Here is a 288,358-nt window from a genome sequence, read left to right on the forward strand (position 1 = left end):
AGAAGTTAGTGATTTGCTCCTTTGTTCTTTCCTTCCCAGAGGCTGTAAATCTAGAATTGGCTTTATCAGCGGGGGTAGAATCACATACGTAAAAAGAAATTACTAGGAATGAAAAGAGACAGCCCAGTTATATAATATCCAAGTATGAAGAGTACGGTTGTTTACACATGGCTTTCCACAACCTACAGATTTTTAAACTGAAGGAAGTAACCCTAAAATATGAGACTTCCATTTTAATGGAGCTATTGCTACTGTGAAACAGCTGTGTAAATCCCTTTCAACTGACCAATCTTGCCTTTTAGGAACTTTCTCTAAGGCTTTGTTTTTTGTTGTTGCATTTTTTTCCCCCTGTACAGTTAAATTAGGAAAGAAATTTAGTCTTGGAAATACATGGGCTCTTTGGGCTCCAGCCAACTCTATTACAAAGATATCTTTCTGTGTACCTCTGTTTGACAAAGAGAATTCATGCTGTATTATCCAGCTGTGCATAACTGAACTTGTCAGTTCAGTGACTCTTTAATGAATCTCCTTTTAATATTTACCCCCTGGCCATAAATATGTCACTTCAATATTATTTTATAGTTTGACTTGAGTTACATTGAAACATTTTGAGACTGGAAAGACATGGCAGTATCTCACTTATAAATAACTCCCCAACAATTATAGTCAATAGTTGAGTGCCCTAGTTAGTGAGCCTGGGCATGTTGCAAACAGATTTAGCATCTAAGGATACATATTATAGCTAAAGTCCATTCATCGGCAGATGTCTTTCAGTAAGCCCCAAATTCCAGATTTATTTTGACATTAACGTTCACTAACAATGGGAGTGATGCAAAACAATTATACATTAAAAAAATAATTTTTAGTTTATAAGGCACTCTTTTCCAGGTGAGAAAATTTGGATGAGAGAAGTTGCTCAAAGCTAGGTTGGTCTATTGTAGCGATTATGTTTGACCCCAAATAACCGACCCTAAATTTTACATTATATTCTGTTTTGTTTTGTTTTGTCTCCCACCACTATACCCTGATGCCTTTGATGTTTTGTCATTAGGACACAGAAGAGAAGGGCCAAATCTGCATACCCAGCGTTGGGGATCCCCCCACCCCCTTGCCAGTGTGAGTAAATCCATGGAAGGCACAAGTAAAGCCACTGCCAAGAAGTGGGCAGGAGAAAGGACATGTGTCCCCTTTGTGGATGGGGACATTTATTTTGCTTCTGGCAAAGTAGTGGTGGCATGAGGTTCCTGAAGCAGGTGTAGGGACCTGATGGGGTGAATGCTTCTGCCAGGCACAGCTCTGCCCTGACATCCTGTGGACTCATAAGCCACGTGGGCTAAAGCAATCTCTGGATGGGGCCAGTATTTGGTTGAGGACTTCCAGGCTGGAACCAAGGCTGGGGCTGTGTCAGGTGTCCACACAGCGTCCATGTCATCTTCTCACAGCATTGGTTCACAACGTTAAGAGGCTCAGTGTTGCAGGTGCCTGGTCTACCTGCCCAGAGAATATCCTGGCATTTGAGACTGTGTAAACCTATGCTCTCTTCTAGGTTTATCAACACAGCTTTCATGCAAAGACACTTGTGCTGGCCACGGTTACTGCAGCAATATAGGTTTTGAAGATGGCTTGCAATTTTCTGCCCTAATTTTTTCTCACACTATTCCCATGACTTCTCAAAATCTTACCTATGCACTAAATTCCTCCTCCTTCATAAAGCTTTTCATGTCTGAAATTCCCACTGAACAAATGTTCCTTAAATGTTAAAGAGCCCTAAATGAGGAAAAAAAAAAAAACCCTCAGTGATTCATGAATTGTTTTCACTATGTAGGAGACTATCTGGCTGCTGATCAGACATGTATTAGTGATATAAAAGTCTTTATAGCCATCCCCACCTACAAGAGCTAATAAATTAACAGCCTACAGGCCAACAGACTCCTACAGCGTTTTTCTTGCTCAAGCAAACATACATATCTCTAGGAGTTTATCTTTTTACTGAAATAAAATTATATTATACACATTACATTTCAGTTGTGTATTTAACTTAATAATATGGCCTGGACATAAATTGGTTACAAGCAAGTATGTCTAGTGGTTAAGAGCCAAGGCTTCAGGGTCACACTGCCTGGGTTCAAATCCAAGCCCAGGAGCTAAGTAATCATGTAACTTTGGGAAAGTGATTTAAGCTCTAGTTTTCTAAGTTGTTAAATGAAAATAATAATAATATGTACCTCATGGGGTTGTTGTGACAGTTAAGTAAGTTAGTCCACATAAAGTGCTTACAAGAGCACACTCAATGCATGTAGTTACACCTTGTCCATATGGGTCAGAAAATATGCATATACACACAAACACAATTTTATGTAAATGAGATTATCAGAATGCTTTCATTGCAGTACAATATTTCCATTTTGTTTTTCCTTTTAGTCCCTACTGTCTTTCTTCTTCTTCCCATAATAGCCTCTCTTGCTCCAACCACTTGAATGTAATATCAATGTGAGCAAGTATAAACCCCCCTAACTAGTGTACTCTTACATGAATTCTTCTGTAAAGTCCCTGATGATTATCGAACCAGATCTCACATTTATACATATACATATAACATATATATGTGCACATATACACACATATGTGTGTATGTTTTTGTCATTGTTTGCTCTGCAAAAGTGAAACCATATTATATACATTTTGGGGGGCATCTTTTCTCACGCATGGGTTGCTTTTGGGAGTCTCTCCAGGTTAGCAGACACAAACAGTAATATTGTGTCCTGTAGATTACCATAACTTATTTCTTTGTGTACACATTTTTTTTGCCACTACAAAGAGTACTGTAATAAACATCTGGGCTCACATATCTTTTTTTACTGGTGGTTATATTGCTATGGGACATATACCCAGGAGATACATTGCTGGGTCAAAAGGTTTATGTATTTTTAACTTTAATAAATGTTGTCAGATTGCTTTCTGAAGAAGCTGTACCCATTTGCATTTCCACCAGCAACGCAGAAAATACTTTTTTCCACATATCCCCACTGACAATGATATCATTATTTAAAATTTTTGCCAGTCTGATAGGTTTAAAGTGATGGTTTGTTGTTAACTCAGTTTTCAATTTCCCTATTAGTGAATTTAAACAACATATTTATATGTATTTATTGGCCATTTGGATTTGCTCATCTGTGAATTTCCTATTTATATCTGTTGCTCGTTTTCCTCTTAGGCTGTTGCCTGTTTCTTGGCGATGTTTAGAGCTCTCTTTATATAATTATAGCTTTTAAACCCTTATTTGTCATCTGCATTGCAAACATGTTTTCTAAGTCTGTTATTTGTTTACTGTCTTTATTTATAGTGTCTTCTGCCACACCACTTTATTAGCTTTTATGTCTTCCCCAGAAGTCCTAATAAAATATTAAAATTATAGTTATATTTACTACTTTACCTGTTTTTTTATATATGACATGAGCTAGGATTATTTAATTTTTTCAGGACGGGTACCCAGTTTGGGGAGAAACTTTGTTAAATAGACATTTTTTCTCCACCAAATTGAATTACACCCTCATCAAGTATTAATAAGATCAATATGATTCATAGATTTCATAGGTTCCATGCCTTTCTCATTCAATTCAGTTTATACTGTTATTTTAAAGGAAATGTTTCCTGCTTTTTCTTTTTCTAAGGGTATATGTTACTAGAGAAGAGAAAATCTATTGATTTCAGTCTGCTTACCTGGTATGCAGTCATTCCATAAATTCTCTTATCAATGCTCATAGGTTTTCTCTTTTAGTCTCTTAGATTTTTAAGTACACAATCATGCCATCAGCAAAATAGTTTTACCTCTTCATTTTCAATATTTCTACCAACTATTTAATTTTCTTATCTCATTGTTTTCACTAGACTCTCCAGGCTAATATTGAATAAATGTAGTGATAAGATCTCTGCTTGATTCCTGAATTTCACTGGGTTCTTTAAATTATTTTGACATTGAAAATACTTTTGACTCTTGGTTTTAGTAAATATTTCAGTGGTTCCCTTTTCCTATCTTACCTAAAGATTTTTTACTGAGATTGGCTGTTAAATATTATCAAATGTCATTTCAACATCTATTAATAGGGTCATATGAGTTGTTTTCCTTCAATTTGCTGAAACACTAAATTACGAGGATGGATTTTCTAGTTCGAACCTCTTCTTGCACACCTACAATATACCCTACTCAGTTAGCTTCAGGTTTTTGTTGATATGTAGCTGTATTCTATTTGTTGAAATTTTATTTAGAATATTTGCAATTACTTTCTTAAGTAAAATTGATCTATTTTAATCAAGTTTTGGTATTTAATTTATACTAACTTTATATAAAATTGGGATGCTGTCCAGATTTTCTGTGGTCTGGAATAGTATAAATTATATTCTTTGAAAGTCTGATAGACCTCAGCTATGAAAATATCTGATGGATCTTACTTGCCTTTCATTCACTTCTATAGAAATTGGCCAATAAAAGTTTCCTTCTTTACTTTGGTTAATGTTAATAACTTTTGTATTTTGCTAAAAATTATCCCCTCTGACTGACTTTTCAAATTAATTGTCATAGATTTGTGTACAACGTGTCCTTATAATTCTTTTAATTCCTTCTGCAATTGAGGTTGTCTCATGTCTCATTCCTAAGAAAACTAATATTTTAAAATTTTTCTTTTTTTTTCTTAACCAAGCTTACTAGAAGTTATACGATTTAATGGCTTTTTTAAAACAGCTTTTATAATTCTGTCTTAATTTTACTTTTTTAAATGTCTGTACCTTTAATTTCAGTATCATCTTGACTACCTCTTTTCTACCTCTTTTTTGTTCTGTTTTGTCATTGTCATTCTAATTCTCAGAAATTATACTAAGCTAAAGTCATTTTAGCCCTTCTTTAATAGCAGAGACATTTAAACTATGCATTTTCCTTTGGGTAAAATTTTCACTCTTTCCCATAGGTTTTTGCATTTTTCAAAATTGTGGTATATTATATTTGGTGAAGTGCATAGATCCTAAGTGTACAGTTCAAAGAGTTTTTTTTTTTTAGTTAATTAATTAATTAATTTTGGGCTGTGTTGGGTCTTTGTTGCTGCGCATGGGCTTTCTCTAGTTGCGGCGAGCGGAGGCTACTCTTCGTTGCATTGAGCGGCTTCTCATTGTGGTGGCTTCTCTTGTTGTGGAGCACAGGCTCTAGGCGCACAGGCTTCAATAGTTTGTGGCATGTGGGCTCAGAGTTTGTGGCTCGTGGGCTCTAGAGCACAGGCTCAGTAGTTGTGGTGCACGGGCTTAGTTGCTCCGCATCATGTGGGATCTTCCCGGACCAGGGCTTGAACCCATGTCCCCTGCATTGGCAGGCGGATTCTTAACCACTGCACCACCAGGGAAGCCCTCAAAGGGTTTTGACAAATGCATTCAGCATGTGACTCACACCCCTATTAAGATATATAGTCAACTTCTGAACAGCATGGTTTTGAACTCTGCAAGTCCACTCATACACAAATTTTTTTCAATAAGTATATAATAGGCCCTCTATATCCTTGGTTGTGGAATCCATGGATACAGGGGGCCGACTATATTACTTGAGCATCTGTGGGTTTTGATATCCAAGGGATGATTTTAGAGCACTCCCATTACCCCAGAAAGCACACTCATGTCCCTTTACGGTAAATTCCTTCCAACACCTAGGCAACCATTGCTCTGATTTCTGTCACTACAAACTAATCTTGCTGTTGTGGGACTTCATATGAATTGAATAATTTAATGATTCATTTTAATGTCTGATTTATTTTATTTAGAATAATATTTTAAAATTCATTCATATTTTTACATATACCATTATTCAATACTTTTCATTGCTAAGTAGCAATCCATTGCATAGATATACCATAATTTGTTTATACTCTCCACTGATGATGGATATTTGTGTTGTTTCCATTTTCTTTACTAGTATGAATAAAGCTGCTATGAATATTTTATACAAGTCTTTTTCTGTTCTGTTTGTTTATTTCTCTTGATTAAATACCAAGAGTGGAATTACTGAGTCCTATCCTAAGTTTACACTTAACTTTATAAGTAACTTCCAGTTTTCTGAAGGGCTTTTATCATTTTACAGTATCGCCAGAATGTGTGAAAGTTCTGGTTATTTCACATGCTTGCAATACTTTCTACTGTCAGTCTCTGTAATTCAGGCCATTCTCGTGTTTGTGAAATGATAGCTCAGTGTGGTTTTAATTTGCAGTTCCTTGCCAACTAATGATGTTAAAAAAATTAAGTACTTCTCATTTGCTTCATTCTGTCTCTTCTTTTGTGAGGTAACTGTGGAGTCTTCTGCCAATTTGGGGGGGAGTTGTTTGTGTATTTTAAATTTTATTTTGGGATAACTTTTGATTTACATAAAAGTTGCAAAGATACCATCGAGTTCCCCTACAGCTTGATTCCTTCTCCCAGCTTCCCTTAATGTTAACATCTTACATAACCACGGTATATTTGTCAAAACTAAAAAGTTAACATTGGTGCAATCCTAGTAACTACACTGCAGACTTTATTCAAATTCATCAGTTGCCACAATTAATGAACCTATATTTATATCTTATTATTCATTAAAGTCTGTACTTTATTCAGATTTCTCTAGTTTTGACTCACTGTGTTTTTCTGTTCTAGGACCAAATCCAGAACACCACATTGCATTGAGTTGTCATGTCTCTTTAGTCTCCTTTGATATGTGACAGTTTCTCAATCATTTTGTTTCTGTTTTTGTTTTTCACAACCTTGATAGTTTGAAAAGTACTACTGGGCATGTATTTTCTAACATGTTCCTGAGTTTGAGCTCGTCTGGTGTTTGCTCATGATTAGACTAGAGTTGTGGATTTTTGGAAGGCTATCACACAGATGAAGCTCCCTTCTCTTCACATCATGTCTGATGACAAATGATCTCAACATGACTTACTGGTGATGTTAGCCTTGATCACTTGTTTAAGTTAGTCTGCCCAGTTTCCACTGTAAATTTACTCTTTTCTTTTTCCAAACTCTATTTTTCAGAATCCATTCACTAAGTCCATCTCACACTTGGGGAGGGAAATTAAGCTCCACCTCCTGAAAGAGGAAGTATCTACATACATTATTTGAAATTTTCTGTGAGAAAGATTTGTTCCTTCTCCTCCATTTATTACTGACATTTATTTATATCTGTATGGATTTGTAGATATTTATTTTCTTTGGATTATAATCTAATACTGTTGTTATTTTGCTCAAATTATTCCAGCTTTAGCCACCGAGAGCTCTTTTAAGTTGACTCCTACATCCTTTGGATATTCAACATTTTTTTCTTTTCCATCTTCTTTTTCTCTTTGTTACTGTTTTTCTTTTTTGTGCTTTATTATTTTCTAGAATAAGATGCTCCAGGGTCAACTTGTATTTTCCTTGAACGAGCCCTAAATTCAACCTTTGCCTCAAGGAACCCTGGTTCCTTTTATTGGACAAATATGCATCCATGTATTTATATTTACCTATTTGTATATACTTAAAAATACACATGAATTCATGTTGACATTGATGATTCTAATCCAGCATCACAGCATCTCATCTGCCCCGCTCAAACCCCTGTCACTTGCTTATTTCTAACTTGTCTTTCAAACAGTAAGAAACCTGGATCCTGTTATCACAATTTATTTACTAATTTTTCAACTCTAATATACATGCAGTTTCAGAATTGCTAATACACCCCTGTGAGAAACAAACTTGCCAACTAGAGTTAGTATTTGCTTACAAATCATTTTGTTTTTGTACTTACACTGTCTAGAAAATGCACAGTTTTCCAAAGTCATTTAGGTTAACAACTTTTTATGTACATCCCTTTTAGTGATGTTATGTCATATGTGTTTAATACAGTTAGACTCATTTATCACAGTTTATGTTCCCTCCAGTAATCACCTGACATATGGTTGCGTTTTTAATATTTGCATATGGTAAAGTTACTTTTTGTGTTATACAGTTCAGTGGGGATTTGACAGATGCATAGGGTCATGAATCCATTACCCCAGTACCATACAGAATAGTTCCATCACCCTAAAATTCCTTTATGTAGCTTTATTGTCAATTTCTTCTCAATTTCCCAACTCCTAGAAGCCACTATCTGTCTTTCATTCTTATAGTTTTGCTTTTTTCATGTCATATAGTTGAAAGCTTATATATGTAGACTTTTTGTCTGGCTTCTTTTCTTTAGCAAAATACACTTGTTTCACCCATCTTATTGTATGAACCACTTAAGTAGTGATTCATTGCATAGATATACCACAGTTTGTTTATCCATCCACCTGTTGAATGACATCTTGGTTGTTTCCAGTTTTTGACGATAATGAATAAAGCTACTATAGAGGTTGGTGTACAGGTTTTTGTCTGAACCAAAATTTTCAACTCCCCTGTATAAATACTTATGAGTAGAATGGCTGATTTATATGGTAAGTATATGTTTATCTTTATAAGAAAATGTCAAATTACTGTTTAAAGTGGCTGTGTATTCTGCTTCCTAGAAGCAGTGAATCAGAGTTTCCATTGCTCTGCATCCTCATCAGCGTTTGGTGTCATCAGCTTTTTGATTGGTTTACAGAATTCTTTACGTATTCTGGACACTGGTCCTTTTGTCAGATACGTGCATAACAAATATTTTTCCTAGTTCACTTCTTGTCTCTTCATTTTCTTAGCAATGTCTTTTGATAATAAATTTTTAATTTTCATGAATTCCAACTTACTAATTTTTTATGGGTAGTGCTTTCTGTGAACTACATAAGAAATTTTTGCCTACTTCAAGTTTGGGAATACCCTCCTATGTTTTTTCCTAGGAATTTTATAATTTTAACATTCACTTTTAATCTGTAATCCATCTAAAATTAATTTTGTGTATGGTAAGATAAGCATCATGATAAGGTCCATTTGTTTTCCATATGGATATCCAGTTGTTCCAGCACCATTTGTTGAAAAGACATTCCTTTCCTCCATTGAAATGCTTTGGTATGTTTACCGAAAACCAGTTGTCTCCATAAGTATGGATCTATATCTGGACTGTCTATTCTGTTCCATTGATCTATTTTGCTATATCTACATCAATATCACACTGTCTTAATAAAAATAGTTTTATAGAAAGTATCAAAATGCTAGTTTAAGTCTTCCAACTTTGTTCTTCCTTTTCCACATTGCTTTAATTACTTTGTATTGTCAAATTTTTAGAATCAGTTTATCAATTTCTTCAAAATACCTGCTTAGGTTTGAATTGATTTGTCTTGAATCTATAGATTATTTGAGGGAGAATTTGCATCTTTGCAGGATTGAATCCTTCAACATACTCTAACACTTTATTTACTTAAATTGTCTTTAATTTCTTTCAACAATATTCTGTAGTATTTAGTGTATAGATCTTGAGATCTTTTATTAAATTTATCCCTTAGTATTTCAGGTTTTTTGATGTTATTGTATATGGTATCATCTCCTTGATTTCATTTTCCAGTTGTTTGTTGCTGATACACAAGAATTCAGTTGACTTTGTGTATTGACCTTATATCCTGCAACCTTAATAAACTCATCTATTTGTTCTCATATTTGCTTCGTAGATGCTTAAGATTTACTAAATGAATAATCATATCATCTGTGAATAGAGGTTATTTTACTTTTTCCTTTTCAGCCCTTATGTTTTTTATTCTTTTTCTTGCTTGTTGCACTCCATAGAATGCCAGTTCAATATTGAATAGAAGTGGTGGGAATGTATATCCTTACTTTGTTTCTGATCTTTGGAAGGCAAAGCATTCAGTATTTCATTGTTAAATATGCTAGCAACTGTAGCATTTTGGGTGTTTTGGTAGACAACTTTTATCAGGTTGAGAAAGTTACCATTTATTCCCAAGTTCCTAAGAACTTTTTCTTTTTATCATGAATGGGTATAGAATTTTGTTAAATGGTTTTTCCATATTTACTGTAATAATCACATTTTAATTTTTTCCTTTACTATTTTAATGTGGTGAATTATGCTGATTGATTTTCAAATAAATAGCTAATCTCATGTTCCTAACATAAACTCTAATTGCTTATGATGAATTGACTTTTTACATATCACTGGGTTTGACTTATTAGTTTTGTTAAGGATTTCCAGGTCCAAATTCATACAGGATATTGGTTTGCAGTTTTCTTTTTTTGTAATATCATTGTCAGATTTTCATGAGTTGTGCTTGTTGACCTTGTAAAATGTTATAAAGTATTCCATTCTCCACTATATTTGGAAAGACTTGTGTAAGATTGTATTATTTCGTCTTTAAATGTTTGCATGAATTCACCAATGAAGTTACCCAAGCCTACAGTTTTCTTTGTAGGAAGGTTTTAAGTTATGAGTTCAGTTACTTGGTGGTTAATATTTAATATTTAGATATTAATATTATGATAATCTATTTTTTCCTAAGTCAGTTTTGATAATTTGTGTCATTCAGGGTATTTGTCAGTTTCACCTACATTATCAAATTTATTGGCATCATATTTTTTTAATATGCCCTATTTTAAGGTTTATAGAATCTGTAGTGATCTCTTTCATTTCTGATATTGGTCATTGTGTTTTCTCTTTTTTTTTTTTTTGCGAGATACCCACAGTGGTAGGAAGTAGTTGTGTGTGTTATAGCAACAGGTAGGTTGTCAACCCTCTTTTAAGATATGGGAGGGAAGCTTCTAGCTGCCCATTCTCCTTGTTTGCCTAAAAACCTCAATCCACGTATCATCTCTTCTGTAAATCTTAGAGACCGGAGAGACCCTGCATGTCACTAGGGATATCATAGACCCACCCACCCCTTACAGGGGCTTAAGGATCTCTGAAGACAAGTCTTCTCCGGGATCCACCTCACTTAGTTCCTTGCCATAGGGCCCATCAATGATGTCCTCTGAGTCAGGCCCCAAATGGAGCAGATTTATAATTCATTGACTCATGCCCTCCAAGTATATTTTGCTTGCTGGTACCAACAGCTGCTGGGCCCTCAGGAGATGTATGGTAACACAAGAGTTGCAAGTGAATGGAGTTGGTATATGTTAAGGTGATAACCTCTTCCATCTCAGGGTCCAAATTTTATTCCTTAAATTTAAGTTTGTAAACATTGTCTAGAAGACTTTGTCTAAATATTCACATAGCATTTCTAGTACTGTAGACAAGCTCCAGAATCACTTTTTATTTTTAACTCCATATATCTCATTTTGTCCCTGAAGAATTTGCAAAGAGACACAGAAACCAAATCAATTAATTGTATTCCTGGAATAGGGAACTCTTTTCCTTTCTTCCTCAGTAAATTTTAAAGAAATATTATTTATTTACAAATTCTAATCAAGAGGCATGGATATTTGACATTCTCTCTCAATTTGACCCTTCCTTAACATCACTGAAACCATTGAAAAATGTTTTATTCCAAGCACTTCTGCTTTCTGAATGCCACTTTGCTTCTATTTCTCTCTTCAGCTATAAGGTCATTTACATGAAAATGGTATTTTAAGGTGGCTTATCAATATGTTGTGATTATTTTCACCGGTAGCAGAGAATACTCTCACATCTTTTATTCTTTCCATGGAAGCAATTATGCTATCAAAGAAGAGAATTAAGATTTCAGTTAGGGTAGAAATTAGGTTGGACAGATAATGTTGAAGAAATGAAAAGGTGCCTAGTATTTGTACCTAAAGGAAAACAAGGTATAAATTAGATAGTAATTAGTCATTTTGCTTTAAGATTATCGCAAGAATGTAAAATCAAATTTGGAGCCAAATGTATGCATTTTGCTCATACAATAAAGTTAAAGTGTCATTCTGTGTCTTGATTGGTCTTTAATCTTTGTCAACTGCATTGGGTCACACAAAAACTTACTCTAACTTGAATATACTTCTGTATTAACAAGCTAACCCATAACTTAGACCATGGTCCTTCTAGCAAGGCAGGGACAATTCCATCTGTTCATAAAACTTCTCACTAAAAAACAAAATTAATCTTGAAAAGTGAAGACTAGTTTGATCAGCCATTCATCATAGAAGCCACTGAGTTATACAGTAATTTCCTTAGAGTCTCTGCTTGGGAGACTCTTTTTTTCTATTTTTGCAATAAAACTCATCCATGCTTGTTATGTCTTCATTATCTTCCAAATTATAAATAAATACTGTCAAAGAAGGTAGTATTTGGATATTAAAGAGAAGTAACTTGGGGCTTCCCTGGTGGCGCAGTGGTTGGGAGTCCGCCTGCCGATGCAGGGGACGCGGGTTCGTGCCCCGGTCCGGGAGGATCCCACGTGCCGCGGGGCGGCTGGGCCCGTGAGCCGTGGCCGCTGGGCCTGCGCGTCCGGAGCCTGTGCTCCACAACGGGAGAGGCCACAGCAGTGAGAGGCCCGTGTACCGCAAAAAAAAAAAAAAAAAGAGAAGTAACTTGAAGGTAAGCTATTTTGAAAATTGAAGAGACACTATTTATTTATTTATGTTTTAAATGCATAGACTTTTAAAAAATTTATTTTATTATTTATTTTTGGCTGCATTGGGTCTTCATTGCTGCACTCGGGCTTTTCTCTAGTTGTGGAGAGCCGGGTCTACTCTTTGTTGCAGTGTGCGGGCTTCTCATTGTGGTGGCTTCTCTTGTGAAACAAGGGCTCTAGGTGCACGGGCTTCAGTAGTTGTGGCTCGCAGGCTGTAGAGTGCAGGCTCAGTAGTTGTGGTGCACGGGCTTAGTTGCTCCACGGCATGTGGGATCTTCCCAGACCAGGGCTTGAACCCGTGTTCCCTGCATTGGCAGGCGGATTCTTAACCACTGTGCCACCTGGAAAGTCTGAGACACTCAATTTAAATGGAAAGGTAAATTACAAAATTTAACTTGAAGTTGAGGCATAGTAGGGAAAATTTATGACTTCAAGATATTTTAAAAATTATTGTCAGAAAGCAAACACAATTATATTTAATGGCCTATTTGAAAACTTTCTCTTTAAGTTCTCTTTCTACAAGTATTTTTCTCCCTTTAGGCTATGCATAGTTCAGTACTTGGATCTTTGCCATGCCATACAATTTGCTTTCTAATAATTTTTAAAATTTATCCTCTGGAGGACTCAACTACTCTGAGCTTCCTGAGATTGGGGTGTTTCAGACAAAGGAGGAATGAATGAAGACTTTTTCTATTATTGTTTGTTTCCTACCAGAAGAGTTGATTTTATGCAGCACGTTGCAATTAACTAGGGACTGAGCAATCTGGCTGTGCCACTTTGCAACACATTATGGAATGTCATTCTTTGGGCACTTCTAGAAATGGGGAAGAATAAGTATGGTGTAATTGAAAGAGCTCTGAGTTGAGTGTTTAACATATTCCGTTCCTATGCTAAATAATTTATATTACAGTAATGTAGTGGTCATAGGCTTCTGAGCCAGGTAGTCTGGGGTTGAATCTGAACTCCCCACTTACTGTTATGGGATGTTGGGCAAGTTATTTAACCTATTTCTGCCTTTTACTCTTATGTGTTAGGAAAATAGTACTCTGTCCACCTGTGAGGCTTGTTGCAAGGCACATAATCAGGGCTACATAATATTTGCAATTACCTTTAATTCTTAAACCTATAAAGAAAGCACTATTACTACTTCCGTTTTACAGATGACAAAGCAGATGCTTAGAGGGGTTCCATAGCTTGCCCTAAGTCACACTCCTAGTTCAATGGCAGGATCAGAATCTGAACCTAGGCCTGTTTGCTTTTAAAGACATTATTCTTTATAATTACATCAGATGCGAATCTGCTTCTAAATAACTGCATGATACTGGAAAAGTAACTGGAGAGTTAACCTTTCAGAGGCTTCCTTACACAACTGTGTGACTAATGAGAACACGGAGGTTAATATAAACAGAAAGATGGACCCACTTAATGGAAGTCTCTGCTTATGAATTGAGGAACTTGCTGTCACTAGAAGTGAATTGGCATGATGTAGTAGGAAGCTGTTTGGGGTTTTAGATACAGCGTAGCTCCTTGCTAGCTGTGAGGTCTTGGGCAAAGAAACCAGTTTTCTCAAGTCTGATTGGGATTCAGTCACTATCAATTTTCAGTGGCAGCCAGCACTACACCAGGTGAGAATAATATCCACCAGACAAGTCAACCTCTAAAGGCTGTTGGAGTATCAGATAAAATATTTGACACAGAACTGCTGATTGCATAGTATCTGTGCTCTGGATACAAGAAGGGACTGTGTTCTGTGTGGACCGCTCTGCAAATCCCTTTTGACTCAGAGCCAGCCCAGCAAAACAGGTCTGAACAAGGCAGGGACCTCTGACCTAGGACTTGTCTTCCTTTTAAACTTCACATTCTTATGTTTCACTCCCCTTCTCATCTACCATCCCATTTCCAGTTGGACTAAGAAAAACCATTAGATATTCAGCATTAGTGGCCAGTGTTTTAGGAACCGAATACTCAGAAAAGTATGCTTCATTCGATTTTTCTATTTTGTTATGTATTTTTGGAGTGGCTCTGCCACTTCTCAGGAATTTATTTTGAGTAAATTATTTTTCTCACTAAGCCTCAGTTTTTTTAAATCTGTGAACTGAGGATTATAGGAACCATTTCCAAAAGTTAAGTACGATAGTGCATATAAAGTGCTGAACAGAGTAGCTGCTCACAGTGTGCACTAACTGGTAGTTATTTAGCTGGTGAGAAGAGCTCTGAGGATATGAAATGAGATAAAACTCGAGTGTATAAATCTTATTTCTTATAACACTGATTCAAGGTTATAGAAAAGGCCAACTTTTTTTCCCTAAAATATGATTTGGGAATTTTCTGTGGTTCATGTTGTCTCTGTCTACCATTAATATGGATAATCAAGCAAATCATATACAGTCAATTTTTTTTTTTTTTTTTTTTTTTTTTTTTTTTGCGGTACCCGAGCCTCTCACTGTTGTGGCCTCTCCCGCTGCGGAGCACAGGCTCCGGACACACAGGCTCAGCAGCCATGGCTCACAGGCCCAGCCACTCCACGGCATGTGGGATCTTCCCGGACCGGGGCACGAACCTGTGTCCCCTGCATCGGCAGGCGGACTCTCAACCACTGCGCCACCAGGGAAGCCCTACAGTCAAATTTTGATACTATTATTTTGCTGAAAATGTTGGGTTTTAAGCTCAGGTGTTTGTCCTCAAAACAATTCTTAAGTTTATATATGAATTCTTAAGTTTTATATGAATTCTTAAGTTTATATATGCCTAGGGAGATTCAGAATGCCCACTATTGATGATTTCAGGTGAATCAAGGAGTTTACAAGCATATTCTGAGGTGTGTAACTTAATCAGGAAGGGCACAGCCTGTTAAACATGGTTTTGTCTAGGGTGTCAGGTTTGAGGCTTTTCGAAAGCATGCTAAGGAATGGTCTTTTTTTCTGTGGGAGTTCACGGTTTCACAAACAATATTTATGAAGAAAGTCATAGAGAGGATGTAACAAATGAACAAGTACTGAGGAAATCATTTACTTGCATTTGCAGGCATGGCTTGCCCAAAGAGGATATTTTATTGGAGGCACTGCTTTAGATAAAATGGATAGGAAAAGAAATTTGAGAAGTTTCTTGTAGAGTTTTATAAGCTGGGTCAGTGATGGAGTCAAAAGGGCCTGCCAATTTGTGAAGACAAAAAACAGCACATTCGGGCTTCCCTGGTGGCGCAGTGGTTGAGAGTCCACCTGCCGATGCAGGGGACATGGGTTCGTGCCCCGATCCGGGAAGATCCCACATGCAGCAGAGTGGCTAGGCCCGTGAGCCATGGCCACTGAGCCTGCGCGTCTGGAGCCTGTGCTCTGCAACGGGAGAGGCCACAACAGTGAGAGGCCCGCGTACCGCAAAAAAAAAACAAAACAAAAAAACCAAAAAAACCCCAGCACATTCATGTCCCAATATAACTTTGGGAAAGGGCATTAGCAGAAGTAGAATGGATGGACCAAAGGAGTATTGAGCTAATTTGCCTGAGAATAATAGCAGGAGAATAGAAAGTGCATTGTCTTTACGTTCAATTTAGAAATCTCTGTCAGTGGCTCTCTTGCTAGACAGTTATCCAAGATGCTAAACTTAGAGTCACATTTTATTTCTTCTCTTTTATCAAACCCTTTTGGGTTGATTTTACTCTATTCTCTCATGAATTCATGACTGGTCTTGCTGTTTCCTATATGGACTCACCTCCAGAAAAATTTTCCCCAAACGAATGCCCACTTCTCACCTCAAATATTTACTTTTTCTGGATTCACAATGGCTCCCACTTCACCACTGGACAAAATACAAACTCATCTTTCCATTCTAGGCTTTCTCCTTGAATCTAACCTTCTCTCTTACTGTATAATAAATGCTTACTAAGCATCCAGTACGTATCACGTGCTCTCCTAGGTACCCATGATCGTATGGTAAACCAGTCTGTGTCCTCATGGGGCTACAAAATCAGTATTTGAATCATTCCTTAAAACATAAATCACTTCACACCCATTAAGGTGGCTATTAGAAACAAACAACAAAAAAGAAAGAAAATAACAGGTGTTGGAGAGGTTGTGGAGAAATTGGAATCTTTGTGCACCATTAGTGGGAACATAAGTGTTGTAGCTGCTGTGGAAAATAGCACAGCAGGAAAGCAACCCAAATGTCCACTAATGGATCAATGATAAACAAAATAGGGTATATATGTATACAATGGAATATTATTGAGCATTAAAAAGGAAGGAAATTCTGACACATGCTACAATGTGGATGAACCTTGAAAGCATTGTACTAAGTAAAATGACCACTCACAAAAGGACAAATGCTCTATGCTCCTAGTTATATGAGGCAGTAGAGCAGTCAAATTCACAGAAACATAAAGTGAAATGGTGGTTTCCAGAGGCTGGGGAAGGAGGGAATGGAGAGTTAGTGTTTGAAGTGTACAGAGTTTCAGTTTGAGAAGATGGAAAAAGTTCTGGAGATGGATCATGGTGATAGCTGCACAGCAATGTGAACGTACTTAATACCATAGAACTGTACACTTAAAAATGGTTAAAATAGTAAATGGTGTGTATATTTTACCACAATAAAAATAAAATAAAATAAATATTGGGTAATCACTAGCAAGTTGTATACTCCCCCAAAATTGAGTTAGTGAGGTAGGTGAAATCCATAGATGATGCCAAAAAATATTATCATGATGAAAAAGATGAGAGAAAAGATAAATATATAATAAAAATTCCCAAAATACTATATGTAGAGAATAGAAGGATAAGACAAAGATAATAAATAAGATATAATAGAAGAAAATTTTACTGAATTGAGGAAGAACATCAGTTTGCAAAATGTAGAGGCTCTTTAAGTACAATAAATTAATTAAACAGAAAAACACATATGTTTTGGTACAGTTTTTCCCAAAGTACATTCAGGAGAATACTAGTCCTATATGATAGTCTGAGTGGAGAGAAAGGGTAACTACATTTAATACATTTTGGAACTAGTATATATATTATCCTCCATAGATATTTGTAAAACTCACTAGCTCTGAGAATCCCTATGGTGAAAAAACTGTTAATTTTTATCTAACTCAGCATTTTCCTAATTTATTTGAACAAAACATTTATTATATTCTAAAGCACACTTTGGAAAGGATTATGTAATTGAAAGTACCTGGGATTTTTTTAGTTGGAAGACCTGGGTTTGAGTGCCATTTTTCTGATTTCTCAATTATGAAGTGAGCATAATAATAATAATATCTGTTTCATAATATTGAATACTAGAAGTTACGGTTGCTTGGCAAAGTAACCCATTAGTTGATTTAATTAATTGATTAACCAGTTACCACCTATTGGCATACACATATAGTAAAAAGTAGTATCCGGATAGAGTAGGACTACAAAAGGGCACAATTTGATGGGGAGATATGAAGATTGGGTCATAACTGGGGATCCTGATTGACCAGAGTAGTGTTCTATAACTAGATACCTGGGGGTTAGCATGCGTGTGTGTGTGTGTGTGTTGATGGTGAATTGGCAAGAATTTAACAGATGAACAGAGTTAAAAACAAATTTGGAATTAGCTAAACTATGACCCAGTAACTACTCCTACCAGTAAAATAAACCTTAGTGATCTCATATAAAACCCAGTACTGGCCTGGGGGAGTAATTTGTCTGGGTCTTTGTACCATTAGTTATGTCCCCATATGAACTGCTGGAGAGATCTAACCTCTTTCTGAATGTGACAATTTTCCTTTACAAACTGAAATTCAAAGAGAACTATAATCTTGCTCATTGCAGTCCATCAAAGGATGACCTTGTGAGTAATACTTGAGATAAGAAATTTTAAGGATTATGCAAATCTTGGATTTTTCCCAAATGCATATAAAATGACTCAAATATGCATATAACCTTTGCTTAATTTGATAGACTGCATCTGAAATTCTGTCCTTGAATTATTATCTGAAAGTCCTGTTCTTCAATCTATGTATTTTTGACCTTGTACAATTTTTTAAATAAAAAATGCCCTTGAATAGTTATCCAAAGTGATATATGTATTCCCAAGAGGTTTTCCTGGGCTCTCACCTATAAATAGATTTTCCATTCCATTGTCCCTCATTTTGCCATGCTAACAAATGCATGACTTCTATAAGAGGGTTGATGTGTGTTCCATGAATATGTCCTTTGATGCTCATAATGGTACAATTTGTAGTAATTACCTTGTTAAAGGACTCACCATTGGCAAAACACAAAAATCCATTATATTGTAAAAACGGCTCCAGAATGTTAACAAGTAGAATTCTACAGCTTTCTGTGTGATGGATTACACATCTTAATAGTTCAAGTAGTCATGGGAAAATCTAGTGTGCAAAAGTTGTTTACAATACAGGAGTGATTCACAAATATTTAGATCTTAAGCTATACTCAGATTTGTAAATTCTAGGTCATAGCCAGGAAAATAGAGCTTAATGGAATTGCCCCTTGGGGTGAATAGAAACCTCTGTAAACAAATGGTTTTGATTTGGAAAACATGGTTTGAGAAATACAACAGCTCTACGTTTTATAGAGATGGCCCTTGGCAAAAGAAAAGAATATGTCAGAAAAAAATTAAAGGATTAAATATATATATATATATATATATATATATATATATTCATGCACTTTAATTTTTAGTGCTATATCAGTTTAATATTTTCCAGGTGTTGTGAATATGGTTGGGAACTATATTTGACTAAGGTCAAATTTGATCTGTAAGAGTATGGAATTTAGGAAGGCTTCATTTTCTGATTTAGAATACTCATTCTGATGCTTGTGCTTTCAACTTTGAAAAGTCACAGGCAAAAAAAACTACATTTACCACAGTTAGAAGAAAGTTGTCCTTATAATAAACAGATTCAGATTGTGCTGAATATTACCGTATTCATAGGCTCAGATCAGTTTTCTCAGGCTTTCTAAACCTGTACTCTTTTATATAAACAAAACGTTATGTCCTTCTTTTATATTATAGAAGATTTTAAAATATATACATAACATGACTTAAAAATTAAGATAATGGTGAAATAAATTTTACATCAAAAGATTTATTTCTTGACTTTATCACGTGATATAAATTTGAGGCTTGACTTTGCTTGCTTGTTACAAGATTTTCTATCCAAGGAAGTATTGAGATGTGAACAGAGTGTAGATCAATTTCAGTGTTAAGTTTGTGGGAAAAGAGAAGCTAATCTCTCTCTCTGTAGTGATTTTCTAGCAGTTGTCTAAAATGATCAAGTTGCACTTGATTTCAAAACTTCTTAGGTAGACCCTGGAACAGATTGAAACTGATTAAGAATATGGTTCCTCATAGCATTCAAAATGGGAAATTTCAGCATCATGACAGGAAAATATTGTCTGGATTCAATTTCCAGAAAAATTAAATATAATTTAATATTCTTCTTGAGAAGATTTTTCACAGAATATGGACAGGTAAGGTATATTAGCACCGATTTCTATAGTGATAGTTGGTTTGGACACTGTTAATAAAGGTAACACCTTTTTGAACACTTACCATATGCCCATTGTGCTAAGCATTTTGCATTAATTTTGAAAGATACAGAACTTTGACTTCTTTGGATTTTCTAAGTTAATTATCAGAACAACGGGATGAAAAAGGATTATTATCTTCATTTTAGAGATGAAGTTAAGCGAAGTATAGGACTTGGGATTAGAGAGATTAAGTAACTGCCCAAGATCACACACCTAGCAAATGATAAAACCTAGATTTAAATGTAGAGCTCTTTGATTCCTAAGTCCCTAATCTTGATCACAACTTCACAATATACATGATCAATACTATTAAGCAGTGCTATGGTGTTTGCTCCCTGTATTACTGCATTAAAACAAAATACCTCTAGAAAATTTGCCAAAATCTCCTGAAAATTATTTTTTACATTTGGAGTAAACTTTCTCCCTTGTTTTAACAATGCAGAAACTATAGCTTTTGTCACAGAACCAATCAAGCATATTTTCTTTAGCAATTTCTACACAGAGTTAAATATCAAGATACTCTTTATACCTATACAGTGAGGTGTCAGAATGGCCATCATTAAAATGTCTACAGATAATAAATGCTGGAGAGGGTGTGGAGAAAAAGGAACCCTCCTACACTGCTGGTGAGAATATAAATTTGTACAGCCACTATGGAGAACAGTATGGAGGTTCCTTAAAACGATCTACCCTTTGATCCTGTGATTCCAGTCTTGGGCATATATCCAGAGAAAACTATAATTCGAAAAGATACATGCACCTTAACATACGTAGCAGAACTATTTACAATAGCTAAGACATGGAAGCAACCTAAGTGTCCATTGACAGATAAATGGATAAAGATGTGGTATATATATATTCCACAGTAATAGTAATGTTAGTATTATAGTAACAATAGTAATATTCCATTGTATATATTATGTATAATATTATGTATATATTATACATAATATATACAATGGAACATTACTCAGCTGTAAAAAAGAATGAAATGATGCCATTTGCAGCAACATGGTTGGACCTAGAGATTATCATATTAAGTGAAGTAAGTCAGACAGAGAAAAAGTATCATATGATATTGCTTATATGTGGAAGCTATAAAAATGATGCAAATGAATTTATTTACAAAACAAAAACAGACTCACAGACTTTGAAAACAAACATGGTTAACAAAGGGGGAAAGCTGGAGGGGAGGGATAAATTAGGAGGTTGGGATTAACATATACACACTACTATACATAAAATAGATAATCAATAAAGACCTACAGTATAGCACAAGGAACTCTACTCAATATTCTGTAATCACCTATATGGGAAAAGAATCTGCAGTATATATATATATATATATACACATATATGCATAACTGAATCACTTTGCTGTACAACTGAAGCTAATACAACATTGTAAATTAACTATACTTCAATTTAAAAAAGGTTAGAAAAAGATATTCTTTATCCAAATTGACAGGGAAGTTTTGTGAACAATGGTAGATGTGTATCAAGGAAGGCAAATAAGGTGATGTTTCATACACTGTGCAAGTTTTAGAGGCCACTGTTTGCAGATGAAAACACAAAGAAATCCTCCACAACATTGTTTTCTTCATTCAATTACACCAAAAATATTGATCACAAACCTAGAATTTCTGGAGTAATATCCGTGAACATTCTAATAATATTTTTTCCAATTCAGTTTATTCACTTTAAATAATTTTGACAAATCTTCAAAGATACTGCTAGGCTTTCATAGTGATCTTCCCGGATCGAGAAAATAGTACTTATTCCTCCATACCAGGAATGAACAAATAGCTGAGCACAATGATTCTTCAGCAGATACATACCACTAGTTGCAAGAGGGGCGATACTTCTTTCTTTTGTAAATTTTGAGTTTGGTATTGACTCTCAGTCATCAGTTTAGCACTTAAACTAGAGTTGAAGAAGAAATATTATGAAAAGTCTTTTGTGTTTCCTTTCCAAGCAAAGTGTGGGTAGCAGCATTCACATTACAGCCTTCATGAGAATTTCCAGTGATGTAAGGTGTTTTGTTTGTTTTGTTTTTGTTTTTAATGCTTAGTGATTGAAAGGGAAGTTTCTTATGAAATTTCCATAGACTTTGTGGTTTTCTGAATATATTTCTCATACTGGCTGATCATATGCATTACAGAGAATCATGCTTTGAAACAAAACAAACAATAACAACAAATAAAATGTGGTCCCTCACATTCTTTGTTTTTAAAAAGGCTTGCATGGTTTTTCAATTCAAATTTTTTCCTCAAGTCAAATGGGCCCTACGGTTTTAGACAGATAATACCCAGAGTAAATTGTATTCCCTTCTTTGCTAGGGCTATGACTTACCATCGAGCACCCAACCAAAGGGACAGGGGGGAGTGAAATCCATCTTGCTTGTTCACCAGACCCCATGTCTTGGTCAAGCTGTGTCATCCAGGAAGAATTCCTCCAAGCCTGGAGATGCATTCAAGTTTTGTGTGTATCAATAGTTTATACCTTTTTATTGCTGAGTAGTATTCCATGATGTACCAGGGTTTGTTTAACCATTATCCTATTAGAAGCATCTGGTTTGCTTCCACTGTTTGGTTATTATGAATAAAGCTGCCTTGAACATGATATACATTGGGTAGGCCAAAAGTTTCGTTCGAGATTTTCCTTGCCAGCATTTGAGGTTGTCACTAAGTTGTACTTTAGCTGTTCTGATGGGTGTATAGTGATGTCTCATTGTGGTGTTGCATTTTTTATGTGCATTTTCCTAATAGCTACCAAGGTTAATCATATTTTCATGTGCTTATTTGACATCTGTCCATCCTGTTCAGTGAAAGTTCTCTTCATGCCTTCTGCCCATTTTCAAATTGGATTTTTAAAAAACTGTTGTTCTGAGAGAACTTTATATATCTAGATAACAGTCTATTGTTGAATACATGGTATGTTCTCTCACTCTGTAGCCTTTCATCCTCTTAACAGGATCTTTTGCAGAACAAATGTTTCTAATTTTGATGGAGTCTGAGTTACCAAGTCTTCCTTTGATGTCCAGTCTAAGAACTCTTTGCATAACCCTAGATCCCAATGACTTTATTTTATTTTTTCTAAAAGTTGTGTAGCTTTATGTTTTACATTGAAGTACATGCTTAATTTTGAGTTAGTTTTTGAATAAGGTGTGACGTTTAGGTTTAGGTTCATTTTTTTTTTTTTTTGCCTGTGGAAGTCCAATCACTCTGGCACCATTTGATGAAAAAGTTATCTTCCTTCCTTTAAATTACTTTACACCTTTATAAAGAATCAGTTGGGCATAAATGTGTGACTCTGTCTCTGGATTATCTATTCTGGTCGTTGGATCTATGTGTTTATTCCTCCATTAATACTACACTGTCTTTATTTCTATAGCTTTACAGTAGACCTTAATATCAGAGTGATTCCTTCTACTTTATTCTTATTTGTTTTAGCTATTCTAGAGCCTGTACTTTTCCATATAAATTTTAGAATAAGCTTGTCTATGTCTATAAAAACCTTGCAAAGATTTTAATAGGAATTTTATTAAGCTGGTAGCTCAATTTGGGGGAGAATTGACATCTTCACTATGCTGAATCTTCCAATTCATGAACTTCCATTTTTTGTCTTTGATTTCTTTCAGTAGCATTTTGTAATTTTCAACATACAGAGCCTGCATGTTCAGAACCTTAGATTCTGTAAATCTAAGCATTTCATTTGCTTTGGAGCCAGAATAAGTGGTGCTATATTTTGATTTGTTTCTACAGGTTAGTATATAGAAATGTGACTGACTTTTATGGTTGGCAGGATTTTTTTAAAGTTGTTCATAGTTCAAAGACCTCTTGTATTATTATATCTTTTCATTAGTTAATTCACTCAACAGATATTTACTGGGAGCCTTCTGTGTGCCAAGAACTGTTCTAAATGATGAGGATAGAACACTAAAAATGTAGATAAAGTTTCTGTACTATGGGACTTAAATTCTATTTGGGGAGTAGGAGGGGAGAGAGAGAGGGGGTGGAGAGGAAGCAAATAAAAATAAATGTATCATGTTCTAGATGGAGATAAGGGTTATTGTGAAAAATAGTGCAGATTAAAGATATGCTGACTGTATAATTTATCTTCCAACCTGGGACATCTTTGAGAGTGACAGATGGCACTGACCAAGTGCCATACATAAACAAGAGGTGTACACTTGGATTCCCCCAGCAAACTGGTATATATTGACATTTTACTTAAAGTCATGGAGTATGCTCGTTGGGGTTGGGTGATGTTATTGTTGATGCTTTCTAGGCAAAATCCAGCATAAACACACCTGTAGTTGAACAATGTTGTGTTTATTAACTCGTAGCAGTGAGGGAGACTGCACACCATAGGGAACTGTGGAATGTCTCAAGAGGTTGTTAAGAAGGGTTTATTACTGGACTTGAGGTTGTGTTAGGTGATTCTGGAGAACTTTCAAGGAAGTGGGGCTTTGCTCTTGATTGGGTACTTTTAGAAAGTCAAAGCAATTCTATGATTTGCTTAATAATCTTAATAATTTTATATGTAAGGTGGGGGGGACAAAGTGGAGCTACGACTGAAGTTGATAAAGATGGAGCAGTCTCATATTAGGAGAAAGGAAAGTGTTTGACAGTGTTTCTCTCTCTCTCTCTCTCTCTCTCTCGGTCTCTACTCATACACAGTTACAGGGTGCACTTGTTTTTATCTTGATCCATCACATCATGGAGTAGCCTTGTCTAATGTTGGTATTCTGTAAAATTGTTTATAATTCAAGTGGAAAATATATTTGCCTGGCTGTTAGAGCTAGGATAGCTCCAAGCTGATGGTACACAAGGGCTGCTTTTTCTTTCTTACTATTTTGTATAATGTAGTCAAGACCGGCCCTTCTAACAAGAGGACACTTGACCAGAAACCTAGCAGATGTGAGAGAGAGTCATGGGACATCTGGGGTACAGGCTGGAAAGCAGCCAGTGCAAAGGCTCTAAAGTGGGCATGTGCTGGGCATGTTTGGGAACAGAAGGAAGGCCAGCGTGTGGGTCAACTTTTGAGAGGCGAATGTTAGGAAATCACGTCGGGTAGCTAGTAGTGGTCCAGATCATGCAGGGTCTTGCAGGTAACTGGAAGGGCTTTTGCTTTAACTCTGGGTGAGATAAGAAAACTTTGGATTGCTTTGAGTAGATTTAATAATATAAAAATCATATATTATTTTAAATATGTAAAATGAAAAGTAATATAAATGAAAAGTAAAAAATGAAAAATAATATAAATCCAAATAAAGATGATAGATGTGACTATAATACAATTAATATAGGGTAATGGTATATAGTATTTGGGGGAGAGGGAAGTTATTTACATAGAATGGTTCTGGAAGAACTCACTGAGAAATGATATTTGAACAAAACCTTGAATACTCCGAAAGAGTCAGCATTCCAAGGAGAGTATATAAATGTCCTGAAGTGGGAAAACCTGGAAGGTTTGAAAAATAGTATAAAAGCCAATGGAACTAGAGAACCATGAATAAGGGGAGAGTGCTGAGAGATAATATGGTGAGCAGTTCCCAGAATGGCGAGAAGCCATTAGAAGATTTTAAGAAGAGAAACGATATAATGTGATTGAGATTTTAAAAAGATCACGCTGACAATAGAGCAGAAAATGGACTGAAGGGGTTGCAGTGAAAAGCTATTGCAGTGGTCCAGGTGGGTGGTGAGAGCTTAGATCTGGGTCAGATGGTAGATGTAGATTCAAGATAAATTTTGGAATTTCAGCTTTCAGGATTTGCTTTTAGGTTCAGTGGTGCCCAATTGGGAATGATTTTCACACCCCTCTCTCAGGGGATATTTGAAAATGTTTGAGGACATTTTTGGTTGTGATGGCTGGGGAAGTGCTATTAGCATGTAGAGGCCAGGGATGCTGCTAAATATCCTGCCATGAACAGGACAGCAACCCCACAACAGGACTTATTCAACCCAAAATATCATTGGGGCCAAGGCTGAGAAATCCTGGATTAGATGTTGTGGGAGAGGAATCAATGATGATTCCTAGGTTTGGGGCATCAACCATGAATGGTGTTCATTAGTCATTAGTTTTGTGATGAGAAGGAAGGGAGGAGGAACAGTTTTGCATTGTGACCATCACGTAGAATTAAGTAGCATACTCTGTAGTGTAGGTATTTCTCTGAGTTTTTGCCAATGTGCTAGATTCCTCTCTTTTCTCTAAATGGTAGGTATGTTATAGTCGGCTGGGTAGATGCAAGAAATGAGTGATAGGTTACTTGTTTCCTCCCAGCCCAGAGGGATGCGAGCTTCTCATGTTTCCACTTGCAGAGTTTTTGATGTTTGTATTTCTGGGTTTAGCCATTTAATGATGAGCTTGAGGCTCCCATCTATACAACAGAGGAATGAAGAATATATCCATGGAGAGACGTGGAAAACTAAACTCCTCTCAAGCAGGATGCTGGCTACCTGTCTCCTGAAATAGGTAGGAGGGTATCAGAAATCAATCACCTGAAAAATGTTTGAGGTCCTAGTGTGTATGAGGACGTGCGGTTAGACATTGGAAAGTTTGTTGAATAAGCAGTGAATGAATGAACAAACAAGCAAGAAGAGATTAAGTGGACAAGGCAAATTATAACAACTTGTGGAAGATGTTAAATGTACTTTTTTTGGACAGAAATTCACCTGAAAAAGTGATGTTTCCATGCTTGAACTCAAATCACAATTACAACTAGGAAATTCTAGTAAAGAGACAATGGAAATATAAATGAATACTTTCTCTCTTCTTCATTGTGCTTCTAGATTACAAAGGTAGAAATAAAGTGTTAGATAGATATTTGTGAACTAAGTACAGCCCTAGCTGTTGTGTTTTGATTTCTTTGTTTTATTGCTACTTTTCAAAGCTGTCTTTCCTTAGTAAATCAAAATGGCCCTCCACCTTAAATAAATGATAGCATAGGTACCGTAAAATCTATAATTTTTGAGCTGCAATTATATTTTTTGAGCTTTTCAATTTGTTAGTATTAATTCCATGATTAAAGAACTCAATGGTTGCTGAGATTTCCCTTAATTAAGAGTTGTCAATGTCACTTTCCTTGGTGGAGGGGAATTGGATAGTTAGGAGACTGTTAAAGGGAGTTTTGAGTCTTTCTCCTCCAAGTCAGAAAGGCTTATACACAGCTTCTTATTTTTAGCTCTGACTGCTGAAACTCCCAGGCCAATTTGAAAAACTTTTGAGAGGTCTCAAAGGCTGCTTTGTTTTCGGCACCATCCCTCCACCAGGAAACCATAATTCATCACATGAGTATAAAATGTGCTATATTCTGTTCAGTGTAACTTAGCTTCCCCAGACATGTACCAAATGCCCACTGGAGATGGTTGGTTCTGCTATAGGCTACATTGCACGCCCAGTGTTCTGAGATTTGCCAGGGCCAAGAAGGCACCAACCATGAGTTACTGTGCACGAGGAAAAGTCTGCAATTTTTGTGTCAAGGTCACTAGCATGTCTTTGTATAAATAGCAAGCGATAATGCAAACCACAAAAATATGCAAAGACAAACTATTGCCTGACTAGGGACATTTTTTGAGTTATAAGAGAGGGCTTTTCAGCCTTTTTCCATACAAACCAATCAGAGCTTGCTCAGAAAGATGATTCTCAGTGCACACGTACTTTAAACCATTTTTCATTTTTTCTAGTGTGTTCTTTCCTCTAGGTTTGTTTTTACTTGTCTTTACCAAATACTATGACTGTTCATGAAATCGTATCTTGAAAGCACTAATTTGAATGTTGAGTGCACGATTCAAGTGTAAGATCACTCTTTTAAACAATGAACATAGAATTGAAATTCCATGGTAATAGGATTGGATGAACTGCTTATTTCAGCATATTATGTGAATATCCTAATTTATCATTAAATCTAAAATCCATCAGAATTCTGCAAGTTTGACCTTGAATAATTAGTTCATATTATGTTAAGAAATGTCTATGGCCCTCTGTCTCTTAAAGAATATTACCATTATTCCTGAGTAAACAGAAGAACAAAATACTTAAGATTTGTCAGTGTCTGGGTGTCTTTATACCACCTTCAGACAAGTGTTTTATATTTCCCAATAACTGTCTGGGATTAGAAATATGCACTACGTGCTCAGAATATTTTCCCATTTCAGAAAGAATAAGACACATATTTCCACAAGCCAAGAAAAAGGACTAACAAATGAATATTGCACTGCTTGTTGGTTTTCAACAAGATACAAGAAGGCATTCCTAAAGAACTGCTTCCGTAGTTACAGGGATATTCTCAGAAGCTTGGGTGGGACAGCAGAGGAAAGGGACATGCTCTTCCAGTTACTATTTGAAGAGCTTTGATTTTATTATGAGGAAGTAAAAACAGGCCCCCAGAATGCCCTCTGCAGTTTCCTATTTCTTTTGGGTCTTACTTTTCCTCACTTGAATGGGGAAGAGAGACAAGATTTCTAGCCTTTCTTCTCTCCAAACTTCCCTCCCACCCTCCCTGCATTGTGGTTTAAACTACTTTCTGGCTGGATTTCTATATCTGGTAGGAATGTTCATTGGGCCTATAGTAGGCGTTCTTGTCACCTTCATTGACCTACTGACCTACCTGAGGAATGGCTACAGTCCATTCCCATGGAACTGTAAATTCAGTGATCAAACATTGCACTGTCCTTGAAGAATTCCTGTCTGGTGGCATAGCAAATTACTAGAAATTTCTGTTTTATATACAATGGCTTATGGGTTACAAATCCTAAAGCATGCATTTAAAGCCTAAGACCATGTCAAAGATAAATTACTCTGTGTTTAATTTCTTAAAATGTGTCATATTACCTGAAGGAATGGCTTATGAAATACTAAAAAAAACATGGAAAGCTAGGAGCATAAGGATATCTAGAATAGTTGTTTCATAGCAACTATATTTATTACTAGTGTGTATCCAAAGTGCTGACTTGAGATGAAGTGCTGACATATGATCTTCTGAAAGTTTGTTTAGAAAAAGAGACGGAGGTTAAGATAATACCATAGTTATTTTAATGTTTTAATGCATAAACATTAGTAAACAAGTAGCATCCGTACTAGGTTTGTAATGCAGGATGTGCCTTAAACTCTCACTCAGGCTGTGGAGTCAATAGAACCAGATCCAACTCCTGGAAAACCTGCTATCCTAGAGACTCATCAGTAGAATAGGAATCATATTAGTAATTATCTAAAATGTTTGCTGGAAGAACTGAATGTTAACAGCGTATCACTTGTCTATCACAGAGTGGGTGATAATTAAGTTCGTTACTTGTCTATATTACTCCTTTTTGGATTTCTACACTGTTGCTCATTTCCTAACCTGTTCTTAGCCAGCTATCTGCATTATGTAGTTGGATTACCCCATAGTCAGAATAAGCCTGTGCTTGGGGCAATAGCAAAGCAGAGGTACAAATATTTTTGGAGTGAATTTGAGCTTTGTGTATTTAAGCATAGAAATATTATAGGATAATCACAGTTTTTTGAACATTCTTGCCCTTTCTTTTTGGCTTAGTATTATTCTCATTTTGAATTATACATAGTGGGTGAGATGAAAAGTGAACTTTTAAGTGCTTATAACCCTGGTTGGGTATGTGACAAAGGTCCCTCATGTGCAGAGGGACTGGACTAGAGGTCAGGGCAGAGAGAATAGTCTCCACAAATGGCACGACCCTGGGTGTGAGAGCCAAGGCAGGACCCACACAGGTGACAATGAAAGAAGATGGTTCTTGCCTTGGCCTGTATATGTTAGGAGCAGTGGTTTTGTGGAATAGAAGCTACATTGACCTGCTTTTAAGTCTTGGCTCTGCTCCTGAAGTTCTTTCAGCTCTAATAGTCCTTGACTTCTATTTTCTATTTGTAATAATACCAAATTTCAGATTAGTAATAGCCAGATAGGACAGAGGGAATGGGCAAGGCAGTCTGACTAGAGTAGAAGAAGGAAACAGGAGAGGAGACAGAAGAAAGGGAGACAGACAGGCCAGGGAAAGGCCAGGGGATGACAAGCAGAAGGGGAGAAAGAGGTGGAGAGAGGGACAGGAGAGAAAGGGCAGTGAGTGTGAAGGAAAGAGGGAGGAGCCACAGAGCAAGAGAGCTCAGGCTGAGGACACAGAGGCAGACGAACCTGTTTTCACACTCAGCTCTGCCACTTCCTGGCCTGGTAACCTAACCTTGGGCAAACTGCTTTGTCTTGCCAGGCCCAGGGTACCTTTCAAGGGGGCTATCACATCTCCCCCAGGGAGGTTTCAAGAAGTAATTCAGATCATAAGTGTGTGCTGGTTTAATAATAAATAATGGTGGCAATGATGGTGAGGATGATTACGATATGATGATGATGATGAAGGGCAAAATTAGCAAAGTTTAAGAAGTAAGAAAAATAAAGAGATGGAGAAGAAGCCTGGGGAAAATGAAAGTAGAATATGGGGAGTAAAAAGGGAAAAAGTGAACATGAAAGAGATTGATTTTTCAAATGCCAGGTGGACTCAGTTGAAGCTTGCTCCAACCCTCTTCAAGGAATAGCATCTCTTTCTCTTCCCCATGATGGCCTCCTTGCCCCTCCACCAGATAGATACTTGTCATTTACCTATTCACAGGCTGCCAGAGGTACTCATTCCTCATGTCTGTGATATTTACCACCTTCTTTCCCTTCTAGGAGGGACAGAATTGCATCTTACTTAACTAAAGACAGAATTCAGGACCATTAGTTATGCAGATTGGAAATGGATATATGCTCACTCTATATATCTTTTCAGAAAATGCCAAAAGCAAAGAAATTATTCTTGATTCCTCTTTCTCTCATTCTTCAATAAGTCCTGTTAATTTTACCTCCAAAACTTGTACTAAATTCATCCACTTTCTTTATACTACTAGCCCAAGTATAGTAGTATAAAGACTACTACTTTAGTAGTACTTTAGTAATGCTATACTTTAGTAATGCTATACTTTAGTAATACAATAGTAGTATTTATACTATTTCTCAGTAGCCCGAGCCACCTTTGGCAATCACTAGGTTTTCTAAAATAAGCTTTGCTTCTGCTTTTGCCTCCCTCAATCTTTCTCCAAAGATAAAATCATTCTCCCCATTAAAACCATCTGATGGCCTCCCTTTGTGCATGTATAAAATCCAAATCCTTTCTCCTTGTTTACAAGACCCTACATAATCACCTCCATTGACCATTCCAATTTTCATTCTATTTTTCTCCTTGCCATTTACCCTCAAGCCACACTGAAGATGTTTTTCTCCCTGTTTCTTGAACTTGCCAAGCTGTGATTTTCCCTTTTGGGCCTTTCAAATGGCTCTGTCTTTTCTTTCTTATCTTCATTTGCCAGACTCCTTCTTGTCATTCTGATTTTTGCTTAAAAATCACTCTCTGAGCAGCTTTAGATTGCCACTCCACGTAAAAGTCACCCAGTCTCTTGGGTCACAGTACACTACTTTATTTCTTCACATAGGCCCTTCTCACTTCTGTTTTACTGGTTTGTGTGTGTATATGTATGTATCATGTATTTATATATGTATGTCTCCTTGTCTCAAGAATTTCAGCTCCAAGAGTACAGAGGCCATGCCTGTCTTGTTTACAAAATCTCTCCTGGTGCCAAGAGTTATGTCTAGTATATAATAGGAACCCAATACATAATCTGTTAAATTAATGATTCAGCCTCTGAATACAGAATCCTTGCCAGTATTTGAAACTCTTTACAGGTAATCAGCATTCCAATCAAGCTGTTAATTCAGAAAGCTTTTCCATCCCTCTTCTAACTTGATAAGTTAATAATGAGTAAAATTTGCTAAGTCAGTAGTGATAAAAATAATAAGAAATACTACTTAGAAAAAAATTAATATGATTTTATTTTATGTTTTACTTTCAATGCACAAAAAAGTCAAGGCATCTACCTGCCTTGGGGTGAAGTGAGGATTAAGATTATTAAGGAACGAAAAAAAAATCATTTATTTTATGACTTTCAAAACAGTGTTGCGGCAGATCAGTAGCTTTAAAAGCCAGAGGCTGTTGAAAGAAAAAGGATTCTCTAAATGTCTACAGCTCCCATTTAACAGTCCAAAATGCCAGGCCTGGCCAAACTAGATCACAGAATTTTATATATAGGCAATCTGTGATAGACAAAAGATGAAGTAAAAGAAAAATCCATCTAATCTAGCCCTAGAGAAGGGGAAGAAAAATAGAAGATATGGGAGGTAGAAAGTCAGAAATGCACCCTTTTGGTCTGAACTATGCGTCCTGTAGGCGTGTGTGTTGCAGAAGTCTAGGGAACACCTACGGCAGACGACCTCTGGGCCTGTTCCCCTTCTGTGATAGATTGATCCTCATGCACGGAGGTGCTGAGGCAACACAGAGAGGTGGGCTTAGGGCCCAACACAGTTGACAGGACAAATCAGTGTGGTCAGTATGCCTTGGGACTCTGTAATCTAGATATTTATATAGATTGCAGGGGACAGCCTGGCTTCAGTTTCCCTGAAGCATAGGTTCTGAGGTGAGAGCCGGCAGACCCAGCCTGGGGCCTGGAGACTTGGCCAAGACTCAGAGGGTCTGCAGTGCCAGCCAGCCAGAGCTGAGGTGAGGCTGAGTAAGCAGGGAGGGGCTGGGCCCCAACTAACAGAAAGAATAGAGACTCTAGGTGTATTGACCAGAGGAGTCAAGAGCTGATACCAGCAGAATGCTCTGGTGGAGACCAGCCTAATGATACTTCAGGGGATCAACTAATTCACAAGAAAGGAGAGGCCTGCCCTCTTCCATGGCCTCCTTCCTCCCCAAACCAAGAGATGAGGTAAACATTTTCCTGTGCCTTAGATACCATCTCTGAAAGAAGCAAGGAGAAGATAAGTGTCTGAAGGACAGCAAATATTCCCAAAGGACTAGTAATATCTAGGTGTCTGGTATAAATTATTGGCTCAGATGGACTTTTAAACTGACTTGAACTCAATTCATTCCTCCCTCTCTCCCTCCCTCCCTCTCTCCCTCCCTTCCTTCCTTCCCTCTTTCCTTCCTTCTTTTTTCTCATGCCATGTAGCAGGTAAGGAATTTGAGGAAGATTAGAGCAGTTTTAGACAAAATTATGAATGTACATTTTCTCTACATATGTGTCATGTAAGTTGCTTTTGTAACCCATTCTACCATGTTGAATGGAAACTCATTCTTCATTCTGATGCCTTAGATGTTTACTGAATACAAATTACCTGATCAATCTGAGACTAATAATATTAACACAGAATCTGATTTCTTAAGTTTATCACTATTTGTGTGGATATAAAAATATGAAGGAATAAATTTAGAGAGACATTTAGCTATTTAAGCTAAATATTAAGTTTAAGAATATATGATTGTGGGCTTCCCTGGTGGCGCAGTGGTTGAGAGTCCACCTGCCGATGCAGGGGACATGGGTTCGTGCCCCAGTCCGGGAGGATCCCACATGCCGCGGAGCGGCTGGGCCCGTGAGCCATGGCCGCTGGGCCTGCACATCCAGAGCCTGTGCTCCTCAATGGGAGAGGCCACAACAGTGAGAGGCCCACATACCCACCGACCAAAAAAAAAAAAAAAAAAAAAAGAATATATGATTGTGCAACTAGAAGGTGATATATTTGTAGATATAAAAATTTTTTTTAAATTCTAAATAAGTTTTCTGATTACAGAAGACATGAATATTAGGAAAATTTGGATCACATAACCATATATTAATAGAAATAGATCTAGTACAAAATCAGTAGCATGTTGTATATTCTGATTTACCATCTTTTAAAACATTGATATTATAGTAGTTGATTTGTACATCATGCTATGTACCATGCTCAATTTCTAAGCCCTTTAAGTATTCATTAATCAGATTGAGAACATTTTACCATACCATTAAAATATCTTCAAAAACAGTTTTTAATTTGTATGTAATATTCAACAATGCATATATACATATTATGATTTATTACACCACAGCTCTGATGATGGGCAATAAACTTATTTCTTCTGTTAGAAATAATTCTGTTTATACATAAAATTTTGTGTATATCACCCAGTCATTGAAGATGTGGTAACATGTTAACTAGCTTGTATGAGAGTGAAAGTTTACTATTAATGGATTCATCTGTTACCACCTTCAAACAATATGGCCTCTGCATATTCTCAAAATGTTTTGAAGCATCTGCTTTAAGTATCCATGTAAAATGAATGAGATTTGAGAAACTTTAAATTAGTTTTTTTTTTTTGCGGTACACTGGCCTCTCACTGCTGTGGCTTTTCCCGTTGCAGAGCACAGGCTCCGGACGCGCAGGCTCAGCGGCCATTGCTCACGGGCCCAGCCGCTCCGCGGCATGTGGGATCCTCCCGGACTGGGGCACGAACCCGTGTCCCCTGCATTGGCAGGTGGACTCTCAACCACTGCGCCACCAGGGAAGCCCTGAAATCAGTTTTAAATTAGTCTCTCGAGTATTTTTATAGTTTATTTTCCAAATTAAGTTTCAATGTTCCTTTTAAAAGAAAAAACCTCCAAAGAACAAGTTTTTTAATTGTATTATTGATGTAGGATTTTTGTGATTTGAAAACCATTCATGCAGCTTAAAAAAATTTATGATAGTCTGTCAAATATGCAAGTAGTCTGTGAATTAAAAGTTAATTAATTCACTGGCGTTAAATCTTGAGGCCTTCAAAAATATTTTAAGAGTTAGTTTGGATAACTGAGTGGATTTAAAAGGGAAGTGGATTTCTTTAAAAATATTCCAAAAGTACTATCTTTCTCTAATAAAAAATAGTTGTCCTTGTAATTAGTTTTAAGTAATTAACTAACAGTGGCTCAGCCTGTTTCTTTGGGGACATATTATTTAGGAAATAGTCAAGAGATAATTGGGATAAAGAAGGATTTATTAGTGTTTGTTTTATTTTTAGAAGAAAATAATCTTAAAATTATAGAAGCTTTCAGTAAACACTGATTTTTTTTAACATCTTTATTGGAGTATAATTGCTTTACATTGTGTGTTAGAATACGTATAGCTGATTCACTTTGTAAGCACTGATTTTAAACTCTAAAAACTTATTTATAAATTATTAGGCAGTTTAAAGTAATTTTAGAGTATAATAATAGATGCTAACAATCTTCAACAGGATATTATGATTTTAATGGTAATGTTCTTCCTTTCTGCTCTAGCCAATACGTGGCTTTCATTAAGTACTACACAGGTCTCTGACAGAGTTAATTGTCTAAGCCCATTCAAAAGGCTAGGAATTTCTCTCAGGGAATCAAAGCATTATGCCGGAAACCAAAGACACAGATAAGAGTGTGAACTTTAAAGAGGAAAGATGAGTCCTGTGCAATAAACAAAGATACTCTATTGGTTTTAAAAGCTACAACCTTTTTTTTTTAAGTACCACTTCAGATCAGTTTAAATCCTTTGAGTTATAAACAAGACACGTGATCAACTCATGAGCCAAACTCACTGAATTGTGTGGCTAGTACCTTAGCAATTCTACAACACCTGGTATTTACCTGTAGGTGGGACACAGTGGGAAAATAAATATGGTATCAAGCTTCAAAAAGGCCAACTCTAAGAAGGAAGGGAGGACAAACATAGAATCTACAAGAACCCTAAGCCTGAAATACAAAATAAAATCTTTAAGCCAGTACTCATGATCCTTAGATGTGGGATGGGTGGAAGTTTGATTCAGCACTATTAAGTGATAGCTAGTTGGGTATTTGTGCAAATAAGATCACAGAAAGCTTGTTTAAACCAAAGGCCTGCTTTGAAAATCTTTTAGTATTTTTAGGAGTAAATTTTGCTGATCCCAAACTCATTTATGCACTCTTCAAACATTTATTAAAACATCTGCTATATATTGGGACATGGTCCAAAACTTTGGAATCTAGGAAGTGAAAGATATAGACCCTGATTTCAAAGGAGAATGAACATGCCAGAAAACCAATGAGTGTAATACAGTGAAATAAGAATTATAAAAGGATGAACTTGGTGCTGGAAGGAGTTCAGAGAGGTTCCTCTGAGAGAAGAAAAGAGAGAGAAGGTAATGCTCAGTCTTGGAAAGAGTTCTGAAGGATGAGTGGAAGTTAGCCAGATGGACTTGGGTCAAGGAGCAAGATCTTGTGCAAAGAGATGGCAGCATTGGAGAGCTTGCCCTGTTTGGGGGAACACGGAAGTAAAAGGCTGGGAACTAGACTCATAACATGTGGAAGCAAGATAGAACATGAACCTGAAGAAACATGCAATTGAAGAGCCTCTATATCTTGCCAGTTGCTGGAATTTTATTCTGAAGGCTGTGGAAAGCTGTGGGAAGCCACTGGAAGGTTTTCAGGAGGGTTGGATTCTGACCACAGCAGGGAGAAAAGATTAGAAAGAGATATGGTGGAGGCAAGGGCACCAACTCGCAGCCTACAGCAGGGATCCAGGTGCAAAATGATAAGGTAATGGGTCCATCTTGCCTAACCCTTCCCCGTCCATATCTCCACGCATGCTCTCACACTTGAAAGATGCTTTCCCTGACTCTTCAGTGAGTAACTATGCTAATGATAGTAACTTATATCTATTGAGTTCTTACTGTGTGCCAGACAATTCTACACCTTTACAGGTCACAAATGATATAATTCTCAGAACAGGAAAGTACTATCATTATCTCCCTTTTACAGAAAGAAAAAAAAAAAAGGAACAAGGCAGTCACAAAGCAAATAAGTGACAGGAACTTTTTTCAGAGTCTGTTTTTAACCAATTTGCTCTCATTACTGTCTTCAATAACATAATTATTTGGTTAATTTCTCTCCTTTGTCCTGATTACTCCCCTCAGTTTTATTTTGATTTTGTTTTGGCTTAGTGAGCTTTCAGTCACCCACACCCACCAGTGTTTTAGTTTCTGCACCTAGACTCGACCGTGGCAGGACCCTGCGTTGACCCCTCAGCTGGGGTTACCTGCCTCCACGTAAGGCGTGGCTGCATAAACAGTGGGATGGAGAAGAAAGGGTGTAAACTATTCACAAATTAGAATTTGTGGGATTTGTTGACTAAATAAATGTATTGGGTTAGGAAGAGAACAGGCACAAGGGTGTTATACCATAATTATTGGTTGTCAATACTCAATGTTTACATTATGTAGGTTAAATCATACCATTCACTGTGACCTATATAGGGAAATGTGACTGTATCTCCTTTCTAGTACTACTTGTCTTTTCTCTGGGATTAATAATTGCCTTATTTTTTAATTTGCTGTCTCCCATGTACCTATCATTATTTTGTTCCTCAAGTCTCTGACAGAAGTATAAATCTTTTCTCACTGCATCACCCATGAGGAAATCTCTCAAGTTCATTTTTTACTTGCAGACATCTCTCCAGCCTTCCTTACATCCGCTCCGAATCAGATCATTTGCTCTTTAAGGTTGTCTGATCTCTGAGGTCCTGGGGCTTCCCTTTACCATCTTCCTATGACTTGCTTTTGCCTCACTTCTATATCCTGTATCGCATGTCTTCCAATTTCTTATTCTATTTCTTAGCTTTGTTGGAGCATATTATCGCACAGTTGCTGAGAAAGTTCATGGAAACTGGGCAGAGTTTACATTATGCCCCACATGTTAGTGATAGACATGCATTCTGATGCTGGTCTTCTGTCCTGATTGATTTTAAGTGTTTTGAATTTCATGTCAGCACAGGAGGTAAATATTTTGAGAATTTACATGTCTGAAAATAACTGTATTCTATACCACATAGGATTAGTTTGGTAGGCATGGAATTCTCATTTGGACATCATTTTTACTTAGAAATTTGCAGTTATTGCTAAACTGTCTTCAAATTCTGGTGTTAGTATTCATACGTCCAAAATTACTCTAAATCCTGATTTGTAGTAAGTGACCTATTTTCTCTCTTTTGAAGTGTTATGGGTCTTCTTTTTATTTCCATTGCTCTGGCAGTTTCTAGTGTTTTTTTCATTTATTGAGCTGTATATACTCTGTGAAGTATTTCAGTTTGATGACTTTTGATCTTCAGTTCTGGAAATTTTTCTTCTATTATTTCCTGACAATTTTCTCTGTTAAAATTTTATCTAGTCTCTTTTTCTGGAACTACTATTATTTTAAACTAGAACCCCTGAACTAATCCTCTATCTTATATTTTCTTTCCTCTTTTCTATTCTTTGTGTTTTTTTGTTATACTTTCCAGGGAATATCCTCAAATGTATCTGCTCAAACTTCTGTGCAATTTTTTTTATTTTTTTATTTTTTTAAAATTTTTGCTGTGTTGGGTCTTCGTTTCTGTGCGAGGGCTTTCTCTAGTTGTGGCAAGCGGGGGCCACTCTTCGTCGCGTTGCGCGGGCCTCTCACTATCGCGGCCTCTCTTGTTGCAGAGCACAGGCTCCAGAGGCGCAGGCTCAGTAGTAGTGGCTCACAGGCCTAGTTGCTCCGTGGCATATGGGATCCTCCCAGACCAGGGCTCGAACCTGTGTCCCCTGCATTAGCAGGCAGATTCTCAACCACTGCGCCACCAGGGAAGCCCGCTGTGCAATTTTTAATTTCTGCTTTCCAAGAGTAGATTTTGATTTTGATTTCCAAGAGTTTCTTTTTGTTCTCTGTATGTTCCTATTTTATAACCTCCTGTTATTTTGTGGATGCAATCTTACCTTTTTTGATGAATAACTAATTTTATTGAATTTTCACTTAAAAAGATAGGTTTATTTCTTTATTTTATTTTATTGATGTATAATTGATGAATAAAAATTGTATATATTTAAGGTGTATAAAATCATGATTTTATATAAGTGTATATTGGAAATGATTACCACAATCAAGCTAATTATCACATCTGTTACCTCACCTAGTTACTTCTCTTAGCTCTCAGAATAATACTTACAGTTTCTCCGAAATTTTCTTTTGGTCTCTGGATTATCTCTGTTCGCCTGAGATTTTTTTAAAATTGTTTTGCTCTTTTTTGTGTTAAAGGATTTCCTCTTACGTTTGATGATCCCTGGTGGTCCATTTGTACTTATGAGAACTGATAACGATGTGTGTGTGGTGGGGAGTGCCTGTGGAGTGGTGAGTTTCTGAGTGGGAGCCTTATTTTAGGGATCAGGCAGGCAGTGAGCTACTGACTTTTCTTCTTGAGAGTGTCAACTTCTCCATAGAGGAATTACCTAATTCTTGGCCTGGGGAAGTGACTTAAGCCTGCTGTCACCATTCTGAGAGCTAAGTAAGGGAAGGGAGCATTTCTTCAAACTATCTGAAAAATAGTACTGGCTCTTCTTTAATTTGTTTTGTATTTCCTCCCAATTTGTTGGGATTAGTGAGACTTTTCTTCATGAACAATTAGTAAACATTTGGACCAATCCTATAAACTATGACTGTCACCATATACTTTAAAATTTGTAAGACTCTAAAAATCACCTTTACAGATGGTGAAATTATTTTACTAACTTGCCATAATGACCGAAATTTTTACCATTAGGCTCTGTGTAGAAAACTTCCTTTAGATGCACCTATGTTGCCTGAAAGAATTACCCATCATCAATTAAAATATCATGTTAGCTAGTCATCTCTTAATCCGGATCCTCTGAAAGAATGGTGTGCAGAACAGGTCTCTTTTGATTGGGAAGAGAGTAGAGGAAACATATATAATGGTATACTAGCCTTCATTTCCCTAATGGAGTATCATAACTGAGGGTCCTGGGATGCATTAGGAACCTGGGGGATAGGGTGCCATGTGGAAATGGAGAAAGAACACAAAGAAACAGAGCCACTAGAACAATCCTCCCTTCACAATATTTTCAGAGGAAAAGCAAAATTAACAGCTGGTTGGATCTGTAAAAGTAAGAATTTAAAAGTAACCAGAGTGGCAGGAGCCCCATAGAATGTATCTAGGGAGGTTTTATGGATAAGTCCCTTTGAGCAGAGTTCTAAAGTAGGAAAAGTAACATGATGTGGGGGTAACATGACTGAGAAAAAAAAATCATTGTTATTTATCTGTCGTCTATCTATCTATCATCTATCTATCTATCTATCATCTATCTATTACCTATCTATCTATCTATCATCTATCATCTTTCTATCTATCATCTTTCTATCATCTATCTATCATCTGTCTATCATCTATCTATTACCTATCTATCATCTATCATCTTTCTATCTATCATCTATCTATCATCTTTCTATCATCTATCATCTATCATCTATCTATCATCTATCATCTGTCTATCATCTATCATCTATTATCTCTCTCTCTATCATGTTATTAAGCATTCTTTTGGTAATCTAAGTAAGCAATGTAGATTCACATGTGCTCATGCAAAGAGAATTAGAGAAATGAGATTCTACATGATTCATTACAGTTAAAATACCACATTTATCTGAAATACCTGAACTATCCTGATAAATGAGACAAAAAGTGTCAAATTTGCATTTTTTAAAGCTTATGTATGTATTTAATATGGATGGATCCAAACAAAGAAAATAAATAACTGGATTTCACATAGTTCAGAAAATTCAGAAACTGCCCAAGTCCTAGACACAGTACATTTGGCTGCATCACCTTGGTGATGAGGCTGCAGAATCCAGTGTTTAGAACAGTGTTTGCTTCCCTGGGTGATTCCAACAGGCTTGGACTTGCCCACTATCTTTTAGGGACCTCACTGCTCAGATACTGAGCTGCTCCGTAAAGGGATGCAGGTAACTGGGAAAGCCATGGCTTGCTCTAGGTACAACTGGAACTTGGGTCAGGGAAGAAGAACAAAACTACTGCTGAACAGGGAGATCAGCTCGGTGCTTTGTGACCACCTAGAACGGTGGGATAGGGAGGGTGGGAGGGAGGGAGACGCAAGAGGGAAGAGATATGGGAACATATATATATGTTCCTGATTCACTTTGTTGTAAAGCAGAAACTAACACACCATTGTAAAGCAATTATACTCCAATAAAGATGTTAAAAAAAACCCAAAAAACTACTGCTGAGTCTGGTCTTCCAGGAGCTGGAAAACAGAGGCCACTTTGCTTTTCTTAAACATCAAGGCCAAGCTTCACTGGGGGCAGGGTAGTTTAATATTCAAGAGTTCAGGCTGAAGTCCATCTCTGGTAATTGTATTAATTATATTTAAATTCCTTTGCAATTTAAAATAGAAAAGTTCTATCTTCCTCTTTCTGCTATTGCTCCCCCCCCCATATACCCTCTTTATTTATTGTGTTTGTGGGTTGTCAATATTGTGGTTCAGTGTTTAAATATTAGCTGTGTTTTATCAAACAGATTAGGTTATTATTTTATGTGGGGAAACTTTGGAAATGAAAGGTGATAAAGGATTATAAATTTGCAGGTATTGCAATATACCACTTATTTAAAGTAGTTTTAACTTGGGGGATTAGATATTATATTATCAAGGCTTTGCATTCTTACCCATAGAGATTTATCTAATGCTTTAAGCAAGTATTTTTAAAATTTTGTGTAAACAAAACTTTGAAAATGGAACAAGATTTTTAGAGGTACTCTAATTTGAAGAGGTGCTCAGATAAATCCTCTTACAAAGCCAGGGGCTGCCATCTATTTTATCTGTCTTCAAAGTTTGGATTTTGTACTTGGGTATCTTTAAGTACACATACCTATGAACCAGAAGTTACACAGAAACTTAGTGTGCCCTTTAAGTTTTTTCCAGAAGACTTTTTATTGGTCCTTAGTCATAGCTAGATTTTTAGAGGAAAAAAAAGAATGAAAAGTGAGAAATGAACTCAAGTATCTAATTCATGAATTGAAATATATTAAATATATTTATAGGAACATTTAGGAGCTCAAAACTAAAGTTCTTTCCTTAGCAGTAGTCATCTGGTTATTGACTAGAGTTAAATTATGACTCAATGTTTCAGTTTCATATTAAATGAGAATTAAGTACCCAGGAGCCAAATGATAAAAGGGACTTTGTCTAGAAAATGCTTTTAGGAAATAGTGCATGTAATTAACTAGCAAGTCTCTTCTTCTAAGCCACTGCTTTGTTTTCACAAACTCTATACATCCTTATTTGATGGGAAAATTTGGACAACTTGCATTAGCAACCCATGTCCTGAGTTAATAGCCATGTCTGTCTATTAATAAGTTAAATGTCTTTGAAAGAAAAATTGAGAGGAAAGGAAAGAAAGATATCTCTTCTGAAATTTCAAAAGAGAAATCCCCACTTCCTTTTCTTGCTAGTGCTCTAAACTGGGTATGAATTTGGTGACTGCTGGGAAGTTTTTGGAGTGGATCTTCGGGTCAGTGTGCACAGTTCATGCCTTGCTTATTATTTCTAATCCCTGGCTCTTAACTCAGGATTTTTTGCTTTGACAAAGCAGTCAGTAGAGAGGGCTGGCCAAGGTAGTTGGACAGAGTGAAAAGACATCAAAGAGACTCTTTGCTTCATATTCATAAGACTTTCTTTCATTTTTATAACCTAAGGCAAATATTAGATTTTAAATGATAAAGAATTTTACTCTAAATTTGATCAGGGAAAATGGATCATTCTGAAAAAGCTCTGCATATCTCAACATGATAAATCTTGTCAATGTAAGTTTTAAATGAAAAAAAAAGCCAGTTGAAAAGAATTCATTTAATATGATACCAATTATGTAAATTTTAAAATACTTTATATTTTTATGGCTACGTAGGCACATGAGAAGGATACATTTACAGTCACAAGACGGATGAGCACCAACTCCAGGAAGGCAGTTATTTTAAGGGAAGGAGAAAGAAGAAAGGAATGGAGTGGGCTGGGGTGAATTGGGACTGTGGTTGTAATCTGTTTTTCTTCAAAAAAGGAGAAAAATATATCGGAAGCATATATGGCAAAATGTTAGTACTTTTAAAATCCAGGTTTTTGCTATTTTAGGTTCTCTTGGAATATTTAATACTTAAAAATTTGCAAAATTTTTATAAATAAAATGTCTCTGAGGTTGCTGAAGTACTTGAGTTCATTTTAACAAGCCTTTATTGAGAATCTACTATCTTTTAGGCATTTGGGAGGGTGACATAAGGATGACTCAGTCCCTACCCTAAGGAACTCACTGGCAAGGGAGAAAGAGAAATGTAATAAATACCCACAGTAGTCTGTGGTAATCACAATCATGTTATACATAATGGTTTCTAAATGGAATGACTGACTCTGAGATGACTTTACTAGCTGAACGTTGAGAAAATCTAGACCAGGTTAATGACACACAAAAGAAATCATTACGAATTGAATTTTAAAATAACTTATTTTCGTATTTAATATTTCAAATGGATTGCTAACAAAATATTCTCAAAGAGAGGTCCTCAACTATAACTGGCATATGCTCCCATGTAATTTATTGGGTTGGCCAAAATATTCGTTCAGGTTTTTCCATAACATCTTGTGGAAAACCTGAACAAACTTTTTGGCCAAGCCAATATTGAAATAAATATTTACTATGTACCTTAGCAGATGTTTTCTTTGTATTCCCTTCTAGGTCTGTCTTTATGATTCTTTTTTTTTTCATGGAAATGTTGTTTTCCTAGCTAGATAAATCTCTACAGAGAGGTTTTTGTATTTTTACCACCCAATCCCTAGAGCTTTAAGTATAACCCTATATAAACAATAACAATGGTTCAATTTTTACTGAATGCCTACTGTATGTTATAGGATCATAGTAAAAGAGTACTTACCCTAAACTCAGAGTTCAGGGTCAAGGGTAGCAGGAAAGACATGGGGAGTTAAAATCTATATTGCCCAAAATATGTGGATACAATATATGAAGAATGTAATGCCACATATGAAGATGGTGCAAATGACATCCATCACTTCAGGCAAAGGAAACACTATAGTTAATTACCAAGAAGGTTGGCAAGGCATTTTGGAATCTGAACAGCACACTGTTGGTTCCCCTTCTTGAGAAAATATTAATGGAAAACAATAAAGTTTTTTTCTACCCAACTTTCATCCAAAGAAAAACTACCACAAAACAGCATTCTGCTGTTGGGGTAGATATAAAAACAGGAAAAAAAGGCAGTTTGTTCTATTCATAGCTGTGCTTGGTGACTAACAGATTTTCATCAAAAATTGTTAAAAATAGAACAGTAAATGTTTGACATCTCAATTTTAATTAAAATGAGCATAACATGATACCAGGGTGAGAAAAATAAGAGAGATCCCTGATAAATTTGCAAAGAGGGAACAGGTACAATATCTGAGTCACAGGAGTAAATACACATGACACCTGTTGGCTCAATAGCAAACTCCATTCCCAGGACCCTTATTGTATTTATATGTTATTTGCATACATTGGTCCCCTTAGCAACCAAACAACTTGGGGTTCCAAAAGTTGTACCTGAACCAAAAACCTGTTTGTGGAAAAGAAGAATTTTATTTGTGTCCAGAAAACAACATTGATAACAATTGAAAGGGAAAAAAAAAATCAAGCAAACCTGGAAGCATTTAAAGCAATTATAGTTGCTAAGGAGATAGAAAGTAAAGTCAACACAATTTAAGGGCCAGTTTCAGATAGCAACAGTCCAAAACGTTGGGGCCATAGCCAAAGGGAGATCTGAGTATGTGCATGATAAAGCAAGTGGCAACACCACATCTATAACGATGAGAAGAGACCTTTAAGTCTGTTTCTGGGCTCCCAGTACAGCCTTATGAACCCACCTACTATTCCCTTCCTAATCCAGCTGGATCTCACTTATCCACCTTTGTTGGCTACATCCTGGTACGGACTTCTCTCCCATCAGGTGGAAGGGGAAAGGCTTCCTGCCTGGGAAGAAGCTGCCTGAGTTGCAGAGTTCTCTTCTTTCTAGAACAGAAGTGCTGGACTTTGACTCCATCTTTTGCAGCTGTCTTTTCCTTCCTGAATCCCAATTGCTCATTTGGTTCCTAAAAGCCAGCTTCCAGGTGTTTGCTGGCCAAGCCCCAGAAGATTAATGACCTCTTCCTTTTTGTTTCACTTCTTACCTCAGATCCATCTTCTTTCCCTCTCTCCATGATTTAGTGTTATCACTGGGAATAATACTATTAATAGAGATCATTGTTTACTGAGTTCTTACTCTATTTAGGGCACTGTTCTAAATACTTTTCAAACATTAACTCTTTTAGGTCTCATTAACAAGTTGAGGATGACTACTTTTCACCCCCATTTCACAGATGAGGAAATAAGGCACGGCTAATAAGTGGCTGGGCCTGGATTTGAAACTAGGCAGCTCACAGTCTTTACCAGTGACTAGGCTGACCTTCATGTGAATCTGTGTGATAATAGAATTATATGGGATAATAAAGGACATGGAAGAAATACAGTGACTTTCAATGTACTGAAAATACCTTCATGTGAATTAAATGCTTTTCGATGATAAATGTCACAGTTATGAAATCCTTCTTTGAAAGTCATAAGAGCTGGTGATTTTGTGTGTGTTGGGATGGTGGTGGTCTTTTATTCATACCGATTCAAAAAACATTTGCATACCTACTGTGTGTTCTAAGAAATCAAAAAGAATTCAGATGAGATAGTTGTCTTCAGAGAGCCTTTAGTCTAGTAGAGAAAGCAGGACATAGAGACAAATGTATACACAAGAGTAAGAGGTGCTATGAATTTATATAATGATCCATAAGCAATTGTGATAAAATTTATCAGAGGTAAAGAACAGGGAAGGTTTCACAGAGAAGAATAGTCAGGGTATATGATCAGGCAACTGTCCTGATCAAATTAAATTAATTGTCTAACTATATTTTTTATTTTCTAATATCTAAAGACCTAGATTTCACAGGAACTTGGGACTTTATCATATCTTGTTCTTATTCAAATTATAGTTACAGGGATTATGTAGTAGTGAAGTTTCTATGCTGGTTCCAGTTGTTTTCCCAATGGGTGCTTTGACAGCTTATAAATATATTTGCATAATTGGCTGTGTTAGTTCTGGTGTGATGTTGACATGTTGTGACTGTCAAGGTTTGAGAAAAGCTTTATAGAGATTGTGACAACCTGGAATTAACATTTTGCCCTCATTTATTACCCAATTGTGCACATTAATTATCTCATGGCGGGGTTTGTGGTGATGATGGATGAGAAGGTCTGTATTTTGAGTGGCTCCTTAGGAAAGGTCATGGTGCTCTCTGTATTGTCAAGCTTTAAAACATTTCAGATGTGATTTCCAAGCTGAAAGCTGAACCAACATAAGGACATTCCATGGTAACTAACCTGCATCTGTTGGACTCCACTAGCAAGCTGTTGTAGGGCTAGAGCCAGATCCCAATCTGAAGCATATAGCCATGTGGCAGAAGTAAACAGGTATTAAGCTGAAACTTGAGAGAAAAGTATAATTAAGGAAATTTCATCAGAAGTGAGTTAGACCATCTCAGAGGAGAAGAAACAACAGCGTTCAAGATACATTCTTTCAAAGGAAGGAGATAAACTTGAGAATCCACAGGAAGTGTAAGTTACTTCATCTTATGTGCAGTGCAGTGTAGTAATGCATGTTTGGGCACAGAATTTTGGGTGAGTGAGGGGTTGCTTCTTCTGTAATATAGCATGGTACCTGGAGCTCCAGGAAAGGGGAGCTTATGCAACAGAAGAGAATTCCCATGTGTGATCTAGCAGAGAGGGTATCAGTGAAACAAGGCAGCAGAGCCAGGACTAGGGTGAGGCTAGTGAGGCCAACTTGTGCCAGTGCAGGGTTGGATCCTCTTTATTTAAAATTTTGAACTTTTTGTTCATCATGAATTTTTCACATTAATATTGATTTAAAAAACTATTGTATTAAAATAGTATTTAGCTGTGTTTTTGATGCCCCTTTAAATTTTGTGCCCCAGGGGAGTGCCTCACTAGCCTTACCCTAGTGCCAGCCCCACATGACTACAATTGAAGTGAAATGTTTCAACACTTACCATAGCCTAGAAAATGGAATCATTGCATTTCATTGCAGATATGACCTCACAGGGCATCTAATGTTACCTGAACCCAGAGGCTGAAATCAGAGAGCCTCAGGACCATGTGAAGCCTACAGATATGTTTTATTTGCCATTATCACCGTTTATTTTTGAAAATTGATTTAGTGGCCCCCATTTTGAAATTGAAAGGTTTCTTCTAAAACAATTTGGATATCTGACTTCTCTTGGAAAATTGGAAGGTCTAACACACTTGATCTATGTTCTTTCATGGCAGTAATCAACTAAAGATGACTAGAATATCTCCTCCAGTTCACTGGTTCACTAGACCCACTTTGTAGATGTATGTTCCTGCCTGATGCTATAGGCATAGCGATTCTGAGCCCTAATTAACTGCAGGATTCTTTCAATAATACCTCTTAATAATGGGCTTTCATTCATTTAATCAGTATTGATTTTTGTGCCTACTATATGTAAGATATTGTGCTAAGGAATAAGATGACAAGATCCCTTCTCTTTTGGAGCTTGTTTTAGTCTCATAGGCAATGTTATAGGTTGAATTGTGTCCCCACCAAAAGGTATATTGAAGTCCTAACCCTAGTACCTGAGAATGTGACATTAGTGGGAAAAGGGGTCTTTACAGAGGTAATTAAGTTGAAATGAGCTTATTAGGATGGGCTCTAATCCAGTATGACAGGTGTCCTTTAAAAAAAGGAGAAATTGGGACAGAGAGACAGACACAAACAGGGAAAACAATGTGAAGACATACAAGGAGAAGATGGCCATGGGATTGGTGATGTATACACAAGCCGGGGAATGCAAAGGATCACCGGCAAATACCAGAAGCTAGAAGCAGCAAGGAAGGATCCTCCCCTAGTTCTGTCAGAGGGGGCATGGCCCTGCTGACACCTTGATTTCTGATTTCTAGCCTCAAGAACTGAGATCAAAATTTCTGGTGTTCTCAGCCACCCGAGTTTTTGGAACATTGTTACGGCAGCCCTAGAAAACTAATACAGGCAGTGACTAAATAATAATCTGAAGAAGTAGTTTAATAACACTTGTGACCAGGATAATGAGGGGAGAGTACAGAGTGCTATGAGAGTGTATATGTTGGGGTGGTGGGCTGATCTTGTTAGGAAGTGATGGAGCATTTTCTGAGGAAGGTATGCTTTAGCTGAGGTCTAGAGAAATAGTATGTTATTTTCTAGTAGTGAGGGAAACAGGCACAGTCTAGGCTAGAAGGACTGGTATGTGTTAAGGCTCTAAGGAAAGAAGGAGTAGGGGATACTCAAGAAACTGGAAATGAGAAGAAAAGCTGGTGAGCTGGGCCCTATATAGTAGTTGTATCGATTTACCAGCTATGTTACTTTGGGGAAGTTACTTTAACTACTCTGAGGATAATAACCTCATATAGTTGTTATGAGGAGTAAACGAAGTGGTAAATGAAATGGTCTTGAAAGAAGGGCTGGCACAAATGCCTCATTCATTAGATGTTACCTATTGTTAGGATTCCTGTTCTTATTGTTACTGGTATTATTCACAGGGCAAGGATTTTTGAGACCCTGGGAATGCCCTTAGCCTATTAGTCTCTATGGTGAAGGCAGTGGGAAGTTAGTGTATGCTTTTAATCAGGGCTTCAGTTTAACCAGATTTTATTTTAAAAACTTCATCTGGCTGCAGTATGGAGAATGGATCAGAGATCAGTGGCGTTGAGGCCACTGGTGAAGGTCCTGGGGGCGGGTGGTGGTGGTGGTGGTAGTCTTCTCGCCTTGATCACTTTGTAGAATTTGGAGAGATCACACAGTCATCTTAACAACTTAAAAAATTCTACCAAAAGCTGCTTTCTTCTTTGTTTTAGCGCTTTCTTATAGAACAAACCTGCCTTGGGTGATGCATGTGTTTTTAATCTCAGTTCTTCCATAAACTTAGTAGATGGCCTTGAGCGAGGCTTGTATGTGCTCATGTAATCATAGACACAAAAAGGTATGAGGGAAAGCTAGATTCTATACATAAATGGTGAAATTAAGATCTTTGGTTATTGAACACATTAATAAATATCTTTAGGAGATTCCAAATCCTCACATTCTCCATCTGCTTTTTTATTGCCTTTATATCTTGTGACTTAATTTTAGAAGAGAAATTGAATTGATTTATTCTTCATTGGTGTCAGAATTTGTAGTCTCAGGTGAAGGCAAAATGCTGGATTGGCAAACCTTCACAACAAATATAAGTTTTAAATAAGGTACTGGATGTGCTGAAAATTCAGGAGGTAATGAAAGCCATCAATAAAAATTTTAATGCTAGTTCTCTCTGGATTTTATGCCTGATTTTAATAAAAAGCACCACATTTGATATAATTTGTTTGCCTAATACTGGCAGACTTAAAAAATTATCTATTGAATTCATTGTTAGTCTAGATACATATTAGCAAAATGTTCATTTCCTAGTGATAGTTTATGATACTCAACTTTGAAAGGAGAAAGAAAATCTGGAGTAGAATTTCCTCTTTGTAAACTAAGTAAATTCTGATGTTTTCTGAATTTAATCTATTATAACAGAGTACCATTTTATGAGGATTTCTTTACTTTACAACACCCTTAGTCAATCTTATTCCCTGTTGAGCAAAATTATATATGAATATTAGCTTACTTTCATAATTAACACTTAAGTGTACACTGATTAAAGAACTGATGTTTATATGCAAAAGTTGGGTGTTTTGACTTACATAAATTTTTAAAACTGAAATCACATGGGACAAAGAATTACCATTATAAAAGAGATTCTTATTTACATTTAAAAATCTTATCTTTCTTCATATTTTTGTATATGTGTTTACTTTAAAGTAAGCAAATTTATAAAGCCATTAAAAAAGATATTGCTGAGTGTTATATATTTTAGAGTGACTTTAATTTTCACAAAATGAACCTCTTGATTTTGATTGATTTTGCAAAGTTTTATGAAAAAAATGAAATTAAAAAAAATTTTTCAGGGTGAGGTACTTTAATCTGAAACCTACTCAGTAATTCAATGATGTTTTACAAATAGACATGTACATGGTTTTACTAGTGTCATTCTTTCCTTATTTTAACTCCATTATTACAAAGATTTGGTGTGTCTTCTTTGCTACTGTATATCCCCAAATGCTAGAAAAATGCCTTTCTGATGCACAAAAGGTGCTTAATAGTGAGAGTGAATGGTGATATGTACCACTGCCTGCTGTGATTGCCAACCACGGTGGCAGAGGGCCTGAGTTGTCATCTATCCCAATCTCTTACCACTGCAAAAACCGCCTCTGTGACTGTGAGCTATCAGAGCAGAGTGAACCCAAATCCTCCTTTTCCTCCAGGGTTCGTAAAGTGTGCTCCCTGGACTAGCAGCATTAGCATCACCTGGGAACTTGTTATTCATGCCAATTCTTAGGCCTCACCCCAGACATAATGCCTCAGAAACTCTGGCACTGGGCTCAACAATCTGTGTCCTATAAGCACTCCACACAATTCTGATGCACACTCAAGCTTGAAACCTACTGCTTGAGACAATGCTTGTATGGGCACTTCTAACACCTACCTCTTTGCTTCCTTTGCTATTCTTCTAATGATGTCCAACTTCCCTTCTGACTGACATATTCTAATTTTAGGTTTATGAATACTTCAAAATGAATGCATTTTGGCCTTTGAGGGATTGCCTTATTAAAGTAACTTGCATAACTCAGGTCTGACTGACACTTTATAAGCTTACTTGGAATTTAACTCTTAGAGGTTGTATTATTATCTATTGCTGTATAGCAAATTACCCCAAAACTTAGCACCTGAGAACAAGAAACATTTTTGGTCTTACAGTTTTTTACAAATTTTTTTAAATTGAAGTACAGTTGATTTACAATGTTGCATTAGTTTTAGGTGTACAGCAAAGTGATTCAGTTATTTTCAGATTCTTTTCTATTATAGGTTATTACAAGATATTGAACATAGTTCCCTGTGCTATACAATAGGTCCTTGTTGTTTGTCATTTTATATATAGTAGTGTGTATCTTTTAATCCCAAACTCCTAATTTATTCCTCCTCACCTTTCCCCTTTGGTAACCATAAATTTGCTTTCTATGTCCGTGAGTCTATTTCTGTTATATAAATAAATTCATTTGTTTCACTTTTTTTAGATTCCACATATCAGTGATATCATATGATATTTGTCATTCTCTGACTTACTTCACTTAGTATGATAACCTCTAGGTCCATCCATGTTGCTGCAAATGGTGTTATTTCACTCTTTTTTATGGCTGAGTAGTATTCCATTGTGTATATATACACCACATTTTCTCTATCCATTCATCTGTTCATGGACATTTAAGTTGCTTCTCTAGCTTGGTTACTGCAGTGAACACTGGGGTGTATGTAGTTTTTCGAATTAGAGTTTTCATCTTTTCTGGATATATGCCCAGGAATGGGATTGCTGGATCATGTGGTAGCTCTATTTTTAGTCTTTTAAGGACCCTTCATACTGTTCTTCATAGTGGCTGCACCAGTTTATATTCCCGGGAACAGTGTAGGAGGGTTCCCTTTTCTCCACACACTCTCCAGCATTTATTATTTGTAGACTTTTGATGATGGCCATTCTGACCAGAGTGAGGTGATACCTCATTGTAGTTTTGATTTGCATTTCTCTAATAATTAGTGATGTTGAGCATCTTCTCATGTGTTTCTTGGCCATATGTATGTCTTCCCTGGAGAAATGTCTGTTTAGGTCTTCCACCCATTTTTTGATTGGGTTGTTTGTTTTTTTGATATTGAGTTGTATGAGCTGTCTGTATATTTTGGAAATTAATCCCTTGTTGGTTGCATTGTTTTGCAAATATTTTCTCCCATTCTGCAGGTTGTTTTTTCATTTTGTTTATGGTTTCCTTTGTTACTCAAAAGCTAAGTTTAATTAGGTACCATTTGTTTATTTTTATTTCCATTACTCTAGGAGATGGATCCAAAAAAATACTGCTATGATTTATGTCAAAGAGTGTTCTGCCTGTGTTTTCCTCCAGGTGATTTCACAGTTTTTGAGGCTCAAGAATTTGGAAGGAACTTACTTGGGTGGTTTTGTCTCAGGGTCTCTCAAGAGGCTGCACTCAAGCCGTTATCTAGGACTCTAGTGATCTCATGGCTCGAATGGGGAAGGAAGCCTCCAAGCTCACTTACATGGCTATTAGAAGACCTCAGGAGATCCACTTTCAGGTTCACCTGGGCCTCTCCTCAAGGCTGCCTTATGACATGGCAGCTGGCTGCCACCAGAGTGAGAGATCCAAGAGAGAGTGAGAGAGCACACACAAGAGGGAAGCCACAGTCTTTTTATAACCTAACCTTGGAAGGGACATCCCATTGCTTGCGATGTATTCTGTTCATTAGCAGCTCACATTCAAGGGGGCTGGAGGGTTTCATAACACAGGGCATGAATACCAGGCGGCAGGAATCATTGGAGGTCAACTTAGAGACCCCATATAGGTAAATCATTTCTCAGTTTCTCTAGTTCCTTGCTTTGTAATGTTTTGATTAGGACTTTCTAGTATCAGAAATCTCAAGACAAATTTGGCTTATACAAAAAGAAAATTTGGATGGCTTATGGTGTAGTTTGATACAGGTGATTGATAAAATGTAGTCACAAAGAACTGGTCATTTTGGTTCTATTTGCTCTGTACTGGCTCCATTCTCGGGTAGCTTCTCTTCTCTTATTGTCATAATAGTCTCCAAGACTTTCAGGTTCAAGATCAGTGATGTAGCATGAAAGTCTCTTTCCTCAGAAACCCTGGCATAAGTTCCATTGGCTGAGTGGGTCACAGCCCTGTGCCTAAACCAATTGAAAGGCTGAGGAATCATGACTGTATTGGCTGAGACCCAGGACACACATGACACCGACAATCAGGGATGAGTCCCACAAGAAACAACAGCCATAAGAGGGGAAGGTAAGTGTCCCTGGAGGGACCACATCAAGCAGGCATTTCACTGAAGTACTGCCTATACTGTTGTCTTCTCTAAGTTTGCATGAACTAGAACCTCTTGGAAAATGCCCACCCTCTCCCTCAGCATTCACTCCCCACACCCGGTGGATCACAGAGGCCTGTTGATTTAATGCTGCCACCTCTCATATCCTCTCTTCCACTCCCATACAAGTCACCATGAATCTCTCACCTGGACTAAAGCAATAGCATCTAAACTCGCTGTCTACATGCTTTCATTTGTGTTCACCTTCTGTCTGTTCTCCATGTAGCAACCAGAGTGATTTCTTTTAAATGTCATCTGATGAAGTCAGTGCTCTGCTGAAAATTCATCAAAGTCCCACTAACTAAAATCCAAGGCCTTATGACCTGGTCTCTGCCTGCCTTTCTAGCTTGATCACTGTCTATCACCACCCCTCACTCTCTGAGCTCCCCAAATTCTCCAAGCTTCTTCCTGCCACACGTTCTTCCTTCTCCCGAGGAAGCTCTTTCCTTACATTATGCCTCTTCCTCTCCACCCACGCTCATCTTCAGGGCTCAACTGTCATGTCACTTCTTTTGACAGGCCTTCGGACCCTCCAACATTATATACTCTTGTACGCTGTACCTTCTACTTATTGCATTGATTAGAATTTTAATTTTAGGTTTGTTTAGCACCTTCCCTCTCTAGACCATAAGCTTAATGAAGGCAGCAACCTTGCTATATCCACAGAGCTCCTGTTTGGTACTGGGTAGGCACTCAATAGATATTTGACAAAAGTGATTCATTCTTCCTCATCTTAGACCTGTGCAATTGTGTTATCCAGAAGATTAAATAAATGCCAAGATTTATTATAGAGTTGGAATTTGTTGGTGGTCTTGCTAGGCCGGGAGCCCCCTGGTTCATTGGGTTAGGTCAAGCACAAGAGAGAATGAAATTCTTTTGAGGACCTACAATGTTAAACATATATGTGTTTAATTCTTACAACGATCTCTTATGGGTTCAGTGTAGTATCCCTGTTTGGTAGATGACGAAACTGATGGTCAGACAAAGGGACTCCCTCAAACACACATTGTTCATAAATGGCAGAGTTAGGATACCCACAGAAGTCACCTTAACTCCAAAATTCTAGGTGTGAATGGAATTATGGAAAAGAGTGGCATGCTCTTTTTTTCTTTACTTTTTGTTTTAACTATGAGTAGGCCAAGGTCAAAAAAGAAACTGAACATGAAAGTGAAGTCCTGTAGATTTCTTGCTGCTAGTTGGAGCATGCATAACAGCAACTCTGAAAGCACTGGAAGGAGGGGAGTATAGAATTTGGGGGCGCTAAATCTTTTTATTACATATTTCAGGTTTTCCTGTCCATTAAAATAAAATTAATGGGTGTTGAGTAGCCTGGGTCTGGCAGCATGAAAGAAATAAGTGTCCATCTAGTTTTTCTGTGACAGTTTGGTGGGATTTATATGTATGAGAAATGCAGACATAAAATTAAACAGGATAAACCATCCCATTTTCTTGTTTCTCCAGTTGCAACGATACACAAACTAGTCTATCCCCTTTTTTCCCTCTTACTTCAAACACAGTGAGTAAGTGCAAGGTGGCTCTTAAAGGGGTAGGGGTCTTTAATTGAGGGGGCTCTGAGGGGCTGCAGTAGAAAGCAGGGCTAGAGTCAGTGTGGGGACTAGTTTCTTGGTTCTTTTGAATAATTTGTGAGGTTGAGGCTAGCTTGTTGGAATGATTCCTGCTAATGCTACAGTTTGGAATTTTGTTTGTTTCTTTTTCAAATCTTATTTTAATGTCTCTGTAAAGTAAATCCATGGCCCCCTACTCTCAGCCCTCTACATATATGTGTGCCTAATGTGAGAATAATGCAAGGGGAACATGGAGGGCCACTGCCGCACATGACTTGATAGAGAAAAGGAGGGAAAATGGCAAATCAGCATTTGGGATTGGTGGTGAGTCTTACATCCCATGAGGAAGGGATGCACTACACAGGCATATTTAAACTATGAGTTAATCCCACACTTCAGTAAGTATTAGCCAGTTGGACAGAGGACCAGTGCTTAGCAAGGTGTGGCTAAATTTGCAAAAGACCCAGATGGAACAAAAAAGAATCACCGAGCAAAAGGGGAAAAGTGAAAAAAAAAAAAAAAAGAATACTCAAAGTGTTTGGGATCATTTTACTCGGAGAACAAAAAGCCTGTGATAGGGTAGAAAATGATTCTGTAAGTGGTGGATTTATCTCATTTCCTATAAAGGTAAGATACCTAGTTCCAAATATCTAGAAGGAGGCCAGATAAATGATGTCTGCAATCTCACTTTCATTCAGGTGTTTATCAAACATCTATTTAGCGCTAGTCACTGGTTACTGTGGATACTACGGGGAACAGAAAGACATGGTTTATGTCCTAACTGAGCTTACAGTCTAGTTTAAAGAAGCACAACACAATGTGACAAGTGCAAAAATAGAAGCATAAGTTGTCCTGGAAAGCAAATAGTGAGACACCTGACTAGGATTCAGGAGAAACTTTAACTGCTGGGTGATCTGGAAGATAATACCTGTGATGGTTAGTTTGATGTGTCAACTTGGCTAGGCTATAGCACCCAATTATCTAATCAGACACTTACCTAGGTGTTGCTGTGGAGGTATTTTGTAGATGTGGTTAACATCTACAATCAGACTTTAAGGAAAGATCACCCTCGATGATGTGGGTAGCGCACATATAATTAGTTGAAGGTCTTATGAGCAAAAACAGGTTTCCCAGAAAAGAAATTCAAGACTGAAGCATTAACTCTTGCCTGATTTTCCAGAACTACCCTAGGGATTTCAGATGGACTTGACAGCCCCCGTGGTTGTGTGAGCCAATTCCTTAAAATAAAATTTATATACACACGAATACATCTTATCTGTTCTGTTTCTCTGGAGAACCCTACTGATGCAGTGTCTTAGTCCTGTAAAGTTGGAGAGAGGACTGCGGAAGGTGTGTGACGGAAGATGACAGTAGCCAGGGAGGTCAGGAATGAAAAAGAGAAGCCAGATCAGGAAGCACATTACCTGTGACCCAGAGAGTCTAAAACGGTTTTAAGTCAGCAAGTGAGAGGATCAGATTCACATTTTAGAAAGGACATCCGATTATACTATTATTGAGAGCAGAAGTCGAGAAAAACATGTTTCAATTCCAGCAGGAAGGAATTCCTAATAAGGAGGACATTTTTAATAGGAGAAAGAAGGAGACAGCCGGCTGAATCTATTCTGGAATTTAAAAAGTAATTTGGCATTTCAAATCGTAGACGGCCACAGCCTCGCGAAAGGTTTACAACGTTCTTTTTACAATCGACAGTCTTTCTGTTCTACCTTACCTCCTTCACGTCTATAGCTTTCGCTACGAAATTCTCCTGTTAAGTGGGGAAAGACTCCAGTCTGACCGAGCAGCGGTTCTGGAAGATAAACTCACACAGCGGTGGAGGTGGGAGGGTGGAGGTCAGCAGGGGATTGCCGCTGCGAAAGTGGAAAGGAAGAAAAGAGCTTACAAACCAGCTGAAGTTCCACTACATCATGTGTGCGGTGAGAAGACTCGCTCATTACAGCTGCAACCCATCCTCTGTGCGCTTTCTCCCCTTCCTCTGCGGGTTCGGTTCCCGCACCGGGGTCGCCAGGAGTTCAGCTGTCCCCGCGCGGCCGTCTGCTAGTCTGGGCGGGGTCTGGTACCTGCCAAGCTGGGATCCTGATGCGGAGGTGTGCGGGGAGCGCCGAGTTCAGACTGAGGTCTGAGGTCTCCCACCCCGCTGCTTTACCGACCACATTCGCAACCTCTGTTCCCAGCAAAAGGGGTCTTGCCCTGGGACCGAATAGATTTTTCTTCCGTTCCCTTTGCCTCCCTAAATGTCTTCACTCTGGCTCCCGGTGCTTTCCCCATTCGTGCAACACTCTGCCCATCAGAGCTCGCTGCCTAGGTCGAGCACCCTTGGAGATGGGGTGGTGGTTGGTGGAGACTTGATAACCCTTATCCAAGCGCAGACTGGAAGAAATCAGCACCCTCATTACCGCCCCCACTCCAAGGGTTTCAGGTGTACGTCTTTGTACAACCCTGGGGCGGGGGGGGGTGTCGGAGGGAGGACAGGATGCCCACGTGCTGGGGTCCAGGAACCCGCTCCCCAAAGCTCGGTCCCACACCCCCGCGACCCGACTTGGAAGGAGATGGGCTGGAGCCTGTTGTGCCAGATAACGTGAGTGAGAATCTAGGGAGGGGGCAGGGTTAGTGGAAGGGGCCGAAAGGAGGAGAGACTGCAGGTGAATCCACTGGCTATGCCCCCAGGCGGGGAGGCGGCTTGAGGGGTACTTTGGAAGAGGCGAGGGAGACGCAGGCGAGGGTTGGGCTCGCAGGGGGTGCGGCCAGGAGAGCCCAGGCGGTGAGACGGGGTGGGGTGTGGGAGGGGTGCGAAGGGGAGGGAGTTCCGAAAGGAGGGAAAGGAACTAGCGAGGGGCGAGAGGAGCGAGCCTGGAAGGGAGAGCGGCGGGGGGCGGCCGAGCTGCGGGCTGGAGGGCGCCGGGCGCGCTGAGACCGTGCCACCTCCACCCCACCTCCACCCCCGGGGCACGGAGGGCTCTGCCTGGGAGACGCACAAAGACATGCGAAGAGGGACTGAACGAGGCTCGCGCACAAAGACGCCGGGGCGCACTGCGGCTCGGGCTGCACCCACCACCCCCGCGCCGCGCAGCGCAGGGGCCCGGCCAGCGCGGAGCCCGGGGCGGAGAGCGCGGCGGCGGCGGCGGCTGCTGGCCGGCGCGGGACCCGGGTCGCCAGCGCTCTCCTGGTGACCCGGGCCCGGCCGCAGGCGCGCGCGGGGGCGGCGGCGCCCCAGCCCAACTTGGCCTCGGCCTCGCCCTGTGCCCGGACCGCCGGTGTCCCCTCCTTCCCGCGATTCCGTTTCTTCTCACGCTCCCCCCACCCTCCCTCCCGCGTCCAGCCCCGCTCTCCCCACCTTGTAAAACAAAGCCGGGGAAAATGCCTGCCCATGCAGCTCGGAGCGCGCAGCCCGTCTCTGAATAAGAAGTGAGTACAATGGCGTGTTTGTAAAAGCTTCAAGTCCGTCTTTAAAAAAAAAAAAAAAACCAAAAAACCAAAACAAAAAACCCCCAAAAACATTGTGAATGCTGCATGCCTCATGCTTCCCAGCGCCTCGCGGGAGAGACCCGGCCATAGAGCAGGAGAAGGTGAGACCCCCAGGTACCCCCTTCCCCACCTCCCGCCGCGGGCTTTCAGCCCCAGCCAGTCCGGGGAGGGCTGCAAAAGCCCCGCCGGCAGCAAGCGGACGTTTTCCACCTTCGTTTCCCGTCCAAGGTGTTGGGTCATAATCTGGGGTTGGAGGCAAATCTATCCCCGGATCCTCTCCTGGCTGCTTCTCCCCACTCTCCCGCTGGTGCCTGGGGGTTTTGCATCTGCCTTGGGTATGGGTTTGGGACACTTGGGGGAGTTTCCGAAGGAGGAGGAGGGTCAGCTCTTGGGAGTAGCCGACGGACAGGACGCATGTTGACCCTGGTCACACTTGTTGCCCGTTGCGTGGTGGTATAGGCAGTGGTGCTGAAAAAAGCTCATTTCTCCTGGTATTGAGTCGTCAGTTGTGGCCGGGAACGAAGAAGACATACCTGGGTGAGGATGGGAGACCAGGATTAAGAGGACGCTGTGAGGTGCTGGGGGCAGAGAAGGGAGGTAGTGATGGTGCCGGGAGAGTGTGTGGAAGGGGTGAATCTTTGATTCCTTGTTCTAAGGAGCGTCTCTTCATGATCATACATCAAACGACGTGGAGATGGAAACCCAGAGGGTTCCCCATATTAGACCGAGGGGAAAGGCTGTTGTTTTTTATTTTGGTATTTCACTAGTTTCTGCCCATTCTGCCTGCCAAATGTGCATTATATATATTTTTGCTAATTAAAAAATAAGGCAATAGCTTACAAGAATTAAAATCCATCAGGAAATGTATTAGCTTAGTAGCACACAGACACAATCTTAAAAAATAAAATCTGTCCCCTTTCCCCCAAAGCATGTTATATCAATAATACCTTAGTTTAGCACTGCAATCTAGGAGTAGGATTTGGGAGCATCAGGGTAAACAGTCTTTTGGTGTTTTCCAGTTCCGCAGACCAGAAACCAGTGATGTGAAAAATCAGAAATATGAGAGCTCAGAGAACGCTTGGAAAGCTTCCTTCAGAGAGATAATATGGAGCTTCTATGTGATTTTCTGTTATTTTTATTCCAAAGATGGCTTAATTTTAGATTATGACCTTTATTTTTCACTGAGACTCACTAAGCAGCTTGCAGGTGGGGTGGAGTGGCTAGACAGCAGATGACAGTGATTTTAGCTGTTATCAACATTTGTTAACATGTTTCAAAAAATTAAAACATTAAACACTTATCAGGTGCTAATTTTGGGTGAAGTTGCCTTTATGAATATCACGTGTTAAAGGCGTCTGCTAGTTTGTGGCTTTATTTGGAGCAGCTGACTGTATCAGGAGGAAAATGTGTACATACCTGTTATAGCAGGTTGAACCATTGGAAACTGCTGAAATGAGCTGTAGGTATGTGGAGTCTCCGCTTGGAGCCAGGGGTTCAGTTAAGTCATCAGAGCTCCAACTTCTCCTCAAAGTCAGAACCATTCAGGGTTTTGCTGATTGAGGAGCCCTCTGTTATCTGTCATCATTATACAACACTGCTTACTTAGGTCTGGTGCTTCACATAGCTTTGCTTGCAAAACTTCTTTCCGATGGGCAACAGATGATTTATTTTATGAACTCCAGCTGTGGTAGGCCTACATTTAACTCACAGTGGTAGTCAAGAGGGCAGGGTATGTAGCCAGGTGAAAATTGACACTTCTTATTTACAAGTAATTTCAGGTTCCTGTAGGGTATTTGGGTGCAATTTCATAGATTATTTCTTATATACTTACTTAAAAGTGTCTTTTAGATTAGGTTATCATTTTATTAAATCTGTATTATATACACTAAAGTAATTTTACTTATCTCTAACAATTATGGATGTTAAATTGATTATTATGGTTGAGTTGATTTGTTTTTTTAAATCTCCCATCTTTCAGCCATTCTATTACCCCTTTTGGTTCAGTGTTGCCTTTCCAATTCTGTAGTAGATGGCTTATTTTCCCCTTAGCAAGTGGAAGTCTAGTATCTCTTGAATTTTCTAAAAGGAAATCCATTAATGATATTTTTGAACAGCTGAGATGAATAATAAATGGATTTAGAGTCACCTCAGAATATATGGGAATTTGTAAGAGAACACATAAATCCACTCTAATGGAACAATTAGCTCTGTACAGAGCATGTAGGGTCTCAGGTGTGAGACAATGTTTTTAATTTTTTTTCTTGATAATATACACTGTTGAAATGGAAGGAACTTGTCATCTCTTGGCTGCACCTATGATTGTGTGCCAGAATGGGTAGCAATACTTTTGTTTTTTTTTAAAGATGTCCGAGATTGAATAACAAAATACAGAGAATGATTAATCATGAGCCCACTTTGGAGGACAGCAAAAAGAAATGATTGAGATACTGAATGGTTTATTTGCCATCATGTTTTACCAGATAATTACTAACGTTCTACTTCGAGCAACAATGTTTGGATCGCAAATTCACTTACAATACAATTCCTTTATTATAATGAATTTTTAAATAAAAATAGATGACGTTCTTTACACTGATTGCTTGTGGTATAGAGTGTTAAGTTCTTGAGAACAGGAATAATCCATTAGGCTTCTTTATGAGCACTCAAATATCTAGCTTAGTACCATCAACTCTTAGGAGTTCTGTAAATGTGTTGACTAGCATGTTGGACAGATATAAATTTTGAAATTAATTAAGAAGTCCTCAGGCATTCTTTTTTTTTTTTAAGGTTCTTAGTCCACTTCCTGTTTTGTTCCTCCCATTGGAAGCCCCAATAGCAGCAGAGAGCTAAGACCCAGCCCCTTTTCCTTGAACCCTTATATACTTCTGGTTTAGGCTCTGGAGCTTCCACCGGGAGAGTAAGCAGAGTTCAGTCCACCTTTGCTGACCCCTGAAAGAAGCCGAGCCATCCCCCTCTAACCTCCTTCAACCTAACCTCCATTCTCTATTGTTGTCAGTGGCGGCCCCTGACTTGCTGGATCCTAAATCTGCCGCTCAGAACTCTAAACCGAGGCTCTCGTTCTCCACGAAACCCACCGTGCTTGCTTCCCGGGTGGAGACTGACACGACCATTAATGTTATGAAATGGAAGACGGTCTCCACGATTTTCCTGGTGGTCGTCCTCTATCTGATCATCGGAGCCACAGTGTTCAAAGCGTTGGAGCAGCCTCACGAGATTTCCCAGAGGACCACCATTGTGATCCAGAAGCAGACGTTCATTTCCCAGCACTCCTGTGTCAATTCGACTGAGCTGGACGAACTCATCCAGGTAACTGGCACCCAGGAGTTGTTATTCCGTTTCCTCTGTGGGCAAAGACAAGTAAGAATAAGAGGCAATAACTCAGTACTAGGCCCCCCGATGTGCCTGTGGAGTCCTCTCCCACTTTTCTCCTTAGCGTAGACCTCTTGGCCCCAGTTTCTTTTTCTCTTTATTGCACTCCCTCCCTCTTTTCTTACTTCTGCCATCTTTTCTTCTCCTTTATTTCTCCCGCTCCCTGCTGCTTCTCATCCTCTTCTGCTCTTGTGTTTCTCTATTTCCGTCCTGTTGTCACCCTGCTTTCTTTTCCTTTGCCTTGTCTTAGAACTGCCAGTGGACAGTTCTGTGAACACAGGGTTACCTTGTTGGAGGCCCTCAGGGTTAGAGGACCACTGCCGACTGAGAAACTTTGCTGTGGCAAATGAGGGGAGAATATAAGGCAGAAAAAGTGCAGTAATCATGGCAGTGGCTATCATAAGATAGAAAAGATGAGTTTGTGGTGGATACATCTCATGGCTGACAAGCCATAGCTCACTTCTTTAATCTAGCTAAAGTATAACTCTGATAACTGCCTTTTTTAGGTGTCTGGGGAGAAGTGATTAATCATTGCTTCTCTAAACCCCAACTGAAAGCAATTTACTAGTAACAGAAAAATGGAGTCCCAACTGAAAGCAATTTACTAGTAACACAGAAAAATGGAGTTTCTGAATAAAAACTAATTTAGTTTTAATTTAATAATACTGTTCTCTCTAATAGCAGAACAGTATCCTTATGGAAAAACATTTAAAACAATTTAATCCCAAAATGATTTAAAAATTTCAGTTAGGCCCCTTGGAGATGGCTATATTTTTGTTGTAGATTTCTTTTGTTTAAAACAAATCATTGGTCCAACCAAGAATCTTCGTCAAGAAGAAAGCCCTAGAATTTTCTTTCAAGGAGCAATCTGACTGATGAAAACATTTTAATTGTACATATACTCATTTTCCTATAGAGCCTATTTTTCTTACCAGACTTATGTCAAATGGGATTGAAAATCATCTGTGCGTCATCAACTGAGCAGTTTCTTCCTCATCTTATGTTTGGTTTTACATCATTTGAGTGAGTTGGAATAGTCGATTGAGGGAAGAAATTATTATTGATTTTTATCCAGTTTCTTGTTCTACGACCTTTCCTCTTTTATACCCTCTTGCCATGGATCCCCAAGTGCTAACTCTGTCCTCCATAGCCCTCTCTATTTATAGAATACACATGCAAGTTCTAGTTCAAGTCTTACTGAAAGCTATCAAAGCTAGTATTCTCTGATCCTCATTTAGTTCCTACCACATTCAGACACTTCTGCATCTCACCTGTTTGACTTAAATTTTGGAAAGGTTTTTCAGATAATTAGATACTGAATTCCCTACTATTTGTAGCTGATGGTGCCATTTTCAGTATTGACAGTGAACCTGCCAAATATTATCAGTCCAGCCACCCCATTGTCTGTTCCTGCATAAGATCACTTCCACTTCACTCGTGATTTGTGCCCATCATCCTTAGAGGTACTAAAAATCTTTAAAGAATCCCCACTTCCCTTGGGTTTTAGAAGAAGAGCTCTATGTTATTTTGGTGGAGGGAACATGGAGTCGTGGTAAAAGCCTAAACTGTGGGATCGGATAGGACATTTTAAATTCCATTTGAGTACTTTCCTTAGAGGTGTCATCTTGAACAAGTAATTTTCCTCTCTACGCTTTAGGTCTATGTAGAGTGAGGGAAGAATACCTATCAAGTAAGGTTGCTGTAAGGAGTAAAGAGATAATCCGTGGAAGGCATTTAGGTGCTCAAGATGTGTTAGGTTTATTTGCTGTTGTTATTTTTCCTTCTCTGCTTATCTCTTAATTGGGTGGAAGCATCTGATTCAGGTAATTGCATACTTACCTTCTCAAGTGAGGTTGTTTGTCTTGGGCAGGAAAAAAAAATGCTACATTGTTTTTGGAATGAACACAAACAGAGCTCAATATATGACCTAATTATTTTTCTTTTTGCTCTACACAGACAATTCATTTTAGCTTTATTAATATTCATTGCCGATTGAGTATCTTTGCTTCTTAAAAAATCTTACGGATTTTGGTGCTTATTGAGTGTTTTTAAATGCAGAGGTTTGCCTGTTATTTATTGTCATATCACTCACCTTTATAACCCTATGGTTTTAATAAATTGTTTTTTTCTCTTTGAACATAATTTTTCTTGTACAAGAAATCTTTATAATGGCATGGCTCCAAGGATCAAGATCAGTGTCTAAATAGGGAGGAAAGCAAATGAGCCAGGAATCACATATTAGAATTACATTTCATTTGTATGGTTCTCATAAATTTCCAAGTGTTTTTCCCGTGTTTCTTTTCCCTTTTAATCCTCCCTTAAAACCTCATGAGCTGGTATATTAGGCAGAAATATCGCAGCATTAAGGATTAGGAGGCTAAGAAACCGAATGATTTACCCCAGATAGTATCTTTAGGATGAGAGTTCAGGTCTTCAGAATCTTGGTCTGGCTTTATTCCTAGGAGTCTCCACTCTTCCAGGGCTTTTAGTGCTGAGGGGAAAACAGTTGGAGAAGTTAGAAGTTCAGCCCTCCTGTTGGTGGAGAAGGAATTCTGAATTCCTTTTGTGAATAGTGGGCAAAGAGGAGGAAGTGGGTAGTCAGGCAGTTAAGGCCAACGTCAGGTACAGTTAACCTAATCTGGCCTCCAGTTATTAATTACACCTCTGGGTGGGTGACGGTCACCTCATTCCATGCTGTGGTTCTATCACAGTGTAGCCTAGGCTTGGGGGCAGGGTGGGCGGGGTTGGGGGGGAGATTGGGAAATGGAGCATTAAGGCACATGAGAGCAACTTCCTTTTCTACTATCGAGTCCCATCATGTGTGTTCCATCTAAGTGCTGTTTGTTTTTTTTAAATATTTATTTGGTTGCACCCGTCTTAGTTGCGGCACGCGGGATCTTTGTTGCGGCATGTGGGCTCTTAGTTGCGGCACACAGGATCTAGTTCCCTGACCAGGGATTGAACCTGGGCCCCCTGCTTTGGGAGCATGGAGTCTTAACCACTGGACCGCCAGGGAAGTCCCTAAGTGCTGTCTTTGACAAAGACCCTCTAAGGCAAGATTGAGGTGGTGGCAGAGATATCAAGACAAAGAGATCTTTTCTGGGGTGAAATATTTTGAAAACTTTGACTTTTCAACTTCCATTATGTTTGTTAGTGTGATGCCGGTATAGAAAAATATATGGAAACATTTTTAAGTTTCAAGAGTCATGAATACCATTAACAATAGCCAAATTTTAATGAGCACTTACTATGTGTGAGGCACTATTTTAACCCTTTCCATGTGTTAGCTCCTTTAATTCTCTTAACCCTATGAGGTATGTGCCTTATTATCTATATTTAACTTAGGTGGAAACTGAGTCAGAGGGAGCTAATTTTCCAAGAGCTAATTTTCTAAAAGGTAGAGTGCACTGTTATTCAAAGCTAAATGGACAGACTCCAGAGCTTATTATTTTAGCTCCTATATTTATTGCTTCTAAAAAAATTTAATAAACATTAAAATTTGCTGTCAAGTTCCCTATTATTCTGTATATTAGAGTGTAATGAATATCAAATTATAGTCCTCTGTACATCGTGATTTACATTATATAACATACCTCTCTCTCCATATATATGGAGAGTATATAACCTGGATTTTAATATTCTTTTTGGACAACACTTCCTGGTTTTATCCTGTTTGAATGTCATAAACCAGTAGAGGCATGGTTATATTAGATATACCTGATTTTAATCTAGTTATTTCCATGTTTGCTGAGTCAATTCTGAGATTTAAAAAATGGGGCAAAAATCTATGATCTATACATTGATAATAAAAACATCTTATGGGAGATTTGACTTTTGTTTTATCGTTTGAGCTCTATGCCCCTGTGAGGCAGGTGGGGAAGGTATTCTATCCACTTTTTGGGTGAAGAAACTGACACATTTCACAAGGTCATGTGGTGGCCTCAGGTCTAGATCTTTGGAGTCTTCCAGTTGAGGGGATTATATTCTCTGCACTGTTCCCTCTTCTCAATTTTTTTCTTACTGCTTCATTCAGTGACATTTATTGGGCACTTCCAGTGTGTTGACCTTTGTGCTGGGTATTGAGCCAAGTAAACTGATGGGGGAAAACATGGCTTCTCTTAATGTACTCTCTCCTTCAGAGTCAATGGAGGAGACTGCTATAAACTTAGTTATAATAGAACTACTTGCAGATTGGAGCTGGGCTACTGAGGAAGAAATTAACTACTCAGTGAGAGTTGGGAAGACACAGAAGAAGAGGTGAAAGGGAAACTGGATTTTAAGTGTGGAATCAGTGCTCTCTGGAGGAAAAATTGGGATCAGTAGATGTTCTAGGCAGAGGGCATGGCGTAACTGAATTGTCTGGGTGTGAGGGGCAGTGGCATGAGCAAGTCTAACAGAGTAGAGCAAGGCCTCTTATTCCACAGGAAGGAGGTGGGCTTCACCCTAGGCCTATTCCCCTCCAGCTAGAGTAGATGCACCATTGAGGGCATTGGTTGTATACCAGGGGGTACTTGGAGCTACATGCCTTCCTAGAATGCCAACGAACTAGACTTAAAAAAAAAAAAAGAGAAAAACATTGTTTTTTACTAATTGTATAAGCATGTATTCATTCATAGATATTTATTGAATTCTTGTTGGATTCCCTGTGCATTGTCGCAGGCACTGAAATACAGTAGAGAATAAAACACATGAAAATTCTTGCCCTTGGCGAGCTTGCATTTTACTGGGGGAAGATAGTATGTTAGTGGTAAGTCTCAGGAGAAAAAAATAAAGTAGTGAAGTGGGGTGGGAAACGTTGGATGGTCTTGGTGATTAATTTTAGATAAGGTCACTGACAAGGTGACTATTAAATGAAGGACGTGAGGGAATTAGCCAAGGAGCAGTCTGGGGAATAACACTCAGCAGAGGGCCCAGCATATCCCAAAGATGAGAGCATTCCTGGCCTGCAGAGGAACAGCAAGGATGCTGGGAGGGCATGGTAGAAGATTATGTCAGGCAGGTAATGAGGGCCAAGTCCTGTAGGGCCTTGTAAGTGAGAATCAGGAGTTTGGCTTTTTAGTACAGATGAGTGTTCTATTCTGGCTTATGTTTCACCAGGATCACTCTGGCTGCTGAGTTCAGAATAGACTGCAGGAGGCCACGGGCAGAAACAGAGGGAGCAGTTATGAGGCTGTTGTAATAATCCTGGTGATAGATAAGGGGAGCTTGAAGTAAGGTTGTTGTAGAGAAAGTTGTGAGATATGGTCAGATTCTGGATATATCTTGGAAGGAGAGCCAATGAGACTTACGACGGACAGGATGGGCAGGGCAAAGGTGAGGAGTCAAAGATAACCCCAACATTTTTGTCCTAAGAAACTAAAAGAATACAGTTCCCATTTTTCTGAGATGAGGAGGAGTGCAGGGGGACATGGATTGGGGGTGATGTCAAGAGCTTAGTTTGGGGCACTAATCGTGTCCATTAGATGGGCTTCGATTATTGAAGAAGATTCACAGGACCCCACATAACAGTGCTTACAGATCTATAGTATAATGTAGGAACATGGTGCAGTACAACAACAGCACCCAAATGAGGATCTGCACCACAGGCAAGGGTCGTATCGCAGCATGGGGTCTGGCGGGGCCAGGAGCCAGCTGGACTTGTCCTCCCTCTGTAAGGCCATGCCAGGCCATACTCCTCTCTTGGATCAAGAACCACCAGTGTGTGCACAGAACATTGCGGGCCAGGGAGACCAAAATGGCATCTTGGTTGGAGTTTCTGATCCCTCGCTGGTGACATAGGCATTTTCTTGCTATATAACCAGCCTCAGTGGCAGAGCTTTCCAGGAGTCTCTCTGAGACCAGGTGCAAATCATCCATCACAATGTTATCCATAAATAACGCTGACAAGCTGATGCTAACCTCCCTGAAGCCCCTCAGGTCATGGTTATAAAACAATACTCTTGATCAGAGTGTCTCATGCCTTTACTAAGGGACAGTGTTGTGTGGGTACTTTAGCCCAACGGCTCAGGCCAATTCCAGGCCAGCACAGTCAAGTTAAATTCGAGATGCCTGTGAGGACATCCAAGGGTAGAAGTTGAGTAGGATGCTGGAAATGTGAGTTTGGTCTTTGGGGGAGGGGTCAAGCTAAAGATATACTTTTTTTTTTTGAAATTTAAAACATTTATTTATTTATTTATTTATTTATGGCTGTGTCATGTCTTTGCTTCTGTGCAAGGGGCTTTCCCTAGTTGCGGAGAGCAGGGGCCACTCTTCATAGCGATGTGCGGGCTTCTCACTGTCACGGCCTCTCTTGTTGTGGAGCATAGGCTCCAGATGCACAGGCTCAGTAGTTGTGGTGCACGGGCCCAGTCGCTCTGCGGCATGTGGGATCTTCCCAGACCAGGGCTCGAACCCACGTCCCCTGCATTGGCAGGCAGACTCCCAACCACTGCACCACCAGGGAAGCCCAAGATATACTTTGGGAAGTCATCATTATACAGAAAGCATTTAAAGTCAAGATGTTGGATGAAATCACCTGGAGAATGAGTGCAGGTTGAGATGAGCAGAGATTCTAGTATGACCCCAGAAGCACTTCAACATGTAGAGGTTGCTGAGGAACAGATCCAAAGTCTGCGTGAATGACTGATTTACAACCTAAGATTTCAAGGATGTCCCTCTTGTTTTAGCAAGCTGTATCACTCTATGCCCCCAGACATCTTAAGCTTTCTTTTTTCTTTGCCTGTAGGAACCCTTTAAAAGAAACATTTAAAAAGTATGTCTCTAGGCATGGGAGCCACTGAAAGTGTTTGAATAGGGGAGCCCAATTATGTTTTGGATTATGGCTCTCTTAATGGCAAATGGGATGGTTTAGCATATGAAAAGCGTGCTTAGAACTGGTTGTATATGGTGGTGAGTGATACTATCAGATTCTGTATACAATGGTTTGGTGGCTGTTATTCTAGTTTGTACAAGCATCGAGGTATATTAAATATTTGGCTTCACTTTTGGAAAGCGTATGTTCATCTTTGATCATTTTATTTATGGACACAAAATCATGTTGTCCAGAAAGCATCTAAAAGGGCTGTCTTATCAGTGATTTTACTTTTCCTGTTCAATATTTTGGATGAATTTAGACCTTAGGAACCCGATTCTAACAATAAAATTGCCTGAAAAATATTTAAACATCCCATAAATACTTTACGTCCTTTGGGTTAATCTCTGGAAAAAGCATTTTTAGATGGCGTAATGTGTAAACTTCTAGTAGCTTGGATTATTTTAGCAGATTATCTAGGAGTCACTTAAAGGAATGGGCTTCAAAGGTGAGGATTTCTCAAGAGTGCTGTTTTCATAGTTAGAAGAGGGAGTTAGGTATCAAGGGTGATACAGAAATCTTAAAGAAAACCTTGTCAGTTTCCAGTTTTCCTGGGACTCTCCCATTTGCTACTTTCTTAGTAGGATAACTTATGTTTGCCTCCCATCCCAGCCCCTATTTTCATGCAATCTTGACTTTCAGAGTGAAAGGATGAAAAGGGAAACACTTTTTCCATGTGTAAGTACATCCAGTAACAATTGAGATAGTTTCATTCACTGTTTTCTAATTATACTTAGGTTTTTATTATAAAACATAAAAGTAGTTATCAGAAAATGATTTTATCTCCAAAGGATATATGAAACTTAACTAGTTAATATTGGTAAAAAAATAATAATAAAGTGCTATATGAATATTATATATCAATAAAATATCACCCAAACTGATATGATTAAAAAGGAATATTATTTTAAAATAATGGCTAGGACACTATTTGATAGCTGGAATGGTTATTACAGAGTGAGCAAAATTATTCTGCATATACATTGTAATACATTTAAAAATATTTTTTGGCTGACAATTTCTTTGGTCTAAACTTAAAACATGACTTAAATGTAAAGCTCAGTGTGAAGTTTGACTAGTATAGATCTGTCCATAGCAATTATGATGGTGGCTCTAAAATTCTTAGAGTTGTACATTCCATATTTTCATTTTATCATATATTTGAATACCATTTTGCATGTTAAGGTATATTATATTATTTAATTCACACATCCCCTGACATATATATATTAATTCACATTTGCAAAGTGAGGAAACTGAGGCACAGACAGATAGGTGCCTTGCAGTTCAGAAAGAGACAAAATGGTACCTTGATTAGATTCTTCCTTGTGACTCCATCTCCAGGGCCTTTTGTTTAGATACTTACACAGGAATGTGTGTACCACAATGTCTAGTGATAGTAGATACCCAATAAATATTTAGTTCAAGGCTATATCTCTTTAGAAAGTACTTATATATGTATTCTATTTTGTTTGGTCAGGAAACAGAGAGTTTATTCTTCAGCATCCCCCTTCTGTAGATAAGGGAACTGAGGCACAGAATGTTTAACCCCAGGTCACTCAGCCTTTTTTGGCTTGAGATGCTGAAAGTGGTGCAACGAGCATTAGAGTTGCAGAGCTGTCATCCAGGTGACTCTATAGCTCGTTTCCATTGTTCCAAAAGGCTTTTTTAGGAGTGACATTATTTTGTTGTATTTTCTCCCTGGGATCCCCTTTTATCTAACCCCACAAACTAAATCAGATTTCTGACTTGTGCACCTAGGGTACACTTTCTTCATTTTAAGTTGCTGGTGCATCTGGCACATCCGTGCTGTACCAGCATGCTGGTACATCCATGCTGTAGAAGCAAAAATCAGCAGCTGAAGATGCAGCAGGTCTGTCAATGTGAAGGCAAAATATATACTTGTGGAGAATGAGAGTACAATTATAAGGCCACAGTGAGCAACTAAAATATTATGCAGAAACGTGTGTGGTTGGGCATTAGTCATGCTGAAGCCTGAGCAGTTGAGGAAAGCCTGAGCAGGTGAGGTCAGGGAAGGTGATTTAAAGCTGGAGGATTCTTACCTGAATGGAAGAGGTAGACAGGAGTGGAAAGAGGAAGAGCAGAAGGAAATAGTTATAAGAACACACTAAGTTAACATTCTATCTATAGGATTATAGCACTTTTACTCCTTTCTTGGTTTCTAACATTCACAAAGTATTAATAGTATCTTGTACAAAATCCAGGTGATACCAGAAGGTATCAAGAAGAAAGTAACATCTGAAATCCTTTCCTCCAGTGTTGGCCAAGACCTCTCTTTAGGCATTATACACAAATGGAATAGACTGAAGGGTGTGTGTGTGTGTGTTGGTGTATACACACACATATGCATATGTCCCATGTGTGTACAGAATTGTTCACACATGGGATCACATATGCATGCCATTTTGCCATCTCCATTTTTTGCTCACCATTGTGTAGGGTATGATTCAGGAATATTCCAAGTCTTCATGTTAGCTATTGTCTGAAGGGTTTTGACATAGAGGACCTGACACGGAGTACTAGCACTCCCCACATCCCTTGTGGTGGGGGATTTAGATTCCCTTATGGTCCTTTGGTTGAAAAGGTTCATTCTCTTAATAAGTGATGAATAGAGGAAACCGAAGTATTGACTGAAGAGTTTAAGTATGGAGTATTGAAGAGTATAGAAGGATAGAACCTGTGGCACTGCAAAAGAGGAGACGTACTCATCTACTTGTAGATCTTGTAGTAGTTGAACTGCTACATCCTGAAATGTTTTCATTTCAGGAAATAAATGATGGTTCCTTTCAGTTGTGCTATTGGGATCCTCCTATTTTGTTATTTATTAAGTATTCACATAGGTTAGGTAATATCCTTTTCAGTAAGGGAATGAGATGATGTTTTCTAACTTTTTCAGCTATTTCCCTGCCTTTCATTTTTTATGAACATTTGAATATCTTGGCTGAATCAAGAATAGTAGTTCATCTCGCTTAGTATTTCTTACTCTTAACTATCTAAGGAACATATAAAAACAGTGCCTCACTTCCCTTTATAAAGCCAGCTTTAAAAAGGACAACTTTACCCAGTGCCTCATGACATTATGAAAAATCTGTCATGGATCTAATATTCATAAGCTTAATTTATCTAAGCTGTTCGAATATAACCACATTTCACCTTGTACCTTCTCTTGAGATAAGCGTCTTACATTCTACTCAATAAAGTTTTTCTTTTTATTTGCTCTTTTATAAAATTACATCCTTTAAGTTTTAAGCCATTTGCTTAGCGAATTTAGCAAACAAAGTCATGAAATTCCCGTCTGCGGAGAGGGACACTGTCTTTTTTATCTTCATCCCCTACCGCGTGTAGAATTCATTCTTCCTGAACTCTGTATGCCTTTGTAATCCGTGATATTGTGTGTCTTGGGTCTTTGCCTTTCAGATAGTCTTGTTTTTTCATCTCTTCCTTAGCACTTACAGTGTCTTCATGATTATTTTACCTATCCTTTTTTGAACTGCTTTCTGCTCAGTTAACATTTTGAGAAGTGTCAATTAGAGCTGTGGGCAGTATTCCAGAAGAGGAGGAATCATAATGTAGCACAAGAGTGGCTTTCTGTTTTAATTCTTTCCTTGTCCTTTTTTCCCCGTTTTATTTCTATTACACTCTGATGATGCCTAGTGTTTTGTATGTTGTTGTTGTTGAATGATGTCCTCAGGCAAAGAATTGCAGTGACTTGAGGCTTCTTCTAGGTTACTGAAAACACTATTTGAAGAGGGTAGCCTGGGTTATTTTCTCCCAAATCCATTAGTTTTCACTTGACAAAGATGAGCCTCAGTTCTCATTTGTGTGTCTCTTTACCCAGGCATGTGAGATTTTAAAAATTTAATTGAACATCAGGCATTTCACAGATCATGGTAGTATTTCCACACTTTGATATTTCCCTTTTTAGTGTAAAATTAAAACTGCAGAACAGATACTTAGATTTACATTTATCCCTTCAAATATATGTTTATTATACCTACATTTTTTAAACTATTAAAACCTTTTCTTTTAGACCTGTAACCAAACATACCCATTTTTTTTTATTTTGCCATTTTTACAAAGAACATTTTTTCTCAGTCTTTGGTACATACTTTTCTTTTTATGACTGCTTACATTTTGCTAATTAATTTTTCTCTATGTCCTTACGTGCTCCCTTAGAATAGCTTTTGGGTTGGCGAAGCCTACTTTCTCTGTGCAGTAGTGCTTTATTTTTACCCTGTGATTAGTCAACTTGCATATGTGTTCAGAAATATTCTTTACGTGCTTTCACTCTGTTTTGCTTTTAGTTTTTCTCAGAAAACTCCAGTTTATTTAGAACTTACTGTTACGTATGAGTGAGAGAGCTCCAATTAGTCTGTAATTAGTCCTCGGTTTACAGTAATGTTAAGTGAAAGTGCCAATATTTGCAGACTGTTAAAAGTATGTATTTTTTCAGGGGTACCTAAGGAATCAAAATTTACCAGAGGCTTGTAGAAGTAAAATGCGTTCTCTAGTGATGTAGCATTTAAGGAAACTTTGGGAAATAAGTAAAGCAATGAATGAGTACTGTGAAAAGGGAGAAGAATCTCAGTAGACACCGTTACATGGCCACGTGGGTTGCAGTGATGCATATTTCAGGAAGAAGAATCTTTAATTCTTAAATTTTCCATTTTTAGGGTCCCAAAATAGTTTCTTGGCTGTTGTAAAGTCCCTCTTTTACAGTTATGCATCTCTTCTTATTTTGCTAAAGCTCACTTAGAGGAGTATGGGGAGTCATCAGAAACTTGTAATTGCTAAAACAGGACATGTTCCTTTTGGGCAAATGAAAAGTTCTCCTTTCCTGTCACTGTTATTCATATACTATAGAGGGTGATTTGAAAACATTTGATTTAAGTGACAGGTACAATAAAATGAACTCCACTCTCCTTGGACATATGTGCGATCAGCACAAGAGTGAAACTAATGGTACCAGAGAAGCAGATTCTGAGATTTATGGGTGAAGAGACACTGGTTTTGTCCATTTAGACGTTTTGGTGTTAACCCCGAGGGCAGAGGTACCTCACTTCTCCTCTGTATTTGAAGGGGAGTCCTTAGGGAGGTTTTGTGTTAACCCAAGTCACCACCCCATGGGTCTGTGGTGCTGTGTGTTTCCAACAGAGTGATAGTGTGGTCAGGATTCACTAACAGATTTCCAAGCAAGGCAAGCCCAAATGGACTAGAAAGGAGAAACATCCTTATTAGATGGATTTAGGATTCTTATCTTTTATTTTGCAGGGGAAGTAAAGGGAAGGTCTTATTTTCCTTAAAATAGCCACGGAGATGCATACAAATTATGTTCTTTAGTGGGCAGCATATTTTCACATAGCAGCATCTCAGATGATCGGGACCCAGGTGTTTGTTGAGCAAAGAAGAAGCTAGTGAATATGGCAGAGGTCTTCTTAGCTTTGACTTTAAAGCTTACTCTGGCGCTTGTGCTTTTTCTAGTAAAGTAGAATTTACGATGTTAATTACCTACCAGTCTGTAAGGAAACTTAAATGTTGCTGGGTGCAGTTCTGAAGTTCCTGTTGCATGAGGGGGGGGGTTAGTGAGGGTTTCTTTGAACACCTGTTTTTCTCTTGCTTCTCAGGAGGTAGGCAGGCTGCTGCTGTTTTCCATTTGTCCTAGTCCATGAACAAATCATCAAATGATTTATTCCCAGTTCTTATTAAATAAAATTTTATAAGACAAAATTACATTTTGATAAGTCAAAGTAACTTATCACTCGTACAGGAAAACAAAATTGATTTGCAGCATAGTTTTGTGAATCTGAATTTTTGGGGGCATTTGGACACACACTGGACATCCTGAGTTCTCTTTCTGCATCCTCACTCAGAAACATTTTTGCATTCATCTATCACATTCAGGTAGCATATCAGATATTAGAGAGACCTGAGGTAAGACGGTGTAAAGACGTACTCATCTAAAGGAAGAGGTAGTTAAAATGCACATTCATTCATTTATTCATTCTGCATGTAATGTTTTCTAAGAGGTGTAGTTTTAAGCAAGGGGAGTCATCAACATAGAACTATACTGACAGAGTCCTGCTCTCATGAAGCTTCTATCCTAGTGGGAAGTGACTAAAAATAAACTAAGAAGTAGCTGAACAAGATAATTTCAGGAAGTACAAATGTTCTGAAGACTAAAGAATGACCCAGTGAGATGGAATGATGGGAGCAGGGCTCCTCTAGAAGGGCTGTGTTTTCTCTGAGCTGGTGACCTTGAGATGAGGTTTGAATGAGGGAGTCAGTCATGTAGAGATCTTGGGAGGAAGCGTTTGAGGAGGAGTAGGCAGCAAATGCAAAGGTGGGAGCATTCTTGGTGTGTCCTAGGGCCTATGCAAACACCGGTGTGGTTGGCCTATCATTCATGAGTTGAGGGAAACAGGCCAAAGCATCATAGGTCTTCATTAGTGGTCTAGGTTTTACATGCAATGGAAATTGACAAATAGGAAGTTTAGAAAGAAACAAACATAATTATATCATAATTGTGCTAGGCAAATAAGGTGGTGACTTAGGGGGATTAGAAAGATTAGTTGGAGAAATTTTAATGAAAGTTGATTTTGTGAAGAATTTTAAATAAGGGGGACAAACAGGGTTTGGGCTAGTAGGATAGGAGCCCTTCAGGAAGATGTGCTCAAGGGCGATGATCCTGGAAATGTGTGTGTCTTTTGGGGAAGATATAAGGGAGAGGGGAGATGGCTGAGTGTTCTGAAGCTGATACTAGATATTCAACTTAATGTGTCTAAGATTCATTGAAAAGAAGATCATTTTAATGAGCATAGATAATTGCTAGATGATTTGCACGGGCTCTGTGTGGCAGAAGCCCTTTATTTTATCAAAATACATTCTAGTATCCATTTTAGGATACAAGATGTACATTTTATTACCTTTAAAAATTATTTTTTATTTAAAATCTTCCACAATAGTGATATTTCTAGGCATGTTACAGCTTACATGTTACCGTAAATAATTGTGTAATTAGTTTTTCCTTGATAAATAACAATTTCCTTTTTTTTCTCTCTGGTTAACAAGTTCCAAAGCTTCACAGCAGTGTTCATTTCTGGAAGATGTTTTATCAGATAATGACATTTGGCTCTTGATTTGAGCAGGCCTGAAAGATCTATTACATGAGGCTAGTTTTAAATAAGTTGTCTTAATTAAAATTGTAAATAATCTTATTTTATGATAATGATATCATTCCTGAGAGATATTTTTCATGGACAACTATATGGTGCTGTTATGAAAAAATGATGCAAAACTGTTTTTTGATAGGACAAGACTTCCTGCTTTATTCTCTTTAGTCAGTACCTCATAGCCTTATTTCTTGATCCATAGAGAACTTGTGTGTATGTTTGTGTGTTTGTGTCTGTGTTTTATCCTCTGTGATCCTTTCCTTATGCAGGGTTAAATTGTTTCAGATAGCCTTCTTGTTAGGGACCTAATGAGATTCCTTTCTTGAGGAAAAGAAAAAAATAAGTTAATCTCATATATAAACTGAACTGGGATATGTGTCTTTGAGTCTCAAGGAAAATGCAAAGAGCAAGCAAAAGTGGTAACTATATCTGAAAGTCAGGGAATTTCTGAAAAGTGTCAGCAAAATTTTATCATAATGTATTTTGTATTAATTGCGTACAACATTTTAAGGAATAAACTAATTGAATTTGGAACTTAGAATCTACAGTGCCTAGTCAAACTCTGTCATTTTAGAGCTAAGAAAATAAACAGTTCAGTAATTTTTCTAAGAGCCTGCTACCAGTTAGTAAAAGAACACTATTGGATCCATGAGTTCTAGCTCCCTATACTTTATCCCCCACCTCCCAATTTCTCCTTTTTCTTTCTCTTATAAATATAAGCATCTTTCCAAGATCAGAGTTGCATTCTAACATTTTTTTATTTTGTTGAAATAAGTAGTGCAGATATTTTGTTTTCTGCCCTCCAGAGCTGCAGTCTGTATACAGTCTGTATACCCATATAGATGACTCATTATTTTGCATCTATCCATTGCTTGCTGCCTCTTATGGTGAATGAATGAATGGCTGGCTGGCTGGCTGGCTGGATGGATGGATGGATGGATGGATGATTGAATGAAAAAAAATCTCAGAATTTTAGGATTAGGGAGAATCCTGAATCTTGAGAAAAATTAAAGTGAGTAGTGTCCTTTTGAAGGTTCTTGCCACCAAAATTGCCAGATAAAGTTATAAATAGATTTTTAAAAGGATTAATCCTTTTAATTAGGGGATGATAAATCAAAATGAACTAGGAAGGAGAAGTGAGACAACTTAGAATTTAAAAAAATTTTATCTGATAAATGAAAGAAAATTCCATGAATGTTTACATGTTAAGTGAATATTTATTGAATACCTATTATGTACCTGGTACTGTATGAGACTATGGTTTCTTTTTCTCTCAAAACTGTACTTTATAATACATATTATTTTATATCCTAATTGTCTCACTTCACAATATATTATGAATCTATATCTATATCTTTAACTATAGATTTATGAAATCCTTTTTAATGGCCTTATAGTGTGCCATTTTATGGATATACCATAGTCTTTGAAGACAATTCTCCTATGTCAGGGACTTAACCTTTTATTATTATCTTTTTATTGCGGTAAAAAGTGCATAGCATGTCATGAAGAACCTAGGGGTAAAACGGGAATAAAGACACAGACCTACTTGAGAATGGACTTGAGGATATGGGGAGGGGGAAGGGTAAGCTGTGACAAAGCGAAAGAGAGGCATGGACATATATACACTACCAAACGTAAGGTAGATAGATAGTGGGAAGCAGCCGCAGAGCACAGGGAGATCAGCTCGGTGCTTTGTGACCGCCTGGAGGGGTGGGATGGGGAGGGTGGGAGGGAGGGAGATGCATGAGGGAAGGGATGTGGGAACAGATGTATATGTATGACTGATTCACTTTGTTATAAAGCAGAAACTAATAAAAAAAAAAAGAATATTCCAATTTTCAAATGAACCAAAAAAAAAAAAAAAGTGCATAGCATGAGATCTACCCTGTTAACAAATTCTTAGGTGTTAAGTGCAGTATTGTTAACTGTAAGCACAATGTTGTACAGCAGATCTCTTGAACTTTTGCATCTTGCGGGACTGAGGCTCTATATCCATTGAGAAAGCAACTGCACTTCCCTAACCCCCACCCAAACCCTGGTAACCACCATTCTACTTTCTGCTTCTGTTGAGTTTGACCACTTTAGATACCACATGTAAATGGAATCATGAAATATTAGACCTTCTGTGACTAGCTTATTTCACTTAGCATAATGTCCTCAAGGTTTATTCAAGTTGTAGCATGTGAAAATGATGCCTTTTTTTTTTAAGGCTGAATAATATTTCATTGTATGCATATACTGCTTTTTTCTCTATCCATTCCTCCATTGATTGACATTTAGATTGTTTTCACCTCTTGACTAATGTGAACAATGCTGCAATGATCATAGAATGTAGATATTTCTTTGAGAATCTGTTTTTGATTCTTTTGGTTAAATATTCAGAGATGGAATAGCTGGGTCATAAGTTAGTTCTATCTTTAATTTTTGAGGACCATCATACTATTTCCTATAGTGGCTGCACCATTTTACATTCCCACCAAAGTGCCCAAGCGTTCAAATTTCTCCACATCATTGGCAACACTTGTTATGTTCTATTTTTTGTTGTTTTGTTTTGTTTTGTTTTTATAATGGCCATCCTAATGATGTGAGGTTATATCTCATTGTGGTTTTGATTTGCATTTCCATGATTAGTGATGGTGAGCATTATTCATGTACCTGTTGGGCATTTGTATATCATTTTTGAATAAATGTCTACTTAAGTCTTTTGCTCATTTAAAAAATATTAACTTTATTAATTTTTTTTGCTGTTGACTTCTAGGAGTTCCTTATGTATTTTGGATATTAACCCCTTATCAGATATATGGTTTTCCGTTATTTTCTCCCATTCTGTAGGTTGCCTTTTCACTCTGTTGATTGTTTCCTTTGCTGTGCAGAAGATTTTAAGTTTGATGAAGTCCCACTTGTCTATTTTTGTTTTGTTGCCAGTGCTTTTGACAACATTTCCAAGAAATCGTCTCCTATGTTTTCTTCTAACAGTTTTATAGTTTCAGATCTTATGTTTAAGTCTTTAATCCATTTCAAGTTGATTTTTGTGTATGATGTAAGATGAGGGTTCCCTTTCATTCTTTTGCATGTGGATGTCGGTTTTCCACATCATTTGTTGAAGAGACTGTATTTTCCCTGTTTGTGGTCTTGATACTCTTGTTGAAGATCATTTGATCATGTACGCATGGTTTTATTTCTGGGCTCTCTCTTCTCTTCTATTGTCTATATGTCTGTCTATGTGCCAATACCATACTGTTTTGATTAATGTAGCTTTGTAATATGTTTTGAAGTTAGGAAGTGTGAGACCTCCAGCTTTGTTCTTTCTCAAAATTGTTTTGGCTATGCGGGGTCCTTTGTAGTTGCATACGAATTTTTTTTTTTTTTTGAGTATAATTGCTTTACAATGTTGTGTTAGTTTCTGCTGTACAGTGAAGTGAATCAGCTATATGTATACATATATCCCCTCCATCTTGAGCCTCCCTCCCACCCCTCCATCCCACGCCTGTAGGTCATCACAGAGCACCGAGCTGAGTTCCTAGTGCTATACAGCAGCTTCCCACTAGCTATCTGTTTTACACATGGTAGTGTATATATGTCAATGCAACTCTCTCACTTTGTCCCACCCTCCCCTTCCCCCATGGTGTCCACAAGTATGTTCTCTATGTCTGTGTCTCTTTTTCTGTCCTGCATATAGGTTCATCAGTACCATTTTTCTAGATTCCATATATATGCATTAATATACGATATTTGTTTTTCTGACTTACTTCATTCTGTATGACGGACTCTGGGTTCATCCACATCACTACAAATGACCCAATTTTGTTCCTTTTCATGGCTGAGTAATATTCCATTGTATATATGCACCACACCTTCTTTATCTATTCATCTGTCGATGGACATTTAGGTTGCTTCCATGTCCTGGCTATTGTAAATTGTGCTGCAATGAACACTGGGGTACACGTATCTTTTTTAATTATGTCTTTCTCAAGGTATACATCCAGTAGTGGGATTGCTGGGTCATATGGTAGTTCTATTTTTAGTTTTTTAAGGAACCTCCATACTGTTCTCCAAAGTGGCTGTATCAATTTACATTCTCACCAACAGTGCAAGAGGGTTTCCTTTTGTCCACACCTCTCCAGCATTTATTGTTTGTAGATTTTTTGATGATGGCCATTCTGACCAGTGCAAGCTGATACCTCATTGTAGTTTTGATTTGCATTTCTCTAATAATTAGTGATGTTGAGCATCTTTTCATGTGTTGTCGGCCATCTGTATGTCTTCACTGGAGAAATGTCTATTTGTGTCTTCCACCCATTTTTTGATTGGATTGTTTGTTTTTTTGATATTGAGCTGCATGAGCTGCTTGTATATTTTGGAGATTAATCCTTTGTCAGTTGCTTCGTTTGCAAATATTTTCTCCCATTCTGAGGGTTGTCTTTTTGGCTTATTTATGGTTTCCTTTGCTGTGCAAAAGCTTTTAAGTTTAATCAAGTCCCATTTATCTATTTTTGTTTTTATTTTCATTAGTCACCTTATCTTGGACAAAGGAGGCAAGAATATACACTGGGGAAATGACAGTCTCTTCAATAAGTGTTGCTGGGAAAACTGGACAGCTACATGTAAAAGAATGAAATTAGAACACTTCCTAACACCATACACAAAAATAAACTCCAAATGGATTAAAAACCTAAATGTAAGGCCAGACACTGCAAAACTTAGAAGAAAACATAGGCAGAACAGTCTTTGACATAAATCGCAGCAAGATCCTTTTTGACCCACCTCCTAGAGTAATAACATATGAATTTTAGAATTCTTTTTTATTTCTGCGAAGTATAACATTCAGAGTTCAATAGGGATTTCATTGACTCAGCAAATCATTTTGGGTAGTATAGACATTTCAATGATATTAAGTCTTCCAGTATATGAACACAGGACATGTTTCCATTTATTTCTGTTTTCTTTAATTTCTTTCAGCAAATTTTGTATTTTTCATTATACAAGTCATTCACCTCCTTGGTTAAGTTTATTTCTAAGTATTTATTCATTTTTGATGCTATTATAAATGAGAATGTTTTCTTAATTTTTTTGATCACTGTTAGTGTAGAAACACAACTGTTTCTTCTGTTGATTTTGTATTCTGCCACTTTGTTGTATTTGTTTATTAGTACTAACAGTTTTTTTGTGTGTGTAATCTTTAGGATTTTCTACATATAAGGTCATGTAATCTGGACAGAAATACTTTTACTTCTTTCTTTTCAATTTGGATGCCTTTATTCCTCTTTGTTGCTTAATTGCTTTATTTAGGACTTCCAGTACTATGTTGAATAGAAGTGGTGAGAGTGAGCATCCTTGCCTTGTTCCTGATCTTTGAGGAAAAACTTTTTTTTCATTGTTGAATATGATGCTAGCAGTGGGTTTTTCATATATGGCCTTTATTGAAGTAATAAAGTAATAAAAATACTTTATTGAAGTAATTTCCTTCTATTTCTAGTTTGCTGAAAACTTTTTGTCATGACAGGGTGTTGAATGTTTTCAAATGGTTTTTCTTTATTGAGATGAATATATGATTTTTATTCTTTGTTCTCTTAATGTTATCATATTGATTAATTTTTGTTTATTGAATTGTCCTTGCATCCCAGGGATAAATCTCACTTGGTCATGTGTATGATCCATTTAATGTGCTATTAAATTCAGTTTGATAGTATTTTGTTGATGACTTTTGCATCTATATTCATCACAGATATGGGCGTATAATTTTCTTTTATTGTAGTATCTTTTTCTGGCTTTGGTATCAGGGTAATGCTGACTCTGTAAAATAAGTTTGGAAATGTCCTTTTCAATTTTTTCGAAACGGTTGGGAAAGATTGGTGTTAATTCTTCTTTAAATGTTTGGTAGCATTCATCAGTGAATCCTCTGGGCCTGGGCTTTTCTTTGTTGGGAGGTTTTCAATTACTGATTCAATCTTCTTACTAGTTTAGGTATGTTTAATTTTCTGTTTTTTTCATGACTCAGTCTTTGTAGATTGTTTCTAGGAAGTTACTCATTTCTTCTAGGTTATCCAATTTGTTGGGTGTAATTGTTTATCATAGTCTCTTATCATCATTTTTGTTTCTGTGGCATTGGTTGTAACGTCTCCTCTTTCATTTCTGATTTTATTTATTTGAAGCTTCTTACTTTTTTTCTTAGTCAATTAGCTAAAGGTTTGTCAATTTTGTTTATCTTTTCAAAACACCGACTCTTATTTTCGCTGATTTTTTCTGTTTTTCTATTCTCTATTTTGCTTATTTCTGCTCTGATCTTTATTATTTCTGTCCTTCTGCTAATGTCGAGCTTTGTTTTTTCTAGTTCCTTGAGGTATAAAGTTAGGTTCTTTATTTGAGAGCTTTCTTTTTTAATAAAGGTGTTTACCACTATTGACTTCCCTTTTAGTACTGCTTTTGCTGCATTCCATATGCTTTGTTATGTGTGTTTTCATTTTTATTTGGCTCAAGATATTTTCTGATTTCCCTTTTGATTCTTCCTTGAACCATTTGTTGTTCGGGAGTATGTTGTTTAATTTCCACAATTTGTGAATTTTCTAGTTTTTTTTTTCTGCTACTGATCTCTAGTTTCATTACGTTTTAGTTGGCAAAGATACTTGGTATGATTTCAGCCTTCTTAAATTTTGTTAAAACCTTTTTTGTGACCTAACGTGATCTTTCCTGGAGAAGGTTCTTTGGGCACTTGAGAAAAATATGTATTCTGCTGCAATTGAGGGGCATGTCTGTTAGGGTCTTTGGTTTATAGTGTTGTTCATGTCCTCTGTTTCCTTATTGATCTTCTGTCTGGATGCTCAATCAGTTATTGAATGTGGGGCATTGAATTCTACTACTATAATTGTGGTTGCTGTTTATTTCTCCCTTTAGTTACGTTAGTGTTTGTTTCATGTATTTGGATGCTCTGATGTTAGATTCATACATACTTATAATTGTTATATCTTACTGGTGAATTAACCCTTTTATCATTATATAATACCCTTGTCTCTTGTTACAGTTTTTGACTTAAAGTCTATTTTTCTATATAAGTATGGCCACCCCTACTCTCTTTACCATTCACGTGAGAATATTTTTCTATTCTTTTATTTTTCAGTCTATGTATCACCTTAAATCTAAACTAGTTTCTTGTAGACAACATATTGTTGAATCCCTTTTTTTAAAAAAAACAATTCAGCCACTCTACATCTTAGGTGTTACTGTTTTGTTCATTGCTTTCTGTTTGTCTTGTAGCTTTTTGTCACTCTTTCCTCTTTGCTGTCTTTTTTTCTTTTTGGTGTTTTTTTGTGATATGTTTTGATTTCTTTCTCTTTTTCTTTTGTATATCTTCTATACATATTTTCTTTGTAGTTTCTATGGGGCTTGTACAAAACATCTTATAGTTATAATAGTCTGTTTCAGGGTGATAACAACTTAACCTCAATTATGTACCAATACTCTACTCTTTTACTTCTTCTCACACACACATGCTTTATATATTGATGTCACAAATTACATCTTTTTTATTTTGTGTGCATTAACGTTTTTGTGGTTATAGTTATTTTTATACTCTTGTATTTTAACTTCTATATCAGAATTAAAATAAGTATGCACCACCTTCAAATATTCTATATTTGTTTATATATTTACCTTTAAGAGTGAAGTTTATACTTTTATGTGCTTTCTTGTTGCTCTCTAATGTCCTTTCATTTCAACGTGAAAGACTCCCTTAACATTTCTTGTAAGGCAGCCTGAGTGGTAATGAACTCCATTAATTTTTGTTTAATCTGGCAAAGTCTTTATTTATCTTTCATTTTTGAAGGACAGTTTTACCAGGTATAGTGTACCTGGGTGGCATTTTTTTTTTTTTTTTTTTTTTTAGCACTTTGAATATATTTTTCTGCCCTGCAGGTTTTCTGCTGAGAAAGCTACTAATAGTCTTATGTGTGGTCCCTTGTATGTGATAAGTTACTTTTCTCTTGCTGCTTTCAAAATTCTCCCTTTGTCTTTGACTTTTGAGTACTTTCACCCTATTGAGAATCTTTTGGGCTTCTTGAATCTGTATGTTTATTGTCTTCCCCAGAATTGGGATGTTTTTGGCCATTATTTATTCAAATAAGCTCTCTGCCTCTTTCTTTCTTCTACTTCTGGGTCTTTGGCTGTATACTGGTCTGCTTGATGGTGGTCCCTAAATCCCTTAGGCTCTCTTTACTCTTTTTTTTTTTTTTTTCCACATTGCACAGCTTGCAGGATCTTAGTTCCCTGACCAGGGATTGAAGCCAGGCCCCAGCAGTGAAAGCACCCAGTAGTAACCACTGGGCCACCAGAGAATTCCCTCTCTTTACTCTTTTTCATTCTTTTTCTTTTTGTTCCTTTGACTGGATAATATCAAATCTCTTGTCTTTCTATTCCCTGATTCTTTTTTTCTGCTTGATTGGGTCTGGTGTTGAATGCTTCTAGAGAATTTTCCATTCAGTTATTGTATTCTTCAGCTCCAAAATTTCTGTTTGGTTCTTTTTTTATACTTTCTTTTCGTGTACATTCTCATTTTGTTCATGCATTGTTTCCCTGAGCTCACTGATCATCTTTATGATAGTTATTTTGTATTCCTTGAGGTAATTCATATACCTTTGTTTCTTTAGTGTTTGTTTCTGGGGATTTATGTTGTTCCGTTGATTGAGCCATGCTTCCCTGTTTCTTTGTGTGTGGTATTACTTTGTGTTGTGATCTACACATTTGGAAAAACAGCCACCTCTCTCATTCTTTACAGACTGATTATGTACAGGAAAAGACTTTCACCAGTCTGCCCAGCATGAGATTTGGTGGGCCTCTCAAACCTTTTCTGTGGTTACATACTCTCTGGACTTGTGCATATAAATTTCCAATTAGATGGATTTGTCTGTTTGTAATCTCTTGCTACCTCTGGAGTCTAGTACTGCAGGTTTTCTAGAGCTATTGCAACCCTTCCAGGTCTCTTTTATTCTCAGTGGTCCTAATGTTTCTAGAATATGCTGCATCCCATCAGTGCTTTGAGTTGGATGGATGAGATAGAAACCAGTCCTTTGGGTAGCTAGTCCCAAAAAGCTGGACTGTCAGACACATGCTCCACTCTTTGCTCTCCCCTGAGGTAGAGAGCATTAAGCTGTAATAGACTCTGTCACCTGTATCATGCATCCTTTGGGGCAGAAGCAAGCTGCAAGCTGCCCAGCTCACTTTGGTTCTCAGTGTCCTCCAGGCATCTAGAGTGTACAGAGTCCTGTAAGTGCTCTAAGATAGGCAAGACAGAAATCTGTCCCTTGGGTGGTACCCCAAAATCCAGAACATTAGATGCATGTTCCAGTTTCTTTCCTCTCTAAGGAGAAGCCAGAGGCTGGGTTTTCTTCCAGTTGCACCACACTGGACTGGCGAGTGCCATGAATTTTTCTACAAGCTTTGATGTGGTTGGTTTCATGCTCATTTGAGGTTTAGGAGCCTCTTAACTGATTTCTGGATTTCTCACTAAGGAAGCTAGTCTGTGCATTGTTGAATTGGTACCTCTTTCTGGGGGAGGGGGAGAGAGTCTTGAGATTTCTATTTCACCATCTTGCTGATGTCACCCCACTGGAAGCCATGGACTTTAAAGCCATGAACAACTCAAGTAAGATTTTTTAAATTATAGCAGCAATAAATAAGTAAACTAATAAACATATAAGGTAATTACAAATGAAAAACCACAATTCTAAGTGTTTTGAAAAAATAGAGAGTCACTGTCTGGGCTGATTAAATTGGCAGATCAGGGAACTCAGATATTTTAGCATGGATCTGGAAGGTAATAAATAGCTGTACATAGACATGTGAATAACTGGAGGAAGGCATTCCAGGTAGAGAGGAGAGCAAAAACAAAGGCCCAGAGGAAGGCACATTCTTGGCAGAGAGGCCATCTGGTTACAGGGGATGAATGAAGGGGAAATTTATATTTAAAAAGGTTAGAGGAGTAACAGGGGTTCAGATCGTACAGGGCCTTGTAAATTGGTGTTTGGGATCTTAGATTTTACTCAGAGTGAGTTGCAGGACCATGAAAGGACTTGTAGCAGAGCAGGGACATGATCTGACTTGTAACTTAAAGGGATCACTGCAGTTGCCCTGTGAGGAGGAGAATGTAGGTGGATGAAGTTGAGAATCCACTGCAAGAGCCCAGTAGGGAGACAGTGGTGGCCTGGGTGAGAACAGAATCAGTGAATGTGATGAGATGTGGTCAAATTGGGATCTTTTGAGGGTAAAGCTAACAGAATTTGATGTGAGTTGTGAGAGAAAGAAGTCTAGAATGATTCATAGGTTTGGGGCCTGAGGAACTAGAAAAATAAAGTTGCCAACTATTGAGATGGGAAGAACTCATGTGGAACAGTCTCAGGAAGGAGCTTAGGAGTTCAATTTGGCCTATGATTGGTTTGAACTGCCTTTCAGACATCCAAGCAGGGAACAGTCCAGGATGAAGAATACCTTTGGGAGTTATCAGCATATTGACAATATTTAAAGCCTTGAGTTTAAATAAAATCACCTAAGAGTGTGGATGGATAGAGAACAGAACCATGGGCTCAAAGGTGAGGGGGATGAGGCAGCAGTCAGGGAGATTGGAGGAAAGCTAGAGTGTGGTGTTCTGTGAGTTAAGACATGTTGCCAGTGGGGAGAGATTAGCTGTGTCAAATGCTCCTGCAAAGTCTTACTCTCTTTACCATGACCTGTAATGTGCAATTAGTACTCTAGTCAGTCAGCTCATGTTAGTGATTTTATCTGCACTTAGAAATCAGTAAGCGCAGCATATGCCACAAGTAATTCTTGAGCAGTTAGCATTATGCTAGACATATAGGCCATATGTGACACAAAGATATAAGACAAGGCCTGATGATCATTTGGGATACATTATATACATGTGGACAAAATAAACAAGATGTTCACCCAGCTTCAAACTTATGAATGGACTATTTTTTTTAAAAATTCATTTATAAATATATTTACTACTTGGAACTTTCAAAGTGTTATCACATAGAAATAATATTATAAATAATAACTATGTCTAAAGCTAGGCAACGAAAAATGTAACACAGCTAAACAGTAACACCAAGACCTGTGACTGATTTTCCAGGTTATTTTATTATTGTTTTTACTTACTTTGAACTAGCGATCCATTTAGATTCTCTGTGCCTCAGCTCTTTTGGAAGATAAATTAAATGTATCTGATTCCTCTCAAATGATACCATTACTGATAGTGGTCACAGGGTTATTTTTGTGAGATGGTGAAGCACCTCAGGTCTTGCACTGCTGGTTCCCAATAGTTACTTAAGGAGAGGTAGCTGTCTAGAGGACATACAATAGATGCACAGCAGGTGATTAAAAATGAAAAAGTGAGGCTCAGGTGTATTCAATCATCTCTTGATGCCAGCACTCTTGCCCCTCCCATGCCCCCTCTGGATCCTCAAGAGACTCTGTGTTGCTTTACTGTGACTTTTCATTCCTCTCTCTCTCTGCCCAGTTTAAACATAGCCCATCCTGCTCATTCTACCAGCATAAACACATTCTTGATTTGAGGGAGTCTGGGGGCAGGAGAAGTGAAGATCACTAAGGATAGTTAGTCCATCTTGGTACCTTTCCAGGCATTAGACCCATCCTCCGGCAAAGACTGCCCTGCTAATGGCATCTTCACATTTTCAGCCTCTGAGCAGAGGAGATTCTCTAGTCTTGTGCTTATCATGTAAATTTTGGGGCATCTTTCCTTTAATAGGTTGCTGTGCTCTGAAATGCTCTTGGGATTGGTATCTTTGTGTGAATGAAGAGGAACAATGCTGCATATGTGAATGACAAATGTAGAAAACATGAGGAGAGATGCAGGCTCGTTTTCAGTGCTGAAGTGTGGTGTGACACTGTTAAGTCAGGCTGAGAGGTGCCCAAGGGAAGGATTTAATTGCATTTTTGTGCAGTAACTACTGGACAGGTGTCAAAGGGTAGCTCAATCATTCCAGTTGGCTTGAAAAAGTATAAGAAATTCTATCAGGTTCCTATTTTTCAACAAAATGGATTTCAACCAGTTCAAATTTGCTGTAACTGGTAAGTATATGGGTGTGTAATTGAGAAAGATGGGGGAAACTTGGAGTTTTAAAAGCTAAGACAGGATGAGTACGAATCACTACATTTTGGGAAGTTATTCATATATTGTTTTTTCTGTCTTGATTCTGTGACCTTAAGGGCCAAGAAATATAAACATATTAAGCAGTTTTGGATGACTTCCTTTTCTCTGCATAATGTTAGCAAGTCATTAGTAAATTTACTCTGCAGTGTATTAAGAAATTTTACCTTGATCCCAAAAGTGCAGACATTTCTTGTAGGTTTATTAATGGCAATGAGTCAATTCAGCTGCAGTGAGAAATACGTAAATTTTACGGGGCCTGAAACAGAGGAACTGTTTATCAGAATATTATTGGAATGTTTTAGTATTGTGATATTTTGCCTTTATTGGTGACTAATTTGGGGTGGGGGAAGTTTGGTTTACCTTCAATACAGGTGGAGTTAACAGCTTACTTTGTTGGTTGTGAGCGTGTATACAGACTGTAAGATTTTCAATCCTTGTCATGATCTTTTACTATGTATTCAGGAAAGGCAGGAAAAAAATTCACTTGTTTTCAAAACCCCCAATAAAAATGAGATTGCCTTTCTGTGGAAACCTGAATAGTTTCCCTAACTATTTCACCTATGATTAATTTTATATTGGTATAAAGCATATTTTTGTTTAAACTGGTATCTGTTATGGAAGTATACACTTAAGTGTATTGGAAAATCAAATGAGTAGAAACCAGTGACATTCTATTGAAAAGGCCAACAGAATCTCCAAATTTGGGAATTCTATGGATGCGTGTAATTGACACTGTAAAACTCCCTTTGTTCTCTTTTGGGCTATTTTGTTTTCTCATCGGTTTAGAACTTCAGGCCTTAAAAACAGAGCATGAATAAATGTTGGTTAGTGTGGTGTGCCTGGGCAAACTGGTGTAAAAATATTGCCTAGTGCTATGTCTCCTTGATCTCACTCTTCCACCTACTCAAATCCTATTTTAAGGATACCTTCTTTCAAAAGAACTTCCTAGACAGAGTGACTATAACTCGCTAAGTTCCTATCTTATTCTTCCAGAACTGTCTCTTTGTTATCTAAATAGCCTTTATCTTTTTTCTTTTCTACTTGCCCTTTTGTTTCTTTCTGACTTCTTGTTCTATCTCCTTTTCTCTCCAAAGTTTCCTTTACCTTTATTAACCTCTCCCCACCCCCGACTTATGCTGAGATGAGGTGGATGGATAGAAATGAACATTCTGATAGAATATTAATACACAGTGTAATAATATGGGACTTAGGAAAATTCATGGAAAATAGCACAGCTGGGAGAATGCAGGTTTCAGTCTGCTTGCTTTACATGTATCTTTTTTGACTCCTTCTGAGTTGCAAGGACTCAGTGGTCTTGACCATGTTTTATCCTTTCTAAAGCACAGTGTCGTTTCATACAGGCCTCAAAGAATAACAGAATTTCACTGTTTCCAGTTCGATCCTTGTCTGATGTATAAATCATCTCAATAATCACCTTGCAAATGGTCACTTGATCTTGGATTCTGTTATACAAATTCATTTAATGATAGAAGAGTGGTGTGTAAACTATTTTACATGTAGCTACTCAGCGAGATATTGATGACTTCAAAATGCCTTAGAACATGCTTATGTTAGATGAAAATAGTTGAAAGCAGATTTATTATGATAACTATTAAAACCAAACATTGAATATATGCATGTTGTAAAAACTGTTTTAGGAACTGCGAGTGATTTTTTTTTTATTCTTTTTTTCCCAAATGTTCAATATAAATAAATATATATATATATATATATATTTATTTATATATATATATATATATATATATTACTTTTATGATTAATAAAAGCTTCCAGAGTGGATAAAACAGGGAAGATGAACCTCATACCCTGCGGTGTGTCTCTTGCTTCTGGCCCTGGTGATAACGTTCACCTCCAGCTCTCTGTTGGTTCCGACTTTGGATTTTAAGCTTTTGTTTCTACTAATAGGAAATAAATTTACACTTTCAAAAGAGCAAGAAAAAAGCTGTACACTTCATTAGTCTGCATAAAAATAGCTTTGACATGCCATGGCATTATCCCTAAATAGAAGGGAAGTCTTGGGAAGGTAAGCGAGATGTTTACTTTTAGAGGTGCTTTCTAAAATCTGGTATGTGGAAACTGCTTCCTGTAGGTAATACTATTCTTTCTAAGCTATAAGAATTAAGCTTTTTGTGTTTTTTACAAAAGGGATTCTTCTTTATAAGAAGTTTCTAATTAATGTGTGGTTAAACTTAGGTCATGCATTATTTGGAAACACACTCTAAGGACTTTGAAAGCCTATTTAAGAAGATAGGAAATGTGTTTTGATTCAAACTGTTTCCAACAAAGACAAAACATTAAAAATGTACTGCATATTACCTTTTGGACTTAAAAGATATACTCTGGGGAAACCTTGAAAACTTCCTTCTTTACCAGACTCTAAATACAGAATGATGTAATCACCTGTGTTCTGTATAAAATATGCAAATGTACTGCTCCATCACTTTTCTGCACATGAAATCAGAAATATATCTTTTAAAAAGGAAAATGTTATTGATGTTAGATTTAGAAATCTGACCTTTGCCAATACTTATTACAGTTCATTTAATTGTGGAATAAAAGTTGGGGATTTATTTTTCTATTTTGAATTTATGTGGTGCCTCTAATATTCCTAGACAAAAAAAAAAAAAAAAAAATGCCATCTCTGTATAACTATAGAATTTCTGAAAAACTAAGTTCATTTATCAAACTGGAGGCTAGAATGTATGAAATACTGGATATCAAATGATGAATATACAAATTTACTTCTACCAAATGTAATCATCTTAAATAGTAGATAATAGCCCTTGATTTCTGAGATACGTGCAAATGTTGGACATAACTTGAATTTCCAATAAGGATGCAGTGGTTAGTCCATGTTTTCTCACAAAAGCAATCTCAACCATACAGGGTTTTACTTAAACTAACACATGTATGTCCTTCACTGTAAGCAAGACAATAGTAGATTAATTTGCTATTAACAGTTTCCTGCTTATGGGCATTAACTTTATTTTGTTAATTTTATTATTCTTTTTAACATCTTTATTGGAGTATAATCTCTTTACAATGTTGTGTTAGTTTCTGCTGTATAGCAAAGTGAATCAGCTATATGTATACATATATCCCCATATCCCCTCCCTCTTGTGTCTCCATCCCACCCTCCCTATCCCACCCCTCTAGGTGGTCACAAAGCACAGAGCTGATCTCCCTGTGCTATGCGGGTGCTTCCCACTAGCTATCTGTTTTACATTTGGTAGTGTATATATGTCCATGCCACTCTCTCACTTCGTCCCAGCTTACCCTTCCCCCTCCCCGTGTCCACAAGTCCATTCTCTACATCTTCGTCTTTATTCCTGTCCTGCCCCTAGGTTCTTCAGAACTGTTGGTTTTTTTTTTTTTAGATTCCATATACATGTGTTAGCATACAGCATTTGCTTTTCTCTTTTGGACTTACTTCACTCTGTTTGCAGAGTCTAGGTCCCTCCACCTCACTACAAATAACTCAATTTCATTTTTTTTTTTGGCTGAGTAATATTCCATTGTATATATGTGCCACATTGTCTTTATCCATTCATCTGTTGATGGACACTTAGGTTGCTTCCATGTCCTGGCTATTGTAAATAGTGCTGCAATGAACATTGTGGTACATGACTCCTTTGGAATTACGGTTTTCTCAGGGTATATGCCCAGTAGTGGGATTGCTGGGTCATATGGTAGTTCTATTTTTAGTGTTTTAAGGAGCCTCCATACTGTTCTCCATAGTGACTGTATCAATTTACATTGCCACCAACAGTGCAAGAGGGTTCCCTTTTCTGCACACTCTCTCCAGCATTTGTTGTTTGTAGATTTTTTGATGATGGCCATTCTGACCAGTGTGAGGCGATACCTCATTGTAGTTTTGATTTGCATTTCTCTAATAATTAGTGATGTTGAGCATCCTTTCATATGTTTGTTGGCAATCTGTATATCTTCTTTGGAGAAATGTCTATTTAGGTCTCCTGCCCATTTTTGGATTGGGTTGTTTGTTTTTTTGATATTGAGCTGCATGAGCTGCTTGGAAATTTTGGAGATTAATTGCTTGTCAGTTGCTATATTTGCAAATATTTTCTCCCATTCTGAGGGTTGTCTTTTGGTCTTGCTTATGGTTTCCTTTGCTGTGCAAAAGCTTTGAAGTTTCATTAGGTCCCATTTGTTTATTTTTGTTTTTATTTCCTTTTCTCTAGGAGGTGGGTCACAAAAGATCTTGCTGTGATTTATGTCAGAGTGTTCTTCCTATGTTTTCCTCTAAGAGTTTTATAGTGTCTGGGCTTACATTTAGGTCTTGAATCCATTTTGAGTTTATTTTTCTGTATGGTGTTAGGGAATGTTCTAATTTCATTCTTTTACATGTAGCTGTCCAGTTTTCCCAGCACCACTTATTGAAGAGGCTGTCTTTTCTCCATTGTATATTCTTGCCTCCTTTATCAAAGATGGGGTGACCATATGTGTGTGGCTTTATCTCTGGGCTTTCTATCCTGTTCCATTGATCTATATTTCTGTTTTTGTGCCAGTACCATACTGTCTTGATTACTGTAGCTTTGTAATATAGCCTGAAGTCAGTGAGCTGGAGGAATAGGAAGCCTAATTCCTCTAGCTCCATTTTTCTTTCTCAAGATTGCTTTGGTATTCGGGGTCTTTTGTGTTTCCATACAAATTGTGAAAATTTTTGTTCCAGTTCTGTGAAAAATGCCATTGGTAGTTTGATAGGGATTGCTCTGAATCTGTAGATTGCTTTGGGTAGTAGAGTCATTTTCACAATGTTGACTCTTCCAATCCAGGAACATGGTATATCTCTCCATCTGTTTGTATCATCTTTAATTTCTTTCATCAGTGTCTTACAGTTTTCTGCATACAGGTCTTTTGTCTCCTTAGTTAGGTTTATGCCTAGGTATTTTATTCTTTTTGTTGCAGTGGTAAATGGGAGTGTTTCCTTAATTTCTCTTTCAGATTTTTCATCATTAATGTATAGGAATGCAGGAGATTTCTGTGCATTAATTTTGTACCCTGCTACTTTACCAACTTCATTGATTAACTCTAATAGGTTTCTGGTAGCATGTTTAGGATTCTCTATGTATATTATCATGTCATCTGCAAACAGTCACAGCTTTACTTCTTCTTTTCCAATTTGTGGTCCTTTTATTTCTTTTTCTTCTCTGATTGCCGTGCCAAAAACTTCCAAAACTATGTTGAATAATAGCGCTGAGAGTGGACAACCTTGTCTTGTTCCTGAGCTTAGAGGAAATGGTTTCAGTTTTTCACCATTGAGAACGTGTTGGCTGTGGGTTTGTCATATATGGCCTTTATTATATTGAGGTAAGTTCCCTCTGTGCCTGCTTTCTGGAGGGTTTTTATCATAAATGGGTGTTGAATTTTGTTGAAAGCTTTTGCTGCATCTATTGAGATGATCACATGGTGTTTATCCTTCAATTTGTTAGTATGTTTTATCACATTGATTGATTTGCATATATTGAAGAATCCTTGCATTCCTGGGATAAACCCCACTTGATCATGGTGTATGATCCTTTTAATATGCCTTTGGATTCTGTTTGCTAGTATTTTGTTGAGGATCTTTGCATCTATGTTCATCAGTGATATTGGCCTGAAGTTTTCTTTCCTTGTGACATCTTTGTCTGGGTTTGGTATCAGGATCGTGGTGGCCTTGTAGAATGTGTTTGGGAGTGTTCCTCTCTCTGCTCTATTTTGGAAGAGTTTGAGAAGGATAGGTGTTAGCTCTTCTCTAAATGTTCGATAGAATTCGCCTGTGAAGCCATCTGGTCCTGAGCTTTTGTTTGTTGGAAGATTTTTAATCACAGTCTCAATTTCAGTGCTTGTGCTTGGTCTGTTTATATTTTCTGTTTCTTCCTGGTTCAGTCTCAGAAGGTTGTGCTTTTCTAAGAATTTGTCCATTTCTTCCAGGTTGTCCATTTTATTGGCATAGAGTTGCTTGTAGTAATCTCTCATGATCCTTTGTATTTCTGCAGTGTCAGTTGTTACTTCTCCTTTTTCATTTCTAATTCTGTTGATTTGAGTCTTCTTTTTTTTCTTGGTGAGTCTGGCTAATGGCCTATCAATTTTGTTTTTCTTCTCATAGAACTCACTTTTAGCGTTATTGATCTTTGCTATCATTTCCTTCATTTCTTTTTCACTTATTTTTGATCTGTATGATTTTTTTCTTCTGCTAACTTTGGGTTTTTTTTTTTGTTCTTCTCTGTCTAGTTGCTTGAGGTGTAAATTTCGGGTGTTTATTTTCAATGTTTCTTGTTTCTTGAGGTAGGATTGTATTGCTATAAACTTCCCTCTTAGAACTGCTTTTGCTACATCCCATAAGTTTTGGGTCATCTTGTTTTCACTGTCATTTGTTTCTAGGTATTTTTTGATTTCCTGTTTGATTTATTCAGTGATCTCTTGTTTATTTAGTAGCGTATTGTTTAGCCTCCATGTGTTTGTATTTTTTACAATATTTTTCCTGTAATTGATACCTAGTCTCATAGCATTGTAGTCAGGAAAGATACTTGATATAATTTCAGTTTTCTTAAATATACTGAGGCTTGATTTGTGGCCTAGTATGTGATCCCTCCTGTGGAATGTTGCATGTGCACTTAAGAAGAATGTGTGGTTACACGGCTCAGGAGACAATGGAGAAAAAGAAAGAAAGAAAAATAAATATATAAAATAAAATTAAGTAAATAAAGTTATTTAAATATTAAAAAATCATTTAAATAAAAAAAGTAAAAGTAATTTAAAAAACAGAAAGAGCAACTAAACCAATAAGCAAATACACCAATGATAAGGAGTGCTAAAAAGTATACTAAGATTAATATAAAAATGGAAACTAGTCAGTCACATACAGCAAACCTCAAGTCTACAGTGGCTCCCAAAGTCCACCGCAGCAATTTTGGGATGATTCGTTGTCTCTTCAGGTATTCCACAGGTGCAGGGAACATCAAGTTGATTGTGGAGGTTTAATCCACTGCTCCTGAGGCTGCAAGGAGAAATTTCCCTTTCTCTTCTTTGTTTGTACATCTCCTGGGGTTCAGCTTTCGATTTGGCCCCGCCTTTGCATGTAGATCACCCTCTGGCTTCTGTTCTTTGCCCAGAAAGGAGGAGGTTAAAGGAGCAGCTGATCAGGGGACTCTGGCTCACTCAGGCCGGGAAAGGGAGGGGTACGGAATGCAGGGTGAGCCTGCGGCCACAGAGGCCAGCGTGATGTTGCAAGAACCTGAGGTACGCCGTGTGGTTTCCCGGGGAAGTTGTCCCTGGCATACGGGACCCTGGCAGGAGTGGGCTGCACAGGCTCCCGGGAGGGGAGGTGTGGATAGTGACCTGTGCTTGCACACAGGCTTCTTGGTGGCTGCAGCAGCAGCCTTAGCATCTCATGCCCGTCTCTGGTGTCTGTGCTGATAGCTGCAGCTTGTGCCTGTCTCCAGAGCTCATTTAGGTGGTCCCCTGAATCCCCACTCTCCACGCACCCCGAAACAATGTTCTCTTGCCTCTTAGGCAGTTCCAGACTTTTTCCTGGACTCCCTCCTGTCTACCTGTGGCGGACTAGCCCCCTTCAGGTCGTGTTCACCCAGCCAACCCCAGTCCTCTCCCAGGGCTCTGATCTCTGAAGCCCGAGCCTCAGCTCCCAGCCCCCACACGTCCCAGCTGGTGAGCAGACAGGCCTCTCAGGCTGGTGAATGCTGGTTGGCACCGATCCTCTCTGCGGGAATCTCTCTGCTTTGCCCTCTGCACCCCTGTTGCTGTGCTCTCCTCTGTGGCTCCGAAGCTTTCCCCCCGCCACCCCCCCGTCTCCGCCAGTGAAGGGGCTTCCTAGTGTGTGGAAACTTTTCCTCCTTCACAGCTCCCTCCCAGAGGTGCAGGTCCTGTCCCTATTCTTTTGTCCCTGTTTTTTCTTTTTTCTTTTGCCCTACCAAGGTACGTGTGGAGTTTCTTGCCTTTTGGGAAGTCTGAGGTCTTCTGCCAGCGTTCAGTAGGTGTTCTGTAGGAGTTGTTCCCCATGTAGATGTATTTTTTATGTATTTGTGGGGAGGAAATTGATCTCCATGTCTTACTCCTCTGCCATCTTGAAGGTCCTCTTCATATTGACTTTAATTCTGCAGTAATAAGTGTTACACTCAGTGAAAGTCAGCATGTTTTTACACAGTGTTAACAAAAACATAAATACCATTCTCTTGTATGCTAATATGGAATTGCTATTTTATAGGCCAAAAGGTGCTTGGATATTGGCAATTTTACATGGTTCAACCAGTATTATCATTAGCTGAGAGCTGCTACTGGAATATTTTTGTGGGGCAGTATGCTAATATGGTATGGTTTTTAGGAAGTTCTTTGCTTCCTCGTTAGATTGTCAACAGTCCCAGATGTTACACTGATGGAAATATTTGACAGAATTATTGTCTCATGCAAGGAAGCCTATGGCACTGCTTTAGTCTCCAGAATACCAAGAAAGGACACAAATGTGAAGAAGATGGTTTTGGTTTCTGGGGATTTTTCTCAGTGGTACAAAGGATGTTATGGGCTGCCTTTGTATGTAAGTTTGCAGTGAAGCCCTATAATGCTACTTCTTGGCTGAACTTAATTTAATATGTATAATGGCCCAAGAAGTGGCCCCAGTGATTAGGACTACAATATGTCACTGACATTAGAAGAGGAGCTTCTTATGCAAAAGATGTCTGTAAATAACATTTAAGACAAATATATTTGGCTAATAATGATTTTCTGAAAAGCACCTAGGAAATGGATAAACAAATGTGACTACTCATTGATTCAAATACGCCGATTGAGGTTGCCTAGGATCTCCCAGTGCTGTATTTGAATTCTGAGCCTGTAAGAATACGGGCCGTCTTGAAATACTCTCTGGTTTTATTAGCAGCACTTTTCAGAGCAGTTCACATCATCTGGCATTAGGTAATCATGATGTTGCTGCATAGCCAGAAGGTTAAGGATAAGATGCATAAGGATCCTGCAGCCTTTAGCATCAGTCTTCAAACATTGCTGCATATTATTGATGGTTGACGATGATTTTTTGTGGTGTAACAATAAATAGCAATGATACCTTCATAACATCTTCCTGCAAAGTCATCTGGCAATAAGAGCATCATTATTTTGCTTTCCTTATTATGCATTCTTCAAGTCAAGATAGTCTTGTTTATATGGTTGAAATGGTCAGATGCAGTGTTGTGAATGTGTGATTTGACTTCTGTCCTAAAGGCTAGCCTCCACTCAGGTTGAAATTAGTTCTTCCACAAGGAAATAGTGACCAAAAAAGATACAAAATTGTGTCTTACAGAAACTTGGCAAGAGAATACTTGTTCCCCTTTGAGGAACTGTATAATTATACAGTTAATTGTATAATTAACTGTATAATTAACAGTATAATTATAATTGGATTTAGCTACTATATCAATTTATTTGAAATAATGTCCTTTTTCAGAGGAGAAGAAATGAGATCAATCTTAAATATCCAGTTAAAAGAAGTTGTCATTGAACCAGTTACACATACATCTTTGATGTAGCCCAGTTAGATGCCAGTGCCTTGTACCTGCAGTTTAGAATTCTTATATCACTTAAAATTTTCAAATTATTAATGTGACCCTACTTTTAGGATTATAGGTATGATAGCATATTTTAATGAAATCTTGGTTATGATGTTAACAGAGGAGGAATTCATGGAAGGCATTCATAACAGTCTATATTGTTCTGGTGAACATGAACATCTGAGCATCTGAGCAAAGGGAAAAACAAATGTGAAATCAGAACTTGTATTTTAAGATCCACAATATAACCTACTCTGAAAATAATATATTCTTCAGGCCTTCCCCGGGGTTACTTACTTTATAATATCTTTTCCTTCAATGAAAAAACAGCTAGTCAAGCACTTTATAACACATGCTAAAGTTGTTCCTAGGCATCGGACACACAGGAACATTTTCATGGTTGTCAGTGATTGCCTTGAGTTCCAAGGGTATACTAGTCTCTTACAATTACAAGTAAGTGTGTTTTATTGTTGTTCGGTGTTAAAGCTTGATATAGTTCCAAAACACCAGATGACATTGAGACAGAAACTTCTTACAATTCAAGAATACACAAATTCACATTAGAACTCAGTGAACTTTGATTCTAAAGCCATCATTGTCATGGAAACCCAAGATTTTTTATAATTACTTTATGAGTAATTTAGCCTTTATCCTCTCTAGGACTATAAGCCTCTCAGAGCTCTATTTCTTAAGTTTAAGCTCCTATTCTTGACTAGAATCGTGTTTGCAATTGCCTTTCCTTAATGCACATTCTATGATTGTCAGTTAACTGAAAAGCAAAACTTGAGTGTGAATCCAATCAAGGGTATTTTGTACTATTTCTATTGTATGTTAAATTTGGAAGTCCTCCCTTAATCAGTACTTCGGGATTAAATGCCTAGGATCCCACATTCTCTTTACCCTAACCTAAAAAATTCAACTTATTCATAAATTGTGAACATGACTTGATTGTCCACAAAAGTTACAGTTAGTGGAAAAGTGAATTTTTATTACAGATGAAGTGATTGTTACTTTAATCACATAATATGGCACATACAGAAACAGTTCTCATGAAGACATTTTTTAAGTGCTCTGATGGCCTGAATTGACGTTGAAATTGTAGGGACTCTTAGAACTGTCAGTGCACTTGTCAAGGGCATCCAGTTTCCTGTGGATGTTGACCAGGGGACCTCGTACAAAAATATAAAATAGGGCTTCCCTGGTGACGCAGTGGTTAAGAATCCGCCTGCCCATGCATGGGACACAGGTTCAAGCCCTGGTCTGGGAAGATCCCACATGCCATGAAGCAACTAAGTCCGTGTGCCACAACTACTGAGCCTGTGCTCTAGAGCCCATGAGCCACAACCACTGAGCCCATGTGCCTCAACTACTGAAGCCCGCGTGCCTAGAGCCCGTGCTCCACAAGAAGAGAAGCCACCGCAATGAGAAGCCCGTGCACCACAATGAAGAGTAGTCCCTGCTCTCCGCAACTAGAGAAAAACCTGCTCACAGCAAGGAAGACCCAATGCAGCCAAATAAATAAATAGATAGATAGATAGATAAATAGTCCTCTTTAAAAATATAGATTTACAAGAATCTTCCAGAGAAAGGACCTCACGCTAGACTCATTCTCATAGTGATGTGACATATTCCTGGTTCCATCTCAAGCCTCTGTTGCAATAATCACAGCTCTGTGATAACTATTTACAACCCACACATTGCCAGACATTACTGTCTCTAAGTCTACATTTGCTTCTTTTGGGTTTAAATAATTTGTGGAACTTATCCAAATGTCTGGGTAATGCTGAACCTCGTCACTGACAAGCAAAAGAATAGGCTAAAATGATGATGCTAGCTATGGAGGCTATATTAGGTCAATTGTTGGAGGAATTAGCTTGCTTCTACTAAATAAAATAATTTTACTTAATTGGGTGGAATCTAAAGACATGCCTTATCTTTTCTCATCTATACCACCCATGTTTTCACTTCTCTGTTGTTTCCCCATTGTCTAGCACCATAAAAAATTGATAAATATTTTTTTGAATAAATGAATGTGTTGAAGAAATGTCTATAAAATATAAAAATATACGTTTTAATTAAAGTACAGTTGACATACAGTATTAAGTTATTTTCAGGTATACAACAGAGTGATTCAACATTTAAATACATTACAGAATAATCGTCATGATAAAGCTAGTAACCTTCTGTACCATACAAAATTATTTCAGTGTTATTGACTATATTCCTTTTGCCATGTATCACATCCCTATGACTTATTTATTTTATGAGGAAGTTTGTACTCTTAATCTCCTTTATTTATTTCACCCAGCTGCCTGCCCTTTCCCCTCTGACAACCACTAGTTCTCTGTATCTATGAGTTTATATTTTGCTTTGTTTGTTTTGTTTTTTAGACTTCATATATAAGTGAAATCGTGTGGTTTTTGTCTTTTTCTGTCTGACTTATTTCACTTAACATAATACCCTTTAGGTCCATTCATGTTACAAATGGCAAGATTTCATTCTTTTTGATGGCTGAGCAATATTCCATTATATATGTATCCATCTATTGATGGATCCTTAGGTTGCTTCCATGTCTTGGCTATTATAAATAATGTAGCGCTGAACATAGGGGTACGTATCTTTTTAAATTAATGTTTTTCATGTTATTTGGATAAATACCAAGAAGTGGAGTTGCTGGATTGTATGGTAGTTCTGTTTTTAATTTTTTGAGGACCCGCCATACTGTTTTCCAGATTGGTTGCAGAAGCATATATTAGAATCTGTTTTCTATTAAGCCTGGCATTTAAGAGATTTATAAAATTCTAAAACAATGCCTCTCTTCTCACTAAATCTTTGCATTGGAAAACATAATTATTTTTCATAAAAGTATGTTAACTTATTTTAACATATAATGGGCTTATTATAATTTTTACATGAATTAATGAAAACATTTTGAAAGTTAGAAATTCAAAAATATAAATATCAATAGTTATAACTCACATTCCGATGCTCCTTGATGTCTACAATAATTTTTGAGACCATAAAGTGGTTCTGAGATTAAAAAAATTTGAAAGTTGCTGGCTCAAAGAATGGGCAATATATACTTGTGTATACAACAGCAATAACCAGTTATAATATAAAATGGAAAAAAAGTAAAATATCTAAAAATAACCTTATAGTCCTATGTGGAGTATAACAAAAAATGGTCTATTTCAGAATATGAAAGGAGACTCAGTAAATGGAAATACACACCATGTTCTTTGATGGGAAGTTTCACTATTATAATAGTGCTCATTTTTCTTAATTAATTTATAGATTTCACATATATCCAAACAACAGAAATATATTAAACCTGTGAAAATGAAAATTTCTATAAAATTTAACTACATGATTCCTAAGTTTATGCAAGAATAATAGGTTAGTAACTGCAAAAAAACATTTTTCAAAGAAGGATAATCAGGGAGACCTGCCTTATCTGATACTATATTTACAGTAGAGAGTCAGATAATCAGTTACCTCAAAACCAGCTTCATTGTGTGTTGTGCATATATGTCTATATATGTGTATTTGTGTGCATTTAATATATGATAAAGGAAACATTAGTGTTCAACTTCACTCACTAAAGGATACGTAAATGTAAACAATTCTTATCAGTTCAGTAAAGATAAAATATTAATATCAGAGGTAATAGTATTGCTAAGCATCTGTAAATTGCTGGGGGGCAATTATAAGTTATAACAACCTTCTTGGATAGCTACTTGCTACTATACATCAAGTGCTTTAAAATATTCATAATTTTCAATGTGGCAAATTTATTTCTAGCAATCTCTCCCACAAAAATATTCAGAAATGAAAAAATATTTATATGCAAATGTGTTCATAGCAGCACTTATTATAATAAGACAAATTTTAGAGCAGCATTTATGTCTACATGTTGGGCAATGATTAAGTAAATATGGCAATGACAAGGAAAACCGCATATAGAATAATATTAAATAAAAATAGAGAATACATTTCATATAGTTCATAAATCCATATATGTAAAATGTGTAGCAGAATGCCAGGAGTAGATACCTTAATACATTAACAGTGGTTGTCTCTGAATTCTGGAATTATGAAAAATTTTTATTATCCTCTTTATGCCTTGCTGTATTTTCCTAAGTTTTTAAAATAATGAATATATATCATTGTTAAAGTAAATAAAAACATTACAGTTCAATTAACTATTGAAGTTTCAATTTATAGTTTAAGATGAGTCAGACAACAGATTTTATATTGCATTTCAGCTCTGGATTACCTGTTCTTTTACATCTGACAGTAACTTCAGATAGTTATTGTCATTAACTTACATGTCATTTATATGTCATTAACTTCAGATAGTGCCTCCATTTTCACAGTGTAGTTTTTGTCCATTTGCCAATAAACTATATAACTTTAAACAAGTCACTTTATCTTTCTTGGTCTCTAATTTCCTTGCCTATCAAATGAAGGTCCTTCCAATTTTAAAATCTGGAAATTAAGTGATAAAGATTTAAAAACTGTATTTCCAACAGAAATGTCTTTTGCCACCATCTATATGTCTCTCTTTTACTACACATTTCCTCCTAACTTATTCTCTTCTATGTTTGTGTTTCTGGAGCTCCCTCTTCCCTCCCTACCATCTGATGATTAAGAAGGGATTATAATATCATCTTTCTGTCTGTCTCCCAGTAATACTCAAAGCAGCATCCAGATTCTAGTGTTCCTATATGAATACTGTTGACTGTCATCTACAGGTCATTGATGATACTCATTGTCATAGAATTTATAAAAATCTGTAGAGATTCTAAGAATCTCGATATAAATGAACTGACTCAAGCTTGATGATGAAGTGCTGTTGTCTGTTCCTTGTCATTTTAGCCTGTTTTGTTGGATCTTACTGATATTATACTCTCTACTGCTGTACACAACCCAGGCTTGGATACCTATGTTTACCATTCAAAATGACTAGCACTTTGGAAATACTTGTTTTTTTGATGAAGCTATTGTATAGTATTTAAATTGTAGTTTGCAATCTGATATTTTAACTCTGTGGTGCTTACCAAAAATTATTGCTATATTTAGTTGTTAATTCAAATAAGTTGCTAAATATGGTACTGGATGATGATATGAATGCATATCATAACACAATATGATAAGCTTTATGCAGATTCATTCACTTGATATCAAATATAATTTTCATATAATTTAATGTATTAAATTCTTTAGTGTAAAGTTTTAACCTATATTGTATATTTTAAATGGAAAAGCAAACCTCAGAATTGATGCTCTTTGTCTAATTGGTCGTGTGGGGTGGAATATATACTGTTTGATGCCTCCATGTGATTCATGTGTACTGATAAATTTCTTTTTAAACTTGCAGCAAATAGTGGCAGCAATAAATGCAGGGATTATACCTTTAGGAAACACCTCCAATCAAATCAGTCACTGGGATTTGGGAAGTTCCTTCTTCTTTGCTGGCACTGTTATTACAACCATAGGTAGGAGACAACTTATTTTGTTTTTTAATTTTGGTACAGCTTGTGAGCTAAAATTCACTTGTTTGAATTTTTTTACAGTTGGTCAAAATGGTCGACTTAAGGTAGAAAACTAGATTTCAGTAAATTGATTTTGAAAAGAGAGTTTAAAGGTTTGAACAAAGGAATGATGGAAATGAATTAGTTATTATTTCAGAATACTGAGTTGTTTAAAATCCATATGAAACTCGAGAGCAGTTCATTTGAGTCATTTGACTAAAGGATAAGAACATCAGGAAATAGCTTGAAATGGTGATTTTTTTGGGGGGACAAGTAGTTTAAAATTTTCCTGCATCTTTGATTCTTTAGTACAGAAAGAAACGATTTGAGTACAATTTTGACATTCTTTTCATGAAGTTCTTATTTGATATCACATTCTTCAACTTGTAAAATTTAACTCTACATTTGAACAGATTGTTCCTATTCTTATATACTTGTCTATTATGATTATTTCAGGCCTTTTTCATGCATTATGTTTTTCTAATAACACAAATGTATAAAAAATTAACACTGAAACATTAAGATTACAAAAGCATGAAAGTTTAAGCCCTTGCCCTTTTACCTTTTAATCATGTTGCATGTCATACTGTTAAAAAGGGTCACAGTGGAACGTGGTCTCTTTTTGGGGATTGACTGTGCATCCACTAGGCAGCAGAATGGGTACATGTAGATGACTTCTCTTCTGTTAGTTAGTCCTTCAGTGCCCAAGAAATATCCAGAGGATATAAATGCAGACCCCATAGTGAAAGCCATGCTTGCCATGCCGTGAGGATTGGGAGGAATTACAGCTGCTTGTTTCATGGAAGGAGGTGGGTTTAAAGCATAATTTTCAATAAAGAGAAGGAAATTGACTCATCACAATTATGAAGGAAATATGTGTGCAAAGGGAATTCTCCCCTTCCATGCATGCTTGTGATGAGATTTCCTCTCATGGGCTTGACCTCTGATTTGGGTGTGTGAATTACGATTCTAAAAGTTTTAATTTTATTCTTTGATGTCATTGATAGATTATGAAGTGTATACAGTTTTCAAATGAATACCTTATATCAAAGTCCTAAATAAGTGAACATGGACAGTTTATGGACGAACTCTTGCTTAGAATTTTCCTTTGAGAGGAATTTGTAGTGTCCTGTCATTATGTGAATCCACTGTAATGCCTCTTTGTGCTGGAACACTTGCCAGTGAAATAAATACCTTAGCATGTTGATTTTTGCCTTTGTTAAGAAGTCAAAGAGCTATGTTTACTCTTACATCTCCATCAGCTAGGTCAAAAGTTGTGTGGCTGCGAAAATCTGGAAGAATGGCAACCTTGATATCTAACCATAATAACAGGTTAACTTTGGAGCTTAGACATCTTGGCCATTTCTACTATGGAAATAACTGTTTATTGTGTATACTACTTAGAGTCTGGAAGGAAAAAAAAGCTCACAGACTGAGTGAGAATGGTTTGTTTCTGCCCAATGAAAACTCAAATGTCCACGTTATAACTCATCATGACCACCACTAAATTATTCTCCAAGAGACTTAGTCATTATACAGACTTAGTGTTGCATCCTATGTTTATAAACAGTCTCATTTTTTGAATCCCAAATTCAGTAAGTTTTGCAGACATATACTTCAACACATGAAAAAAATAAACCGTTATTACCAGCCTTACCCCCAAATTATAGCCATTAAGCACAGTAGCTGATTATTTAGGTTGTTTAGGTAGCTGCCTGACAGCCCAAGTCTCTTACTGTTCTATCTCAGTCTTAGGTGGATTAAGTCATTCTAGGTCACCGACATTTACTCCATGGTCTTCTACTCCTAGGTCAAGGCCATCTCCTCAGACCTTGGACTAGATTATGGTCTAGGGCAAGGTAAAAATTTTGGCCTCTTTCGTAAGTCTCCATTTGAGAGATATCCAAGTCATTATTTAATAAAATTCAAAGTGTAATTATTAATATTGCTAATGATAATAATTGTATGATCTTTGAAGTGGTTTTTAGAAATCATAGAAATTGTAACCTCTAGCACTAAGCTACACTGTATTAGTTGTTTAAAAAATAGAACTTGAGACAGTCTGGGAGAAAAAGTTGCAGTTGCTCTTGTAGGGTGCCTGATATAGGCAGTGCTTCATGGAGCTGCATTGGCTGAACTGTCCCAGATTTTTCTACTTAGTGTTAACAATTTGTCTAAGAAGCCAAAGTGACCCTTATTATTCATTAGAAACATGCCCAAGAGAAGTTCAGTTATACAAAATAGAATATTAAAATTTAAGACCTAATTTTAGAGAATCTCTTCGTATATCTACACACTGTTTTCAAAATGAAACCCTTCCAAGCCCTTCACAAATTCCATTTCACAGTTGCACAGACTAACATCCATTCCTGACTATTCTTTTTCTCTTATTCCTTGCTTCCAGTTCACCAGCCAGTCCTATTGGCTCTGCCTTTAAAGTAGATCTATAATTTAACTACTGCTCACCATTCAAACTGCCACCATTTTGGTCCAAGCCAGCATCATCTCAGTGCCAGCATCCATGTAGAAAGAAACCTTCTGCTCAGAAATATTCTCTGGATTCCAACTCATTCAGAGCAAACACCATACCCCACTGCTTATCGCACCTAATAAGATGCAAGTTCTGGGATTTTTATGTGTTTGAGTCTATTCTGTATCCCCAGTGCCTGACACATAGTGGGTGCTTAATAATTATTTTTGGACTTAAAAACAAATGGGGATTCTAAATGATACGAACTCTACCTTGTTGGAAATTACATAACACTAAATTGATAACTTATTACACTAAATTCTTAGCTCTTTAAACAGGCTTCATTACTAACTTTTTTGTTTGTTCATTTACTTATTCAAAAAATAATAAAACATGATCAGTCTGCTACTATAAAGATAAAAGATAAATTACTTGAGCCCGGGTGGCACACAGACCCGTCAGGGAGGCCCGCGGGCAGATAGTCATTTACAATATAGTATGCCAGGTGCTATGGCTTAAGAGCATTCGGTGGGAATGCATAGGAGTGACACTGTACATAGATACTGGGGTAGATGGGTGGGTAAAAAGGGAGCAAGGAATACTTCCCTTTCCTTGATAAATGTCCGATTTGAGATTGGAAAAAGAATTAGGAATTTCCCAGATGAATAAAGGTAGAATGGGAGCATTCCAGGTATCAGGAGTTCACGTGGGAAAGATTAGGGGTAAGAGAGAATATGGTCTGTTTAGGAATTACAGGTCATCTAAAATTGTTTGTAGTTGAAGGGATTCATCTTTAGAACCCTGTAAATCATTAAGTCAACGTAGTAGCTCCTATTGGATCTATGCTACTTTTGCCACTGCTGAGAGTATAAAAGGAAATAACACAGTCCTTGTTTGCAGTCAAATTTGGGAGATAAAATTTACAATTAGGAAATAATGGAATAATAACAAAAATAGGTCTTGTATAATCAAATATTACATGGAACAGTGGTTTCAGTGCTATAAGAATTGAGAAAAAGGAAAGAACATGTGGGCTGGAACGGGGAGGAAAGGCTTAATTAGGGAAGTTGGATTTGAACTATGCTTTGAAGAAAATGTTTTGGTTTAGATTGATGGAGGGGAAGAAGCCTCCCAGTCTGTGAGATAGCTAAGCAAAAGCACCAAGGGAGAATGAGCCTGACTTATTTCAAGGATAGAAAAGTAAGTATTTGAGTAGACCAGAGGAATTGTTTAAAGGAGTAATGGGAAATATTATTGACTGATTCATGTGGGAAGAATACAGTTGAATATAATTTGGATTTTGAGAATTTTGGACCTACTGTACTAAGAACATGGATTTGCAAAGCGAAATGACAGGTTAAAAGTGACATCAGAAGATGCATCTGTCAGGAAGAGGATACGTGGAGACTGACGGTGAGGGAACAGTTAGGAGACCATTTCTGTGATCCACAGAAGGGGAGTGAGAGTATGGACTGGGAGGATTGGAGTTGGTGTTGAAAGATGAGATTAGGACAAAAGGTTGAAATAATTAGATGCGGGAATCAACAGGCCTTGGTGACTAATACAACAAAGAGAGAGGCATCTAAATGTTGACTATTGAAATGAAATGAATATCTAGGCAGCAGGCTGGTAGTTCATAAGCAGTCCTAGTTGATCCTGTGAAGAAAAAGGAGTTTAAAAAAATGGCCAAGATTTTATACATGGTGTTATATTAGGAAGCTTCATTTTAGTCATTTTCCCACCTCAATGTTTTTTGTTGGTTTATTCTTTAATTCAGACAGACTAGAAAGACAAGGTGGACAGGCTCCCTCTGGAGCTCACATTGGGGTTGAGGAGACCCAACAATCAGTCAGTGCACTGAAAAACAAGACCATTATCAATGGCAGTAAATGCTCTACAAGAAGTTCATGTACGTGATCAAGAGTAGGTAGTGGAGGGCTTCCCTCGTGGCGCAGTGGTTGAGAGTCCGCCTGCCGATGCAGGGGACATGGGTTCGTGCTCTGGTCCGGGAAGATCCCATATGCCGTGGAGCGGCTGGGCCCGTGAGCCATGGCCGCTGAGCCTGCGCGTCCGGGGCCTGTGCTCCGCAACGGGAGAGGCCACAACAGTGAGAGGCCTGTGTACTGCAAAAAAAAAAAAAAAAAAAGAGTAGGTAGTGGAGCCAGAGCAGGGAGTGGCAGGGAGTGGCAGGTGCCAGGTGCTCTAAAGCAAACTGATTAAAGAGCTCTCAGAGCAGGTGACAGTTAAGCAGAAGCCTAAAGGATGAAAAGAAATCAGCCAGGGAAAGAAGAGTGCCAAGATGAGTTCAGGCAGAGGGCACAGCATGGCAAAGAAGAAGCGAGGTTAGCAAGATGAACAGGGGCCAGCGGATGTAGGACTTGGTAGGTCATGACAATATCCTCAATTCAGTGAGAAGCCACTGAAAGATTTAAGCAGAAGGGAGTCCTGATGTGACTCAGGCTGCTGTTCAGAGGGCAAAAGGGAAAGCAGGAAGGCGAATGAGAAGGTTATTTTATTACTCCATATGGGAGAAGATGTTGACTTGAACTACGGAGGTGGCAGTGAGGAGGCTGAAAAGTGGACGGATGCATGATCTTAAAAAGAGAGTTTATGGATGGAGATGCACTCATCTCTGAGAATGGGGCTGTGGGTGGGGGCGGGGTTAGTGTTTTAAATTTTATTTTAAAGCTAATAAGGAATCACTTAAACTCTAGGAAAGGCTGTTGGCAAAAATGATGTAATGGAAAAGTGTATTCTATTTTGAGGTCAGTTTAAAGATTAGAATAAGATGTAAGGTGATTTTATTCCCTGAAGGCATTAAAATATAATAAAATTTTCCCCAGTGGAAAGTAAATCAGAATGCCAGGGACCAGATTTGCCCAAGCTTATCACTGAATCATCCTGATCTCTGAGTGTCAGAATGCAAATAACAAGACACCACTATGGTCTACAGCAACTTTAAGATCCCAAAGCATCATGTTAGGTCTTATGGAAAACATTTCCTTGGAGTAACATTTCTCGTATTTACAAAGCACTCTTGTTTTCCACTCCTTGAGTTATAGAGATTGGATTCAGGTATATAGTTTCTATGTTTAGTTTTTCTGTATTTTGAACCAGCCACTGGGACTTTCAATTTCCTTTTACCTAGGTTGAATTATTGAATTGCTGAAGCTGTTATGACAATGGTCACAGATTTTCTGCCAACTCTTATTTACCTGTTTAGCATAATTAAACATTTTTCTTTATGCCAGTTTGTTAAAGTAGATAATTCTTTTTCCAAAATCTGTACTTCTGGTGTTGTGCAGTTGAAATACAGAAGTTGAAATTAACAAATTGTTTTGGGTCTTTGATGCTCTGTTTCTCTTCCCATCCACTAAACTTAATGAAAATAAAACCTATCTCAGGATATTAACATCAATTCCTACCATTCAGAACCTTCACACAGGTTTTTTTTCTAAGTTAAAATGCATTTATTCTTCAGAGAAAATGCCTTCTGAACAGTAGTTAAGATTGCAGAGTGCAAAATTATATTTGATAGGCAATAAAGCAGAATTATTGCATAAATAGTATTATAGACTCCAAATCTTTTCTCATTACGTATGTATGTTAATCAGCACGAAGAGGTCTAATTCAGAGCACCTAGTACTCAGAATCCTGTGCTAGTTGGAAAGGGATTTGGGAGCATTAAGGATGTAATCTTCCCAGGAGTGAGGCAGTGTTTTTATTATTATTATTATCATTTGGTAGTAGAACGCAGAGCAAGAAAGTATAGATATAAAAGAAACCAGAAGTGCCAGTGAGAGGAGGGCTGGCTATGGTATCTGCATAGTAGTCATCCACATCTTGGGTGTGTTCAAGGCAGGAACTGCTTGTATTCTGTAACAAAATCTACTTTTATATATTTTTGCCTACTTTGGAAAAGTTTGTGATAACATATTTTTAATCTTCGGGAAATCAGTCACTGTCAAATGATGTGATCATGAAATTACCCCAAAATTGGAAGCAAAGAATTGTCTTGAAGTTCATGCCCTGAATAAATACAGAATCTATTTTTAATCTTGTCATTTCCCCCTTCCCAACCACTATATGAAATGCAGCACGTTTGTCATAGATTATAGATTTTATAGAGCATCTGATTGACCACTAGATATGCAAGTATTGCTCGGAATGTGATTAAAACTAGGTGAGATGATTATCAGAGAAATATTTTTGTAATTGTCTCAAGTATTGCATTTGATAGGGAAGAAACGTAATAACATTTGTCTGGGCCTGTCTACTTTAAGCTAGTAATTATGCTACATATTTGTTTTCTTCCCAATCCTTTAAAAAAAAAATCTAGACTTGTGCAATCTTACTCTTGGAAAATTGGCATTGTTATTTATGTGGTACTGTAAAAATAACATGGTATTTACAAAAGAAGTACCTGTGCCAAATTAGGTCCATGTGTAAGTATTGTGGTTTGTGTGCACATAAGGTACGATGCAGATGATGACTAATTCTAAACACAAAGGAATTCCATGCAGCCATCTCTTGGTTCTAAAGTACCACTGGGGAAAATATTGATATTATGAACTTTTGAAAGTCACAGGTCATCAAAAAATGCATGTTAATTACTAATCTTAAACTTCTTCCCCTTCTAACTTTATTTTTAAAGCAAAAACAGCAAACATGGGCAAATTTGGTTGATGTGTTGTACCTCTCCTCTTTAAGCTTAAGTTTCCCTTACTGGAGATGCTAACAAAGAGTGAAATTCCCAAAGGCAAGCAGCAAGAGAAGGAAAAAGAAAGAAAGGGTATGGAATAAATCATAATCAACCTAAGTAGCTCCTGTTTAAAGAGTGTAGGTTTTAATAGGTAATTTCAGTGGTACCTGTAGATAACTTAATGAAAACTCTGTTTTTTTTGTTCTTTGTTTGTTTTTTGAATAAGAATTAGGTGATTTAATATATAACAAATGAGACTTCATCTAAAACATAGAAAAATGAAGGATTATTCAATTATGATATTGAGGTAACTAGTTCCCAATATGGAAAAGATCACTTAGGACCATGCCTTATACATCAACATAAATTACAGTTGAATTCAAGAGTTAAGTTTTTCAAAAATCACTCCTTGGGGGCTTCCCTGGTGGCACAGTGGTTGGGAGTCTGCCTGCCGATGCAGGGGACACGGGTTCGTGCCCCAGTGCTGGAGGATCCCACATGCCACGGAGCGGCTGGGCCTGTGAGCCATGGCCGCTGAGCCTGCGCATCCGGAGCCTGTGCTCTGCAACGGGAGAGGCCACAACAGTGAGAGGCCCATGTAACGCAAAAAAAAAAAAAAAAAAAAAAAAAATCACTCCTTGGGAAAGTTAGAATAATTTGATTACTTAATATAGATAGAGATGAGTTATGATAAGCTATGCTAAAAACCAACAGAAAAAAAAATCACGGAAGAAAATATGCATTTGACCAGGTACAAAAATTGAATCCTGGGCCTCCCTGGTGGCGCAGTGGTTGAGAGTCCGCCTGCCGATGCAGGGGATACGGGTTCGTGCCCCGGTCTGGGAGGATCCCATATGCCGCGGAGCGGCTGGGCCCGTGAGCCATGGCCGCTGGGCCTGCGCATCCGGAGCCTGTGCTCCGCAACGGGAGAGGCCACAACAGTGAGAGGCCCGCATACCGCAAAAAGAAAAAAAAAAAAAAAAAAAAATTGAATCCTCTGTACGTTTCCTGACACACATACACATGCAGTCACCAAGCTGAAACATCAAAATAGACAAAGCAGTTTGTACTTTGAAAAAAGATTAATATACATCACATATTATTCTAAATAGACTTATAAAACTATCAAATCGTCATAGACAGTTAAAGGACAGATTAGAAATTGGAGGTTATTTAAACTATATGTTGCCTTAAAAATCTAAGATGTATATATATATTATATATATATTATATATATATAATTCTACAAAATTTACGAATCTAAAAGCTGTATGATGCCAAATACTTGTGAGCATATTATGAGAAGGGCATTTTCCTATATTGCTGGTGGCATTGTAAATTGATATAACGTTTTTTTGGAAAGCAATTTGGCAATGTGTTTCAAGAGTCATAAAAATGTTCATACCCTTTAACCTAGTAATTCTACTTCTGGGAATCTATCCTAAGGAAATAATCCAAAATGTTAAAAAATGCCATATACTTGACAATGTTTATCCCAGTGTAATTTATACTATATAAAAATGGAAACCACTCAAACTGTCCCACATAAAAGCTATGCTTTAGTAAATTATGGTCGATTCACTAAATGGAATGTACATGAATATAAAATAGTGAGTATTATAACTCATTTGTACTAACATTTCCTTCTCATGGTAAATCCTCATCTGTGAGATCAGCTCATGTCCTACTTACTTAATAAAACTAACAAAGATGTCATGCATCATCTTTTTAACTGTTGGGAAACTCTGTTTTAATATCATTTGATGCATAAAAAATAGATGTAGACATGACCTCCTAATAAATATTATACTGCAAGTAAATAAAGTGCTGTACATATTCACGCAGACACTTAACCTAGTTATACTTACATAGTACAGCTTAGAACGAAAATATTGCTCCCTATTTTTTTCAAAGGAGTGAGTCAGTAGAAGGAACATCAGATTTCATTTCATAAAATTTAAGTTTAGGTTTCTGCCTTTGCTACTAGCTAGGGTTATATTCTTGAGCAAATCACAGTTCTTCTATTATCCTTAATTTTCTTATTTGTCACATGGGGCTAGTGTTTCTCACAATCAGAACTGTTGTGCAGGTTAAATAAAGTTATGTATGTAAAAAGAGCTTGTACACTGAATTGCAGTATACTAATTTAAAGTAAGCTAATTTTGTTACTAAAGTAATTTTTATTAAAGTTTATACTACATTTATTTCTATTACTAATGTTAACAAAGAAAGAAAATACATTCTTTCCTAAAGCTTTAATCCACACATTTTAATTCTTATAATATATATAATGTTGCCTTCACATAATTAAGGTTTGCTCAAACCAGTTATTCTCACAATGCTAAGTGTTAGATTTGACTAGTTTCTTCATCTAGTTAATTTGTTTTGATCTAATGAAACGAGTTGATTTTAATGATATCTAGATAATCCAAAATGTGATCATCAGAATAATATATAATGAAACAGGTGTTACTCTTAGTTGAGTAGAATAAAAATTAATATTTTTATAAATCTTTTTTCTATATGATTAAAAAAAAAATCTATGCCTCTATATTAGGATCTGCTAAGTTATTTTCTATAGTAAACGATCCGCACATCTTGGTGACTTTACAAAATAAAAAGTTTATTTCCTGATCACATTGTACGTCCTGTGTGGGTCAACAGGAGGGCCCTGCCCATTGTTCTTGCTCATAAGAAGGAGACCATGGGAAACTGAACACTGGCTAATCATGCTTCATATACGTGCACACATTGTTTTTACTCACATGACATTGGTCAGACCAACTTCAAGAGTGGAGGTGGGGAGATGCTATCCTACCTTATGCTCAGAAGAACCAAGATATTTTGTGACAGCTCTAATAACTTCCATAAACAAATATACTAATTAGATACCTCCTTGAATGTTATTTGATATACAAAGTAATTAAATATTACAATAAAATAAGTAATTAACATTATAATAAAATATAATATTTTGTGGAATATATATATCTCTTAGATTTTTAAGGCAACATATAATTTATATTTTAAGGCAATATATAATATAAATTAAACATTATAATAAAATAAAGTAAAATAGTTTATATTTTAATTTGCTTTCTCAAACTATGTCTCCTTAACTCTATCACTGCAATAGGATTTTCATTTTTCACATCTAATGTTCTGCTAGTGAAGGAGATTGTGTTCCAAAATTATCTCCCTATACAGTGGTTTCATCAGTGAAACTATCTCAAAATGAAAATAAAAATCAATATATAAAATTCTAATTTTAGCTTCTTGGCAGAGATTTTGCTGTCACTGGTGATATTATATAGGGATTCAATTAGCATTTAGAGTACAGTCACCCCTTGGTATCCAAGGGCGAATTGATTCCAGAACCCTCACAGATATCCAAATCCATGGATGCTCAAGTCATATAAAATGGCATAGTGGGAGGGAGATGCAAGAGGGAGGAGATATGGGGATATATGTATATGTATAGCTGATTCACTTTGTTATAAAGCAGAAACTAACACACCATTGTAAAGCAATTATACTCCAATAAAGATGTTAAAAAAATAAAATGGCATAGTGATTGTATATAACCTACGAATATCCTCCCATTTACTTTAAATCATCTCTAGATTAATTACAATACCTAACGCAATGTAAATGCTATGTAAATAATTGTAAATACAACATAAATGATATGGAAATAGTTGCCAGCATGCAGCAAATTCAAGCTTTGCTTTTTGGAACTTTCTGGAATTTTTCTTTTGAGTATTTTTGATCCATGGTTGGTTGACTCTACTGATATGGAACCCAAGGATATGGAGGGCCAACTGCATTTTAGTAGTGATCACTTATCATGATGATACAAAAACAGTCAAACCATTTAGGAAAGTAAGTTAAACAACTGAGTTTACTTTTGATGTAGAAGCAAAATAATGCAGGGGTCAGCAAACTATGACCCTATGGGCAAAATCCCGCCTTCTTTCTGTTGTATAATTATTAGAACACAGCTGCATCCATTTATTTTAGAATCGTCTTTGGCTACCTTCATGCTATAATGGCAGAGCTGAATAGTACAACAGAGGCTATATGGCATGCAAAGCTGAAATTTTTACTATCTGGCCCTTTGCAGAAGAAGTTTGCCAACCACTGGACTAAAGAAAAGAGTGTAAAGCAAGGAAAAAAATACAATTTGTAAATAGAAGACCTGGATTTGTCTTGATTCTAACATTATTCACTGTGTGATTTTGACCAGATCATTGAACTTCTCTGAATTATTTCCTCACATGAATAGTCCAAATGACTTCCTAGTAGGTGAATAATAATAGCTGTGCTTGCCATCTCCCAGGATTTTATGAAAACTCAAAGGATATATTTCATAATGCTTAATTAACTACTGTGCAGTTAAAATTGATCATTTAAAAAGAATATTCTGTATTTCTCCATTTTTCCTCATTGTCTGATAAAGACTGAAGTGAGGTTTGTGATTCAATTTCTATGAACCTCTGGAAGGGTAACCCTCAAGGGCTTATAATCTTGTTTTCTGGAGAGAGGGCCCATAATGTATATCGGATTCTCAAAATGGCCTGTCATTCTCAAAAGGGTTTAAAGCCATTAGCTTGAATAACTTCTGTTTTAATTTTCAGACTGATAGTAACATTTTGTAGCACTTCAAAAATTGAGAAAAAAATATCATATTAGAAACATCATAGCAATATGCTCATGTAGATGCTGGCCGACTAAATAACTGCTTAGAGAACTGAGTATAGTGCTCAGAAAGAAACCATGTGAAGATACATTTCTAAAAATAAGAAAATCTTATGTTTCTGCTGAGCTCTGAGTGATATTATAGTGTCAAATATTTTCAGTTCTTCCAAACTCCTGCAGATTCTGAATTGTTTTCTGTAAACATGATAAGAAATGTTATATTTTAGAAAACTAGAGTATTACCATCCCCATTCCTGATATTCTGGGTTTTAAAAATTCAGCCTTCCTCCTATTATATAATTATTAGAATATAGCTACATCAATTTGTTTTAGTATTGTCTTTGGCTACCTTCACGCTATAATGTCAGAGTTGAATAGTACAACAGAGGCTATATGGCCTGCAAAGCCAGAATCTGGAAAAGACTATATATATATATATACACACACACATACACACACACACACATATGTGTATAACTGAGTCACTTTGCTGTATACCTGAAACTAACACAACATTGTAAATCGACTATATTTCAATAAAAATTAAACATAACAAAAACAAGAAAAGCATGCAAATGTAAGTATAAGAATTTAAAAAGTGGTCCTGGATAAAGGAAAAAAACTAGACCAGGAAAATAGGCTGGGAATGGGAAGGCACAATTTTAAAGGAGTTTAAAGGATGATATTTCTTTTCCAGTTTTTTATATTACTTGTTTTCACTTTGGATTTGTGTTTCTAAACTGTGAACATAGAGTGTGAATGGGGGCCTCAGAAGTTCTTTCCACTTGATTCAATGTGGGCAGGCTTAGTAGCAGGATAACATAAGTATAGTTAGCTACCATCTAGTTCATTTCAGTTCACTTCCTTCTACTGAGTGGAAAATCCTCCCATATTCTCTATCTATAGGCTCTGGATTGTTACGGAAACAAGGAAACAGTATTTTTATAGCTGTTGTCCTGAGCTATCTTTAGGAGTGTCTTGTTGATTTCTTACTTGCATTCCAGGATTAGGTTTTCTAATAGACTGAAATTAGGGTAAAGGACTTAATCTGAGATAGTCTTCATAGCTGTGAAGAGATTACAGAAAAGAAAAATGTATTAAGGGTTCACATTTAGGGCACGATCAGGCCTTCTCGTAATTATCTTTTTTTGTGTTCGTGTTTCATTTCAGGCTCAAGTGAGACTGTGTAAGGAATTAAGTAAGGATACAAGGTAGTGTGGAACAGTGATGTTTGTACTCCTTCCCTGTCCCCCACCCCTGGAATACTTCATTTAAATTAAACCTTATGAATATCAAATATATAAAACAGAAAATGGAACTATTTGTGCGTGTACGTGTCTGTCCATGGCGGGGCAGGAGTAGTGGGATGTATCCAAGAGCAGGCAGCCTGTTTCTGTAGTAGGACAAGGCTTGGAGGTCAGATAGGTGTGCATTTAAACGCTGACTTTCAATTGACACTTTAAACGTGTCACTTTCAATTGCTCACGTGTGTTTTACTTAACATTTCTGAGCCTTAGTAGAAAAAAGTTTTGAGACATCTTTTCCAGAATTTTACTTTGGGAATTAATTGAGGAAAATATACCCAAAGTGCCTAGGATACCACAGTCCCGCCCTTATAGTAGAGTCTCAGTGTTAATTTCCTTTTATACACCTTTCCAGTTCAAATGTTCCCAGAGTTTGGGGGATGGGCTTTTCCCCACCATCTTCTCCTAGTCCCAAGGCTTAGAGCACATATTCTACTATCTGTGGGAAATTGTGGAAAATAAATTCTAGACAGCAAAGGAAATTACCCACATAAAGCAAAGATTTCCATTAGGTAGGACAGAACCAATAAAAATTAATAGCACATGATCAGTGAGTCACCAACTATTATGAGGTGGGTTATTTGAGCTTCTGATGGTTCTTTCCTTGACAGAAATATATAAGAGGTGTAGATTGGTAAGACCTATAAAGCCCAAGAGACATTGAGAAGTCAGGAAAATTGTGGCATTGGACTGAAAGGTTTGTCTTTTGTATGGTCCCTTGTGTAATAATATAATAATAGCAAAAAAAAAATAACATTCAGTATGTATCAGGTACTGTTTTCAGTACTTTATGTACGTATTCAAACATTGTCACCCTTGCCACGACCCTATAAGGGAGTTGCTGTCATTCTTCCCATTTTGGGATAAGCAAAGGGAGGCATTGGGAAGTTTAAATAACATGCCTGAGTCATGCAGTGAGTACATGGCATTAGTGGGGTTTTAAACCCACAGAGCTTGGCTGCAGGGTCAGCATTCATACCCTCTGACCTGTATTGTGTCATATGTTGAGAAAAGCAAGGTATATGTGTTTTACCATAACTTTTTTGTGTACTGATGGTATTTGTTCATCTCTCCCTCCTAATGGTTAAGGACTTAGTTTCAAGACTCTACCTTTCTCGGTGAAAGGATGATGCCATTGTTACCTTTGGAAAATGTACAAGTAATTTGCAGAAAATCAGCTTGAAAAGCACTGGGCTCTGATGGATCCTCCAACACTTTTTACTTGTAAATATTGAATTGAGCAAGGTATATCTACCTTTACCATGTGTGAGAAAACCTTGTATGATACTTAGACTGAATGGCCTTACTGTCTTGATGTTGAGGATATGAAGCTTTTAAATATGAAAATGTACCTCCTTAATTTTCTTTTTTAGTGTATTTTTTAAAAAATAAGATACACAAATAAATTAGTTTTAAGATATATAATTTGTCAAAATCAAAGAACGCATGGAAATCTAATCTCATATCTGAGGTGAATCTTAAAAGATGTTGGATGTTAAATTTAAATTGAGTTTAACCAATGTCCCTTAATGGTTTGGGTGATGTATTCTTTCATCTAAATGACCCAACTTCAGCTGTCATCACTCAAGTTCAGTATCTGGATAATTATACATTTTTCAGGTAGGTTAGCTGTCACATTCTCTCTCTTTTCCTTTCTGACACTGACAGTAGTTGATGAGTTTTGAATTACTGCCCCAAGATAATAGCCAAGACAAGAAGAGTTCCTTACACCATAATTTCATGTTAAATTGTATTAAATATGGACATTCAACACTTGAAAACTTTGCATTTTTTCTCTTCAACCTCTGCTACCTAATTACTACCAATACTTCAATTTTCTTAGTCTCAGCTTTCCATATTTGTGTAATGATGGGGTTAGAATTCTATTGGCCATTTCAATTCTTACATTTTATGATTTTGTTTAAAAACTTCAGGTGCCTTTTCCCTCTCAATTTGTGGTTCTTTATATTGTGAATATAGAAAAATACTAGGCCATCTCAGACAAGATACTTCCCATCAGTCCTGTGAGAGATGTTGAAGTAGTTCCTCCAAAATAACAGGCTTTGCCATGATACAATTATTATGTTTACCACTTGCTAATAAAGGATGAAATATCTGATAGCTGCCAATGCCTGCTTGGCTGTGACAGTAAACGGTGAATTGCAGTAACATAGAGCGCTTCGTCTATTATTTGGTTGGTATCAAATAGCTGTTTTTGTTCCATGGCATAATCTGCACAACGAAAAGCGTGAAAAAGAATATTGGCTCAACTCCTCCTTACTCTAATCATGTTTCAGTGGGAAAAGTAGTGTCAGCATGAGCATCACCATTTTTACCACCATTGGTTTCATCAACAGTGGACATTTCTTCAGAGCACCACTGGCAGTACCTGAGCTATTCTTTATGGCCGGAAAAGTAACATTAGCCGGCTGATACTCACTGACTACTTGCCATGTGCCAAGCACCATACCATGTCCTTTATGTGTAGTATGTCACATAATCCTCATTACTCTTTACAATTGGGGAAACTGAGGCACGGGTTTTTTTGTTTGGTTTTAGTAGTTTTCTCGGTGACAGAGTAGCAAAGCTAGGATTCAATCCCAGATATTTGGGCTCTAGAGCCTACAGTTTTAGTCACTATGCTATACCACCCTCAGTATCCTTGAAGGTAGATTTGAGTAAGTCTGTTTGCAATTGAGGAAAATTATTGCATATCAAAGATAGTGTAGCTTTCTTGGCAATTCAGATTATGAATGTCCTCCAAGATGCAACTTTCTAAAATGAAAAAAGAAAAACAATTTGCATTTATTATGTCTAATATATTCCTTTTAAAGGAATTGTATAGTTTTATCATTTGACTGTTTACAGCGTTAAGGAAAAAAATTAATGACACTCATTAAAGAATAGTAAGGTAGACTTTATTCAGGGCCACTGTAATAGGTGTAGGAAACACTGCAATAGAGTTTTGTAGTGGGGGAGAGAGATTGGACTTAACTCTGAATACAACAAGGCAAAGTAGGGATTTATAGCCAAGGAGCAGGGTGGGGAATCAGTGGATAGAAAATTACTAAAAGGAAACACAGGGAGTAAGGGGTGATTTTAGCCAAACCGACCTAACAGGATTCTTGCTAAAGGCCTATCAGAGGTAATCAGATATCACCTGGGCGACGATGATGGGAGGATAAGGAAACTGATCATATTTCGAGGGTGATCAAATACTGAGGATGGGGGATTCTGGCTAAACTGACTCAACAGGATTCTTATTAGAACTGGACTTTACAAAAAAGGACACGGGAACCCAAGGCTCAGTCAGAGCAAGAGCTCAGAAGAGCCAGACCAAAGTTTGGTCAAAGACAGAATGTTTTCCAGTAGGTAGTATGGTTTTCTTTATTGTTTTTCTTTATTGCTATTTTATTGTTTGACGTCATGTATGATCAGAAAGATAAGATCAAATTATATTGAAGTTCTTATAGGAAGATTCTTTTACCAATAACCTTTAAGGTGTGATTTCCAGAAAATGCGTTATCACAGTTCAGATCCCTGATCATAATCTCTCTCTATATATGGGAAAATGTAAGTTATCCAGATTTCTTGCTAAGAAATAGTTCCCCACTTCCTGATGCTGTTGGATCATTTTTCTCCCCTCTTGGGATAAGAGGAGAAACAGATAATAAGAGGCAGTTAAATGGCACATGAATTTGCTACCATTTATAGAAATATCATTTCATTACACCTTGAACAGATCTCTGTTTATTGGCTTGAGCTTCAGATGAAATAGTTGGCCAACATTTAGTGGTCATGTTTTATTAAAATGCACATCTTAAACACTTAGAATCCAGTCCAGAACAGTTAGATGCTCTCACTGTGAGAGGCATGTGGGGCCTGAGAAGGACTTTGAAGTCAGCTGTTTTACCTTGTCCTGTGCACTCTAGGATGTTCTCACCAGTGGGGTGGTGGGTGAAGCTCTAGTGCTACTTAAATGTGCTCTCTTACTCCTGCTTCCCTCACTGGATCTCTCTCCTTCCTCCCACATGTTTTCATAGCTGAAAAGAGGATAGGACGCAGTTCCAATGTATTAAATAAAAAGCTGGAAACAATATGCAGGTAGATTATTATTGTTGTTCTTTGGCACAGTTCTTTTGTGGGAGAATTTTCCTTCAACATTTAGCTGCAGTTGTAGATTTTATAACTGTATCTTGTGAACAAAAAAAATCAAAAAGCAACTTAAGAAATATGTAACTTCCTATAGATTTGCCATTATTCAACCGTGATGTAGGCTTTTATGATATAAGTTGCAGCTAAAAATAGCAAGGGAGCCATCTTGTGAAATACTGTTTGAACTGCAGGCCAGTGGCTTCTGGGCCAAGAGGAAGGTTGGTGATGTTAATGGTGAAACAAAAGGTCAGAACAACCCTTTGATTTAATTCCTTTAACTGACATATTTGTTTTGATGCACCTATACATTCTTTCCCAGCCTGACTAGGTACAACAGCAAGTACCTGCAGAATAGTATGTCCAGTGTATAGTTCATACTCAGGTTATTCAACAACTGAGCCCATAAGTTTGAGGAACGGTATTTGTAGCCTTGATCCCAAGTACGTGCTCTAAGTGATTGAGTTAATAGTTTAAATCTCAGCCTTAATGTTTAGTAAGTGTTTAACCTTGAACACATTGCTTCAATAAACAGTTTCAACATTCAGAGTGAAGATAATTAGTTGTACTTCATCTCATAGGATTGTGAAAGTTGAATTAAGCGTACATATGAAGGGACTAGCATTGTATCTGTCATGTAGTGAGAGAGAGACAGAGAGAGAGAATGTTCAATAAATAATAGTGTTGGCCATTATTTTTATTATTGGTAATGACAATTATTTTATTTTTGGTAATGAAAATATAATAATAAAGCAATACCATAGCTGGGATAAAAGAGGAACTCTAATCAAGGTCATCCTACATACCGTTTGCTTCCTAATTTTGTATCCTTTTCTCCTGAAGAGACTCTCCCCCCATATTGTATAGCTTTAGGCCCATAAAACCCTGCCTCTGTCATAGGGTGTAAATCAGAATCACTTCTGTAGATATTTTAAAATACATATACACACTCCCCTCCTCTCCCAGTGAAAGACAATAATTTTGGTGTTCCAGGGTGGATTTTTAAAATTTCCTATGTGATTCTAATGTTCACCCTTGGTTTAAAACCAATGATCTAGAAGAACAATGCACTACTTTGTGAAAGTTCTGAAATGGTTGCATCTTTTTATCAAGACATTGTTTAGTTGTCTCTTCATTAGAATCATACTTTTTTGGAACTACATTTCTTCTTCAGTGTTAGATTAGCTTCTTTGCTTATATGGCAGAGATGTGGGTTTGACTAACTTTTTAAAAAAGACCAGGTGTGATTATCATTTCACTGTGTTTTCTGAACAGCTGCCTCTTTTTCTTAGGTTGCTAATGGAGTACACTCTGAACTTATGTTGTTCTCCTCACACCACCTCCAATATTTTATTCTTACGCCCTACAATATTAATGTTTTTCTGCATCTAAAGTAATTTAAATTGTTTTATATTAAAATAATATTTTGATTGTTACTTTTAGGGTTTTTAAAAAAAAATAAAATTTGCACAAATCAATAACTTTCTTTTTTCTTGTCAGTCCTGAATAAAATTAAAAGGAGGAAAAAAATTATTATAGCAGAACCATTTAGATCTGAGCATGTCTATTAAATAAAATATAGGATATTAATAAAATCCATAGGCATTTCTTTTTAATTCAACTTATTTTCTTGAACATCTGTTACGAGCAAAGCACCACACACTGTATGTAGAGGAAAGAAAAATGACTAAAACAGTGTCTTTGCTCCCAAGAAATTTGTCATCCAGAAGAGAGAAAAAAGCATGTAACCAAATGGTAAGAATTCATGTTAGGGTCATACATAATCCCTCCAAAGGAAATAGAAAATACTATGTGTGTTGAAAGAAGGCAAGATCACAGCTGGTTGAAAGGGAAAGGAATGACTGTGTGTTGAAAGTGGTGTATGGGGCGGGGTGGGGGCAGAAAGGACAGAAACGATTGCAAATGACAATTGAGGGGCCACATTTGTACCAGTTAGAAGGAGCAAGCAACATAAAAAATGTAAGGAATCAGAAGAGTCTAGCTTATTTTTTTCAGCGAGTAATGATGACTCTGGTGTTACCAGAAGGTATTGATAGAACAATTGCATAACAGGGAGTTTTGGGGAAATAGGAATGGTGGTTTGCAAGTAAAGGCCTTGGAACACCTAAGGGTTTTACAAACTATGGATTATAAAGACTGAAACAGTGCTTTAGGGAGAATGGACTGTGCTGAGATGGATTTGGGTGAGAAAAGACCACAGTCAGTCTATTTTGATGCCCTGAAGTAGTGGCATTGTAACCACTGAGAAGCAGGGAAGGAGAATGGGAGGGTTGTGATGGAGAGGGAATCTGCTTCATTGCCTACAGAGCCATATGGCTTTGGGATGTGGGCTTGAGGAAGACTTGAGGACTCTGGCCCTTTGGTGACTGATTTAAATCTAACAAGATGGTGGTGGTGAGGCCATACGTGTTGGGTCAGGGTATTGTCTCCATGACACAGAATTCAGGAGCCTCCTCAGCACACCTGATATGGGGATGTCAGGGCTGGGGAAGGGGCAGGCTTCTATGAAAAAATGTTCCTTAAAGAAAGTCTTTATCAGACAATCCATAAGTTATTCAAGAAAAGGGTCACTAAAAAAGAGTGGCAAGGCAAAGTGAATTAACATGATAGTTATCTGCTAGTCATCCACTAAGAGCAAAATCCTGAATTACTGGATGGAGGGAGATGAAATATGCTAATCTGATTATTTCAAAAGGAAAAGTACTATTCAGAAGTCAACACAATATAGAGAAATCTCAAATCCCAACCTGTGCACAGAAGAGATTTTTAAGGATAACAAGAGAGTTAGTAGAGGGATACCTTTATGAGCATCTTTCCATAACCCCACGGTTTCACGAGAGCCACAGCGAACCAGCTGTTTGAAAACATTTTAGGTCCAAGCTCTAAAAGTGAATCAGGTACTCTTGAAATCCTCAACACTTGAAAAATGAGAAACTGCCTCAGTAGAATGGAGAGAGGTCTGCAGTGAGGGGCAGAGAGTAGAAAGGGAGTTTTAGGAAGAATATATTTATTTAGATGTCCAATGGAAATGCACTAGGGCTACAGTGAGAACTAAAACATGGTCCCTCACAGAGCTTCTAATTGCAGAACTGATGATTACAATCTAGTGAGGTAAGTCTTAGTTTAAAGGAAATGTGTACACAGGAGGGGGACCAAGCCCAATCTTGGGGGTATGTAGTGAGGGCTCAAGGAAGGCTTGTTGGAGAAATTAATTTCTAACCTAAGTAATGATGGAATTTTAGGGATCAGCCAGGTGAAGAGTGGTGGGAGGGGGAGGGTGTGCATTTGAGGTAAAGGACGAAACGTAATCAGAGGGGATCAATAAGGAAGTAGTTTAGTTAATTTATTTGTATCTTTCATTTACATGGTACTTACTTTTCACATAGAGTGAATTTTTTTCTTCAAAATAGTAACCAATTTGCTCAGCATTATTAATTGCATAATTATTCAATTTCCAACTTATTCATGATGCTTTAAAAAAAAAGAATGTGCTGTTTCTGACCTTATTCTAGTCTTTTCTGTTCTTTTATGTTTTGTTACATCCCATTCTACACTAGCCCAAGCTGTTCTCTAAAGCTCTTCCATATGTCTTGATAAGATTACTTTTAGGTATTTCATATTTCCCTAAATATTGAAAATAAGGTATTTTTCCATCTCATTTAGCACATCTGAGACTGTGCTAAAATAGAATAATGCTGTTGGTTTCTGCATATTTATCATGCATTCAGCTATTTTGCTGAGCTTTTCTCTATTCAACAATTTTCAATATTCTCCTGTATTTACTAGACATTTAATTCCATCCACAATGAATATTTGTCTTCTTTATAATAATTATTCCGTTTATATGTTCACTGCCATTAAACCTGCTAGAACTTTCAGAATAATAAAAAATAATAGTTGTAAAATGGATATCTTTTTCCCCCTGATTTTAAGGGGATTCCTCTTGTTGACCTTTAATACTAAGTATGATATTAAATGTTTTGAGATAGATATTCTTTGTCTTGATAAGACAGTAATTTTCTGTTTCTAGCTTTTAAGAACTATAATAAATGGTACAGATGGTTAATCAGATTGCTTTCTAATAGCTATAGTAAGTCTTGATATCATGTAGAGCAAATCTTCCCACCTCACTTTTTCCCCAAATATTCTTAGCTATTGGTCCTTTACTTTCTTTTATTACTTTTATAAAATTCCATCAACTTGCACTGAAAATCCTTCAAAATATTTATTGCAGTTGCATTATACTTAACATACACTTGGTAAAACTGATATCTGTAGCTCTCTTCATTTCTTCAGGCCTTTTATGTCATTCATTTTGTAACTTTTTTGGTAATTTTATCTAGAAAATACTTATATATTAATTATTATATTCTTAGATATATTTATTAATATTGTTATAGCGATATTTTGATTTTGTATTGCATTTGCTGGTTGGTTTTTCTGGGGGTATAGGAATGTTGTGTTGTGGATGATAAATGGCCAGACACTGGACCTAAAATACCTGGGTTTAAATCCCAGCTCCCCTACTTTATTAGCTGTGTAATCTTGGGAAAATTATTTAACCTCTCTGTGCTTCAGTTTCTCCATTTGAAAAATGAGAATAGGAGTACATATGTTATTTGGTTATTGTGAGAAGTAAACAAATCAATATGTTTAATGGATTATAAGAGTGTCTGGCACATAATAAGCACATATGAGTATTTATTATTATTGGGTTGTTGTTTTCTTGACTTTGAATCCAGTATACCTGTTCTTGGCTTTATTACATAGACAAGCATGTTGTACAAAAAATAGTAATAGCTTCAACTTGTACTTTCTCATTTTATACCTTTTTTTCCCTAATTCTATAGCATTGACTCACAATACAATATAGCGGAGAAGTCATAATGATGATGTATTTTTCATGTTCCTGATCTTAAAGCCAGTGCCTGGAAGTTTCACCTTAAGTATATGTTGGCTATTAGTTTTTTTTTTTTTTTTTTTTTTTTTTTGCGGTACGTGGGCCTCTCACTGTTGGGGCCCCTCCCGTTGCGGAACACAGGCTCCGGACGCGCAGGCCCAGCGGCCATGGCTCACGGGCCCAGCCGCTCCGCGGCACGTGGGATCCTCCCAGGCCAGGGCATGAACCCACATCCCCTGCATCGGCAGGCGGACTCTCAACCGCTACGCCACCAGGGAAGCCCTGGCTATTAGTTTTTTGATTAAAAACCAGGTTAAGGACTTCTCTGGCGGCCCAGTGGTTAAGACTTCATGCTTCCACTGCAGGGGGCACAGGTTCGATCCCTGGTCGGGGAACTAAGATCCTGTATGCTACATGGTGTGGCCAAAAAATAAATGAGTTTAAAAACAAAAACCAGGTTAATAAATTTCCTTCTGTTTCTAGTTCTGTTTTAGAGTGATCAATTTTATCAAATGCTTTTCTGCATCCTTATACCTATGAGGCCTTTGAGGTTACACTAGACCCCTATAATCAGGCCCTGGCAGGTCCTACCACCGTCCCCTGTCATTCAAGCCTCACTGGCCTCCTCAGTCTCCCTCACATGTGCCAGGCTCACTTCTGCCTCAGGTCCGTTGCACCAGCTCATTCCTCTCTTCCCCCAGATATTTCCATGGCCCTGTGCCTTCACCTCTTTCAAATCTTTCCTCAACTGTCGCCTTCTCCGTGGAGCCCACTCTGACCACACCATTTAAAATTACAATCCTACATGTCATATTCCTAATAACTCCCATTCTTTTCTATTTGTTACACCATGTAATGATTTTTAACAATTACAATTTATTCTGTTTATTTTCTTTACTGTCCAAAACTAGAGTAGCTCCATTTGAACAAAGAAGACTTTCTTCTTTTGTTCACTTATTGTATTTATAATGATTAACACACGGCAGTCAATAAATGTTACTTGAACAAGTTGAATGAGTGAATCTGTTGAGATAGTCATATTGTTTTCCCTTTCAGTGTGCAAATGTGGTATATTGCTTTAGCTGCTCTTCTGATGTTGAATGAATGTAGATTTGTCACTTTCTTATAATTTTGTCAGCTTGTGCTTTAATAGTTTACAAAGTTATGGTGTTTGGCACATACAGAATCATGATTACTATAACGTCTCTACTATTAGAGTACATAGTCACTCTCATTATTACTAGAAATATGTGTAGCCTTTAAATCTATTTGATCGATATTAATATTGCTATGCTGATTTTCTTTGGATAAGAATTTGCTAACAAATCTTTTTCTATCCCTTTGTTTTTATCTGAACTGTGATATTTTTATAAACTCTAATAATCCCTGTCTTTGCCTTTAGTCTATTTACATAAATTGTGATTGTTGATATATTTGGGTTTTCTTCTATTCCTGTTATTTTTGTCATCCTCTTTCTTTGTTTCTTCTTTCCCTATTTTTCTACCCTTTTGTTGGATTGATAGTGGTTGCTATTATTCTTTAACACATTTTTAGCTAATACTTTTAATTCTATATGTTAGCCAAACAACACTTAACTTACTTATTAAACCTCTATTTCCCCATCCATTGTGTTTACTGTTGTCCATTGTTTACTTTTAGTGTTTGCATGTGTGTGTTTCTGTGTGTGCACATGTTTTGCAGTTAGTAGTTGATTAAATTTTTGACTTTTTTTTTTCCCATTTCTCTGCCCACTTTTGTTTCTCCTGTGCTATGTTTTCCTACTAGGCTCCTTTCTTTCTTCTGAAGTATATAATTTCTCAAGCACACCTAGATAGTTATTTTAGTAGGAGCTCCCTGGATGGTAAGGTTTCTTGGATTTTGTATGTCTGAAAATTGCTAAAATAGGTCCCTCTTTTTTTTTTTTTTTGCACGGTACATGGGCCTCTCACTGTTGTGGCCTCTCCTGTTGTGGAGCACAGGCTCCAGACGCGCAGGCTCAGCGGCCATGGCTCACGGGCCCAGCCGCTCCTTGGCATGTGGGATCTTCCCAGACCGGGGCACGAACCTGTGTCCCCTGCATCGGCAGGCGGACTCTCAACCACTGCGCCACCAGGGAAGCCCAAGTGCAGTGTTTTAATGGGAGTATTCCTCACACACACACATTGCTATTTTTGGTTTTCAGTGTAGCAAATCTTTGTCTATTTGTGTACCTTCATTAATGTTTAAAGAAAAGTTGGTAGATATCGTATTTAGTTGATTTTATTAATAACTTGGAATTTTTTGAAGCAGTGCTTTCTTCATCTTTGTGTCTGCAGTATCTTGCACAGTGTTTGGCATGTAATATTTATTGAATACTTTTTCATCAAACAGAATTAAATCATACTTATTGCTGTGGTGATATTTGATTACTTTTCTGTGTAGAGCTTGCTACCTTATGATATAAAATTTATCAAAAGTAAAATAATAGTAATGCGTTTTTTCTTATCTAAATTTCTTCTCCGTGAGATTGGGGTAATAGAATCTACTTCCTAAATTTTTGGTCAGAATTACTTAGATGTGTATTTTAAGCTGTGTTTAACTTTAGAATGAACTATATGAATGTAATTTCAATTTATTGTTGCTTTTATCCTTGCTGTTGTCAATAAATGTAATCATAAACTACTGTTTCTACATTGGAAGCTGGCTAAGAGATTAAAGATCTGCATGAACTGCCTATTAGTCAAATAGTGCTCTTAAATCTAGAGTACGTATGCTGCAGCCAACAAGTCTAAACAGTTTAACTACGTTACTTAATTTCAGGCAGTCTGAGGCAGAGGGTAGAAAGGCTGCTATTATCCAATAGTGTTGCTTATTACAAGTTTAGTCTGACGTTTTTCAATAGAGGTGAACTTGTTTGTGAAAGTTGGCCACTTGACAGTCTTTCAGTAAATATTCCAAGTACTCATAACCAATAATGTATTTGGAGTTTATCAATGTATCATTATGGATATTTGATATTTCCCAGTAATGGGTATATTTGTAAGTAACAACCCAAGGTCTACATATTAAGGCTGGAGACAAAAGGCAGAAGTCTAAATTTGAACATCTCAGATCACAAATGCAGACATGTTAGGTTCAGGACAAGTTCAGCCCTGAAAGTGAAGTGAAAGTTTGCCTGTTTGGTCAAGAAGAGCCCTGGTAGGATCAGTAGCAGAGGCGATTGGGTCTTTTCTGCACTGCCTCTCGGTAAAAACACTTTGTCTCTACATAGAATTTGTGTTCCTCTTTTGACATACAGCATTGTTATATTGTTGTGTAGTTGTATTTATCCTTCATTTCTTTATGGTTCTGCCCTAGGAGTTATATTTAGAGAATCATTCTCCTGTCCTTTCATGTATATTTTATGGTCACATTTTCTTTATATTTGATTATTTAATCTATTTGGTAATATTTAGTGTATATCCTGAGGCAAGGACATAATTTATTTCTAAGTGGCTTACTATTTACCCCATCATTGTTTACTTAATTATCAATTCTAATTGATTCTCTAACTCTATATTGATATGAAATGTCATATTTATCAAACAGTACATTCAGTTATATGCTGGGTCTTTTCTATGCTTTCTGTTGTTTTCATTCATTAATTTTCCACATCGTTTTAATTATTAAAACTATAGATAACGTAGTTTTAATTTGGAAGTAAATTTTGCCTCATATTAGTCATGCTTTTAAATATTTATTGACTTATTGTTAATTTTATCCCAGATGAATTTTAGGATCATTTCATTAGGTTGTAAAAATTTTAAAAACTATGGAATTTTGATTGCAAAGATAGTAAATTTAGTAACTAGTGGGAGAGAAACTTAGTTTTTTTATGAGTTCTCATACAGAAACATTGTATTTCTCTGTATGCTTTTATTTTTCTCTACCCTCTTTCTAAAGTTTTGTGATTTTATTAGGTTTATATGTCAGTCAACCAGTCAAGAAATATTTATTGATTGTCAATTAATGCACTAGTTAATAAGCCAGTAAGGTTTTGGAATTATAGTTTTAACAACATATAAGTAAACAATAAATCAGTCTCTACACTCATGGGACTCATAGTCAAGTGAGGAATATAGGTATTAAATCAGTTGTTGCAAATAATTAAATAATTGCAAGTGTGCACAGTGTTTGAAGGGTTATTATTTATTTGTAGTATTAATAAATTCTGCCAGAAAAGTGACCTGTCCACTTGGGGCTGTTCAGATGGGGTGACATATATGGGCCTCCTGCTAGGTAATCCACTTACAATGGACCTGCAATAGCTTTCCGCGGAAAGCCCTTCCCTTAAAGTGATGTGAAGACGAGATGATAGCTGTTCTGGTGCTGTATTTATATAAATGTCAGGGGTTAGCCTACAGGCTTCCATCCAGATGTCTAGCACAGACTATGTACGGTCTCTCAAATTTGACTGTCTTATTCTGTAGTGTATTGGTCAATATTAGGTAGCTGGGGGTGGGGGGGAGCCCTAAACTGTAGTGCTTGCCAATTTCTGAGGTGTAAGTATTCCTACTACAGTTGATTTCATACTATCAATGTGAAGTCAGCTGACTTGCAGAATTCCTGAGAATTTAACCACTGATCTCTCAAGACAGCTTTAGGGTATCTTTGAAATGCCCTCCTCCTCCCAGGTCCTATCCTCTGGTTTCTGCCTCACCCCGCCTCCTCCAAGGTCAGGCCCCATCAATCTTCAGTCTTGTCTGTTCCCTTAAGCTGTTTGGAAGCTGGATTGACTGCCGCTCTTATAACTTTCTTGCCAAGCATATGTGATGCTATAAACTGACAGCTGCTCTCCTCAGGCAAAGCATTTTGAGTGTGAACACCTTAATTTAGGAGTTAAAAGAAAACAAAATTTAATATTGTTTCTTTTCCATTTTCTTCTTGCCAAAACAGTCTGTTTCACCCTGAGGCAAGGAAGGTGCTGCTCACTAACCACGGGAAAGGGTCAGGAGGAACTCCAGACAACCACTAAGATTAATAGTTTAAAAGCTTGGCATACTGTATTGCTTAGAGTCAATGGGTACTTTTTGTAAGTCCATTAATGCTATCAAGTCATTTAACCAGGGTCTGTTCTTGGGTTAGACCCTGTGGTATATCCATGGAGAGAAGACCACTCTTATTTTATGCAGGGAAGAGGAGAAAACGTGAGGAACATCCCCTGAACAGCCACGTGATCTTGTCACCTGGGCAAATGTTTAGGGTGTCATTGGCATGCCCTTTATGTCAGAAAATGGCTAGGTGACTTTGTGTGTGTGCACTGGGTGACTGTGTGAGGGCAGCCACCTCTGAGGCACAGATTCAGCTGGAGAGCTCAGAGTAACGGTGTCGAGAGAAACATGTGGAAGGTGAAGCAGGAAGAGACTCAGAGAAGAATCATATCAGGATCCTTCAACCCTACTCCCTTCATTCTCCCTTCTGCTAACTTTGGAGATGATAAAGAGGAAGTACAGAGATGCCACAAGGAACTGGTTTCTGTTTTTTGAACAATGAAAGGTGATTCACTTTTTCCTTACATCTAGAATTCTTTGGATTTGGGGCCATTTCATTTGTGATATAAACAGACTTTCTGAGGAAATCCTGTCCCCTTTTCTGAAGATGTCCCAGTGGCTTCTGGGCCGAATCTGAGTCAGTGATGGATGAAAAGTTGGAGCCCTTTTTTCCTATGCCCTTTTAACTTGTGTGGGGCAGATCAAATTGAGCCCTCTGATACTTAGGCTTTTATTTTTTAAACAAACTGCAGAGCCTATTTATAGCAATGCCACAGTCAGTATTAAAAAAAAGTTGTATCTTTTCTTTTTGATTCTTGACCCTTTCTGGAGGTAGGTTACTTCTTATGGATATAACTTTGAAGACATTCGTCCTCTTATGCAAAAAGAGAAAATGGGATGGTATGGGATAACTCAGATGCCTGCCCTACTTCAGGTCACATGGTTATTCATCTGGAGAGGCAATAAAATAGTGTTGGATCTTAGCAGGACTCTCTGGAATAATCAGAGAACCCAGGTCAAAACAGTCCACACTGCTGATTTAGCAAGGCTCTCTTGTTATTGGTATTCTGCTTATTGATGCTAGAATAGAGGACAGGGTTGAAATTGTTGAGTTCCATCTTGGATAGTGTACAGAAATGGTGCACCATCCCAAATAGTCCAATTTAAGCATTCTGTCTAACCCTTGTGATGGGCTTTTTCTTCTTCAAGTTACTTTGATACAAGGCTTCTCAGCCTTTTTCACACTTGCCCTGGATGGACCTTTGTACATATTGCCCTGATGTTCAGTGTTCCAAGGCATTAGTAGATAAGAGCAGATGGAAGGTAAATGAGTTAAATGTGTAGACAGCTTACATCATGTTCCCCAAGCAGTCAGCAGGTCTGAGAAGCAGAAAGGCAGCTGTGAACTGGAGGCTGCCATGAGGAATTAGGAAACCTTGCTATCAAGTTCTGTGAGGTGCACATCTATGTGAAAGGCCAGTCAGATGCCAGCCCCCTTCTTTCCGGCCAACACTACTTGAACCACACTCCTTTGAAGAGAATCTTACATGCACCACCAGATCAACCCCGATTCTCACTGAGGCTGGGAAATACATTTCAGCCACAAAAACTAACCAAACTACTATTATACTGTGCTTACAAGTATGAAAATATGACCAGGAATTCTCAGACACTTGAAGAAAGTCACCTAAATAAAGGAAGTATAGGATTTCTCTCAAGGAATAGAGTTAATATATAGTACAACATTGTTAAAGCAAAGAAATGAATGTAATTATTATTTTCATGGCATAAGAACTGACTAATGAAAACAAGCAAAGTTCTTGAAAATTAAATACATTTGAAAAAACCCACAACTCTCAATAGATGAATTGACTAGCAATGAATACCAAATTGACTGAATAGGAAGAAGAGAAAGATGGAAATATTATGAAAAATGTATGCACTAAAATGACCAAATATTAGCCCATCCCCTCCTCCCCCAAGGCAAGTTTTGTGAGGGAACCACATTAGGACTGGATTTGGGGGGATGATATGAATCCCTTTGATAATATATACCCTTTTTATTTCCAACAAATAGAACATCCAGGTTATTTTCAAAAAAACAATGAAACAAATAAAAAAATTGGCCGTTATAAAGCCACAAAGAAAATCTCAATAGATTCACCAAAGTAAAAATCATACAGGCCATACTCTTTGACAGTAATAGTCATAAAACTAGAAAGTAGCAACAAAATGCCAATCTTAAAATCCCGATCCACATTCTTGAGTAAAAGAGGAAATTAAAACTAAAATTCCAGATTAATTTAATGTGAAAGACAATGAGAGGATTACATATCAAAAAAGATACTCTATGTACTTCTAGAGAACATGCATTCTTTTTTTTTTTTGCGGTACGCGGGCCCCTCACTGTTGTGGCCTCTCCCGTTGCGGAGCACAGGCTCTGGACGCGCAGGCTCAGCAGACACGGCTCACGGGCCCAGCCGCTCCGCGGCATGTGGGATCTTCCCGGACCGGGGCACGAACCCATGTCCCCTGCATCGGCAGGCGGACTGTCAACCACTGCGCCACCATGCATGGAAGCCCAACATGCTTTCTTTACCTCAAACATGTTTGTAGACATTGCTTTTGTTCTTAAAAGGGGGGGGGGAATAAATTGAGCTGATTTAATCGTAACAAGTAGAGCCATCCTTGCACAAAATTGAAAAGCCTTCAGAATCCTCAGAACTTTAACAAGGTTTGGTAATTTTAAGTTTTTATTTATTGCTTTTTGGTAGGTACTTGAATGGAAACAAAATTTAAAAGTTGTTATTAAACTTTAAACTAAACAATTTAAGCATATTTGAATACTCTTAAATGAAGGCAATACACTCTTAGTAAATGGCAACAAAAACTTTGTAGTCAACAGGATTAGCAGTATAGGGAGGTGGAGGTAAATTTAATGAAAACACTGACTTTATTACATGTGTTACTCCCTCAGTTTTCATCATCTAGTTTAATTGGAACACTAGCTATATTTGCAGATTGTTAAAATATTTGTTTATAAGAGGATTTTACATTAAAACTTATGTGGTATAAAGCGATTCTTTTTTTTTTTTTTTTTTTTTTTTTTTTTTGCGGTACGCGGGCCTCTCACTGTTGTGGCCTCTCCCGTTGCGGAGCACAGGCTCTGGACGCACAGGCTCAGCGGCCATGGCTCACGGGCCCAGCCGCTCCACGGCACGTGGGATCTTCCTGGACCGGGGCATGAACCCGCGTCCCCTGCATTGGCAGGCGGACTCTCAACCACTGTGCCACCAGGGAAGCCCTAAAGCGATTCTTAATTAGTTGAAATCTAGGATTGGTATCTTATAATATTTGGGAATTTCTGAATCAATCTTGAGGTCTTATGTTTTAAACTATTACTCATTTATAAACAGCTGAATTCTTCTTCTTCTTTGTGTTTTTTAGGATTTGGAAACATCTCACCACGCACAGAAGGGGGAAAAATATTCTGTATCATCTATGCCTTACTGGGAATTCCCCTCTTTGGTTTTCTGTTGGCTGGAGTTGGAGATCAACTAGGAACCATATTTGGAAAAGGAATTGCAAAAGTGGAAGATACATTTATTGTGAGTACAATAGCCTTTTAACTACATATGTTAATCATTTAAATTTTAAAAATATTATAACTTTTCTATTCACCTCAGATACAGTTAGACGTACAGTTACTGGGTTTTCTATAACAATTTATATGTACCTCTATTTGTAAGTAACTCACTGTATAGTTATTTTTATACTTCTTCAAATGAATACATTAATGAATGAGAAAAAGCAAAATATATGGAAAAGAAGTAGAAATCTGACAGTTCTGGGTTCAAATTCCAGTTGTATTGTCTCCTAGCTATATTCACTTAAGCTAGTTATTTTACCCTTAAATCTCCATTTTGCCATTTATATAATGTGAATAATGGTACTGATGATGAGGCATTACTCTGAGAGTTAGAGATATTATAAGTGAAAGCCTAACATAGCTAGTAAACTTCAAATAGCCCTTTTGTGAAGGATCAAATAATACATAGCAAACACGATAAAGGGGATCATATAACTTAATTTAGTAATGTTATTGATAGAGATTTAACTAAGGGATGTAATTTAGTAGAACCAAAAGTAATACACATGAAGGTGTTCATGGGTATATTATATTCAATAGAAAAAACAAAGTGAAAATGCCCTAATTAGATTTTAAGTGAAAAATAATATCATGATGACAAGCTTCTATTCTTGAAAAAAATTATGAATAAAGAAAATAATTGTGTTAGAGAATGAGATTATAAATGGTTTGTTAGTACTATCACTACTATTACAATACATTTTATTTATTCAATAATTTATCTTTTCATAAAAAATTCAACAAAGTATTTAACTCTTGATGAAATAAGACCACTGAGTATTAGTTTTTCAATTTAAATTATAATTCCAGTTTTAGAATTAGATATGTTTCATATTAAGCTCAAAGTTCATTCTCAAATATTTTTACGTTAGAGTAAAGAAGGCATGGTTCTTCCAAACTAGTTGTTTTATCCTTTTTTGGGTGTTATACTTTTCTTATATTGATATTAAAAGTATCTTGTATTACATTAACTTAGAGGGCAGGTGAGTGGCATGAACTTGATAATGCTGAGTTGTTCTTCATTCATTCATTCAACAGATGTTTGAGTGACTACAGGATGCTGGAGAATGTTTTTCATGCTGTATCCACATCAGTGCACAAAATAAATCTCATGCTCTGGTAGTGAATACATCCCAGTAGTCAAGATTCAACATTTAGTACTAAGCTCTGTTCTGAGAACATTATAAACATGAATTCATTTAACTCTCATGTATATGATAAGGGTGATAGACTAGAGAAACTTTTATTTCCACTTTCCATTCAATGGTTTTAAAGATCTTTATCTCTAGAAAATGTTCAAGCTCTAAAATTCAGTGATTTTTATATGGTGGGGATGTGACATATAATTGTCATGGTAGATAAGACAGATTCAGGGAGATGAAAAAATATAGTGATAATGACAAAAAGAGATATGGAGATAAATGGCTGTGTGTACATACTTCACTTACTATGTTATGCTGTAGAGATTTCTGAGAAGGGAAGGAGTGAAAAAATATGGGTCCTCTGAGGGCAGCTGTAGCTTAGGGGTGCTGAAGACTTATCCTTGCCTACATATCATGTCTGGTATATTTAGTTGTACAGCTTAAGGCCATAGAACAGAGAGGTAGTTCATCTGGTTCACATGGGAATCAACTGTGTACTTTAAGTCTGTTAGTATTTCACCTTAACCAATCGAAGAATGATAGGAAAATGTGGTAGGAGTGAGAGGGAAAAGTCTTCATGAAATTAATAATTTTATCAATTATCAACAGTAGATATTTAATTCATGGTTCAGTTTTCTCCATTTCATATATTTCTAGATTATCTTTGGCATGCAATGAGTTGTATGCCTATAGAATAGAAATATTTCAAAAGTAGTTCAGGTAAACAAAGAACAATGTAAGTCTGAAATTTTATGCTCAGAGCAAATGTAATCTACTTTAGAAAGTAATTTACCGTTGTAAAGCTATGTAAGGGTAAAGTAGCATCATTATTAGCATTGGTTGTTTTCAGTTATTCATGTTATACCCATTATTTGTAAGTAAAGACAATTAAAATTATAAGAGGGAATAAAATACCATTCTCATTTACTAATTTTCTGATAACAGTGTATTGATATATAGGTCAACTTCACAGGTACATTGATAATCTATCTCAATCGATTTCTCCCTCTCTCTCTCATCCTTAGAAGTGGAATGTTAGTCAAACCAAGATTCGAATCATCTCAACAATCATATTTATACTGTTTGGCTGTGTACTCTTTGTTGCTCTGCCTGCAATCATATTCAAGCACATAGAAGGCTGGAGTGCCCTGGACGCCATTTATTTTGTGGTTATCACTTTAACAACCATTGGCTTTGGTGACTACGTTGCAGGTAAGTTTTTGCTGGTACTGACACTTCTCTCCTAACCCTTCTCCTTTAGTTAGACTTTTCTCTTGGGTTTGCAGGACAACACAGTGACTGTCTTTGTTTCCCAGGGCTGTCATAACAAAGTACCACAAACTGGGTGGCTTTAAACAAAAGAAAGTCATTCTCTAATAGAAGTTCAAAATCAAGATGCCAGCAGGGGCAGGATCCTTCTGAGACTGGTAGAATCCTTCCTTGCTTCTTCCCAGCTTCTGGAGGAGGAGACCATCAGTCCTTGCTGGTCCTTGGCTTGCAGCTGCGTCATTCCCATCTCTGCTTCTGTCATCACATGGCATTCTCCCTGTGTTCCTGTCGCTGTGCCTAAATTTCCCTCTTCTTATAAAGACGCCAGTCATATTGAATTAAAAGCCCACTCTACTCCAGTATGAATTCATCTTAACTAATTACATCTGCAAGGGCCTTGTTTCCAAATAAGGTCATGTTCCAAGGTACCAGGGACTTCGACCCATATTTTTGGAAGACACAATTTCATCCATAACAGTGACAGAGCCAAAAAAAAAAGGGGGGGGAGTCATTCCGTGACAGTGAAGGTAAACAAAATGGTACAGTTGAATATTTATTTTTCATTCTATAAAAGAAATTTAAATTGCTGGTTGTTCAGTATTTATAGTCCCACCCTAATTTCAGAAACCATTTATCTGCCTCTTATTTATTTATTTTTTAGTGGTACAAGAATTCAAGTTTAAACCATCTTTGTTCTTTTCACTAGGACTTTTCATGTCTTAGGGTTTTTTCCCCCAGTTTTATTGAGAAATAATTGACATACTTCATTGCATAGGTTTAAGGGGTACAGCAGGATGGTTTGATCATGAAATGAAATGATTACCATAATAGGTTCAGGTAACATCCATTCTTCTAATGCAGTCTGCCTTGATCTCTGGGGTGCCGAGGGTGCTTCAGCCTCACTTCCATGTCCTAGGATTCTCTCAGTGGTGTCTTGTCCTCGAATAGTTGTTAGTTGTTCTTCTCATGAGGGGGAGAAAAGTCAGGAACAAGCTATGTCACCATCTTGATGACATCGCTCTCTTATGCTTTAGTTTTAGAAACACGTGCAAACTTTAGAAGATGTTCTTAGCTACTTAAGACCTTCTCTAAGATATTTCTCTCCTTTAATTTTCAATTCTAATGTCAATGTTCTGACCATTTTAATATTTTGTCCACATTTTTAAATATATGGTTTTTAAAAATTTTTTCCTTCTCTATATATGTTATTTCAGTTGCTGTTTGCTTTATTGTTGTATCTCTTAGGTCTTACACTCCTGTCATTTCACCTCTCTCTTTTCTGATTATGTTATCCAATTATTATTACTGTTCTAACTCCAATATTAAACAAATTGTGGTAATAGTGGTAAAAGTAATATAATAATGCTCTAACATGAATCAGTTTGACCAGCTCCTGAAAATCTAAACCATTCTTTTAAAAAAAAAATCAGTTTGAAGTGTTAGAAAAACATGCTGATAAACATTATAGTAGGAATGTGCTATTAAACTTCCCAGAATAAACTTACTAGGCTAATTCAGTTTTGAGGGTTTTATACTTTCTGGTTGTTTACTGTTCTTTCTTGACTCAAACTTCTTCTTAAATATTATCAGAAAAGAAAATATGTTGTGTAGTTTTATAAAGATCTCAGAGAAGGCATCTGTTTTTATTATTTGTTAATTACAGTTTAACCTGGCAAAGCCCTTCTTTCTGGGGAATGTATAATACCCTTGAAGATGGGGATATTTTTACAAGCAAAGCTTTGCTTTTGGTCAAAAACACTAAGTACACATCTCTGTGCTGGATGGAGGCCCTGAGAAAGGAGGGTACATCATGCTGATGGGGATTTTTTAGTTTTCTAATTAGCAAAATGCAGAGAGAAGAATGTCAGAGATTTGCAGCACGTAGGACGATGAGCTTCTGTCCTAAAATACCCATTTTTCTACCTTTTATTGACGACATAGATATAATTCGCTTAAGTAGAAGTTGAAAGTGCTTTAATGTAGCAGAAAGACACAGTGATGCTAACAAAATTTATAATGTGGCATGTTAATCTTAGGCTCTTGTACCACTTTATAAATATAATTAACAAGGTCTTATAATTACTGTGGAATATATAGGTATTAGGTGACGAGTCTTTCATTTTCAGGCCAACAGCCTTGTATTACACATGTTATTGTATTCAATTTAATTTTTAATGTTTTATGGTAATGCATAGGTATGTTTATTTATTAATGTATTTATTTTTCAGCTTTATTGAGGTACAGTTGACAAAATTGTAAGATATTTAAAAGGCACACTGTGGTGTTTTCATATACATATACATTGTGAAAGGATCCAATTAATTAATACATCCCTTACCTCACTTTATTCATTTATTTGTTTCTTTAGTGAGAACATTTAAGTTCTTTTATCTTAGCAAATTTCAATGATATAATACAGTGCATGTTATTTTAAATATGTGTCAGTCTGGTGCGTGACCCTCATAATCTGAGACTCTCTAAAAAAACAAAAATTATAAATTAAAAAAAGGTGGGTAGAATCTTAAAATAGTGTTTATTTTTGACCACAGTATAAACTGGCTTAGAAAAAAACGAACAAATAGTTTTACTTATGGTTTTGTAGAGGAAGAAGAAAAATTTCTTTTTTAATTTCCTTTAGGAGATCCACACTCTGACACTGGTTAGATTATGTGAGTCTATTAGTAGCCACTCTCAGCTGCCTGAGCACTTAAGTTCAATGAAAACATCTTGTATATCAGTAGGCACCCTGAATACAGAGTCATGGTCACAGTACTGTAGGGAACAGGGAAACAAAATATTTGCGTGGCATTAAGTGTAGTCTAATAAACATCTTTATTATTACTAGGAATTTATTTTTATTATACCCCTCTTTAAACCCATTATTTTAATTGTATTTGTGTTTTACAGAGGAATAATGAAAACTGGTAGAAATACACTTTGCTAATAACTTGCAAAGGAATTTGATGTGTTCAAAGTGACAAATGCTGAGAAAATTAGAGAAGTAGATGGATACCACATTTGTTGACTCACCTTTCTCTCCTTAATTTATGCATTTTGTAGCTGTTTTGGTCTTTGTGAAACTGTAGAACCCTATTCCTAGTACGATAGTCTTTACATGCTAGATCTTTGTGGCCAGGGAGCATTTTTGGAATGAAAATGTGGACAAGGGGGCAGATGTGGCAAAGGCTGGCTAGAAAATGCATGCCCTTTGCAAGAGTCTTTGGAAAAACAAAAATTATGAGGTTTTTTTTTTTTTTTAAGGATCTTAGAAAATAACTGCCTCTTATAGTTAAGTAGAGTACATAAAAATAGTCTTTCCCTCTGGGTACCTTGTGACAATAAAGTAAAAATTAGCCACTAAGTTAAGACGACTACCCCATCTGGGAAATATCATTTGTTTATTTTTTAGAACTTTCTCTCTTGCTATTAGATGTCCTGACAGATAGTATTCTCACTTAATTTTGATATTTTTGCCAGGAAAAAGCAAGAGGCACTGCTCTAGCTTGAACTTTCTCATCTTTCTATTAGGCTATAAATCTCCAAAGAAAAGAGAGGTGTACTTCCCATAATAGACACTAATTGTCTGATGCCATTCTCAAGCCTGCAAACCCTACTCTGAATGGGATTAGAGTTCAGTTACACTGCTGTACTGAACTTCTTTGAAGACAAATTAAAAAACATATTCTTCAAACTGTGGTGTTATTAAAGGAAAAGGAGTAAATTTTGGAAAGTGATATATAAATGTTTAGGACACAGGTTGTAACCTTGGTGTAATTATTAGGAGCATCTCAAAAGCAGCAAGTGAGGATGTGGTAGTTTAGACCAGAACTCTGAAGCAGTGTGCTCATCCCCAGGGGATGAGCAAGACAATCCATGCAGGTAGACCTTCTGCCATAGGAAGAAAACAGGACAACTCTTGTTGCTTTGTATTTTTAAACCTCATTTCTTACTTTTTATTTTTATATGTAATAATGTTCATGATATAATATATTAGAGCATAATAGATTTCTAACTCATAAATAAATATAAATTTACATTTGCATGAGCAAATCCTTTTCACTGTTGGCAATATTGGATCAAAAGCATTTAGGGACAAATTTGAAAAGACAAATAGGTACAAGGGTTCAGGTTTCTCTGTGTATGTGACTGAACATAAGAATTCAACATTTAGTAGTTTTTTGGCAGGAAGAGCTCTCCCAGCAAATTTTAATTTTATATTAATATTTATGCAAAAGATATGTTTTACTGGCTGGTTGGTTACTTTAGTAATTCTTTTTTTTTTTGGTATTAGTTTCTGCATTATAACAAAGTGAATCAGTTATACATATACATCTGTTCCCATATCCCTTCCCTCTTGCGTCTCCCTCCCTCCCACCCTCCCTATCCCACCCCTCCAGGCGGTCACAAAGCACCGAGCTGACCTCCCTGTGCTCTGCGGCTGCTTCCCACTAGCTATCTACCTTACGTTTGGTAGTGTATATATGTCCATGCCTCTCTTTCGCTTTGTCACAGCTTACCCTTCCCCCTCCCCATATCCTCAAGTCCATTCTCTAGTAGGTCTGTGTCTTTATTCCTGTTTTACCCCTAGGTTCTTCATGACATTTTTTTTTTCTTAAATTCCATATATATGTGTTAGCATACGGTATTTGTCTTTCTCTTTCTGACTTACTTCACTCTGTATGACAGACTCTAGGTCTATCCACCTCATTACACATAGCTCAATTTCATTTCTTTTTATGGCTGAGTAATATTCCATTGTATATATGTGCCACATCTTCTTTATACATTCATCGGATGATGGACACTTAGGTTGTTTCCATCTCCGGGCTATTGTAAATAGAGCTGCAGTGAACATTTTGGTACATGACTCTTTTTGAATTATGGTTTTCTCAGGGTATATGCCCAGTAGTGGGATGGCTGGGTCATATGGTAGTACTATTTTTAGTTTTTTAAGGAACCTCCATACTGTTCTCCATAGTGGCTGTACCAATTCACATTCCCACCAGCAGTACAAGAGTGCTCCCTTTTCTCCACACCCTCTCCAGCATTTATTGTTTCTAGATTTCTTGATGATGGCCATTCTGACCAGTGTGAGATGATATCTCATTGTAGTTTTGATTTGCATTTCTCTAATGATTAATGATGTTTAGCATTCTTTCATGTATTTGTTGGCAGTCTGTATATCTTCTTTGGAGAAATGTCTGTTTAGGTCTTCTGCCCATTTTTGGATTGGGTTGTTTGTTTTTTTGCTGTTGAGCTGCATGAGCTGCTTATAAATTTTGGAGATTAATCCTTTGTCGGTTGCTTCATTTGCAAATATTTTCTCCCATTCTGAGGGTTGTCTTTTGGTCTTGTTTATGGTTTCCTTGGCTATGCAAAACTTTGATGTTTCATTAGATCCCATTTGTTTATTTTTGTTTTTATTTCCATTTCTCTAGGAGGTGGGTCAAAATGGATCTTGCTGTGATTTATGTCATAGAGTGTTCTGCCTGTGTTTTCCTCTAAGAGTTTGATTGTTTCTGGCCTTACATTTAGGTCTTTAATCCATTTTGAGCTTATTTTTGTGTATGGTGTTAGGGAGTGATCTAATCTCATACTTTTACATGTCCCTGTCCAGTTTTCCCAGCATCACTTATTGAAGAGGCTGTCTTTTATCCATTATATATTCTTGCCTCCTTTATCAAAGATAAGGTGACCATATATTCATGGGTTTATCTCTGGGCTTTCTATCCTGTTCCATTGATCTATATTTCTGTTTTGTGCCAGTACCATACTGTCTTGATTACTGTAGCTTTGTAGTATAGTCTGAAGTCAGGGAGCTTGATTTCTCCAGCTCCATTTTTCCTTCTCAAGATTGCTTTGGCTATTTGGGGTCTTTTGTGTTTCCATACAAATTGTGAAATTTTTTGTTCTAGTTCTGTGAAAAATGCCAGTGGTAGTTTGATAGGGATTGCATTGAATCTGTAGATTGCTTTGGGTAGTAGAGTCATTTTCACAATGTTGATTCTTCCAATCCAACCACATGGTATATCTCTCCATCTATTTGTATCATCTTTAATTTCTTTCATCAGTGTCTTACAATTTTCTGCATACAGGTCTTTTGTCTCCTTAGGTAGGTTTATTCCTAGATATTTTATTCTTTTTGTTGCAATGGTAAATGGGAGTGTTTTCTTGATTTCACCTTCAGATTTTTCATCATTAGTGTACAGGAATGCCAGAGATTTCTGTGCATTAATTTTGTATCCTGCTACTTTACCAAATTTATTGATTAGCTCTAGTAGTTTTCTGGTAGCATCCTTAGGATTCTCTATGTATAGTATCATGTTATCTTCAAACAGTGACAGCTTTACTTCTTCTTTTCCGATTTGGATTCCTTTTATTTCCTTTTCTTCTCTGATTGCTGTGGCTAAAACTTCCAAAACTATGTTGAATAAGAGTGGTGAGAGTGGGCAGCCTTGTCTTGTTGCTGATCTTAGTGGAAATGGTTTCAGTTTTTCACCATTGAGGATGATGTTCATTGTGGGTTTGTCATATATGGCTTTTATTATGTTGAGGAAAGTTCCCTCTATGCCTACTTTCTGCAGGGTTTTTATCATAAATGGGTGTTGAATTTTTTCAAAAGCTTTCTCTGAATGTCTTGAGATGATCATATGGTTTTTCTCTTTCAATTTGTTAATATCGTGTATCACGTTGATTGATTTGCGTATATTGAAGAACCTTGCATTCCTGGAATAAACCCCACTTGATCATGGTATATGATCCTTTTAATATGCTGTTGGATTCTGTTTGCTAGTATTTTGTTGAGGATTTTTGCATCTATGTTCATCAGTGATATTGGCCTGTAGTTTTCTTTCTTTGTGACTTCCTTGTCTGTTTTTGGTATCAAGGCGAAGGTGGTCTCATAGAATGAGTTTCGGAGTGTTCCACCCTCTGATCTATTTTGGAAGAGTTTGAGAAGGATAGATGTTATCTCTTCTCTAAATGTTTGATAGAATTCGCCTGCGAAGCCATCTGGTCCTGGGCTTTTGTTTGTTGGAAGATTTTTAATCACAGTTTCAATTTCAATGCTTGTGATTGGTCTGTTCATATTTTCTATTTCTTCCTGCTTCAGTCTTGGCAGGTTGTGCATTTCTAAGAATTTGTCCATTTTTTCCATGTTGTCCATTTTATTGGCATAGAGTTTCTTGTAGTAATCTCTCATGATCTTTTGTATTTCTGCAGTGTCAGTTGTTACTTCTCCTTTTTCATTTCTAATTCTATTGATTGGAGTCTTCTCCCTTTTTTTCTTGATGAGTCTGGCTAATGGTTTATCAATTTTGTTTGTCTTCTCAAAGGACCATCTTTTAGTTTTATTGATCTTTGCTATCGTTTCCTTCATTTCTTTTTCATTTATTTCTGATCTGATTTTACCTTAGTAATTCTTATGTACTCCTTCCTGATGGCCCTTTGTGTTCTTTTACGGGTGCTCAGTGTCCTAGAGCTAAGAAAGTCCTGGGAGCCACAGGTCCACTGGAGCACTTTTATTTTACATATGAATAAACAGACCCCCTATTGCTAACTGTGGTTCACATAGAGGTGAGAAGAGAAAATAAACTATTTAGCAAAGTTCATTTACTTGATTTTAGCAATGGCTATAATAATTTATAGTCAAATTTGTAGAGGTAAATTAAAGTTAATGGTAAATGTTATATTTGACAATTTACTGCTGGCTTCCTATGTTTTGTTTCTTAACTTTTGTCATTTTATTTTTTATTTGATGAGAAGTCTGACTTGATAAATTGTTAAATCATGCTTCCTATTATAGGCTGAGAGCTAGATCAGCCCTTCTTCATTAAAATCTAAGAAGCTATATTAATTATATGGAAGTGTGTGAAAGATTGAGTTCTACTTAATTAGGCTTGCTTTTAAAACTAGTCTTCTAAATCCATGCTTTAAAAAAGTTACTAGGGGTTGGGGGGATGGGCAAAATAGGTGAAGGGGATTGAGGCACAAACCTCCAGTTATAGAATAAATAAGTCATGGGGATATAATGTACAGAATAGGGAATATAGTCATTAATATTTTATAACTTTAAATAGTGACAGATGATAACTAGACTTACTGTGGTGATCATCTCATAATATATATAAATGTCGAATCACTATATTGTACACCTGAAACTAATGTTACATATGTCAGTTATGTGTCAATAAAAAGAATTAGTTGATGATTCTTCAGAAGTGAAGTCAAATAATTACCTAATTTAACAGAATTTAACATTATTTTTCAAAGTTAGTGTCCTCTTTAATATATACTGTTAGGAGAGGGCAGACAGACATCAGAAGCAAGAAGAACTACAATACTTCAGCCTGTGGAACAAAAACCACATTCACAGAAAGATAGACAAGATGAAAAGGCAGAGGGCTATGTACCAGATGAAGGAACAAGATAAAACCACAGAAAAACAACCAAGTGAAGTGGAGATAGGCAAACTTCCAGAAAAAGAATTCAGAATAATGATAGTGAAGATGATCCAGGACCTCGGAAAAAGAATGGAGGCAAAGATCGAGAAGATGCAAGAAATGTTTAACAAAGACCTAGAAGAATTAAAGAACAAACAAACAGAGATGAACAATACAATAACTGAAATGAAAACTACAGTAGAAGGAATCAATAGCAGAATAACTGAGGCATAAGAATGGATAAGTGACCTGGAAGACAGAATGGTGGAATTCACTGCTGAGGAACAGAATAAAGAAAAAAGAATGAAAAGAAATAACGACAGCCTAAGAGACCTCTGGGACAACATTAAACGCAACAACATTCGAATTATAGGGGTCCCAGGAGGAGAAGAGACACAGAAAGGACCTGAGAAAATATTTGAAGAGATTACAGTTGAAAACTTCCCTAACATGGGAAAGGAAATAGCCACCCAAGTCCAGGGAGCACAGAGAGTCCCACACAGGATAAACCCAAGGAGACACACGACGGGACACATAGTAATCAAATTGGCAAAAATTAAAGACAAAGAAAAATTATTAAAAGCAGTAAGGGAAAATGACAAATAACATACAAGGGAACTCCCATAAGGTTAACAGCTGATTTCTCAGCAGAAACTCTACAAGCCAGAAGGGAGTGGCATGATATACTTAAAGTGATGAAAGGGAAGAACCTACAACCAAAATTACTCTACCCAGCAAGGATCTCATTCAGATTCGATGGAGAAATCAAAAGATTTACAGACAAGCAAAAGCTAAGAGAATTCAGCACCACCAAACCAGCTCTACAACAAATGCTGAAGGAACTTCTCCAAGTGGGAAACACAAGAGAAGAAAAGGGCCTACAAAAACAAACCCAAAACAGTTAAGAAAATGGTCATAGGAACATACATATTGATAATTACCTTAAACGTGAATGAATTAAATGCTCCAAACAAAAGACATAGGCTTGCTGAATGAATACAAAAACAAGACCCATATATATGCTGTCTAGAAGAGACCCACTTCAGACCTAGGGACACATACAGACTGGAAGTGAGGGGATGGAAAAAGATATTCCATGCAAATGAAAATCAAAAGAAAGCTGGAGTAGCAATACTCATATCAGATAAAATGGACTTTAAAGAATGTTACAAGAGACAAGGAAGGACACTACATAATGATCAAGGGATCAATCCAAGAAGAAGATATGACAATTATAAATATATATATGCACCCAACATAGGAGCATCTCAATACATAAGGCAACTGCTAACAGCTATAAAAGAGGAAATTGACAGTAACACAACAATAGTGGGGGACTTTAACACCTCACTTATACCAATGGACAGATCATCCAAACCGAAAATTAATAAGGAAACAGAAGCTTTAAATGACACAATAGACCAGATAGATCTAATTGATATTTATAGGACATTCCATCCGAAAACAGCAGATTACACTTTCTTCTCAAGTGCGCACGGAACATTCTCCCCGATAGCTCACATCTTGGGTCACAAATCAAGCCTCAGTAAATTGAAGAAAATTGAAATCCTATCAAGAATCTTTTTTGACCACAATGCTATGAGATTAGAACTGAATTACAGGGAAAAAAACATAAAAAACACAAGCACATGGAGGCTAAAGAATACATTATTAAATAACCAAGAGATCACTGAAGAAATCAAAGAGGAAATCAAAAAATACCTAGAGACAAATGACAATGAAAACACGACGATCCAAAACCTATGGGATGCAGCAAAAGCAGTTCTAAGAGGGAAGTTTATAGCTATACAAGCCTACCTCAAGAAACAAGAAAAACCTCAAATAAACAATCTAACGTTACACCTAAAGGAACTACAGAAAGAAGAACAAACAAAGCCCAAAGTTAGCAGAAGAAAAGAAATCATAAAGCTCAGAGCAGAAATAAATGAAATAGAAACAAAGAAAACAATAGCAAAGATCAATAAAACTAAAATCTGGTTCTTTGAGAAGATAAAAAAAATTGATAACCATTAGTCAGACTCATCAAGAAAAAGAAGGAGAGGACTCAAATCAATAAAATTAGAAATGTAAAAGGAAAATTTACAGCAGACACTACAGAAATACAAAGCATGCTAAGAGACTACTACAAGAAACTCTGTGCCAATAAAATGGATAACCTGGAAGAAATGGACAAATTCATAGAAAGGTATAACCTTCCACGACTGAACCAGGAAGAAATAGAAAATATGAACAGACCAATCACAAGTAATGAAATTGAAACTGTGATAAATATCTTCCAACAAACAAAAGTCCAGGACCAGATGGCTTCACAGGTGAATTCTATCAAACATTTAGAGAAGAGCTAACACCCATCCTTCTCAAACTCTTCCAAAAAATTGCAGAGGAAGGAACACTCCCAAACTCATTCTATGAGGCCACCATCACCCTGATACCAAAACCAGACAAAGATACTACAAAAAAAATTACAGACCAATATCACTGATGAATATTGATGCAAAAATCCTCAACAAAATACTAGCAAACAGAATCCAACAACACATTAAAAGGATAATATATATATATATATATATATATACACACACACACACATATATATACTGTTAGGATTACAGTGAGTCATTGTTTAGAAGCTGCCCAAAGAAGTCTTTAGAAACACTCCTTTTTGTAAACCAGGTTAGTTCATAAGAGATAATATGATTGAGTGGAAGCCAGATACAAATATTTAGTTTCACAAAGCAGTGTTCTCACATTACCTACTTTTTTAATAAAAACCAAAAATTTTAGCCAAAAGTTTGGATGTATTGTAAGAATCCCTTATGATTGATATTATGAAAACACATTTTCCTTCTGAGCATAAATTTACTTTGCCATCCAAATATATCTTCTTGGAATTTCGATCAGTGAAATTTAGTATATTTAGTTCAATAATGAAATTTTCTTCATCTCACGTGTAATTTTGAATACTTACTGGGTTAGTCAGGCTTTATGCTTAATGCCTTATGCTCCTCTATATAGAAAATATAATTTGGGACTTTGTACAGGTAAAATTCCCCTTCTGGTATGTTTACTAAACTTTTACGGTTTTCACAGTTATAGAATCATTTATCTTCACATTTTTGACTTTAGAAAAAACATTTTTGTATATCTCATATTAAGAATTAAGTTTTCGGGTTTCCCTGGTGGTGCAGTGGTTAAGAATCCGCCTGCCAATGCAGGGGACATGGGTTCAAGCCTTGGTCCGGGAGGATCCCACATGCCGTGGAGCAGCTAAGCCCATGCGCCACAACTACTGAGCCTGCGCTCTAGAGCCCACGAGCCACAACTACTGAAGCCAGCACACCTAGAGCCCATGCTCTGCAACAAGAGAAGCCACCGCAGTGAGAAGCCCGCGCACCATAACCAAGAGTAGCCCCCCCTCGCCGCAACTAGAGGAAGCCTGCACGCAGCAACAAAGACCTAACTCAGCCAAAAATAACTAACTAACTAACTAAATTTTAAAAAAGGAATTAAGTTTTCTTGGAGTTATGTTTTCATAGTCATTAATGGAAATGCAGTTTTAGTAACCAAACTATTTATTTCTCTTATAACCAAAGCCATGACTCATTTAGTCATGGAGTGCTCAGAGCTTGCTTAATGGAAGGAGATTTTATCATGAAAACATATAAATCTCCATTGAAATACCATGGTAAGTTTTTTTTGTTCGAAACAGTTTGTCTTTATAGAGCACCTGGAGAAAACAGTTCCTGATGTGGCCTAAATTTTGCAACTATGTCAAAGCCCAGGTATTAAAATTGCTATTATTGAGCTGAACACTGTGCAAAAATTTGCCAGGAATTTAACAAATAACAAGGAAACTACCTGATGAGAAAGAAGTGAGGTCAACTGAAGAACAGTCAGTACCACCACCACCACAATGGCTCAGAAAAATTGCTTTGATTGAAAAGAGAGGGGATGGGGCTTCCCTGGTGGCGCAGTGGTTGAGAGTCCGCCTGCCGATGCAGGGGACGCGGGTTCGTGCCCCTGTCCGGGAGGATCCCACATGCCGCGGAGCGGCTGGGCCCGTGAGCCATGGCCGCTGGGCCTGCGCGTCCAGAGCCTGTGCTCCGCAACGGGAGAGGCCACAACAGTGAGAGGCCCGCGTAATGCCAAAAAAAAAAAAAAAAAAAAAAAAAGAAGAAAAGAGAGGGTTTATGTGACTGTTAGGGAGATGTCTTATATTCATCATTCATATATTCATTCATTCTGTTTAGTGAGCACATATTTTATAATACATACTGTGCTTAGCACTTAGTGATAATGATTGCTCTAGTTCCTGTTCCTATGGGACAGAATGTTTGAAATCCAAGAGTAACAATTACATAAGAAATTGTCTTCTCTTCTTGGTGGTTCTGTGTTAATACGGGAAAATTCTGCAAGGCATCTGGTCACCCCCTGATTCAGCTGGTGACTCTCAGAGAACTCATCAGAGAACTGAGAGTTATCTGTGTAATTAATTAAATGGGATTTGACCCAAACTGTTCAGAAGTCCTAGGGACTGTGGGCAAACCAAGAAGTTATTTAACTTCTAGGATTCAGAATGGATATATAGAAGAATTGTAGAAGCACGTGGAGAAAAAAATGACAAGGAAAACATTTAGTGATTGACAGTTAAGTCAGTGAGACAGGCAGTAAATTATACTAAGTTTAATGAAAAAGCCTCCGAATTACTCTATATTGAGACTTAAAGGTAATTTCTAAGGGTAACAATAATGTACATCCTATATCCTATAGATTTCCATCCTTGTAAAGGATGAGCAAGACAATGTGTTGATCTTTCTTTCTTTATGATCATTGAGACTGCCGTTCTTCTAATGGCAGTTTTCCTAATCCTAGACCAAGTACCTAGCAGGAAGTGGACAACTACTTCTTTTTTTTTTTTAACATCTTTATTGGAGTATAATTGCTTTGCAGTGTTGTGTTAGTTTCTGCAGCACTATTCACAATAGCCAGGACATGGAAGCAACCTAAGTGTCCATCGACAGATGAATGGATAAAGGAGATGTGGCACATATATACAATGGAATATTGCTCAGCCATAAAAAGAAACAAAATTGAGTTATTTGTAATGAGGTGGATGGACCTAGAGACTGTCATACAGAGTGAAGTAAGTCAGAAAGAGAAAAACAAATACTGTATGCTAACACATATATGTGGAATCTAAAAAAAAAAAAAAAGGTTCTGAAGAACCTAGGGGCAGGACAGGAATAAAGACGCAGACCTACTAGAGAATGAACTTGAGGACCTGGGGAGGGGGAAGGGTAAGCTGGGACAAAGTGAGAGAGTGGCATGGACATATATACACTACCAAACGTAAAATAGATAGCTAGCGGGAAGCTGCCGCATAGCACAGGGAGATCAGCTCGGTGCTTTGTGACCACCTAGAGGGGTGGGATAGGGAGGGTGGGAGAGAGGGAGATGCAAGAGGGAAGAGATATGGGGGTATATGTATATGTATAGCTGATTCACTTTGTTATAAAGCAGAAACTAACACACCATTGTAAAGCAATTATAGTCCAATAAAGATGTTAAAAAAAACAACACTTCATTCAGTTAAATTGCTTTACTATGAAAAAAGAAAAATATACTAAAGCAAAATATGTTTTTCCCCATCACATTAAGACAGAATAGCTTTCATTAATAAAAAGAAAGTCAAACAAACCAAAAAAAGTTGAAATCCATATTTGATATCTAAACTAAAATACAGACCCATGTAAAGAAGTGACCTTTATTTTCTTTAGAACAAAGTTGTATGTGTATACACATTTGTGTATATGTGTATTCTATAATACACATTTTAGAAAACCAGAAGAGGGGCATGGAGTTGGTAAGTTTAGTCCAAAATGGCTAGATGATTCTTTAAATCCAGGTTATATCTTTTTTTCTTTATATTCTGTGGTTCAGCAGTATCAAGAGAAAGAAAATTAAATTTAAGGAGGAGAGTGCATTGTGTATTCAAGTTCTATACAGCAGAATAGGGCCAACTTCTGGAAACTGTTGGAATAAGGACATAAGCAAGGTAAGGAGGCTCCTGGCAAAACAGTGCTGACCTTCAGACCCACCTGATTTCTAGGTAGGAACCTTGAGGGGAAGAGGAACACTTTGTTTGACTTAGTGTTTCCAGCCCTAGCTAAGTGTCTACCATACAGTATGGACAAAAACTGGATAGTGGATAAATGATGGGAAGGACATCAGCAGAGATCATAGATGACATAGACAGCCTGGTTCAATGAAAAGAGCCTGTGATCTGAAGCTAGGCAGGCCTGGCTTTGAATTCTAGCTCTAATGCCCTCTTTCCTGTGTAACCTGACCACTGTTATTTTACCTACTGAGAGTATGGTTTTTCTATTGTAAAATGGGGATATTTACTATTGGGATTTCAGGGAGCCAGTACCAGTCTTTCACCCATGAGTTCTGAACGGGCTGTAAGAATGATGGCCATTGAAATGTCAGCTTAAAAGGCATCTGATAAAGGCAGCTGGAGATATGGCTTAACTCTCTGACCAAATGGTCTTGCTAATAGTCTTGTCCTAAATCAGTGGAAATAGGAGTAGGAATACAACTCCCCTCAATACCTACCCCCTTAGGGCTTTAGGATGGCATGATTTCATTTAGGTAGGCCATTGGTAAGTCTTAGCTTTCACTCTTCTCTCTCCATCAGAGTTTGAATATTTTGTAAATCAGCTGCAATGAGTGTAAAGCCTGGTATGGGGTTAGGGGGCACATAGGGAGGGAATCCAGGACAGAGAAATTGCCCTAGGTTTTTAACAAGTAAGAGGACCCATGCACAGGTTTCTTGAATGTGCTAGACTAAGAGTAATGCTTATAATAACCAATACCTTAAAAAAATATTTCCTAATTTAAAAATAAGACTAATAACTTTTTAGTAAGTTATTTTAACATTACAGATATTTTAATTTGGTTAAGACTCTTGAATCAAATGAATAATGTGAAAATTAATTCATAAATCTTAGATATCAGAAAGTGAAAAGAATTTGTGAGTTGTTGGATAATACTTCTATTTATATACATTACCTTTTCCTGGATCACTTGACTGCCAGTATTTCATCTTAAGAGTGGCAATTAAGAATGGGAAAACATCCCCCTTCCCACCCTTCCCCAGGCTTAGAATCCACTAAAACTTGTGGGATGAACATTTTACCCAAATATAGACCTTTTTGTGATTAAGTTAATTTACTCTTTTCAAACTGTGACATCCTGTTTATAAGAAAGAAGACTTATAAAAAGTCATCTTGAGCATGAACTAACTTCTAAAATCAACATTTTGGTGAACTTATGTGTTAAGTGAGTCACAACTATTTGGATGAGGATTTTCTGGTTTTGAAAGAGAAAGTACTTGGGAAAAAATGTCATTCTGGTTTCATTGAAATGGAAACATTTTAAAAATGGAATTCGCTAGTGAGCCTATCATATAACAAATTTCCACACATATTTCTTAAGTCACTTTGTGAATTTGTAGAGCTGCATCCCCCATGGGCCAAGTGTTAACCATCACAGTATGCATTTAGCCTTTGTAGTTCTTCCCAGAAATTACATTTTAATAAATGCTGCACAAGGTAAAAATTTTTACAATATTTTGAGGGTAATATTATTGACTTTATAAACTGAATCTTGAAAATTATTCTTTGTCCCAAAAGAAAGCTGACCTTGTATCTGTTCATATTATTTGCCTGATAGAAAAAGGTTCTCTTTTTACTCTGACCCTTTAGTAATTTGAAAATGTCACTGTGGGCAACTCACGGTCTAATTTATAATTAGAGAGTAATGTTATATTGAAAATTTTATATTTGATTTTTAATGTGTATTTGCTGTTTATTAGCTGTTCTTCTGAAGGTACAGGTTAAATTTTGTGAATTGAGTATGTCCATCACCCCTGTTTAAGCAGCCCTAGTCTCTGTGCTGTTGATCCTAAAATCTTTATCTCCTGCTCTGCCCTATTAAGTGTTAGATTAATATTTAAGGATCCTGCTGGCTATCTTGCCTGTTGGTACCTCAAGCACTTCAAATTTATTATGTCCCAGTTTGAATGACTTTTCCTTTTATTGTCACTGTTCCTTCCCCTGTGTTTCCTGTTCAGTTGCTGGTACCATCTCCCAATGAGGGTCTGTGGTCTCTGGTCATCCTATACCCTTCCTTTCACTTATCACACCAACTCTCTGGTCGTCAATCCCTGAAATTCTGCCTCAAATATCTCTTCTTTCCATCCCAGTCTAACTCAGGCACAATCATTGCTTAGCTAGTTTAGAACAAAGTTTCTCATGGGGCTTCTCTGTCAATCCTCCTCTCTCTGCCACCAGATCTTTCTGTGCATATAGTCAAACATGAATCTGCCTATAAACTTTTACCTACTCCCCATTACTTTAGGAGCAAGTCTTTACAACCTGATACAACTTATTTTTTCTAGATTCTCCTCTTCTACTTGTCTGCTCCCTTGACCCCCTTCCAAATGTAGCTTTAGTCGATACTAACAGTCCTTTGAATATATCAGATATTTTCACACCGAACTTTTCTGTTTTGATACTCATTATTTAAGATTCACCTTCTGTCTTCTCATTTTCACCCTTCCAGAAATAAAAATCATTTCTTCTGTGTCCTCTCATAGTACTTTTTCTTCTTTTTACCTATCACTTGATATACCCCATTGTGGTTAATTGTCTATGTGAGGGTTTCTCAGGCTAAATTATGAATTTCTCAAGAGAGAGACATGCTTTCTTCTATTGTGAAAAAAACCCATAACTGTTTCAGTGTTTGAAACTTAATTTAAGTGCCCTATTAATATGTGCTAAAGTTGGGATGTATTGAAATGTATTCAGATTCTCATAGGTACAGTTACTATACCAAATGAATGGAGAAGTAGCATAGATTAAAGCAAAAGAACTCCTTTGCCAATTTTTTCTTGAGAGCTAGGGATTTAAATTTATGACAAACATGGGAATTCCTCTGAAAAGTCAGCGAATAATGAATGGCAGTATCACCTGCAAGTTACTATTTATTCAAAGTAGACCCACCAAGGCATTGTCTCTGGCATTTGTTATCCATTGTATTGATGTTTTAAAATAAGAACTACTTCCTGTCCAAGTTGACTTCGAATTGATTGGTTTGCATGTATTGATTGGTTAGCATGAATTGATGGGCAATAAGATAAAGATACAAAGTTAAATGCATGCCAAAAAAGTAGCATCTCTGTTTCCCATTTGTTGCAATAGAGGTGGAAAGAGAAACTAATACGCATGGAATAATTAAGTGCTACACTAGTTGAGATCAATTATAATAAACAAAAAAGAAACATGGGAACAAGGAAAAAGTGTTATTATCTGGAGAAGTAATGAAAGGTCTTATTAAGAACTTCCTAAGACCTGAAACTAATAAAATATTGTAAATCAACTGTACTTCAATTTAAAAAAGAATTAACTGGTTCTTGAAAAATAGATAAGGATTAATTGAGTGAAAACAAGAAATTCCATATGAACAAAATAACATGGATCAACTGACAAGACGATTTCTGTGTTTAGAAAACCAAAATTTAGTTGATAATTTTAGCAGGAATCTATGTTGTTTACTTTTATGAATATGAAGTTATTTTGTCCTACTTTGTTTTTCTCTCACAGGTGGATCAGATATTGAATATCTAGACTTCTATAAGCCTGTCGTATGGTTTTGGATCCTTGTAGGGCTTGCTTACTTTGCTGCTGTCCTGAGCATGATTGGAGACTGGCTCCGAGTGATATCAAAAAAGACAAAAGAAGAGGTAAGAAATAAGAAGTGTGCAAAAACAATGTTATTTAGCTAATTCAGTAAGGTTATTTTTAAACGTTTTTTTTAACATTTATTTTTTAAAATATTTAAACATTACTTAAAAATTTTAATGTTTGTTTGGTGTGAATTTGCTGTGTGAGGCTATCAATCATATGAGGTATAATTTATTGATTTAACCAAAGCTTACTAAGTATCTCTACATGCCAGATGATATCTTGGTGCTGAGGGTAATTTGTAATGAAAAAAGATGCAATTAAAAACATTTTCTTCATTCTTTCTTTTTCTTTTTTTCTTTTATTTCTTTATTTCCTCAAGGACACAGAGTAACTTTTATTCCATAAAGAGACAATAGGAAATATGTGTCAAGATACCAGTAGCATGAAAAAGTGAATGTATTATATAATATTGAATTTTTATTGTATTCAGTTATTTCCCTTTTTCTTAGGTCTGTATAAGTGTGTGCAAGTGCACAAGTATACACACACATGTATTCCCCAAAGCTACTTTGCATTATGACCAATTTCCCTGTGTACTGACTTCAGCTGTTCAAAAAGATGTCTTGTTATCTATTTTGTGCAACTGTATATACAGAAATGACCATTAGAATTTTGACTCATGAAAGTTTGGAAAGTTTGAAATTTAAATCTTGATTTTGAAATTTTTTATAGTTTAGAAATTAACTTTTGATTTTATATTGAAGGGTCCAGAAGTACTTTTAGTTTGAGTGTGACAAAGTAGTGTTTTATTATGATTTCTGTGTTTTTTGCTTCTGGGTCTTAGCCAACTTTACTCATTTTTTCAGAGCACAACAAATCTGTAAGACCTGAAACTATAGTACCCACTGTCTTCCTTTAATTATCCCTCCATTTCATTATCTGGCATTCATACACCAAGAGACATCAGTGTCAAAATCTTTGATTGATACAACAAGCATGATTCTTTAAACATACACCCAAAAGAAATAGAATAAGATAGGAAATGATAAAATTAATTTCTCTCTACAAACAAATATTTGCTTTGAAACACATCAAGCCATATAATTTCTTATTAATACCCAAGATGCCTATGGTAATTAGGAGCATAAGTTATCCAACATTTCTCTTCATGAATACCCTATTTCTCAACTAGTAATTCATATATTCAGGTTGTGTATATTAATCTATATCTTAGTTATACCATAAAACCAAAAACATTATTATAAACAAATCAGCAAGACAATATGCTTGACATTCTAGTTTAAATCATGTGAAAAGTACAGCTTTGAATAGGACTTCAACTGATTTGCCCCAGTCTTAGTTAGGCTCATATTGTGTGTGTGTGTGTGTGTGTGTGTGTGTGTGTGTGTGTGTGTGTGTGTGACAGAGACAGGGAGAGAATGAGGTAGCGGAGGGAGAGAATTATGGTTATTTTAACTTCAGTATACTTTTAAGGGTCTTGAGATGCTAAGGGGAACAAAGGAAATTGTAACTAGGAAATATTCTGGATAACATAGCGAAAAAGGGAACTTCTCAAACTTCCAGTCATAAACTGGCATTGAAATGCATTTTAAGAACACACACAGACCATTTTTTTTAAAGTAAAATAGAACTGAACAGAGCACATCCCTGTTAGATAGTTTAAAAAGTTGTTTTTTGGAAATATATATATATATATTTCCACCCACATATATACAATAAATATATATTACATACATATGTGCATATATATACTAATATTATTATGGATCACAGTCCAAAAGTTGGAAAGCGACCAAGGCATATATAGAACAGGGGGAAATTTTATCTTTATGCCATTGATATATTTGATTAAAGTTTAAAAACTTGTATTGTTAAAAACCAGTGCTTTTTTGATAGGATTAGCTCGTACAAAGCACTAGCACATTTTTTCCAGAGTAGTGAGATAATATCTGTCTGCTTGGACTGCCATAACAAAATACCACAGACTGTGTGGCTTAAACAACAGAAATTTATTTTCTCACAATTCAGGAAGCTGGAAGTGCCAGATTAAGGCACTGGTTTCTGATGAGGTCTCTCTCTTTGGCTTGTAGATGGTGCCTTCTTGCTGTGTCTTCACAGGGTCTTGTATCTGCACATGTGCCTGGAGAGAGGGGGGGCTCTAGGCCCTTCCTCATATAGGGACACCAGTCCTATTGGATTAGGGCTTGACCCTTATGACCTCATTTAACCTTAATTATCTCCTTAAAGGCTCTATCTCCAACTAAAGTCATAATGGGGATTAGGGCGTCAACATATGACTTGCTGGAGGACCCAATTCAGGCTATAATAGAATCCTTTCAAAAATTTTAACTTCTACATTAACTGGCTTATTTAATAAGAAAGACAAGTTTGTTTGCCTACTTATGAGTGATCTTCATGATTCTCAGCCAAATATGAGATGTATCATTGTGTTTTCAACACTGAAAAGTAGAAAGCTATTCTTTTTTCCTAACATAAGTCTTTCGGCTTCTCCCTAGCCCTTTTTTTTTTTTTTTTAACATTTTATCCGACTATAATTGCTTTAAAAAGGTGTGTTAGTTTCTGCTGTATAACAAAGTGAATCAGCTATGCATATACATATATCCCCATATACCGTTCCTCTTGTGACTCCCTCCCACCATCCCTATCCCACCCCTCTAGGTGGTCACAAAGCACCAAGCTGATCTCCCTGTGCTATGTGGCTGCTTCCCACTAGCTATCTATTTTACATTTGGTAGTGTATATATGTCCATGCCACTATCTCACTTCATCCCAGCTTACCCTTCCCCCTTCCCATGTCCTCAAGTCCATTCTCTACGTCTGCGTCTTTATTCCGGTTCTGCCCCTAGGTTCTTCAGAACCTTTTTTTTTTTTTAGATTCCATATATATGTGTTAGAATATGGTATTTATTTTTCTCTTTCTGACTTACTTCACTCTGTATGACAGTCTCTAGGTCCATCTGCCTCACAACAAATAACTCAATTTTGTTTCTTTTTATGGCTGAGTAATATTCCATTGCATGTATGTGCCACATCTCCTTTATCCATTCATCTGTCGCTGGACACTTAGGTTGCTTCCATGTCCTGGCTATTGTAAACAGAGCTGCAATAAACATTGTGATACACGACCCTTTTTGAATTATGGTTTTCTCAGGGTATATGCCCAGTAGTGGGATTGCTGGGTCATATGGTACTTCTAATTTTAGTTATTTAAGAAACCTCCATACTCTTCTCTATAGTGGCTGTATCAGTTTACATTCCCACCAACAGTGCAAGAGGGTTCCCTTTTTTCCACACTCTCTCCAGCATTTTTTGTTTGTACGTTTTTTGATGATGGCCATTCTGACCAGTGCGAGGTGATACCTCATTGTAGTTTTGATTTGCATTTCTCTAATGATTAGTGATGTTGAGCGTCCTTTCATGTGTTTCTTGGCAATCTGTTTATCTTCTTTGTAGAAATGTCTATTTAGGTCTTCTGCCCATTTTTGGATTGGGTTGTCTGTTTTTTTGATATTAAGCTGCATGAGCTGCTTGTGAATTTTGGAGATTAATCCCTTGTCAGTTGCTTCATTTGCAAATATTTTCTCCCATTCTGAGGGTTGTCTTTTCGTCTTGCTTATGGTTTCCTTTGCTGTGTAAAAGCTTTGGAGTTTCATTAGGTCCCATTTGTTTCTTTTTGTTTTTATTTCCATTTCTGTAGGAGGTGGGTCAAAAACAGTCTTGCTGTGATTTATGTAATGGAGTGTTCTGCCTATGTTTTCCTCTAAGAGTTTTATACTGTCCGGCCTTACATTTAGGTCTTTAATCCATTTTGAGTTTATTTTTGTGTATGGTGTTAGGGAGTGTTCTAATTTCATTCTTTTACATGTAGCTATCTAGTTTCCCCAGCTTCACTTATTGAAGAGGCTGTCTTTTCTCCACTGTATATTCTTGCCTCCTTTGTCAAAGATAAGGTGACCATATGTGCATGAGTTTATCTCTGGGCTTTCTATACTGTTCGATTGATCTATATTTCTGTTTTTGTGCCAGTACCATACTGTCCTGATTACTGTAGCTTTGTAATAGAGTCTGAAATCAGGGAGCCTGATTCCTCTGGCTCCATTTTTTTTTCTTAAGATTGCTTTGGTTATTCAGGGTCTTTTGTGTTTCCATATAAACTATGAAATATTTTGTTCTAGTTCTGTGAAAAATGCCCTTGGTAGTTTGATAGGGATTGCACTGAACCTGTAGATTGCTTTGGGTGGTACAGTCATTTTCACAATGTCGATTCTTCCAATCCTAGAACATGGTATATCTCTCCATCTGTTTGTATCATCTTTAATTTCTTTCATCAGTGTCTTACAGTTTTCTGCATACAGGTTTCTGTCTCCTTAGGTAGGTTTATTCCTAGGCATTTTATTCTTTTTGTTGCAGTGGTAAATGGGAGTGTTTCCTTATTTTCTCTTTCCGATTTTTCATCGTTAGTGCATAGGAATACAAGAGATTTCTGTGCATTAATTTTGTATCCTGCTACTTTACCAAATTCATTGATTAACTCTAGTAGTTTTCTGGTAGCATCTTTAGGATTCTCTATGTATAGTATCATGTTATCTTCAAACAGTGACAGCTTTGCTTCTTCTTTTCCAATTTGCATTCCTTTTATTTCTTTTTCTTCTCTGATTGCTGTTGCTAAAACTTCCAAAACTATGTTGAATAATACTGGTGAGCCTGGACACCCTTGTCTTGTTTCTGATCTTAGAGGAAATGGTTTCAGTTTTTCACCATTGAGAACGATGTTGGCTGTGGGTTTGTCATATATGGCCTTTATTATGTTGAGGTAAGTTCCCGCTATGCCTGTTATCTGGAGGGTTTTTATCATAAATGGGTGTTGAATTTGTCAGAAGCTTTTTCTGCATCTATTGAGATGATCATATGGTTTTTCTCCTTCATTTGTTAATATTGTTTATCACATTGATTGATTTGCATATATTTATGAATCCTTGCCTTCCTGGGATAAACCCCACTTGATCATGGTGTATGATCCTTTTAATATGCTGTTGGATTCTCTTTGCTAGTATTTTGTTGAGGATTTTTGCGTCTGTGTTCATCAGTGATATTGGCCTGTAGTTTTCTTTCTTTGTGACATCTTTGTTTGGTTTTGGTATCAGGGTGATGGTGGCCTCATAGAATGAGTTTGGGAGTGTTCCTCCCTCTGCTATATTTTGGAAGAGTTTGAGAAGGATAGCTGTTAGCTCTTCTCTAAACGTTTGATAGAATTCGCCTGTGAAACCATCTGGTCCTGGGCTTCTGTTTGTTGGAAGATTTTTAATCACAGTCTCAATTTCAGTGCTTGTGATTGGTCAATTAATATTTTCTGTTCCTTCCTGCTTCAGTCTCGGAAGGTTGTGCTTTTCTAAAAATTTGTCCATTTCTTCCACGTTGTCCAGTTTATCGGCATATAGTTGCTTGTAGTAATCTCTTATGATCCTTTGTATTTCTGCAGTGTCAGTTGTTACTTCTCCTTTTTCATTTCTAATTCTATTGATTGGAGTCTTCTCCCTTTTTTTCTTGATGAGTCTGGCTAATTGTTTATGAATTTTGTTTACCTTCTCAAAGAGCCAGCTTTTAGTTTTATTGACGTTTGCTATTGTTTCCTTCATTTCTTTTTCATTTATTTCTGATCTGATCTTTATGATTTCTTTCCTTTTGCTAACTTTGGGGATTTTTTATTCTTCTTTCTCTCATTGTTTTAGGTATATGGTTAGGTGGTTTATTTGAGTTGTTTTTTGTTTCTTGAGGTAGGATTGTATTGCTATAAACTTCCCTCTTAGAACTGCTTTTGCTGCGTCCCATAGGTTTTGGGTCATATGTTTTCATTGTCATTTGTTTCTAGGTATTTTTTTATTTTCTCTTTGATTTCTTCAGTGGTCTCTTGTTTATTAAGTAGTGTGTTGTTTAGCCTCCATGTGTTTGTATTTTTTACAGATTTTTTCCTGTAATTGATATCTCGTCTCATAGTGTTGTGGTCAGAAAAGATACTTGATACGATTTCAATTTTCTTAAGTTTACTGGGGCTTGATTTGTAACCCAAGATATGATCTATCCTGGAGAATTTTCCATTAACACTTGAGAAGAAAGTGTATTCTATTGTTTTTGGATGGAATGCCCTATAAATATCAATTAAGTCAATCTTGTTTAACGTATCATTTAATACTTGTGTTTCCTTATTTATTTTCATTTTGGATGATCTGTCCATTGGTGAAAGTGGGGTGTTAAAGTCCCCTACTCTGATTATGTTACTGTCGATTTCCCCTTTTAGGGATGTTAGCATTTGCCTTATGTATTAAGGTGCTTCTATGCTGTGTGCATAAATATTTACAATTGTTATATCTTCTTCTTGGATTGATCCCTTGATCATTATGTAATGTCCTTCTTCGTCACTTATAATAGTCTTTGTTTTAAAGTCTATTTTGTCTGGTATGAGAATTGCTACTCCCACTTTCTTTTGATTTCCATTTGCATGGAATATCTTTTTCTGTCCCCTCACTTCCAGTCTGTATGTGCCCCTAGGTCTGAAGTGGGTCTCTTGTAGACAGCATATATACATGTCTTGTTTTCATATCTATTCAGCCAGTCTTTGTCTTTTGGTTGGAGCATTTAATCCATTTCCATTTAAGGTAATTATTGATATATATGTTCCTATTACCATTTTCTTAATTGTTTTGGGTTTGTTCTTGTAGGTGTTTTCCTTCTCTTGTGTTTCCTGCCTAGAGAGGTTCCTTTAGCATTTGTTGTAAAGCTGGTTTGGTGGTGCTGAATTCTCTTACCTTTTGCTTGTCTGAAAGGTTTTAATTTCTTTGTCAAATCTGAATGAATTGCTTGCTGGGTAGAGTAATCTTGGTTGTAGGTTTTTCCCTTTCGTCACTTTAAATACATCTTGCTACTCCTTTTTGGCTTGCAGAGTTTCTGCTGAAGGATGAGCTGTTAACCTTATGGGGATTCCTTGTATGTTATTTGTTGTTTTTCCCTTGCTTCTTTTAATATTTTTTCTTTGTGTTTAATTTTTGATAGCTTGAATAATATGTGGCATGTTTCTCCTTGAATTTATCCTGTATGGTCTCTCTTGTGCTTCCTGGACTTGATTGACCTTTTCCTTTCCCATATTAGAGAAATTTTCAACTATAATCTCTTCAGATACTTTCTCTGTCCCTTTCTTTTTCTCTTCTTTTTCTGGGACCCCTATAATTCGAATGTTGGTGTGTTTAATGTTGTCCCAGAGGTCTCTAAGACTGTCCTCAATTCTTTTCATTCTTTTTTCTTTTTTCTGCTCTGCAGTAGTTATTTCCACTATTTTGTCTTCCAGGTCACTTATCGGTTCTTCTGCCTCAGTTATTCTGCTATTGAATCCTTCTAGAGAATTCTAAATTTCATTTATTGTGTTGTTCATCTTTGTTTGTTTGCTCTTTAGTTCTTCTAGGTCCTTGTTAAATGTGTCTTGTATTTTCTCCATTCTATTTCCAAGATTTTGGATCATCTTTACTATCATTACTCTGAATTCTTTTTCAGGTAGACTGCCTATTTCCTCTTCATTTGTTTGGTCTGTTGGGTTTTTACCTTGCTCCTTCATCTGCTGTGTGTTTCTCTGTCTTCTCATTTTGCTTAACTTACTGTGTTTGGGGTCACCTTTTTGCAGGCTGCAGGTTTGTAGTTCCCATTGTTTTTGCTGTCTGCCCCCAGTGCCTAAGGTTGGTTTAGTGGGTTGTGTAGGTTTCCTGTTCAATGGGACTAGTGCCTGTGTTCTGGTGGATGATGCTGGATCTTGTCTTTCCGGTGGGCAGGACTGCATCCGGTGGTGTGTGTTGGCATGTCTGTGACCTTATTATGATTTTAGGCAGCCTCTCTGCTAATGGATGGGTTGTGTTCCTGTCTTGCTAGTTGTTTGGCTTAGGGTATCCAGCACTGTAGCTTGCTGGTCGTTTAGTGGAGCTGGGTCTTAGCATTGAGATGGAGATCTCTGGGAGAGCTTTTGCCATTTGATATTACTTGGAGCTGGGAGGTCTCTGGTGGATCAGTGTCCTGAACTCGGCTCTCTCACCTCCAACACACAGGCCTCACACCCGGCTGGAACACCAAGACCCTGTCAGCCACATGGCTTTCTCTTGTGTGTCATAGTCCAGAGGAAGATGCTGTGACAGTAGATGTCATTATGGTGTTCCAGTTCCCCTGTTCTGAGTCAAGGGCAGTGAGAAAGAAGAAAATCCATGGCATCCATGGTGTTGCTGGCAAAGCCCCCAGGGCCCCTGGGAAAAATACAATGTAATCTAGGTTATAAGGTCTACCTTCTTTTGTGCTTAGTCTAGTTTCACTTGTCTGTAGAAGCCGTGTGCGGAAGTCTTGCACCTAACATGTTGGATTAGCATTCCCAGCATAGAGACGCTGTGCTGGATACTTTGGCGGCTGTGTCCTCCCTAGCCTTTTGTGTGTGTGACATGTACTTTCTGGTGACTGCACCTGGGCAAAGCTCATTTGAGTAAAGGCCCTGAGCAAGTTTATGGGAACCCTCTGGAGCTGCAGCTGCTCCGGACAGTTGAGCCAGTTACAATGGAACTGTCACTTTGAGCAGATGTGCATTTTCTAATTTATAATGCAGTTCAGGGAAATGACAAAATTGGGTCACAAATTCAACAGAGAACGTGAAGAAAGAAAGGGAAAGACAATTTATAATTTATCTATAGATTAATAAGGCCAAAATTTTTATAAATGAAATTCTACTAACATTTCTACAGCAGTGGGAAAAATTATTCGATAATTTTAGTCTTGAAATAACTTACTAAAGGACATAATTAAATAAAATCAACTAAATACATTCTAGTTGTCATCTTTACACACATGAACCATGGTGGGTGACTGTTCACAATATATTCCTTACCTTTTGTACCTAAACCATTCCAGATACTCTAACTTTTAAAAACTACCTGAATGTTCAGAAGCAACAAGAATATTTCTAGTTCTCAATTCCATAAAAATGCTAAATTTTTTTGATAACTTGGAGTTCTCACTATTAAAAGTGTAACTAGTACAAAATATAACAAATACAAAATAATATATAGTATCAAATTTCCAAGTGATGATACAAAAACACAAGATTTCCCCCAATGAAAAGATCCTGGCTAATAGTAAGTTCCAGTCTGACATTATTTTTTCAAAAACTAATCTTCTTAAATGATATTGGTTAAGTGTAAACATAGAGCTCTAATCATATGTGGCCTTATTTCTGTTTTTCATGTTAAAATCTACTCTGTTTCCAATGAAGACTTATGTCAATGAAAATATTATGTTTTGGAGTAAGAAGAATAGTTTTTGATGAACATGCTGAAATAAAACATGTTGGTATAGCTAATCTACCTGAAATATTTGAAAGGAAAGGGTTAGCTGGAGCAACACTGCATAGTTTCAGAAGTGTCACATATAATTAGAGTTGATCTGCATCCCTCAAGGAAAAGAATAATGACCTCAATAATTTTTCCATGGAGACATATGAGCTTCTGTAAAAGCATTTATTTGTGTCATTATTTTTTAAGCTCTAATGGAGAATAACACATGTTCAATATTAAGAATTGATATGACTAATTATCTTTTTCTATGAAGCCATGTACCCTCTTCTGAGGAAATGATGTTTTGATTTAGAAAATAAATATTATTTATGTATTCTAAATAATACAATACTACTGATATCTGAGGCAGGTAGAATAAAAATAAGATGTGACCACAGAATTCAGAAAGTAAATTCCTAAACAAACAGGGAGTGGTGCATCCTTATTATGTATAGACATAGTTCATTTTGGTATTGTTAACATTCCTTGAGTTTGAAAGACCTGTGATTTCTATATAGTTCTTGTATCAGTGTACATGTACCACAGTGTTTGGGATATTCCTGTCCATATGTGAGACAAACACTACCTCAGCCCCTACATCAACATCCCAGTGTTCTCAGGCCTGTGGCACTACAGCTGACCACAATGAGTGGATAGCCAAGCATCACTTCTTTACCAATATAATTTCTTTAGCCTCTGAAGGTATTCATGCAAATGGAGATGCTCACTTTAGTAAGTTGGCCTTACATCATATTAAGAAAACTCCCTTTGATTGGGAAGCTCTAGTGCCTAGAAACCTTGAAAGATTGTCCCTGGAACTTGTATTTGGCCCCAGCATTGTGCAGGGACCTGAGAATATGGAGATACATAGTTTTCTCCTGCTGATGACCTGGCGAGAGCAATTGTTCTTCTCTGAACTTCATTCAGGGTGGTAATGCCTCCCTTTAATGAAAAGAGCTGGGACTTAATGGCTCTTTATCTTGTCTGGAGATGGGGCATTAAAGAGCAGTTGCAGCCTGAGCCCTGGAAAGGTTACAGTAGAGTACATTATCATTATTTCTTATGGGAGAAGTACTTTTAATATGAAAGGCTTTATATGCCCTTTGAAACAGTTTAGGCTTTATTCTGAAAACCTCAGGGAGCCATTGAAGAGTTTTAAAGAAGTGGAATGAAATATCTTGTCAACGGTGAGGAAGATGGATTAGAAACAAAGCCTGATGCTGGGAAATCAGTTGGGAGAGTTTATTGCAGGAATCCAGGTAATACAGAATGAAGTCTATGGTGGCAGTGGGCTAGAGATGAAAGTACGGATTTCAAAATGATTTGGGGCATAGAAGAGATAGGTAATCCTTTAGCCATGGGCAATAAAGAGAAAGAGAGGATGACATTCATGATTCTAGCTTCGGATGGGATTACAAAACACAGGAGAATGAGAGATTCTGAGTTGAGAGAAGGAATGAGAATGTCATTTTGGACATATTGTGATTGAGGGCTGTGTTGGATATCCAGGTGGCTAATTCAAGTGTAGATAATTGGATATGCAAGCCTGGAATGTAGGAAGGATGGGAGCTGGAGAGAGAGTGGCGGGGTGGGGGGGTGCTCATCACAACATACATGACAATGGAAGTTGTGAGTATAGATGAATTCACCTAGTGAAGATTTGTAAAGTAAGCCAACAATAAAGCTAACAGTGGAACCCAGAGTAACACATTTAAGGGGGTGGACATAGAGACTCTAACGAACTGGAAAGCAAATAATATAGTCAAAGAAACTGATTCATGGAAGGGCAAAGACGTTGAGGTTTTGAAGAGAGGATGGTCCAAATTATCGATAAACAAGATGAAAAGACAACCCTCAGAATAGGAGAAAATATTTGCAAATGAAGCAACTGACATAGGATTAATCTCCATAATATACAAACAGCTCATGCAGCTCAATATCAAAAAAACAGACAACCCAATCAAAAGATGGGCAGAAGACCTAAATAGACATTTCTCCAAAGAAGACATACAGATGACCAACAAACACATGAAAAGATGCTCAACATCACTTATTATTAGATAAATGCAAATCAAAACTACAATGAGGTATCACCTCACACTGGTCAGAATGGCCATCATCAAAAAATCTACAAATAATAAATGCTGGAGAGGGTATGGAGAAAAGGGAACCCTCTTGCACTGTTGGTAGGAATGTAAACTGATATAGCCACTATGGAAAACAGTATGAGGTTCCTTAAAAAACTAAAAATAGAAGTACCATATGACCTAGCAATCCCACTACTGGGCATATACCCAGAGAAAACTATAATCCAAAAAGACACATGCACCCCAATGTTCATTGCAGCACTATTTACAATAGCCAAGACATGGAAGTGAATGTCCATCAGCAGAGGAATGGATAAAGAAGATGTGGTACCTATATACAATGGAATATTACTTAGCCATAAAAAGGAACAAAATTGGGTCATTTGTAGAGATGTGGATGGACCTAGAGAGTGTCATACAGAGTGAAGGAAGTCAGAAAGAGAAAAACAAATATCGTATATTAATGCATATATGTGGAATCTAGAAAAATGGTACAGATGATCTTATTTGCAAAGCAGAAATAGAGACATAGTCGTAGAGAACAAATGTATGGGTACCAAGGGGGAAGGGATGGGTGGGAGGAATTGGGAGATAGAGATTGATATATATACACTATTAATACTGTGTATAAAATAGATAACTAATGAAAACATGCTGTATAGCACAGGGAACTCTACCTAATGCACTGTGGTAACCTAAATGGGAAGGAAATCCAAAAAAGAGGAGATATATGTATATGTATAGCTGATGCATTTTGCTGTACAGTAGAAACTAACACAACATTGTAAAGCAACTATACTCCAATAAAAATTAATTTTAAAAACTCAAATGAAAATAATAAATTCAATAATAAATAAAATTTTCTATGGCTGTTCAATAGAACCTATAAAATAAATATATTTTTTAAAAGGTAAGAAAAGAAAACAAATGATGGATCTGACTGGCTAAAGACAATGGGGAAGAAAAGGAATCCAAGGAAAGATTGACACACTAACATAAAATAGATAAATAAACTAGAATTCTGGGCCTCCCTGGTGGCGCAGTGGTTGAGGGTCCGCCTGCCGATGCAGGGGATACGGGTTCGTGCCCCGGTCTGGGAGGATCCCATATGCCGCGGAGCGGCTGGGCCCGTGAGCCATGGCCGCTGGGCCTGCGCATCCGGAGCCTGTGCTCCGCAACGGGAGAGGCCACAACAGTGAGAGGCCCGCATACCGCAAAAAGAAAAAAAAAAAAATAAATAAACTAGAATTCTCTATAAGGTTGTGCTCCAAGGGTGCCATTCCTGTAGCAAAAAATGTAAATATTGCCCCTTGGAATTGTGCAATACACTGGGTATATCCTAAGATAGTTCTTTGGGCACATCAAGCACAATTCCAAAGCGTAATAGTCACAGAATGTTTTATGAAAATGGGACCCTTGGAGCACAAGTAATAAAAAAAAAAAAAATCCCTGTATGAATAGTGTCCCCAGAGATTGAGCAGTGTGCAGTCCCGATCCTGGGTGCTGTTGGGCATGCATACCTGGTAAATATGGACAGTGGTGGTGTGGGAGGTGAGCTGTGCAATGACAGTGTCAGATGGCAGGAAAAGGAAAGCTGATCTCACCAAGGCCAGTTAGGAGACTATTTACTGTCTAATTCACTCCTAAATCATTCATTTATTCATTCATGAAAAAAAAAAGATTTACTAAGTACTATCTGATGAGCACTATATTAGGTTCTGGGAGTAACTTTCCATCTGTGGGAGTTTGAGGCTGATCTCTTTATTGGGAAGATTCCATAGGTGGTGCATTTCCTATGGATCTTTATAATGTTTGCTTTTACTTTTCTTCTTCTAGAGATGGAAAAAGGAATTTTGAAAAAGGAGGCACTTAGTCTTTGATTAATTCTCAAAATAGCCTACTTTTACTTTTTTTCTTTTCTCTTCCTCCCCTTCTTCTCTCCTTTCCTTCCTTTAATCCTCAGACAGCCTATCAGACTTTATAGTTGTTGCTTTAATTTCTAACACATTTCGGGGAGGGGTGGTATATTTTTGCTTTCCTCTGTTGAGATACTAAAGTAGTTATGAATGACTGAAGTTGGACTATGGGCACAATATACAATGATCATAAGACTTCTCGGGTTTATTTTTTAATGCATATAACTCTTCTTTGATTAAAGGGTAGGAATAGAATAAAATAGAAGCAGTATCACAATGTGTTGTTAAAATAAGGCATATTTAAAGGGCCCTTGTTTTCTGTCCCATGGGGAAGGCGGTGTCCCTCGCTGTTGCTTTGGGGAAAAGATCAGAGCAGACTTCGAGTTTTGTCTGCTGGTTTATATTTCACTTTGCCTAGTAGTGCCAAGGAGAAAGGAAGTTGCTTCTCTTTTTTAGTCCCACCCTCAGCTCATCAAATTCTTACCTATTTAGTAAATAGGCAATTGGAAAGGAGAAGAAAAGAACGAATAACAATGTGACTTAAGTTATGCTTTGAGACAGTAGTAACTCTCACACAACGGGGTGTATCTAGTTTCTAAATCAATTTTATGACAGTCATTTCTGTAGAACCCAGACGCCAAATTGTGTCTCTGTATCATCTCACTATTGTGTTGCATACCGTGAACCTTTGTGAGTCTTAATGTTAGGAAGTTCTTAGAAGGCAAAATATATGTTAAAACCAAAACAGGGTTTGAGAGTGGTGAAAATGGAAATACTTTGCTTCTAGAATATGCTTTATTTCTTTTTAAATCTTAAATGAGATAAAGTGTTCAGCTGTCAAATAAGAATTGCTAATAAGGAAACTGAAACACAGGGAGGTAAGGTGACTTACTTAAGGTTATACAGCTAGTATGTGATAGAATCAGTAGTCAACCCAGATGGCTTGACTGCATGGTCCAGCCTTTTTGTTAAACTAACTTTTTTTCCTGTGCTGCCTCCCAAGTGGTCAAGAGTTGGTTATGTATTTTTGTTACTTTTCTTTTTTTCTTTTTATTTTATATGTAGGTAATAGTAACACATTAGAAATAAGTACCCAAATCTGATGCTTCTGTTACTACAAAGAACAGATACCCATCTGTAGCTACAAAGAAGAGCTTTGTGAATTTAGTTTGGTCACTGGTTGTGTTATGGTATAGATCAGTGAAATCTTGAAATCTAAAGTTCTGACATTCTTTTTTTTAAAAATTTTTTCTTTATTTATTTATGGCTGTGTTGGCTCTTTGTTTCTGTGTGAGGGCTTTCTCTAGTTGCGGCAAGTGGGGGCCACTCCTCATCGCGGTGCGCGGGCCTCTCACTATTGCGGCCTCTCTTGTTGCAGAGCACAGCTTCCAGACGCGCAGGCTCGGTAATTGTGGCTCACGGGACTAGTTGCTCTGCGGCATGTGGGCTCCTCCCAGACCGGGGCACGAACCCGTGTCCCCTGCATTGGCAGGTAGATTCTCAACCACTGCGCCACCAGGGAAGCCCCTGACATTCTTTTAAATGAGTGGAAATGATTTGTATCATTTCTAAAAAGTTCATGGGCTTTGGAACCCTTAAAACTGAGACTTAATTCTATCTTAACTATTTACTAGCTCTGCAGACTTCACCAAAATACCTCATCTCTGAGTCTCCATTTTCTTATAAAGTGAGATTTAACCTCCTTTATGAGGTTGCTGTAAAGATTCAGTGGGTAGTGTGGGATGTGGCTAAATGCTTACTGAATGCTTGTTCTTTTCCTCATGGGTTTTCAGAAGGAATTAGTATCAAAGTATTGTCCCAAATCAAATGACCTGTAAAGTTCTAAGACTATCATCTACATGTCATCATATATTGTTCTATATAGAATATAAAATGATGTGCATGCTTATATGTCTAAACGTCTTATCTGGTTGAAATGATAAATAAACACAAAAGAAAAGATAAAAAAGAAAACATTAAGATTATGTACATTGCTAGAATTTGATCATAAACCCAGGGTCCAAAATAGCCTAGGAAAAAAAGTGGGTTCAAGGATTTCAAGTATGTTGGATGTTCTATGGATTTGAAAACTAGATTTTGCACTAAATGTTCCTTTAATATACCTAGATCACTGTTATCTTAATTCCTCTCTTGATTTAGAGCCACAGATTTTCTGGTGTCCTGATGTGTGGACTGAGGTAGAATCCACCTTTATTTTTCCTTTTATTAAACTGAGAGTGAGTAGCTCAGCTATTATATTAAAAAATAAAAACATGAAGGAATATTCCTCTTTTTCTGTTTTAGATTTTAGATTGAACCCTCACTATTTCTGTAGCTTCTTTTTGCTTCAGGTATTTCACAGAATGTCATCTGGTAATGGAAATTCAGAGTACTTTTTTCTATTCATTTGTACACAATAGGAAAATAACTTAAGATAATAGTTTTTGCCTCAAAGCACTTTATAAGTAATTTAGTTTTCTTTAGCTAGAGAGCACATTATGGGGATTTAATGCATCAAGATACAATATTATCTGTCTCTTTTGACTGTTTTGATAATATCATCTGTTCTGAGAATTTGTATTAGGAAAAGTGACCGCCATGAACTTGGCTTGCAAAATTATTTTCGGACTTTCTTCATCAAACCAAAGTATTGTGCTCGCCTGTATTCAGGGCTAAAATCAATCACATTTTACAAAAAAATCAAACCTGTTTTCTGAAAACACAAGCAAGTGTGTTTTCAAAGATGGATCGGCACAATTTTTAAAATTTCCTCTGTAGATGGCTTTCTGAAAGAATATTAGTTTGTGGTCAGTCAGAGTTGAGAGTAGGTAGAACATTTTGAAGTTTAATCAGGGATTATTTAATCATCTTTAGCAACAAAATATGGTGAATTGTTCAGTGTTTAGTGGATGGCACCCTAATTTTAGTAAGGGAATTTCATCTTCCTGCCTCAATCTTGATTTGAACCAAAAGAATGGTTTCCAATTAATGATATGTGTGCGTATGTGTGTACACAGATACACAAAATCTCCTGTTTCTGAACAAGGAAGAACCCCTGTTTTTCCTCCAGTAAAAGGGTTAGTCATCAGTGCTATTCATTTATTACACAAATATTATACATTATTTATTATACAAATATTTTCATTTGTCTCTCCATCCAGACATAATATGGTAGGATTGCACTTTCTCTTTCCCTTGTGGGTGGTGAGCCATAGGAATAGTTCTGGCCAACAGTTGTGGGCAGAATGGGAAGAAGATTTAATTGCACCTGTGAACCCCTCAAGTGCTTACTTGCCTCTGACTCAGTGACCATAAAGATCATGGTGCTGTGTCAGCCTGGGTCCCTGAGTAACCGCAATGAGCACAGCCTGCTTCTAACATGTCATGGGCATTCAGCAGGAGTGAGGCATTAACCTTTGTTGCTTTAAGCCACTGATATTAAGGAGCTGTTTGTTCTAGGTTATAACCTCCTCTGTCCTGACTAATCCAGTAAAATACACTTGCTCTAACTTGAGGAAAGAGTTAAAGTAACAATAATAATTTAGAAGATTTTAAATGTTACGTGCCATACTCGTATTTGGTGAGTTTTGTATTAGTTTCCAAATCTCGGATAGGATTAGATTTATTATCTGCATTTATATTATTTAATATATATTATCTGTATTTATCTTATTTAAGACTCGCTAATGGTTTTATTAAAATACAAACATCAAGGTAAGAGTTGAAGTAAAATAGAGCAACCTGCTTTTTAAAGAAAGTATAGATGGGCTTTAAATTGTCCAGAGACCAAATATTCCTGTTCCTATAAAAAAGCAGTCTCTCCGCTCATTCGGGATTATATACCCATTCAAAATTGGGTTCAATGATATTAAATCTGTTGTATATGTAAACGTTCTGAAATAAAGAAATTTGAACTGATGTTAAGTTTCATAAAACCAATGCATAATACCAGAGTAATCATGGATATAAAAGAGCAAGATCTCCTTATATAATATTATTTTTGCAATTTATTAGGTTGAACTGTATGAAATTGTTGACATTCAACTAGTTTTGACCTTAAGAATTACAATTTCATATGGTTGAACCTAATATTCTAATATTCAACTATATTTACACACCAGTTTCTACAAATAATATAATTTTCATATTATAATCTATCATTAGATTATGACCTGTGCATTATGCAAAATCATATATGGCTAGACATTTCTGGTATACTTTCTTTATTCAGTACTTGGCTAAAACTCTTCCAAATTCTGTTTTATTATGTATAGACTATAGACTGATTATCTCATCTCAACTCGAAGACAGACTAATTTGTTGTACTTGCATGTTTCATAAATCTATCCCTGTCACTTATCCCTTGTCAAACTGTAGCTCTGGACTTCCCTCTTCTTTTCTCACCCGGCCATGTCATAACTGCGGAAGCTCTCACTGGGGCTACTTAACTGCATTCATAGTTATATAGACTCCTCAATTTATTTCCCGTAAGGCAGCTAATATGAGGCTGAAACAATTTATAAAACTTTGAGGAAAGTTTGAGGATAACTTAAGGGAATTACAGAGCAGAAAAGGGGAAAATTTATGCTTGGGCAATTAGACAATACTGCTTGTAGAATTCATTGGTCATCTTATCAAAAGGTCCCCTCTTGGTGATCTTACTCCTCAAGCCCTGGCTCTGTAGCATATTGCTATATATCACTCTAGACCTGTTCATGCTATTGGGTGTTCCTTATCCTGAGTGCAGGGGCCAAACCAGCAGAAGACAAGTTGACACAATAATAATACAATATATGCTATACACATATAGATGTATAGATGTATAGGTATATAGACATATACATGTACACACACAATATATGCAAATATACTCTCCCACAAATGGAGATGGCTGTTTAAATTCTTAAATGTGATACTGGATATCTCAGTCTAAAGTGACTCCATTTGGATTGCCTCTTCAGGTAAGGTCGTTCTTAGTAACTGTGGATATGTACTTGACTTACATTTCTGTGATTGAACAAACAAACAGACATGGTCACCAAAATAGTCACGTGTATAATGAAGGGGGTCCCACTACAAGGATAAACTCTAGCTCCAGAATATCAGGCTGCACATGATCTCTGAAATGTCTGTTTTTTCACCTTTAGAATTAAAACAAAACAAAACAAAACAAAACAAAAAGCTTCTCACATCTTACAGCTGTTTATCACTACTATACCTAGTTGTTCATAACCACTCTGGTTTTACTGTTTCATAATCTCTCTGTATCAAAAAGCACTTAGTTTTCTTTCTAGGTAGAAAATCAATCATGTTGGGAAATCTTACTATACAAAGCAATTTATTTACAAAGTTGGAAGCTATGTGTATAAATATGATGACTTTTTCATGGTCTTTCTCCTAATTGCCACGACTTGGAATATGTTGATGGCCCCTTCAGTTTCCTGGCGCCTATTTGTGAGAAGCTAAAACATTTCTATTAGTGAGGGCATTTTTATGTTATCCAGTGCTTTATATATACACGTCTATATTCATCTTTATACAAAAATATATGGATACTATATATATTATATATTCATCTTTACTCCAATTTGTGCCATTTCTACCGTGCTTTCAGAGCCTGCTGGACAGATTTTGCCTAAATATAAGTTCAGTTTAAGGACTACTGTTTTGCGTTCCATATGCATTTCCAAAGGAGCAATAAAGTCTGTAAGGACATATATAAGCAGGGCAGGATAAAAATTACTTTCCTATTTTGAAGCCACGTGGACAGCAACATGCAAACTTTGTCACAAAGGTGAAGTGATCAAAAGGCAGTAGAGTCTGAGTAGAGGAGAAATAAGGATTTCACTGAGGTGTGCTTCTAATATGCAAGTTGGGGACTGTTATGCCACCCCACAAAAGATGCATAGCACAAGTGGCTTCATTCCACAAGGACTCATTGACTGGTTTGTTCATCGAACATGCTTTGATTGTCCATGGTGTGGGTATTGGGAATAGAGGCATAGAAAAGAGATAGCATTTGCCCTCAAGGAGAAATTTCCAGGTATGTGGGGGTATATAACTACTAATAACTACTCCAGGGTAGGAGCTATGATAGAGATATAAAAAAGATGCTTTGTGTTCAATGGTGTACAGAAATAGAATTACTAAATCTAGTTGGGTGAATTGGAGAAAATTACCTAAAGAAGGTGATATCCTTGACCTCTCTTTCTTTCCCATTTTACATTCAGTCCTATGGGATCGATCTGAAAACATATCCAGACTCAAACCACTTCTCACTTTCTCATCATCCTTTCCTGGGCCATCATTAGCTCACACCTGGATTATTCCAGAAGCCTCCTAACCAGTCTCCCTGCTTCCACCTTTGCTCTCTGTAAAGTTTATACTCAACCAAGATGCCAGAGTAATCCTTTGAAACAAGTCATATCGTAATTTCTTTGCTTAGAAGTTTCCCAGTGTCTCCCCATTGTTCTCAGAGTAAAAATTAAAGTCTGTAAAATAGCAGAAAAGGTTCTATATGATCTAGTCCCCGTTATCCTGACCTCTTCTCTTACTATTCCTCCCCACACTAGGCACACCCGTTCCTTTGCCCTGATCATTCCCTGCATCAGGAATACTCTTTTGCAGGGTATCTATCTGCCTGACTCACTTCCTAATATCTTCTAGTTTTTAAAAAAAAAAAATTTAATTTTTAATAATGAAAATGATTTGCCATTTCAGAAACAACTTTGGGGAGAAAACTCTTCTCTATAAAAACAAACTCATCAAAATTATAAATAGTATAAGTTTTTACTTCTTCAGTTTAAAATGCTCCCCTGCAGTTCTACCCCTCCATTCAACATCTGTCCTGTACCATCACATATTGAAGAGAAACAGTATTACAGCAGAGCTTGACAGTTTAATTTAACCATAAGAATTTGTACAATGATTTTTTAAAAACCTTTGGCCTCAGTGGCTTTCCTTCTTTTACATTAAAAGTGCTGCTGCAGTAACCCGTGTGGAAGAGAACATCCTCATCACCTGCTATTTTGTCAATGAGGCCACATCTGACCATCCTATTTAAAGCTGAAACCCCTCTCCCCCCAGCTGTCTTGATTCTCCTTGCCCTGCTCTAGTTTTTCATCATATCTGCCAACTTCTAACATTCTACGTGGTTTATTCATTGATCGTTTCATTGTTTATTGCCTATTTCTCTTTCCAGAAGGTATTGTTCATAGGGAATGGATTTTTGCTATTTTACTCTATCGAAATGAAGTAAAACAGCCCTTGGCATATAATAGACACTCAATAAATGCTTGCTGAGCTGAATGAATGAAAAAGTGTAGAGATAAAATGATCCAGAATTCAGAGGAAGGGGTATAATTTGGAATTTGGAAAAATTTGGAGAGATCTAAAATAACATAGGGAGTTACTTTTTCATGCTTATTTTCAATTTTAGCATATCTTGTACTTCTTCAGTGATAAAAGAGGAAAGAAAGGGCTAGTTTTCCTCTCTGTCAAATCAGAGAGATGATTTTAATTTTGTTCATTTTTTTAACGTTTTCAGTAGAACTCAAGGGTACTTACTTTGGTGCCTTTAATTCATTCTATTATTGCTTACAGAAACAAAATAAATTATAATTAATATTTAAGAGATGACTAATTTCATAATGAAATAGCTTGACATTTAAGCTGGTTAGAATTTTCCATAGGCTAAAACAATTCATGTTTCAATTAAAAAAGCTTGAGTCATTACTGTAAGACATCATATGAAATTTGATACCATCAAGCTAGAAGCAAATTCGAAAGTTAGTCTCTCGCTGCAACCAAATGTCAGGAAATTTTCATTTTTATTTCTGATGTGCTGATTTCTTGACAATTTTAATATTTTTTGTTTTGTTTTATTTTAAAAATAAAATAATTCTTATTATTTCTTGCTGCTATGTTAAAGAGTATCCCCCCACACCCCATGTGAAATATTGTTTGTGGCAGCTGATACTATTTTAAGCATTTAAGAACATTTTTCCGAAGGTTTTAATGCTTTTAAACTTTCTAGGCTCTGTAAAACTGCACATTTTCTAATTTGAAGGGCATTTATTTTATTTGAAAAGTAGAATGTTTGCATGAGAGAAGAAAAATGCAGGCAGGAAGGGTGACTTGTATATAACTGACCTGTTTCTAAAGAACAGTACACATAATAATAGTATTGGGTAAAGTAAAGAAGGGGTTTAGAGAAGTAGTTTTCTTAATGTGAAATTAAATCAGTATGAAATTCCAAATGAAGAGTCAGTATTTTTCCAAGATCTCCAATTAGAAAATATAGTTACCTCCAACACAGAATGCTGAATAATCTGCTGCTTGTTTTTTTAATGAGAGATCTTTTGCTCAGAAATGCTGATTTCACAATAGTTGTTAATTTCAAATAGTACAGGTTTTCTTCTCCCTCTGGCGCTTAGCAGGAGTGTCCTTTATTGGGAATGGTGTGTCTGAGATTCAGTTAGATCTCCTTGCGAATTCTGAATGAGCAGTTTAGGGAAAGAAGTTGTACTATCTCCCCTCCCCTTGACCAATTTACACACTAAAGATCCTCGGAACATTTAGCACTTAAATGCTAAATTAGATAATCTATATTTGTGCTGCGTTAATGACTATATATAAAATAAAGTCTCTATGCTTTTCATAATTTGAGGGGGAAACATATGGGGATGCTTATGCGTGGCTGGAAGAAAAGTATTCCTGGCTTGAGATGTCATGTAGTTTAAAGCCTATCAAAAGTGAAAATATTTTATACAGTCTTATATCCAAGATAGACAAAAGTTTTGTTTTCCTACATTTGACCAATGGGAAAGCTCACATGCTTCATGGCGTTCTTTTTTTTGATGTGGACCGTTTTTAAAGTATTTATTGAATTTGTGACAATATTGCTTCTGTTTTGGTTTTTTGGCCACGAGGTATGTGGGATCTTAGCTCCCCAACCAGGGATCAAACCTGCACCCCCGTATTGGAAGGTGAAGTCTTAACCACTGGACCGCCAGGGAAGTCCCCGTTCATGGAGTTCTTTTCATGTAGTGGAGGGAGATGCCATCATCCATGTTTTATTGAAGGAGGCTTAATGAAATGAAATATGAACAAGTTAGAACACTCTTCTTATTTTAAATAAGCAGATTCAAACTTATAGAAAAGTTCTCCCCAATTTTACAATCATCTTAAGGTATATATAGAATTACTAGAAATTATAGCTATTGTTAAATAGTAATACACTAAAGCTGGATCTCATAAAGCAGTACTTCCTTAAAATAAACAGAATAAGTGTTAGGAATATAAATGTGAAGTTGCCTCTAGAACCCCTACCTGCCAAATAATCCCTAGGTTCTAATGATCAAAAGTGTAAGTTCCATAGTTGAAAGCATAAAACTCAAAAGTGTTATTTCAGGAATTCTTGGAAAATGTCAAAGTTCTAGAATTTAATATTTGATAAATATTCTGTATTCCACCCATCTCTCCTGTTGTCTGTCTGGGGGTCTTTGCACGCATCCCTAATTTGACACTACCAGCTGAGCCAGAACAACTTTAAATGTATATGTCTATATTATCACCTCTTTGAACCTGTTTATTATTACAGATGTGCTGTATTTGTCCACATTTGGTATCCACGAATAGCAGGACATTCTTGTATTTAAAAGCTCTCAGATAGCTGGGTGTTTTCTCTCACAAAGCAATCATATGTGTGGCTTGTCCCTGTTGGACAGTCTGACAATTTAAAGAGATTTTTTTTAACTAGAGAAAAATGAAATGGTTATTTCCCTCTTCTTTTCTTTCCCTGGAAGTTTCCACCTGCCATTATGCAAAATGCATAAGCAGCCAACTTTTACATCTGAAGGAAAAGAAGATAAGGAGGCTAGTGAGAGGGGAACTTGGGAATAGTTAAAGCTTTTGAGAGCTTTGTCATGAGCCCAGAACATGTTAAATAAAATCAGACCCAGGCAAAAGTTGCATCTCACTCTACCCTCTCTAACTATTGGCTTAATATGAAAGATAATGAATCTGGGTTTATTTAGTCAGTATCAAATCAAAAACAATAGGTAACTCTGGCATGATACCTGGAGAGACATTTGGATTTGTCCTTGCTTCTTCCTGCCTTTTCTCACATTCCTGAATATTCCTTGCCCCTTTAGGACTTGATGTAATACAAGCTTCATAAAATGACCAGACCAAAGTATAATAGAGACCCACTATAACACAGCTCTCTGTTAAATGGATACAAGCAAAAATAGGTCAAATCGTGTTCTCAAAAGCATGAAGTGATATCATACATGCTATACAGGAAAGTCAGCCTGGAGGAGGTTAGCGGCGAAAGTGAAGAGGTTCCATTTCATTCTCTCTCGGTAGAATTCTTTACTATTTGTGTAGTATGAGTAGATGCTTTGGACGCTCTGACTGCCACAGGCAAGGAGCGTGCGTGTCCATTGTGCTGCCTTTCCAGATATTATTTAGAAGCATCTATTGAAGGGAGATTGATATATAGCTTGTTGGTTTTTCTTTCACAATGGAGGCTTCCTATGTTTTAGCCTTACGTTCAGTAGCATTGTTTTTCCCTAAATTCTAAATCCATAAGCCATCAGTAGACACAGATGGGGACATAGGTTCATGGCATTTCTGATGTATATACATCACCTAGGGAAATCCCCTGCACTCTTCTGGGGCAGAAAACTAGCTGTGTCTTGCTGTCCCATCCTCTATTTCCATTGCCCCGTCTTTAATTTTCTGTATTTCCTTCCTGTTTCTTAGGCAGCCTCATCACAGTTTGGCCAACTTAATCAGAATACAGTGGTATGCTTGTAAGACAGGGCCTGTCCCACACAGTGAGCAGCCTTTCCGTCGACTATCTTGGCAGCACTACAGTCGGTTTAGGAAAAGCAGCTGTGAACACTGGTTTCGTGTGCAGTGAACACTGCATTATTAGACCTTCTCTGCTACTTTTACTTGTTGTAAAAGAGTGGGGGGACATTTCTGATTTTGTATTATTTTCTAAAAGTACATGACCAATTTTACTTTTTTTCTGAAAGTTTTTTTATACATTCATAAAAGAATAAAAGCATGATTTTTTGAGTCCAGTTTAAAGATGGCAGCGGAAGGGCATTCTATGGACCAGTGCTGCCATATAGAAATATAATGCAAAGCACAAATGCAAGCCACATATGTAACTTTAAATTTTCTCATAACCTCTTTAAAAAAGTAAAAAGAAACATATGAAATTAATTTTAATAATACATTTTAGTTAACCTAATATATTCAACTACTGTCATTTTGATATGTAAGTGTTGAAAATAGAAAACTTAGAAGTGAGATACTTTATAGTCTTTCTAATAAAATTTCATTATCCGGCATGTATTTTGTACTTACAGTGCATCTCAAATCAGACTGACCACGTTTAAAGTGTCCAATAGCCAGAATGACAGTTGCCACTGAAGTGGACAGCACAGCTATAGAGTAAGATGAGAATACAGACTGTAGCCTATATTACAGAATATAGACTAAGAATCTCTGGCAATAACCTGTTTTAAAACAGCTGCTTCTTCTGTGCTAATGATATAGATTGTATTTTTCCTTCTAGAAATTTTATTGGCCTTAATTGATATCATTTCAAGGAGTTAGAAAGGAGAAGGGTAAAAGGCAATTTGCAAAGGCAGTGACATAAATGTGTCAATTCACCTTACTCTTGTCCCTATTTGAAGCAGTTCTTGGAGAATATCTTTAGTTTAGTATTAGGATTACTGTTGCCGCCTCTGCATTTCATCTAATGTGTCAAGGTGAACAGCTATACGTGGATCACCAGTTATTTCAAAGGATTGCTGTAAATGTCGACCACCCACACCCCTGCAGTTGTACATGGGAGAGTTTACTTTGTAAGAGCGATTTTCTGGAAGCAATTTCCCCTTTGAAAATGAAGTTGGAAATATGATTTTCCTGGATCTATCTGCTTAGACCATATTGTCTATTGTCTTCACATTCCTTTATGAAAAGTTTAAATATGACAAAGTTATTTTTAAACTGATAGAGCATGTATTCAGAGATAAATGCATTAACCTCTGAAAATAAGAGCAACAGACAACAACAAAATGGAGACTTGTTCTTCTCTCACTTCTTTATTACCCACTTCTCATCTTCTTTTTCACACCCTGAAACCCTCCAGCTGCTCATCTATAACTTACACTGATACTGATTCTGGAAATGCACCTTATCAGACACTGGTTTATCCCTGGAAGCCTAAGTTACTTGTTTTTTAACTTTCATAGAAAAAAATAGAACACATAGCTGGCACTGCTTGGAATAGAATTTCCAGTATGCTTAAATTTCATGAATACAAACTGGATTTAATGGCTTTAAAATTTAAAACAGTCACTTTTAGTTTATCGACTGAACTGGATTTTTGAGCATTGATAGGTGTGATTTAACTATTTTGATAGATTTAAGGTAAATGGTTGAAAGAAAAAGCAGTTAATTTTATCTTCACAGTTCAGTCGTTTTAAAGCTCTATGGGGCAGCCTCTATATTTCAGGCAGTGAGGTTGATGCTGGAGATAAAAAGACGATGCAGTTAGACACAGTCTCAGGCCTCGGTGACGAGTGTCCAATAGGAAACATAATAGAAGTGAACCAGTAGCCAAGATACAATATATGACTATCAAAGTACGTACACAAATAGTGTTTGAGGGAATTTATGGGGTGCTGGGAGAGTATAGAGGTGATGCTTCGTGGAGAGTAGCTAGAATAGTGAAGGAAGGAGTCGAGAGAGACCAGTGGACTAAGACACTAATGGACCAAGTGCCTACGAGCTCAGTGCAGTCACTGTATAGGATATTGGTGGTTAAGGGTAAAAGAGCTAGAGGGAATGGAGTTACGGTCAGAGATTAAGACCAGGATTGGGACATGCGAGTGGGTGCTGACCTACAGCAAAAGTTAAAGTTCTGGAGATGCTAGAGGTAGAGGCTGGTGGGGCTCTTGTGCTCAATGGAGGTGGAAATTCCCCCAAGATGATGGCAGGAGCTGCTGTGCAGGGGATACTTTATAATCAACCACTTATTTATCGTCTCTAACTTAACATGACTCGCATGGGATGGTGATAGCCCCACCCCCAAATATTCTCCTCCTCTCAGGTTCCAGTCCTCAGTAAATGTCACTTAACATGTATTCATTTGCTCATGCCAAAATCTTAGCAGTCATTCTTGATACTTTCTTTTCCTCACCTCCATGGTTCATACGTCACACGTTCTAGTGATAATGTCACAAAAGCACTTTTTTGTGTGTGTGTGTGTGTGGTATGCGGGCCTCTCACCGCCGTGGCCTCTCCCGTTGTGGAGCACAGGCTCCGGATGTGCAGGCTCAGCGGCCATGGCTTACGGGCCCAGCCGCTCCGCGGCATGTGGGATCTTCCCGGACCGGGGCACGAACCCGTGTCCCTGGCATCGGCAGGCGGACTCTCAACCACTGCGCCACCAGGGAAGCCCACAAAAGCACTTTTAAATGCTATCCTGTACACTCTGTCTCCATACCCCAAAACTACTGTATTAGTTTGCCTGATCCATCACAATTAGCATCCTAACTAGATGTCTTCCTTCCCTCCTCACCTCCCATCAATTCCTTTCCTTTCTTTAGTGGTCTCCAAAATTTTTACTGTGAATCATTATTAGTAAAAACATTTTGAGCATGTGCCTTTACAGTATGCATATTTAGTTATAAATTACATACACGCACTACTGTGTTCCTGTACCAATATACTAGATATATATTTAAAACGTATGCAAAGGGAGAAATGTTAAAAGATGAAAATGAAGTCGTTTTAAATGTTTTAATTGTGCCTACTGATAATACAAAACCTTTTTGCTGTCACTAAAAGTTATTAATAATGAGAACAGTACAATTTGTATGTCCCATTACTTTTCCAGATCTGAATTTAACACTCCATATTATGGTAATTCCCAATTCCACTTCATAGTGCAGTTTATTTTGATTCTTCATTTAATGGCTGTCATGTCAGAAAAAGGTAACTCATGTAGACACAAATGAAAGAAGTACATGTTTAAATTTTGCCTTTTAAACATTGTACTCATTTTTACATATTATTCACTAGTTGTGAAAATTATTTTCTTGAGTTAGGAAGTATCCATCTTCTCTAATGCCAAGCCATTGTTTTTAAGGTTAGCCCATGTTCAATATCCACTGAAACCCTTTGTTTGGGAGACTTTTCTACAGTTGGTAAAATCCTTCTTCCAAGTTTGCTAAGTATTAAGACATATGATTTGATAAGTGGCACCCCATTTCCGGGAACATATATAACAGTGACAATATCTGCAAACACCCATTTACAATTTTTCTTCCATTGTACGCATTAAAAAACTTTTTTTGAACATCAGTTGCCCTCTTATATATCTTATATCCTTTAAAGGGGTAGACTAAATGAGTTTGTTTGTTTCAAAATATCTGCCAAGTAGCATCCAACAGCAAACCTTTCTCATCACGAAGCAGGTCATCAAACTTTAAAAAAGAAAAATGCATAGATGATCTTTAAGTATTACACCATGCAGCATGTGCCACCAGTATGTTGGTGCCTAAGATTTTCATGGCCACACCCCATCTTATTACTTACTTTTACAAAAACTCTACGATTTAAAGATCTTGGTTTTATAAAAGTAATCACATTGCTGATATCCAATAGCCCCATAAATTCTAATGCACCAGAATATGCTGACAGCAATGGAACGAGGGAGCCCCTGTCCTCCTGCCCATCGTGGAGATCGTGTTCTTCCCTCAGCATTCTTCTAGAGAACAGGGACCAGGTGAAGGCACTAGGGTCATTCCATACAGTAAATGTTAGTAGCAGTTTAATAAAAATAAATGAAACTAGAATTGTGTTTCTTCTCTCTGCATTCCCAGGAGTTTTCTGTCAACACATGTAGTGCATGCACAGAAATTAAAACCCAAATCTGCTGCCCATTCATTTGCCTCCCATTGCTCCGAGAATAAAGTTTAAAATCTTTTAATTACCATGATTTCTGTATTCATGCATAATTTGGACCCTGCCTACCTCTCACACTCATCTTGTGGATTCACTAGAATCATGCTACATGGGCCTTCTTTCAGTTCCCTGATTGCACCAAGCTCATTTTCACACCGGTCCCTTCCCTTCCCATGCTCTATGCCCTGGCCTTGAATGTTCTTCTCCATACCCATCACCTTGCTGACCACAGAGATCCTTTGGATCTCACATCAAATTTCTCATCAAATGTGATGGGATGTCACATCTCTCCAGACATCCCATCTGACCCCTTCAATCTAAATTATTCCTCCTCCTTATATGCGCTCATCGCATATCTTACTTTGGCTTAACTGCACTTAATCATGATTTGTAATTATGTGTTTATTCATGAAGTTATTTGTCTGTCTCACTCAGGAAGCACCAAGAGGGCAGTAGCTTTTCTCCCAACCCATTCCAATGGGCCTTTATATCATGACACTCCTTGTTTGAAATTTATGGCATTCTCCATAATACTCTTTACCATCCTCTTCTCTGTTATCTACCCACCTCCTTGTGACACCTGAAAATTCATTTGGCTTCTGGGACATTTATTCAACAAAGATTTATAAGTGTCAACAATGTGCCTGTACTGTGCTAGGCAGTTGAGATAAAACAGTACACGCCATGAAACTTAGAAATATATTGCTTTGAATGGTCTTCCACTTTTAAAAAGGAAGACTCCACTTATAAACATCAGTGTTGCATTCACTTAATACAGCAGGAGTTCATGACCTTTACTGGGTCTCACCCTCTGAGTTTGTTAAGAGCTCTGATCCCCTTTCACAGTGAAAAATGCACAAATCTTAACAGTGTATATACAGTTTTAACAGGTTCATGTACCCCTGAAGCTCACAGTTGGGTGACACTTCTTAAATCAATCATCTTGGGAACCAAAATATTTACATTCTCTTCCTAAAACTCTGGGATATAGAAAGATATAAAGGTGAAATGGAGAATAAAGAAGTGTGCCACAACTTCTGTCTCTGGAGGAAGGGAAGGGAGTGGATTATAGGAGAAAACCTTTTCTCGTTGCTGCCTGATACCATAGTTACAAAACACTGGTCCAGAACAGCGGTCTCCACAATTCTGTGGAGTGAATTCCTTGAAAGTATTTTGAAAAGTGAGGTCTATCCATGCATATTTTTAAGTTAAAATCTAAAATATTCCACTTTAGATTAAATAATCGCAAAGGATATAATTATCAGTGAACAGAAACACTGACACTTAACTATGACTATTATATATCTTTTTAAATGTGCCAGTGAAATATGAATATCACAGTGATTGAAACCCACCATAAATCTAAATAAAAAACTTCTCATTGCATCCTCTTAGATGGTACACAATTATATAAAGTAGCGGTTGCCAGGCTTCTCCAGTATAAAGTTACTCTTTTCACTACGTAATTAATATATATATTGTAGGGAGGTATTGTGAGAGTTTATGATTGTCTCTTTCATCATCAAGCTCTCAATTATTTATTTATTTATTTATTATCAGTACAGCTTCATGGATTTCTGCTCTAATCAGTGAGTTACAGTCCATTACAAATACCCTTTACTTTTATCGTCAAATTGTCCCAGTCTTGGGACAAACTGTCTTCTGTGTCTTTTGGCATATCCCCATGAATCTTTGAGAAATTCTTTACTTATGGCACAGTAAGATGTTGCAGGATCAATGTATAATTGGTATTTTTTGCACAGTTATCCCAACATCACCGCCCCCCCCAATCATAGAGGCTCCACATTGTACTGACAAATACCTAGTTATTATAACTCAGTCACATAGAAATGTGGAGAATTTTATTTTATTAAAAAGTATATAAACTATTTTGCTTCATGAGTTTTAATACCCCCATCCTTACAACACAGTAAAATGTTGTATAAATTGGATAAGCTCCATAATATGGATTGTTAAAGTGACCCCAGACCAGGGGAAGAACTTCTTCTTTTTTTTTTTTTTAATTAGTTTCTGCTTTATAACAAAGTGAATCAGTCATACATATACATCTGTTCCCACATCCCTTCCCTCTTGCGTCTCCCTCCCTCCCACCCTCCCTATCCCACCCCTCCAGGCGGTCACAAAGCACCGAGCTGATCTCCTTGTGCTCTGCGGCTGCTGCCCACTATCTATCTACCTTATGTTTGGTACTGTATATATGTCCATGCCTCTCTTTCGCTTTGTCACAGCTTACCCTTCCCCCTCCCCATATCCTCAAGTCCATTCTCAGGTAGGTCTGTGTCTTTATTCCTGTTTTACCCCTAGGTTCTTCACGACATTTTTTTTTCTTAAATTCCATATATATGTGTTAGCATACGGTATTTGTCTTTCTCTTTCTGACTTACTTCATTCTGTATGACAGACTCTAGGTCTATCCACCTCATTACAAATAGCTCAATTTCCTTTCTTTTTATGGCTGAGTAATATTCCATTGTATATATGTGCCACATCTTCTTTATCCATTCATCCGATGATGGACACTTAGGTTGTTTCCATCACCGGGCTATTGTGAATAGAGCTGCAATGAACATTTTGGTACATGTCTCTTTTTGAGTTATGGTTTTCTCAGGGTATATGCCTAGTAGTGGGATTGCTTGGTCATATGGTAGTTCCATTTTTAGTTTTTTTTTTTTTTTTTTTTTGCAGTACGCGGTCCTCTCACTGTCGTGGCCTCTCCCGCTGCAGAGCACAGGCTCCGGATGCGCAGGCTCAGCAGCCATGGCTCACGGGCCCAGCCGCTCTGCGGCATGTGGGATCTTCCCGGACCGGGGCGCGAACCCGTGTCCCCTGCATCGGCAGGCGGACTCTCAACCACTGCGCCACCAGGGAAGCCCCATTTTTAGTTTTTTAAGGAACCTCCATACTGTTCTCCATAGTGGCTGTACCAGTTCACATTCCCAACAGCAGTGCAAGAGTGTTCCCTTTTCTCCACACCCTCTCCAGCATTTATTGTTTCTAGATTTCTTGATGATGGCCATTCTGACTGGTGTGAGATGATATCTCATTGTAGTTTTCATTTGCATTTCTCTAATGATTAATGATGTTGAGCATTCTTTCATGTGTTTGTTGGCAGTCTGTACATCTTCTTTGCAGAAATGCCTATTTAAGTCTTCTGCCCATTTTTGGATTGGGTTGTTTGTTTTTTTGCTATTGAGCTGCATGAGCTGCTTATAAATTTAGGAGATTAATCCTTTGTCACTTGCTTCATTTGCAAATATTTTCTCCCATTCTGAGGGTTGTCTTTTGGTCTTGTTTATGGTTTCCTTTGCTGTGCAAAAGCTTTGAAGTTTCATGAAGTTTCATTAGGTCCCATTTGTTTATCTTTTTTATATTTCCATTTCTCTAGGAGGTGGGTCCAAAAGGATCTTGCTGTGATTTATGTCATAGAGTGTTCTGCCTATGTTTTCCTCTAAGAGTTTGATAGTTTCTGGGCTTACATTTAGGTCTTTAATCCATTTTGAGCTTATTTTTGTGTATGGTATTAGGGAATGATCTAATCTCATACTTTTACATGTCCCTGTCCAGTTTTCCCAGCACCACTTATTGAAGAGGCTGTCCTTTCTCCACTGTACATTTCTGCCTCCTTTATCAAAGATAAGTTGACCATGTGTGCGTGGGTTTATCTCTGGGCTTTCTATCCTGTTCCACTGATCTATCTTTCTGTTTTTGTGCCAGTACCATACTGTCTTGATTACTGTAGCTTTGTAGAATAGTCTGAAGTCAGGGAGCCTGATTCCTCCAGCTCCGTTTTTCGTTCTCAAGATTGCTTTGGCTATTCAGGGTCTTTTGTTTTTCCAAACAAATTTTGAAATTTTTTGTTCTAGTTCTGTGAAAAATGCCAGTGGTAGTTTGATAGGGATTGCATTGAATCTGTAGATTGCTTTGGGTAGTAGAGTCATTTTCACAATATTGATTCTTCCAATCCAGGAACATGGTATATCTCTCCATCTATTTGTATCATATTTAATTTCTTTCATCAGTGTTGTATAATTTTCTGCATACAGGTCTTTTGTCTCCTTAGGTAGGTTTATTCCTAGATATTTTATTCTTTTTGTTGCAATGGTAAAAGGGAGTGTTTTCTTGATTTCACTTTCAGATTTTTTATCATTAGCATACAGGAATGCCAGAGACTTCTGTCCATTAATTTTGTATTCTGCTACTTTACCAAATTCATTGATTAGCTCTAGTAGTTTTCTTGTAGCATCTTTAGGATTCTCTGTGTATAGTATCATGTCATCTACAAACAGTGACAGCTTTACTTCTTCTTTTCCGATATGGATTCCTTTTATTTCCTTTTCTTCTCTGATTGCTGTGGCTAAAACTTCCAAAACTATGTTGAATAAGAGTGGTGAGAGTGGGCAGCCTTGTCTTCTTCCTGATCTTAGTGGAAATGATTTCAGTTTTTCACCATTGATGACGAGGTTGGCTGTGGGTTTGTCATATATGGCCTTTATTATGTTGAGGAAATTTCCCTCTATGCCTACTTTCTGCAGGATTTTTATCATAAATGGGTGTTGAATTTTGTCGAAAGCTTTCTCTGCATCTATTGAGATGATCATATGGTTTTTCTTCTTCAGTTTGTTAATATGGTGTATCATATTGATTGATTTGCGTATATTGAAGAACCTTGCATTCCTGGAATAAACCCCACTTGATCATGGTGTATGATCCTTTTAATGTGCTGTTGGATTCTGTTTGCTAGTATTTTGTTGAGGATTTTTGCATCTATGTTCATCAGTGATATTGGCCTGTAGTTTTCTTTCTTTGTGACATCCTTGCCTGGTTTTGGTATCAAGGTGATGGTGGCCTCGTAGAATGAGTTTGGGAGTGTTCCTCCCTCTGCTATATTTTGGAAGAGTTTGAGAAATGATAGGTGTTAGCTCTTCTCTAAATGTTTGATAGAATTCGCCTGTGAAGCCATCTGGTCCCGGGCTTTTGTTTGTTGGAAGACTTTTAATCACAGTTTCAATTTCAGTGCTTGTGACTGGTCTATTCATATTTTCTATTTCTTCCTGATTCAGTCTTGGCAGGTTGTGTATTTCTAAGAATTTGTCCATTTCTTCCAGGTTGTCCATTTTATTGGCATAGAGTTTCTTGTAGTATTCTCTCATGATCTTTTGTATTTCTGCAGTGTCAGTTGTTACTTCTCCTTTTTCATTTCTAATTCTATTGATTTGAGTCTTCTCCCTTTTTTTCTTGATGAGTCTGGCTAATGGTTTATCAATTTTGTTTATCTTCTCAAAGAACCAGCTTTTAGTTTTATTGATCTTTGCTATCGTTTCCTTCATTTCTTTTTCATTTATTTCTGATCTGATCTTTATGATTTCTTTCCTTCTGCTAACTTTGGGGGTTTTTTGTTCTTCTTTCTCTAATTGCTTTAGGTGCAGGGTCAGGTTGTTTACTCGAGATGTTTCCTGTTTCTTAAGGTGGGATTGTATTGCTATAAACTTCCCCCTTAGAACTGCTTTTGCTGCGTCCCATAGGTTTTGGGTCATCGTGTCTCCACTGTCATTTGTTTCTAGGTATTTTTTTATTTCCTCTTTGATTTCTTCAGTGGTCACTTCGTTATTGAGTAGTGTATTGTTTAGCCTCCATGTGTTTGTATTTTTTACAGATCTTTTCCTGTAATTGATGTCTAATCTCATAGCATTGTGGTCGGAAAAGATACTTGATACAATTTCAATTTTCTTAAATTTACCAAGGCTTGATTTGTGACCCAAGATATGATCTATCCTGGAGAATGTTCCATGAACACTTGAGAAAAATGTGTATTCTGTTGTTTTTGGATGGAATGTCCTATAAATATCAATTAAGTCCATCTTGTTTAATGTATCATTTAAAGATTGTGTTTCCTTATTTATTTTCATTTTGGATGATCTGTCCATTGGTGAAAGTGGGTGTTAAAGTCCCCTACTGTGATTGTGTTACTGTCGATTTCCCCTTTTATGGCTGTTAGCATTTGCCTTATGTATTGAGGTGCTCCTATGTTGGGTGCATAAATATTTACAATTGTTATATCTTCTTCTTGGATCGATCCCTTTATCATTATGTAGTGTCCTTCTTTGTCTCTTCTAATAGTCTTTATTTTAAAGTCTATTTTGTCTGGTATAAGAATTGCTACTCCATCTCTCTTTTGATTTCCATTTGCGTGGAATATCTTTTTCCATCCCCTTACTTTCAATCTGTATGTGTCTCTAGGTCTGAAGTGGGTCTCTTGTAGACAGCATATATATGGGTCTTGTTTTTGTATCCATTCAGCCAGTCTGTGTCTTTTGGTGGGAGCATTTAGTCCATTTACATTTAAGGTAATTATTGATATGTATGTTCCTATTCCCATTTCCTTAATTGTTTGGGGTTCGTTATTGTAGGTCTTTTCCTTCTGTTGTGTTTCTTGCCTAGAGAAGTTCCTTTAGTATTTGTTGTAAAGCTGGTTTGGTGGTGCTGAACTCTCTCAGCTTTTGCTTGTCTGTAAACGTTTTAATTTCTCCATCAAATCTGAATGAGATCCTTGCTGGGTAGAGTAATCTTGGTTGCAGGTTTTTCTCCTTCATCACTTTAAGTATGTCCTGCCACTCCCTTCTGGCTTGTAGAGTTTCTACTGAGAGATCAGTTGTTAACCTGATGGGGATTCCCTTGTGTGTTATTTGTTGTTTTTGCCTTGCTGCTTTTAATATGATTTCTTTGTGTTTAATTTTTGACAGTTTGATTAATATGTGTCTTGGCGTATTTCTCCTTGGATTTATTCTGTATGGGACTCTCTGTGCCTCCTGGACTTGATTAACTATTTCCTTTCCCATATTAGGGAAGTTTTCAACTATAATCTCTTCAAATATTTTCTCAGTCCCTTTCTTTTTCTCTTCTTCTTCTGGAACCCCTATAATTCGAATGTTGGTGCGTTTAATGTTGTCCCAGAGGTCTCTGAGACTGTCCTCTGTTCTTTTCATTCTTTTTTCTTTATTTTGCTCTGCAGCAGTTATTTCCACTATTTTATCTTCCACCTCACTTATCCGTTCTTCTGCCTCAGTTATTCTGCTATTGATCCCATGTACACCATTTTTCATTTCATTTATTGTGTTTTTAATTGATGCTTGATTCATCTTTAGTTCTTCTAGGTCCTTGTTAACTGTTTCTTGCATTTTGTCTATTCTATTTCCAAGATTTTGGATCTTGGAAATAGAATCTTGGATCATCTTTACTATCATTATTTTGAATTCTTTTTCAGGTAGACTGCCTATTACCTCTTCATTTGTTAGGTCTGGTAGGTTTTTATCTTACTCCTTCACCTGCTGTTTTTCTGTCTTCTCATTTTGCTTATCTTACGGTGTTTGGGGTCTCCTTTTTGCAGGCTGCAGATTCGTAGTTCCCGTTGTTTTTGGTGTCTGTCCCCAGTGGCTAAGGTTGTTTCAGTAGGTTGTGTAGGCTTCCTGTTGGGGGGGACTAATGCCTGTGTTCTGGTGGTTGAGGCTTGATCTTGTCTTTCTGGTGTACAGGTCCACGTCTGGTGGTGTATTTTGGGGTGCCTGTGGCCTTATTATGTTTTTAGGCAGCCTCTCTGCTAATGGGTGGGGTTGTGTTCCTGTCTTGCTAGTTGCTTGGCATAGGATGACCAGCACTGTAGCTTGCTGGTCGTTGACTGAAGCTGGGTGCTGGTGTTGAGATGGAGATCTCTGGGAGATTTTTGCCTCTTGATACTATGTGGAGCTGGGAGGTCTCTTGTGGACCCGTGTCCTGAAGTTGGCTCTCCCACTTCAGAGGCACAGCACTGACTCCTGGCTGTAGCACCAAGAGTCTTTCATCTACCTGGCTCAGGATAAAAGGGAGAAAAAGTAGAAAGAAAGAATTAGTAGAAGAAAGAAAGAGAGAGAGAAAGAAAGGAAGATGGAAAGAAAGGAAGAGAGAAAGAAAGGAGGGAGGGAGGGAGGAAGGAAAGAAAAAGAAAGAGTGGAAGGAAGAAGGGAGGGAGGGAGGAAAGAAAAAGAAAGTGAAAGGAAGAAGGGAGGGAGGGAGGAAGGGAAGAAAGAAAAACGAAAAGGAAAGAGAGACAGGTAGGAGGGAGGGAGGAAGGAAAGAAAGAAAGAAAGGAGGGTCGGAGGGAGGGAGGGAGGAAGGGAAGGTAGGAAAAAAAGAAAGAGAAGATAAAGTAAAATAGAATAAAGTATAAAATATAGTAGCGTTATTAAAATTAAAAAGTAATTATTGGAAAAAAACGTACAGATAGAACCCTGGGACATATGGTGGAAGCAAATCTGTACAGAGAAAATCTCACACAGAAGCATATACATACACATTCACAAAAAGAGAACAGGGGGAAAAAAATTGAAAATCTTGCTCTCAAAGTCCACCTCCTCAATTTGGTTATTAATTCGTTGTAAAAAGAGGAAAAGGGGGAAAAGTTTGAAATCTTGCTCTCAAAGTCCACCTCCTTAATTTGGGATAATTCGTTGTGAAAAGGGGAAAAAATCTTAAATCTTGTCCTCAAAATCCACCTCCTCAATTTGGGATGATTCGCTGTCCATTCATGCACTCCACAGACGCAGGGCACATCAAGCGGACCGTGGAGCTTTAATCCACTGCCTCCGAGGCTGCACAGAGAGATTTCCTTGTCTCTTCTCTGCTCTCACAGCTCCCGGGGTCTCAGCCTTGGACCTGGCCCCGCCTTTGCGCATAGGTCGCCGGAGGGCGTCCGTTCTTCGCTCAGACAGGACGGGTTTAAAGGAGCCGCTGATTCAGTGGCTCTGGTTCACTCAGGCCGAGGGGAGGGAGGGGCACGCAGTGCGGGGCGGGCCTGCGGCGGCCGAGGCCAGCGTGACGTTGCACCAGCCCGAGGCGCTCCATGCGCTTTCCCGGGGAAGCCATCCCTGGGTCCCGGGACCCCGGCAGTGGTGGGCTGCACAGGCTCCCCGGAAGGGGGGGTAGACAGTGACCTGCACTCGCACACAGGCCTTGTGGCGGCGGCAGCAGCAGCCCCAGCGTCCCATGCCCGTCTCCAGGGTCCGCGCCTTTAGCCGCGGCTCGCGCCCGTCTCTGGAGCTTCTTTAAGCAGCGCTCTTAATGCCCTCTCCTCGCGCACCAGGAAACAAAGGGAAGAAAAAGTCTCTTGCCTCTTCGGCAGCTCCAGACTTTTTCCCTGGACTCCCTCCTGGCTAGCCGTGGTGCACTAACCCCTTCAGGCTCTCTTCCTGCCGCCAGCCCCAGTCCTCTCCCTGCGCTCTGACTCCAGGGGGAGAATTTCAAAGATGCTCAGTGACACAAAGCCAATATGTCACTACAATGACAAAAATTAAGAAGCTGAGTTTACAAGTGAATGTCTGATTTTGCAGCCCCACCTCATTATTAGTGCAGTTAATATTATATATTATCCTTTTGTAATTTTAGATTAAAGATATTTAAAATCATGGTATTGATATTATTATCTTTCTTGACATTGTTTTTATTGACACTATTGTACTTAATCTTTACACAGTTATGTTAAAATGTGTGGTATTAAGAAGTGAAGAAATTGCTAACTAAAAATAGTAGTTTAGATTAAGGAGACCTTATGAATATTATATATACTTTCCTGAAAATCAGAGAAAAACATCATGTACTGTTCTGTCAAGATAATGTGACACTTTTTAATCCTTTTAGTTGTTTTTTTTTTTTAACCTGGTCGGTAAAGAGAATAATTTGAATTGTTCTTTTAATAGTACAGTTCAACAATACAATGAAATGGCAATACTTCAGAAAATGAATTAATGATAATTGTCAGGAATTATAGTCTAGGCAACCTCTGAAATTGGAATGCAAAGTAGGCTTCAAATTATTTTCACAGATTTAACCAGAGGGATGATTTCAACTCAGCTACCTGCTTTTTTTTTTTTAGCTACCTGCTTTTAATATTTAACTTTCCTCAAGTCATTAAGGTAGATAAGCATCTGAGCACTGAGAAGAGTAAATTAAAATCCCATTGTCAAAAGGGACAGGAAAAAGCAGTGGTCAAAGACAAGAACCTCAGTAGTCCTATGCCTGGTGAAGAAAGTTACTTAATGGCCATTAAATCCTAAATGTTCAGCTTTGCTTTAGCTCCTTGGGGAAATGTTCTCTATCCATGTTACTCTGCCCACACTGGAAACAATGATTAGATCGGCACGTAAATAGAATATTTACTTTAAAGAAAAGTTGAGGCTCTTCTAAGTATTATCCAGTACTTGAGTTGGCTGTTGGTAATTGTGAAAACTTTACAAAAACCTTACAGCGTTTCAGGTAAAAATTCCTCATCCAGTTATGACTCCATGAAAGGGGCTGGCTTACCTGTAACGAGTGATTATTATCTATAGTTAATTGAGTGAACAAGAGAAGAAAAAATAAATCCTATTAGAATAGAAAATATGGGTAAGGCAGGGTAAGATCTGTAGGGAAAAATCACTAGAAAAGACTGTAGCTCTGCAAAAACATGGCCTTGTACATGAAGAATGGGAAGGGAGTGATTCAAGGAAAATGACTGGTGGGAGGGGCTTTGAGAGAAAGAAAATCCAAATTGTTATCTTATCATGGAGGACCAGCAGAGTTGCTGTTGCCAGATTTCCAAATTACACCACAAATTTCCACTCTGAAGTAGCTTCCTGCAAATAATTGCTGAGATAGTCATCTTTGGAAATGGACAATTAAGATATTAGCAATTTTTGATTATTATTTATCTATAAATGATCAAAACCCAAAACTCTATAAACAGTATTGTAGAATTTCAAAGCTAATAAGTAGTTAGGGAAAGTGGGGTAGTCATGATCTTGGGTGGAAAGCTGAAGCAGAAAATACAGCTTTCTGATTTAATGGAAATGTACAGAGGGCTAAAGACTTGTTCAAGAGGACAAAGTTTTGGGTGGTTCTGAAGGTCATAGTGAACTAGAGCGTTAATGTGAATGAACAAATAATTTGGGTTAGAACTGTTCTAAATTTGAGGAATTTCACAGGCTCTTCTAGATAAATCAAGCAACATATCTAAAATGAAATAATGAAATAATGTTCAGCCTCTTGGTGATTGTTGAATTTTGTAGAAAACAGGACTCATGGGATAGCATGGCTTAAAATTGTAAAGCCTTTTTTACATTAGCTAATATTCGACCATGATATTTCAGGTAACCCCAGCTGGTGGGGAGATGGTGACTTTTGCCATGTGGAGAGAATGATTTTAGATGACATGCATCTGGATTCTGTTCTCTTATCAAGAGTCAGAGGAGGATTAAGACTTCCTGTCACAGAAGCATGGCTCAGAAATAGATCAGAGGGGAAAAAAGTATAAGGAGGTACTGCTCCTCACAAATCAGCTTTACTCTCTTGGAAACACATGTTGCTGACATTTTGTAGAGTTGTTTGGAGGAAAATCATCTTAGAAATGCAGTTGATAAAGACCAAGCATTTATAAGAACTGCAATTTAAAATATACTTTTCAAACTGAGAACCCTGAAAATTCTCAAGTTCATGTTGTATTGGGTTGGCCAAAAAATTCATTCGGGTTTTTCTGGAACATGAAAACCCAAATAAACTTTTTGGCCAACCCAATACTTTCCGTTACTAAGAATGACTACCCCAATGAAGACTGACCAAGCATAAAGATAAGGATACTTTCAGAAGTGGAATCATTAACAAATATGAAAAACAGGGCAGAGAATTATCCTTCATCACACCACAGTGTATAGTAAGGTATAAAAAATTATACTTTAGTAAACAGAGTTATGGTTCAGAAATATTGACTCAAACATTCTCAATCATTTTTTATTTTCTTTATAACATTAAAAATTACAGGCCTTCAAGATATTTTTTACTTTGATATTTAGATAATATTTACAAAGATTCCCAGTGGCAATTGCTGTCCAATTTTGACATGTGTATTTATCAAATAAATAGTATTCCTGAGAGATCTCTGCCCTCACAGAGTTTATTCAGGGCTGGTATGCTATATGCTGAATCTATGCAGGCAATGTTACAACATCAGTAAGGGGAGAGTTAAAAGGAAAAAAACTACTCAAAATTTCTGCACCTCCAGAAAGTTAGCAGTAAGCTCAAGGTCTGGTACATGGTAGATATTCACTAGGTGATTGTTGAAATCCAGTTTCCATGTTTACATACTTTTACCTTTAATATCCTTGCCTATATATATATTCATTATTTTATATAGTTGTAATCAGAATAAAGACAACTTTGTTTTCTCTTTCACTTTATGTAACACAATCATAATAGTAGAGTTGACTGACTTCACATAAACACTGACTTCTTAAATGATATTTATTTCTCTCAATATTGTGCTATTCTAAATATGGTTCAGAAAATATCTTCTTTCATACTGACTTCTTCCTTTGCTAGAAATTCTTGCCGAGGTTAAATTTCTTCTTTTTTTCTTTTTTTAATTTTTTTTAACATCTTTACTAGAGTATAATTGCTTTACAGTGGTGTGTCAGTTTCTGCTCTACAACAAAGCGAATCAGCCATACATACACACATGTCCCCATATCTCCTCCATCCCGCATCTCCCTCCCATCCACCCTTCCCATCCCACCCCTCCAGGCAGTCACAAAGCACCGAGCTGACCTTCCTGTGCTATGCAGCTGCTTCCAACTAGCTATCTGTTTTACGTTTGGTAGTGTATATATGTCCATGCCATTCTCTCACTTTGTCCCAGATCACCCTTCCCCCTCTCCGTATCCTCACGTCCATTCTCTAGTAGGTCTTCATCTTTATTCCCGTCTTGCCCCTAGGTTCTTCTGACTTTTTTTTTTTTTAGATTCCATATATATGTGTTAGCATACGGTATTTGTTTTTCACTTTCTGACTTACTTCACTCTGTATGACAGTCTCTAGGTCCATCCACCTCACTACAAATAACTAACTTTCGTTCCTTTTTTTATGGCTGAGTAATGTTCCATTGTATGTATGTGTCACATCTTCTTTATCAATTCATCTGTTGATGAACACTTAGGTTGCTTCCATATCCTGGCTATTGTGAATAGAGATGCAATGAACATTTTGGTACATGACTCTTTCTGAATTATGGTTGTCTCAGGGTATATGCCCATTAGTGGGATTGCTGGGTGATATGGTAGTTCTATTTTTAGTTTTTAAAGGAACCTCCATACTGTTCTCTATAGTGGCTGTACCAATTCACATTCCCACCAGCAGTGCAAGAGTGTTCCCTTTTCTCCACACCCTCACCAGCATTTGTTTTTTGTAGATTTTTTGATGATGGCCATTCTGACTGGTGTGAGATGTTATCTCATTGTAATTTTGATTTGCATTTATCTAACGATTAATATGTTGAGCGTTCTTTCATATGTTTCTTGGCAATCTGTATATCTTCTTTGGAGAAATGTCTATTTAGGTCTTCTCCCCATTTTTGGATTGGGTTTTTTGTTATTTTGATATTGAGCTGAATGAGTTGCTTGTATGTTTTGGAGATTAATCCTTTGTCAGTTGCTTCATTTGCAAATATTTTCTCCCATTCTGAGGGTTGTCTTTTCATCTTGTTTATGGTTACTTTACTGTGCAAAAGCTTTTAACTTTCATGAGGTCCCATTTGTTTGTGTTTTTATTTCCATTTCTCTAGGAGGTGGGTCAAAAAGTATCTTGCTATGATTTATGTCATAGAGTGTTCTGCCTATGTTTTCCTCTAACAGTTTGATGGTGTCTGGCCTTAAATTTAGATCTTTAATCCATTTTGAGTTTATTTTTGTGTATGGTGTTAGGGAGTGTTCTAATTTCATTCTTTTACATGTAGCTGTCCGGTTTTCCCAGCACCACTTACTGAAGAGGCAGTCTATCCTCCACTGTATACTCTTGCCTCCTTTATCAAAGATAAGGTGACCATATGTGTGTGGGTTTATCTCTGGGCTTTCTATCCTGTTCCATTGATCTATATTTCTGTTTTTGTGTCAGTACCATACTATCTTGATTACTGTAGCTTTGTAGTATAGTCTGAAGTCAGGGAGCCTGATTCCTCCAGCTCTGTTTTTCTTTCTCAAGATTGCTTTGGCTGTTCGGGGTCTTTTGTGTTTCCATACAAATTGTGAATTTTTTTGTTCAACTTCTGTGAAAAATACCAGTGGTAGTTTGATAGGGATTGCACTGAATCTGTAGATTGCTTTGGGTAGTAGAGTCATTTTCACACTGTTGATTCTTCCAATCCAAGAACATGGTATATCTCTCCATCTATTTGTATCATCTTTAATTTCTTTGAGCAGTGTCTTATAATTTTCTGAATACAGGTCTTTTGTCTCCTCAGGTAGGTTTATTCCTAGATACTTTATTCTTTCTCTTGGAGTGGTAAATGGGAGTGTTTTCTTAATTTCACCTTCAGATGTTTCATCATTAGTGTATAGGAATGCAAGAGATTTCTGTGCATTAATTTTGTATCCTGCTACTTTACCAAATTCATTGATTACCTCTAGTAGTTTTCTGGTAGCATCTTTAGGATTCTCTATGTATAGTATCATGTCATCTGCAAACAGTGACAGCTTTATTTCTTCTTTTCCAATTAGGATTCCTTTTATTTCCTTTTCTTCTCTGATTGCTGTGGCTAAAACTTCCAAAACTCTGTTGAATAAGAGTGGTGAGAGTGGGCAACCTTGTCTTGTTCCTGATCTTAGTGGAAATGGTTTTTCACCATTGAGGATGATGTTGGCTGTGGATTTGTCATATATGTCCTTTATTATGTTGAGGAAAGTTCCCTCTATGCCTACTTTCTGCAGGGTTTTTATCATAAATGGGTGCTGAATTCTTTTGAAAGCTTTCTCTGCATCTATTGAGATGATCATATGGTTTTTCTCCTTCAATTTGTTAATATGGTGTATCACATTGATTGATTTGTGTATATCGAGGAACCTTGCATTCCTGGGATAAACCCCTCTTGATCATAGTGTATGATCCTTTTAATATGCTGTTGGATTCTCTTTGCTAGTATTCTGTTGAGGATTTTTGCATCTATGTTCATCAGTGATATTGGCCTGTAGTTTTCTTTCTCTGTGACATCTTTGTCTGTTTTTCATATCGGAGTGATGGTGGCCTCGTAGAATGAGTTTGGGAGTGATCTTCCCTCTGCTATATTTTGGAATAGTTTGAGAAGGATAGGTTTAGCTCTTCTCTAAATGTTTGATAGATTTCGCCTGTGAAGCCATCTGGTCCTGGGCTTTTGTTTGTTGGAAGATTTTTAATCACAATTTCAATTTCAGTACTTGTGATTGGTCTGTTCATATTTTCTCTTTCTTTCTGGTTCAGTCTCAGCAGTTGTGCATTTCGAAGAATTCGTCCATTTCTTCCAGGTTGTCCATTTTATTGGCATATAATTGCTTGTAGTACTCTCTCATGATCCTTTGTATTTCTGCCATGTCAGTTGTTACTTCTCCTTTTTATTTTTATTTTTATTTTTATTTTTTTCAACTTGTACTACTGCCCTCTATGTTTTTTTAAAACTTTATTGGAGTATAATTGCTTCACAATGGTGTATTAGTTTGTGCTTTATAGCACAGTGAATCAGTTATATATCTACATCTGTTCCCATTTCCCTTCCCTCTTGCCTCTCCCTCCCTCCCACCCTCCCAATCCCACCCCTCCAGGCGGTCACAAAGCACCGAGCTGATCTCCTGTACTATGCGGCTGCTTCCCACTAGCTATCTACCTTACGTTTGGTAGTGTATATATGTCCATGCCTGTCTCTCGCTTTGTCATAGCTTACCCTTCCCCCTCCCCATATCCTCAAGTCCATTCTCAAGTAGGTCTGTGTCTTTATTCCTGTTTTACCCCTAGGTTCTTCATGACATTTTTTTTCTTAAATTCCATATATATGTGTTAGCATGCGGTATTTGTCTTTCTCTTTCTGACTTACTTCACTCTGTATGACAGACCCTAGGTCTATCCACCTCATTACAAATAGCTCAATTTCATTTCTTTTTATGGCTGAGTAATATTCCATTGTATATATGTGCCACATCTTCTTTATCCATTCATCTGTTGATGGACACTTAGGTTGTTTCCATCTCCAGGCTATTGTAAATAGGGCTGCAAGAATATTTTGGTACATGTCTCTTTTTGAATTATGGTTTTCTCAGGGTATATGCCCAGTAGTGGGATTCCTGGGTCATATGGTGGTTCTATTTGTAGTTTTTTTAAGGAACCTCCATACTGTTCTCCATAGTGGCTGTACCAATTCACATTCCCACCAGCAGTGCAAGAGTGTTCCCTTTTCTCCACACCCTCTCCAGCATTTATTGTTTCTAGATTTCTTGATGATGGCCATTCTGACTGGTGTGAGATGATATCTCACTGTAGTTTTGATTTTCATTTCTCTAATGTTTAATGATGTTGAGCATTCTTTTATGTGTTTGTTGGCAGTCTGTATATCTTCTTTGGAGAAATGTCTATTTAGGTCTTCTGCCCATTTTTGGATTGGGTTTGTTTTTTTGTTATTGAGCTGCATGAGTTGCTTATAAATTTTAGAGATTAATCCTTTGTCAGTTGCTTCATTTGCAAATATTTTCTCCCATTCTGAGGGTTATCTTTTGGTCTTGTTTATGGTTTCCTTGGCTATGCAAAACTTTGATGTTTCATTAGAACCCATTTGTTTTTGTTTTTATTTCCATTTCTCTAGGAGGTGGGTCAAAAAGGATCTTGCTGTGATTTATGTCATAGAGCGTTCTGCCCATGTTCTCCTCTAAGAGTTTGATAGTTTCTGGGCTTACATTTAGGTCTTTAATCCATTTTGAGCTTATTTTTCTGTATGGTGTTAGGGAGTAATCTAATCTCATACTTTTACATGTCCCTGTCCAGTTTTCCCAGCACCACTTATTGAAGAGGCTGTCCTTTCTCCACTGTACATTCCTGCCTCCTTTGTCAAAGATAAGTTGACCATATGTGCGTGGGTTTATCTCTGGGCTTTCTGTCCTGTTCCACTGATCTATCTTTCTGTTTTTGTGCCAGTACCATACTGTCTTGATTAATGTAGCTTTGTAGAATAGTCTGAAGTCAGGGAGCCTGATTCCTCCAGCTCCGTTTTTTGTTCTCAAGATTGCTTTGGCTATTCGGGGTCTTTTGTGTGTCCATACAAATTTTGAAATTTTTTGTTCTCGTTCTGTGAAAAATGCCAGTGGTAGTTTGATAGGGATTGCATTGAATCTGTAGATTGCTTTGGGTATTAGAGTCATTTTCATAATATTGATTCTTCCAATCCAGGAACATGGTATATCTCTCCATCTATTTGTATCATCTTTAATTTCTTTCATCAGTGTCTTATAATTTTCTGAATACAGGTCTTTTGTCTCCTTAGGTAGGTTTATTCCTAGATATTTTATTCTTTTTGTTGCAGTGGTAAATGGGAGTGTTTTCTTGATTTCACTTTCAGAATTTTCATCATTAGTGTTCAGGAATTCCAGAGACTTCTGTCCATTAATTTTGTATCCTGCGACTTTACCAAATTCATTGATTAGCTTTAGTAGTTTTCTGGTAGCATCTTTAGGATTCTCTATGTATAGTATCATGTCATCTACAAACAGTGACAGCTTTACTTCTTCTTTTCCAATTAGGATTCCTTTTATTTCCTTTTCTTCTCTGATTGCTGTGGCTAAAACTTCCAAAACTATGTTGAATAAGAGTGGTGAGAGTGGGCAGCCTTGTCTTGTTGCTGATCTTAGTGGAAATGGTTTCAGTTTTTCACCATTGAGGACAATGTTGGCTGTGGGTTTGTCTTATATGACCTTTATTATGTTGAGGAAAGTTCCCTCTATGCCTACTTTCTGCAGGGTTTTTATCATAAATGGATGTTGAATTCTTTTGAAAGCTTTCTCTGCATCTATTGAGATGATCATATGGTTTTTCTCCTTCAATTTGTTAACATGGTGTATCACGTTGATTAATTTGTGTATATTGAAGAATCCTTGCATTCCTTGAATAAACCCCACTTGATCATGGTATATGATCCTTTTAATGTGCTGTTGGATTCTGTTTGCTAGTATTTTGTTGAGGATTTTTGCATCTATGTTCACCAGTGATATTGGACTGTAGTTTTCTTTGTGACATCTTTGTCTGGTTTTGATATCAAGGTGATGGTGGCCTTATACAATGAGTTTGGGAGTGTTCCTCCCTCTTTTGTATTTTGGAAGAGTTTGAGAAGGATAGGTGTTAGCTCTTCTCTAAATGATTGATAGAATTCGCCTGTGAAGCCATCTGGTCCTGGGCTTTTGTTTGTTGGAAGACTTTTAATCACAGTTTCAATTTCAGTGCTTGTGATTGCTCTGTTCATATTTTCTATTTCTTCCTGATTCAGTCTTGGAAGGTTATACCTTTCTAAGAATTTGTTCATTTCTTCCAGTTTGTGCATTTTATTGGCATAGAGTTGCTTGTAGTAGTCTCTTAGGATGCTTTGCATTTCTGCAGTGTCTGTTGTAACTTCTCCTTTTTAATTTCTAATTCTATTGATTTGAGTCTTCTCCCTTTTTTGCTTGATGAGTCTGGCTAATGGCTTATCAATTTTGTTTATCTTCTCAAAAAAACAGCTTTTATTTTTATTGATCTTTAGTATCATTTCCTTCATTTCTTTTTCATTTATTTCTGATCTGATCTTTATGATTTCTTTCCTTCTGCTAACTTTGGGGATTTTTTGTTCTTCTTTCTCTAAGTGCTTTAGGTGTAAGGTTAGGTTGTTTATTTGAGATGTTTCTTGTTTCTTAAGGTAGGCTTGTATAGCTATAAACTTCCCTCTTAGAACTGCTTTTGCTGCATCCCATAGGTTTGGGGTCATTGTGTTTTTGTCATTTGTTTCTAGGTATTTTTTTTACTTCCTCTTTGGTTTCTTCAGTGATCTCTTGGTTATTAAGTAGTGTGTTGTTTAGCCTCCATGTGTTTGTATTTCTTACAGATTTTCTCCTGTATTTGATATCTAGTCTCATAGTGTTGTGGTAGGAAAAGATTCTTCATATTATTTCAATTTTCTTAAATTTACCAAGGTTCGATTTGTGACTCTTGGTATGATCTATCCTGGAGAATGTTCCATGAGCACTTGAGAAGAAAGTGTATTCTGTTGTTTTTGGATGGAATGTCCTATAAATATCAATTAAGTCCATCTTGATTAATGTATCACTTAAAGCTTGTGTTTTCTTATTTATTTTCATTTTGGATGATCTGTCCATTGGTGAAAGTGGGGTGTTAAAGTCCCCTACTATGATTGTGTTACTGTCGATTTCCCCTTTTATGGCCGTTAGTATTTGCCTTATGTATTGAGGTGCTCCTATGTTGGGTGTATAAATATTTAAAATTGTTATATCTTCTTCTTGGATGGATTCCTTGATCATTATTTAGTGTCCTTTTTTGTCTCTTATAATAGTCTTTCTTTGTTTTTGTTTGTTTGGGTTTTTTTTTTTTTTTTTTTTGCAGTAGGTGGTCCTCTCACTGTTTTGGCCTCTCCCGTTGTGGAGCACAGGCTCCAGACGTGCAGGCTCAGCGGCCATGGCTCACGTGCCCAGCCACTCCGCGGCATGTGGGATCCTCCCAGACCGGGGCACGAACCCATGTCCCCGGCATCAGCAGGCAGACTCTCAACCACTGTAGCACCAGGGAAGCCCATAGTCTTTGTTTTAAAGTCTGTTTTGACTGATATGAGAATTGCTACTCCAGCTTTCTTTTCATTTCCATTTGCATGGAATATCTTTTTCCATCCCCTCACTTTCAGTCTGTATGTGTCCATAGGTGTGAGAGGGTCTCTTGCAGACAGCATGTATATGGGTCTTGTTTTTGGATCCATTCAGCCAGTCTATGTCTTTTGGTGGGAGCATTTGATCCATTTACATTTAAGGTTATTATCGATATGTATGTTTCTATTACCATTTTCTTAATTGTTTTGGGTTTATTATTGTAGGTCTTTTCCTTCTCTTGTGTTTCCTGCCTAGAGAAGTTTCTTTAGCATTTGTTGTAAAGCTGGATTGGTGCTTGTGAATTATGTTAGCTTTTGCTTGCCTATAAAGCTTTTAATTTCTCCATCAAATCTGAATGAGATCGTTGCTGGGTAATCTTGGTTGTAGGTTTTTCTCTTTCATCACTTTAAATATGTCCTGCCACTCCCTCTGGCTTGCAGAGTTTCCGCTGAAAGATCAGCTGTTAACCATATGGGGATTCCCTTATGTGTTATTTGTTGTTTTTCCCTTGCTGCTTCTAATATTTGTTCTTTGTATTTAATTTTTGATAGCTTGATTAATATGTGTCTTGGTATGTTTCTCCTTGGATTTATCCTGTATGGGACTCTCTTTGCTTCCTGGACTTGATTAACTATTTCCTTTCCCATGTTAGGGAAGTTTTCAACTATAATCTCTTCAAATACTTTCTCAGTCCCTTTCTTTTTCTGTTCTTCTGGAACCCCTATAATTCAAATGTTGGTCCGTTTAATGTCCCAGAGGTCTCTGAGACTGTTCTCAATTCATTATTTTTTCTTTATTCTGCTCTGCAGTAGTTATTTCCACTATTTTATCTTCCAGGTCACTTATCAGTTCTTCTGCCTCAGTTCTTCTGCTGTTGATCCCTTTTAGAGAATTTTTAATTTCATTTATTGTGTTGTTCATCTCTGTTTGTTTGCTCTTTAGTTCCTGTACATCATTGTTAAACGTTTCTTCTATTTTTCCCATTCTATTTCCAAAATATTGGATCATGTTTACCATCATTATTTTGAATTCCTTTTCAGATACACTGCCTATTTCCTTTTCATTTGTTAGTCTGGTGGGTTTTTTCCTTGCTTCTTCATCTGCTGTGTGTTTCTCTGTCTTCTCATTTTGCTTCACTTACTGTGTTTGTGGTCTCCTTTTTGCAGGCTGCAGGTTCGTAGTTCCCATTTTTTATGGTGTCTGCCCCCAGTGGCTAAGGTTGGTTCAGTAGGTTCTGTAGGCTTCCTGGTGGAGGGGACTAGTGCCTGTGATCTGGTGGATGAGGCTGGATCTTGTCTTTGTGTTGTGCAGGTCCACATCTGATGGTGTTTTTTGGGGTGTCTATGGCTTTATTATGATTTTAGGCAGCCTGTCTGCTAATGGATGGGGTTGTGTTCCTGTCTTGGTAGTTGTTTGGCATAGGGTGTCCTGCACTGTAGCTTGCTGGTCGTTGAGTGGAGCTGGGTCTTGGCGTTGAGATGGAGATCTCTGGGACATTTTCACCGTTTGATATTACGTGGAGCTGGGAGGTCTCTTTTGGACCTGTGTCTTGAACTTGGCTCTCCCACCTCAGTGGCACAGCCCTGACGCCTGGAGCATCAAGAGCCTGTCCTCCACATGGCTCAGAATAAAAGGGAGAAAAAAAAAGAAAGAAAGAAGGAAGAAGATAAAATAAAATAAAATAAAAAATAAAAAATAATTATTAAGATAAATTTTTGAAAAGTATTCAAAAACAACAAAAAAAATGGACAGACAGAATCCTAGGACAAATGGTAAAAGCAAAGCTATACAGACAAAATCACACACAGGAGCATACACATACTCACAAAAAGAGAAAAAGGGAAAAAAATCTATATATATCGTTGCTCCCAAAGTCAACCTCCTCAATTTGGGATGATTCGTTGTCCATTCAGGTATTCCACAGATGCAGGGTACATCGAGTTGATTCTGGAGATTTAGTCTGGTGCTCCTGAGTCTGCTGGGAGAGATTTTCCTTTCTCTTCTTTGTTCGCACAGCTCCCGGGGGTTCAGCTTTGGATTTGGCCCCGCCTCTGCGTGTAGGTCGCCTGAGGGCGTCTGTTCTTTGGTCAGACAGGACGGGGTTAAAGGAACCACTGATTCGGGGGCTCTGGCTCACTCAAGCCGGCGGGAGGGAGGGGTACGGAGCGCAGGGCGAGTCTGCGGCGGCAGAGGCCGGCATGCCATTGCACCGGCCCAAGGCATGCAGTGCGTTCTCTCAGGGAAGTTGTCCCTGGATAACAGGACCCTGTCAGTGGCGGGCTGCACAGGCTCCCAGCAGGAGAGGTGTGGAGAGTGACCTGTGCTTGCACACAGGCTTCTTGGTGGCGGCAGCAGCAGCCTTAGCGTCTCATACCCGTCTCTGGGGTCCGCGCTGATAGCCGCAGCTCGCGCCCATCTCTGGAGCTCCTTTAAGCAGCGCTCTTAATCCTCTCTCCTCGTGCACCAGGAAACAAAGAAGGAAGAAAAAGTCTCTTGTCTCTTAGCTCCAGACTTTTCCCCAGACTCCCTCCCGGCTAGCCGTGGTGCACAAGCCCCTTCAGGCTGTGTTCACCCCGCCAACACCAGTCCTCTCCCTGCGCTCCGACTGAAGCCCGAGCCTCAGTTCCCAGCCCCACCCGCCCCGGCGGCCGAGCAGACAAGCCTCTCGGGCTGGTGAGTGCCGGTTGGCACCAGTCCTCTGTGCGGGAATCTCTCCGCTTTGCCCTCTGCACCCCTGTTGCTGTGCTCTCCTCCGTGGCTCCGAAGCTCCCCCCCTCCACCACCCGCAGTCTCCGCCTGCGAAGGCACTTCCTAGTGTGTGGAAACCTCTCCTCCTTCACGGCTCCCTCCCACTGGTGCAGGTCCCGTCCCTATTCTTTTGTCTCTGTTTTTCCTTTTTTCTTTTGCCCTACCCAGGTACGTGGGGAGTTTCTTGCCTTTTGGAGGTCTGAGTTCTTCTGCCAGCATTCAGTAGGTGTTCTGTAGGAGTTGCTCCACACGTAGATGTATTTCTGATGTATTTGTGGGGAGGAAGATGATCTTCGGGTCTTACTCTTCTGCCATCTTGAAGCTCCTCCTCTCCCAGGTTAAATTTCTATGAATTATTGACTTTTATCTAAGGATATGAACGTTTTAGTGATTTTAAAGATCGATTTATAAATTGCTTTCTGTTCAGGCTATACCAAAACACACTGATATAGAACTTAGGCAAATATCAGCTTCATATAAAGGCCCTGAGAGTGTTTGTGCAGGGAGAGTGCTGTCAGTCAGTGGTAACAGATTTCTCATTAGTTAGTCAGAAAGGATGTGGGAATCTAGATTATTCAAATTACCATGTTGGGTACTTTAATGAGAAGAAATAACTAGGATGCATAGTCTCTGTCATTACCATCTCGTTGGGAAGACCAAACTTATTTTATTAAATGACTCTACTCAAAACACTGTCCAGGATTCTGCAATGTGGAGTGGGTGGGAAGTAAGGGTGAGCTTGATAAGAAATAGGGCAGTGATCCTTAGCCGTAAGGAATCTGCCATGTAGTTGGTTAAGTGGATCAATGGAGTGATAAATATTCCTTATGGTTTCAAGTGAGCTTCCTGTAAACTTCCTAAATTGCAACTTTCCAAGATAGTGAACTTTCATCTTTCTTAGGCCATCCTATTGATCTTATCTGATTAAGGAAAATTCCCTTAAATTTGGGTTTGGAATCACTATTGGGGAGGAAAATACTGGGCCTCTGTAACCATGAAGTTTTGCTACCTTGAAAAGCTATCAGATGCTTAATAAGTGTTCCTAGTTGGTGATGAAGATGTTAGTGATTCTTCTAAAGTGAAAGGGTTAAACCTTCTTTAAGTTTTAAAAGGTTACATCCAGTAAGGATGGGGAAGCCCAGGTTCTGGAATAGCCTATTCAGCTATTGTCATGCTGAGTTGTAAGAACAATAGCAAAGGTTAGGGAGCTGGTAAGGAGAAGGGAAAGAAAAGGAAGTTGATTTAAGGGGTCTATACAAGAGGCATGATGTTCTTCACCTTGAGATGAGGCATTAGTAGCATCATAGGCTTCTTAGAATGCTGAGGAGGCTCTGCAAAGACTAAAAACCTTGAGGAAACATACTTTAAACCTTTACTATAAATAGGCCTGGCCAAGTCTCCCTCCAGAGAGAAACAAGATGATCCCAGCAGAGTCAACTAAGAAGCAGACTCTTTTTACTGGAGTATGTACCCAAAACATGATTGATTTGCCTGCCATTCATTCATTTGTCTAACAAATGCTTATTGAATTCCCACACGTACACTCTTCTAGGTTCTGAGAATACCGAATGGGACATGGCAGACAAACCCTTTCTATTACCATGAAGACATTTAAACTAATCGTTGTAATAAGTTTGTGATGAGAGTAATGCTAGGGAAGTACAGGATGATGTAGCTACAAATATCAGGTGATCCTGATGTTGTTGAGGGGATCAGGAAATGGCTCCATAAGGATGTCTAATTTAGGATGAGTAAAAAGTATCCCAGAGAAGGACAGGGAATCAGTATTCTGGACAGAGCAAATAATAACTAATGAATGAAAGAAGGAAAAGAAAAAATGGTGTATTTGAGGAAATAAATGTTCAGGATGGGCCCCAAGAGTAGACTTTGAGAGGGTTGGGGGTTAGAAATGAAGCTGAAACAGTAGGTAAGCCCTAGAACATACGAGCCACTTTAAAGAGTCTGGACTAAGTGAAATGGGAATCAATTGAATAGTTTTATGCAGTGGAAAATACTTGATTGATTTATGTTTATTAAGGGGCACTCTGGCTGCTGTGTGAATGCATTTAAGGGAGATGGACTTAAGTCAGCAAGACTGGTTAGGAAGCTGCTGAAATAATATAGATGAGACAAAATGGTGGACTGGACTATAGTTTTAGCAATGTGAATGGAGAGAAGTGAAAGGAATTGAGAGAAAAAAGGTAGATCATCAAGACTTAGGGTTGATTTGATAAGATTGGGTGAGAGGAAGAATAAAGGATTATACTGAAGTTCCACTTGGGAAACTTAGTGGTTAATGGTGTTATTCACTGTGATAAAAAATTAAGTAAGAATAGGTTTAAGAAGTTAAAGGATTTCATTTGGAGAAGTGCTGAGTTTGAGATGGCCAGGAGTCATCTTAACTGAAGATGTTTCATAAGCAGTCAGTTGTATAGATACAGAATTCAGTAGGGAGACTTGACCTAGAAATATGTATTTGAGAGTCATCAGCAAATAGTAATAGAAATAATTGAAGGGATATGGCTATCCAGGGAACATGAGAAGAATAGAAGCCTGAGGGACAAAGGTAGTTAAGAGGAGGGTGAAAGAAAATGATCCCATTAGGTTGATGGAAAAGAATTAACTTGAATGGTTAAATAAAAAAAGCCACCATGGAAATGTACTGATTTGGAAATTAAAAGCAAAGACTGATTGGGAGTCATCATCAATGCCATTTGCAGCTGTAAAGATCAGGCAAAAGAAGGACAGAGAATGGTGCACTGAATTTAGTGACAAGGATGAGAGCATTTCCAGTAGCGTTCAGAAGGCAAGCGACTGTTTGTAGTACTCCATTTTCTTCCTTTTCTTGTAAATCAGATCACTGGGCTGTGAGAATTATGTGAAAGTTAAGAATACATGGAATACAGAGGAAGACCTCTTCTTTGAGTCAAGTGCATAGCTATCACCATCACATTCATGGTGATCCTTTAGGAGCTATTTCTGCTCACTTTGGAGTCCTCAGCTTTGTTATTGCTAAGTGGTGTCGATTTGCTTAGTTTTAGGGGAATGACATACTATTTGAATAAACTGTTGAAAGATTTTTTTTAAATCCAACAAAACAAACATGTTTTAATGCATAAGGATTCATTTTAATTATCCACAAGCATTAATGTTTCAATCGAGAACAATATTTACTTATATAAATTTGATGTTTTCTGGACCTTATTTTTTAGTGTCTTAGAAAACAAAAAAGCACCTTCAGAGTTTGAATGTACAGTTTTGTCACCATTCAAAGATACGAGTCTGTACTTTAGGATACTATGTGCTATTTGATGAATACTGACTACATTGGTATAGGCAATTTTCTAAGGTCATGAATTTTTTTAAGAAATGGGAATAAATAATTCTTCTTTACTTTGATGGCCTTGGTTTAGTTTTTGAGGGACTCTTCTTTATTTTTCTCTTTTTTTTTCAAGCTTTGAGTTTGAGTGGCTATGTTCCTGAAGTCTTGTATCATGAAGGATAGTAGAAAAATAAGGCACAATAGAGAGTGAATAGACAGCATTATTGATTTAGATAAGTAGTCCTAGTGCATATTTTTATGAGTAAATTTTCATTCTTTCCAGTATCTTTAGAAATTATGGCAGTGGATCCTCACCCTAATATAACCTGCTATAGGGTGGATTTCCACATAATGTGAATTTGCCTTACACTCCTCCTAAAGATATTTAGTCTTTAGAATTAATAAGATTTTACTGGTGAGGAAAAATAATATGTCATAGTTAAACCTACAAGTTTGAATCCTGGCTCCTGGCTCTACCACATATGCATTGTGTGTCTTAAGTTTTTTAACCTCTCTAGTCTCAGTTTCTTCTATGAAAAATAGAATCTTCCCCAGAGAGTTGTTGTAAAGATTAAATAAGTTAATATTTTTAAAAGAGCAATGCCTAGCACATAGTAAGCATTATCTAGGCATACAAGATTTTACTCAGTCTCATTACACAGACCTGTATTAATAATGAGAATCTTTTTTATTATGAGTTATATATGTTTATTGAGTGGTACAATGAATTCATTATTATATTTTACAGTATTATTCCAGTTGTAATAATGAGTAAACATAAACACTGTCTTGCGTTGACTTTCATTTGACTGATGAAATACATCATTCAATGTATCTGGCCAGGATGATTGTTCAGCTGTATTTTTAATGTATGTCTTCAGCATTCTCAAAACACCTCATGCTTTAAAGATCACCAGAACTCTGAGTTTAGGCAATCTGTAGCACTTCTGGTGAGAATTTCAGAGACCTCAGGCCATGCTGCCACTGGGTGCCTAGAACCTGTGAGTTATATTCCAGAGAGAAGTGTCCCATTTTTTCAATTTTATATCACTTATTCTGGATCTGGTATTCTCCTGTAAGCTCTTTAAGTACCTCTGGCAAGCCATATCATCATCACCAGCCTCATCATCATAATTACTAATTGTATAGTCCTTTATATTTTAAGAACACAGACCCCCACACATGTACACACACATGCATACACACAATACTTGTTTCTCCTGTGAAATAGATTATTACGGCCTTATTTTATAGATAAGGAATCTGAAACTCAAAAAAGGTTAAATTGCTTGCCTGTAGGCACACAGGTAAGTGACAGAGCTGGAACTGGAGGCTTCTTCCCACCTCCTGCTAACCCCTCTTCCCTCTGTCTTCTGACATCTTCAGCTGCAGCCCTATGACCTCCAGAGACTGCCTTTCCACCTTTGGAAACTCCAGAGAAATTAGAAAAAAACGTGTCCCCAAAAGTGGTATTCTACCAGCCTCTGCCAGAAATTGAGTGCAATTAAAAATAAGAAAGTAAAGAGTTATGATTAAGACAAGTCTGAGCTTTCCTTGCATTTAGCCTTTTCCTAATTTGCAGGAATCACTAATTTGTGTAAACACCTGGCTCTACACAATGCTGTGTGTGTGTCATTAGTGCAACCTGAGAGATCATGGTGACTTCGTGAAACCTGTGTCTGGAGAAAAATCAGATCAAGTCTAAGGAAGGTTTTCATTCTTCCTCCAATTTATCATGACCAGTTAAATTTCAAATCGCAACACAGAGATGATTAAAATTTCTAAAGAATTTTCTGTGCAGGTGCCATGATCTAGTGCTTTTTGCTGTGAAAGACAGAGGTTACCTAAGTGTGCAGAAAGAGGAAATAGTGGGGTGACTGGGAACCCAGAGTCTGAAAACAGTAGGGATTAGATGGAAATTTCACAGTGTCCTCAAAATCTGAAAATATACATGTCTTTTGACCCAGTGTTTCCACTTCTAGTAATACTTGAACACATCAGCAAAGATATGGTTATAAGAATGTTCACTGAAGTATTATTTTCCATAGCGAAAACAAACAAAAACCAAATCCATATTTATCAATAGGGGCATGCCACATCCATCATCCTGTGGAATGCTAGGCAGCTGGTAGAAACTATGAGGTAGTATAATGAGTACTAAAAGGGAAAAATGACTAAAATTGGTTAAGTGGGAAAAAATCCATTTACAAAACAATGTGGTTAATATAAGACCACTTTTGCAAAAATATTGATCATCAAAATGGAAGAGGAATAAAGCAAGGTTAGCACAGAGAAGAAAAACAAGTGGCAGTTATGTGTGCTACACTGTGTCTCATTGTTATCATTGAGATTACAGAGAACTTGAATTTGGGGGGATATATTAATTCATTTCACAGGTATTTCTTAGAAGTCAGCTACATACCAGGTACTGTCTAGGTGCTGAGGATATTCATAGATCTTACGTTCCTAATTGGAGGAGATAGAAAATTAGCAAATAAATGTATTAACATTTGAATTTTGGATAAGCAAAGTCTATTATTATTAACAATAAGAAGATCTTATTATTGAAGTATAGTTGATTTACAATGTTGTGTTAGTTTCAGGTGTATAGCAAAATGATCCAGTTGTACATACATATATATATTCTTTTACAGATTCTTTTCTTTTATAGGTTATAACAAAATATTAAGTATAATTCCCTGTGCTATATAATAAGTCCTTGTTGGTTATCTATTTCATATATAGTAGTGTGTATCTGTTAATCCCAATCTCCTAATTTATCCTTCCCACCTTCTTGTTTTCTGTGTCTGTGGGTCTATTGCTGTTTTATAAATAAGTTCATTTGTATCATTTTTTAAGATTTCACTTAAGTGATACCATATGAATTTGTCTTTGGCTTACTTTACTTAGCATGATAACCTCTAGGTCCATTCATATTGCTGAAAATAGCATTATTTAGTTAATTTTTATGGCTGAGGAATATTCCATTGTATATATGTGTGTATATATGTATATACATGTACACATATGTGTATATATGTATATGTGTGTATATATATATACACACACACACACACACACCACATCTAATAAGATGATATTTTTAAGATAAAAATATGAGAAGACCATTACCAAAGAAAAGGGGAGGCAGGGCTTCCCTGGTGGCGCAGTGGTTGAGAGTCTGCCTACGGATGTAGGGGACACGGGTTCATGCCCCGGTCCAGGAAGATCCCACATGCCGCAGAGCGGCTGGGCCCGTGAGCCATGGCCGCGGAGCCTGTGCTCCGCAACGGGAGAGGCCACAGCAGTGAGAGGCCCGCATACCGCAAAAAAAAAAAAAAAAAAAAAAAAAGGAAAGGGGAGGCAGATACTATGAAGGTCAGTGGTCTTACTGGAGGTAAAAGTTTGGTAACCAAAACAAAGCTAATGGAAGCAACTCAACAAGTGGTTGATCTCCAAAATATACAAACAGCTCATGCGCTCAATACCAAAACAGCAAACAACACAATCAAAAATGGGCAGAAGAGCTAAAGAAACATTTCTCCAAAGAAGATATAAAGATAGCTAAAAAGGACATGAAAAGAGGCTCAACTTCACTAATAATTAGAGAAAGGCAAATCAAAACTACAATGAGGTATCACTTCACACCAGTCAGAATGGCCATCATCAAAAAATCTACAAACAGTAAATGCTGGAGAGGGTGTGGATAAAAGGGAACCCTCTTACACTGTTGGTGGGAATGTAAATTGGTGCAGCCACTATGGAGAACAGTATGGAGGTTCCTTGAAAAACTAAAATTAGAGTTACCATATGATCCAGCAATCCCACTCCTGGGCATATATCTGGAGAAAACCATAATTCGAAAAAATACATGACCCCAGTGTTCACTGCAGAACTATTTACAATAGCCAAGACATGGAAGCAACCTAAATGTCCATCAACAGAGGAATGGATAAAGAAGATGTGGTACGTATATTCAATGGAATATTACTCAGCCATAAAAAAGAATGAAATAATGCCATTTGCAGAAACATGGCTGGACGTAGAGATTGTCATACTGAGTAAAGTAAGTCAACAGAGAAAGACAAATATCATATGATTTCGCTTATATGTGGAATCTTAAAGAAATGGTAAAAATGAACTTATTTACAAAACAGAAATAGAGTCACAGATGTAGAAAACAAACTTATGCTTACCAAGGGAGAAGGGGGGGAGGGATAAATTGGTAGTTTGGGATTGACATATACACACTATGATATATAAAACAGATAACTAATAAGAACCTACTGTGTAGCACAGGGAACTCTACTCAATACTGTGTAATGACCTATATGGGAAAAGAATCTAAAAAAGAGTGGATATATGTATATGTAAAACTGATTCACTTTGCTGTACAGCAGAAACTAACACAACATTGTAAATCAACTATACCCAATAAAAATCAATTTAAAAAAATAATAGACTTAATTTTAGGTCCATAAGTTCTGACAGTGCCTCCAGACTTGAAGCATGACTGAGCGGCTTGCTCAGATGGACGTCCTTTAAGTAAGTGATTATTTCTCATTACCCACTTGTATATGGGAGGAAATTGAATATAGTTGTTGATTCTTATACTTTTCACAGACATTTATTTAAACAAAAATGTAGATTCTTAGCTGTTCCCTTTATAATATTAACCTTACTACTAAGAGAAGCTCATCATAGAAAACAGTATATTAGTATTTGTTTTTTTACACTTAGAAAATTATGAATTCTCAAATGTAACAGATTAATTCCTCTTTAATAAGATCATTGGTAAGGTGGGAATAAAAGTCAGATAGAAATGTTTAGTTTTAATCAATAATTACTGTTTTATTTTATTTTTTTAACATCTTCATTGGAGTATAATTGCTTTACAATGGTGTGTTAGTTTCTTCTTTATAAAAAAGGGAATCAGCTATACATATACATATATCCCCATATCTCCTCCCTCTTGCGTCTCCCTCCCACCCTCCCTATCCCATGCCTCTAGGTGGTCACAAAGCACCGAGCTGATCTCCCTGTGCTATGCGGCTGCTTCCCACTAGCAACCTAGTTTACATTTGGCAGTGTATATATGTCCATGCCACTCTCTCACTTCATCCCAGCTTACCCTTCCCACTCCCCGTGTACTAAAGTCCATTCTCTACATCTGTGTCCTTATTCCGGTCCTGCCCCTAGGTTCTTCTGAACCTTTTTTTTTTTTTTTTTTTTTTTAGATTCCATATATATGTGTTAGCATACTGTATTTGTTTTTCTCTTTCTGATTTAGTTCACTCTGTATGACAGACTGTAGGTCAATCCATCTCACTACACATAACTGAATTTCGTTTCTTTTTATGGTCGAGTAATATTCCATTGTATATATGCGCCACATCTTCTTTATCCATTCATCTGTCGATGGACACTTAGGTTGCTTCCATGTCCTGGCTATTGTAAATAGAGCTGCAATGAACATTATGGTACATGACTCTTTTTGAATTATGGTTTTCTCAGGGTATATGCCCAGTAGTGGGATTGCTGGGTGATATGGTAGTTCTATTTTTAGTTTTTAAAGGAACCTCCATACTGTTCTGTATAGTGGCTGTATCAATTTACATTCCCACCAACAGTGCAAGAGGGTTCCCTTTTCTCCACACCCTCTCCAGCATTTTTTGTTTGTAGATTTTTTGGTGATGGCCATTCTGACTGTGAGGTGATAGCCTCATTGTAGTTTTGATTTTCATTTCTCTAATGATTAGGGATGTTGAGTGTCCTTTTATGTGTTTGTTGGCAATCTGTATATCTTCTTTGGAGAAATGTCTATTTAGGTCTTCTGCCCATTTTTGGATTGGTTTATTTGTTTTTTTGATATTGTGCTACATTAGCTTCTTGTAAATTTTGGAGATTAATCCTTTGTCACTTGCTTCGTTTGCAAATATTTTCTCCAACTCTGAGGGTTGTCTTTTGGTCTCGTTTATGGTTTCCTTTGCTGTGCAAAAGCTTTTAAATTTCATTAGGTCCCATTTGTTTATTTTTGTTTTTATTTCCATTTTTCTAGGAGGTGAGTCAAAAAGGATCTTGCTGTGATTTATGTCAAAGAGTTTTCTGCTGTGTTTTCCTCTAAGAGTTTTATACTGTCTGGCCTTAAATTTAGGTCTTAATCCATTTTGAGTTTATTTTTCTGTATGCTGTTAGGGAGTGTTCTAATTTCATTCTTTTACATGTAGCTGTCCAGTTTTCGCAGTGGCACTTATTGAAGAGGCTGTCTTTTCTCCATTGTATATTCTTGCCTCCTTTATCAAAAATAAGCTGACCATATGTGTGTGGGTTTATCTCTGGGCTTTCTATCCTGTTCCATTGATCTGTATTTCTGTTTTTGTGCCAGTACCATACTATCTTGATTACTGTAGCTTTGTAGTAGAGTCTGAAATCAGTGAGCCTGATTCCTCCAGCTCCATTTTTCTTTCTCAAGATTGCTTTGGCTATTCAGGGTCTTTTGTGTTTCCATACAAACTGTGAAATATTTTTTCTAGTTCTGTGAAAAATGCCAGTGGTAGTTAATAGGGATTGCTTTGAATCTGTAGATTGCTTTGGGTACTAGAGTCATTTTCACAATGTTGATTCTTCCAATCCATAGAACATGGTATATCTCTCCATCTGTTTGTATCATCTTTAATTTCTTTCATCAGTGTCTTATAGTTTTCTGCATACAGGTCTTTTGCCTCCTTAGGTAGGTTTATTCCAAGGTATTTTATTCTTTCTGTTGCAGTGGTAAATGGGAGTGTTTCCTTAATTTCTCTTTCAGATTTTTCATCATTAGTGTATAGGAATGCAAGAGATTTCTGTGCATTATTTTTGTATGCTACTATTTTACCAAATTCATTGATTAGCTCTAGTAGTTCTCTGGTAGCCTCTTTAGGATTCTCTATGTATAGTATCATGTTATCTGCAAAGAGTGACAGCTTTACTACTTCTTTTCTGATTTGTATTCCTTTTATTTCTTTTTCTTCTCTGACTGCTATAGCTAAAACTTACAAAACTATGTTAAATATTAGTGGTGAGAGTGCACAACCTTGTCTTGTTCCTGATCTTAGAGGAAATGGTTTCAGTTTTTCACCATTGAGAATGAAGTTGGCTGTGGGTTTGTCATATATGGCCTTTATTATGTTGAGGTAAGTTCCCTCTATGTGTACTTTCTGGAGGGTTTTTATCATAAATGGGTGTTGAATTCTGTTGAAAGCTTTTTCTCTATCTATTGAGATGATCGTATGGTTTTTCTCCTTCGTTTGTTAATTGATTGATTCACGTATATTGATTGATTTGCGTATATTGAAGAATGCTTGCACTCCTGGGATAAACCCCACTTGATCATGGTATATGATCCTTTTAATGTGCTGTTGGATTCTGTTTGCTAGTATTTTGTTGAGAATTTTTTCATCTATGTTCATCAGTGATATTGGCCTGTAGTTTTCTTTCTTTGTGACATCTTTGTCTGATTTTGGTATCAGAGTAATGGTGGCCTCATAGAATGAGTTTGGGAGTAATCCTCCCTCTGCTATACTTTGGAAAAGTTTGAGAAGGATAGGTGTTAGCTCTTCTCTAAATGTTTGATAGAATTCGCCTGTTAAGCCATCTGGTCCTGGGCTTTTGTTTGTTGGAAGATTTTTAATCACAGTCTCAATTTCAGTGCTTGTGATTGGTCTGTTTGTATTTTCTATTTCTTCCTTGTTCAGTCTCGGCAGGTTGTGCATTTCTAAGAATTTGTCCATTTCTTCCAGGTTGGCCATTTTATTGGCATATAATTGCTTGTAGTAATCTCTCATGATCCTTTGTATTTCTGCAGTGTCAGTTGTTACTTCTCCTTTTTTGTTTCTAATTCTATTGATTTGAGTCTTCTCCCTTTTTTTCTTGATGAGTCTGGCTAATGGTTTATCAATTTTGTTTATCTTCTCAAAGAACCAGCTTTTAGTTTTAATGACCTTTGCTGTTGTTTCCTTCATTTCTTTTCCATTTATTTCTGATCTGATCTTTATGATTTCTTTCCTTCTGCTAACTTTGGGTTTTTTTTTCTTCTTCTTTCTCTAATTGCTTTAGGTGTAATGTTAGGTTGTTTGAGATGTTTCTTGTCTCTTGAGGTAGGGTTGTTTTGCTATAAACTTCCCTTTTAGAACTGCTTTTGCTGCGTCCCATAGATTTTGGGTCGTCCTGTTTTCATTGTCATTTGTTTCTAGGTATTTTTTTACTTCCTCTTGGATATCTTCAGTGATCTCTTGGCTTTGTAATAGTGTGTTTTTTAGCCTCCATGTGTTTGTATATTTTACAGATTTTTTCCTGTAATTGATACCTAGTCTCATAGCATTGTGGTCGGAAAAGATACTTGATATGATTTAAATTTTCTTAAATTTACCAAAGCTTCATTTGTGACCCAAGATATGATCTATCCTGGAGAATGTTCCATGAGCACTTGAGAAGAAAGTGTATTCTGTTGTTTTTGGATGGAATGTCCTATAAATATCAATTAAGTCCATCTTGTTTAATGTATCATTTAAAGCTTGTCTTTCCTTATTTATTTTCATTTTGGATGATCTGTCCATTGGTGAAAGTGGGGTATTAAAGTCCCCTATTATGATTGTGTTACTTTTGATTTCCCTTTTTATGGCTGTTAGCCATTGCCTTATGTACGGAGGTGCTCCTATATTGGGTGCATAAATATCTACAATTGTTATATCTTCTTCTTGGATTGATCCCTTGATCATTATGTAGTGTCCTTCTTTGTCTCTTGTAATATTCTGTTTTAAAGTCTATTTTGTCTGATATGAGAATTGCTACTCCCGCTTTCTTTTCATTTCCATTTGCATGGGATATCTTTTTCCATCCCCTCACTTTCAGTCTGTATGTGTCCCTAGGTCTGAAGTGGGTCTCATGTAGATAGCATATGTATGGGTCGTGTTTTTGTATCCATTCAGCCAGTCTATGTCTTTTGGTGGGAGCATTTAATCCATTTCCATTTAAGGTAACTATTGATATGTATGTTCCTATTCCCATTTTCTTAATTGTTTTGGGTTTGTTATTATAGGTCTTTTCCTTCTTTTGTGTTTCCTGCCTAGAGAAGTTCCTTTAGCACTTGCTGTAAAGCTTGTTTGGTGGTGCTGGATTCTCTTAGCTTTTGCTTGTCTGTAAAGTTTTTAATTTCTCTGTTGAATCTGAATTAGATCCTTGCTGGGCAGAGTAATCTTGGTTGTAGGTTTTTCCCCTTCATCACTTTAAATATGTCCTGCCACTCCCTTCTGGCTTGCAGAGTTTCTGCTGAAAGATCAGTTGTTAACCTTATGGCGATTCCCTTGTATGTTATTATTTTCTTTTCCCTTGCTGCTTTTAATATTTTTTCTTTATATTTAATTTTTGGTAGTTTGATTAATATGTGTCTTGGCCTTTTTCTCCTTGGATTTATCCTGTATGGGAATCTCTGTGCTTCCTGGACTTGATTATCTCCTTTCCCATATTATGGAAGTTTTCAACTATAATCTCTTCTCCTTCCCTTTCTTCCTCTCTTCTTCTTCTGGGACCCCTATAATTCAAATGTTAGTGCGTTTAATGTTGTCCCAGAGGTCTCTGAGCTGTTCTGAATTCTTTTCATTCTTTTTTCTTTATTCTGCTCTGCCGTAGTTATTTCCACTATTTTTAAAAATTAATTAATTAATTTATTTTTGGCTCTGTTGGGTCTTCGTTTCTGTGTGAGGGCTTTCTCTAGTTGCGGCAAGCGGGGGCACTCCATCACGGTGCGTGGGTCTCTCAGTATCGCGGCCGCTCTTGTTGCAGAGCACAAGCTCCAGACACGCAGGCTCAGTAGTTGTGGCTCACGGGCCCAGTTGCTCTGTGGCATGTGGGATCTTCCCAGACCAGGGCTCGAACCCGTGTCCCCTGCATTGGCAGGCAGATTCACAACCACTGCGCCACCAGGGAAGCCCTATTTCCTCTATTTTATCTTTCAGGTCACTTATCCATTCTTCTGCCTCAGTTATTCTGCTATTGATTCCTTCTATAGAATTCTAAATTTCATTTATTGTTTTATTCATTGTTGTTTGTTTGCTCTTTAGTTCTTCTAGTTCCTTGTTAAACGTTTCTTGTGTTTTCTCCATTCTATTTCCAAGATTTTGGATCATCTTTACTCTCATTACTCTGAATTCTTTTTCAGGTGGACTGCCTATTTCCTCTGCATTTGTTGGTCTGATGGGTTTTTACCTTGCTCCTTCATCTGCTGTGTGCTTCTCTGTCTTCTCATTTTGCTTATCTTACTGTGTTTGGGGTCTCCTTTTTGCAGGCTGCTGGTTCATAGTTCCCGTTGTTTATGGTGTCTGCCCTCAGTGCCTAAGGTTGGTTTAGTGGGTTGTGTAGGCTTCCTGGTGGAGGGGACTGGTTCCTGTGTTGTGGTGGATGAGGCTGGGTCTCGTCTTTCTGGTGGGCAAGACTGCGTCCGGTGGTGTGTTTTGGGGTGCCTGTGACCTTATTATGATTTTAGGCAGCCTCTCTGCTAATGGGTGGTTTTGTGTTCCTGTCTTGGTAGTTGTTTGGCATAGGGTGTCCAGCACTGTAGCTTGCTGGTTGTTGAGTGGAGCTGGGTCTTAGCATTGAGATGGAGATCTGTGGGAGAGCTTTCGCCATTTGATATTATGTGGAGCCGGGATGTCTCTGGTAGACCAATGTCCTGAACTTGGCTCTCCCACCTCAGTGGCACAGGCCTGACACCTGGCTGGAGCACCAAGACCCTGTCAGCCACATGGCTCAGAGAAAAAGTGAGAAGAAATGAATGAAAGGAAAAAATAAAATAAAGTTATTAAAATAAAAAAATTATTAAAAGTAAAAAAAATTAAAAAGTAATAAAAAAAAAAGCGAGCAACCAAACCAAAAACAAATCCAGTGCTAAAAACAAAAACGGACAGACAGAATACTAGGACAAATGGTAAAAGCAAAGCAGGCAGAATTACACAAAGAAGTATACATAAACACACTCACAAAAAGAGAAAAGGGAAATATATATATATATATATATATATATATATATATATATATGTATATAAAGGAAGGGAGCAACCAAATCAATAAACAAATGTACCAAGGATACTAAACTCTAAATAGTAAACTAAGATAAACATAAAACCAAAAAAAATTAGATACAGAAAGCAAACCCCAAGTCTACAGTGCTCCCAAAGTCCACCGCCTCAATTTTGGGATAATTCGTTGTCTATTCAGGTATTCCAGTGATGCAGGGTACATCAATTTGATTGTGCAGATTTAATCTGCTGCTCCTGAGGCTGCTGGGAGAAATTTCCCTTTCTTTTCTTTGTTCTCACAGCTCCTGGGTTTCAGCTTTGGATTGCCCCACCTCTGCATGTAGGTCACGTGAGGGCATCTGTTCTTCACTCAGACAGGACGGGGTTAAAGGAGCAGCTGATTCAGGGGCTCTGGCTCACTCAGGCCCGGGGGAGGTAGGGGTACGGAATGTGGGGTGTGCTTGCAGCGGCCGAGGCCAGTGTGATGTTGCAACAGCCTGAGGCGCGCCTTGTGTTCTCCGTGGGAAGTTGTCTCTGGATCGGGACCCTGGCAGTGGCGGGTTGCACAGGCTCCCGGGAGGGGAGGTGTGGATAGTGACCTGTGCTTGCACACAGACTTCTTGGTGGCTGCAGCAGCAGCCTTAGCATCCCATGCCTGTCTCTGGTGTCCGTGCGGATAGCTGTGGCTCACGCCCATCTCTGGATCTCATTTAGGTGGTGCTCTGAATCCCCTCTCCTCGTGCACCCCAAAACAATGGTCTCTTGCCTCTTAGGCATGTCCAGACTGTTTCCCGGACTCCCTCCTGGCTAGCTATGGCGCATTAGCCCTCTTCAGGCTGTGTTCACGCGGCCAACCGCAGTCCTCTCCCTGGGATCCGACCTCCGAAGCCTGAGCCTCAGCTTCCAGCCCCCACCCACCCCAGCGGGTGAGCAGACAAGCCTCTCGGGCTGGTGAGTGCTGGTCAGCACTGATCCTCTGTGCGGGAATCTCTCCGCTTTGCCCTCCGCACCCCTGTTGCTGTGCTCTCCTCTGTGGCTCTGAAGCTCCCCCTCTGCCCCCCATCTCTGCCCACGAAGGGGCTTCCTAGTGTGTGGAAACCTTTCCTCCTTCACAGCTCCCTCCCAGGGGTCCAGGTCCCATCCCTATTCTTCTGTCTCTGTTTTTTCTTTTTTCTTTTGCCCTACCCAGGTACGTGGGGAGTTTCTTACCTTTTGGGAAGTCTGAGGTCTTCTGCCAGTGTTCAGTAGGTGTTCTGTAGGAGTTGTTCCACCTGTAGATGTATTTCTGATGTATTGTGGGGAGGAAGATGATCTCTACATCTTACTCCTCTGCCATCTTGAAGATCTCCTACTGTTTTATTTTAAATAGCAAATTTCACACTGCTCAGGATTATCTGTACTGTAAACTAGAAGAATTTAATAACATGTTGGACAATGATTAACTGTATTGTTCAAGACCATATTAATCAGGTTTTCTCTTTGTGCTTGTGCACCATCTTTAAGCAGGCTGCAATTTTCCGTCTTTAAAATTAAGTTGAAACTGGTAGAGAAACAACTGAATCTCTTAACTGTTTATGTTAAAATATTATTTTGCAACTTTCTTGATAGTATTTACTTATTAATTCAATGCAGTTTATCAAGTTTCTACTCAGTGCCTTCTCTATTCCAGACACTAGATGTTTTATATACACCATTGAATGTACTATAGACTCCGAACTCAAGAATGCTTAGTCTAATCAAAAAGACAGCTAGGTAAATAGAAAAAGAATATCAACAATTGGAGGGTTTATTTATAAGTGCATTTGGAGTGATTCAGCATTTTTTACCACTGATTGATACTGCCTATACTTCTCTAACCAGAGAGTCCCCCCAAAGCAGAATTAAAAATTCAATAATTGCTTTTAGATCTAAGTACATTCAGACACAGTCCCTTATGGGAACAGTAAGAATCTTCAGGCTGAATCACTACAAATTTAGTACTTCTTTCCCTGCAAGTTCCCTTTAAGTTGCCTCAGTGATTAAGGAATGCTTGATCTTGCCAGTTATGTGTGCCACAAAGTTCTCATTTTTCCAGTTTGCTTTTTTCAGAACCAGACCAAGAAAACAAGCAATTATTTCTTGCTAGGTCAATACAAATGGGAAATAAAAGACCTTTATAAAATAAAAGTAGATCATCAAATGTGTGCAGGTATGTGATTATGGATGGATGAGGAAGAGTTGGTCTGCCATGTGCCACCTTCTAAGGATATTTGAACAGTTTCCATACACACACACACAAACATATCTATGACCATCCAAGTGCATGTATACATCATGTTGAAGTACAGGTACATACATATGCTCTCTTATAAATCAGATTTTCAGTATAAATATTTAGAACCAGACTTTGTCTGATCAAGCTGCTATAACAAAATACCACACCCTGGGGATCTTATAAACAGCATTTATTTCTCACAGTTCTAGAGATTCAAGATCACAGTGCCAACATGACAGAGTGAGGACTCTTCCTGGTTTGTAGACAAAGCTTTCTTACTGTGTCCTCACATGGTGGAAGGGGTGAGGGATCTCTCTGGAACCTCTTTTATAAGAGTGCTGATCTCATGCATGAAGGCTTCACTTCATGACTTAAGCACCTCCCTAAGGCCTCACCTCCTAATATAATCACCTTTGCAGTTAATATTTCAACATATGAATTTTCAGGAGACACCAACGTTCAGACTATAGCAGAAACCATCAATTATATTTCGCACATCAAAATTTAAAACAAAAAGCGACAGAGGTAAAACAAAACAAAACAAAGCAGTAGTTATTTGCTTGCCAGGTAAAAAGGAGACCATTTCACTTAAAAATTGAGTTCTGTGGGGCTCCCTAATCCAAGAGCAGAAGTGCTAGCAATAGGGAATGGGGGAGTTGTTCCACGTTAGGAGATTATTCTAAGAGATATCCTAGATTATTAAATTCTAGTTGGTTAAGAAAAAGATTATAAAGTTTCCCGTGGGATGGGTCATTATTCTGTTTTAGGTCACTAAAGTGCAGATATAATTTTAAAGAGGTCGAAGAAAACATTATGCACATGCTTAGCACTTGGCAATGTCTTTTTCTTCAACCTCAAACAAAGGCCACAATGATAACTATACAGTGATAGGCTCTTGCAGTTGAAGTGCATTACCCAGCCATCCTGCTAGGTGTGTGCTGTGAAGATGCCTGTTCCACAGCTGAGGAAATGGCATCTCAGACAGGTTAACTTCACTAATTCCACAAACATTCATTGAGAAACTATTCCTTGGACTTAATATGGGCCTCAAAATGAACTTGCCAGGCCTTGTTTATTTGCTTTCCCTGGAATCAGAAACAAAATATTTTATTGCTTATTTAGTAAATAGAGGATTCCTAAATGACCAGTGTGGGGCTGGAGTCAAAGTTCTTGCACACACCGTTTCTGCTCTCTAAAATCTCTGTTTATATCCTGAGCAAACAGCATCACTGCTATGAGAACCAACCACGTCACCTGGGTTCACACTCCAGGCTCTTTTACTCTGTTTTGCTGCTTCTCCTATGTATTATTGCCTTCTCTACATTCAAATACTTCTTTAAATTACAGATTAAAAAGGAAACAGAGCTTTAAAAAGTTAGAGATTGCCTTTTGATCAGAAGTTTCAATGACAGGATTTGTCTCCAAAAACAAGGGCATCTAGTACCTGTAATATAATTTGGTTAATAGAGTTTAAGCTCACAGATTCATTTTTAGAGTCATAACTATATAAAATGGAAGCTTGTTCCTCACAACTTGCCTAAGTACCTCAATTCTCAGACCTCTCATATTACAAAAGGCTACAGTCTTCTTTTCAAAACCCCCAAATACAGTGATCAGAAGATAAAGCACACAAAACATTGACTGTCCTGTTGGTGTCTCTGTCATTTCTCTGCGTGCATGTTCCAGGTGGGAGAGTTCAGAGCCCATGCTGCTGAGTGGACAGCCAACGTCACGGCCGAATTCAAGGAAACCAGGAGGCGGCTGAGCGTGGAGATTTACGACAAGTTCCAGCGTGCCACCTCCATAAAGCGGAAGCTCTCCGCAGAACTGGCTGGAAACCACAACCAGGAGCTGACTCCCTGTAGGAGGACCCTGTCAGTGAACCACCTTGCCAGCGAGAGGGATGTCTTGCCTCCCTTACTGAAAACTGAAAGTATCTATTTGAACGGATTGACGCCACACTGTGCAGGCGAGGAAATTGCTGTTATTGAGAACATTAAATAGCCCTCTCTTTGAAGAGCCCTAGGCATAGCCATAGGTGAGGACTTCTATATGCTCTTTTTGACTGTTGTTGGTAGTGTTTTTTAAATTGTGCATGAGCTCCAAAAAGGAAAAAAAAAAAAAAAAGATACACCTATCATGGTCATCTACCATCAAGAGAATTTGAATTCTGAGCCAGCACTATCTTTTTGATGATTCTTGTTGAATGGTCCACTTTCTTTGACCAGTGGAATAAAACAAGCAATGTCTGATGCCTTTTTGTGCCCAGACTGTTTTCCTCTCTCTTTTCCAAATGTGCCAAAAGGCCTCAGAATGAATTATAATTGTTTCCGGTAATAATGTAGCTTTGAGGGATCAGTCCTTAACTTTTCAGGGTCTACCTAACTGAGCCTAGATTATGGACCATTTATGGATGACAAGATTTCTTTTTGTAAATGGCAAGAAATTCTTATGCAGCCTTTTACCTAAGAAATTTTCTGTCAGTGCCTTATCTTACGAAGAAACAGAACCTCTCTAGCTAATGTGTGGTTTCTCCTTCCCCGCCCCACCCCTAGGCTCAACTCCGCAGTCCTTTACCCCACAACTCCTGTTTGAATACCATACCTTGCTGGAAACAGTGTGTAAAATGACCGGAGTGATGATGCCCGAAGAAGGAATAGATGCCAAATTAGATGGACATTGAAGCAACACTCAGAAACCCTAGCGTTAAAGGCACTGCAGAGAAATGAGGTGCAAAGACGGCCCCTCTTGAGTATTTATTTGACTCAGGTACCAATGGTACATATACAGTGTAATTATTACCAGGCCAGTAAAATTGACTGCTCTCAATCAGTCCCTTTTTTCCTGGCAGTATTTAAAATTTATCATTTTTGACTAACTATATATACATCTTTTAATGGTGGAAGAAGAAAAGCCATATATATATATATATATATATCCATATATATACATAAATGATCTGACAAAACAATGAAAATGGATATTCTTGAAGGCGAATTTAGACAGTTGGTGTGAATTGCCATTTGGATGAAAAGAAGATAGTAAAACAATGTGTTACAAGCATTTGCTAATAAACATTGTACTGCCAGCATCTATTTGCTTTTTGATGTATGAAAAGCTCATATGATTTTCTTTCCTTGGGTAACTTTTGCCAGATGAGGGGAGGGAATGTAGGAGGCAGAGTTGGGCACAGTCCTAGCCTTCTGTGGGTATACCTCTGGAGTTGTGGCTGAGTGTGAGAGCAGAGTTGAAACTGGGATCACTGTGATTTTGCACATGGAAAAATGCAGATTGCAGGCATAATTCATCTCTGACATTAGAGAAAAAGCTGTTATAGCACAATTTAAATCTTGAGTTTTTTTTTAAAAGATGATAGAAAAGGCTGTTAATCCTCTTTAGTTTAATTTTATATCTTGCAACTCTTTGGATGTTTTCAAGATTCAGAAGAAATTCAGTAAAGGCACCTACCTAGTAGATTGCTACTCTTTCTTTTATTTTCATACACAGATCTGCTGTACATTGTAAATATAATTTGTAAAATGCAGAAAGAAAATGATTTCCCTAAATATAATTGCAAAACATTACTTTTATTCTTGGGGGTCAGGGGTGTATCTGAATACGGGGCATTCAGATTAGGGTCTTAAAAAATAAACCCAGGATCTTAAAAAAAAAACTTAATAGATGCTTATTTTCCAAAATTTAAATTTAAGCTAGAAATGTAAATATTCAGTTAACTTGTTGAAGGTACTTTTATAAACTTAAAAAATTCTAACCAAAATTTTAGAAAGTCAGGCTCTTTTAGAAGGAAAGCTACACCCATTTCCTCAATAACTGTTCTGAAAGTTCATATGGTGGAATGCACCATGTATAAACTGTGAATTGTATTGACAAATAAAGTTTGTAATTAAAGTCGGCATTTTCTGAGTCTCCTGCTTGCTGCTGAGGATTTAGATCTGATTCTGGCTGTGCAGAACTCCACTTTTCATGCTGAGTTTTTGTGGCTCCTTTGTTCACAGTATTCAAGAAATATTTTTGATGCAGTATTACTACCCTTGTTAAATACATGCAGATGTCTTCTTGGTGGCTGTTAATCAAAAGTAAAATCCTGAAATTTCACTTTTAAAATATGATATTTTAAAGAGCATATAAATTCAAGATGGTTTCTGTTAAATTATATTATATCAATATCTTAAATCATTGTTAGACCTTGTCTTGACACTGAAGTAATTGGAATGCTGAACATGGGCACCTGAATGTTTTTGTAGGAAAAGTCAAAGTCAAACATCCTGGCAGTGTTGAAGCCTAAAGAAGGTAGTTGCCAACTAATCTTCTAAACCTCGTACCCCAAATATTTGGACTACATACCTTGTCAGTATCTTACATAAATTTATTTATTCATTCCCAGGCACCTTGATACTCAGTAAATATCCTAAAACTGATCCCCAGCATTATCCTTAAGATTGGGAAAAATCTAAGGAAACGTGTATTATATCAATTTTATTTTTTCACGTTTCATTTTGTTTACCTCTTGTGGAGAGAATATTGACAAAGGTTTTGACATAGTCTAAGAGTTTATTTTTTTCAGTGGACCAGTTTAAGAATGAGTAGTTTTGCCCTGAAGGATATTTGGGAAAATAAAAAGTACCAAACCCAGCAAGGATCAGGAACTGTCTGATCTGGAATCTTAGACATGGGTTCTAGACAAGGCTTTCTATCCACCTTACAACTAGTAAATTTAAAATGACTGTTTTGGAGTTCTATTAATTTATTACATAAATCTATGTACTTTGCTACCATAGTTCATGTCACACTGCCTTTTTTTTCAATAATATTTCACCCTTGGAATACAGGAAAAAGTGAAACTTTTAAAGCCAAGAAGGAATTGAATAATTTGTCTTGGCCGTCAAAAAAAATGAGAGAAGGGTGTAAGGCTTGGTCTTTTTCTCAAATTCTAAGGAACATATGACATAAAAGGGGGACTAAACCCCACCTCACTTTGTATAAAAAATTCTGTAGAATTCACTGATTCTGAAGGCCAGAAGTTCAGACTAAGAGAAATTGTACATGGAACACCAGAAAACAATATTTAGACATTCTGAAGACTTGAGATAGCTATTTATGCCTAAGAACTATTTTTGTTTTCCATTAAAGAAAAATGTTTGCTGTTCTAGTAAAATCATAACTTATTTGTGGTTTGCGTTCCTTATCAAAGTGTGAGTATAAATTTGCTTTTGTGTAAAGTAAAAGATGTCTCTTTGAATACTCATAACTGCATTAAAATTAATATATGATTTTTGCTTCAGCATGACTTTACTTAAATGTTCTTTTCCAGAGAAACTTACTGGTCTTGCACATGCTCATCTGTTGGTTCTGAGATGGCATGGAGTAACCTGGTTACTTTTGGTAGAAACTTTTGGCGGTAACTTACTGTGGCTATCTTAATAAGGGGGAATCTTCATAACTCCACGGGCCTCCTTCATCCCACCCCACCTCAAAGGATTATACAGCTTTTGTTTCACACATGATACTTCCCCTCCCAGATCTCAGCTACCCCTTCCTAAAAGACAGGGATTATTTCCAATAACCAGGACTTTTGACTCTGCTCTTTTGTTTGACTCAACACCATTTGTTCACTAAGCCCCAGTTTTTACTATTTCTAAGATTCATAAAACCATTTGTTATTTTCCTAGGATTAGCATTATAAAATATGTTCACTGTGTTATGCCTGTCTCAATTTACAGCTATTTTGTTTTCTTTTTATCTGTCGTTCTTTTCCAAAGTACTTCTGTACATTCACCAAAGACTCACTGCCTGGTCTTTATTCTTTTTCTTTTGCCCTCTCAGATTGGATTTCTCTCTGAGCTCCATCTTCATCTAGGTAACTCCAGTTGGATTTCTCCATTTCTCAAAGGCACCTCAGCATAACTAAGACTCTCATTATCTTTCCCCAGACCTGGGCCTCCTTAGGTGTCACCTATTTCAGCAAATGGCATCACCGTCCATTTGGTTGGGCAAGTCATCTTTGATGTCATCGTCTCTCCTTCAACCCCATACCCACCTATCACCAAGACATATTGACTTGCACCCTGAATGTGTCTTGAGTTTATACAAAGCCATAACCTTTATCCAAGCCACCGCCATAGCTCCCCCTTCTACTAACTGCTTTTGTTTCATTCTCTGCTCCAGATGAAAGAATGATCTTTTTCATATGCAAATCTGATTGTGTTACTGTCCAGTTTAAATCCACTAATTGTCCTTCATTTCTTTAGGAATAAGACCAGAATTCTTCAAATGGGTCTTCTTTTGGCCTCCCTTATACCATCCTCTCCGAGCTCATATTGTATCACTCTCTACCTCTCTGTATCCCAGCCCCAATGGATTTGTCTTTTTCCATGAAGTTATGCCTGGAATGCTTGCTCTCTTTTTCCTCAACTTTTTTTTCACCTAACAAAATCCTCCTCATTCTTCATAACTCAGCTTAAGTATCACTTTCTCTGATAAGCTTTCCCTGACTCCAATTCAGTTAACTTTATAATACACTCTATATTTATTTATTTATTTCCCTGTTTATGATTAGATTCATCACTATTCCTCTTGATTATCTATCTTTCCCACTAGAATCTAATTCATTTGTTTTCGCTTACTAAAGTACTTTTATTTCCAAATACTAGCAAAGTACATATAGTAGGTACTCAAAAAATACATGATGAATAACTGAATGGAGATAAAAACAGGGACTTAACTATTGTAACCATCTGAAGTATTGTAACCATCTGAAGTATAAATATCCCACATTTTCTCAGCTCTGCAAACATTTATCTGTCCTCTTCTACTGGCTTAGTAGTAAATGGGATACAAATATTTCTCTTATTAACTGACAAGCTGGTACTAGTTACTCATTGTATATAAAAAAATCAAAACCAATTCTTCAACTAAGGAGACTTGCAGTTTGTCATTATACACTCTTACTTGTTCTAAACAAGGGTTTCATTATTTTCACTTTCAAATTTTGGCTTCCAATAGATACTATCAAAGCTTTTCAATTATAATTTAATCCTGAAAATTTGTTTAGAAATTAAGTGTAAATCATATTTGCTAATACTAGGAAATGGGTGCCTTTTATTAGTAGAAAGCTAAATGCACATTTATTATCCTTGCCAAATAAAATTCAGCTTTTTCATGCTTAAATTTATAAGCAGTCTGGGAAGAAATACATTATTGGGTACATCTTGAACTGTATCCAACTGAGAGCATTAGTCACTTACATGGTATAATTTTGAAATCAACTCATAGAGTAAACATTAGTTTTTATCCCATTGATGCCTGACTTTCGTAGATGGTATCTGTTTCTACACTATACAATTAAGAAAGAGTAGTGTGTAGACAATTTTTATCATACTACTTGTTTTGTTTAAAAAACATTTTAGACTTTTAAATGTTATTGATATTAGACTATGTTTTCGGAGTTTTATTAAAAATTCTAAATGAGCATTAGTAAGTGGTAATGTCTGGTGCAGATTCAAATTTTATCATTACCCAAGTATTTTAGAGATGGAAAGATAGCATCAGATACTATTAGGATATCTATCTAACCCATTTTGTTTCTCAGGTGCAACAATTAAGAGTTTATGCATGCACTGAGAAAGTTTAATATTGCCAAGGTCTAGATCTATGCAAACAGATTAGCCAAGTGTATGAATCTCTTCAGTGATTACTTTGTATGCGCAAAGAAAATATTACTCTGTTCATGGTTTACCAAGTCAGCATTTTTCAAGAGCTTTTAATGCGCCAGTCACTAGAAATACTAAGCCAATTAAATGTCTGCTTTCTAGGAGATGGCAGGACATGGACATGCAGCACAGATGGAGGGAATGTCTCAGTGCAGAGGAGCCCTGAACAAAAAGGCTCTTGCCTGTTTATGGTCCTGGAAGGCTGAGGCAGAAGGGAAGGGAGAAGGGCTAGCAGTGGAAAGTTACTGAGTCAGAGTGGAGAAAAAAAGTACCTCAGTTGAGGCCCCAAGGAGGAGGCCTCTGAATAAGAGGTGCCTGAATCTGAGTGTTTGACTACAACTCTCTGCAGAAGATTACAGTGCTCTGGTTGGGGGAAGGGCAGCTTCCACGACGACGACTGCCAGACAAAACCATGAAATTGCCTACGCTGGGGGCTGAAAGATCACACATAGCATCTTGGCCTGGAGCCAGACTCCTCAGAAAGAACTGTGATCCCTTTAGAAGTATTTTGCATTTGGCAGTAGGAAAGTCATTTCAAACCTTAAAATAGGGAGCGATGTGAATAGATGTGTACTTCTAGAACAATCACTCTGGCAAAAGTGTGGAATCGATGCTGAGGGGAATGAGATGAGAAGTATGGCAGGAAGTCCCTGAGAGAGAGATTTGGGTCTGAACCACAGGAGGGCACTGGGTAGATGCGGGCTAGGAGGAGGGGGGAGAAGGTTTTGAATGGAAGGCACCTGCTGGGTCACCGAAGTGAAAACCCTCCATGGGCAGTTAGAATACTCAAATGAGTTCAGGTCAGGGACCCTGGGAAGAGAAATGAATGTGGGAATCACTGGCGTTAGAAGTCTGCACGTTGAAAATGATGTCACCACAGTCAATATTGTTAAATAAAATTCCCCTTCTAAATATTAACCCAGTTTTAAATGTTACGTAGATTAGGTGTATTTCGATGCAAGTCAGAACAATCCTCTCATATGAGTTAAATAAGAAGATCTGAGAATATTTTCAACCTAAATGTTAATCAAGCATTACTTGTGGGCTGGTATTCTAGTAATTACTGTGTACATTTTCTTTGTGGTAAACAGTTTTTATCAGCAAAGCATATATATATATATATATATATATATATGTTTGTGTGTGTACTTTTTTTTTTCTTTTTTTTTTTGCGGTATGCGGGCCTCTCACTGTTGTGGCCTCTCCCGTTGCGGAGCACAGGCTCCGGATGCGCAGGCTCAGTGGCCATGGCTCACAGGCCTAGCTGCTCCACGGCATGTGGGATCTTCCCAGACTGGGGCACGAACCCGTGTCCCCTGCATCGGCAAGTGGACTCTCAACCACTGCACCACCAGGGAAGCCCTGTGTGTGTACTTTATTTTAGCCCTGCTTACACTACTTCATTTGGTTCTGTTAATTTTAACGTATGTTCCCAGGACATCTTCTCTTCCTGGAAAGGAGAAGTATAACTAAGTCGTCCATTAAAATAGAAAAACAGAAACGAAAACATACATGACAACTCTAGTGGACACCGTTGCTGTTAGTGCGCCAGTGGCCCATCCCCAGCTGCTCTGAGTTTTGGATGATCCAGTTCACAGCCACCCGCTTCTCTAGAAAGCAACCCTATGCAGATTAGAAGACACCTCAACCTTATGCAGCTCCAGCCCTTCCCCAATATGGGTGACCCACAGCCAGTAATTGACATGGGGATAACAAAACACAGACATCTTAGCCCTAGGTGGCACTTAACTCTGTGCTGCAACTTACACTCCAGAGCTCTCTGTGGAGCCAGGCTGAGGCCAGATTCCAGCTGAGACCACATCCTTGCTTAGCACCTTCCTCCATTCTCTCCCATTTTCTTCACTCCCTTTCTCCTGAGTGCAAGTCTCCAAATATCACGTGCACCCAAATCCTTGCCTCAGGTTCTTTTTTGAAGACAACTATAGAAGTTACATATTGGAGTAGAAGGTAAGGGCAGGATGGGGAGAAATAAAATTTTTAATACAGAGATGATAACTCTGAGTACTTATTCCACTTCTATTTTCTAGGCAGCCACATTGAAAACTGAAACATTTATCAGTAAACCAATGACTTGTTTCCCATTGTCCATGATGAGAAAGTGTATCCACATCTCATTGAAAACAGTCTTTCCAGCACTGAGTTCTAAAAATAGACATTTTTTTTTTTCTTTTTTTTTTTTTTTTTTTTTTGCGGTATGCGGGCCTCTCACTGTTGTGGCCTCTCCCGTTGCGGAGCACAGGCTCCGGATGCGCAGGCCCAGCGGCCATGGCTCACGGGCCCAGCCGCTCCGCGGCATATGGGATCCTCCCAGACCGGGGCACGAACCCGTATCCCCTGCATCGGCAGGCGGACTCTCAACCACTGCGCCACCAGGGAGGCCCTAAAAATAGACATTTTATATGGGCCTTCATATAGGTAACACAGAGAGATGCAGGAGAAACAGAACACAATATTCAAACCAAAAATGTTGTAGTGGTTTCTACGACTATTTTCATATTGGTTCTAGATATAAGATAATGGAATATCACCAATTTTAGTTTAGTGAAAGCATTTCTTCTGCATGAGTCAAAATTACATGATTCAAGTGCACATCTTTCTGATACCTGTCTTGGTAATATTTTGAATTTCCACAGCAGTGTTTTAAAAATTTCACTGTCTCTAAGAATAACCAGAAAGTTGGATTAAAGGGTAATTTTCTGAGTCCCACCACTAGGGAAGCTTGTAAAGTAGGTCTAAAGTGAAGCCCAGAAAATTGCACTTTCATACGTATGCTCATTGTTCAGAATCCACACTTTGAGAAACTAATGTAGAAGACTAGGTAGAAATGGTTTCCCAAATTTTTATTTCAGCACAGTTTTTAATAAGCATTGGATAGCAGAAACTTCATGGTGTTATTCTCTGATAATTTGACCAAAATTCTGGCATGTGTCATTGTAAATTGAGTATGGATTGATAAACTTTATAGATTGAATATGCAGATGAAGGTATAGAATTTCTTTGAGAACAATGAAGTCAGCCAAGTTTGACATAGCTCACATGGAGGCTGGTCATTAAGATAATCCTCTGTGGAGGTGTGCTCAGCAAAAAGCAATGAATATATTTACAATTCATGTAGGAATTTTTAAAATCTTCCTTATTAATAGTTTATAATTAATAGTGAACTTTTCCCTAGAGCCAGTTTCACCTTCATGTTTGATCACTTTTCTGCATCCCATTTGGAATATTTTTTCAGGATTCTGTAAAGGATAGTTATAAAATAGCAACATAAGACACACAGGGAGACTCGGAGAAGATGGTGGAAGAGTAGGACGCGGAGATCACCTTCCGCCCCACAGATACATCAGAAATACATTTACACGTGGAACAGCTCCTACAGAACACCTACTGAACGCTGGCAGAAGACTTCAGACCTCCCAAAAAGCAAGAAACTCCCCACGTACCTGGGTAGGGCAAAAGAAAAAACAGAGACAAAAGAATAGGGACGGGACCTGCACCAGTGGGAGGGAGCTGTGAAGAAGGAAAGGTTTCCACACACTGGGAAGCCCCTTTGCGGGCGGGGACTGCGGGTGGCAGAGGGGGGAGCTTCGGGGCCGTGGAGGAGAGCGCAGCCACAGGGGTGCGGAGGGCAAAGCGGACAGATTCCCGCACAGAGAAGCAGTGCCAACCAGCACTCACCACCCTGAGAGGCTTGTCTGCTCACCCGCCGGGGCAGGTGGGGCTGGGAGCTGAGGCTCAGGCTTCGGTGGGAGCGCAGGCAGAGGACTGCGGTTGGTGGCGTGAACACAGCCTGAAGGGGTTAGTGCACCACGGCTAGCCGGGAGGCAGTCCGGGAAAAGCTCTGGAGCTGCCGAAAAGACAAGAGACTTACTCTTCCCTCTTTGTTTCCCGGTACGCGAGGAGAGGGGATTAAGAGGGCCGCTTAAAGGAGCTCCAGAGATGGGCGCGAGCCGCGGCTATCAGCGCAGACCCCAGAGACGGGCGTGGGATGCTAAGGATGCTGCTGCCGCCACCAAGAAGCCTGTGTGCACGCACAGGTCACTATCCCCACCTCCCCTCCCCAGAGCCTGTGCAGCCCACCATTGCCAGGGTCCCGGGATCCAGGGACAACTTCCCCGGGAGAATGCACGGCGTGCCTCAGGCTGGTACAACATCCCGCTGGCCTCTTCTGCTGCAGGCTCGCCCCGCATCTGTACCCCTCCCTCCCCCCGGCCTGAGTGAGCCAGAGATCCCTAACCAGCTGCTCCTTTAACCCCATCCTGTCTGAGTGAAGAACAGACACCCTCAGGCGACCTATACGCAGAGGCAGGGCCACATCCAAAGCTCAACCCCAGGAGCTGTGCGAACAAACGAGAAAGGGAAATCTCTCTCAGCAACCTCAGGAGCGGCGGATTAAATCTCCACAATCAACGTGATGTACCATGCATCTGTGGAATACCTGAATAGACAACAAATCATCACAAATTCAGGAGGTGAAATTTGGGAGCAAGATATATTATTTTTTCCTCTTTTCCTCTTTTTGTGAGTGTTTATGTGTATGCTTCTGTGTGAGATTTTGTCTGCATAGCTTTGCTTTCACCATTTGTCCTAGGGTTCTGTCCATTCATTTTTTTTCTTTTATTTTTTTTACTTAAAAAATTTTTTTTCTTAATAATTATTTGTTATTTTAATAACTTTATTTTATCCTATTTCTTTCTTTATTGCTATTTTTTCTCCCTTTTATTCTAAGCCATGTGGATGAAAGGCTCTTGATGCTCCAGCCAGGTGTCAGGGCTGTGCCACTGAGGTGGGAGAGCCAAGTTCAAGACACTGGTCCACAAGAGACCTCCCAGCTCCACGTAATATCAAATGGCAAAAATCTCCCAGAGATCTTCATCTCAACAACAAGACACAGCTTCACTGAATGACCAGCAAGCTACAGTGCAGGACAACCTATGCCAAACAACTAGCAAGACAGGAACACAACTCCATCCATTAGCAGAGAGACTGCCTTAAATCATAATAAGGCCACAGACACCCCAAAACACACCACAAGACGTGGACCTGCCCACCAGAAAGACAAGATACAGCCTCATGCACCAGAATACAGACACTAGTCCCCTCCAGCAGGAAGCCTACACAACCCATTGAACCAACCTTAGCCACTGGAGACAGACACCAAAAACAATGGGAACTACGAACCTGCAGCCTGCAAAAAGGAGACCCCAAACACAGTAAGATAAGCAAAATGAGAAGACAGAAAAACACACAGCAGGTGAAGGAGCAAGGTAAAAACCCACCAGACCTAACAAATAAAGAGGAAATAGGCAGTCTACCTGAAAAAGAATTCAGAATAATGATAGTAAAGATGATCAGAAATCTTGGAAAGAGAATAGAGAAAATGCAAGAAACATTTAACAAGGACCTAGAAGAACTAAAGAGGAAACAAGCAATGATGAACAACACAATAAATGAAATTAAAAATTCTCTAGAAGGGATCAATAGCAGAATAACTGAGGCAGAAGAAGGAATAAGTGACCTGGAAAACAAAATAGTGGAAATAAGTACTGCAAAGCAGAATAAAGAAAAAAGAATGAAAAACATTGAGGGCAGTCTCAGAGACCTCTGGGACAACATTAAACACACCAACATTCGAATTATAGGGGTTCCAGAAGAAGAAGAGAAAAAGAAAGGGACTGAGAAAATATTTGAAGAGATTATAGTTGAAAACTTCCCTACTATGGGAAAGGAAATAGTTAATCAAGTCCAGGAGGCACAGAGAGTCCCATACAGAATAAATCCAAGTAGAAATATGCCAAGACACATATTAATCAAACTGTCAAAAATTAAACACAAAGAAAACATATTAAAAGCAGCAAGGGAAAAACAACAAATAACACACAAGGGAATCCCCATCAGGTTAACAGCTGATCTCTCAGCAGAAACTCTACAAGCCAGAAGGGAGTGGCAGGACATTTAATTAAAGTGATGAAGGAGAAAAACCTGCAACCAAGATTACTCTACCCAGCAAGGATCTCATTCAGATTTGATGGAGAAATTAAAACGTTTACAGACAAGCAAAAGCTGAGAGAGTTCAGCACCACCAAACCAGCTTTACAACAAATACTAAAGGAACTTCTCTAGGCAAGAAACACAACAGAAGGAAAATACCTACAATAACGAACCCCAAACAATTAAGGAAATGGGAATAGGAACATACATATCGATAATTACCGTAAATGTAAATGGACTAAATGCTTCCACCAAAAGACACAGATTGGCTGAATGGATACAAAAACAAGACCCAGATATATGCTGTCTACAAGAGACCCACTTCAGACGTAGATACACATACAGATTGAAAGTAAGGGGATGGAAAAAGATATTCCATGCAAATGGACATCAAAAGAAAGCTGGAGTAGCAATTCTTAATTCAGACAAAATAGACTTTAAAATAAAGACTATTAGAAGAGACAAAGAAGGACACTACATAATAATCAAGGGATCGATCCAAGAAGAAGATATAACAATTGTAAATATTTATGCACCCAACATAGGAGCACCTCAATACATAAGGCAAATACTAACAGCCATAAAAGGGGAAATCGACAGTAACACACTCATAGTAGGGGACTTCAACACCCCACTTTCACCAATGGACAGATCATCCAAAATGAAAATAAATAAGGAAACACAATCTTTAAATGATACATGAAACAAGATGGACTTAATTGATATTTATAGGACATTCCATCCAAAAACAACAGAATACACTTTCTTCTCAAGTGCTCATGGAACATTCTCCAGGATAGATCATATCTTGGGTCACAAATCAAGCCTTGGTAAATTTAAGAAAATTGAAATTGTATCAAGTATCTTTTCCGACCACAATGCTATGAGACTAGACATCAATTACAGGAAAAGATCTGTAAAAAATACAAACACATGGAGTCTAAACAATACACTACTTAGTAATGAAGTGATCACTGAAGAAATCAAAGAGGAAATCAAAAAATACCTAGAAACAAATGACAATGGAGACACGACGACCCAAAACCTATGGGATGCAGCAAAAGCAGTTCTAAGGGGGAAGTTTATAGCAATACAATCCCACCTTAAGAAACAGAAAACATCTCGAGTAAACAACCTGACCCTGCACCTAAAGCAATTACAGAAAGAAGAACAAAAATCCCCCAAAGTTAGCAGAAGGAAAGAAATCATAAAGATCAGATCAGAAATAAATGAAAAAGAAATGAAGGAAACGATAGCAAAGATCAATAAAACTAAAAGCTGGTTCTTTGAGAAGATAAACAAAATTGATAAACCATTAGCTAGACTCATCAAGAAAAAAAGGGAGAAGACTCAAATCAATAGAATTAGAAATGAAAAAGGAGAAGTAACAACTGACACTGCAGAAATACAAAAGATCATGAGAGATTACTACAAGAAACTCTATGCCAATAAAATGCACAAACTGGAAGAAATGGACAAATTCTTAGAAATGCACAACCTGCCAAGACTGAATCAGGAAGAAATAGAAAATATGAATAGACCAATCACAAGCACTGAAATTGAAACTGTGATTAAAAATCTTCCAAAAAACAAAAGCCCTGGACCAGATGGCTTCACCGGTGAATTCTATCAAACATTTAGAGAAGAGCTAACACCTATCCTTCTCAAACTCTTCCAAAATATAGCAGAGGGAGGAACACTCCCAAACTCATTCTATGAGGCCACCATCACCTTGATACCAAAACCAAACAAGGATGTCACAAAGAAAGAAAACTACAGGCCAATATCACTGATGAACATAGATGCAAAAATCCTCAACAAAATACTAGCAAACAGAATCCAACAGCACATTAAAATGCTCATACACCATGATTAAGTGGGGTTTATTCCAGGAATGCAAGGATTCCTCATTATATGCAAATCAATCAACGTGATACACCATATTAACAAATTGAAGGAGAAAAACCATATGATCATCTCAATCGATGCAGAGAAAGCTTTGGACAAAATTCAACACCCATTTATGATAAAAACCCTGCAGAAAGTAAGCATAGAGGGAACTTTCCTCAACATAATAAAGGCCATATATGACAAACCCACAGCCAACATCGTCCTCAATGGTGAAAAACTGAAACCATTTCCACTAAGAGCAGCAACACAACAAGGCTGCCCACTCTCACCACTCTTATTCAACAGAGTTTTGGAAGTTTTAGCCACAGCAATCAGAGAAGAAAAGGAAATAAAAGGAATCCAAATTGGAAAAGAAGAAGTAAAGCTGTCACTGTTTGCAGATGACATGATACTATACATAGAGGATCCTAAAGATGCTACCAGAAAACTACGAGAGCTAATCAATGAATTTGGTAAAGTAGCAGGATACAAAATTAATGCACAGAAATCTCTGGCATTCCTGTACACTAATGATGAAAAATCTGAAAGTGAAATCAAGAAAACACTCCCATTTACCACTGCAACAAAAAGAATAAAATACCTAGGAATAAACCTACCTAAGGAGACAAAAGACCTGTATGCAGAAAATTATAAGACACCGATGAAAAAAATTAAAGATGATGCAAATAGATGGAGATATATACCATGTTCCTGGATTGGAAGAATCAATATTGTGAAAATGACTCTAATACCCAAAGCAATCTACAGATTCAATGCAATCCCTATCAAACTACCACTGGCATTTTTCACAGAACCAGAACAAAAAATTTCAACATTTGTTTGGAAAAGCCAAAGACCTCGAATAGCCAAAGCAATCTTGAGAACGAAAAACAGAGCTGGAGGAATTAGGCTCCCTGACTTCAGACTATACTACAAAGCTACAGTAATCAAGACAGTGTGGTACTGGCACGAAAACAGAAAGGTAGATCAATGGAACAGGATAGAAAGCCCAGAGATAAACCCACGGACATATGGTCAACTTATCTTTGATAAAGGAGGCAGGAATGTACAGTGGAGAAAGGACAGTCTCTTCAATAAGTGGTGCTGGGAAAACTGGACAGGGACATGTAAAAGTATGAGATTAGATCACTCCCTAACACCATACACAAAAATAAGCTCAAAATGGATTAAAGACCTAAATGTAAGGCCAGAAACTATCAAAGTCTTAGAGGAAAACATAGGCAGAACACTCTATGACATAAATCACAGCAAGATCCTTTTTGACCCACCTCCTAGAGAAATGGAAATAAAAACAAAAATAAACAAATGGGACCTAATGAAACTTCAAAGCTTTTGCACAGCAAAGGAAACCATAAACAAGACCAAAAGACAACCCTCAGAATGGGAGAAAATATTTGCAAATGAAGCAACTGACAAAGGATTAATCTCCAAAATTTATAAGCAGCTCATGCAGCTCAATAACAAAAAAACAAACAACCCAATCCAAAAATGGGCAGAAGACCTAAATAGACATTTCTCCAAAGAAGATATACAGACTGCCAACAAACACATGAAAGAATGCTCAACATCAGTAATCATTAGAGAAATGCAAATCAAAACTACAATGAGGTATCATCTCACACCAGTCAGAATGGCCATCATCAAAAAACCTAGAAACAATAAATGCTGGAGAGGGTGTGGAGAAAAGGGAACACTCTTGCATTGCTGGTGGGATGTGACTTGGTACAGCCACTATGGAGAACAGTATGGAGGTTCCTTAAAAAACTAAAAATAGAACTATCATATGACCAAGCAATCCCACTACTAGGCATATACCCTGAGAAAACCATAACTCAAAAAGATACATGTACCAAAATGTTCATTGCAGCTCTATTCACAATAGCCTGGAGATGGAAACAACCTAAGTGTCCATCATCGGATGAATGGATATTGAAGATGTGGCACATATATATACAATGGAATATTACTCAGCCATAAAAAGAAATGAAATTGAGCTATTTGTAATGAGGTGGATAGACCTAGAGTCTGTCATACAGAGTGAAGTAAGTTAGAAAGATAAAGACAAATACCGTATGCTAACACATATATATGGAATTTAAGGAAAAAAATGTCATGAAGAACCTAGGGGTAAAACAGGAATAAAGACACAGACCTTCTTGAGAATGGACTTGAGGATATGGGGAGGGGGAAGGGTAAGCTGTGACAAAGCGAGAGAGAGGCATGGACATATATACACTACCAAACGTAAGGTAAATAGCTAGTGGGAAGCAGCTGCATAGCACAGGGAGATCAGCTCGGTGCTTTGTGACCGTCTGGAGGGGTGGGATAGGGAGGGTGGGAGGGAGGGAGAAGCAAGAGGGAAGGGATATGGGAACAGATGATACATCATGTATGACTGATTCACTTTGTTATAAAGCAGAAACTAATAAAAAAAATACATAGGGCTTCCCTGGTGGCGCAGTGGTTGAGAGTCCGCCTGCTGATGCAGGGGACGCAGGTTCGTGCCCTGGTCCGGGAGGATCCCACATGTCGCGGAGTGGCTGGGCCCGTGAGCCATGGCCGCTGAGCCTGCACGTCCGGAGCCTGTGCTCCGCAACGGGAGAGGCCACAACAGTGAGAGGCCCGCATACCGCAAAAAAAAAAAAAAAAAAAAAAAAAATACATAAAGGAGAAAGACAGCCTCTTCAATAAGTGGTGCTGGGAAAACTGGACAGCTACATGTAAAAGAATGAAATTAGAATACTCCCTAACACCATACACAAAAATAAACTAAAAATGGATTAATGACCTAAATGTAAGGCCAGACACTATCAAACACTTAGAGGAACACATAGGCAGAATACTCTATGACATAAATCACAGTAATATCCTTTTTGACCCACCTTCTAAAGAAATGGAAATAAAAACAAAAATAAACAAATGGGACCTAATGAAACTTCAAAGCTTTTGCACAGCAAAGGAAACCATAAAAAATACAAACCTCAAGACAAACCTCAGAATGGGAGAAAATATTTGCAAATGAAGCAACTGACAAAGGATTAATCTCCAAAATTTACAAGCAGCTCATGCAGCTCAAAAACAAAAAAACAAACAACCCAATCCAAAAATGGGCAAAAGACCTAAATAGACATTTCTCCAAAGAAGATATACAGATTGCCAACAAACACAGGAAAGAATGCTCAACATCATTAATCATTAGAGAAACGCAAATCAAAACTACAATGAGGTATCATCTCACACCAGTCAGAATGGTCATCATCAAAAAATCTGGAAGCAATAAATGCTGGAGTGGGTTGGAGAAAAGGGAACCCTCTTGCACTGTTGGTGGGAATGTAAATTGATACAGCCACTATGGAGAACAGTATGGAGGTTCCTTAGAAAACTACAAATACAACCACCATACGACCCAGCAATCCCACTACTGGGCATATACTGGAGAAAACCATAATTCAAAAAGTGTCATTTACCAAAATGTTCATTGCAGCGCTATTTACAAAAGCAAGGACACAGAAGCAACCTAAGTGTCCATCAACAGATGAATGGATAAAGAAGATGAGGCACATATATACAATGGAATATTACTCAGCCATAAAAAGAAACGAAATTGAGTTATTTGTAGTGAGGTGGATGGACCTCGAATCTGTCATACAGAGTGAAGTAAGTCAGAAAGAGAAAAACAAATACCATAGCTAACACATGTATATGGAATCTAAGAAGAAAAAAAAAAAGGTCATGAAGAACCTAGGGGTAAGATGGGAATAAAGACACAGATCTACTAGAGAATGGACTTGAGGATATGGGGAGGGGGAAGGGTAAGCTGTGACAAAGTGAGAGTGTGGCATGGACATATATACACTACCAAACATAAAATAGATATCTAGTGGGAAGCTACCGCATAGCACAGGGAGATCAGCTCGGTGGTTTGTGACCACCTAGAGGGTTTGCATAGGGAGGGTGTGAGGGAGGGAGACACAAGAGGGAAGAGATATGGGAACATATGTATATGTATAACTGATTCACTTTGTTATAAAGCAGAAGCTAACACACCATTGTAAAGCAATTATACTCCAATAAAGATGTTAAAAATAAATAAAAATTAAAATGGGAGAAAAAAAAGACACACAGAATTATCAGATGTGTTGAAGTGATATAGCTGTGGTATAGGCTGGTGAGATTTAAAGTTTTTCTTTTAGCTTCAACAGAGTTTGAAAAGTTAAGTAAGCTGGATAAGCCAGTCATAAAATAGCTAAATTAGTGAAGTTCAACCATGTATTAACTGTGATTGAGGGAGAGAGATTAACAGCTAAATACAACAACTTAGAAAAATAAAACAATATGGCTTCTAATTGATCAGAGTTTCTCAACTTCTGTGATCTTGATATTTTAGACTGAATGCTTCTTTGTTTTGGGAGCTATTCTGTACATTGTAGGATGTTTGGCAGCATCAGTGGCCTCTGCCCACGAGATACCAGTAGTATCCCCAAAATTGTGACAACCAAAAATGTCCTTGAACATTGCCATATTGTTACCAAACCAAACTTGGGTCCACTCTCTGGGTTGTGGTGAAGGAAAGTGCAGCCTTTATTACAAGGCCAAGCAAGGAGTATGGTGGGGCAAATGCTCAAAAGACCTGAGCTCTCTGATGGCTTTCACAGAAAGGTTTTTAAAGACAGGGTGAGATAGAGGGTTACAGGTACATGATCAGCTAGTGGACATTCTTCTGATTGGTTAGTGGTGAGGTAATCAGAGTCAACATTATCAACCTTCTGGTTCCAATCATTCTGGGGTCTACTTGCTTGTGGTCAGCATGAAGTTAACTTCTTCCACCTGCTGGGTGTTTCAGTATCTGCAAAATAGCTCAAGGATATGGCTGAGAGGGCTTCCCTGGTGGCGCAGTGGTTGAGAGTCTGCCTGCCAATGCAGGGGACACGGGTTCGTGCCCCGGTCTGGGAAGATCCCACATGCCGCGGAGCGGCTGGGTCCTTGAGCCATGGCCGCTGAGCCTGCGCGTCCGGAGCCTGTGCTCCGCAACGGGAGAGGCCACAACAGTGAGAGGCCCGCGTACTGCAAAAGCAACAACAACAACAACAAAAAAAAAAGGATATGGCTGAGAATATTATCTATAGCCCCTGGGAAGGAACTAAAAGTCCTTGACTTTGTTTAATGGCTAAACTATTATTATTTTGTCTTGCTTGACTGTTTTCCTTTGTTTCTTCATTTTCTTATTTGTCTCATTAAAATTGTTCTTTGGAACTCAGGGAAGGCCTAGGAGGCTAAAGTTTTTCTACAAACAAGAGGCAGGTGGAAGACCTTGGGGGGGGGGGTCTGTCCTGGAAAGGTCCCATAGGTTCCTACCCAGTTACAGGTTGTCTCCTTGGGGGCAAAATTACTTCTAATTGAGAATCACTGAACTACACAGTTGTATATATTATAGTAAGGAGTTTAGTAACATCAACCAAGAGGAAAAGAAATACTCTAGCAAGAGAAATAGGTAGACAGCTAATTAAATATGTGCAGATGAGAGATACAAACTAAGGAATGTTGTTAGAGAACTGGTTCAGGCTGAAAATTTGCTCAAAGCAAAGGAGTGAAACCAATGAATGAAGGGAGCTAGCCACTTTGCCTGCAATCCCTTCTGAGTCTACTTGACTTAAGTGCTAAACAGAGAGTTCCCTTGATTAGGTTTAGATTAAGCGGAATTAAAACCATTTTGACATTGTGGTCTGAAATTCTCACATTGCCTATCCATGGGCAGCCATTATAACCAAGGGAAGTGGTCAGATAAGTGGCAAGCAGTTCCATCTGCTGTGCTTGCCAAAAACTGCATAAGCTAGGTCTGAATTTGGGGGTTAGTAGCCTGGGAATAAGCCTTTCTCAAAACCCTTTTCCCCCGAGAGTCATGTAAATCCTCTTTGAACATTTCCTCCACATGTTGTCTAAGGAAGTCCACTGCAGTGGTGTAGACTCCCTTGTAAAGGTCTTACTCTCATCTGAATCCCAGTAGCAATTTCCTTCAGCAAAACAAGGATCTTTGAGTTTCAGTGTAGGAATTTAAAAATGCATTTCCTGGGCTTCCCTGGTGGCGCAGTGGTTGAGGGTCCGCCTGCTGATGCAGGGGACACGGGTTCGTGCCCCGGTCTGGGAGGATCCCACATGCCGTGGAGCGGCTGGGCCCATGAGCTATGGCCGCTGAGCCTGCGCATCCGGAGCCTGTGCTCTGCAACGGGAGAGGCCACAACAGTGAGAGGCCCGCGTACCGCAAAAAAAAAAGAAAAAAAAAAATATATATATATATTTATAAAATAAATGCATTTCCTACTCATGTGTGAATGCTCTCCCCATGGCAAAGCTGAATTTTTAAGGTTTAGCATTTGCAGTTTGCTAATTTCTTATGATCAGCTATGGAACATGACCAATGTTTCAACAAGGGACTCTAATTTTTTTTTTTTTTTTAAGATACTGATACTTTTGATTAAACCAGCTGAAGCTCATTCTATTTTTAAGAAAATCATTTTTGGTTTTGCATAGGAATTCAAGCTTATTGACAATGTGAGGTAATAACATAATTTTTGGATAGATCATTATTTCTCAGATATTTCATAATCCGTTCTGCATACTTAAAAATGTAAATCTTGAAAAAAAAAGAAAAACTGGTTATTAGAGATATAGGTTATACTGGTTCTCCATACGTGAAGTACATTCCATCTTGATCCACAATTAAGTATGCCTTTATTACATTATATAAATATGCCTTTATTACATGCTTATATATATGTGGTATATAATATGTCTATATGGTATATGGTAATATATACCAATACTTTATTAGCAGAAAATATTTTTCATATGAACAACATTTCTAACAAGAAATGGGTATCAATTGCCCTGTGAGAGTTGGATGACATTAGTATGCATCTTAAGTGAAAATCCTGACAAATCTATTGTAGATCCAAATAGTAGTATATGTTACAGGTGAATATGTGACAATGGCTTTTGAGAGAAGAAAATCAAGAATGATTAGCCTAATTTTTGTTTGGGTGAATTTGCTCACTTGCAAAGCATACTAATGATGACAATGCAAATGTCCCTAACTGCCAAAGAGTTGTCCTCTATTTCATGGGCACAGTCCAGTGTTCCTCACCAGTGATTTTAAAGATGCTTGCTTGAAATAATTAAGAAATGATGTGAGAGAATGTAGATAGCTCAATAAAAAACCACAAGTCGTAACTGGACTGGATAAGAGAGAAACATTAATTTTATGTATTCTTTACGCTTTATTTTAAAGAATCTATATAAATTTATCACCCCATATCCTAATGTATCTAATGCACTACATCATACCACAAATTAAAATAGATTGTTCCAAGATCTCACAACTCATCATCCCAGCATCTCAGAACCCCATATTAATGCCATTCTCATTTATCTGAAAACAGATAAAACTAGTTTTTGCTGGATGTCACACATTAAGTTCTACAGTAAATATTTTAAAGAATCAGATCTACTGATTCACATAAGAACATAACATCACTTTTTTTTTTTTTTTTTTTTTTTTTGCGGTATGTGGGCCTCTCACTGTTGTGGCCTCTCCCATTGCGGAGCACAGGCTCCGGACGTGCAGGCTCAACGGCCATGGCTCATGGGCCCAGCCGCTCCGCGGCAGGTGGGATCTTCCTGGACCGGGGCACGAACCCGTGTCCCCTGCATCGGCAGGCGGACTCTCAACCACTGCGCCACCAGGGAAGCCCCATAATATCACTTTTGAAATAATATGTACAAGTTTTGAATTGGAATTTCATTAAGATATGTACAAAAAAATTCAAGATATAAAATGGTGTATGCCTCCAGAGTTATAAAGACACTGGCTAGATTTGGTGGAGGTAAGATCTCATTCATCTCAAGGTTCACAGAAGACTTCATGGAAGAAAAAGTTTTGGCATTAAGAAGAAGTGAAAATCTTTGGAGTCTTTTCACTTCTCCCCCTTACCTCTCCCCCCACTTCCATGGGTCATCATGTCAGACTGTTTCTATCCCCTAACAATATATGTGTCACAGTTAGGGAACCCCAGGAATCAGATATAGCCCCCAAATAGGGCTAGATATGCAAGACATTTATTTGGGGGGAAATACTTGTGTTAGTTTCCTAGGACTCCCATAATGAAGTATCACAAACTGGGTGGCTTAAAACAACATATTCATTGTCTCACAGCTCTGAAGGCTAGAAGTCTGAAATCAAGGCATTGGTAAGGCCATGCTTCCTCCAAGGCCTTCAGGGGAGAATCCTTCCTCATCTCTTCCTGCTTCGGGTAGCCCCAGTCTTTCCTTAGCTTGTGGTATCGTAACTCCAATCCCTGCTTCTGTCTTTATGTGACTTTCTTCCCTCTTTGTCTTCCAAATTTCCCTCTTCTTATAAGGACAGCAGTCTTATTGGATTAAGGACCCACCCTAATGACCTCATCCTAACTTGATTATACCTTCAAAGACCCAATTTCAAAATAAGATCATATTTACAGGTACCAGGGGTTAGAACTCCAACATATCTTTTGAGGGGACACAGTTCAACCTATAACAACACTTATGAAATATAAATGGAGAGGGAGCAAGTGTGTTCAAAGAGTGTCTTCTGATTTCAATGTGAGTCTGATACCTATGAAAGGAGGGAGGAAGGACAAATCTGGTAGGAAGAACCTCAAGTCACAATACAGTTTTTCAAAAGTTCTGGCCACGCTGATGGGGAATTCCCAGAGTTTACTGTTAAAAAATCCCACCTCAGGCAGAAATGGCCTTGTTCGAGTAACCCCACTATGTACAGATATTGGCTGGGAATATTTGTAGGAGTAGGAGACCCTGGACCATTGCTACCATTGGAGGAATCCACTTCAGGCAGGAATGGTCTGGTCCTAATATCCCTATTGTCTTCAGCTCCTGGCTGGGAGCAGCCCTACAAAAGCAAAGCCTGGAGTGAACTATGGGGTAGATCCAAAAATGTGTAAACTAGAAGCTGTCCATCAGCTATACACTGTGCAGCAGGTTTTCCTGAAGTGAGATCCGAATGGGGCACCTCCATGACAGACACAGGTAGTTTACAAACCCTGTGGGGAACTGGGAGAGTGGGAAAGTGGGCAAGAAGACAAGCACCAATAAAGATATCAAATGGTTCCCTGTTCCTTGGTTTTGTCCAGATCTTCGCTGACTTATTGAATTGAATGTAGTTAATACGGTGACAAGAACTTGTGTTCTCATTCTTAGAAAATCCAGACTCTCCCACTTTTATTTTGACCTGGCCTTAGTCCCGATCCCATATAGACTCTTGTCTTGACATCTATGATCCAAAATGTATTTGTGACAAAGGTAATAATTTGATATGAAGGAAAAAAGTGAGTGAGAAAGTTTTAAAGATAACTGTGGCTAGATCATGGACACCTTAAGACTGTGGTTCTTGGACTTTCATTCTGTTTACAAATTGTTATGGAATATTTATTATGGTTTCAGTGAAAAGGAGTCCTTTTACCACAGGCAAGAAATCATAACTGCTCCTCACTGTGGAAGTAAAAGTACAAATGATGTCTACTGTTTTTTAAAAGAATACTAAATATGAAAGAAAATATAAATATTTTCATTATTTACTGTTTTTTAAAGTGCATCTGGGCGAAAATCTCTGTGTGTTATTTGTAGAGTTTTGCTTCTGGTGCCAAAAATCATTTCTCCAGGTAAACATATTCTATTCGATCTCATTGCCCAGTTGCAAGAAAGGAATTGTTTACCTTTCAGATCTTAAGGGAGTAGATTATTAGATAAGGAAAAAAAAAAAACTATACAAGTCAGGACTGACCCAGAGGCAGGAAAGTTTCTGAAATATCCCAGGGATGATGCTGACCATAAGCCAAATATACCAGGAAATCTTCCTTTACCTTTTAAACCTTTTAATGACTCTGAAACTAGAGTAGGTGTAATCATGTCAAATGGGTTGGTATAATTACAGCATATCCAATTACATCTATTCGGAAGCAGTATTTCTTTCTTTGATCAATTAAAGTTACTAAGGGGAAACTTTAATTAGTGCCAGCCCTCTGAGAATGAAGAATATGAAGATTAATATAGCCTGGAGTATTAGGGATTTCAGAAGTCTCATTTGCCCCCAAATATATTTCCCACTAGTCACCTAAAGGAACTCTCTTGAAAACCCCATTAGAAATAAAATGTAATTTCAAAAGAGATATAAATACTACCCAGTATTTACAAATCCTTCTCACTTCTGGGATATTGTCTTGAGGAAGTAAGTTTAGGGAGGAAAAACATCTATAAATTCGAAGATGTTTTAGAAGTGCTGATTATACAACTAGATTCCCCAGTTATCATTAGATCACAAGAACTGATGGGGTCACACTGTTAGTAAGAACTTGAAGTTCTTGGGTCTTTTTTCTCACCTTCTGGCAAATGCTCTTCCCCCAGGTATTCCTAGGCATCCCCATAAGTGTCTCCCATATGCCCACAAACAAGTCTCCTGTGAGCATCATTCTTGCTTTGTGTCTCCCCCCAGGCACTGCCTCTCCCATCAGCTGTTACCTCTACTGCTCTTATGAAACACTCCACCTGAGAAATCTGTGACTCTTCCATTGCTTAAGCTTGGCCACTGATGGTGGCAAATGAAGAGTATCCCAAAGCAATTTTGCTTCATGACCTCGATAGTACTCAATTCAATACTGAGAGATTGAATTTTTTAAAAATTATGTTAGTTTCTACTTACAGCCCTTTACCTCCCATATATAGAAATGAGTCCATGTGGCTGAACTGCGTATGGATTTTGAGTGGCAGCTGCCATGCTGAACTGAAAATCAGCATTCCTTTCTGATCCTGGTGTATTGTTGCTATGCTAAAATCATCACGCTGTCCCTCTTTTCCAGGTTCCCAACCAGACAGGCTTCTGTTGGGCATGGGATATCAGTTAGCAAGACATGACTAGATCTATCTAAATTTCAACTGAGGCTCAAATTTAAACCTTTGCTACATTTCCATTATCAAAAAACTAGAAACAAAGTGAATTCTCAGTAGATTATAAAATGAAAAATTCAGTCAAATGTGAATATTATAAATGCTAAATATTAAAGCATTGCAAATATATGGGGAAATATGGAAATGTATAGACTCTAATGTTAGGTATAAAAAAATTACTTAGCAATCCCATTTTATATACCCAAAGATTATAGTAATAAGCATATGTGAAAAAACAAGCCATACAAAAGCATATATAGTGCATTGTACATATGTATTATATATATTGTACATATATATTATACTATATTATATATATAAGAAAAATTATGCACTTCTCAAAATTATTGTGTGGAGCAGAGAGAAACGTATAGTAACCCACCGACACTTGAACAGTTCACTAAAGTTCAGTAAGATCCCAAGAGAAAGGGAGGGCAGAAAGAAATGGTCTCAGAGCCTGGAAAGAAATTCCGGTCCAGAGAATGGGGGGCACAGTGGCCAAGGTGGGAGACCACACTGGGGTATGACCCTGGAGCAGCTGAAATCTTGACTCATGGAAGGAGGGTGCCAGGGGTACATTAGTTCCCTTTTGCTTTTGCTTTGGGTTGACTCGAGCTTCAATATTTGTTTCTTCCTAGAGTGTCATTATGAAGTGTCCAGGGGCTTTATTCAGAAGCTAAAGCAAACTTATAAAACTACATTGATTTTTGTGCTTGCTCTGAACTCATTTAAACTCTCAGAGCTTCTCAATTCTTTAACTCTTCTCCCTTAAAACACCTGTATGCTCATATGCTCAGATGTACAGCATATGGCAATTATGCAATTATATTTAATAAACAACATTAGAGTAAACCACAAAGGTATGACTTAAGTCACAATCTCCAATGAATGTTCAGATGGGAAAAGTAAGAGAAAAATCCCTAAGCGTACTTCTGATTAACTGCAACAACTTATCTTCGTTCATGGATTTTCAGGGTCCCAAGACTTCCTAAAATCTTTTTGAAAATTTAGGGAGAAACCTAAAGCTGGTCCAAGGCTGTTGAATGGAAAAGTTGGTAAGCTAAAAATAAGTATAGCAATTACATGTTAGTGACCCCATCTTCAAGTCAAAGAGATGTGTTTATCAGAATGCCCTGGAGTCAGCCTTAAGACCTTAGTATACTTAGTAGTGACTCCTCAAACCTTGTCCAAGAACAGAGTCAAAAGACTGCTTGCATTTCCTGTGTGTAAGCCATTGATCGCTGGGAATAAGAGATATTTCTATTCAAGGTATACGAAGAGAAAAGGAAAAAAAAGATCTTAGACAATAGTGGTCTACTGATATATATCCTGTGATGGCCTGAGATAGGAATATCTTCTAATCTTCTCATAGAAAACATATTTTTCTCTACTTGGGAGTTCATATATCATTTTTATAATACATATTTTCTTAGGGTGTGGAATTATTGTACCTTGAAGACAGGTACTTTTTTGTTTTGTTTTACTCTGTTCATCTACAATGCACAGTGGCTTAAGCTTTTACATGTGGAAAGTACATTTGTGGGGGGCAGGGAAGAGAGGGACACAGGCAGGTGGAGGAAGTAGAGGAGGGAGGGAGGAGCAGACTTTTGAAAAATAATGCGGCAGGAGAAGGTTGTGACACAAGTTTGTAATTTTGTTATACTTAAGAGGCTTTGGAAGGGGTCTGCACCATGTTGTCCTCAAGTGCCTGCCAGGTTTAGTAATTTCTCAGAAACTCCAGTTTACAAATGAGCATCAGATTCTACAGGTCAGGTTCCTTGATAAGCCATACCTGGGTGAAGACTATCTTGCCCCTCTTCACCCAGGACTACATTCTATCATTAGAATAGCTACCATCATATTCATAAGAGCCACTTAATGCTTAAAATATACCAGGAGAACCACGTACTAAAGTCAGATCTGTCAGACTCCACAGCAGCTGGTCTTCCCACTATGTAAGCTATATCCTAGGAAGCCCTATTGCCTAGAGTCACAGGGCTGCTGTGGTAAGTTACAGTCTCAGTGGGTGCCAGCAATACTTTTCTTACAAAAATGCCTCAGAGGAACTATCCTGGGGAAACACCCAGCTCCTTTCTGAGCCAAGATTCCTTCTATGTTAGCATACTGTGTACTACCTAACATTGGAGGGTAGCTCTGGCTTTTCCAGATATGTAAGGACCACTCAACACAGATCATGTGGCTTTACTGCCACTTTCTAATCCTGCCCTAGGTCAAGGAAGAAGCCCAATTTTCAACTCAGCCTTGAACTCTAAGATCATCCTTTCTTTTAATCCCAGATCCATCTCATCACCTATCATTACCAGACATAGTAGTAACCAGGATGTGTATCTGGGGAGCAGCATAGTGTGATCTTCCTCCTGCAAACTCATCATCACCCACAACCCAGCTTCCGACCCACCCCCCCAAACAGAAATACACTCTGGCAAATATATTGGAGGCCAGAATAGGTAGACCCCTGAATTTCTGTAAAAAAAAAAAAAAAAAAAGACTGAGCTTTCTCCTCAAATTAAAAGGCTGTTGAAGTAATATCTAAATTATATAGCAGTTTCTTCTTTGCTCTATTTTTGTCCAAACTCTTTATTTTGTGCAGGTACAAGGCCTATCTGTGGTGGCTCGGCAAGCTGACACCTATACAGCTTTTGACTGATGATTGTTTCTGAACACTAAAGAGCTGGGAGAGGCTTCTGACCTAGGAAGTATTTTGACTGCTTGAAGGAGTCAAATATAATAGCATGTCATCACAATTTTAAGACACAGAATGGAGGCTAGCACATGTTCTGGCCCTTTGCACACAATAAACCAACCCCCAGGCCTTTTAACTGGCCAAAGATAATCTGTTATCTTCTTATGTGGATCTAGTCAAAGATAATTAAGGTAATCATTTCTGAACCAGACTCTATGTTATGCTTGACATATTGGTCTTTAAGCGATGTTTATTAAATTGAATTGAATTAAGGGCCCTTTAGAAAGTTACTATTTCTTTTAATCTAGGAAATCTGTCTAGTGATAGTCTTTGCTGGAATTTGTCACATGGGATATTGGCACAGAAAAATGGGTACTTAAATTAAACTTAAGAAGAATGGTTCATGGTGGAATGGAAAGTGTCCTAGTCTTGGTTCTAGTCTTAATCCTGCCACTGCCTGACTAGGTGATGACAAGCAAGGTGAGCTTCAGTTTCCCCATCCTGCAAATACAGGGCTGTGATTGACTAATCCCTTTAAGATTAAAATTTCCGATATTATAATGCCTTCAAGGTCAAGGTGCCTTCTTTTGTAAACTCCTGAGTCATTAAGATCTACCTTTCATGATGAGAATTAGAAATGCAAATGAAAAAGGACCAAAGGCAGACCACTTCAGCCATTCAGAGATGAAAAGTAGCATGGACTCCTATCACCCATGGAAGAAATGAGTGCTTAGTTCATCCTGACATCAGAGAACTCAGTTATTTTCATTTCCAACCTTATTTCAGGCCAGCAAGATCCTTCCATTCAAGGCTGTGAGAGAAAAATCCAGGGCACTCTGATCATCAATATTTGGGACAAAAGGTGTCATGACTTTTGTTCTATTTTGAGTGGCATTCCATTCAGTAGAAATTGTAAACATGTTTGACATGTCTTAGTTGTCACTTTCCTATAGAAGAGCTTTAGAAAGCATGCTGGCATGCTGCCAAGTGGGACATTTGTTCCTCTAATTTCCCATACAGTAGCTATTTATCTGTCTCCAAGGCAATTCTAACCATAGTGTCTCAGAAGCAGATTAGAAGTTTAGAGTCAAGAAAGACTGCAGGTCCTACTGGACCCAAGTAATCAAATGGTTGTCAGAGAATAAATATGAGTGAAAACAAAACAGATGGAAGATTTTAACAACTACTGAATAGAGGTGAAGTGACTAGTTACCTCTTAATTATTAAAATATATTTTTTCAAGAGTATACATACTAAGCTACATGTTGTTTAACCTCGATAGTGAGGCATTTGCTTTGCTTACAGTAATTATTACATGAAAGTTGCTTGAATTTTGAAACCTTGCATTTCCAGCAGATACCAGTCTCAGCAGTTACACTAAGGAGGGATAACAATTTTGTAGAAAATGCATTTTGACTGTCATTTTCCCCGTGTTTTTTTTTTTAAGGAAGTCTCAGTACTTGCCAACCCCCCTTCCTTCTCTCTCTGCTATTTTTCTTTTTTTTTAATTTTTTTAAAATTTTTTATTTATTTTTGGCTGTGTTGGGTCTTCGTTTCTGTGCGAGGGCTTTCTCTAGTTGCGGCAAGTGGGGGCCACTCTTCATCGCGGTGCGTGGGCCTCTCACTATCGCGGCCTCTCCTGTTACGGAGCACAGGCTCCAGACGCGCAGGCTCAGTAATTGTGACTCACAGGCCTAGTTGCTCCGCGGCATGTGGGATCCTCCCAGACCAGGGCTCGAACCCGTGTCCCCTGCATCGGCAGGCAGACTTTCAACCACTGGGCCACCAGGGAAGCCCTTCCCCGTGTTTTAATTTATACTCAAATTTAAATTATGTTCCAAAAATATTGAGGAAGCTCACATGTAATAGAAGAATTAGATTATAGCCAAGACTCAAACTTACATAGAGTTTTCACAGTGAGTTGGCAGACATATACAATCTTATTCCTTTGACCAATTGCAAAAATTTGTGAATAGGCTGCCTGGAAAGATTGGGACATGTTAGATTTATTTGTTTCCCTCTGTACCCAGAGAGAGGCAGTAAATTTTATTGGTCACTTATGTATTAGGCACTATCAGAGGTTTTATGAATATTGACATTTAAGCATCCCGAGAATTCAAGAAGGTGGATTTTATTTTTCTCCTTTTGCATATAAAGAAACTATGTCTCTTAGTCACCCTAATTAATTTACTTAAGGTAATATACATAATAAATGAAAGAACTGAGATTCTATCCCAGTGCCCTTGGACTGTAAGATGTGTGCTCCTTTCACTACCCCCTGTGTTTCAAACAAAATATAGTTTGAGCATTGGTTGAGATAAGAATCAACTTTATGCCCACTAACTACCCATAGGCTAATAAGAATTATATTTCACTAAGGAGGTTGAGGAAGAAAAAAGCCATGGTATTCGATAAGTAGAACATCCTTGTGGAGCCTTAGGAATGATAGCTTTTGGGAACTGAGCCAGAGAAGGAGCAGAAAGAACACGTTTCTTTGGGGATCCATGGAGAGCGAACAAATATAAGGAGATGATGACAATGAAGATGGTTGGTGCAGCCAGAAGAGCTGAGCCTCATTATTTGTACATTTTTAAGTGGTACATTTTAAAGGTGTAAAATTTCTACATTTGAAAAGTTAACCTGGCTCCATGAGTTCACACTGCTTATCTACATTGCATTAGCTTCTTGTGACTTCTCGGTTAATGGCTTTCCCCCATTTATCTTTTGGAGTTTTAGTGTTTCTACTTACTGTATAAGTAATCTCTATGTTAAAATTGTTCAACTTTTCTCTGCTAAAAAGAAAAGAATTGTATTTCTCCATTTTTATTCCTTATTAATTTTGTGTATGCATATATATTATATATTTATCTGAAATTTAGACTTTTTAAGTATTGCAATCTGGAAGAAGAAATATAGAGTGAAGCATTAATGAGATGCTTTTTTATTAAGGTCTGGTCCTTCCCTGGTTCTATTATGATGTCAATTTTCCAGTTTTCTGTAACTGATCCTGTCATAGGTTGTCCTCAATTTCTCCTTATTACACTGATATATGTGACTTCAAACTCACCCTTCTGATCACCTTGGAGCCAATCTATTTTTGCATATCCAAATACTTTGACTCACCCAGAAGCTAAGCGTATTTTGTGAACCCATCTAAATGTAACTTTTTGGGAGCTAGAATTGCAGATACCTCCAAGTGCTCCATGTCCAGGATTGCTATGTGCCACTATTGGCAACTGCATGGGATTCTTTGGAGGAAAGCACATCAGTTTCCATGGGTGTAGTAGGAGGTCAATATCATCATTTTGTTCCCTGGGATTATACTTAGTGACCACTGTAGGTGGCAACTGTAGCAACCTTAGTTTTAGGACAAGTTGTGGGTAGTGTGTTTGGGGTAGGGGAATGTATGCAGAAGACAGGAGCTCCCTTTCTCATGACCCATTTTTAGCATTTTTTTTCTCTTTTTTAAAAATCTTATTTTTTTGAAGTACAGTTGATTTACAATGTTATGTTAGTTTCTGGTATACAGCAAAGTGATTCAGTTATACATATACATAATAGTTTGCATCTGCTAATCCCAAACTCCCAATCCATCCCTCCCGCGCTCCCCCTCCTCCTTGGCAACCATAAGTCTGTTGTCTATGCTCATGACTCATTTTTCTTTTTACAAATAAGGCCTTCAGTTAAGGAAGAATGTACTGCAAACTCTGATTAGAGAAAAACTTAAGAATAAATAGCCATCCTGGAGTTCCTCCAAAGGAGGGTAATTTCTGAAGAACAGAGAGACTTTGTTAATGAGGGTCTCCCCGTGGGGTGGACCCCAGTTTGGGCTCAGTAGACAATGTTTGATATTTAATGGTATTTTGGCCATCGTTGTTTTCTTAATATAGCACTTCAAGGAGAAAGGAAATCAATTTTATACACATGACCTATCTGAATGTATGATTATAACTTAATTAAAGACATTCAGTTACACATTCAATAGAGACTCGAAATGAACTATTAAACTCTGATACCAGTATTACATTCTTCTCTCACCTTAATGTATTTACAAATAATCATTTATTTTCTGCATCTTGGAGCACCTCAGAAGTCTTATGGTTGTCTGCATGTGTGCAGACATCCAGATTTCCAGACAAATTCTCTTTCCAAATTATGTTTAGCTTGAGGTCTGAGTCTGGAAAGTGAGCAGGCTACTACTGGCACCTTGTTTCCTCTTTAATTTGTTTTACAGTTACTCTCTCCAAAGGTGTCTGGATACTTAAGGGTTATCACTAGTGGATATTTTCTGCCCTGCCGGGTGTCCTGCAGTCGGGTTAGAGTGCCTCCTCACAGAAGCTGCCTGATGTTAGGGAATCTTTAACCACTCTGTTTACAAGTTTAATCTTAAAAGGTCTCAAGGAGTGTGACTTTTTAAAAACTATTGCTGTAAGTCAATGTATAAACAAAATTCTAATAATTAGGTTTCTTCTTGTTTATTCCAAAGGTTACACCTGAAAATTCTGAATTACTAGTTACAGTTAACTCTAGGCTAGGTTCTGTTGGGCCTAAGAGGGTTACTTTGGTAATACACTATTTATTCAGAAAATGTCAGAACAATTAAGAATACAGTAAAACTAGTATATTTTTAAATATACAGCACTGAGTTAAGAAATATTCTGGAAATTACTCTTCTCTAATGACTTATTAAACAAATAAATAAAAAAGCTTACAAACCTATAATATACGACTTTTCTTTGTTGCTTGTACGAAAAAGTCAGCTGCAAGGCAACTGGGAATCTTTTATAATTGCTTTAATGCAATTTTGTGGGAGCTATCCATTATTTTGTCTGTTCTGCAACTTTCCCACCCTTCCTCTCATGACAGCACCCCAACTTTCTTTGGAGAAATATTCCTCCCCCATTCCAAGTGATTGTGTTTGTGCCTCCAATCAGAATATTCCATCGATGTGGCCATGTTACACAATGCTGGCCATCATGACTGGCTTCCTGTTACATGTGCCTCTCCAAAATTCCTTTATGCTGGAAGAAATTTGTAGACCATGTCTGCCTTTTTCAACGTGTAATTATGAACTCTCTACTCAGCGCTAGGCTCTTCCAAAGACAGTCATACCAGCCACCACAAACAGAGATTTTTATGGCTTTGAGGGCTCAGATAATTCCTAATGCTGGACACTGAAACACTCCACTGAAGTGCTGTGGTAATAGAACTTCATGGTTCTAGTACCATTAGGTAACTTTTCAATCTTTTGCTTACATCTCATGTTGTATCCCTCCCACATTTGTCAGGTTTTGGTAACCGGTATCCTCTATCAGTGAATCCAAAGTTTGATCCACAGCATGCTCTAAACCAGCTGCACAAATCAAGGGGATACATTTTCAGTTGGTAGAAAAAGGAAAAAATAATCTCAGAATTACTTAATTGAAACATGTTTGCCACAAACCTTCTCTTCCCCTCCAGAGAGGACTGATTTCTTAACAATTTGATAAATCTGTTGAACCTGGGTGAAAAAACTAACCACAAAATTTATATCAGACTTTTGAAAGTTGATTAATTTCCTGAACTCACACATAACATGAAACAAGTCAAATTCTCTGTACACCCTTACCGGGTCATGTAACCGCTGACTTGCAGTAATTCAGCCTTTACAATGTGCCTCTAGCATTTACAGGACCATCCCATTTTATGCTGAGTCAATTCTTGATTCCGTACACCAAAAGGCAAGGAGCCAGAGAGTCATAGTGAAAGTTAAAGTTCCCTCTTGGCTCAGTTCTGGAGTCACTGTTGTGCCTGGGATGCTACAGACACTAGACTTGGGGTTCAACTTCCACGTAGTAGCTCCAAAATATAACCAGTATAAAGCTGTGCCTTCTGTTCAGTCTCAGCTAAGTGCTGCATTCAGAGGAAGTATACATCCAAATGTCCAAAATGAATGTAAAGCAATTTAAATCTTATGTGACAGGGAAAGGAGAGGAATTTCATGTCATGCCATTCAGCAAAACCACATAAATTCACCCACTTCCTCAAAGGTCTTTTTATCACAGTATGACATCCACCACCCCCCATGCCTACAATTCTTTCTCTCTTCCAACTATCCTAATTTCTCCCAATACATTTCTTCCTCTCTCTCTGCTTCTCCTATCTTATTTTCTTTTTCTTTTTTTTTCTTCCAATGGTTCCCTGCCCTTCCTAATAGAATTCACTGCAGACGTTTTAAGGTTTTGTATTAGCAGAGGTCCACTCAAGAGAAAAAAACAAGAGCAAAAAGAATTTAAATTGTTAACTAGGAAAAAATGAAAGGGTAAAAAGAGAACTTTAGGATATTATAGACATAGCAACCACAAAAATTCACTCTTCCTCCAGCACTGACATAGAAAAGGGATCATGGTGGAATTATTAAAATTTAGAAACCCAGGGAAGGAGCTCCATGCAGTTGAAACTCTGACCTCTGAGGAGGAAGTGCTGGTTGGCAGGTGCTAGAGTTTAATGACCAGTTCTGCAGGCCTCGAGAAAACTGAAAACTGCATTCAGCTACTGCTCTAGGCAGGAACTCCCTCTCTGAAATAAGGAATTTTGCTGCAGTGACTCTCACAGAAATGGCAAGCAGAGAAATAGCCCACAGGAAGCAGATGGGAAGGAGCAAGTCTCTTCCATCTCGTTATCCAATTGTATAATCTACCTCCGGTGCCCTCTATTGGCAGAGTTTAGCAGAGAGCCAGCTGGCAAAGCCAAAATGGGGTCCACAGAAGCCCATGCCCAGCGTCACAAAACAGATTACACAAGTGTATATTTGGAGTTGGGAGCAGTAATGTAATAACTGGCAGAGTCTGCCCCTTTGGCTACTTAACATCCATGCAGGGTCTCCTACAAATATTTTTACTTTTGTACAACAAAATATGCTGTTTCCACCTAAGATGATGCAACTATCCTCACAAACGAAGACATTATTACCCTCTCTCCAAAAAGGAGGAGTTACAAAGTCTAATAACCAGTGTATACATCTTGGGGCTATATATATTACTCCTTAAATTCAGTCACAATCATGTCCAAATATTCTGTTACTTAAAGACTAAATAGTAAAGCTAACCTCCAACAAGACTTGTATAAATTAATGACAAAGGAGGAGAGAGAATAGTTAATCTGTACAAACACATAAACACACAAAGATATATATATATATATATATATATATATATATATATATATATATATATATATATAAGATACACACACACACAAAGTAAAGCAAAGAAGAAAATATGCATGTTGGCTACTATTTTTAATTTTGTAACTGGTCAAAAGCCACATAAGATATATAGGTAACTTTCTTCTTGCAATACCCATTCCATATTTTTTTGTTTGTTTCGGCTCATTTGGTCAAGGTTATTTACCTGGCTAGGGCCCTCAAATTCATTCCTGAAGGATCTGAATCCTTAGTGAGTTTGTCTTTTGTTGTTGTTGCAGTAATTTTCCATTAACTTTTATTTCTGTAGAAATGCTGTATGAAATATGATGACAGATGAAAAAAATAAAAACCCTTTTGCAAGTCCGTGAAATGTGGTTCGGGGAAAAACATGATGTGCAGCAAAGAAAATCAATGTTCAGAATATGCATCTGTTCCAGTAAGGACAAATCTGTAGCCATGTAGGAAGAAGTAAAATGTCATGAGTCTGTTATCAGGTAGCTAGATAGTCCTTCTGGTCTCTGCTTTGGGCAGGTTAGGCATCTAGCCTTGGTGAGGAGAAGTCCATGCTGTTGAGGCCATGCATTGTCTCCATCCCTATCAGCATTGCCATAATTGGCTAATTGGCTGCTGTGTGCATCCATGGTCGTCCTTGGGATAGAGGCTGAATGACATCCATAGAATGTATCATTTTGTTCACCTTTGTTATAGATGTTCTTTGGTGAGTAGTCACACGTAACATGAATATTTTTATACTCTGTGCCCATTCTGAGAAGTTCATCTACAGACCTCTTTCCTAGACTTGTCATTCATATTCCAATTTTATGGGATTTTTTCCCTCAATGCTGTGACCATACAACTCAACCATTAGCAACTGTCCATGAATCAGTGTAGATCCATCCTTCTGATTATCTCTAAGTCCAGAGAAAGTGGACAACCAAATATACCACTCAATGTTTGACCACTGTGTGGTTTATGCTTTGTCAGTTTTTCAGGGCTCCTCTTGAATGATGCTATAATGCTGCATCTGTCCACTTTCAGTGGGGTCTGCATATTGTGTAGAACTATCTGTAGACTAGGACTAAGTGTTTTTTTTTCCTCACTCACTTGTTATAAAATTATGGGACCTTAAATGAGAAGACAATGCAGCAGAAGTCAGTGTCAAAGAAGCATGAAGCACCTGCTCATGCAACTTGCTTGTCTTCTGGACCCGCTCAAGAACAATCTCATATATGCCATTACCAACTGATTGCTTCACTTATGTCTTAGTGAGTCAAGTAGCACCTCATTATAATGGAGATCTCAGGTGGCATGGCCACTCAGAGTCCCATGGTTCCATGTTCAGTCTCTACCCCTGGTTCAGTAGTAAGTCAGAAGCTGTTTCTCAAAAGAAAAATAGTTATCAGCAAAAGAGGATATAGATTTTCTACAAAATCCTTAAGGTGAACACTGCAATTATCCTATTGGTGTTTATCAGAGGCTCTATACAGCATCCCTATTTGCCCTGATTCTTCAAGTATCATTGGATCTGCTGGGTCATGAGGTAAAAGTGGAAGAGCTGGTTTGCACTGCACAGCACCAAGGCTTCTCTTAACTCTGGTCCCTTCTCCAAAAAAGGCACCCTTTTAAGCTTCAAACTAACACACTCAAATTTGATATATGTTGCTTCAAAAACAAACCAAACAAACAAGGTCATCAAGTATTGTGCCTTTTAATTTTTACTGGTAGGTGTACAAAGAGCAGCAACTTGATTTTCATGGTCGAGAGCTAACTTGATAGTATCCAGACCACTTCACTTGAGGTGGCAGATGCCTGATTTCACTTCGTTTATCTGCCACTCTCACGTTCACATATGAGTAAGCATCTCAAATTCTTGTTACTTATGCAAATTAGATACAATCAGCAAAATGCCATCAGTGGCAATGAAATCAGGAATTCCATCTCAAAAATGGTATTTCCTATTTTCATACCTGGTTTACAGAAGAGAGTCATCACAGAGCTTTACAAAGTTACAGGTACTTTAAACATGCATGTGTTTCTCAATAGTTTAGTGAAGGGATTGTCTTCTGAGCCCTGTTGTGAGATGTTGTTAAAGTACTGATGTACAGTTTCCATATGCTATAATTTCACCAACACTCATATCTCCCTAAGTCTTTGAATTCCTTCCACTACATCTTTGTAGTGGAAGCCTTTGAATTCCTTCCACTACATATTGCCATGAAAGTTTTGCCATTTCCACCTAATTATATATGGCACTGTTAAGTTCAAATTCAGTCAACAAACCAAAAAAACTGCTAGAATCAGTTCTAGCTTTATGGCTTAACACACTAAATCCAGAATCTTTTAAAACTGTACCCATATCAAGCCCAGAAATAAACCCACGCCCTTCCCTTATGGTCAATTAATCTACAACAAAGGAAGCAAGAATATACAATGGAGAAAAGACAGTCTCTTCAATAAGTGGTGCTGGGAAAACTGGACAGCTACATGTAAAAGAATTAAATTAGAATATTCTCTAAAACCATATATAAAATAAACTCAAAATAGATTAAAGACTTAAATGTAAGACCATATACTATAAAACTCCTAGAGAAAACATAGGCAGAACACTCTGTCATAAATCACAGCAATATTTTTTGGGGTCCATTTCCTAAAGTAAAGGAAATAAAGGCAAAAATAAACAAATGGGACCCAATTAAACTTAAAAACTTTTGCACATCAAAGGAAACCATCAAGAAAATGAAAAGACAACCTATTGAATGGGAGAAAATATGATATGACCGATAAATGATATGACCGATAAGGGATTAATATTCAACACATATAAACAGCTCATACAACTCAACATCAAAAAAATAAACAACCCAATTTAAAAATGGGCAGAAGAACTGAATAGACATTTTTTTCCAAAGAGGAAATGAAGATGGCCAACAGGCACATGAAAAGGTGCCCAACATCACTAATCATCAGGGAAAGGCAAATCAAAACTATAATACAATGAGATATCACCTCACACCTGTCAGAATGACTATCATCAAAAAGAACACAAATAACAAATGTTGGGGAGCATGTGGAAAAAAGGGAACCATCGTACACTGTTGGTGGGAATGTAAATTGGTGCAGCCACTCTGGAAAACTATATGGAGTTTTGTAAAAAACTAAAAATAGAACTACCATATGACCCAGCAATTCCACTCCTGGGTATATATCCAAAAAAACCAAAAATACTCATTTGAAAAGATTTGCCTCCCAATGTTCATAGCAGCATTATTTACAACTGCCAAGATATGCAAGCAACCTAAGTGTCCATCAACAGATGAATGAATAAAGAAGCTGTGGTGGGGCTTCCCTGGTGGCGCAGTGGTTGAGAGTCCACCTGCTGATGCAGGGGACACGTGCCCCGTGCCCCGGTCCGGGAAGATCCCACATGCCGCAGAGCGGCTGTGCCCGTGAGCCATGGCCACTGAGCCTGCACATCTGGAGCCTGTGCTCCGCAACGGGAGAGGCCACAACAGTGAGAGGCCCACATAACACACACACAAAAAAGAAGCTGTGGTATATATACAATAGAATACTACTCAGTCATAAAAAAAAGAATGAAATTTTGCCATTTGCAACAACATGGATGGGCTTGGAGGGCATTATGCTAAGTGAAATTAGTCACACAAAGAAAGACAACTACTGTATGATATCACTTATATGTGGAATCTAAAAGAGTCAAGAAACTAGTGAATATAACGAAAAAGAAGCAGACTCAGAGATATAGAGAACAAACTAGTGGTTACCAGTGTTGGGGGCAATAGAGGGGTGGTGGAGTGGGAGGTACAAACTATTGGGTGTAAGATAAGCTACAGGGATGTATTGTATAACACGGGGAATATAGCCAATATTTTATAATATCTGTAAATGGACTGTAACCTTTAAAAATCATATTAACAGTTTTAAAAAACTAAATGTAAGATTGTGCTGATATCAGTAAGTTAGGTCTGATATTGTTTTATATCCCATTTTCCTTATTCAAACTCCCCCTTAGAACTGACTTCCACACATATTGCCTAGGTTTCTATCAATAGATTTTTTGCAAAATCTTACAATTATTTTGGTGTATAAACTATTTCCCTCTGGGTCAGATTTTGTACTTGACCTATGGAGCGTGCTGAGATCTGACCCTAGTTTAAGTCTAGTGGCAACAAGAGATGGTGGAGATTAATTGTGAGCAAAGTGAACTCCACTTGCAAAGCAACAGCCCCTGGCTAGATATCTGCAAGGTTTTCAAGCAAAGGAAGACTTATCTTTTCAGACACAGATAGGCAATCAGCTCCTACTGACAAGGGATACTCAGAGTGACTTGGGTCTAAGATTCTCAGCTTCATCTGCCTCTAACTTGGTGTGTCCATTTCAAATATCTGAGCCCTTCTTCCTGAAGGCCCCAACTTTCTTGTGAGACACTTGGTGAGGCTGTGAATTCAACACATATTGTAATTCTGCAACACACAATATTTTGAGTTTAGCTTTTTGAAATATTGGTGCTGTGCTCACAAAAAAGAGAGAGAGAGAGAGAGAGAGAGACTCATTTAGGGTAGGCATGGAAGCTTCATGGTTCTCTAAATGAGACCATGACTTGAACTGGAAATTTAAAGATGTGTATGTGTCATTTCCATTCTATAAGCATTCCAACGCACTCATGAAAACCCAACCCATACCAGTCTTTATAGGCATCCTTATTCCCACAACAGTCAAGTGCAGTAGCCACTTGAGTCCCTAAGACCCTTGATTCAGTAAATACTTCATAACGGTTGATTGTAAGTAGTAACTTGATTAATTGTAATGAGACTACTTGCCATGGGTTATTAGAATCTCATTTCCCATTGGCAAGGAGCTCAAGAACATGACCAAACTAATCCCAAAATAACTTTGAGGATCTGTGTCATAAAATGACCCCTGGAACTAGTAATTTCTGTGTAAGTAAGTAAGAGCTCAGTCTCAAAATGGACACGACACTACCTATTTGAACAAAAATTTCCACATAAGTAATGATTAACTAGTTATAAAGATCTTAAATAGATAAAGAAAAGCATAACAGTATAATGCTAAGATATCTAACACACCAGCTGCAGAAAGTAGCTGCCACCCTTAGGACTGAGGAGTCAATGAGAAGAGGTTGGAATTATTAAAACTTAAAACTTAGATAGGGTCTCTGTGGAGCTGAAACACAGACATTTGAGGAGGAGATGTTGTTCAGCTAGAGCTGGTATATCTGAGCTCAGAGAAAGGTACCTGTGGGCTTGGGACCCAGGTCTCTGGAGGGCAGGTGCGTCAGACAGTTCTTGCTGGTGTTTCTGGATGGAGGACATGATGAAGCTGCTTCTGCAAGTGTAAGAAAAACAATGAATTGGTTTCAGTTGCTGCCACGGGAAAGAAAGAAACTTGCTACAGGCTGAAAAAACAAGTCTGAAGTGATGTTCATAGCTACTGCCCTCAGGAGCAATAAAGAGCGTTGCGTGTTCCTCCGGCAGCCTTGCAGTCTCCCTCTAGCACCCCTTCTTGGCAGGGTTTAATAGGGAGCAGCTGGCAAAGCCAGTGTGGTTTGCAGAGTTCAGCCCTGGCATCGCAAAGCCGAGTAGAGAAGGGTGAGTCTGGAGCTGAGGACAATGACTTAACTGACACAGGATTCTTCTAGTTCTGCTCTTATGTCCATTGGCTTTGTAAATCCAAAACAGGAATCTGTTTAGAAGGTAGATAAATCACGTGGCTCCCTATTCCAGAGGCATTTGGTACTACTGACAACCTGCTTCTCTTCTCCTGACTTTTGTGGTATGACTGTCCCCTGGCTTTTCTACGGCTTCTCTGACTTCAATCAAATCTCATTCACAGCCTTTTGGCTTCACCGTGTCTTTCCCAAACCTGCCCTTCCCCCTGTATTTGCCTCAATAAAAGGCATTAACTTCTATATCGTCACCCAAGCTAGAAACTGAAGTCATTCCCCATCTTTTCCAGCCTGAGCATCCAGAAGGGTAACAAAATCTGTGTATTCTACTTCCTCCCTCATCATTCTCTCTCACATATCTTCCCTCACTTCCTTTCATTTTGCCCCTAACATTATGTAGATGATCATCATTACTCAGTACCCCCTTCTAACTCAATTCCCTGTCTCTACCCTCATCCATCCACCCCACTTCCCTGCGTAAAGTCCCTCAGTGTTTCCTTCAGCTGGGTGGTTTTCACCCAAAACTGTGCTAGGATCACCAGAGGAACTTTTAAAACTACAGATGCCTGACCCCTACTTCTAAGGGCTTCATTTAAACTGGTCTGGACAGGTGTCCAGGCGTTGATATGTTTCAAACATTCCCCAGTTGATTCTAATGTTCAGCCAAGGGGAGCTACTGCACAAGTATCCAGTGCTTCTTATAAACTGTCTCGTTTCTATTTCTCTAACCACATGTTCAACACCTTTCTCATAATACACCACCTGCCCTAGTCTTAATAAACACTTGCTTTCTTGCCTCTAATGTTCTCCCCACCACTTCTCTTCCTTACAAATCCAAAATCATTTTCTAAGACTCAACATAGACACCAATTTGGGAAGTGACTATAGTTGACCCTGGAACAACGTGGGTTTGAACTGTGTGGGTCCACTTATATGTGGATATTTTCCAATCGTAAATACTACTGTACTACACAATCTGTACTTGGTTAAATCCATAGATGTGGAGGAGTCCCAGTTACTGAGGCTGACTATAAATTATATGTGGATTAATCCCCACATTGTTCAAGGGTCAACTGTACTGCCAACCCCTTAAGTTGTGTAATAAACAGATAACAGCACAGGTTTTAGAGTTCAAACATCTTAATCTCAGCTCCAGCACTTACAACAACTATGTAGCCTCAAGCAAGTTACTTATCCTATCTAAGCTTTAAATCCTCATCTGTAAAATGGAGATAATATCTGCCCAAGAGGGTGGGTACACCAAATAAATAATGTATTAGCCCTCACTACCCATCATAGTGCCTGGCAGTAGATATTATCTAAAAATCATCAGCAGCATATGCCTTGTATTTGCTATCTTTCTCCCCCATCAATTGTAAGCACAGCACTGGCAGAGACCATATCTTTCATTTTTGTACCACAATATTTAACACAGCAGTTGACACATCGTAGGTATCAAATAAAATGCCTATTAAATGAATAAAGATATGGTTCTCATTCTAGATGTCTCAGAGTCTATTAAGAGATAGTCAGAAAACTAACTTTACTCTTTGAATTTTTGTTCATTCTTTTACCTCTCCTGAAGTTATACAATGTGTGGTTCATATAGACACTCATAAATTTTTAAAATTGACTTCCATGTGATAAGTGATATAGCACAAAATTGTTTCCTTAATCTGCAAATTAGAATTGTTCGCCTATCTGAGCTCCCATTTGTACACAATATATCCAATTTTTTTCAATAACATTTATCAAGTATCACATGCATCAGGCATTGCCCCTCATACTGGGGGAAGATTTGTGAACCTCTCCTCTGGACTATTACCTATTTAGTGGTGGATAGCTGTTGGAAGGAAGACAGGAAGGAAGGAAGGAAGGGAGGGAGGGAGGGAGGGAGAAAAGAAGGAAGAAAGACCACTGAGCTGGCTGCTTTCTCCCCACACCATCCTCTGCCAACTCCACCTTTACAAATTTCTTCCTTACTCTTCATGGTGTTTTTAAAGAAATTCTACAATCTCTCAAGACCTATTTCAAATACCACCCTTCCACAAGGCTCTAAGGATCCTCCAGCTGGAATTAATCATATGCCAGTAAATGTGTGATCATTGTATTTTGTGTCTATTTCACACTGCCTTCATCCCCTGCTGGAGACATTTGGTCTACCTCTGACACTTCTAACAGACTGTATTCTTTGAGGCAGGGATGAGGCCATATATCATCATACGCCTCATGATATGTAGCATAGCTCAATACACATAGTGGTTATCCAACAACTATTTTTTGGCTGCAATTTTATATATTATCCAGGGGTTTTTTTTTCTTCACCCTCTTCATACCCTCACTTACTGGAATATTTGTACCACAGTCAGCAGGATTTTCATCACTATCATCACTGTTGTCACATAAGCATAAATGCTATTATGATTAGAGAAATTATAAAAAATAGTTGAAATGTAGTGAGTTTCTTTCTTTAAACTTAATGGGAAAAAAACACAACCACAAAATCACTTATCTTTGAAATTTCTGCAGTGAAGGTAGAGAAATGCCATAAAAAACACAACATATTTCTGAAACCTCAATTTCCTGTGAGTCATCCTTAGGGAAATACAATATGAAAAGAATCAGCACAGATTCCAGATGGGAAGGTTCCTTGAAGTACCTTCGGAATTGCATGAAGATGTTCTCTGAATTGTTTGTGATTTATTAATCTGTACTGAGTCTGGACAAGAAATGTGTGATCCAGTCTGGTTCTTCTCTCTCTCCAAGTTCTCTTATCTCAACTGTTCGCTGTAAATTTGCCTAAGTAAGAAGGATTTTTTTGGGGGGGTTTACAAAATTTAATACCAGTAACTGAGAACCTTCTTAGAGCCCCTTCTTTAAGTCACTTGCTTTAAGAGCAGTGAATGTTCAGCCTTATTTTTTTATTCCATGAATCAATTATACACTCTAAAAAAAAGCAATACGTCATGGAGATTAAGAGCATAGAATCTGGACTTAAATTTCCTGGGTTTGAAGCCTAACTCCACTATTACGAGCTTTGTGGCCATGAATGAGTTATTTAACCTCTTTGTCCCAGTTTCCCAATCTTACCTACCTCTTAATATGTATTTGCACCAGTAATTAACACATATCAATTTCTTAGAACAGGACATAGAGTAAGCACTCAATAAGTCTTAGATATTATTACCAAAAGTATTAAAATTTTATCTTTCCAACCTTACCCCAAGTATGCTTCTTCCTCCCTCCCTCCTTTCCTTCCTCCCTCCCTTATTCCCTTCCTTCCTTCCTCCCTCCCTTATTCCCTTCCTTCTTTCCTTTTTTCCTTGTCCTCCTTCTTTTCTTTTTTGCTTTCTTACTAACAAATATTATTGAGGAGCTATTGTGTGCCAAGCACTCCTCTATGTGCTAGAGAAAAAGACATGAACAACACAGTCAACCTTCCTTGCATGAAGACGAGGTTTTGTTCATGAGGAGTAACCTGACAATAAGCAAACAGATCTACAGCATAATACCAGAGAGCAAAGACGGATTAGTATTTTGAAGGGAAAACAAGACAAGATAAAGTGAATATGTGACTGTTCCAAGTACAAAGGGGGACAATGATGAACTGAACTTAAGTGGATAATAGTTTCAGATTTCACGGTATATGACATCTGCTTGCTGTCTTAAACTCACAACAAGAAGTGTTCATCTAAATTTCAGTACTTTGCTTTGTCAATTTGTATCTGTTCCTGGGGTATTTGGAAGCCCAGATTGTCATAAAATAGAGCTGACCAGGAAGAAAGGGGACCTGGAGCCTTGACACATACTTCAGGGTCTGTAGGGAATCCACAAAGCCGGAAAAGCAATGATGGAGGGCAGTTCAATTTCTGGTCAATATTAGAGAGGCCCTGGTTAAGTAATAATAGTAATGGTCACATTTTATGAATTTTGAAGCTGAGACTTCAGGAGGTTAAGTGACTTGCCTTTGTTTTATAATTTATAAAATGCGAATTGAAAAACGACTTCATGGAGTAGTTGCAGAGATTAAAGTTAATGGCTAAAAGTGAAGAATGAGTGATTCAGACCCATCACGGTCAGACTTCAAAGTCCATGGTATCTCCACCAGGCAGCCCTCCTGATCCCAGAAGGCAGACTAACATCAGTATTGAGAAAGTGTTGCTACAAGAGTGAAAGTTCTTGGGCATGGGGTGATGAGTGCTGTTTGAAGAAATAAGACCTATCAGGACAGGAAAAATCCTTCAAACCAAAGGAACCAAAGTGCCTGGCATTGAATTAAGACAGAAACTGAGGCAAGAGGGAAGAGATTTGGAACATGGGTTAGGAATGGAATTTATTAAGAAGTCCAGTTATCGGGGCTTCCCTGGTGGCGCAGTGGTTGAGAGTCCGCCTGCCGATGCAGGGGACACGGGTTCGTGCCCCGATCCCGGAAGATCCCACATGCCGCGGAGCGGCTGGGCCCGCGAGCCATGGCCGCGGAGCCTGTGTGTCCGGAGCCTGTGCTCCGCAACGGGAGAGGCCACAGCAGTGAGAGGCCCGCGTACAGCTAAAAAAAAAAAAAAAAAAAAAAAAGAAGTCCAGTTATCAGAAATGAGTGGCAGGTTGATATGAGATTAACAGCAAATTTTGCCTCCTGATTCACCATAAAATCTATAGGCTATTATATTTCCTATTTGCGGATGGAGCCAGCCCCTGTGCTTAAAGTACAGTGAAGACATGTAGACGTCAAAAAACAGTTATGATGATGTTGAAAAAATATGTATATCACAGATGCACCATTACTGTTAATTTTAAATTAATATGCATAATACTTAATACTTCAGATTTCTGATCCTTAATCTTTAAATAGCAGTAGATACCATGTGTTAATATACCTGAATGTTTCTATTAGGTGCAAAGGTTCAGAGGTAGACACTGTAGTGTAGAAAGCACATGGGGCTTGAAATTGAAATCTGAATTTTGATTTTAATTCCCAATCCATGCGACCTTATACTTATTTAATTTCTCTCAGGTTCTGCAACTACAAAATTGACACCATTCTTGTTCTATATTGTTTATAAAATTGTTATTAAGATAATATGAATCAACACACGGAGTGTATGAAATACTGACACAAAAATGATATTTTTGTGTTCCTGTGCAGTTGCAGGTAAAACAAGTTCTATATACTAGTACATTTAATACTGGGAACTGTCATTATCTAGGGTAACTGTGATAATCCTTTGGCCAAATTTTCAACTCATAAAAATGCATCTATTTATAATTTTGAATTTTGTATGTTGGCTTTTCTTAAATTTAAAAAGCCAACATCTTAAGCCCAGGTTATTAAAACATTTTAGCCTAGTCACATGCAAGTGGAAGGCCACTTCTGTCAGAATGGTGATGAAAGCTCCTAAGACAGGTGTTCAGGGGTGACACCTGATAGTTGAGTGTTGAGTGCTCCTCAGACACTTCCTCTAGTGGTAATCTGAACTGAGTAGACTTCAGAGGTGGTCCTAACCGCAGATGGAAACTATCAAGAGTCCACTGTGACAACAGAACAGAAGGCAGCTGTATGATGCAGCTGACCATGTCCTACTCAGGGGAGAAGTAGAAAAGATTGAGAGCATGGTAAAAAGAAATCTGACTTTTGTATGGGTTCACTTATGCAACATCATGAAAGCTACTCCCTCTTCCTTACTCGTGCTTACAAAGATTCTCCAATGAGTCCTGTCATTGCAAATATGCTTATTTTAAAAAAAGATTGGGATGAAAAGAGATACTTGGTTCTCTGATATTACTGCCTAGAAACACTGATTTATATGGACCTCAGTAATATTGGAAAAAAGAGACAGATTGGGTAGACAACTCCAAATGCTCTGAGTAAGTAAAGGTATAAGAGGACCTTGACCATTTTGATGATGATTGGTGCCCCTTTCTAATAGTGGGAAACTCACCATAGTCCTGTGAGACACGAGAAACTGTTTAGTGGTTTTCACTATTCACTATTTGGTGCTATTTGGATAGTATGAATCTTGAAATTCCAAGCCTATAATATGATAATGAATGCCCAGGTTGCTGGTCCATGAGACAAAGCCTTCAGACACTCCTTTACTTCACTCAAAGTGCTAGTTTTATTTACCAGAATCTTCTAGGTTTGGCAGCTCATAGCACAGAAACATCAGAAATGTCCACGATAGGATTCTTTCCCTCATCAAAATTCCATCCAAATTAAAACCAGGGGCACAGTTTTCTTCCAACCAAAATTAACCTTGCAACTGTGTTGTCCAGATGTACAATGTCCTTGACAGTTTGTTTATGGATCGTATACATGTACTGCTTTGGAAAACAGAGAAGCTGTTGTTTTGGCAGTTGACTGTCAATGAACTTGAGGTAGTTGTTTGTGGGACCTTTACTGGAAATCTGAACATCTGACTGACTCAGAGGATGGCTTTGTTTGGTTCTCTACCAATCAGTATCCTCCTCAGCCCTCAAAATCTTTTATACAACTTAGCCTGCTATCATGTTCTATTAAGATACAGTTGTAGTTCAAGAGGGTGTATGTGGCATTTCAAATTATATACCCCAAGAATGGCACGTTCAAGTTAATTAGTTATGATTCTGGGCATTGTTCTGAATGTCAATGATTTTCTTGCAAAAGAAAGGAGAAAGGTGTATTTTTGCACTGTTTTTTTCATAGCTGATGAGTTTGTACACTGCATCAAAAGTCATTTAAGAGTCATCTTGTTATTTTCTGACAGGTTATATCTTCAATGATATACAATGAAAATTAACAATCAGGTCATGTCTTTGTAATGTTCAAAGTTCCAGTACAATTAGTCTTTAAAAACTCCAACTAAGTCTGTTTCATTTGCAGACTAATTCTGAGTGTTATTAGTGGAGATGGTTTAATTCATTTAAAAGTTGCATTTAAAACACTGTGTGTCTTAGTCAACTTGGGCTGCCATAACAAAATATCACAGACTGGGTGGCTTAAACAACAGAAGTTTGAATTTTCACAGTTCTGGACGCTAGACGCCTATGACCGAGGTGCCAGCATGGTCAGGTTTTAGTGAGAGCTCCCTTTCTGGCTTGTAGACAGCCATCTTCTTGCTGTGTCCTCACTTGATGGGGAGAGGGAAAGAGCAAACTCTTTGGTGTCTCCATTTATAAAAGGATTAATCTCATCATGAGGGTCACCCCCCTACTGCCTCATGAACTTCTCTAAACCTAATTATCTTCCAAAGGCCCCATCTCCAAATACCACCATACTGGGGATAGGACTTCAACATATGAATTTAGAAGGAACATAATTCAGTCCATAGCAGCCTCCTTTGTCACTGTGCATATAAACCATTACTTTCCCCTCTGAATGTATTGAACCATCCAGACACTTTAAATTGTCTCAGTTAGTGGTGTAAAATTCTCAACATAAAATCGATTGCAGTTCACTTTAATTTAAGTAATATAAAACATGAAGCCTCCATCTTTGTGGAAATTAATGACTAACCTGGTAGGTAAATACATATAAAATAATAGAGTAGGAGCTATTAGTGGATTCAAAATAGGCAAAGACTAAAACAAACACAAACATGATATTTCTACCTCAAAAAGTTTGGAGTCATTGACACAATGAAAGCTAAACCATTTGGGTGTTTGAGAGCTGAACTATCCATCTGATGAACTATCCATCTGATAAAACTATCCATTTTAAATGCTAAAAATGTTGACAGTGTGTAGGCAGGTTTTAGTTCAGTAGTAAGCATGATTTATACATTATTAGGTTTATTCCCAGAAAGCACAAGGGGTGGCTCAAACAAACCATTGTAGTGGATCTATGGTGTAGTTATCACTGTGGAATCTGGGTACCTGGTTACAGGCTATAGGAAGAGCCCTGTATTACAACCTTTAAAAGTCATGATCCATCTCTTCAATGCCCTATTCCAGCTGGGCATTCGGCACACATTTCAACTGGGGCAAATAGGTCCCATGAGGCTTCATATTTTATATTATTTAAATTAAAGTGAACTGCAATCGATTTTTTTTTTTTTGCTGTACGCGGGCCTCTCACTGTTGTGGCCTCTCCCGTTGCGGAGCACAGGCTCCGGATGCGCAGGCCCAGCGGCCATGGCTCACGGGCCCAGCCGCTCCGCGGCATATGGGATCCTCCCAGACCGGGGCATGAACCCGTGTCCCCTGCATCGGCAGGCGGACTCTCAACCACTGCGCCACCAGGGAGGCCCTGCAATCGATTTTATGTTGAGTATTTTACACCACTAACTGAGACAATTTAAAGTGTCTGGATGGTTCAATACATTCAGAGGGGAAATATATTCAATAGGCAAATAGGTCCCAGCCCTTGAATTTTCCTTAAAGTCAGTCTGCCAGATCACAGCTGTTAACAGTATAGGTTGTACAATTCTTTGGCTTTATTCCAAGAAATAGTTAAGGATCTGTGATTAGGGGAGATTCTCAAGAGATTCAGACAAATCATTGTCCACATCTCACAAGATGCCTAAGCATAATCACACATGAAAATAAGTGCTCAAACTTTAGGCAACTCATATATTTATCTGGGATTGACACTGACTTAGAAATAAGCTTTTACTGCTCTAAATATACTGTTGATTCTGTTCCCCTTTGGAGATTTGAGTTCAAGTCCAGATTCTGCCACTTATTTATGGATCACTTACCTGAAAAATCTCTTAACATTCTGATTATCATTTATTCATTCATTCACAGTTACATTAATAGAATGTTAGAAATTTACTAGTTTCTGAACAAAATACCTGGGAGAATATTATTTAATATAATGTAATCGTAACTATTTTAAAAACAGACTCTGAGTATGATATTAAATATTTTATTTCAAATGAATTAACTGAGTAATTTATAAAAGAGCAGCTTGACTTTCTATTAGTATGCTCTTTACTCATCCCCCAAATATTGGATAATCTCTTTTACCATAATTAATTGTCAACCTATTGTTTTGTTATATTTACAAGCAACATATAAAATAAAATAAACCTTGGAGCATTCTATAGGCAAGGATCTAGCCTCAGTCCTGTGAACTCATATTTGCATAATATTAAGCCCTTAGCATTTAAATGTGTGTCTCTCCTTAGAAGAGTGATTCTCAAACTGTGGGCCCTGGACAGCAGCATCAGCATCATCTAGGAACTTGTTAGAAATGCAAAATATCTCCCCTGCCACACATACACCAGACCTATTAAGTCAGAAACTTTGGAGTTGGAGACCATTAAAATAATCTGTATTTTAAGAAGCCCTCCCGGTTATTCTGATGTATGCTAAATTTGGAAAATCACTGCCCTAGAATATAAGCTTCATCTCCAGCACCTAGAAAAAGTACTTGCATTTATTAGATGCTCAATTAATAGTCACTGAATAAATGAATGAATAAACTGATACTTTTATCAATACATGGAAGAAAGAACTATGAAGACATTATCATAATTAACAAAGAAAAAGTAGGAGGGATAACAAAAATAATGGATGATAGTATCAGAATCCCAGATGATCTCAAAGTAGGTTCGGCAAGAATAAATTATGTTTATTGGATAAACACTATTCTTATATTTAGATAAGGAAAAGAAATGTACTGCACCAGTACTTGCTAGGAAGATATGATTTGGATGTAATATGTAAAAAATTTTGAGTTTAATTTAAAATGCATTTGATATGAGTCAATAGTGTATACAGTTGAGGGGGAAAAACGATGCTAATGTAATCTCAAGCTGCATTATAGGAAGTATGATATTCTATTTGAACAAGTATGGCTTTAATCCTCTCTATATTAATCAGACCTCGTTTGAACTATTGAGTCTGTTTCTGAGAGGGAGAGGCACACTTGAAGCATTAAAGGGGAATAAGTGAATCCATCTATCTGTTTAAAAATGAAAGTGGTAATAACTGGGCAAGGCACTGGGAATACAGGATGAATATGACACAGCTGCTGATTCTAGGGAGCTCACCTATGACAGAAAAGTCAGTCATTTAAGACAGTAGAACAGGTGCCTGCCAAAAATGAGTTATCTTAAGGTAGTGAGTGCCAAAAGGAAGACTTAGTCAACAGGCTCTGTGGGTCTTAAAAACGTGTTCTCTCATGCACAGTTTTTAAAATTGGAAATTTCCAGCTTAGGGAAGAGTAGACAAAGTGGTAGCTATCATAAAATAGTTGAAGTGCTATCATGGATGGACACTGGGCATTTATCTTTAAAGGTCAATTGTAGTAGATAGGGTCAATGGATGTTAACTCTGAGGAGATAGAAAGTTTGGTATAAGAAAGAACTTTCTAAAAGTGAAAGCTTTCAAAGGCTGGAAAGAATTTCTTGGAAAAGAGGGATCATAAGCTAGGGACTACTCTATAGAATATTTTGGCTTTGGAAGGGGGTTGGAGTATATAAATTTTATGATCTCTTTTTACTCTGAGATTCTATATAATTTATTATGATTCTGATTAAGATGGAGAGAAAATAATTTTGTTTGGGATTTTTTCCCACTTTATCTTAAAGAAAAATTTCTTTTAAACTCCTTTAGGTTTTATTCAACCCATAAATCCCTTAATAGTACTCCCTACTGACCAAGCCTAATAGTTAGAGGACAAGGAATTATGTAAGGTAGTCTTTGAGGACAGAGTGGAGGCAGCTGAAGAATGGAGCTGGAGTCCAGAGCAAAACTTCATGGTGGGAAGGAAGGAATAGCTATAGATTATGTGGGGACAAAGGAGAATGCAGACTGTTAGGCAAATAAATAAAGGTTGACATGAAACAATAAGGGACGATTGGAGGTTCTTTAGTATAGGATGATGTGACAAAATTAGCAGTTTAGGAGGTAGTATGTCAGTAGTATAAAAATTCAGCTATTAAGCAGGACTCGGATGTGAGGTTTGGAAATTAAAGTTGGGAGAAGGCAATACATGACACATTGACAAACAAGATTCATCAAGACTTGTTAACTGACTGCAACTGCAATGAAAGAAAGAAAGGATGAAAAATTATAGCGCAATTTGAAGTGTGTGGGACTAAGAGAATGATGGTGTCACTGATAGAATAGGAGCATTAGAAACGAGCTTTAAGTAGTAATGATTCTCACTCCAGTTCTGATCAGGGGTGTTCCCCACACCACCGAGATTTCTCTGACAGCATCTGGGAGACCTACAATTCAACTCCATTCTGACACTATCTACCTGGAGGTTCTGCCAGGTTAAGGGCTCAGTCCTACAAGCCTGCCCTCTACTTCACATGCCACTTGAAAGCCCAGGCTGTCACCTATGCTTCTGACCCACCAGCTATAAACCAAAGGTTCCCACAGCCCCTCCTTGGGTTCAATTAATTGGCTACAGTGGTTTACAGGACTCAAGAAACCAACTGACTCACTAGATTACTGGTGTATTATAAAAGGGTATAACTTGGGAACAGCCAGATGGACATGATGCATAGGGCAAAGTACTGGGAAAGGACACAGAGCTTCCATGCTCTCTCTGAGTGCACCACTCTTCCCAAATCTCCACATGTTCAGCAACCCAGAAGCTCTCTGAACCCCTCCCTTTTGGATTTTTGTAGAGGCTTCATTACACAGACAAAATTGATTAGATCATCATCCATTTGTGATTGAACTTGATCTTCACCCCTTCTCCTCTCCCCGGAGATCAGGACGTGGGACTGAAAGTTCCAACCCTCTAATCATAAGGCTTTTCCTCCTGGCAACTGGCATCCATCCTGAGGTGCTTCGCAAAAGTCACCTCATTAACATAACACACCTTGATTGCTCTCATCACTTGCAAATTCCAAAGGTTTTAGGAGTTCTGTGCCAGAAATGGGAAAAAGACTACATACATATTCTGTATTATAAATCACAGTGTCACGAAGAGTCTAGATGGAAACATCCTGGAGACATTTTAAAAGTTTTCAGATCATTTCCTCAGCTCATGATTGCCTCATATCAGGAGAGAGCCTTACCTGACAAGAATGATTCAGTTATGTACAGAGTTACAGCCTTAGTAAGCAAAAAGTTTTTCTTCCATTTAAGATTTATTGTTTGAATAGAAGATAATTAAATTACTACTGGTTCCATGTCACTTTACTTTTTGTTAACTTCCTATTATTTTTTTTACATCAATAACAACAAAACAATTATTTTTTTTACATTTTTAGTATTTGTCATTATTTCAATGTAAAATGGATTGCAGCAGTGACCACTGCTGCTGGGACAGCTGCAGTTGGTTATCTAACTTACAAAAGATTTTGGGTTAAATATCATCACAGCAAATCTATGGTAAACCTTCACATCCAGAAAGACAACCCCAAGATAATACATGCTTTTGACATGGAGGATTTGGGAGATAAAGCTTTGTACTAACATTGTTGGAGGTCCAAAGTTCTCATTCTGTGATGGATTTCATGCAAAACACAATGAAAAGACTGAAGACAACATGGAACCTAAGTGAGAGAGTGGCATGGACATATATACACTACCAAATGTAAAGCCGATAGCTAGTGAGAAGTAGCCACATAGCACAGGGAGGTCAGCTCAGTGCTTTGTGACCACCTAGAGGGGTGGGATAGGGAGTGTGGGAGGGAGGGAGACACAAGATGGAAGAGATATGGGGATATATGTATATGTATAGCTGATTCACTTTGTTATAAAGCAGAAACTAATACACCATTGTAAAGCAATTATACTCCAATCAAGATGTTAAAAAAACTTTAAAAAAGAAAAAAGAAACTTAAATGGACAGTTTTGTTGCTGCAAACCAACTTGTCAGGATTGTGTAATTGAATGACTACCACTTTTGTCTAATTCATCTTCCCTGGGTTCTAGATGTGACATATTGCAAACTGCAGCTTTCATATTCATGGCATTTGCCTTACTTGTTGAACCACTGTGGTGCACATAGAAGAAAAGTCATGTACTGGTTTTCTAAGGAAGGGAGCTAATTCTCTTCCTACAAGGTCATTAAAATTACAATGTTAATACTGTTTTGAGAGAATACAATTTAACTGTATATTAAATTATTACTTAAAAATATACTCTATGTTGAAGAGCATATGGTATAACAGTATTTCTCTTATATGACTAATCATTTTTTTAAAAACATTTTATTATAGAGAATGTCTTCCATATATAAAAGTAGAGAGAATAGTATCAACTTATGCCCAATCTTCTTTTATCTCTTCCCCACCACAAATTAAAGAAAATTTTAGACACCATATTATTTTATCTCTAAATACTTCAGTATGCATCTCTAAAAAATATGGACTTTTAAAAAATATATAATCAATGCTATTGCTGCATCTAACAAAATTAATTAATTAATCCTTATTATCCTTATATACCCAATTATCTTATAATTTTATTATAGTTTCCTTTTTTCTTTGTTCACCTATAACAAATAGACTGCCAGTTATTTCTCCAGCAAGAAAGGGTTTATTCAGAATGAGCAAAGAATTGCAATTTGGGGTCTGCAGCCATGAAGAGTCATGTGCCACTCCCTCTGCAGATAGGAGTGGAGAAATCTTTTAAAGAGGGGAAAAGAAAATAGGAAGGGGTATAGTAAGCAAAGAGTCCATTGGAGGAATTAAGAGTTTGAAGTATACTGGTTTTCTATTGGCTGAGTTGTGACAGTCTCTCATTGGCTGAGTGTCTGCCAAGAAAGAAGAAGAGTCTTTCTACTTCCTGTTGGGCTCTGTTATCATCAAAGAGTGTGAGAGATTGCCCTTCTGTTTTCTCAATTCTATGTAAGAGAGGTTTCTGCTTATTAATATTTCACATTTTCCCCTTTTGATCACGATCTTTCTCTGAAAGCATCACTGATCAAGAGTCAGGTTTTCTAGTTGCAGTTGCCTTTTGTACCTCCATGTCAGAAAGGACCTCTACTGGTGTGTAGTGTCTCATGTTGGAGGGAAAGTGCACAGATTGGGAAATGAAACATAAGAGGTCAGCGTTACCCAAAGCTATTTCCTGAAGATCATTATGAGGAGTCAGGAGGTGATCTGTCAGCCTTAAGCAGTCATGAGGGACTTCATTGGAGATGGAGGGGAGAAGAGAAGCAAGTTTAAGGCTATTACAACATAAAAAAGTTATGTGAAGAGCAGTTAACAAAAGAACTTCATAGGATGTGAGGTGGCTGACTGAGAAACGACAAATGGGATGAGAATTCAGGAGGGCTTTTATTTCATGAGGTACAAAAATGGTTAAAGAGGATCCCACAAAGATTTTCTTGATAGTCTTAACCAAAAGGTCAGTGACAGTAATGGCTCTAAGGCAAGGGGGATCCAGTTGCTGGCTGTAACAACCTATGGGTCAACGGTGGTCCCAATGTTTTGGATGAGTACCCCAAGGGCATTCCCTTCATCTTTATATACAAAAAGGAAAAAGAGAATCCAATCATTGCGATGCCCAAGGGTAGGTGGGTTTATCAAAGTCTTATTTAAGGCCTTATTAAAAGCTGTGTCGTCCAGTTCTTTCCATAAAATTGTGTTGGGGTCATTGTTCTTCAGTCAAACATACAAAACTTTGGCCATAAGAGAGGAATTTGGAATCCAGTGCTGGCAATATCCAGCTAGCTTGAGAAAACCTCACAGCTGATGCTTAGTTTTGGGTTTTGGGAAACTTAGAACACCATGAAGCCTATATGAATATAGATGTAGCCCTTGGTCTAATATCAGATGCCCTAAATACTGAAGCTGTGTTTGAGGAAACTCCAATTGTTCTGTGGTGACCCTATATTTCTAAAAGTTTTAGCAAGTGGATGCTGTCTTCCTATGAGGAGGCTTGAGAAGGAGAGCAAAGAAGCAAATGATCCATATATTATTACAAAGTAGAACTCTAGGGAACTTTACATCATGAGATCAGCCTTCAGGATTTGTGAGAAATAAGAAGGACTCTCAGTAAAATCCTGAGGCAGTACTGTCCAGGTGATTTTTCTTTGCAAGTGAAGGCAGAAGGTATTGGCTAGCTTCATCAACTGGAATACTAAAGAATGCACTGCATAAATCAGTTACAATAAAGAATTTGCTTCTGGTGAAAATGGATGTTAGTGGCACATGAGGGTTGGAAACAACAGGATATTGAGGGATAAAAATGTTGTTTATTGCTCAGAGGCCCAGGACAAACCTCCACCCTAAGACCTTAGGTTTTTCTCACCAGTAAAATAGGAGTATTGCAGGGACTAGTACAAGGGATAACAAAGCCTTGAGCCTTGTTATCTTCTATTATGGGCTTTATACCTTGAAGGGCTCCATTACCTATAGGTCATTGATTAATTCCAGGAAGATGCTTTCAGGGGTCTATCTGAATCTTGATGGGAGGTATGCTGTGAATTTTGCCAATATCAATTGGAGACTTTGCCTGTAAGGAATGTGGTACCTGATTCAAAATGGACAAATGTTCAGTTTCCAGAATCGGTTCTAGTATCATCAGAGATGTAGCAAATAAAAGATGTCAAAGTGTCATTTAGTTCACCAGGTTGGCTGCTTTGATATTTATGGTCAAATTCTAGAATTATCTCTTTTTGGGAGAAAGAATCTCTGACATGATACTTTTCGAAGAAGTCTCAACCTAGTAAATGAACAGGGGCAGAGGAACTAGGGACAAGAGCATATCTCTCAAAGGGCATAAACAAAAGGGAATATTTGAACTGTTTCAGTATTCTGAGTCAGGGGCTGCTTTATGGTAGTGGGGTTGACCACTGAGAGTGTGGCTCCAGTGTCAGTTAGGACTGGAAGAGATTCATCCCCAATCTGGAGAAATATTTCTCCAGCTGATTAATAGGGAGGATTGGGAAGAGCCTCTGTAGTTGAGAATTGGGAGGACGTTGGAAAGGCTGGTTAGAGCACTGGAGGCACCTGAAGCACTTAAATTTGTAACGACCTCTTTTCCAATGTCCTGGATCTTTGCAATAATAGCAGAAAATAGGAGGGTTTTGGGTTCATTTCGGGGCCTTCATTTGGTAGAGCTGAAGATTAAGAATGTTAGCAGTCTTCCTTTTAGGTGGCTCATCTAGAGTATGAGAGAGCTGGTTTACTAGATTAACCAAACCTGGAGTGGACATAGTTTCCCATTCCATTTTGGTCCTTTTTACTAGAAAAGAAAGGTCTCAGATTAGCCCATTAATAAACACAGAGTTAAAAGCTACCCGGGGGAAATCAATATCCAAAGACCAGAATTTTCTTTTAAAATAATCTGAAGTTGATTGTAATAGTCATGAACAGGTTCATCAGATTTTTGTGTGCAAGGCTAAATTTTGTTCCAATCAACAGGCTGTGGAAAAGCCCTAGGAATTGCCTGATGAAGTCACCTAATGATTCCCGGATCCTGATCATACAATAGGGTGTAGGGCTGGCCAGTTGTAATCCTAGAAAACTTGTCAGGTTTTTCCAAATTAGTGATTTCCATCCAGTGTTGGGCCTGGTCTTCACCAATAAGCATGTGAATTAGCTGATGTAAGTCAGGGAAACCAAGGTGATAAATCTGAATGACTACATTCAATTCCTTCAGAAAATCTGTGAGGATCTTCAGTTAGTTTGGGAAAATCTTTATGGCTCACAGTTCAGTCCAGGGAATATAAGAAATTAAGAGTATAGTCTCTGGATCCTCAGAAGGCTTAATTTTAAAGGACAAGGTTCTGATAGAAGAAAAGGAGGTGGGGAGAGTTTCAGGCAAAAAGGGAAGTTTGGTGAGAGAATTAGTATGGGGGAACTGAGGTTACAAAGAAGGTGTAGGTGGCATCTAAGGAAACAATGAAGATGGCACCAGAGGCAGAGCCTGAGACAAAGAAGACAGGCAAGAGGAGCGTGACATTTCAGAAGCCATTTTATCTTTCTTCAATCATGTGTTTGCCTCAGTTAATCTTAAAATCTTATTTTGCAGAGAGGTAATTTTAAGCTCCTGACAACAGTTGGAAACCACAAAATACCAATTGAAATAGGTGCTTCATTCAGTTTGGGAAATTTTAAAGCTATGATTTTCCAATTCAGTTGTTTTTTTGAATTTTATTTATTTTTTTATGCAGCAGGTTCTTATTAGTTATCCATTTTATACATATTAGTGTACATATTTCAATCCCAATCTCCCAATTCATCACACTACCACCACCCCCACCACTTTCCCCACCTTGATGTCCATACATTTGTTCTCTACATCTGTGTCTCAGTTTCTGCCCTGCAAACCAGTTCATCTGTACCATTTTTCTAGGTTCCACATACATGCATTAATATACGATATTTGTTTTTCTCTTTCTGACTTACTTCACTCTGTATGACAGTCTCTAGATCCATCCACGTCTCTACAAATGACCCAACTTCATTCCTTTTTATGGCTGAGTAATATTCCATTGTATATATGTACCACATCTTCTTTATACATTCGTCTGTCGATGGGCATTTAGGTTGCTTCCATGTCTTGGCTATTGTAAATAGTGCTGCAATGAACACTGGGGTGCATGTGTCTTTTTGAATTATGGTTTTCTCTGGGGATATGCCCAATAGTGGGATTGCTGGGTCATATGGTAATTCTATTTTTAGTTTTTTTAAGGAACTTCCATACTGTTCTCCATAGTGGCTGTTATCAATTTACATTTCCACCAACAGTGCAAGAGGGTTCCCTTTTCTCCACCCCCTCTCCAGCATTTGTTGTTTGTAGGTTTTCTGATGATGCCCATTCTAACTGGTGTGAGGTGACACCTCATTGTAGTTTTGATTTACATTTCTCTAATAATTAGTGATGTTGAGCAGCTTTTCATGTGCTTCTTGGCCATCTGTATGTCTTCTTTGGAGAAATGTCTATTTAGGTCTTCTGCCAATTCAGTTTTAAGAAAAGTAAAATTTGGGGGATTTCAAAAGTTCCCCATAATGGCCATGGATGTTCTAAATTGCCTTTGGTGAGGTTGGTCCATTTAGTTAGAAATGCTCATGAAAAAGGACTGTTATTCGTACACAGTAAAATCTGCTAGGGTCCCTGTGGGGAGGGGGGTTATGGGGGGAGTCACCCTCAAAATATTTAGGTAAGTGGGATCCCATTTCTTAGAGATTTTTCTCTAGAGTAAAAGAAAAAGTTTTAAACAGCTTAAACAGCTCAAACAGCTTAAACAGCCTACAAGTCTAACACCAGTCAATTCTAAGAAATGGTTTTGTCCAAGTTATATATACTTTTTCAAGTTATATATACATTCTTTTACATTATAGGTTATTATAAAATATTGAATATAGTTTCCTGTGCTATACAGTAGGACCTTTTTCTTTATCTATTTTACGTACAGTAGTTTGTATTTGCTAATCTCAAACTCCTAATTTATCCCCCCCCATCCCTTTCCACTTTGGTAACCATAAGTTTGTTTTCTATGTCTGTAAGTCTGTTTCTGTTTTGTAAATAAGCTCATTTGTATCATAGTTTAGATTCCACATATAAGTGATATCATATGCTATTTGTCTTTGTCTGACTTACTTCACTTAGTATATTTAGTATGATAATTTCTAGGTCCTTCCATGTTGCTGCAAATGGCATTATTTCATTCTTTTTTATGGCTGAGTAGTATTCCATTATATATATATATATATATATATATATATATATATATATATATATATATATATATATATATATATATATATATATATATATATATATACCATATCTTCTTTATCCATTCATCTTTTGATGGACATTTAGGTTGCTTCCATGTCTTGGCTATTTTAAATAGTGCTGCAATGAACACTGGGGTGCATGTATCTTTTCAAATTAGAGTTTTCTCCAGATATATGCCCAGGAGTGGGATTGCAGATCATATGGTAACTCTATTTTTAGTTTTTTAAGGAACCTCTGTACTGTTTTCCACAGTGGCTGCACCAATTTACATTCCCACCAACAGCGTAGGATGGTTTCCTTTTCTGCACACTCTCTTATTATTTGTAGACTTTTTAAGCATCTTTCCATGTGTCTATTGGCCATCTGTATGTCTTCTTTGGAGAAATGTCTATTTAAGTCTTCTGCCCATTTTTTGATTGGGTTGTTTGCTTTTTTGATATTGAGCTGTATGAGCTGTTTGTTTATTTTGGAAATTAAGCCCTTGTTGGTCGCATCACTTACAAATATTTTCTCCCAGTCTGCTGGTTGTCTTCTTCTTTTGTTTATGGTTGTCTTTGCTGTGCAAAAGCTTATACATTTGATTAGGTCCCATTTGTTTATTTTTGCTTTTATTTCTATTGCCTTGGGAGACTGACCTAAGAAAACATTACTGTGATTTATGTCAGAGAATGATTTGCCTATAGAGAATAAATGTTCTTATTTACATTTTTTTTTTTTTTTACAATATCAAGCTATCCTGCTGCATTTTCTAGGTCATTGATAGACTCAGTCCTTACTTTGGAAATTACAAATTCTTATTCCATATTCAATATTTTTCTTTCCAATATAGTTTTGCCTAAAATTTACACATGAATTTAATATCAAAGTTTAATAATTTATATATTTATAATAAGGTAATTATAAAAATGTGACTTACATTTTTTTCTACATTTTTTGACTTCCAATATACTCATTACATATTTGGCTCACATAATGCAAAGTGCCACTTCTTTATACCTTTCTGAATTTTTAAAATTTACACCGTATACCTGAATAAGAAAAGGGTACATATTTTTAGGTTCCGATGCTGCTCATGGATGGATGTATTTTAAAGCAAACACATTTATTCTCCTCTTTATTTTTCCCCATGATTGTACTGTTCTGACTAAAAATGCTGGTAAGAAAAGCATGGGCTAGCATGATAAGCCCTGGAAAAATAAAGCTGTTGTTTCTTAATCATTTGTGAAGTGGCCAAAGTTTCTAAAATTAAAGAAACAATAAATCAAACAAATAAATCCCAGAAAATATTTATATTTGGAAGCAATTAATTTTTAAAATATTAATGTAGCACTATTGTTTTTAAATTGATCTTTCTTTCTAATCAGACTACATTTTACAGTAAAAAGAGAAAAGAAAATAACTAGGCCAAGCCGTGACCTTTAGAAAGATCTATTCACTCCCTGTAAGCTTTTTCATTTGTTAGTTTACTTCTTTTTTTTTAATTTTTGGTTTTTCTTTGCGGGGGGGTTGGTTCATGAGGTGTGAGAGAAGGAAAAGTTCTCTCTGAAGAAATCAAGCAGATTAAAGATAATAAATTATTATGTCAGAAACAGAGCCCAAATAAGAAACACCATCAGTAAAATGGCCAGATGGTCTGGATAATAACACTGTATATACCCAAAGAAAACCACAGCTGTTTATAAATGCATCTGTTGACAAATGTTCACTTTGAATGGAAACCTACACCAATGAACCAATGAGACTATTTAACTGAAGTTTAATATGAAAGCAGAAGAAATTTAATAATAGAACAGAACTTTAAAGAACTATCAGCCTTCTGCTCAGCACGCACCCTAGTTTTTTTTAATGTATTTTTATTGTATACTAGCTGGGGCTAATCATAACCAAATGTTGGAGTGTGCATTCCATATCCTTGGTCTCAACATCATATTTTCATCCCATGTGGTAAAAAGTTTTCCACTCAAAACCTTAATTACTCCTATGCATGTGCATGAGTGGACAGGATGTATATAGCTATGGAAATTAACAGGGCTCTGGGTTACATCCTGATTCTCAAGGAATAACTTATACCCACAGGAAGTCATCAACTTTTGCCTTCCCTCTAAAATAATAAAATACCCTCATCAGCCTCTAAGAAGCAGAGCCACATATTGTTTCCTAGAATTTACAAAATTCTTCAAGACTGTCAAGGCTGTCATGATTTAAAAACCAAGGATTCTGTTCCCATGAAGCCTAGCTCTTTCCTGTATATTGAGTAGACACACCTGACAATTCTCCATCATATTATGCAATTGTAGAGCTGCAGGAATATCTAAAGGTACTTTGTTATTAGCCAGGTGAATGCCAAAAGATAGATGACTAACGTTGCTACAAATTCAATTGGTGCAATGAATACACAAGATATTTTTGCTCAACCGATTTTCCTATGAGAGAAATAAATATTAATTTCCTTTAAACAACACAATAATGTGACTTCCTGCAAAACCTAACAAGATAAAGCATTTATACAGTAGAAAAAATATAATGAGTTACCACTCTTCTGCTTAGATTATATTCTACTTTGAGATGAGGTTTTTTTTGGTTGTTGTTGCTGCTGTTATCATTGCTGTTCAACTATAGTATAGGTTCTTCTGGTCATGTTTGCTGATCTTCAACACTATGTGCATCACTAACCTCCTACCTTGAAAATTTTCCCATCAATTTGCTGCTTGACAAAAATAATCTCTCCATGAACTTCAACCAACTGGTGATAAATTTTGCAATGTAAATTTTTCATATTTAAACATTGAGTAATTGCACACACATTGCCTGGAGAGCATGCATGTAAGACAGTAGCTATTTTTAAACCAAGGGCTCTCCAGGTCACAAATGGTTACAACTGATTCCCTTATGAGTGTATATTTGCCTAGATAAAATTAAATCACTAACAAATATCTATAGTATGTCCAACAGACTTTGTAGACTTAAATTTTAAATGAACTTTATTTTTAATAGATTCAGACACAAATTCTAAACTGTCTTCTTTGGTTTTCCTTGGGGTTGTTCACATTTAACTTCTCAGTGTTTTCTGGGCTAGATAAATTCACTTGATACAATTTTTAAGCCTCTTCCCTACAATACTCAGAGTAATGGAAGCACATTCTCTTGCTTTGCAATTAATTTGATAGGTAAATTAAATCATTGCTTATTTTTCTTCTTCAATTGACTGAAAAACCTATATAATTAATTATGCCATTAGATTAGTTTTTCTTCGGTTCTTCAGGTTGTCTTGGCTCTGAGGTACACCTTCAGAAATGTTAGCTTCAGTCACAAAAACCCTTAATATAATGCTAATTCTTTCAGGTAACTAAATTGGCTTGTACACAAAAGACACTCAAGTCATTTTAGAGTAATATACGTGGGCTCGTGCCTAATGCACATCAGAGTATCTGTGGAAGTTCTTGATATGGAAGCAAGCCATTGCCACAGTTAAAGTCGGAAGCATCAGGTCATAACAAGGTAGATTATTGTTAACAACAATTTGCAACAATTCAAACGATTTTATTGTCCTTAGAGTCTTACAAGTGCAATAACCACGGTCCTTACTCCTCCTTTGTCTTTTGGTGTTTTTAATTCCACCTGGAACTCATTTTCTCAGGAAAGTCACTTGAGCATGCATGTTTGCCCCTTTGATAACTACTGGAGACCAAAACATACTCTAAGTGGAAGAGTGAAAATTTCTTTTTCAATCATCTGACTATTTTGTCTACATGATGCCAAACATCTGGATATTTGGGATGCCTCCAGATGATTGACTGAATTTTTCATTTTCAACCAACATGGTTTCTGGCATCATGGAAAAAAAGCATCAGGCTTTGTTTACACAGTGGCCTCAAGCCAATTGCTATAAAGTAAACTGGTGTCTACCCACATGAGCTGCCCTGTCTGATAAGCGGAAAATCTGCTATTAATTACTTCTTTGTTTTGTATCCTAAGAGGGGTAGAGGGGTGGAGCGGTTGGCAACTGATAGCAAGAGGTGAGATCAGAGATAAAAGTAGGGGCTAGATCTTGAAAGGCCTTCAAAACAATTTTAAAGGAATAGAGAACCACTGAAGTGCTATAAGCAGGGAACTAATGAGTTCACACTTGATTTTAGAAACAATCACTCTGGCAACATATTACCAACTTGATTAGAGGCAGGGTAACTGGAATGGTAAATAGTCTATCAAAATTCTATTGCAGTAATCTAGGTGAGAAATTGATGATGGCCTGGACTACAGTATTGGCAATGGTGATGGAGAAACAGTGAAGGTTTTTGAACAGTAGTGGAAATGAACAGAAATATACTTTAGGAGATTTAATATCATAATACTGTATAGGACAGAATGGAAAGGAAAGCAAATGGGAGCTGGAACAGTACACTACATGAGAAGTAAGGGCTAGAATAAGGGTAATGGCCATGGGAATGGAGTAGAAAATGGATGTGGAAAATGGAAAAAGTTAGAATGTCTAGAATTTAGCAGGATCTCGTGAAGAGGAAGGATAAAGGTATATTCCAAAACTAGTGAGGTTTCAAGACACAGTGTCTGAGATGGCAATACCCACAAAGAAAAGGGAAATCAGGAAGTTTAGCTCTGACAAAGAAGGGGGGTTCACCTTGAGATGCTGGTGACATCTAGATACAGTTCAGTGGGGATATTTGACATGTGATTTAGGAGCTTAGGTGTGAGGTTGGGAGCAGAGATGTAGATCTGAAATCAGAAAAGTGAATGAAATTGCCAAGGAGAGAAGATGGGAAAAGACCAACTGTTATGACATAGAAGAGAGAAGGTGAGACAAATCAGGATACAGAAAATGAATAATCCTCAAGAAAGGTAAGAAGAGTAAAATAGGAGAGGCCAGTATCCCATGACCCCTGTGGCACAACTCCTGTGCCTGTTCCCCTCCACCAGTTATGCTTCCCAGGAAGAGGACTCTTCAGATCTTTCCTATTCACTTGAGCTATCAATTTTATAAACAGAAAGGACACTCTTGGACTGTGATGGAAGATTTTCTTTCTTTCAAACACCAGACTGGTTCTGGCTCTTGAAAATTAATTATGATGATGATTAAATGGACTATGACCATAATTCCCCAATGTCTCTTTCTAGCTGTGTTGCATGGGGAGAGCTCTCTGTTTTTACTGATTACCCTCTAGTTCCCCTGGTTCATCTACTTTCCTCATCCTTCTTGTGTCTTCACATATGGCTGTTAGCATAACTTGTGCCATCTTGGGTCCTAACAGTTTCTCCTGTCCTTTCACTGACCCTACCCAGGACTATACTGGACAATGAGTTGCTTCTCTGTCATCAGTGGCTTTGCAGTTAATAGATATTGCTTAATAATCAGTAGGACCAGGTAGCTTATATGCCCTGTTAGTCTCCAATGATGAAAATCTTCCCTGATGTATTCCTGGCACTCTACTAGACTAGTTACCCATTTGTACATCTTGACTGAGGAATGCACATCCTGTTTCCAAGCACCTACCCCTACATACACTAGGGTAACTATAAAATTGTCCCAGTGGCCCCTCAGAAGTGTGGAGTGCAGCTGCAAATGATTCTGGATCATTGTCTGCCCAATACCCATCGCACCCTGTAAGTTACCCTATAGTAAACTGATCCATTGATTATATGGAGCTGCCTGCCTTGTTTTTCGGTCTCAAGATGCCTTCTCAGTTTGGTGGACACTGTTCGTTCCCTCCATCCTCCAACCCTTCACTCTGGTGACTTGATCCATACATTGATCCATTTGTTTCTCTCTGGATTGAGCCCAACAAAATTCCAGACCAGCTGCCTAGATCTCTGAGCTAAGAGAGTCTGTCTCTTAGGACCACGGACACAATGACAGACTCACATTATTTATGCTTATATGTAAATTAACAATTACCCCTTATTTCTGCCCCTCTACTGGCTTCT

General features: G+C 37.7%; 1 protein-coding gene across 1 annotated transcript; it reads left to right on the top strand.

The window, feature by feature from the left end:
• The first annotated feature begins 57,761 nt into the window (after window positions 1–57,761).
• KCNK2 (potassium two pore domain channel subfamily K member 2) lies at window positions 57,762–223,992 on the top strand. The gene is made up of 5 exons (XM_082613764.1): window positions 57,762–58,005; window positions 60,921–61,231; window positions 102,453–102,570; window positions 154,050–154,189; window positions 223,290–223,992. Exons 1-5 carry the CDS (start codon window positions 57,957–57,959, stop codon window positions 223,605–223,607), a joined length of 936 nt encoding a protein of 311 aa, XP_082469890.1. The 5' UTR covers window positions 57,762–57,956; the 3' UTR covers window positions 223,608–223,992.
• The last annotated feature ends 64,366 nt before the right edge of the window (window positions 223,993–288,358 follow it).

This window comes from Mesoplodon mirus, assembly GCF_964341445.2.
Source record: "Mesoplodon mirus genome assembly, chromosome: 3".
Lineage (NCBI taxonomy): Eukaryota > Metazoa > Chordata > Mammalia > Artiodactyla > Ziphiidae > Mesoplodon > Mesoplodon mirus.

Bases quoted from the DNA above. Each gene is read 5' to 3' on its own strand.
- KCNK2 (XM_082613764.1), top strand. From the start codon at position 57,957: ATGCTTCCCAGCGCCTCGCGGGAGAGACCCGGCCATAGAGCAGGAGAA. The intron at 61,232-102,452 runs GTAACTGGCACC...TTAAACTTGCAG, and splicing joins AGCTGGACGAACTCATCCAG to CAAATAGTGGCAGCAATAAA. The intron at 154,190-223,289 runs GTAAGAAATAAG...TGCATGTTCCAG, and splicing joins CAAAAAAGACAAAAGAAGAG to GTGGGAGAGTTCAGAGCCCA.